Here is a 252,045-nt window from a genome sequence, read left to right as displayed (position 1 = left end):
AGAAAGGTGAGAATACAAAGGGAAAAAAGAAATCGAGAACGAAAACAAAAAGCAAGCAAACAACAACAAAAAGAATGACAATACTATGTTGTGGTCCACACTCAATCCTTGCAGTCGCCTCTCTAGGTGCAGATGGCTCTCTTCCTCACCAGAACCTCTGGAACTGGCCTGAATCACTTTCACTGTTGAAAAGAGCCACGTCCATCAGAATTCATCATCGTCTAATCTTGTTGTTGTACAATGATCTCCTGGTTCTGCTCAATTCACTTAGGATCAATTCCTGCAAGTCTCTCCAGACGTCTCTGAAATCCTCCTGCTGGTCGTTTCTTACAGAACAATAATATTCCATAACATTCATATACCAGCTCCAGAAATGGGAGTGTTCACAGAAAGATTATCTCCAATAGAAGGCATCGTTTCAGTTATGTTTAGAGATTAGAAGTGCTTGAAGAGACAATGATCCTCAGAAATGGGAGTGCTGTTCCAGAAAGATTATCTCCTACCAAAGTGTCTTTCCTCTGAATATTCAGAGATTAGAAGTGCTTTAAGAAAGAAGAAGCTCCAGAAATGGGAGTGTTCGCAGAAAGATTATCTCAGATAGAAGGCATTGTTTCAGTTATGTTTAGAGATCAGAAGTGCTTGGAGAGACAGTGATCCTCCAGAAATGGGAGTGTTCCAGAAAGATTATCTCCTACCACAAGTGTCTTTCCTCTGAATATTCAGAGATTAGAAGTGCTTTAAGAAAGAAGAAGCTCCAGAAATGGGAGTGTCTCAGAAAGATTATCTCCGATAGAAGGCATCATTTCAGTTATGTTTAGAGATCAGAAGTGCTTGGAGAGACAGTGATCCTCCAGAAATGGGAGTGTTCTCAGAAAGATTATCTCCGATAGAAGGCATCATTTCAGTTATGTTTAGAGATCAGAAGTGCTTGGAGAGACAGTGATCCTCCAGAAATGGGAGTGCTTCCAGAAAGATTATCTCCTACCACAAGTGTCTTTCCCTCTGAATATTCAGAGATTAGAAGTGCTTTAAGAAAGAAGAAGCTCCAGAAATGGGAGTGTTCTCAGAAAGATTATCTCGATAGAAGGCATCGTTTCAGTTATGTTTAGAGATCAGAAGTGCTTGGAGAGACAGTGATCCTCCAGAAATGGGAGTGCTTCCAGAAAGATTATCTCCTACCACAAGTGTCTTTCCCTCTGAATATTCAGAGATTAGAAGTGCTTTAAGAAAGAAGAAGATCCAGAAATGGGAGTGTTCTCAGAAAGATTATCTCCGATAGAAGGCATCGTTTCAGTTATGTTTAGAGATCAGAAGTGCTTGGAGAGACAGTGATCCTCCAGAAATGGGAGTGCTTCCAGAAAGATTATCTCCTACCACAAGTGTCTTTCCCTCTGAATATTCAGAGATTAGAAGTGCTTTAAGAAAGAAGAAGCTCCAGAAATGGGAGTGTTCTCAGAAAGATTATCTCCGATAGAAGGCATCGTTTCAGTTATGTTTAGAGATCAGAAGTGCTTGGAGAGACAGTGATCCTCCAGAAATGGGAGTGCTTCCAGAAAGATTATCTCCTACCACAAGTGTCTTTCCCTCTGAATATTCAGAGATTAGAAGTGCTTTAATAAAGAAGAAGCTCCAGAAATGGGAGTGTTCTCAGAAAGATTATCTCCGATAGAAGGCATCATTTCAGTTATGTTTAGAGATCAGAAGTGCTTGGAGAGACAGTGATCCTCCAGAAATGGGAGTGCTTCCAGAAAGATTATCTCCTACCACAAGTGTCTTTCCCTCTGAATATTCAGAGATTAGAAGTGCTTTAAGAAAGAAGAAGCTCCAGAAATGGGAGTGTTCTCAGAAAGATTATCTCTGATAGAAGGCATCGTTTCAGTTATGTTTAGAGATCAGAAGTGCTTGGAGAGACAGTGATCCTCCAGAAATGGGAGTGCTTCCAGAAAGATTATCTCCTACCACAAGTGTCTTTCCCTCTGAATATTCAGAGATTAGAAGTGCTTTAAGAAAGAAGAAGCTCCAGAAATGGGAGTGTTCACAGAAAGATTATCTCCAATAGAAGGCATCGTTTCAGTTATGTTTAGAGATCAGAAGTGCTTGAAGAGACAGTGATCCTCCAGAAATGGGAGTGCTTCCAGAAAGATTATCTCCTACCACAAGTGTCTTTCCCTCTGAATATTCAGAGATTAGAAGTGCTTTAAGAAAGAAGAAGCTCCAGAAATGGGAGTGTTCGCAGAAAGATTATCTCCGATAGAAGGCATTGTTTCAGTTATGTTTAGAGATCAGAAGTGCTTGGAGAGACAGTGATCCTCCAGAAATGGGAGTGCTTCCAGAAAGATTATCTCCTACCACAAGTGTCTTTCCCTCGAATATTCAGAGATTAGAAGTGCTTTAAGAAAGAAGAAGCTCCAGAAATGGGAGTGTTCTCAGAAAGATTATCTCCGATAGAAGGCATCATTTCAGTTATGTTTAGAGATCAGAAGTGCTTGGAGAGACAGTGATCCTCCAGAAATGGGAGTGTTCTCAGAAAGATTATCTCCGATAGAAGGCATCATTTCAGTTATGTTTAGAGATCAGAAGTGCTTGGAGAGACAGTGATCCTCCAGAAATGGGAGTGCTTCCAGAAAGATTATCTCCTACCACAAGTGTCTTTCCCTCTGAATATTCAGAGATTAGAAGTGCTTTAAGAAAGAAGAAGCTCCAGAAATGGGAGTGTTCTCAGAAAGATTATCTCCGATAGAAGGCATCGTTTCAGTTATGTTTAGAGATCAGAAGTGCTTGGAGAGACAGTGATCCTCCAGAAATGGGAGTGCTTCCAGAAAGATTATCTCCTACCACAAGTGTCTTTCCCTCTGAATATTCAGAGATTAGAAGTGCTTTAAGAAAGAAGAAGCTCCAGAAATGGGAGTGTTCTCAGAAAGATTATCTCCGATAGAAGGCATCGTTTCAGTTATGTTTAGAGATCAGAAGTGCTTGGAGAGACAGTGATCCTCCAGAAATGGGAGTGCTTCCAGAAAGATTATCTCCTACCACAAGTGTCTTTCCCTCTGAATATTCAGAGATTAGAAGTGCTTTAAGAAAGAAGAAGCTCCAGAAATGGGAGTGTTCGCAGAAAGATTATCTCCGATAGAAGGCATCATTTCAGTTATGTTTAGAGATCAGAAGTGCTTGAAGAGACAGTGATCCTCCAGAAATGGGAGTGCTTCCAGAAAGATTATCTCCTACCACAAGTGTCTTTCCTCTGAATATTCAGAGATTAGAAGTGCTTTAAGAAAGAAGAAGCTCCAGAAATGGGAGTGTTCACAGAAAGATTATCTCCGATAGAAGGCATCGTTTCAGTTATGTTTAGAGATCAGAAGTGCTTGGAGAGACAGTGATCCTCCAGAAATGGGAGTGCTTCCAGAAAGATTATCTCCTACCACAAGTGTCTTTTCCTCTGAATATTCAGAGATTAGAAGTGCTTTAAGAAAGAAGAAGCTCCAGAAATGGGAGTGTTCACAGAAAGATTATCTCTGATAGAAGGCATCATTTCAGTTATGTTTAGAGATCAGAAGTGCTTGAAGAGACAGTGATCCTCCAGAAATGGGAGTGCTTCCAGAAAGATTATCTCCTACCACAAGTGTCTTTCCCTCTGAATATTCAGAGATTAGAAGTGCTTTAAGAAAGAAGAAGCTCCAGAAATGGGAGTGTTCGCAGAAAGATTATCTCCGATAGAAGGCATCGTTTCAGTTATGTTTAGAGATCAGAAGTGCTTGAAGAGACAGTGATCCTCCAGAAATGGGAGTGCTTCCAGAAAGATTATCTCCTACCACAAGTGTCTTTCCCTCTGAATATTCAGAGATTAGAAGTGCTTTAAGAAAGAAGAAGCTCCAGAAATGGGAGTGTTCTCAGAAAGATTATCTCCGATAGAAGGCATCATTTCACTTATGTTTAGAGATCAGAAGTGCTTGGAGAGACAGTGATCCTCCAGAAATGGGAGTGTTCTCAGAAAGATTATCTCCGATAGAAGGCATCATTTCAGTTATGTTTAGAGATAAGAAGTGCTTGGAGAGACAGTGATCCTCCAGAAATGGGAGTGCTTCCAGAAAGATTATCTCCTACCACAAGTGTCTTTCCTCTGAATATTCAGAGATTAGAAGTGCTTTAAGAAAGAAGAAGCTCCAGAAATGGGAGTGTTCTCAGAAAGATTATCTCCGATAGAAGGCATCGTTTCAGTTATGTTTAGAGATCAGAAGTGCTTGGAGAGACAGTGATCCTCCAGAAATGGGAGTGCTTCCAGAAAGATTATCTCCTACCACAAGTGTCTTTCCCTCTGAATATTCAGAGATTAGAAGTGCTTTAAGAAAGAAGAAGCTCCAGAAATGGGAGTGTTCTCAGAAAGATTATCTCCGATAGAAGGCATCATTTCAGTTATGTTTAGAGATCAGAAGTGCTTGGAGAGACAGTGATCCTCGAAATGGGAGTGCTTCCAGAAAGATTATCTCCTACCACAAGTGTCTTTCCCTCTGAATATTCAGAGATTAGAAGTGCTTTAAGAAAGAAGAAGCTCCAGAAATGGGAGTGTTCGCAGAAAGATTATCTCCAATAGAAGGCATCGTTTCAGTTATGTTTAGAGATCAGAAGTGCTTGAAGAGACTGTGATCCTCCAGAAATGGGAGTGCTTCCAGAAAGATTATCTCCTACCACAAGTGTCTTTCCCTCTGAATATTCAGAGATTAGAAGTGCTTTAAGAAAGAAGAAGCTCCAGAAATGGGAGTGTTCTCAGAAAGATTATCTCCGATAGAAGGCATCATTTCAGTTATGTTTAGAGATCAGAAGTGCTTGAAGAGACAGTGATCCTCCAGAAATGGGAGTGCTTCCAGAAAGATTATCTCCTACCACAAGTGTCTTTCCCTCTGAATATTCAGAGATTAGAAGTGCTTTAAGAAAGAAGAAGCTCCAGAAATGGGAGTGTTCACAGAAAGATTATCTCCGATAGAAGGCATCGTTTCAGTTATGTTTAGAGATCAGAAGTGCTTGGAGAGACAGTGATCCTCCAGCAATGGGAGTGCTTCCAGAAAGATTATCTCCTACCACAAGTGTCTTTCCCTCTGAATATTCAGAGATTAGAAGTGCTTTAGGAAAGAAGAAGCTCCAGAAATGGGAGTGTTCACAGAAAGATTATCTCTGATAGAAGGCATCATTTCAGTTATGTTTAGAGATCAGAAGTGCTTGAAGAGACAGTGATCCTCCAGAAATGGAGTGCTTCCAGAAAGATTATCTCCTACCACAAGTGTCTTTCCCTCTGAATATTCAGAGATTAGAAGTGCTTTAAGAAAGAAGAAGCTCCAGAAATGGGAGTGTTCGCAGAAAGATTATCTCCGATAGAAGGCATCGTTTCAGTTATGTTTAGAGATCAGAAGTGCTTGGAGAGACAGTGATCCTCCAGAAATGGGAGTGCTTCCAGAAAGATTATCTCCTACCACAAGTGTCTTTCCCTCTGAATATTCAGAGATTAGAAGTGCTTTAAGAAAGAAGAAGCTCCAGAAATGGGAGTGTTCTCAGAAAGATTATCTCCGATAGAAGGCATCCTTTCAGTTATGTTTAGAGATCAGAAGTGCTTGGAGAGACAGTGATCCTCCAGAAATGGGAGTGCTTCCAGAAAGATTATCTCCTACCACAAGTGTCTTTCCCTCTGAATATTCAGAGATTAGAAGTGCTTTAAGAAAGAAGAAGCTCCAGAAATGGGAGTGTTCTCAGAAAGATTATCTCCGATAGAAGGCATCATTTCAGTTATGTTTAGAGATCAGAAGTGCTTGGAGAGACAGTGATCCTCCAGAAATGGGAGTGCTTCCAGAAAGATTATCTCCTACCACAAGTGTCTTTCCCTCTGAATATTCAGAGATTAGAAGTGCTTTAAGAAAGAAGAAGCTCCAGAAATGGGAGTGTTCTCAGAAAGATTATCTTCGATAGAAGGCATCATTTCAGTTATGTTTAGAGATCAGAAGTGCTTGGAGAGACAGTGATCCTCCAGAAATGGGAGTGCTTCCAGAAAGATTATCTCCTACCACAAGTGTCTTTTCCTCTGAATATTCAGAGATTAGAAGTGCTTTAAGAAAGAAGAAGCTCCAGAAATGGGAGTGTTTGCAGAAAAATTATCTCTGATAGAATGCATTGATTTATTGCTTTTCACCTCCCTTCCTGAGAAGTCGGGGAGCGTGATCATCTCCTTTTTGGTGTTCACTTCCTTTCCTGAGAAGTCAGAGAGAGTGTGATCACCTCATTTTGGGGTACTCCCCTCACTGAGAAGTCAGGGATGGCGTGACCACCTGTGATCTAAAAGAAAAGAAAGCGGGAGTTGTAGAGGGCTGAAACTCTTGAGTCAATGCATTGAGTCAGGACAGCCGAGCACTTGAGGCTAATTACCATTGGACAATATTCTATGGGCATGGTCCTTACCACTATCGCGTGCTGGCTGGATGATTGGTGTATACAGAGAATTGTAGGAGGGACTGGGGGTGGAGTAAGACGAGCAAGAGTCACTTTGGCTGTAGACAAGGAAAAAGGAAGGTTGCAGAGACCCTGCTTCCAATCCCTTCACTTGTACCCCTAAAGATTAAGAATAAAGACTAAGGACTTTTGCTTATCCTGACTCTGGCTGATTCTAAGGGTGGTAACGCAGTTATCACAATAATCTTTAACAATACACACAGTGTAGGAAAACCTTCTTTTAGATGAAAGAACTTGTTGATCCCAGAGAATTTACACCAAGAGAAACCTTATACATGCACACAGATTGTGGAAGGCCTTATTTGAGAAAACAAACAAACAAAAAACTTCTGCAACACCAATGGATTCATAGTGGAGAAAAACCTTATATATAGGTAGAATGTAGAATGTCCTTCCTCTGAAAAACGCATCTTCTGTACATCACAGAGTTCATACTGGAGAGAAACCTCATCAGGTTAGTGAATGTGGAATGGCTTTCTGCTTGAACACAGCTCTTAAACTGTACATCAAAGAGTTCACATGAGAGAAAAACATTATGAATTAATCAGGGAAATCCTCCATCTGGAGGACCCATCTTAATACAGAGAGTTCACGATGGAGAGGAGCTTTATTTATAAATGTGAAAAGTCACTTCACAGGAGCCCACATGTTACCAAACACCAGAAAATTCCCGCAATAGTTTTACAAATAATAGGGTGGGGAAAGCTTTCCCTTAGGAGTATAGTTTTCATGTTTATACTAAATCATATTGGAGAGAAATCTTTTGAATGTGTAATGAATGTGGGAATTTGACATCTTCTAATACTAATAAAATCTTCTGAAGATCATGAATTTCAGGAGGGTTTTAAGCATTGCATCCTTTATATACAGTATATTTCACTTTTCTTGACTTATGGAAGACTTTCCAGGTTTTTCCAATAGCATCCTGGCAATCATTTCCCACAAAACAACAGTATTCCATCAATATCATATACCATAGTTTATCCAGTCAGTTCCCAATTGATGGGCAACCCTTCACTTTCAAATTTTTTTTTCTCCTGAGAAGACAGCTGTTATAAATATTTTTTACATATAGATTCTTTTCTTGTTTTTTTTTTTTTTTTTTTTTTTTTTTTTTTTAATCTCTTTTGGGATTCATGCCTAGTAAAGGTACTGTGAGGTCAAAGGATTTGTGTTAATTGTCAAAGGATTTGGAAATCAGTGAGGAGAGTGAATTTTATTCTGAGAGTCTTGTTTTGAATTCAGTACTGTTGACTTTCTTTTTTGATGTTTGGATCTTGCTTACCTCTATAAGCTTCAGTGTCCTCAACTTTAAAATTACAGAACTGAATAAAGGTGACTTCTGAGGTTTCTTCCACTTTGTATGGAATAATTGAATCTACAGTCTAGCCAGTATCAAAGTTCTTATCACAAGAAGGCTCCCAGTTTTATAATTTTTTTCCCAGCAAGGATGATCCCCTCAAAAGTTTCAAACCCATTTCCACTCCCAAGTGTTTTCCCTCTGAATATTCAAAGATTAGAAGTGCTTTAAGAAAGAAGAAGCTCCAGAAATGGGAGTTCTTCCAGAAAGATTATCTACTACCACAAGTGTTTTCCCTCTGAATATTCGGAGATTAGAAGTGCTTTAAGAAAGAAGAAGCTCCAGAAATGGGAGTGTTCACAGAAAGATTATCTACTACCACAAGTGTCTTTCCTCTGAATATTCAGAGATTAGAAGTGCTTTAAGAAAGAAGAAGCTCCAGAAATGGGAGTGCTTCCAGAAAGATTATCTCGATAGAAGGCATCATTTCAGTTATGTTTAGAGATCAGAAGTGCTTGGAGAGACAGTGATCCTCCAGAAATGGGAGTTCTTCCAGAAAGATTATCTCCTACCACAAGTGTTTTCCCTCTGAATATTCAAAGATTAGAAGTGCTTTAAGAAAGAAGAAGCTCCAGAAATGGGAGTTCTTCCAGAAAGATTATCTCGATAGAAGGCATCATTTCAGTTATGTTTAGAGATCAGAAGTGCTTGAGAGACAGTGATCCTCCAGAAATGGGAGTGTTCACAGAAAGATTATCTCGATAGAAGGCATTGTTTCAGTTATGTTTAGAGATCAGAAGTGCTTGGAGAGACAGTGATCCTCCAGAAATGGGAGTGTTCGCAGAAAGATTATCTCGATAGAAGGCATTGTTTCAGTTATGTTTAGAGATCAGAAGTGCTTGAGAGACAGTGATCCTCCAGAAATGGGAGTGTTCTCAGAAAGATTATCTCTGATAGAAGGCATCGTTTCAGTTATGTTTAGAGATCAGAAGTGCTTGAGAGACAGTGATCCTCCAGAAATGGGAGTGCTTCCAGAAAGATTATCTCCTACACAAGTGTCTTTCCTCTGAATATTCAAAGATTAGAAGTGCTTTAAGAAAGAAGAAGCTCCAGAAATGGGAGTTCTTCCAGAAAGATTATCTCTGATAGAAGGCATCATTTCAGTTATGTTTAGAGATCAGAAGTGCTTGAGAGACAGTGATCCTCCAGAAATGGGAGTGTTCACAGAAAGATTATCTCAGATAGAAGGCATCGTTTCAGTTATGTTTAGAGATCAGAAGTGCTTGAGAGACAGTGATCCTCCAGAAATGGGAGTGCTTCCAGAAAGATTATCTCCAATAGAAGGCATCGTTTCAGTTATGTTTAGAGATCAGAAGTGCTTGAGAGACAGTGATCCTCCAGAAATGGGAGTGTTCTCAGAAAGATTATCTCTGATAGAAGGCATCATTTCAGTTATGTTTAGAGATCAGAAGTGCTTGAAGAGACAGTGATCCTCCAGAAATGGGAGTTCTTCCAGAAAGATTATCTACTACCACAAGTGTTTTCCCTCTGAATATTCAAAGATTAGAAGTGCTTTAAGAAAGAAGAAGCTCCAGAAATGGGAGTGTTCTCAGAAAGATTATCTCCTACACAAGTGTCTTTCCTCTGAATATTCAGAGATTAGAAGTGCTTTAAGAAAGAAGAAGCTCCAGAAATGGGAGTGTTCTCAGAAAGATTATCTCCGATAGAAGGCATCATTTCAGTTATGTTTAGAGATCAGAAGTGCTTGGAGAGACAGTGATCCTCCAGAAATGGGAGTTCTTCCAGAAAGATTATCTCCTACCACAAGTGTCTTTCCCTCTGAATATTCAAAGATTAGAAGTGCTTTAAGAAAGAAGAAGCTCCAGAAATGGGAGTGTTCACAGAAAGATTATCTCTGATAGAAGGCATCGTTTCAGTTATGTTTAGAGATCAGAAGTGCTTGGAGAGACAGTGATCCTCCAGAAATGGGAGTGCTTCCAGAAAGATTATCTCCTACCACAAGTGTCTTTCCCTCTGAATATTCAGAGATTAGAAGTGCTTTAAGAAAGAAGAAGCTCCAGAAATGGGAGTGTTCGCAGAAAGATTATCTCAGATAGAAGGCATTGTTTCAGTTATGTTTAGAGATCAGAAGTGCTTGAAGAGACAGTGATCCTCCAGAAATGGGAGTTCTTCCAGAAAGATTATCTCCTACCACAAGTGTCTTTCCCTCTGAATATTCAAAGATTAGAAGTGCTTTAAGAAAGAAGAAGCTCCAGAAATGGGAGTGTTCGCAGAAAGATTATCTCCGATAGAAGGCATCATTTCAGTTATGTTTAGAGATCAGAAGTGCTTGGAGAGACAGTGATCCTCCAGAAATGGGAGTGCTTCCAGAAAGATTATCTCCTACCACAAGTGTCTTTCCCTCTGAATATTCAGAGATTAGAAGTGCTTTAAGAAAGAAGAAGCTCCAGAAATGGGAGTGTTCACAGAAAGATTATCTCAGATAGAAGGCATTGTTTCAGTTATGTTTAGAGATCAGAAGTGCTTGAAGAGACAGTGATCCTCCAGAAATGGGAGTTCTTCCAGAAAGATTATCTCCTACCACAAGTGTCTTTCCCTCTGAATATTCAGAGATTAGAAGTGCTTTAAGAAAGAAGAAGCTCCAGAAATGGGAGTGTTCGCAGAAAGATTATCTCAGATAGAAGGCATTGTTTCAGTTATGTTTAGAGATCAGAAGTGCTTGAAGAGACAGTGATCCTCCAGAAATGGGAGTTCTTCCAGAAAGATTATCTCCTACCACAAGTGTCTTTCCCTCTGAATATTCAAAGATTAGAAGTGCTTTAAGAAAGAAGAAGCTCCAGAAATGGGAGTGTTCGCAGAAAGATTATCTCTGATAGAAGGCATCATTTCAGTTATGTTTAGAGATCAGAAGTGCTTGGAGAGACAGTGATCCTCCAGAAATGGGAGTGCTTCCAGAAAGATTATCTCCTACCACAAGTGTCTTTCCCTCTGAATATTCGGAGATTAGAAGTGCTTTAAGAAAGAAGAAGCTCCAGAAATGGCAGTGTTCTCAGAAAGATTATCTCAGATAGAAGGCATCGTTTCAGTTATGTTTAGAGATCAGAAGTGCTTGGAGAGACAGTGATCCTCCAGAAATGGGAGTGCTTCCAGAAAGATTATTTCCTACCACAAGTGTCTTTCCCTCTGAATATTCAGAGATTAGAAGTGCTTTAAGAAAGAAGAAGCTCCAGAAATGGGAGTGTTCACAGAAAGATTATCTCCGATAGAAGGCATCGTTTCAGTTATGTTTAGAGATCAGAAGTGCTTGGAGAGACAGTGATCCTCCAGAAATGGGAGTGCTTCCAGAAAGATTATCTCCTACCACAAGTGTCTTTCCCTCTGAATATTCAGAGATTAGAAGTGCTTTAAGAAAGAAGAAGCTCCAGAAATGGGAGTGTTCTCAGAAAGATTATCTCTGATAGAAGGCATCATTTCAGTTATGTTTAGAGATCAGAAGTGCTTGGAGAGACAGTGATCCTCCAGAAATGGGAGTGCTTCCAGAAAGATTATCTCCTATCACAAGTGTCTTTCCCTCTGAATATTCAGAGATTAGAAGTGCTTTAAGAAAGAAGAAGCTCCAGAAATGGGAGTGTTCACAGAAAGATTATCTCCAATAGAAGGCATCGTTTCAGTTATGTTTAGAGATCAGAAGTGCTTGAAGAGACAGTGATCCTCCAGAAATGGGAGTGCTTCCAGAAAGATTATCTCCTACCACAAGTGTCTTTCCCTCTGAATATTCAGAGATTAGAAGTGCTTTAAGAAAGAAGAAGCTCCAGAAATGGGAGTGTTCGCAGAAAGATTATCTCCGAAAGAAGGCATTGTTTCAGTTATGTTTAGAGATCAGAAGTGCTTGGAGAGACAGTGATCCTCCAGAAATGGGAGTGCTTCCAGAAAGATTATCTCCTACCACAAGTGTCTTTCCCTCTGAATATTCAGAGATTAGAAGTGCTTTAAGAAAGAAGAAGCTCCAGAAATGGGAGTGTTCTCAGAAAGATTATCTCCGATAGAAGGCATCATTTCAGTTATGTTTAGAGATCAGAAGTGCTTGGAGAGACAGTGATCCTCCAGAAATGGGAGTGTTCTCAGAAAGATTATCTCCGATAGAAAGCATCATTTCAGTTATGTTTAGAGATCAGAAGTGCTTGGAGAGACAGTGATCCTCCAGAAATGGGAGTGCTTCCAGAAAGATTATCTCCTACCACAAGTGTCTTTCCTCTGAATATTCAGAGATTAGAAGTGCTTTAAGAAAGAAGAAGCTCCAGAAATGGGAGTGTTCTCAGAAAGATTATCTCGATAGAAGGCATCGTTTCAGTTATGTTTAGAGATCAGAAGTGCTTGGAGAGACAGTGATCCTCCAGAAATGGGAGTGCTTCCAGAAAGATTATCTCCTACCACAAGTGTCTTTCCCTCTGAATATTCAGAGATTAGAAGTGCTTTAAGAAAGAAGAAGCTCCAGAAATGGGAGTGTTCTCAGAAAGATTATCTCCGATAGAAGGCATCCTTTCAGTTATGTTTAGAGATCAGAAGTGCTTGGAGAGACAGTGATCCTCCAGAAATGGGAGTGCTTCCAGAAAGATTATCTCCTACCACAAGTGTCTTTCCCTCTGAATATTCAGAGATTAGAAGTGCTTTAAGAAAGAAGAAGCTCCAGAAATGGGCGTGTTCGCAGAAAGATTATCTCCGATAGAAGGCATCATTTCAGTTATGTTTAGAGATCAGAAGTGCTTGGAGAGACAGTGATCCTCCAGAAATGGGAGTGCTTCCAGAAAGATTATCTCCTACCACAAGTGTCTTTCCCTCTGAATATTCAGAGATTAGAAGTGCTTTAAGAAAGAAGAAGCTCCAGAAATGGGAGTGTTCTCAGAAAGATTATCTCCGATAGAAGGCATCGTTTCAGTTATGTTTAGAGATCAGAAGTGCTTGGAGAGACAGTGATCCTCCAGAAATGGGAGTGCTTCCAGAAAGATTATCTCCTACCACAAGTGTCTTTCCCTCTGAATATTCGGAGATTAGAAGTGCTTTAAGAAAGAAGAAGCTCCAGAAATGGCAGTGTTCTCAGAAAGATTATCTCAGATAGAAGGCATCGTTTCAGTTATGTTTAGAGATCAGAAGTGCTTGGAGAGACAGTGATCCTCCAGAAATGGGAGTGCTTCCAGAAAGATGATCTCCTACCACCAGTGTCTTTCCTTCTGAATATTCAGAGATTAGAAGTGCTTTAAGAAAGAAGAAGCTCCAGAAATGGGAGTGTTCACAGAAAGATTATCTCCGATAGAAGGCATCATTTCAGTTATGTTTAGAGATCAGAAGTGCTTGGAGAGACAGTGATCCTCCAGAAATGGGAGTGCTTCCTGAAAGATTATCTCCTACCACAAGTGTCTTTCCCTCTGAATATTCAGAGATTAGAAGTGCTTTAAGAAAGAAGAAGCTCCAGAAATGGGAGTGTTCACAGAAAGATTATCTCTGATAGAAGGCATCATTTCAGTTATGTTTAGAGATCAGAAGTGCTTGAAGAGACAGTGATCCTCCAGAAATGGGAGTGCTTCCAGAAAGATTATCTCCTACCATAAGTGTCTTTCCCTCTGAATATTCAGAGATTAGAAGTGCTTTAAGAAAGAAGAAGCTCCAGAAATGGGAGTGTTCGCAGAAAGATTATCTCTGATAGAAGGCATCGTTTCAGTTATGTTTAGAGATCAGAAGTGCTTGAAGAGACAGTGATCCTCCAGAAATGGGAGTGCTTCCAGAAAGATTATCTCTTACCACAAGTGTCTTTCCCTCTGAATATTCAGAGATTAGAAGTGCTTTAAGAAAGAAGAAGCTCCAGAAATGGGAGTGTCCGCAGAAAGATTATCTCCGATAGAAGGCATTGTTTCAGTTATGTTTAGAGATCAGAAGTGCTTGGAGAGACAGTGATCCTCCAGAAATGGGAGTGCTTCCAGAAAGATTATCTCCTACCACAAGTGTCTTTCCCTCTGAATATTCAGAGATTAGAAGTGCTTTAAGAAAGAAGAAGCTCCAGAAATGGGAGTGTTCTCAGAAAGATTATCTCGGATAGAAGGCATCATTTCAGTTATGTTTAGAGATCAGAAGTGCTTGGAGAGACAGTGATCCTCCAGAAATGGGAGTGTTCTCAGAAAGATTATCTCCGATAGAAGGCATCATTTCAGTTATGTTTAGAGATCAGAAGTGCTTGGAGAGACAGTGATCCTCCAGAAATGGGAGTGCTTCCAGAAAGATTATCTCCTACCACAAGTGTCTTTCCCTCTGAATATTCAGAGATTAGAAGTGCTTTAAGAAAGAAGAAGCTCCAGAAATGGGAGTGTTCTCAGAAAGATTATCTCCGATAGAAGGCATCGTTTCAGTTATGTTTAGAGATCAGAAGTGCTTGGAGAGACAGTGATCCTCCAGAAATGGGAATGCTTCCAGAAAGATTATCTCCTACCACAAGTGTCTTTCCCTCTGAATATTCAGAGATTAGAAGTGCTTTAAGAAAGAAGAAGCTCCAGAAATGGGAGTGTTCACAGAAAGATTATCTCCGATAGAAGGCATCATTTCAGTTATGTTTAGAGATCAGAAGTGCTTGGAGAGACAGTGATCCTCCAGAAATGGGAGTGCTTCCAGAAAGATTATCTCCTACCACAAGTGTCTTTCCCTCTGAATATTCAGAGATTAGAAGTGCTTTAAGAAAGAAGAAGCTCCAGAAATGGGAGTGTTCTCAGAAAGATTATCTCTGATAGAAGGCATCGTTTCAGTTATGTTTAGAGATCAGAAGTGCATGGAGAGACAGTGATCCTCCAGAAATGGGAGTGCTTCCAGAAAGATTATCTCCTATCACAAGTGTCTTTCCCTCTGAATATTCAGAGATTAGAAGTGCTTTAAGAAAGAAGAAGCTCCAGAAATGGGAGTGTTCACAGAAAGATTATCTCCAATAGAAGGCATCGTTTCAGTTATGTTTAGAGATTAGAAGTGCTTGAAGAGACAATGATCCTCAAGAAATGGGAGTGCTTCCAGAAAGATTATCTCCTACCACAAGTGTCTTTCCCTCTGAATATTCAGAGATTAGAAGTGCTTTAAGAAAGAAGAAGCTCCAGAAATGGGAGTGTTCGCAGAAAGATTATCTCAGATAGAAGGCATTGTTTCAGTTATGTTTAGAGATCAGAAGTGCTTGGAGAGACAGTGATCCTCCAGAAATGGGAGTGCTTCCAGAAAGATTATCTCCTACCACAAGTGTCTTTCCCTCTGAATATTCAGAGATTAGAAGTGCTTTAAGAAAGAAGAAGCTCCAGAAATGGGAGTGTTCTCAGAAAGATTATCTCCGATAGAAGGCATCATTTCAGTTATGTTTAGAGATCAGAAGTGCTTGGAGAGACAGTGATCCTCCAGAAATGGGAGTGTTCTCAGAAAGATTATCTCCGATAGAAGGCATCATTTCAGTTATGTTTAGAGATCAGAAGTGCTTGGAGAGACAGTGATCCTCCAGAAATGGGAGTGCTTCCAGAAAGATTATCTCCTACCACAAGTGTCTTTCCCTCTGAATATTCAGAGATTAGAAGTGCTTTAAGAAAGAAGAAGATCCAGAAATGGGAGTGTTCTCAGAAAGATTATCTCCGATAGAAGGCATCGTTTCAGTTATGTTTAGAGATCAGAAGTGCTTGGAGAGACAGTGATCCTCCAGAAATGGGAGTGCTTCCAGAAAGATTATCTCCTACCACAAGTGTCTTTCCCTCTGAATATTCAGAGATTAGAAGTGCTTTAAGAAAGAAGAAGCTCCAGAAATGGGAGTGTTCTCAGAAAGATTATCTCCGATAGAAGGCATCGTTTCAGTTATGTTTAGAGATCAGAAGTGCTTGGAGAGACAGTGATCCTCCAGAAATGGGAGTGCTTCCAGAAAGATTATCTCCTACCACAAGTGTCTTTCCCTCTGAATATTCAGAGATTAGAAGTGCTTTAATAAAGAAGAAGCTCCAGAAATGGGAGTGTTCTCAGAAAGATTATCTCCGATAGAAGGCATCATTTCAGTTATGTTTAGAGATCAGAAGTGCTTGGAGAGACAGTGATCCTCCAGAAATGGGAGTGCTTCCAGAAAGATTATCTCCTACCACAAGTGTCTTTCCCTCTGAATATTCAGAGATTAGAAGTGCTTTAAGAAAGAAGAAGCTCCAGAAATGGGAGTGTTCTCAGAAAGATTATCTCTGATAGAAGGCATCGTTTCAGTTATGTTTAGAGATCAGAAGTGCATGGAGAGACAGTGATCCTCCAGAAATGGGAGTGCTTCCAGAAAGATTATCTCCTATCACAAGTGTCTTTCCCTCTGAATATTCAGAGATTAGAAGTGCTTTAAGAAAGAAGAAGCTCCAGAAATGGGAGTGTTCACAGAAAGATTATCTCCAATAGAAGGCATCGTTTCAGTTATGTTTAGAGATCAGAAGTGCTTGAAGAGACAGTGATCCTCCAGAAATGGGAGTGCTTCCAGAAAGATTATCTCCTACCACAAGTGTCTTTCCCTCTGAATATTCAGAGATTAGAAGTGCTTTAAGAAAGAAGAAGCTCCAGAAATGGGAGTGTTCGCAGAAAGATTATCTCAGATAGAAGGCATTGTTTCAGTTATGTTTAGAGATCAGAAGTGCTTGGAGAGACAGTGATCCGCCAGAAATGGGAGTGCTTCCAGAAAGATTATCTCCTACCACAAGTGTCTTTCCCTCTGAATATTCAGAGATTAGAAGTGCTTTAAGAAAGAAGAAGCTCCAGAAATGGGAGTGTTCTCAGAAAGATTATCTCCGATAGAAGGCATCATTTCAGTTATGTTTAGAGATCAGAAGTGCTTGGAGAGACAGTGATCCTCGAGAAATGGGAGTGTTCTCAGAAAGATTATCTCCGATAGAAGGCATCATTTCAGTTATGTTTAGAGATCAGAAGTGCTTGGAGAGACAGTGATCCTCCAGAAATGGGAGTGCTTCCAGAAAGATTATCTCCTACCACAAGTGTCTTTCCCTCTGAATATTCAGAGATTAGAAGTGCTTTAAGAAAGAAGAAGCTCCAGAAATGGGAGTGTTCTCAGAAAGATTATCTCCGATAGAAGGCATCGTTTCAGTTATGTTTAGAGATCAGAAGTGCTTGGAGAGACAGTGATCCTCCAGAAATGGGAGTGCTTCCAGAAAGATTATCTCCTACCACAAGTGTCTTTCCCTCTGAATATTCAGAGATTAGAAGTGCTTTAAGAAGAAGAAGCTCCAGAAATGGGAGTGTTCTCAGAAAGATTATCTCCGATAGAAGGCATCGTTTCAGTTATGTTTAGAGATCAGAAGTGCTTGGAGAGACAGTGATCCTCCAGAAATGGGAGTGCTTCCAGAAAGATTATCTCCTACCACAAGTGTCTTTCCCTCTGAATATTCAGAGATTAGAAGTGCTTTAAGAAAGAAGAAGCTCCAGAAATGGGAGTGTTCGCAGAAAGATTATCTCCGATAGAAGGCATCATTTCACTTATGTTTAGAGATCAGAAGTGCTTGAAGAGACAGTGATCCTCCAGAAATGGGAGTGCTTCCAGAAAGATTATCTCCTACCACAAGTGTCTTTCTCTCTGAATATTCAGAGATTAGAAGTGCTTTAAGAAAGAAGAAGCTCCAGAAATGGGAGTGTTCACAGAAAGATTATCTCCGATAGAAGGCATCGTTTCAGTTATGTTTAGAGATCAGAAGTGCTTGGAGAGACAGTGATCCTCCAGAAATGGGAGTGCTTCCAGAAAGATTATCTCCTACCACAAGTGTCTTTTCCTCTGAATATTCAGAGATTAGAAGTGCTTTAAGAAAGAAGAAGCTCCAGAAATGGGAGTGTTCACAGAAAGATTATCTCTGATAGAAGGCATCATTTCAGTTATGTTTAGAGATCAGAAGTGCTTGAAGAGACAGTGATCCTCCAGAAATGGGAGTGCTTCCAGAAAGATTATCTCCTACCACAAGTGTCTTTCCCTCTGAATATTCAGAGATTAGAAGTGCTTTAAGAAAGAAGAAGCTCCAGAAATGGGAGTGTTCGCAGAAAGATTATCTCCGATAGAAGGCATCGTTTCAGTTATGTTTAGAGGTCAGAAGTGCTTGAAGAGACAGTGATCCTCCAGAAATGGGAGTGCTTCCAGAAAGATTATCTCCTACCACAAGTGTCTTTCCCTCTGAATATTCAGAGATTAGAAGTGCTTTAAGAAAGAAGAAGCTCCAGAAATGGGAGTGTTCTCAGAAAGATTATCTCCGATAGAAGGCATCATTTCACTTATGTTTAGAGATCAGAAGTGCTTGGAGAGACAGTGATCCTCCAGAAATGGGAGTGTTCTCAGAAAGATTATCTCCGATAGAAGGCATCATTTCAGTTATGTTTAGAGATAAGAAGTGCTTGGAGAGACAGTGATCCTCCAGAAATGGGAGTGCTTCCAGAAAGATTATCTCCTACCACAAGTGTCTTTCCCTCTGAATATTCAGAGATTAGAAGTGCTTTAAGAAAGAAGAAGCTCCAGAAATGGGAGTGTTCTCAGAAAGATTATCTCCGATAGAAGGCATCGTTTCAGTTATGTTTAGAGATCAGAAGTGCTTGGAGAGACAGTGATCCTCCAGAAATGGAGTGCTTCCAGAAAGATTATCTCCTACCACAAGTGTCTTTCCCTCTGAATATTCAGAGATTAGAAGTGCTTTAAGAAAGAAGAAGCTCCAGAAATGGGAGTGTTCTCAGAAAGATTATCTCCGATAGAAGGCATCATTTCAGTTATGTTTAGAGATCAGAAGTGCTTGGAGAGACAGTGATCCTCGAGAAATGGGAGTGCTTCCAGAAAGATTATCTCCTACCACAAGTGTCTTTCCCTCTGAATATTCAGAGATTAGAAGTGCTTTAAGAAAGAAGAAGCTCCAGAAATGGGAGTGTTCGCAGAAAGATTATCTCCAATAGAAGGCATCGTTTCAGTTATGTTTAGAGATCAGAAGTGCTTGAAGAGACTGTGATCCTCCAGAAATGGGAGTGCTTCCAGAAAGATTATCTCCTACCACAAGTGTCTTTCCCTCTGAATATTCAGAGATTAGAAGTGCTTTAAGAAAGAAGAAGCTCCAGAAATGGGAGTGTTCTCAGAAAGATTATCTCCGATAGAAGGCATCATTTCAGTTATGTTTAGAGATCAGAAGTGCTTGAAGAGACAGTGATCCTCCAGAAATGGGAGTGCTTCCAGAAAGATTATCTCCTACCACAAGTGTCTTTCCCTCTGAATATTCAGAGATTAGAAGTGCTTTAAGAAAGAAGAAGCTCCAGAAATGGGAGTGTTCACAGAAAGATTATCTCCGATAGAAGGCATCGTTTCAGTTATGTTTAGAGATCAGAAGTGCTTGGAGAGACAGTGATCCTCCAGAAATGGGAGTGCTTCCAGAAAGATTATCTCCTACCACAAGTGTCTTTCCCTCTGAATATTCAGAGATTAGAAGTGCTTTAGGAAAGAAGAAGCTCCAGAAATGGGAGTGTTCACAGAAAGATTATCTCTGATAGAAGGCATCATTTCAGTTATGTTTAGAGATCAGAAGTGCTTGAAGAGACAGTGATCCTCCAGAAATGGGAGTGCTTCCAGAAAGATTATCTCCTACCACAAGTGTCTTTCCCTCTGAATATTCAGAGATTAGAAGTGCTTTAAGAAAGAAGAAGCTCCAGAAATGGGAGTGTTCGCAGAAAGATTATCTCCGATAGAAGGCATCGTTTCAGTTATGTTTAGAGATCAGAAGTGCTTGGAGAGACAGTGATCCTCCAGAAATGGGAGTGCTTCCAGAAAGATTATCTCCTACCACAAGTGTCTTTCCCTCTGAATATTCAGAGATTAGAAGTGCTTTAAGAAAGAAGAAGCTCCAGAAATGGGAGTGTTCTCAGAAAGATTATCTCCGATAGAAGGCATCCTTTCAGTTATGTTTAGAGATCAGAAGTGCTTGGAGAGACAGTGATCCTCCAGAAATGGGAGTGCTTCCAGAAAGATTATCTCCTACCACAAGTGTCTTTCCCTCTGAATATTCAGAGATTAGAAGTGCTTTAAGAAAGAAGAAGCTCCAGAAATGGGAGTGTTCTCAGAAAGATTATCTCCGATAGAAGGCATCATTTCAGTTATGTTTAGAGATCAGAAGTGCTTGGAGAGACAGTGATCCTCCAGAAATGGGAGTGCTTCCAGAAAGATTATCTCCTACCACAAGTGTCTTTCCCTCTGAATATTCAGAGATTAGAAGTGCTTTAAGAAAGAAGAAGCTCCAGAAATGGGAGTGTTCTCAGAAAGATTATCTTCGATAGAAGGCATCATTTCAGTTATGTTTAGAGATCAGAAGTGCTTGGAGAGATAGTGATCCTCCAGAAATGGGAGTGCTTCCAGAAAGATTATCTCCTACCACAAGTGTCTTTTCCTCTGAATATTCAGAGATTAGAAGTGCTTTAAGAAAGAAGAAGCTCCAGAAATGGGAGTGTTTGCAGAAAAATTATCTCTGATAGAATGCATTGTTTTATTGCTTTTCACCTCCCTTCCTGAGAAGTCGGGGAGCGTGATCATCTCCTTTTTGGTGTTTTCACTTCCTTTCCTGAGAAGTCAGAGAGAGTGTGATCACCTCATTTTGGGGTACTCCCCTCACTGAGAAGTCAGGGATGGCGTGACCACCTGTGATCTAAAAGAAAAGAAAGCGGGAGTTGTAGAGGGCTGAAACTCTTGAGTCAATGCATTGAGTCAGGACAGCCGAGCACTTGAGGCTAATTACCAATTGGACAATATTCTATGGGCATGGTCCTTACCACTATCGCGTGCTGGCTGGATGATTGGTGTATACAGAGAATTGTAGGAGGGACTGGGGGTGGAGTAAGACGAGCAAGAGTCACTTTGGCTGTAGACAAGGAAAAAGGAAGGTTGCAGAGACCCTGCTTCCAATCCCTTCACTTGTACCCCTAAAGATTAAGAATAAAGACTAAGGACTTTTGCTTATCCTGACTCTGGCTGATTCTAAGGGTGGTAACGCAGTTATCACAATAATCTTTAACAATACACACAGTGTAGGAAAACCTTCTTTTAGATGAAAGAACTTGTTGATCCCAGAGAATTTACACCAAGAGAAACCTTATACATGCACACAGATTGTGGGAAGGCCTTATTTGAGAAAACAAACAAACAAAAAACTTCTGCAACACCAATGGATTCATAGTGGAGAAAAACCTTATATATAGGTAGAATGTAGAATGTCCTTCCTCTGAAAAACGCATCTTCTTGTACATCACAGAGTTCATACTGGAGAGAAACCTCATCAGGTTAGTGAATGTGGAATGGCTTTCTGCTTGAACACAGCTCTTAAACTGTACATCAAAGAGTTCACATGAGAGAAAAACATTATGAATTAATCAGGGAAATCCTCCATCTGGAGGACCCATCTTAATACAGAGAGTTCACGATGGAGAGGAGCTTTATTTATAAATGTGAAAAGTCACTTCACAGGAGCCCACATGTTACCAAACACCAGAAAATTCCCGCAATAGTTTTACAAATAATAGGGTGGGGAAAGTTTTCCCTTAGGAGTATAGTTTTCATGTTTATACTAAATCATATTGGAGAGAAATCTTTTGAATGTGTAATGAATGTGGGAATTTGACATCTTCTAATACTAATAAAATCTTCTGAAGATCATGAATTTCAGGAGGGTTTTAAGCATTGCATCCTTTATATACAGTATATTTCACTTTTCTTGACTTATGGAAGACTTTCCAGGTTTTTCCAATAGCATCCTGGCAATCATTTCCCACAAAACAACAGTATTCCATCAATATCATATACCATAGTTTATCCAGTCAGTTCCCAATTGATGGGCAACCCTTCACTTTCAAATTTTTTTTTTCTCCTGAGAAGACAGCTGTTATAAATATTTTTTACATATAGATTCTTTTCTTGTTTTTTTTTTTTTTTTTTTTTTTTTTTTAATCTCTTTTGGGATTCATGCCTAGTAAAGGTACTGTGAGGTCAAAGGATTTGTGTTAATTGTCAAAGGATTTGGAAATCAGTGAGGAGAGTGAATTTTATTCTGAGAGTCTTGTTTTGAATTCAGTACTGTTGACTTTCTTTTTTGATGTTTGGATCTTGCTTACCTCTATAAGCTTCAGTGTCCTCAACTTTAAAATTACAGAACTGAATAAAGGTGACTTCTGAGGTTTCTTCCACTTTGTATGGAATAATTGAATCTACAGTCTAGCCAGTATCAAAGTTCTTATCACAAGAAGGCTCCCAGTTTTATAATTTTTTTCCCAGCAAGGATGATCCCCTCAAAAGTTTCAAACCCATTTCCACTCCCAACTCTTTTTTAGCACCTTTTCTTGTATTGCCCTTTTGACATAGATCATATCTTTTGGTAATTTTCCACTGGGGCATGGCTCTCATTTCTTTATAAATTTAACTCAGTTCCCTTTATGGTTGAGACAGGTGGCCTTATTAGAGAAATTTACTTCAAATTTCTTTTTGCATTTACTCTTGCTAACTGTATTTTCCTCCTTTTATTCTATTTTCTCTCCTTTTACCCTGTCCCTCCTCAAAAGTGTTTTGCTACAGATCATTTCCTCCTTTGCTATGCCCTCTCCTCTATCACCCCCCCTCTGCCCAAATCCCCTTCCCATCCTATTTTTCTGCAGAGTAAGATAGATTTTATAATGCTGGGGAAACTAGGCAAGATAGAGATTAGAGAGTTTTTAATATTTTATTTGAAAGGGAGAGACCAAATGATCCCTGGTTTGGTCCGAGGGCTGAATGAGACTTTGTCTCCAAGAATCCATCATCCAGTCAGCATCCAGCCAATATCCAGCAGCCAGTCTGAGTTCTCAATGACATATTTATACATTAATAGCTAAACAAAGGCAGGGGAGTGGAGTCCAAATTCTGGTGAGCGGGAATCTCCAGGCAGGAATCATTAACTTGCTCTGATAATTTGGGGGGTAGGACCATAAATTCTTTTTTTTTAAATTTTTATTTAATAATTACTTATATTGACAGAATCCATGCCAGGATAATTTTTTTTTTTTTACAACATTATCCCTTGCACTCGTTTCTGTTCCGATTTTTCCCCTCCCTCCCTTCATCCCCTCCCCTAGATGGCAAGCAGTCCTATATATATGTTGGATATGTTGCAGTATATCCTAGATACAATATATGTTTGCAGAACCGAACAGTTCTCTTGTTGCTCAGGGGGAATTGGATTCAGAAAGTATAAATAACCCGGGAAGAAAAACTAAAATGCAGATAGTTCATATTCGTTTCCCAGTGTTCTTTCTTTGGGTGTAGCTGCTTCTGTCCGTCATTTAGCAATTGAAACTCAGGTCTCTTTGTCAAAGAAATCCACTTCCATCAAAATATGTCCTCATACAATATCGTTGTCGAAGTGTATAATGATCTCCTGGTTCTGCTCATTTCACTTAGCATCAGTTCATGTAAGTCTCGCCAGTCCTCTCTGTATTCATCCTGTTGGTCATTTCTTACAGAACAATAATATTCCATAATATTCATATACCACAATTTACCCAGCCATTCTCCAATTGAGGGGCATCCATTCATTTTCCAGTTTCTAGCCACTACAAATAGGGCTGCTACAAACATTTTGGCACATACAGGTCCCTTTCCCTTCTTTAGTATTTCTTTGGGATATAAGAACAATAGAAACACTGCTGAATCAAAGGGTATGCACAATTTGATAACTTTTTGGGCATAATTCCATATTGCTCTCCAGAATGGTTGGATTCGTTCACAACTCCACCAACAATGAATGCATCAGTAGGACCATAAATTCCAACAAACTAGGAGTTAAGAAATTGTCTGACTACAGACACAATGTCTGGAGTCCCCCTTTCTGAGTTTACACATTGACAATTTATAACCTTAAATCAAATAGCCCTGAGTTATCTCAGTCTTCATGAACCAGGGTGGGAGGTGAGGTGGGGGAGGGGTTACAACTAAGGGATTGAGGCAGAATAATTAAGGAAACCGAGGCAGAACCAATTAGGGAAACTGAGGTAGAACCATTTAGGGAAACTGAGGCAGAACCAATTTAGGGAAACTGAGTCAGGGCAATTAGAAGAGAACTGTGGCACAACAATTTCTTTTTTTTTAATTTAAATTTTAATTTATTTAATAATAACTTTGTATTGACAGAATCCATGCCAGGATAATTTTTTTACAACATTATCCCTTGCACTTGCTTATGTTTCATTTTTTCCTCTCCCTCCATCCACCCTCCCCCCCCCAAGATGGCAAGCAGTCCTATATATGTTAAATATGTTGCAGTATATCCTAGATACAATACATATTTGCAGAACCGAACAGTTCTCCCGCTGCACAGGGAGAATTGGATTCAGAAGGTAAAAATAACTTGGGAAGAAAATCAAAAATGTAAATAGTTCACATTCATTTCCCAGTGTTCCTTCTTTGGATGTAGCTGTTTCTGTCCATCATTTATCCATTGAAACTCAGTTAAGTCTCTTTGTCATAGAAATCCACTTCCATCAGAATACATCCTCATACAATATCGTTGTCGAAGTGTATAATGATCTCCTGGTTCTGCTCATTTCACTTAGCATCAGTCCATGTAGGTCTCTCCAAGCCTCTCTGTATTCATCCTGCTGGTCATTCCTTACAGAGCAATAATATTCCATAACATTCATATACCACAATTTACCCAGCCATTCTAAAATTGATGGGCATCCATTCATTTTCCAGTTTCTAGCCACTACAAACAGGGCTGCTACAAACATTTTGGCACATACAGGTCCCTTTCCCTTTTTTAGTATTTCTTTGGGGTATAAGCCCAATAGAAACACTGCTGGATCAAAGGGTATGCACAATTTGATAACTTTTTGAGCATAGTTCCAAATTGCTCTCCAGAATGGCTGGATTCGTTCACAACTCCACCAACAATGCATCAGTGTCCCCGTTTTCCCACATCCCCTCCAACATTCATCATTATTTTTTCCTGTCATCTTAGCCAATCTGACAGGTGTGTAGTGATATCTTAGAGTTGTCTTAATTTGCATTTCTCTGATCAATAGTGATGTGGAACACTCTTTCATGTGAGTGGTAATAGTTTCAATTTCTTCATCTGAAAATTGTCTGTTCATATCCTTTGACCATTTATCAATTGGAGAATGGCTTGATTTTTTATAAATTTGAGTCAGTTCTCTATATATTTTGGAAATGAGGCCTTTATCAGAACCTTTAATTGTAAAGATGTTTTCCCAGTTTGTTGCTTCCCTACTAATCTTGTTTGCATTCGTTCTGTTTGTACAAAGGCTTTTTAATTTGATATAATCAAAATTTTCTATTTTGTGATCGGTAATGGTCTCTAGTTCATCTTTGGTCACAAATTTCTTTCTCCTCCACAAGTCTGAGAGATAAACTATCTTATGTTCCTCTAGTTTATTTATAATCTCCTTCTTTATGCCTAGGTCATGGACCCATTTTGATCTTATCTTGGTATGTGGTGTTATGTGTGGGTCCTTGCCTAATTTCTGCCATACTAATTTCCAGTTATCCCAGCAGTTTTTATCAAATAATGAAATCTTATCCCAAAATTTAGAATCTTTGGGTTTGTCAAACACTAGATTGCTATAGTTGACTATTCTGTCTTGTGAACCTAACTTTTTCCACTGATCAACTAATCTATTTCTTAGCCAGTACCAAATGGTTTTGGTGACTGCTGCTTTATAATATAATTTTAGATCAGGTACAGCTAGACCACCTTCATTTGATTTTTTTTTTCATTAATTCCCTTGAGATTCTCGACTTTTTATTGTTCCATATGAATTTTGTGGTTATTTTTTCTAAATCATTAAAATATTTTCTTGGAAGTCTGATTGGTATAGCACTACATAAATAGATTAGTTTAGGGAGTATTGTCATCTTTATTATATTCGCTCGGCCTATCCAAGAGCACTTAATATTTTTCCAATTATTTAAGTCTGACTTCATTTGTGTGAAAACTTTTTTGTAATTTTGCTCAAATAATTCCTGACTTTCCTTTGGTAGGTAGATTCCCAAATATTTTATGCTATCAACAGTTATTTTGAATGGAATTTCTCTTTGTATCTCTTGCTCTTGGATTTTGTTGGTGGTGTATAAGAATGCTGAGGATTTATGGGGATTTATTTTGTATCCTGCTACTTTGCTAAAATTATGAATTATTTCTAATAGCTTTTTAGTAGAATCTCTAGGGTTTTCTAGGTATACCATCATATCATCTGCAAAGAGTGATAGTTTGGTTTCCTCATTGCCTACTCTAATTCCTTTAATCTCTTTCTCGACTCTTATTGCAGAGGCTAGTGTTTCTAATACAATATTGAATAATAATGGTGATAGTGGGCAACCTTGCTTCACTCCAGATCTTACTGGGAAAGGTTCCAGTTTTTCCCCATTGCATATGATGCTTACTGAAGGTTTTAAATATATGCTCCTAACTATTTTAAGGAAAAGTCTTTTTATTCCTATGCTCTCAAGTGTTTTTATTAGGAATGGATGTTGGATTTTATCAAATGCTTTTTCTGCATCTATTGAGATGATCATATGGTTTTGTTTGGTTGGTTGTTGATATAGTCAATTATGTTAATAGTTTTCCTAATATTGAACCAGCCCTGCATTCCTGGTATAAATCCTACTTGGTCATAGTGTATTATCCTGGGGATGATTTTCTGTAATCTTTTTGCTAATATTTTATTTAAGATTTTAGCATCAATATGCATTAGGGAGATTGGTCTATAATTTTCTTTCTCTGTTTTCAGCCTACCTGGTTTAGGTATCAGTACCATATCTGTGTCATAAAAGGAGTTTGGTAGGACTCCTTCAATCCCTACTTTTTCAAATAGTTTATTTAGCATTGGAGTTAATTGATCTTTAAATGTTTGATAGAATTCAGATGTAAATCCATCTGGTCCTGGGGATTTTTTCTTAGGGAGTTGATTGATAGTTTGTTCTATTTCTTTTTCTGAGATAGGAGTGTTTAGGATATTTACTTCTTCCTCTGTTAGTTTAGGCAAGCTATATTTTTGGAGGTATTCTTCTATTTCATTTAAGTTGTCGAATTTATTGGCGTAAAGTTGGGCAAAGTAACTCCTAATTATTGCTCTAATTTCCTCTTCATTGGGGTGAGTTCTCCCTTTTCATTTTTAAGACTAACAATTTGATTTTCCTCTTTCCTTTTTTTAATCAGATTTACTAAGGGTTTGTCTATTTTGTTGGTTTTTTCATAGAACCAACTCTTAGTTTTATTAATTAATTCAATAGTTTTTTTACTTTCAATTTTATTGATCTCTCCTTTTATTTTTTGAATTTCAAGTTTAGTGTTTGATTGGGGGTTTTTAATTTGTTCCTTTTCTAGCATTTTTAGTTGCAAGCCCAATTCATTGACCTTCTCTTTCTCTATTTTATACAAATAGGCCTCTAGAGGTATGAGATTTCCCCTTATTACCGCTTTGGCTGCATCCCATACATTTTGGTATGATGTCTCATTATTATCATTTTCTTGGATGAAGTTATTAATTATGTCTATAATTTCCTGTTACACCCAATCATTCTTTAGTATGAGATTATTTAGTTTCCAATTATTTTTTGGTCTACTTTCCCGTGGCTTTTTATTGAATGTAATTTTCAATGCATCGTGGTCTGAAAAGGATGCATTCACTATTTCTGCCTTATTGCATTTGAGTTTGAGGTTTTTATGTCCTAATATATGGTCAATTTTTGTATAAGTTCCATGAACTGCTGAAAAGAAGGTGTACTCCTTTCTGTCCCCATTACATTTTCTCCAGAGATCTATCATATCTAATTTTTCTAGTATTCTATTTATCTCTTTGACTTCTTTCTTATTTATTTTGTGGTTTGATTTATCTAATTCTGAGAGTGCAAAGTTGAGATCTCCCACTATTATAGTTTTACTGTCTATTTCTTCTTGCAGCTCTCTTAATTTCTCTTTTAAGAATTTAGATGCTACACCACTTGGTGCATATATGTTTAATATAGATAGTGCTTCATTATCCATGCTACCCTTTAGCAAGATATAGTGCCCTTCCTTATCTCTTTTGATTAGATCAATTTTTGCTTTAGCTTGATCTGAGATCAGGATGGCTACCCCTGTTTTTTTGACTTCACCTGAAGCATAGTAGATTTTGCTCCAACCTTTTACCTTTAACCTGCATGTATCTCCCTGCTTCAGGTGTGTTTCCTGTAAACAACATATTGTAGGATTCTGGCTTTTAAGCCATTCTGCTAACCGCTTCCTCTTTATAGAGGAGTTTACCCCGTTCACATTTATGGTTAAAATGACCAGTTCTGTATTACTTGCCATCTTGTTAACCCTGGTTTATGCTTTTCTCCCTTCTTTCCCCTTTCCCCCCTTCCCAGTATTAAGCTTGTGAGCACCACTTGCTTCTCACAGCCCTCCCTTTTTTAGTATCCCTCCCTCCCTTAGAGTTCCCCCCCCAACTTGCCCCTTTCCCTCCCAGTTACCGTATTCCCTTCCACTTAGCTTATTCCTTCCCTTTTCACTTTTCCCTTCTCACTTTTCAATGAGGTGGGAGAAGTTTCACCATAGATTGAATATGTCTAAAATTTTTCTCTTAATGCCAATTCTGAAAGCAGTAAGATACCCACTATATTCGTCCCTCTCCATTCTTTCTCTCAGATATAATAGGTTTTCTTTGCCTCTTCATAAAATGTAGTACCCCCACTTTACCCTTTTTCTGGTACAATGTCCTTTCCACATCTACTTTCTAGAACAAAGTATACATGTATTCTTTATACATCTTTATAGCCGAAATATAGTTCCCAAGATTAATCTTTACCTTTTTAGATTTCTCTTGAGTTCTGTACTTGTAGATCAAATTTTTTGTTAAGTTCTGGCTTTTTCATCAAAAATAGGTGAAATTTGCTTACTTCGTTGAATGTCCATCTTCTTCCCTGGAAAAAGATGCTCATTCTCGCTGGGTAAGTTATTTTTGGTTGCATCCCAAGTTCCTTAGCCTTTCGGAATATCCTATTCCAGGCCCTTTGATCCTTTAATGTGGATGCTGCCAGATCCTGGATGATTCTTATTGTGGCTCCTTGATACTTGAATTGGGTTTTTCTAGCTGCTTGCAGTATTTTTTCCTTCACCTGAAGGTTCTGGCATTTGGCCACTATATTCCTTGGTGTTTTGATTTTAGGATCCCTTTCAGTAGGGGATCGATGAATTCTTTCAGTGTCTATTTTACCCTCTGTTTTTATGACTTCTGGGCAGTTCTCTTTGATAATTTCCTGGAAAATAGTGTCCAGGCTCTTTTTTTCATCATACTTTTCTGGGAGTCCGATGATTTTCAGGTTGTCTCTCCTGGATCTGTTTTCCATGTCTGTTGTCTTCCCCAGAAGGAATTTCACATTCTTTTTCATTGTTTGATTTTTTTGGATTTGCTTGACTGATTCTTTTCTCCTCGAGTCATTCAATTCCATTTGTTCGACCCTGATTTTCAGTGAAGTATTTTCTTCACTCACTTTTTAAAGATCTTTTTCTAATTGTCCAATTGAGTTCTTTTGTTCTGTGGAATTTTTTTCCATTTCACCAATTTTGTTTTTTAGAGAGCTATTTTCTGTTTGCAGTTCACCAATCCTATTTTTCAAGGATTTGATTTCTTTATCCACTCTCTCTTTAACTGAGTGGGATGACTTCTCCAGGCTCTTGTGCCAAGCCTCCCTCTCCTTTTGCCAAGCCTCCCTCTCCTTTTGCCAAGCCTCCCTCTCCTTTTCCCATTTTTCTTCTAGCTCCCTTGTGAGAGCCTTTTTAATTTCCTCCATGAGATTCATCTGTGCTGAGGAACAGATGATCTCCTCCTTTGGGGATTCACCTGGAGACAGTCTGTTTTTAGTCTCCTCAGGATTTGGAGTCTGCTCTTTATCTGTATAGAAGCTGTCAAGGGTTAAAGTTTTTTTCAGTTTCTTGCTCATTCTGTCTAATAATCAAAGACAGACTATCAAAGAAACAGAAGAAAAAAAAACCCTTGAATGGAGGCTGCTTTCTTTGGGGGAGGGCCTGGGTGGTGTTGCCGAGCTTTTTCTACAGACTGCAGGCAGTATTGAGGCCCTAACAGGACAGCGATGGCTGCTGCGCCTGCGCTCTGATATCCGAGAGCGTGCTGAGACACTGTGGGGGAGGGGTGGCCAGGTCCCGAGAGACTCCAGGTGTTTGGGGTTGTATTCTTCACCCTCGGTGTTTTTAGCTTTTCTGCTGGGCTGCTGACTTGCTGCCGGAGCAAAGTATCTAATCCTGTAGCAAAGCTCTCCCCGCAGAGATGGCTGTGCTCACGCCCCACCCCCTCTCCACTCTGCTCGGCTCTAAGCTGCTTTCTGTGCTCTCGCTGCAGCTGCTGCCCGCAGACTGCTTCCGATCTAATAACCGTCCCCGCCCTCGGGCAAAAACAGACCTTTCTTGACGAGTCTGAAGGATGGTTTCTCTTGGTAAGTAATTGTATGTTTTTTTTTTCAGTCGAGCATTAATTCAGAGGCATGAAATGAAATGGATAGTGAGAGAAAAGCGCGGAGGTTACACAGCAGTGTGCCTCCTCTCCGCCATCTTGGCTGGAAGTCCTGGCACAACAATTTCTAAACCAATATGAGAGTATATGTTATTTTCTGTTTGAGCTGATTTAATGAGTATAAGGTTCACTCATTTCCCCTCTCCTCCATTGTTCCAGGGTGAAGGGTTTACTGTCCCAAGCTTAAGTGTTTTGTGCACTGTTTTCAGAGCTCCTTTCAGAAATCATAATTATGAGCACTCTTTTCTGCTCTAAAATTTAGTATTATCCCGATCCTCTGTGGATTGTAGGATCTGGTATGTTAAAAGAAACAGAATTCTTCCTCAGTGCTAGTAAAAAGATCCTTTGCGAACTGAAGCTTCTGGAAGCTGCCCATTCCCATCCTTTTAGTTTCCTCACTTACATTTAAAAGCAATTTTCATTTTCATTTTCAAAACTTTGAATTTCAGATTCTCTACCTTCCTTTTCTCCTCTATTCTCATTGAGAATGTAATCAATTCAATAGCCATGCAAAAATATTTCCATAATACTCATGTTGTAAAAGAAAACAAAAAGCATAAAAAAAAAAAACACACACAAGAAAAATAAAATTTTAAGAAGTATGTTTCAATCTGCATTCAGACACCATCAATTCTTTCTCTGGGTACTGATAGCATTTTTCATCATAAATTTTCAGTGTTTTATATCATTGATTGCTGAGAACAGTTATCATTCACAGCTGATAATCTTACAATATTGCTATTACTATATTCAAAGTATATTTCACTTTGCATCAGTTCATGAAGTCTTCCCAGGTTTTCTGAGGACATCCTATTCAATATTCCTTATATACCAATAATATTTCATCATAATCACATATTACAATTTATTTAGTCATTTCCCAATTGATGGATATCCCTTCAGTTTCCAATTCTTTGCTTTCAGAATTGAACTGCTATGAATATTTTTTTCATTCTTTTGGCTTTATTTTTCCTTGATTTCTCATAAAGCCATTAGCTTCCATTTACTCAATTCTATTGTTTTAAGGCATTATTTCCTTCAATGAGATTTTACACCTGTTTTTTCATTTGTCCATTTACATTTTTTAAGCTAGTTATTTTCTTCAGTGGATTTTTTTTTCCATTTGGCCAATTCTACTTTTTAAGGTGTATTTTTTTCCCCTTCAATGTATTTTTGTGCCTCTCTTTCCATTTGGTCAATTATGCTTTTTAAAGATTCTTCTCCTCATTAGCATTTTATGCTTCCTTTACATTTGGCTTAGTCTAATTTTTGAGTCTAATTTTTAAATTGTTATTTTCTTCAGTGTACATGTCTCTCTGTATGAGAGTGTGTGTATGTGTGCATAGCTTCTTTGCCAAGTTGTTGACTTTTATTTTATGATTTTCTTGCTTGTCCCAGTTTTTCTTTTGCTCTTTTACCTGATTTTAAAAATCCTTTTTGACTCTTCCATGGTTTAAGACCACTTCATATTTTTCTTGGAGGCTTTAGATGTAGGAACTTTGACCTAATTATCTTCTGAGTGAGTGTTTTGATCTTTCTTGTTATCATAGTAACATAGGAAAAATATTTTTCTGTTGTTTGCTCATTTTCTGTTACTTTACATGACTTTTTGTTAAAACAGGAAATCTGCTCCCAGGGTGGAGCATACACCATCCCAAAGTTGAAGAGTTTTGTGCAGCTGTCTTTAGAGATACTTCTAGGGACTTAGAAGATTTCAGTTCATTGAGGATAGGATAATCTAAGGAGAGGTGTATTTACTATTCTCCTGGCCTATGGTCTGATGTGTGATTCACCCGAAGCACTATTTTCTGCTTGGAACTGTGAAGAAGGGCCCTTCTCCCTATGTCACAAGTTCTGGTATGCTAGAATGTGCTTTGTTCTTCAGATGACCTGTTTTTCTTATGAGATGTTTCACATTATCTTCTATTTTTTCAGTCTTTGTATTTTGTTTTTAGTTTTTCTCAGTCTCATAACTTTACTGGTTTTCCCTTTCCCAATTATATATTTTTTTCTTTTTAACATTTTCAAACCTATACTTATTTTTTCCCTCAAATAGTGTTTCCCCCCTCTCCTCCAAAATACATGTAAAGGTAGTTTTCAACTTTCATTATTGTAAGACTTTGTGTTCCAAATTTTTATCCCTCCCTTTTTTGCCTCTCTCCTTTCTAAGACAGCAAGCAAGCTAATAAATTATGTGCATTCCTTTTAAACATATTTTCCTTATCTGTCATGGTGGGCAGAAAAATCAGATCAAATGGGAAAAACACAAGAAAGAAGAAAGCAAAAGTACAAATAGTAAAGAGATGAAAATGCTATACTTTGCTTCACATTCAGTCAACACAATTCTCTATCTGGATATAAATGGCATATTCTATCTCGTGTCTATTGCAATTGTTTTGAACCATTATGTTCCCGAGAAGCACCAAATTCATCAAACTTGATCATCATACAATCTTATTGCTACTGCATTCAATGTTCTCTTGATTCTACTCACTTCACTCAGCATCAGTTCATGTAAGTACAGTATTTTCTGAAATCAGTATGCTTATCATGTCTTAAAGAACAATAATATTCCATTACATTCATATATTTTAACTTATTCCAACATTGATGGGCATTCACTCTATTTCCAGTTCCTTGCCATTACAAATAGGATTGCCACAAACATTTTTGCACATGTGGATCCTTTTCTCTCTTTAATTATCTCTTTGGGGTACAGTCAGAATAGATATATTGCTGGATCTAAGGGTATGCCCCAATTATTTGTAAAAAGTTTTCAATATTTATTTTTGCAAGATATTAATTTCTAATTTTTTCTCCCTTTCCCCCTTACCACCTTTTCCCCAAGAGAGCAAGCAATCTGATATAAGTTATACATATACAATCATTTAAAACATATTTCCATATTAGTCATGTTGTGAAAGAAAAATCAGGACAAAAGGGAAAAAAAACAAGAGAAAAAAAGCAAATAGAGAAAATGTGAAAATAGTATGCTCCAATCTGCATTCAAACTCCATAGTCCTCTCTCTGGATGTATATGGCATTTCTCATTACAAGTCTATTAGAATTGCCTTGCATTAATGTATTTGTGGGAAGAGCAAAGTCCATCATAATTAATTGTAAAAGGCTGAAACTTTGAATAGGTGTACTTGAATCAGACAACCCAGCACTTAAGGCTAATTACCTATTCCAAATAAGACAATGACTCTATTAGCATATGTTTGGATAAGTGGCCCTTCTAACCATTGTCAATGTTTGGTGTAAAGATAATTGTAGCCAAGGATTAGAGGGTGGGGTGATACAGGCCAGAATTCACTTGGCTGCAGGGTGAGGAAGAGAAACATGGAGAGTCTGGACTCTAGAATCCAGGAGAGATTCTTGGCAAAACTCTTAGTAGTTTTGTCTGTCTCCTTCAATTCTCTCCCTAAAGACTAAGGACTTTTGTCTATCCTGACTCTGGCTGAACGTGAGGCCTCAAGTGAGCTAATCCGGCCTTTACATTTTGGCGCCCAACATGGACTAAGGACCTTAATTTCCCAGACTTTACAATTAACCATAACATAATCTTGATGTTGCTATAGACAATATTTTTCTGGTTCTGCTCACTTCAATCAGTGTCAGTTCAGGTAAGACTTTTGAGGATTTTCTGAAATCATTGTGTTCATCATTTCTTATGGAACAATAATACTCCATTATGTTAATTTATATAATTATTCAACCATTCCCCAATTAATGGGAATCAATTAAATTTTCAATTCTTGCCATCATAAAAGAAGCTGCCACAAACATATGGGCCCTTCTCCCTCTTTTATAGCCTATTGGATATCAATTTCTGTAATGGGCTGAGGCTTGAGTTGATGCACTGAGGTCCCAAGCACATGAGGCTAAATAGTAATTGGACCATACTCTATTAATATGTAAGCTTGGAGAAAGAATGGCCCCCACCCACTCTTTGTGCAAGTCCTGATGTGTTGTATAGGAAATGATGATTTTGGTGGGTGGAGGCAGGGGAGTGGAAAAAATTTCTTTTTCATCTCTTATTGCTAAAGCTAACACTTCTAGTATAATATTGAATAATAGTGTTGACAATGGACATCATTGTCTTGCCCCAATCTTATTGGGAATGCTTCTAACTTATTCTCATTTAGATATAATGCTTGCTGATAGTTTTAGCTAGATGCTACTTATCATTTTAAGGGAAACTTCATTTATTCCTGTACTCTTTAGTGTTTTCATTAGGAATGAATGTTATCCTTTATCAAATGCTTTTTCTGAAAAGTTGATTTATGTTGTTAGAATTCCTGATATTGAACCAACTTTGTTTTCCTGGTATAAATCTTACAAATTGATAGTGCATTATTCTGATGAGAAATAACTGTATTCTCTTTACTAATTTTTTTTTATGATTTTTGATTCAATATTCATTGTGGAACTTGGTTTGTTATTTTTTTCCCTTTTTTGGGGGAAAGGTTTAGCTATCAGCACTATATCTCTGTCATAAAAGGAATTTGTTAGAACTCCTTTCCCCCTTATTTTTCAAAAGAATTTATATATTATTGGAATTCATTGTTCTTTAAATGTTTGGTAGAATTCACTTGTAAATCCATTTGGCCTTGAAAATTTTTTCTTAGGCAATTCCTCAATGGCTTGTTGAATTCATTTCTGTAAATGAAGTTATTTAAATATTTTATTTCTTCTTCTGTCAATCTAGGCAATTTATATTTTTGTAAATATCCATTTCAATTAGATTGTCACTTTGTTGGCATACAGTTCAACAAGATAGTTCTTAATTATTTTTTAATATCATCTTCATTTATGATAAGTTCATTTTTTAAATTTTTTATAATAGTAAGTTGATTTTGTTCTTTCACAGTATCCTAATCAAATTAATCTAAGTTTTATCTGCTTTGTGACTGGTTTTCCATAAAATTAACTTTCAGCTTTATTTATTAGTTCAATAATTTTCTTTCTTTCAATTTTCTGAATCTCTCTTGATTTTCAGAATTTCTAGTTTGGTGTTTAATTGAGGGGTTTTAATTTCTTTCTTAGCTGTTTTAATTGCACACAAAAATCATTGATTTCCTCTTTCTCTATTTTATTCATTTAAACATCTAGTGATATATAATTTCCCTTAGGAACTGCTTTGGCTGCATCTTATCAGTTTTGGTATGTTTTTATTGTCATAGATTTTATAATTTCATCAGATACAGAAGGTAGCTCTGTAAAAATTTCCTTGAAACATCATATTTTAGTGGAGATCAATCTCTCATGCATGACTATAAAATCTGTAACAATAATAATTTTTTAAAAAATTATTTAATATTACCTTTACTTTATATGTATTGCTGTGCTTTAAATGTGTCTCTTGTAAAGAATGTATTGTAGGATTGTGGCTTTCAATCCAGTCTGCTGTTTTAAGGGAGAATTCATCCCAGTCACATTCACAGATAAAATTACTAAGTCTATATTTCCCACCATCTTATTTTCTCCAGTATATTTTTCTTTTTCTTCCTTTCTCCCCTCACCAATGTTCTAATTTTGACCACCACCTTCCTCATTGGCCTTCTCCTTTTACAGCTCCTCTTCCTTTTCTTATTCCTTTTCCTTTCTACTTCTGTTCTCCCTTCCATTACCTCCTCCTTTCCTTTTCCCTTTCTCCTGCTACTTCTCTGTAGGATGAGACAGGTGTCTACATTAAACTAAATATGTTGGATATTCTTGCTCTGAGCCAAACCCAATGAGATTAATGTTCATATAATGTTTACCCTCTTCCCTTTCCCCCCTCAACTGGAATAAGTCTTTTTTGCTTCTTCATGTGATGTAATTTACCCCATTTTACTTCCCCTTCTTCTTCCAGTACAATCCCTATTCCACCCAAAGCTTCTTTTTTATATCACCACAGAAAATTCAAATTATATGTATATCCTGTAAGTATTTCCCTAACAAATATACAGTTCTCAAAAGTTAAATATGTCATCTTTCTCTATAAGCATGTAAACATTTTAACCTTTAGAAAACAATTTTTTTTTCTTTTCCCTTTTTACCGTGTTAGCTTCCCTTGAGTTCTGTATTTGAAAATCAAATTTTCCTCTTGTGCTCTGATCTTTTCATAAAAAAAAAATGAAAACCCCTTATTTCATTTAATTTGCATCTTTCCCCCTGAAAGAAAATGCTTAATGTTGTGGGATAGTTGATTCTTGGCTGTAGTCCAAATTCATTTGCCTTCTAGGAGATCATATTTCAGACCCCTTAGTCCTTTAAAGTGGAAGCTGCTAGGTCATTGTTAATCCTATTTGTGGCTCCTCAATATTTGAATTGTTTCTTTCTGGCTGCTTGCAGTATTATCCCCTTGATCTGATAATTCTGGAATTTAGCTACAATATTTCTAGAAGTTTTCATTTTTGAGTTTCTTTCAGAGATGTTTGGTGAATTCCTTGGATAGCTCTTTTATCCTTTGGTTCTAAGACATCAGGGCAGTTTTCCTTGATGATTTTTTTTCCTGACGCAATTGGGGTTAAGTGACTTGCTTGGGGTCACACAGCTGGGAAGTGTTAAATATCTGAGACCAGATTTGAACTCAGGTCCTCCTGACTTCAGGGCTGGTGATCTCCACTGCACCACCTAGCTGCTCTTGATGATTTCTTGAAATATGTCTAGGCTCTTTTTTTTTTTTTTTCATCATGGAGTCCAGTAATTTTTATATTTTCTCTTCTGAATCTATTTTCCAGGTCACTTGTTTTTCTGATGAGATGTTTTACATTTTCTTCTATTTCTTTCTTTCTTTCTTTTCTTTTCTTTTCTTTTTTTTTTTTTGGTTTTTGACTGATTTTTGAAGTCTCATTAGGTCATTTGATTCCATTTGTTCAATTCTAATTTTAGTGAATTATTTTCTTCAATTAGCTTTTTTTATCTCCTTTTGCATTTGGCCAATTGAACTTTTAAATGAGTTGTCTTTTTCACTGGACTTTTTTACATTTCAGATATTCAATTTTTCATTTTCATAGATGTTGATTACAATTTCCATTTCACCAAAATATACTTTGAGGAGTACTTTTCTTCAGGTAATTTCTGTATTTCCTTTTATTAGAAATCTGCTTTTATTTTCAAAATTTTCTAACTCTCTTTTAAGATCCTTTTTGAATTCTTCCAAGAGAGCCTCATGAGATGGAGAACAATTCCTCTGGTGCTAGAAGCCTCTACTCCCTGTGTCTCCCTGCACTATGCCTGTGTTGGGCTGCCTCACCCCCTCCCTGATTGAGACAGACTTTTCTTGATGTTCTTCCAACATCAGAAATTTGTTTTTCTCCAAATATTTGAGATTCTGTTATGGCAGAACTCATTCAGAGGCTTGATCAGAGGTGCTGATTCTGAGGGAAGCCAGGATGAGTTCAGACAAAGACCTGCATACTCTCTATCATCTTGGCTCTGTACCCTCTCTTATTTCAAATCTCAAAGGAAAAATGGTTTTTGGGGAGATCATATTCAATAGGAAATAATATCCAATAGGGAGAAGAGAAGAAGGAATTCAAAAATATTAATTACACAAACATGAATTTGACAAAGAGAACCCAAAAGCTGGGGGGAAGGAACAAGTTACATTCAGTGTTTCTGATAAAAGCCTCATTTCTAAAACATATAAAGAACTGAGTGAAATTTATAATACATGTCATTCCCCAATTGATAAATGATCAAAGAATATGAACAAACAATTTTCAGATGAAAACATTAAAGCCATCTGTAGACATATCAAAAAAATACTCTAAATCACTATTGATTAAAGAAATAAATGGACATTTTAAACAGCTCTGAGGTGAAATCTCACAACTATCAGATTGGCTCAGATGACAGGAAAAGGTAATGATAAATGTTGGAGGGGATGTGGGAGAACTGAGAAACTAATATATTAGTGGAATTGTGAAATGATCCAAACATTCTGAAGAAATATTTGGAACTATTTCCAAAGTGCTCTTAAACCATGCATACACTTTGATCCAGGAGTGACACTATTGTAGCTGTATCCCAAAGAAATTATAGAAGAGGGGAAAAGATCCAAATGTGCAAAAATGTTTATAGCAGTTTTTTTTTTTTTTTTGTGGTGGCAAAGAATTGGAAAATGAGTAGATACCCCTTAATTGGGGAATGGCTGAATAAGTTATGGTATCTGAAAGTAATGGAATATTATTGTTCTGTTAAAAAAAATAATGAACAGGCTAATTTTAGAAAACCCTGGCAAGATTTACATGCACTGATCCAGACTGAAACAAGCAGAATCAGGAAAACATCATAAGTAGCAACAAGAAGATTTTATGTTGAGCAACAAAGAAAGGCTTAGTTCTTTTCAGTAATTCAGTGATCCAAGGTAATCTCAATATATTTTAGATGGAAAACACCATATGAATCCAGAGAGAGAATTATAGAGACTGACTATTAATTAACACATGCTATGTTCACTTTTTTCCTTCTGTTTTTTTTTCTCATGGTTATTCTCTTTTGTTCTAATTTTTCTCTCCCAACATGATTTATATAGGAATATGTAAAAAATGAATGTACATGTATAACCACAAATGTTTTACATGCAACTGGGTAAAATTAAAAAAAATAAAAAATTTCTAAACACAAATCAGGTATTAAACAGGCAATTTTATTTTCACAAATAAAAAAAAAAACTAAAGCAATATAAATACATAAAATAGTTAGAATTGATTGAGAGGCTAATACTAAAGCTTGTTAATGTATTTTAAAATAGTTTATTTCTAAACTTCCTGTTAGCTATTTTACATTTCACCATTACTAAGGGAATCTAGAACAGTACATTCACGGTGCACATTCAAGACATGAGGAAATTTCAGGGAAGTACTCTATGTTGAAAGATGGAATATTGTTCACATGGAACACAATGGAGATCAGTTTCAGTGGATTACAGAGTAGAAAAGCTGGAATAAAAGTATAAAGACACTGGAAAAATAGTAAGGGATCAAGCATGAAAGGACTTTAAAAACCAAAGAAAGTATTTGATTCTATAGGTAATAGGGAAACATTGGATATTAAAGAATTCTGTGTGTGGGTAAGTGACATAGTCAGACCTGTAATTTAATATATCATATTTAAACTTGAGTGGAAGAGGAATAGGAGTACAGAGAGACTTTTGATAAGGAAATTAATCAATAGCTATTCCAATACAATAGGGCAAATACCCAGGTTTTGACAGTATCAGTTGAGAGAAGGGAGAGGGTAAGAGATGTGATGCAAATGAAATAGAAGAGAAATTTGTAGAAGATTGGAAATAGGGGTGAAAGTAAGTGAGAATTTAAGGATAGATCCTATGATTCAAGCTTAGGTGACAGAAAGATAATACATAATCACTTCTTGTACTAAATAGAATGCTGATCAAACATTTCTAAATTCTTCATGTTTGCAAGAAACTGAGTTAAACACTCAGGATACAAGGACAAAAATGAAAAGTAGTCCCTAGTCAGAAAGACTACCCTTTGATCTGTCAGATCAGATGGTATCATGACAGAGAATAAAGGAAAATAAGGAAAGAAGATTGTTGGCACCAGTAATTCAAAAGGAGTTGGTGGGAGTCAGAGCTGAAGTCATTCCTGGAAGAAAAGAAGAAGGGATGGTGGGAAAGATGAGAACTTGTAGAAATAATAGGAGTGGGATGGACAGAAATTAAATTTGTCTAAATAAATAAAGAATGTAAAAGTAACCACCACAAATACTAATTAGAAAATCGATACAGCAATTGGATAAAGGATGGTGGTGAGTCAAGAAGGGCATGCTCAGATGAAGATACATCCAAGATCACATCTGATTTAGTTTTTTCAGGCACCTCATAATATTGCTATGATACATAAGGAAATGCTTTAGAATGATGTCTTCTGCTGTCATAGGATTTATGATTTGCCCATTCGTGGGTGTTCCATTGTGGCCTCAGAAGGATCACATAACATTTGGGAAAGAAGATGCAGCCCAGTAACCCAACGCTAGAGCTCAAGATGGAAAAGACTTCTACAGCTACCATAGTTTTCCCCTTAGTGCTCTGGTAAGTGGGCAAAAAGGAGATCCAGACACTGCAGAATACCAGCATGCTGAATGTGATAAATTTTGTTTCATTAAAGGTATCAGGGAGATTTCTGGCCAAAAAAGCCACAGAGAAACTTACCAGGGCGAGGAATCCCATGTAGCCCAGGACAAAGTAGAATGCAATGAGAGAACCCATGTTGCACTGTAAGGTGATGTATTCAGGCTCTGAGTGTGGGTCTGCATCTGGGAATGGAGGAGAAACCAATAGCCAGATACTACAGAGAATCACTTGGATCAAAGAGCAGATAAGCATAATAGAAATGGGTGTTTTGGAGCCAATCCATTTTCTGCTTCTGCTCCCTGGTCTTATGGCTTTGAAGACTAGAACTACTGTGATTGTTTTAGCCAAAATGGAGGAGATGGCTATTGTGAATGTGATTCCAAATATTGTCTGTTGAAGAAGACATGTGATTGAATTAGGCTTACCAATGAAGAGCAAGGAAGACAAGAAACATTGGCTTAGGGAGAGAAGTAAGGTATAGCTGAGAGTTATATTATTGGCTTTCACTATGGGGGTGTCCTTATGCTTCACAAATACCCCAATGATCAGAACTGTCAGGACAGAGAAGGCCAGAGCTGTGAAGGTCAGAATCATTCCCAGTGGTTCCTCATAGACCAGAAAGGTCACCACCTTTGGCAGGCAGAGATTTTTCTCCTTATTGGAATATTCATTTTCAGGACACATGATACACTGGTCCATATCTAAAGATAAAGATATAATTATAACCAAATTTCATCAACTTGACAAACATTAATACAATTTTTAAATCTGAAAGTATTGACTATAAAGGGTCCTTTGTTTCTAAAATATTTGCTCAACATCTCTTTTCTCTCTAGGTCCCACAGACTAGTAAGGATAGAAAACAGGACTTACATTTATGCTTTGGAACCTACTCAGCAATGGTATATATATATATATGAGTGTATACATTTATATATATTTATAATATGTATATGTATATATTTATACATATACATTCATATATATTGTATCTGACAGCTAACTCCACTCCCATCCTGGATCTCATTCCATCCTTTTAAAAAATCATTTATTTATTTATTTTACCATTCTTTTCTTTTTTAAGTTTTGAGTTCCAAATCTTTCTCTCTTTTCAACACCTTATTTCCCATTGAGAAGGCACATAATATAAGAAAAACTATGTGAAACAGCATAAAAAATGGCAAGAAAAAATAAAGTGAGAATTTTTTTTCTTTATATGTACTTTGGAATTGTTTTGGATAACTGTATTGATTACAGAGACTATATCATTCATAGTTGATCATCATTTTAGCTTTGCACAATAATCTCCTGCTTCTTCTCACTTTACTTTTCATATTTTATATGTCTTGTCATTTTTTTTAATCACTGCCCTTATCATTTTCCATTGCACAATAGTACTCCATCATAATCATAAGCCACAACTTGTTCAGTCATTTCCCAAATATTGAGCATTGGTTTAATTTCCATATTATTGCCATCAAAATAAAACCAACAAGAAACAAAAATAATCAGGGTTACTCTGAAAGCATTTACACATAGAGGTCCTTTTCCTTTTATTTTTTGATTTCTTTGGGATGCAGATGCAGCAGCAATGTTGATGTTTGAAAAATTATGCATACTTTTTTCTTTTTATGAAAATTTCAAAAATGTTCTTCAAAATGTTTAGATAAATTAACTACTTCATCAAAAATTCTTTAGTGTACCTGTTTTCCATCAACCAGTCCTGCATTTGTATATTGTGATGTGCATGAAGTGCTTCCTTATTGTTGCAAGTAGCATTTCTTTAATAAAGAGTGATATAGAAGTGTTTTTTTTTAATCACTATACATAGCTTTAATTTCTTCTTTTTAAAAACTACCTGTACATATTTTTGATCATTTATCAATCAGAGAATGGTTCCTATTTTTTCAAGTATATCCCTCTTTTTCACTCAATTTTTTGGAGATTATTCAAACATAATCAATTCATAGTCATGCCCTTTATTATACTTTTCTTAAGTCTCTAGTCATTTCTGGCCTTTTCATCAGAACCACTTTAAAATTCTCCATTTCATTACATGATCTCTTCTTTGAGTTCTTGTAACTATAAGCCTTAGAACTCTTCTCTGCATTCAAACTATGACTATGGCACCTGTTTGACAGTAGCTGACCACTAGAATCCTTACTTTTGGTAGAGCAGTACTCATTCAGTCAAATGAGAAGGAGGTAACTCTGGTATTACATCAGCATGTGAATTTCTGAGCACTTATACCATATTAGGAACTTGAGAATTGTATCAATAGACTTAAAAGTAAAGATAACTGGCATCCAGATGATCTTGTTGTGTTGTCCCCCTCACCAAAGTCCCTGAGGGAAAAGACTAAAAGTAATGAAAAGTGACTCACCAAGTCTGTGAAGATCCAGAGTCAGTTTTGAAGTCCAAATCTTTGGTGATCCACCAAAAATTGGAAAGAGTAAATAAAGCCTGAACCAACAAAAGATTTTAGGCAGGGGAAAAACAGTTCAAATTCTGGAGCATAAGCAGACAAAAAATGAAAAAAAAAACCAAATGAAAATAAAAAGGAAAGCATTCTCTATATGAACTAAATGAGTTCAATTTTGAAAGAAAAAAATTTAATTAATATCTGATGAGAAAGAGGTCACTGTGAATTCCCAAGAAAACATGTATCCACTGCAACATGTTTCTAATTCAAAAGCAAAATAAAAATTATGATAGCAGAATTTGTGTTCTTGAAGGAAGAAATAATTGGAAACATGGAGAAATATGTATTCATAATGACATATTTTACCAATTTGAAAATATAAAAATATAGAGAATGAAGGACATTTGGGAAGAAGAAAAGTAATAATGTTAACAGGAAACATGATCTTAATATAATCCAAACATACTGATTTAAAAGTCAGAATGTGAGGAGAAAACTTTTACAGGACAGGTTTCACAGAATAAGACAAACCCCAAATTGAATAACAATGCAAGAAACAATAAAAGAATAATGTGCAGCATGTCAGAACATGATAAAGATATTGAAAGACAAAAGAATCCATAGAGTATTTTGAAGAAAATCAAAACAAACAGAAAATCCTTTTCTGCAAACTCAAAGACAAATACACATAAAAGTTAAGAAATTCTCATGACTTAACAGGAAATTTTTGAAGTGCATAAGAGAAAAAAATATATAAATAAAAAAGGCTCTAGAAATATCTGATGCTGAGAAGGTTTGTTACAAAGATTCAAAATCACAAATAAAGAAATCAGTCATGGGATTGGCAGGATATAAAGAAACCCATAATAAAAGATTCAGGAAATTTTCTATCATTTTCTAATATTTTACTCCTATATCTTCTGAAAGAATCGATCATTTTAAGAATGATTCACAATTTGAAAAAAAAAGCATGTGAAATGTATAAGGAAATAATAGCAACAATTTTAAATAGGAAAATAAAAATAAAGATATTATTAGCTTTGAGTGAAAAACAAAGAATACTATAAAAGGAATTAATAAGCAAAAAGACCATGTTTCTATAAAGAAAATCTAACAATAGAAAAAAAGAAGAGATTTCCAGAATAGAAGAGAGGAAAGGAATATTTTTTTAGGAAAAAATACAACAATGATTAGCTGAAGGAAATTAATATAAGGGAAATTTTTTAAATACTTAATTGAATAGAAGATATAAAAGGGAAAATATTTGGATAACTAAATAAATGAGATAAATACAATTAATTAGTTAATAAAATTCAGAAATTATTAGAAAGCGAAAAACTGGTAAAGTTGCTTGAGAGGGAAAGGAAGGAAGCTATGGGATTAAGACAACTTTTCTAAACAAAAACAGTGGCAAGATTAAAAAACTCCCTTTGCTAGGGTAGAATTTAAAATGAAATTCTAATTTGGAAAAGAAAACAATATTGGAAACAAATGGATCAGGATATAACCAAAGTTTTCAGAAAAATATGGCACAATTTTGAATGCAATGGATAGATAAATCATTTTAAAATTCCAGATAAATTAGAAGAAAAATAAGATATATTTTAGATCATCTTCTTAAAATATGTCCATTTTCCAGAAAGATGTGATAGAGTAACAATGTATTACAGCAGAAAGATTTTACAAATAAGTGTGAAATGTATAAATAGGAAAGACATCATCAATATTTCCCACTTGTAGCTCCTGGGGTTCATCATATGCTCCATGAGCTAGGTTGTACACTGCATAGAGCAGCAGGTCTGAAATCAGGAAAACCTGAGGTCAAATCTGACCTTAATTATGTGACCTTTGGTAATTCAATTAGATTCTATTTGCTTCAGTTTCATTTTCTGTCCGATGTGGAAAATAATAGCACCTCCCACTGAGACTTATTGTAAGGATAAAAAAAAAATCATTAATATAAAGCCATTTGGCTTGGCTTTATGAAGTTATTGTTATTGTTTTCTTCCTGCAAGATTGCATTGACTCTCAAATTCATGCCTTTTTAGTATCCTTTCCCCTTGTTCCTCTCTCCTTCTCTAATCAGAGAAAACAGAGGGTGAACTTCAGAGAACTTGAAGATTCTCATTTCAACGAGATTCTCCTGGTGGTCAGAATGGGAATTACTTCTCATTCTGCTACAAAACTTCAATGTTCCTATCTTTCAAGTTTTTTTTTTTTTTTTTCATGTGCTGTCTTCCTCATTATATTTTAAATTCTTTTAGGTAGAAGCTATTTTTTTTTTTTTTTTTGGTATCTCCAGTGCCTAGAACATTTTAACCATTTCATAAATGTTTAGGTGATTAATTTCAATTAGCATAATAAAATAGTCTTCAAGTTAGGAATTTAGGAAACACAGACCCATATTGAGACAATGAAATTTTATAGTGAATGTGTCAAGAATAAATAGAATTATTAAAAATGATGAAAAAGACAATGATATGGAATTGCTCATTTAACTATATTGGATTACTTGCTTTCTAGGGGAGGGAGATGGAAGAGAGGGAGGGACAGAAATTTGGAACACAAGGTTTTGCAGGAGTTGGAAACTATCTTTGTATACATTTTGAAAATAAAAAGCCATTATTTAAAAATGATAATGATATATGTATATATACAATTTATATATATATATATATACATATACATATACACAACATACAAACATATATATACCAATACAAACATATAAATGTAAATAAATCCTGTTTTAAATAATATGCATTACCATAAAAACATAGACTAACAAAATTCAACATTCTGAAAAGATAAATTGCAAAATATAATGATGCCATGAGTGTTCCAAATCACTAATAAAAGAAATTGTAAAATAAAAGTGAAAAAAAATCCCTTATTTTTCTTGGTCTATTCCCCATACCAGGATCACTCTTTGGCTCTGTTCTGACTACTAACTTCTGAAGATTCCTCTGATTCCAACTAAAATCCCACCTTCTTCAGGAAGTCTTTTTATCTCTTTCATCTCTATAATACTTTCCCCTTTTGATTATTCTGTCACTACTGTCCCTGTAATCTGTTTGTTTATATTTGGTGGCATATTGTCTCCCCCTTTAGATTATAAAGGTTATAATTGTCATTTCAGAAATAGTTAATAACATTATGACACATAAATATGATGGAATTTTTCTTTTGTTGTTTTGAGCAATGGTGAATATAATAAATATAAAGATAAATGGAAAGACTTGTCTGAAAGGATAGATAATGATATAATCTGAGAGAAAAAATAAGGTAGAATGTGTATAATGGTCATCACAATTCCAATAGAAAAAAACCAACAAAATGCAACCAATATAATAAAAGAATGTATGTTTCAAAATTACAAAGGATAAATATATGACTCTAATGAAAAGGTATGAGAAGAAACTACAAGCTGTTTTTTGGCAGGGAGGTGAAGTCCAAAAATCTTTTATACTGCATATTTTTTTTTTGATGTATTGATTTGCTTTACTGATTTTATAGACTTTTTTTTCTTTTCCCTTTACTTTAAAAATTATTCTTGTTATATTGTATGACACTCTGAGAGGAAAGAATGTAATGGAGAGATTTTGGTAATATATAAAAAGATAATAAATATTCAAAACATGGATTTTCAAACTTAAAAAATGCTTTATTACCTATTTACCAGATGATACAGACACAAAAACATGCATATGTATGTGTATATATACATGTGTGTATATATGCTTTCTTCACTTTGGATGAAAAAATCTGATATTAGGTATATCATTTTTATTTCTTTTCCAGCCAGAGCTTTCATTTTTTCCTCAAGTCTCTGAGTATCACAGTTATAAATGTAAACAAAAGGCATTCAATTCCCAGTTTCCATTTTTCATATTGTGCTGATACTACCCACTTTGTTCTCCCTGCTTGCTTGTTCCTATCTCTGGCATTTTTCTAATAGTGTCGGGATATTTGCCACAGGTGATTTATTTCCACAGAATGTATATGACCTTAAGAGTTAATTTCAATTCTATACCTAACACTCTTGTAAGGTAGGGAGGAGGCATTTCTTTGTATATACTCACCAGTCTGGTTGGAAATTTCCCCCTCTGGGCAAGGGATACAGTCAAAGCAACAGATGGCTGTGCCTTCACGGGCAGATTTCTGATACCCCAATCCACAGCTCTCAGTGCATACAGAATGGGGATTCTGAATAAGGAAGAAATCTTTGAGGGACCTTGTCACTCAAGTAGTCTAGAAGATGCATGACAATTTGGGAACTGATGATGTTGTAAGGTCATAAATTTTGTAGAATTTTTGGAGGAATAATACCTTGTCTATGTTTCTAAGTATTCAATCAATCAAATAATAAGCATTTATCAATTACTTTATGTGTAACACTCTGCTAATTTCTAGGCAATATTAAGTGAATGAAATGTGACTCTAACATGAAGAAAATACTCAAGAAGTCAATTGACAAATAAGCAAGAATCCCAAATGGATTTAAATTTAAACTGCAAACAGCCTTACACAAATAATACACATGTACACAAATATTTATTTGTATATATGCAATCTCATTATACAAATATATGATATTTTGTCTAAAAAGACTTACCTTGAAATGGTTTCTTCAAGGGAAAGCAGAGCTGAAAATTGGCTAAAGCTTCCCACTTTAAAAGTAGCTGTACCTAACTATAACAAATGGGTGACAGCTTTAGACAAGTAGCAAATTGTCCATGTCTGCAGATTCTTTTGAAACAATACTAATTTTAGCTTATTTTATGTAGCTTTTAGGATTTGCAGCATGCTTTTCCAACATTAACTCATTTTATCCTCATAACAAACTTGAGCGGGAAGTACTATTCTGATTTTTTCAGATGAAAAATTGACAGTGTTTGAGAGACAAAGTGAAAGTGATCTCAGCAGCATGACACAACTCTTTCATCCTGATTCTAACACTCTATCTAATGTCCCAACTAAATTCCAAAACTCCTGAGATGTAGGTAAAACAGTCCTCAAAACAAATCTTATAATCTTAAAACTATATCTTGAAAATGGAGGCACTAAAATAATTCACCATCAGTCTGATGGGATCTGATGACAGAGGGATTTTTTAATGCTATTCAGGGTGCAGGGGAAATGGTTCTTCTGTGTTATCATATTTTATTTCATGTTGTTAAGGTAACCATCAATTTTTTCAATTGTTTTTGTCATATACATTAAAATAATTATTTTAAATTAAATTAAAATAATCTGTATTTTAGGGAGTGACCCAAGATGGCCAATTACTATTTACTTTGCAGCTATGATTCTGACTTCTGTCTATGATATAGACATAAATAATTTTTTTTATTGGACATCAATAATGTGCTAAGACTGCAGTCTAGTCCAGGAACCTACTTCAGTATACTGCAAAATAATTTGATTTTTTTTTAGCAGGCAGGAAAATATTGGCTGACCATTTTACAATGTACAGATTGCCACTTTGATAGTGAGGACATTAAGCAGCCCTGTTTGTAGTGGCTAGAAACTGGAAAATGAATGGATGCCCATCAATTGGAGAATGGCTGGGTAAATTGTGGTATATGAATGTTATGGAATATTATTGCTCTGTAAGGAATGACCAGCAGGATGAATACAGAGAGGCTTGGAGAGACCTACAAGGACTGATGCTAAGTGAGATGAGTAGAACCAGGAGATCATTATACACTTCGACAACGATATTGTATGAGGATGTATTCTGATGGAAGTGGATTTCTCTGACAAAGAGACTTAACTGAGTTTCATTGGAGAAATGATGGACAGAAACAGCTACACCCAAAGAAGGAATACTGGGAAATGAATGTGAACTATTTGCATTTTTGATTTTCTTCCGAGTTATTTTTACCTTCTGAATCCAATTCTCCCTGTGCAACAAGAGAACTGTTTGGTTCTGCAAATATGTATTGTATCTAGGATATACTGCAACATGTTTAGCATATATAGGACTGCTTGCCATCCTGGGGGGGGGGGAGGAGGGAGGGAGGGGAAAAAACGAAACATAAGTGATTGCAAGGGATAATGTCGTGTAGAAATTATCCTGGCATGGATTCTGTCAATGCGAAGTTATTATTAAATAAAATAAAATTTATTATTAAAAAAAAACAAAACAAAACAAAAAAAAACAAAACAAAACAAAAAAAAAAGATAGTGAGGACATTAAATCCAATACCAAAGAAGAAAAGTTTTTTTCAAAAAGCAGAAATGATTAATAAAAATGGATCAATTACATCCTAAGTTCTTTCAACAAGTAAATCATATTAAATGAAAAAATTGATGAAATGATAGACAGTGACTGTAATAACCGCATATTTTAAAATCAGCCGGAGTCAGAAATTCAGGTTAAGGGAAAATCGTCGATCTTTATTCTTAGTATAGGTGAAGAAGGATCGAAGGTGAAGGGGAATCGGAGGTGAAGGGGGATTGGAGGTGAAGAGGGGCTGCGATAGCAATGTGAGCATCTGGAACAAGACCCCAGCCACCAGTCTCTCTTTCTGCTTCCTTCTCTGCCTCCCCGTCCCCATCCACCAAAATTGTCATTTCCTATACAACACATCAGGACTTGCCCAAAGAGTGGGCGGGGTCATTCTTTCTCCAAGCATATATATTAATAGAGTATGGTCCAATTGCTATTTAGCTTCACATGCTTGGGACCTCGGTGCATTAACTAGAGCCTCAGCCCATTACAGGTGACCTAAACTCTCCCCCATTCCTAATGAAGTTTAACCTTTAAAAAATAGCTTATCATAATGAAGTGAACAAAAACTCTTGAGATCAACTGGGATATAATTCAGAAGCATATCATGCCATGAAATCTGACAACCAAGAGTAATATTTGTTTTGAATTTATAAGTATGTTTATAACATAAGTGAGAATAATAGTGGGAATTGTGCAATATTCATAAATAATGAAAAACTATAAATCAAAATGGCCCCCAAATGATGTGATCCAATCAAAAAAATTCATTAAAAATTTTTAAGGATGAAATTGTAAAAGAAGAAAGGGGGAAAACATGGAGAGAGCTTTTTATTTTACTTCATAATAATTAGATAAAACATTAGTACTTTAGAGATAGTTATTGAATTAATGAAAAAAAAATGTGTAGGGGAAATTTAAAGTGAGTGGGCCAAACATATGTAGAGAGACACAACTGTGCTAAAAGTTGTCACTGTATGACTCAAAACAAGGAAAATAGACATCTCTAGCCTCTTCTCCCAATCTTTAAAGGAGACTAATTCTTTCCAGTAGGGAAAGCAAAAAGTTTGGGAAGGGACCATTTTGTTTATGCCATACTATTACACACATGCATTCGCATATATTTGCATATACCTTTATGTAGTTATACATATCCATGTATGTATGTACATGTTTATAAACACATGTATATGTACAAGTGTATGAATGTGTGTTTGTGTAAATATACACACATGCAGGTAGACATGTCTGTACTGTATGTATGTGTACTCTTTACATATTTTTAGTCTAATGCCTATCAACAGATTCAATCAAGTATCTTATTATTTGAACTCTTGTTATTGAAGTGATTTGCCATTTCCTTCTTCAGCTCATTTTACAGATGAGTAATTGAAGCAAATAAAAATAAAAATTCATGATGTTTTGTCTTCCTAATTTGGGGTCAAGCATTTTATCCATTTCACCATCTAGATGTTCTCTCCCCACCCCAGTATATAATAGATACTTAAATAATGTTTACTGATTGACTGAACCCTCTGTCACTTAGGAGGGAAGGTGACCCAACCTCTATATCTAAAGCTTGAATACTTTCCCATTAAATATCACTTTCACTTTGAACACACAGAGGGTATTGCAAAGTACCCCATTTATAAAAACCATAGTAAAACAGAAATGAGAGAATGTATCCAGGGGAGAATATACGAAAGAATATAGAGGATGAAAGAGCTTTCCTACTGGAAATGGGATGATGAAATTTAATCAAAGGAAATTGTCTTTTATCTCATGCATTGGGAAACTTCCTGAAGGTCACCTGAATAGGAATATGTTACAGATGGTCAATTCCTCTCATGTAGTGCCAGAATATTATTCTTTCAATAGCTTCCATCTTCTCTCCCAAACTTGGCCACCAGAAGTACTGGAATTAACTCACTGATTTAAGAGTCCTCAAGGTTGAGCACTCCAAAAAGAGAGCTAGTCTTTTCATTGATGATTATTTCCCTTAAAGGAAGTGGATAGAGAGATAGACAAACACACACACACACACACACACACACACACACACACAGATAGATAGACAGACAGTTATGAACTACAACCATTTACTGTCCTCCCTATCCCACCCCCACAAATAAAAAAATCCTAAATGATTATTTCACTGACAGTGTATAAACAGCAATTTCAATTAATTTAATTAACAGGACATTAAATATCTCTTCCCCCTCCCCAACTTAATTTATTGATTTTTGTTTTGTTTTGTTTTTATTCTTGTGGAATGTTATCAAAATTTTTAGTACTAAGAATTTCAATACTTATGAATTAACTATGTCCTTTGGAGGGAAAAAAAGTGAAATTAAAATTTCCATTTATAGACTTTCTTATATCCATGCTCTAAAGAAAAATCTCCTGTGAATTACTACTAACCTTTAGATAAAATCGGTTCCACATGATCATATTCTCATGGATGGAAAGATCTTCACCAAAGGGAGCATGAGGAATAAATTCTCCCACTTTTATCAGAACTTCAGTACCATTATCAAAGATTGCAAAATTGGTAATATCATAGTTTCTCACAGCAATCCTTTTCTCATCCATGAACACCTGGTCACCGACAGTGTTGTTAAACTGGATATTCCTAAGAACAGAGTGCAGCTGAATGGAAAGAGAATTTAATTGTGATGCTTCAATGCAAGGTGCCTCCCAAAAATTTTGAATTGTTAGTATATAATCTTTTCATCAACCTCAGGCATACATTGATGATTATAATCTTCAACCTTCAAAGGATTTGACCTCCTTAATTAAACTTTTTTAATTCATTTATGTGATCAAAACTTTTTTATTATTCCATTTCTCACCATGCCTCACTCTCCTAAAGTTGGTTGTCACTTTTGGTGGGATTTCTAATTGCTTAATCCCTCAATAGATTTTCACAATATTAAAGAATATTAAATAGTGATGATTATTTTATTTTCCTCCCTATTCAATCTTGTCTCCATTTTAATTTCTTCCTCATTACTTCATCCTATACTCTCAAATCCTTTGATCACTTGTCTTATTGACACTCTTGCTATGTCTTAGAATTGGAACATTCATCCAACAAAGCTTTTCTAACTCAATTCATTATCTGTTGTTTAGAACTGATAGAAGTCACATATACCACTATACTAAATATATTATGAATTTATGTTAACAAACTACATTTGAACACTCAAAAAGAAAGAAATTTGTTTGATTCATCTGTAATTAATTTGCTCTCTCACTCCTCATATTGATTTTTTACTCTTTTAAAGTCACATATCTCCCTTTTTAAAAATTTTCTTTACCTCAGCATCTCAGCCTTTATTGAGTTTGTGGAGGACATAAGATAGGAAATATCTCTCATAGAACCAGAGTTTCATACAATGATCTATAGAAAAGACCTTGTAAATTACCTATTGCAACCCCACCATGTTATTGATGAGTTTTGTGAAGATTAATATAGACATTTGCCATGTTAACACAAGTAACAAGTTTCCTTTCCTCATATTCTGGAAAAAAGATACATCTTTCAATAATTATTTTTCTTTTTTTAAAATACTGTACTTTTTCCTATCTCTTATTTCTTTCCAAGTTCATTCTAATATGCTTAAGCTACTTGAATCATCAAAACAAAGAAAAAAAAAAACAACTACACTCAATGACACTAGTTTCACCAAGCTATTCTTTTATCTTCTTTTCATTTCTCATTCACAGTTCTAAAGGGAGAGTGAAACAAAGAAATTGTCTTCAATTACTAAGATAGAATCTCCCCCTTAGCTCACTTAGTACTTTTTTCTGAATTCTGATGTCATCACTGAACAATAAAAGCTCTCTTAAAAATGAGTAGTTTAATCACTTTTTTAAAAACAGATTTCTACTTCAGTTGCTTATTGTCTTTTAAATTTTGTACTATTCAAACATACTTCATTCTAATTCTTTACTAAAAAATCTTCACTAAATCCTATTAGTATGACTGAACCCAAGCTATTATACTTCATCTTTCTTCTCTATCATTTACATTTTTAGGAAACAACAATAAGAAACATAACCCAACTGTCTCCACTGAACACCACAATTTATGATACTATCAGGGAACCCTTTTAAATTGGATCCTGACATCATCACTGAACAGTGATCAGTGTTTTTTTAATGATCAAATGTGGCAGTCTTAAGTCTTAATTTTTTTTTGAAATCACAGAAATATTTCTTTTCTTCAATAATCTTTTATTTTTTTTCCAATTATATGTAAAAATAGTTTCAATGTTGACTTTTGTGAAATTTTGAGTTTCAAAGTTTTTCTCCCTCTCTCCCTTACCTCCACCCTTTACAAAACAATAAGCAATTGGATATAGATTCTTCATAGATAAACATATTTCCATATCAGTCATATTGTAAAAGGAAAAAATCAGAACAAAAAAAAAAACACAGGAAGAAAATAACAAAAAAAGTGAAAATAGTATTATGCTCCAATCTGCATTCAATCTCCATAGTTCTCTGGATGTCAATGGAATTTTCCTTCCCACATTTATTAGAATCATCTTAGATCAGTGTATTGCTGAGAAGAGCTATGTCTAGCAGAGTTAATCATCACATAATCTAGCTGTTACTGTGTAAAATATTCTTTTGGTCCTGCGGTAAACATCAGTTCATGTAAGTCATTCCAGACTTTTCTGAAATCAGCCTGCTCATCATTTCTTATAGAAAAATAGTATTCCATCACATTCATGTACCATAAGTTGTTCAGCAATTCTCCAATTGATGGGCATCCCCTAGATTTTCAATTCCTTGTCCCCATAAAAAGAGTTGCTACAAATATTTTTTGCACATGTGAGTTCTTTCCCTCTTTTATGATCTCTTTTGGAGACACACATTAGTAACACTGTTGGATCAAAGAATATGCAGAGTTTTATAGCCCTTTGGGCATAATTCTAATATATTTCAAACTGTTAACATCCTATATTTCTTGGATTCTTTCTCCCCTCTTGGTTTTTATCATATTATCCTCTCTTGGTTTTCCTTTTACTCACTTGACTATTATTCACATGTGTGTGAAGATTTTGCCTGTTTAGAATAGGTATATAAGAACATTATGTTCCAATGTCCATGAAGGCAACTGAAGTAGGCACTATGGGGTGTTTAGAGTTCATTTGGACATCAAAGATGGCAAGGTCATCTACTGCATTCCAGGGCATGGCCAACTGTCTTAACTTTTGTCTATGACCCTGGGGAAGAGAGAAACTCTACTTCACTTAAATAAAATTAATAAATATATCAAGACATCACACTATGTCATTGGTCCTCCTCAAAATAAAGGATGGGTTATTGAGCGGGGGAGAGTGTAACAAGATGGCAGAGAAAAATCAGGAAGTTTCTCCCTAGTTTCCCTTGAAAACAACTTTAAATTAAGCCTCTAAAAGATTCTGGAGTAACAAAATCTACAAAAAGACTAAGTGAAAGGATTTTCCAGCTTAACATAGCTTAGAAAAATTTCAGGAAAGTTCTGTTTCACTTGAGTGAAAGGAGAATGCAGGCCAGTGCAGATGTATCCAAGCAAGCTAAGGAAAGGTTCTAAGCCACAACAAAGAGTAGCATCTGATACCCCTCATTGCAAGCTAAACAGGATAGTGACGCAGCAGGCCAATTGTAGTGTCTCCAGTCCAGACACAAAAAGCAAATTGCCTTCCCCAAAATCCAGATAACAGCAGGCATTACCAGATCACACTACTACAGGGCAGTGAGAAAGTCACCAAACACCTGAAGGCAAAGCACCCAAAGCTAGTAAGGGCAGATCACAACGTAAAAGATCACAAAAAGACAAAAAGGAGCAAGAAACAAACAAACAAACAAACAAAAAAAAACATTGACCATAGAAAGCTATTATGTTGACAGGGAAAATCAAAATCCCAACTAAAAGAACAAAATGTCTACATGCAAAATCTCAAAGATGGGATATGAAATGATTTCAAGTCCAAAAAGTCTTTCTTTAAAAGGTCAAAAAAGGAATTTTAAAGTCAAATAAAAGAGGTAGAAATTTTGGGAAAAGAAATATAAGGAATGCAAGACAGAGTCAACAGTTTGTAAAAAGAAGAAAACAATTCCATAAAAAATACTCAAAAAAATTAAAATATCCCAAGAAATATCAAATTAGAATTTTTGACAAAGATTTCAGAGTTGAATACAATTAAAAACAAGAAAATTATTGAACTAATAAATAAAACTAAGAGCTTTTTTATGGGAAAAAATAATAGCCACAATAACTATAAAGCAGATAAACCTTTGGTTAATTTTATTTAAAAAAGGAAGAAGAAAATCAAATTAACAATATCAAACATGAAAAGGCTGAATTCACCACCAATTAAGAGGAAATTAAAGTAATAATTAGAAGCTATTTTACCAAAATATGTGCCAATAAATCTGACAATTTAAGTGAAATGGATGACTATTCAAATACAAGAATTGCCCAGATTAGGCAGAAGAGATAAAATTTTTAGATAACTCTATTTTAGTAAAAATAATTTGAAGTACCATTGATAAAAATTTCAACACTCAAATGGATTCACAAGTAACTTCTACCCAACATTTAAAAAAACAATTAATACCCAAATTATAAAAATCATTTGAAAAAATAAGTGGAGTCCTACCAAATTATTTTTATGACACAAAAATGATGCTAATACATGACCAGGAAGAGCAAAAATAGGAACAGAAAATTACAGACCAATCTCCCTAATGTATATTGATGCAAAATTTTAAATAGATATTAGTAAAGAGATTACAACAATTTATCACTAGGATAATATTCTATGACCAGCTAAGATTTATAACAGAAATGCAAGACTGATACAATGTTAGAAAAACTATCACCATAATGTGTATATCAATAGCAAAAACAGCAGAAATTGAATGTTTATCTTAATAGATGTCTTTGACAAAATAATGAACCTATTCCTATTTAAAAAAACACTAGGAACATAGGAATAAATAAAATAAAATAAAGTCTGATATAAATAATTAGAAAAATATTAATTCCTCATGATTGGGCAGATTTAATGTAATAAAAATAACCATTCTACCTAAATTTATTTACTTATTCAGTGATACACTATTGAAAGTACCAAAAAAATTTATTTTCAGAGGCAGAAAAATACTAACAAAATTCATCTGGAAGAAAAAAGCTCAAGAATATTAAGGAAAATAATGCAAAAGAAGGGGGGCCTATCCATACCAGATCTAAAACTACCAATAATTGTATTAAACATCAAAACTATTTGTTTCTGGATAAGAAATAAAATGAAGGAATAGTGGAATAAGTTAGGTACACAAGACATAGTAGTCAATGACTATAATACTTTACTGTCTGATAAACCCATTGGCTCTCGCTTCTGGGATAAGAACTCACTATTTGACAAAAACTCCTCAAAATTGTAAAATACTATGGTAGAAAATATATCAAATGTATATATGATTTAGACATAGAAAGTCATACCATAAGCAAATTAAGAGAGAAGGCATAGTTTGTCTGCCACATCTATGGAGAAGGGAAGAGATTAAAACCAAATAGAAGATAGAGAATATTATGCAATACAAGATGGATAATTTTGGTACCATTAAATTAATAACTTTCTGAATAAACACAAGCCAATTCAATTGAGATTAGAAGAAAAGAAGAAAACTGGGAAATGATTTTTACAGCTGGTGTTTCTCATATATTTCTCAAGTATATAGAGAACTGTCAATTTTATAAGAATACAAGTGATTCTCTACTTGAGAGATAGTCAAAGGATATGAACAGGCAATTTTCAGATAAAGAAATTAAACTATTTTTATTCATATGAAAAATGCTCATAAATCATTTTGCTTAAAATAATGCAAATGAATTATTATTTCATATCTATCAGATTGGCTAAGATGACACAAAAAATGATGATAAATAGTATAGGGGATTTGGGAAAACTGGGATACTAATATATATATAAATAAGGGGAAAGGACCAATATATACAAAAGTGCTTGTAGCAGTTCTTTTTGTGGTGGAAAAGAATTGAAATTCAAGGAAATGTCCACTAATTAGATAATGGCTGAACAAATTATGGTATATGAATGTAATGTTATAGTATTGTTCTATAAGAAATCAGAAATGTCAAAAAGACTTACATGAATTAATACTAAGTAAAATTAGCAGAGCCAGCAGAATATTGTACATAACAATAGCAATATTGTGCAGATGATCAATTTTGATAGATTTTGTTCTCCTCAGAAGTACAACGATCTAAGGAAATTCCAAAAGTCTCGTGATGAAAAATGCTATTCACATTCAGAGAAAGACCTAGAGAGTCTAAATGCATATCAAAGCATACTAATTTCACTTTTTGGTTCTTTTTTTTTTATTTCTCATGGTTTTTCCCATTTGTTCTGATTTTTCTTTCACAATATGACCAATGTAGAAATATGTTTACTATGATTATATTTCTATAACTTGTTCCATATGGATTGGTGTCTTTGGAAGGGAGGGTGAAAAATATAAATAGGAGTCATAACAGTAAGCACTGAAAACTATTATATAAATTAAAAGAAAAATAATAATAAAAAGAAAAGAAAAAGAAAATCAATGATAATAGGGAAAAAAAAGAAAAAGAAAGAATTGAATGATAAATAAAACTTGTTGTTTTCTTTCTCTTCATTCTGCTTCTTGGTATTTTTATTAGGTCTAGAGATGTAATAATAATTTCTATGAACATCACTCACTTATCTATGTAGCCAGCCTTTTACTTGATTTTACTGTCAGTTTCTTATAAGTCTAGCCTCTCCTTGTTACCCCATGAAATTTTCTCAAGCACACTTTTGACCATGTCAAACTTCTAAAAACCCAACTCCCATAGTTCACTATTGCCTCTAAGATAAAATATTACTACAGTTATGCCTTCCACATCACAGGGTTAGGGGTATGTTTTCCCTGCAATCTGGATAATTCACATAAAATTCACATATTTGTGGTAGTAAAACATAAAATATGTTGATATTTTACTATACCATGCCCATATTTTATGCATTTCTAAGTTTGCAATTTTTTTCTGTAGTGTCTGCTGTCTTTACATGTTATCTGCAAAATGCTCAAGAAAATTCCACCTTAATTTCTTATGCCTTTGTCAGAAACCCAGTGTTCTACCGCTTCAATGCTCTCTTTTATAAATAAAGATCTGGAGTGGAAAAAGTCACTATAAATTCTGATTGGATTTACTAGATCTTATTTCACTCTTGTGTGAACCTCAGAGTTTTGCTGGAATTATTTTATGGGTACAGTATGATTTGCTTCTTATTCTGGAATCTACCTTGTCTTTAAGAACTTTTCAGTTCAGATATGGTTCCTAATTTCCACTTTAATAATACGCCTTAAAATTCCTACCCAGGTAAGTAGGTCAAGCTTGATAATGCACCATTTAAAAAAACCTGTTCTTCTATTTTGCCTGTAAGAACACTTGCCCTTCTTCAATGTTGATTCATCTCTCTTATTCCCTTCAGTATTTTAAAGAGCAAAGAATAACACAGATACTAAATCGATTACCTCTTTCAGTTTAACATTTCCAATGCATGGTCCTCATGACCAGGCTTATCTTCCATGTTTTACAGGTGAAGTAACTGCGATTTAGATTTGTTCAGTAATAATGAAAATGATGATTAAAATATTTGTATGTTTCATTAACATCCATTTTTATACAGAGATTAAAACACTTTGAGAGTTAAAAGGCACCTCATAGAAAAAAATAATTTTTCAGCTTCTTCTTGAAGACTTCAAAGAGGAAAAATCCATAATCTTATGAGACAGCCAATTATGCTTTTGTTTATATTTAATTTTCACATTTTTAAACTGATGAACTTATTTATATATTCATTTATTTAGTTATTCATTATCTTATTTTCTTGTGATGTGAAATCTAAATTGTTTTCTTTTCAGCATCTAACCACTCCTCTTCTTCCTGCCCATTGAAGACAAATGGAATAATTCTAATCTCTATATAATGTAATGGATATTAAAGTATCTGAATATAACCGTCATTCACCTATACCTTAGTCCTTTTTTACTCCCTCCAAGTTATAAATGAGCATTACATTCATTGAAATTTCATGAGTCGTGAACTTTAATATCTCCTTTTATACTACTTTGGGCAGTATCCCACTTATCAACATTCATCTTTATTTATTATTAACAGAATTGAATACTTTATACCAAATTAGACCCTGAAGATTTGGAGGGCTGACCCTGATTAAACTTGGAATTAGCTAGAAAATAAAATTAGTAGAAACTAAAACTACACAGATTATTTCTGAAGACATTCTTAGATCACTTTATAATGCCTGTTGATTTAATCTAGAAATAAAAACTAAAGTTATGTAACCTATGTGAGATTCCCCTTAGCTGCTATTGATCTGGAGAAAAATTTCTAATTGTGACTGAGAATGATCTCTGGAAGAGCCAAAATTATACCTTTAAAAAGTAAAATAAATTGTTGGCTCCTAAGGACATATAGTTGATAAGCCATTTAGCTGATTCCCAGTTTTCTAGAGATAGCAACTCTTTTTCCTAATCTTTGAATCAGAGGAGTTTGGACATGTGAAATATTTGATGATAAAAATGGAAATTTACCTGCCATGGATGTAGAATTAGGCTGTCTTCATCTTGCAGGTATTCCATTTCTGATCTAGTTAAGAGTATTTTATGGAGAGCCCAGGCCACAGCATACACAGCATTGTAGATATTGTAACTTTGGCTAGACATAGACATTTCAAAATATCTAATAGGCAGCATCTCTAAAGAAGTATTTCGTAAACAATTCTTTGGCTCTGATATTTTGTAGTCAAATGAACATCGAAAAACTGAGTTCCAAAATCTTTTAAGGAAAGTATCTTCTGGGTATTTGGAAGGTTTAAGTGTTCTTAGAAAATGTTTGAAACCTGGAATGTCTTTTTTTTGATCTGAAAATACCAGAGCTCTATCGAAACTTTTAACATCTATGCCATGGGGTCTTATGACAAAATCCCAGTGAAAGGTGGTAACCCACACTTTGTTACAAATTAGAGGTCCTTTAACATATTTCAGAGTCATTAGTAAATTGCTATCTCCATAAATAATGATTACATTAGCAGAAGATCGATTAATTCTTCGCATGGTATCTCCAAGGGAATTTATGTATTTATCACTGGTAGGAATCTTCTCTACAAAAGCTTCACAGACACCCTTCTTGGTCATCTCTTCTCTTATGTCCCAAAGGAATGTTTCCCCCCTGGCATTATCTACTATAACCAGTCCCACCCATGTCCAGTAGAAATGTGCCATTAATCGGACCATTCCCAGAGCAAGGCCAGAATCCTTGGATGCCAGTTGATAAACACTTGGAAAATTAACCTTGTTACTCAGGAAAGGATCAAATGGTCCATAGCTGATCTGAATAGGAAAAAAACAAGATCCTTGTTGAGAATGAAGTACAGACAAGAGAAAACTATTTAATAGAACTATAGTTTTACCATTTTCTCAACATAATATCTCTTTTTCTATATGTTTAGATAAATTAAAGAGCATTCTTATAATCCAACCCTCCCTTTTCTCTGATTTTTAATATTTCCTTCTCCACTATTCAGTCCATCTCTAAGGGAGTGATTAACAGTTGTAATCAAATTCTACAGCCTTTTAAAGAACTATCCTAATGTAACCACCTGAGTATTTTCTTTTATTGGTAGCACAGGTGTTGTTGAGACAACTTTCTCTGGGTATCAGTTTTGCCTCATTTTCACTTGATATTCTATAACACTTGAAGTCTCTCAGATAATGTAAATAAATGGAGATTTTAAAAACAAATTTCTTCCTACTACCTCTATATGTGGGTTCCATTATTGAGTACTATTCAGTCTATGTTAAGGGACAGGTCAATTCTCTGAGAGCTTCCACAGTTGTGGATCATAGCATCTGAAGGAGTTGCAAGGCAGAGTTTGCTGACACGGGTGTTGTGGACTAGAAATGAGATAAATTGGAGGCAGAGGGAAGAGGAGAGAGGTCAGACAACACAACAGCCTCTTAGTCTCCTTGTATTATACTTTCACAAGAGGAGATCCATTCTGGGTTGGATCTCCAGCAGTCACTGTCAGGTAGCTCCCTTGTATTCCAACAATTCTATGTATCCAGAACTTAAGAAGTGGCTATTGACTTTTGTTGAATTAATTTTTATGCATTTTTATGCAACACCCATATATGCAACAATTATATCACCTTATCATAAATTACATTTGTGTGTAGATGGATTTTAGGGATTTCAGTATCGTCAAAATTTTAAAACCCCATTTGGCATGTTTCTAGTAAAGACAATGGAGTAGTTTGAATTTCCTTCTCCATTTCATTTTGCAGATGAGAAACAGAGTAAAGCAGAATGAATGACTTGGCCAGAGAGCTAGCTAATGTCTAAAATCAGATTTGAATGCAAGATGATCAGTCTTGGTGATTCCAAGCTCAAAGTTTTATTCACTATGTCCTCTACCACACCAGATACATATTTATGTGCACATATAGATAGGCATACAGTTATACTTATATAAGACAAGTATATATAAAGGCATCAATGTGATTCATTGTAATATAATTATTAAGTATAATGTAATATTAGAAAGATAGATAAATCAACATATGTTGTCAGGAACAGATCCTAGTAAAAAGGAAATACATGATCATTAATTTCATATCTTATCTTTGTAGCTTCAATTCTCTGAGTACCAACTGAAAAGCATTCCAGAAGATAGAACATGTCACATATATGATTTGAAGTCATACGTATTATTCCCTTCTTCCTGTCAATTTTCTCTTGACAATCTGGGCTGTTTTGATCATGGTTCTTACCTGTGGGAACTTGTAGAGATTAAGAAGGGTATTTATTTGGATTGATAATTCAGAAGTTTCTCCTCCAATGACAGCCACAGACTGGCCTTGTTTCTCACAGAGGTAATTTGGAACAGTCAGTCCTTGTCCTGACAGCCACATTAAGGAGCTCTCCAATGTGCTGAACTCATTGGGTTGGGTGTTATAAATGTGGAATCCAAGAGTAATATTGGGTAACAAATTAGGGTCCTTGTTGATCTCCTCAATAGCAAATAGCAGGGCCAAGACTCGACTGTAGTGTTTTTCCTGCAATCTCAATTAAGATGAATAGTGTCATCATTCAGGAAATTCTATCGCCAAAAAGGTAATTTCTTTCACAAATACCTAATGGTTACTCTACTTTTAGCTATAATTCAAGCAACTTATTCAGTGTAATATTCTTTGCCAATTCTCAAGTCCTTTTTTAAATACTACCTTAACCTATTCTAGTAATTTTTTCCTTATATTTAGTTACATACATATATACCCATACATGTGTATATATATATGTATATATATATAATATATATATATACACACACACACACACACACACACACACACATATATGTGTTTGTCTATTTATCAAAGATGCCTATTTACAAATCTATGGTTAGAGAAATACATCACGGGAAAGCTATATGGTACAGTGGAAGAAGCACCGGCCCAAAAGTCAGGAGGATCTAAGTTCAAATCCGACTTCAGATACTTAATACTTCCTAGCTGTGTGATGCTGGGCAAGTCACTTAATTCCAATTGCCTCAGCAAAAAAAGAGAGAAAGAGAGAGAGAGAGAGAGAGAGAGGAGAGAGAGAGAGAGAGAGAGAGAGAGAGAAAGAAACTGCATGGCTCATATAATTCTGCTTTTTCTTCCACATTCTAAAAAATGGTTATCTCTTTAAAGGATAGGTTTTTTTTTTTTTTTTGTCTACCAAGAAATGAAAACATTTCTGATACTTAGCTTCATAATACTGAAGTGGAAGAGGACAATCCTATACAATATGGGACTAGTTTTGCCTTTTAAGACTGATTGGAAGTGTTGTAGTACTACTAGTATCAATTTCTACAATAGCAACTTTGAGCAGGAGAACATAAAACTGGGGTTATGAAGAGAGGCAAGTACCCATGATAATCATGGACAGAGAGTAATTTCCTGGACCTGGTAGGTTTGACTCTAATGACTACTTTTCTCATACGAGCCAATAATGCTATTTCTTGTGTGTGTGGAGGGAGGGAAATGGAATGAAATTATGGAAATAAAAGTGATAGCTTCTTGAAGATCAACCCAGAAAAGTAAACTCAATTCTCAGTGGCTTTCATTAAATGATTCTTGCTATATGGTTATCTTTCTTCCTTTAAACTGTTTCTATTACCTGGCGTTATTTAATATAAAAAGTATTATTAATAATAACTGTTCTTTGAAGCATTTGATTTAATAAGTTGAATGGTGTTCAGTACAATAAATGTTTATTAAGTGCCTGTCTGATTGATAGTGTGCTAAGCAGAAAATGCATTGAGGAGTGTTCGTGCTTCAAATGATATATACAGAAGAAAAAAGAACAATCAGGAGATTGTACTACTGTATAGAATATGGCACATAGAGAGATGGAGGTTTAAATGACTATAAGATGATCATAGTGTTTTCATTTTTTAACAATGAACTTTATAAATTCCCCAAAAACAGAGATTAATAAGCCATATTTATTTGAAAATATTGTACCTTTAGTCTAAATTAAATCCAATATATCTATATTAATAAACAAACAGTTAAGAGATAATAAGGTAATGCCATATGTCCTGGTATTTCTCCAGAAAACTTAGGGAAGATGTGATCTAGTAAGAGAGGTGGTACTTGAGGAAATGAAAACAAAGATCAAAAGACACTGATTAATTCCTGTGACTAAACATTTCTAAGTTCCAATATCAGAGTATATTTTCAAATCTGTGATTTCTTTGAGATGGTAACTGACTTGTTCTAAAAAGTACTTCAGTTGATTCATATGTAGACAGCCATCATGATTTTAGGCTCAGCAATCTATCCACTCTGCATCTAGTTTTTTCAGATCAATATAGAATAGTTTCATATGAATATTGATATATTTCCACATGGGTAATCAGTATGAGAGATATAATGTTGCTATGCTAAATGAAATAATGTGAATTTAATCTATTTAAATATAGGATTGTGGTTTCACAGATAGAATACACCTATGAGCTCATCACCTCTGATCTACTTATTTAACATAAAGGGAAACTGATATTTGTTAAAGGAACTTGAGTTATCAATATCAAATTTACAAAACTTTGGAAAAAAATGAGTACAAAAGAATAACTTTTGCAAATTAGATAGGAAACAAAGACATTGGAACAAAATATATAGAACTTAAAAATGAACAAATAAGGCAATAATTTGAGGAAAATTAAAACCAATAATTTAATTAGACAAAAAGCCTTTGTTAAGTACTTTCTATAGGCCAAGAATTGTGCTAAACTTAAGGGATTCAAAACAAACAAAATGCAAAGAAAGAGATTTCTGACATTAAGGATCCTATAATATGAGACATATAGTATGCAAAAATATTGTATACAAAAAAGATTTACACAAGATTAATTGAAATAGTATCTTAAAACTACCATTAGCATTAAACTGCGTAGAGAAAGACTTCTTGCAAAAAGTTAGATTTTAGTTGAGGAATGAAGAAAACAAATGCATCCTCCAGAATGTGGGATAAGAAGGAAGAATTTTCCAGGGATGGGAAACAGTTAATGAAAATAGATACATTTCAAGATGGAGTATAACAGCAAATAAGCTTCTATAACTGGGATATCAGCATGTGTGAAAATGAATAAGAAGATTGGGGAAATAGGAACTTCAAGGGTTTTGAAGGGCTTCCAAATCCAGATGAAGCATTTTATATTTGATCCAGGATGCTAAGAAGGAAGCACAGGAGTTCATAGAATAGGCATGTAACCCAGTTAGATATTATTTAGGGAATCATTTTAGGAACTGAGAGGGGGATTAACTGAGTTAGGGACAGATTCTAGATACAGATTGTATTGATAAACTTTCATTTAGCCAAATTTAAAAGTACATGGATAAAAATTAAATAAAAAATATTAAAAATAACAATGTACAATGTACAAAATGAGAATAAATAAAAAAGAATGATCAGAACCACATATTCAGGTTAAAAAGTGGCACATGAGATAAGGTGCTTGTACTCAGGAGAACTAGAATTAGAATATTAACTTAGATTCTAGGTTTGTGAAATTAGGCAAGTTATTTTTATCACTTTCTGCACCAGTTTACTCATCTGTATAATGTTCTTGATACTAGCACTTATGACATGAAAGATTATGAAGATCAACTGTAATAAAAAGTATAAATAATTTAAAAATCACCTCAAAATTATGAGGAAATTCTATCTTTTTTAATTTGAAAAAACAATAATATTAAAAGGATAAAATATTCAGAATAAATTCACTCTGCCAAGCTACTTCTATAAAAGAATTATAGTCCTGAACATAAGCAATTTAAGCAGGAAGCATCAGCGAGGCAGAAAGAGAGAGACAGTGACAGAGAAACCTAGAAAGATTGAGAATCATGAAAAAAATCTTTGAAAAATACCAGCTGAATAATCATCAGCAATTCACTTTACCTCTCAGTGCACCAGGCAACACTCTAAGAGAGTAAGTTACTATTATGTTACTATCATTCAGCATCCAGTTGAATAAAAATTCTGTATTGTAATATACATTAGAAGCTATATGTTTTATATATATACACATATATATATAAAACATATATATTGTATATATATATATGTTATATATAAATGTAACAGTCATATATAAATGTTTGTAACAAATATCATGTTTTTAATTGTGATAATTATTTATGCATTGTTACAATATTGTGTTATGTATGTTATATGCATGTGATGTGTGTACATATGTTATGTATGTGTATATACACATGATCATACACGTGCACATACATACAAAAGTGATTCTCTGTGTATATATTAAAGAACCCATGGCAAAATGAAGCAGCTATAGTGAGTAAATTAATTGATTTGAAGTCAGAATATCTTTGATTCAAATTCATCTTCTGACATTTATTGCCTAAGATATCACAGGTAAAAGATTTCATGGTCATGAGTGTATGCTCTTGCATCTTTTTAAAGGTTTATAAGCATATTTATACTGCCTTTTTTTCAAAGTAGGTATGGGAATCAAATAAAAAGAAATGATATATTCTAATTATATATCAGGCTTTCAAGTTTTCTGAGAATCAACTGTTAGAAGGGAGATAGAGCTTAGATTTCATAAGGAAAAAAGCTTTCTTCTGCCAGAATATTTCCAGAAACAAAGCAATTATAGGGGAGATATTCTTTGGATTAATCTGTAGCTCAAAGTGTGTGAAATGCTGAGTGTATCAGAATAAAGAAGCATTATTTTTATATGAGATTTTAAAGGGAAACAGACATTGAAGGCTTGGAAATCAGACAGGAAATGATACTCTGCTGATGGAAATGTTTTTAAAAGTGACTTTTTAAACATCCCTCAAAATGTGCTTCTTAAAATTAAAATTAAACACAAACTTACTCATAGTAATATAAAATATACTTAGGATGAATATTCAAATAATCCCAAATCTTTGGCAGCATCAGATCATAAACAAATAAAGGGAAAAATCCTCCTACAATAAAATCCCCATGCCTGTAGTAGGTGGGACCAAAATCTCTTTTCAGGAAACAGAGAGGAGCTTCTTTATGATCCATAGACCCAAAAAGCATCAGAAACACGAAAAAAAGTGAGAGCATCAGAAATACCCCACTCCAACTTCTAACACATGGGTAAACAACAGTCAGACCAAAATAGGATCAGACCTGATTACAGGAGAACAAGGATTGCAAAGAACTTTCTGATGATAAAACTGTTCTGCAGACAAATGCTTCTTTCTTTTGGAAATTCTGAGTTTCTTTCTGCTTCCTAATTCCTGTGAAGATAAATGGAAAATGGTTCAGCTCCTTGCCCAAGACAAGGGTAATAAGGAAAAAAAACTAGGGGGTATTTATAAGAATTTGATATTGCTTACATATCACTATAGGCATATTCATGGTAAAAGATGCATAAGGTCCTTACCATTCCTTTTCTCCCCAAAGTGCAATCAGAATGAGCCACATAAATGGGTACTCTGGGACCATCCTTCTTTGGGACTTTGCACCTGAGTTCCCATATCTGAGTGATAAACATATTTTTCCCTTTTTTCTTTCTCTGACCAAGTATTCTCAGCAGAGTACACTGGGAACAAGGGAAAAGATTCTCAAGGATTTATCTTGAATCACTGGTGTGTCCTACCTGAGTAGTCCCATGTCAATAGTTAGTATTCCTGCAATAAACCTGGGCTTGACAGATGTTAGATCAATTGAAATGTGTGTGAGATGACAAAGTGAGATGACTGGGACAAAGTCAAGGGTTTTTCCCAGATCACATTTCTATCATTCATCCAGCAAGAAGCATGGAAGGTCTCATGCTCCTGGGGTACAAATGAGCTCACTTCCCAAGTCCTGTCTTCTAATTTGAGTACTAAATAGTAATCTTTTACCAAGTTACCCCAGTGTCACACCTAGATTAGGAAAATAATGATATAGCATATCAAAATGTATGAGATGCAGGCAAAGCACTTCTTAGGGATAATTTTATATCTCTAAATGTTTCTATGAATAAAATAGGGAAATAAAACATCAATAAATTGAACATGCTATCAAAAATATAGAAAAAGAACAAAATAAATATCATTAATTAAAGACCAAAAAGGAAATTCTGAAAATGAAAGGGGAAATTAATAAAATTGAAAGTAAGAAAAATATTGAAGTAATAAATAAAACTAAGATCTGGTTTTATGAAAACAACACCAACATAATAGTTAAAACTTTAATTAATTTGATTAGAAAAAATGAAGAAAAAAACAAATTTCCACTTTTAAAAATGGAAAGAATAAATTCATCAGTAATGAAGGAAAAACTAACACAATAATTAGGAGCTATTTTGCTCAACAATCTGCCAATAAAATTTCAAAAATCTAAGTGAAATGAATGTTTACAAAAAATATATAAATTACCCCACTTACCAGAAGAGAAAATAAAATAATTAGATAACCCCTTTAAAAACCTGAACAAGCCAACAATGAGTTTCCAAAGAAAAACATTTCCAGAGTAAGATGAACTTACAAGTGAATTCTCCCAAACTTTAGAGAACCATAAATTCTAATATTATACAAACTATTAAGATAATAGGAGGGGCAGCTAGGTGGTACAGTGGGTAGATCACTAATCCTAAAGTCAGAAGGACCTGAGTTCAAATCTGGTCCCAGACACTTAACACTTCCTAGCTATGTGACCCTGGGTAAGTCACTGGACCCCAATTGCCTCAGCAAAAAAAAAAAAAAAAAAAAAAAAAAAAAGAGAGAAGGAGTACTACCAAATTCCTTTTATGACAAAAGTATGGTACTGATATTTAAAACAGAAAGAGGCAAAATAAAGAAAATTACAGATCGATTTGCCTAAAAATTACTGATACACATTTTTGAACAAAATATTAGCAAAACACTGCAGAAATTTATCACTAGGATAATACACTATGACCACATGGAATTTATGCCAGTAATGCGAGACTTGTTCAATATTGGGGAAACTATCAGCATAACTGACCATATTGATAACAAAATGGAAACAAGTCATATTTTATCTCAACAGATGCAAGAAAAGCTTTTTTTTTTATAAAAATGCAATACCCACTCCTATTTAAAACATTAAAGAGTATAAGAATAAATTGAGTTTTTCTTAAATGATAAGCAACATCTATCTAAATTCATCCACAAGATCTATATATAATAGGATAAGCAAGAAGCATTCCAAAAAAAAAAGATCAGGGGTGAAACAAGGATGTCTATAATTACCATTGTTTTCAATGTTGTATTATAAATGCTAACTTTAGCAATAAGAGAAGAAAAAAAATTGAAGAAATTTGAACAAGCAATTATAAAACAAAATTATCATTCTTTGCAGGTGATATGGTGGTATACTTAGAAAATTCTATAAAATCAACTAAAAATCACTTCAAATAATGAGCAACTTTACCAAAGTTATAGGATAGAAAATAAACCCACATAAATCATCAACATTGCTGTATTTTACCAAAAAATCCCAAAAGCAAGAGATATAAAGAGAAATTTCATCTAAAATAATTGTAGACAATATAAAGTATCTGAGAGTCTACCTTCTAAGACAAACCCAGGAAAATTATAAGATAATTACAAAACATTTTTCAGACAAAGTCAGATTTAAGCAATTGGGAAAATAGCAATGGAACGTGGGTAGGATTAGATAATATCATAAAAACAAAAATTCTACCTAATTATTTACTTGTTCAGTGTCATACCAATCAAACTACCAAAATTATTTTACAGAGCTAGTAAAACTAATAAAATTCATCTTGAAGAAAGAGATCAGGTGAATTAATGGAAACAAAATGTGCATGGAACATGGCTAAACAATACTAGATGTAAAACAATATTATAAAATGGCAATCATCAAAATTATTTGGTTTTGGCTAATGAATGGAAAAGTGAATCAGTGGATTCTGTGAGGTACACAAGACCCAGTAGTAAACAATTATTGTAATCTGCTAAATCCATAGATTTCACTTTCTAGGACAATAACCCACTACTTGACAAAAACGGCTAAGAAAATTGGAAAATAGTATGGCAAAAACTAGGAATACCACAATATCTCGCACCTATACCAAAATAAGGTCTAAATAGGTATATGATATAGACACAATGGATGATACTATATGCAGATTCAAAGAACAAGGAATAATTTTTCTGTCAGATATATAAGGAAGGCAAGAATTTATGATGAAACAAGAGAAAGAACATTATTAAAGGCTATGTGAATAACTTTGATCACATTAAATTAATGTTTGTGAACAAACCAAGCCAATGCAACTAAGATTAGGAGAAAAGCAGAAAGTTGGGAAAACAATTTTTTACATTTAGAATTTTAGATAAAGACCTCATTTCTGAGGTCTTGAACTGAGTCAAGTTTACTAGAATACAAGCCATTCCCCAATTGATAAATAGTCAAAGGATATAAATAGGAAGTTTTCAGGTGATGAAATTAAAGATATATTTATTCATACAAAAAATCAAAGAAATCCACATTAAAACAACTCTGAAGTATCACCTCACAATAGTCATTTTACATAATATGACACAAAAGGAAAATGAAAGTGAAGCAGATTTTTCCTTTTATTTTTTGTTTTCTATCATCAGTTTTGTTCTTATTCTTTTGTAATATGATTAATATGGAATATGTTTTAACATGATTGTAAATATTTACATGTAATTGAAAAAATATTAAATAAAAAATACCTTCATAGACTGAGAACTTCTTCAATGTTTGGGCAAGCATGGAACCTAGTTCCTGTTTGGTATGTCAATGTGTAATTTATGTAGTAGTCAATGACCACCAATGTATAGCTTTCATTTTATTTCTTTCCAGTTAGGAAGTGAGGAAGAGTTTCAAACATTGCTAATCCTTTTCTTATGATAGATAGCATGAAAATAGCACTGATTTTTGTATGCAATGGATATATTGCAATCTTTTTGCCAGTTCAAGATAGGGACAGCTCTGTCTTTATCTTGAATAGGTGAAAAAGTTTTTTTTTTTTTTTTTTAATTCTCAAATAGGTAATTTGGCTACCTATTTTTTCTCTTTTTTTAAATTAAAGCTTTTTATTTTCAAAACATATGAATGGATCATTTTCAACATTCACCATTGCAAAACCTTGTGTTCCAATTTTTTCCCTCCCTTTCCCCCATCTCCTTCCGTAGAAGACAAGTTATCCAATAAATGTTACACATATGTAGTTCTTCTACACGTGTTTCCACAAATATCATGCTGCATAAGAAAAAAGCATCACAAAGCAAAAAATGAGAAAGAAAACAAAATGCAAGCAAACAACAATAAAAAGAGTGAAAATGTTATGTTGCAATCTACATGCAGTTTCCACAGTCTCCTCTCTGGTTGCAATTGGCTCTCTTCATGACAAAACTATTGTCATTAGTCTGAATCATCTCATTGTTGAAAAGAGCCATTGATCTATCACAATTGATAATTGTAAAATATTGCTTTTGCCATGTTTAATGATCTCCTGGTTCTAATCATTTCACTTAGCATCAGTTTATGTAAGTCTCTCCAGTAATATCTGAAATCATCCTGCTAATCATTTCTTATAGAAAAAAATATTCCATAACATTCATATATCATAAACTTATCCAGGCATTCTCCATCTATTGGGCATTCCCTCAGTTTCCAGTTTTGCATATGTGGGTCTCTTTCCCTCCTTTAAGATCTCTTTGGAATAAAAGCCCAGTAAAAGCACTGCTGGATCAAAGGATATGCACAGTTTGATACTCCTTTGGGCATAGTTTCAAATTGCTCTCCAGAATGGTTGACAGTTCACAACTCCACCAATAATGTAATAGTGTCCCAGTTTTTCCACATCCCCACCAATACTCATCATTATATTTTCCTGTCATTTTAGCCAATATGAGAAGTATGAAGTGGTACCTCAGAGTTGAGTTAATTTGTATTTCTCTGATTAATAGTGATTTTGAACACCTTTTCCTCAGACTAGAAATGGTTGTAATTTCATCAGAAAATTGTCTGTTCATATATTTTGACCATTTATGAATTGGAGAATGGCTTGAATCCTGATAAATTTGAGTCAGTTTATATGTTTTAGAAATGAGGCCTTTATCAGAACCCTTGAATGTAAAATATTTTTTCCAAGTTTGTTACTTCCCTTCTAATTTTGTCTACATTGATTTTGTTTGTACAAAATTTTTTAACTTAATATAATCAAAATTTTGCATTTTTTATTCCTTAATATACTGTAGCTCTTCTCTGGCCACCAATGGGAAAACAGCCGTGTCCATGAGAGATCACATGAGGAGGAGTGGACGGAACAGACAGCCATGTCCGTGGGAGGCCATGTGAGGAGGAGTGGACGGAATAGACAGCCATGTCCATGGAAGGCCACATGAGGAGGAGTGGATGGAATGGAGAGCCATGTCTGTGGGAGGCCATGTGAGGAGAAATGGATGAACCACACAGCCGCGTCCGTGGGAGGCCACGTGAGGAAGAGTGCATGGACTAGACAGCTGCCATGTTCGTGAGAGGCCACAAGAGGAGGAGTGGATGGACCAGACAGCCGCCATGCCTGTGAGAGGCCACATGAGGAGTGGATGGAACAGATACCATGTCCATGAGAGGCCACATGAGGAGGAGTGGACAGAACAGACAGCCATTTTTCAAGTGCTTTAGTAACTTTAGAGTTTTATATTGATGCTAACTTTCATTATGATGATTATTTTCATCTTCTTAGCCTACTTAACAAGTGAGAGATGAAAACTCAGTTACTTTTATTTCCTTTTGAAGTATTTTTCATATATCTATTGATAGCTTTTATTTTCTTCTTTGAAAACTTCCTGTACATGTTGTAATCCATTTATCTAATGGGAAATGTTTCTCAGTATGATAAATTTGAATTAGTACCTTATGGATATTTTTGAAAATAACATTTTATTTTCCCATACATTATAAAACAATTCTTACATTTTTTTTAAAGCTTTGAGTTTCAAATTCTCTTCTGCTTTTCTTTTACTCTGCCCCCCCAATCCTTGAGATGGTAAGTAATCAGACATAAATTATAAATGTGATTTATAATTATATATTATAATTATATATAATATATATAAAAATTATAAATAATTTTTTATTTGTCTTCATGCACAAAATAATTAACCTTTCATATTAATTATTTTGTGCATGAAGACAAATAAAAAAGTGAAAATAGTATGCTTTTGTCTGCATTCATACAACCTCAGTTCTTTCTCTAGAAGCAGACAGCATTTTTCCTCATGAGTCCTTTGAGATTGTATTGAGTGTTGTGTTGCTGAGAAGAGTTAAGCCATTTACAACTTGTTATGCAATACTGCTTTTACTTTGTGCAGTTTGTTGCTGGTTCTTTCACTTTACTTCATATCAGTTCATGCAAGTTTTTCCATATTTTTCTGAAAGCATTATACTTTCTATTTCTTATGGAACAATAATATTCTATTACAATCACATATCACAATTGCTTCAACCATTCCACATCCCACCCCACTTTGATGAACATCCTCTTAATGTCTAATTTTTAGTTACCAGAAAAACAGCTACTATAAATCTTAGTATAAATAGGTTATTTTCTCTTTTTATTTAAATCTTTTGGGATATAGATTTACCAATGGCATTCCTGGATTTGGGCAATATTTCTAATTGTTCTCCAAACTGGTCAAATCAATTTACAACACCACCACAATACATTAGTGCCTAATTTTAATACATTCTTTCTGATATTTATCATTTTTCTTTTTCTCTTGGACATATTAGACAATCTGGTAGACAAGAGCATCTCAGAGTTGTTTTAAGTTTCATTTCTCTGACCAATTGTGATTCAGAATATTTTTTTCATAGGGTTATAGATATATTTGATTCCTTTGTCTAAAACCTACCTGTTCATAATCTTTGATCACATCATTTGAGCAGTGACTTGTATTACTTTGACTCAGTGTCCTATGTATTTGACAAATGAGACCTTTAGCAGAGATGCTTCCTGGAATTTCCCCCTACAGTTTTCTGCTTTCCTTTTAATTTTGGTTGCATTGGTTTTGTTTATGCCAAAACTTTTTAACATTAAATAATCAAAATAATTTATTTTGCATTTCACATTTCTCTTTCTTTATCTCTTGTTTGGTCATAAATTATTTTCTTCTCCATAAATCTGACAGGTAAATTACTTCATGTTACCCTAATTTGTTTATGGCATCACTCGTTATTTGTAAACCATGTTACCATTTTTAACTATCTCTTGGCATATGGTGTGAGATATTGGTCTGTACCTATTTTTCTGTCATGGTTTTTCTAATTCTCCTAGCAATTTTTGTACCTAAATTTTTTTTGGAAGGGTTATCAAGGACTATATCATCAATTCATCAATTGATGAATATTAACAAAAATAAATTTCCCAAATTAACAGAAGAGTAAATAAATTACTTAAAATTTACATTTTCAAAAAAGAAATTGAACAAGCCATCATTTAAATCCTTAAGAAAAAAAATTTCCAGAGCCAGAAAGATTTGCAAGTGAATTCTATCAAACATTTAAAGAACAATTATTCCAGTACTTGGAAAAATAGATTAAAAAAGGAATCCTGCCAAATTCCTTCTATGACACAAATATGGTACTGATACCTAACTAAGAAATTGATTGATGGATTGTGGTGTTCTCTTCTTTTGTATACTATAATCGTTCTCTCTGGGAGCAGGTTTCTTGGGGAGGTTTCTGGAGGCAGCCTTAGTTTCAGTTCAGAATAATAATCACTTCAAACACAGCCAGCTGATAAAATCCAAACATTTATTTTCTTCTTCCAAGTTTTATCTCTTTCTTTGAGCCCAGTTAGCTTTCTTTGAGGCCTCCTTGGTTTCAAGAGCTCTTGCAGCTTGTCTTTTAGCTCTTCTAGCTTCTGCCTCGAGCTCAACTCTGACTCATGACTTCTCAATCTCCCAGATTGCTCTTTGGCCCTGAGAGCTTCTGGCTTATGTGCTGTACACTGAGTACACACCAATCATTATATCACTGGGAAACCATTATTTGTTGTAGGATTAAATCAATGCTAAACTACATTTAAACATTGTCTCCTCAATTCCACTTAGTACCTTGTTTCAAGTTCTGGCCCATAACATCTCCTTGTAGGATCAGATCAATCACACTGAACCATGCTAAATTAGATAATTATTGTCTCTCTCAATTCTAATGACTTAACACTTTGTAAGGATTCCAACAATGGATGGATTGAAAAGACTAGATATATATGACATAATAATCAATAACTATATTAATCTAGTATTTCATAAATCCTCAACATCCAGTTTCTGGGAGAACTCACAATTTCAGAAAAATTGCTGGGAAAACTGAAAAATAATGTGCCAGAAATGCAATATAGACCTTCATCTAATATCCCATATAAAAATAAGGTCAAAATGGGTTTATCATTTGGGCATTAAGGGAGATATCATAAGCCAATTAGGAGAGCAAGGGATAGAAGGGAGGAATTTATGGCCAAAAAAGACCTAGAGAACATTATGAAATGCAAAATGACCAACTTTGATTATTTTAAATTTAGAAGTTTTTGCATAAGATCAACATAAACAAGATTAAAAGGGAAACAGAAGTCTGGGGAAAAACTTTACAGCCAGTGTTTCCAATTAAGGCCTCATTTCCAAAATATATAAAGAACTGTTTCAATGTATAAAAATCCAAGCCATTCCCCAACTGATAAATCCTCAGTAACATACAATTTTCAAATGATGAAATTAAAGCCATCTACAGTCATATGAAAAAATGCTTTAAATCACTCTTGATTAAAGAAATGCAAATTAAAACCTCTCTGAGGACCACCTCACACTTCTCAAATTAGATAAGATTACAGGAAAAGATAATAACAAATGGTGGTGAGGATTTGGGAAAACTGATCCACTAATGCATTGTTAGTGGAGTTGTAAAATGATCTAACCACTCTGGCTAGCAATTTGGAACTATGCTCAAAGGGCTACCAAACTGTGCATACTTTTGATCCAGCAGTGCCACAACTGTGTCTGTATTCCAAGGAAATCATAAAGAAGAGACAGAGACTCAAATGTACAAAAATGTTTGTTAATAGCTACTTTTGTAGGGGCAAGTAACTGAAAAACTATTAGATTTCTATCAATTGGGGAATGACTGAATAAGTTATGGTATATGAAAGTAATGGAATATTATTGTTCTATCAAAGTGATGAAAAATATAATTTTTAAAATGCCTGGAAAGATTTATGTGAAATGATGCTGACTAAACAAACAGAACCAGAAATATATATTATGTACAGCAGCAACAGGATTATGTGATGATCAATTATGACAAACTTAGTTCTTCTCAGTGATTTAGTGATCCAGAGCAATCCCAAAAATCTTTGGATAGAAAATAAATGAAGTGGTTTTTTTTGTTTTTTTTTTTTTTTTAAGTAAAATACAAATGGAATGTTATCAGGTGATTGGTAGAAAATGTTAACATGGTGATAATAGCATGGTGAAAAAAAAGGCTGCCCCAAAGACCTCCAGAAAAACAAACAAGAACACTACATTTTGGGATACAGAACTAGTAGTGGTATTGTTAGATCCAAGGGCATATGTGTTTTATAGCCCTTTGGACATATTTCCAAATTGTTGTGTAGAATGTTGGATCTATTCACAATTACACCAAAAATACATTAGTATCTTTATTTTCCCTATATTCTCTCCAACATTTCTTATTTTCATTTTCTGTCCTATTAGCTAATCTAATAGATTATGAGGTAGTAACTCAGAATTCTTTTAATTTTCATTTATCCAATCAAGAGTAAGTTGCATTATTTTTCATATATCTATAAATAGATTTGATTACTTCATCTGAAAACTGTTCATATCTTTTGGTCATTCGTCAGTTGGGGAATGACTCTTATTTTTATAAACTTGATTAAGTTTTCTATATATTTGAGAAATGAGACTTTTTACCAGAGAAAATTACTTAAAAATTATTTTTACAAATATTACTGCTGTCACTATATTCTCTTCATTTATTCTATTTTCTCTCTCCTTTTATCCTGTCCTAATTACTCCTATCTTCACCTTCCCTTCCTTTAATACTCACCCCACTTTCCTGTAAGGTAAAATAGATTTCTATACTCAAGTGTGTAGGTTATTCTCTCTTTGAGCCATTTTTGATAAAGATAGGATTCATTTACTCCTCTTCCCCCAACTCTCTTCCCTTCCACTGTAAAACTTTTTCTTGCCTCTTTTATGTGAGATAATTTACCCTCTTTTATCACTTTCATTTATTTGTTTGCTTATTTAGTCTTTTCTTATCACTTAATTTTATCATCCCTTCATATTCAGCTCATCTATGTCTCTGTCTATAAGTATTCTTTAATACTGCTCTAATAATGAGAAAGTACTTTTGAGTTGCAAGTACCATCATGCCATATAAGAATGTAAATACCTTATTGTTGTGATCTTCTTCCCAAATGCAGCCAGGTGATAAAAGTTCAGATCTTTTATTATCTCCAATATATCCCGGTTAGCTTAGAGGCCTATCTCTCTGCTTGGTTCCAAGAGCTCTTGCCGCTTTGTCCTTTGCTTCTGCCTCTGCTTTCTTCAGCCTCCAGAGTCAGTACCAAGTTGAATCTGTCTTGCCTTGAAGAGAGGGCTTCTGGCGTAATTCTGCTGAAATCCCGACTTGTAGCATCTTCACTCTGAAGAACTTCTTTGACTGGCCCATTGAAGCTCTATTTATGCTCTTTCAAGAAAGGGATTGTGGGTTTTCTCCCATAGTGCTCTCTGGCCCAAAGAGCTTCAAGGGAGGTGTGAACTCATTGAACTCCAATGAGTAAAGGTGTGAACACAAGCCTTGTATTAATTAGTTCTACTTAGTACCTTGTTTCAGGTTCTGCCCAAAACATCTTCTTGTAAGATTAGATCAACTCTAATTAGTTAGCAGTTAGTAAGGATTCCAACACCTTATTACATTTCTTATGAGTCCTTTTTCCTGATTACCTATTCTGCTTTCTTGAGTCCTGTATTTGAAGATCAAATCTTCTATTCAAATCTGGGACTATAATCAAGAATACTTAAAAGTCTTCTATAAGATTGAATACCTATGTTCAGTTTTGCTGGCTAGGTGAGTCATGGTTGTAGTTCTAGATCCTTTGCTATTTGGAATATTATAATTTAAAGCCTTTGATTCTTTAATGTAGAAGCTGCTAAATCTAGTGTTGTTGGGACTGCAGCTCCATTGTTACTTAAGTTGTTTCTTTTTGAATAGTTGCGATATTTTTTCCTTGACTTGGGAGTTCTGAAATTTGACTCTACTATTCTTGGGAATTTTTATTTTGGCATATCTTTCAGGAAGTGATTGATGAATTCCTTCAATTTCTATTTTATCCTATAGTTTAAACTATCAGCACATTTTTTCTTGACAATTTCTTGCAAGTCTAGGATTTTTTACCAAGGTTTTCTAGTAAATCAATAATTTTTAAATTATTTCTCCTGTATTATTTTTCAGATTAGTTGTTTTTTCCAGTGAGATAATTTACATTATCTTCTACTTATTCATTCTTTTGATTTTGTTTATTTTTTGATTTTTCATGAAGTCATTAGCTTTTATTTGCTCAATTCAAATTTTTATGGAATTATTTTCCTCAATGAGCTTTTTTACTTCCTTTTCTACTTGAGCAATTGTTCTTTTTGAGGCATTCTTCCCAGCTTTTTGTATCTCATTTTGTTTCTCTTTCATTTCTTTTCTCATTTTCCTCATTTCTCTTTTATTTGATTTTCAAAATCCCCTTTGATCCATTCAAGGCCTAAAATCAATTCTTATTTTTCTTGGAGGCTTTGGATGCAGGAACTTTGATTTTGTTTTCTACTTCTGAGTGTGTTTTGATCTTTCTTGTCACAAGGTAACTTTCTATGGTTGGACTCTTTTTTCTGTTGTTTGCTCATTTTCTCAGCCTATTATTTGATTTGTAAGTCTTTGTAGGTCTCTGTTTTCAAGGTGGAGGGTGCAATGTACCAGTCTTCAGGGGGTTTGTATGTCTGTTTTCAGAGATCCTTCCAAGGACCTTTAACTTTTCAGATCTTCCTAAGGTGTTAGGATCTAAGGAGATGTGTGTTTACTATTTTCTTGCCCTGTGCAATAGTCTATGAGTGACCACAAGAACTTTTTTATGTCCTGGAATTGTGAGGAGAGTACTTACTCTACTGTGGCTGCAAGTTCTAGTGTACCAGTGCTCTTCCTTACCTTGATATTGTGAGTCAGGACTATGTCCTGGTTCTGAATATGGCTAAATAACAGACTCCTGCCTTAGTATTAGCAAAGAGACTCCTGTATTCTCCTTACCTTCTGTGGGCTGGAATGTCCAGAAGCAATTGCTGTTAATTCCCAAGGCCTGCTTCTGGTTTCTCTAGAGCTATGTTGGCCTGGTCCACACTGGACTGTGCCTCTTTCTTATCCTAGTGCAATAAACCTTTCCTTCTGACTTTCTAAGCTGTCTTTGGCATTTGCAGATTAAGATAAATGGAAACTACCACTGCTGCAATTGATTCAAAGACTCTAAGGACTTATGATTTGCTGAGACTCAGTCTGCACTAGTGTTATCTGAGCTGGACTGTGTTCCACTCTTACACTGGTGCAACAGTTTTCCTGCCTATATTCTAAATTGTCTTGGGCTGGAAAATTGATTTATTCTGCCTTTTTATGGCTTTTACCACTCTAAAACTGAATTAGAATCATTATTTGAAGATATTTAGAGGGGTTTAAAGAGAACTCAGGCAACTCCCTGGCTTTAGTCAAACATCGTGGCTCAGCTTACCTACTTTGTTTTCTTTATGCTCTTGTATATGCGTTATCCTCCTTGCTCTGCTCAATTCATTCTGAATCATTTCAGGAAAATTTGGTTAATTACCCATGAATTTGGTCCTTTAAATTTTTAATGGCATAATAATATTCTATTCCATTTATTTACCCAAAGTTTTAAGGCAATTCTCTGATAGATTGATATCTCTAATGTTCTAGTTTCAAGCTAAGGTTTTAGAAAATATCAATCATATTCTCTTTTTGATGATTTTATTGCTTATAGTATTACTGTCATTTCTGGAACAAAGCATACAAATAGTTTGTAACTTCTCAAAAAAAGAGTTCTCAATTAATTTCCTGCCTGGCTGGACCAAGTCACAATTCTACAAGTAGTAAACCAAGGTGACTTCAATAATTTTTATTAAAAGAATTTATTGTAGCTGATTTAGTGAATAAAGAGTGGGACTCAGCAGCAGGTAATTATAAGTTCAAATCAGATGTCAGACATTAACATCAGGATGACTCCAGTGAAAGTCACTTGACCTATTTGTTCCTCAATTTCCTACTCTATAAAATAAAGATAGCAATTGCTTCAAAAGAGTTTAGTGAGAATCAAACAAAAAATTATTTTTGAATGCTTTGGAAATCTTATAGTGGTAAGTACATCAATACTAACTTTTATTATGATGAACATTTGGATCGTTTGTTATTTTAGCCCATTTAACAAGTATGAGATGAAAACTGTCACTTAAATTTGCATTTGTAAAAAAGTTATCAAACTGCACATACTCTTTGATCCAGCAGTGTTACTACTGAGCTTATATCCCAAAGAGATATTAAAGAAGGGAAAGGGACCTGTATGTGCAAAAATGTTTGTGGCAACCCTTTTTGTAGTGGTTAGAAACTGGAAATTGAATGAATGCCCACCAATTGAAGAATGGCTGAGTAAGTTATGGCATATAAATGTTATGGAATATATATACATATATATATATATATATATATATGTATATATATATATATATATATATATATATATATATATATATATATATATATATTATATATATATATATATATATATATATATATATTATATATATATACATATATATATATATATATACATATATACATATATATACATATATATATATATATATATATATATATATATATATATATATATATATATATATATATATACTGTAAGAAATGGCCAGCAGGATGAATACAGAGAGGCTTGGAGAGAGTTACATGAACTGATGCTAAATGAAATGAGCAGAACAAGATCATTATACACTTTAACAACAATACTATATGAGGATCAATTCACATGGAAGTGGCTTTCTTCGGCAATGAGAGGATCCAATTCAGATCCAATTGATCAGTGATGAACAGAACCAGCTACACCCAGAGAAAGAACACTGGGAAATGAGTGTGGACTGCTTGCATTTTTGTTTTTCTTCCCAGGTTATTTTTATCTTTATAAATCTGATTTTTCTTGTGCAACAAGAAAACTGCATAAAGATGCACACATATATTGTGTTTTAGATATACTTTAATATGTCTAACATGTATGATGAGACTGCTTATCATCTAGGGGAAAGGGTGGAGGGAAAGAAGGGAAAAGTTGGAGCAGAAGTAATTGCAAGGGTCAGTGTTGAAAAATTACCCATGCATATGTTCTGTAAATAAAAAGCTATAATAAAAATAAATAAGAAATAAATAAGAAAAAATGCATGTGTAATTATTTTCATATAGTTTTTGATAGCTTTTTCATTTGAAAAATAACATATATTGTAATCTAGCTAATTATTGAGAAATGTTACCAAGTTTTAGAATTTTGAATTTTGTTCCTTATGTACATCTTCACAGAAGACATTTCCAAAATAATAAGCACAGAAACAAACTTCCAGCAAAATCTTTTCCTCTAGTTACTTCTTTTCTCCTGAATTTAATTACATTAGTTATGTTTGTAAATATAAATTCCTTTTCAACATTATAAAAGCACAATTGTTCCTTTTTGTTTGCTACAGATCTTTCATTAATAAAAATTTCCCAGATCCATAGATCTGAAAGGAATTTTGTTCCTTGCTGTTTTAATTAGCTTATATGTATGTATGTATGTATGTATATATAAGTTGTTTAAGTTTTTCCTCTTTATTTTAGTATTTAATTTGAGCTGTTGGCATGAGTGATATCTTTCAGACAGTTTTCTAATTTTCTTTTTTTTTTAAAGTCACGTTCTTAGGGAAATAATCATGATATTCAGATGAATCAGATGTATTAAAATGTTTATTTATTCTTGTATGCTATAGACTTAAGCCACTCAAAAATATATCTCTATACTTATTTGTCAGTGTCATTTGTGTTAATGCCTACTGTTTTGAAGTATTAATTGAGATGTGGTAATGTTAAGCTCTCTTTCATACCACATTTTACATTAAAAATGATTTTAAAGGAAAACTAACTATAATAAGTAAGCAAAGTATCACAAACTTTTCAAGCTTCATACAGGTTATTGGGCAAGTATGATCAGAGATGGGACATCAGGATCGCTGATCAGTTATTGTCATCTAGAAATTATCTTGTAAATGATTCTTAAAAAGAAATGGAAGGTGTCACAGCAAAGTAAATTATTATTATTATAGAACTGGTATGAGTATGAACTAATAAGTACTTGAGAGTAGATATGAAAATGGATTATACTTACTCATAACAATAGTATATGTGAATGAAATACTACAGAATTTTCAGAATGCTACTAGACATCATTTTTTTTTTTTTGGAGATAGAATATTGATATTTCATTGCAACTTTATAAATGAGACACCTGAGAGGCAGATAAATTGGGATGAGTAATTTGCCTATGATTATATTGTTAGTTGTTTCTGAGGCAGCAAGAGAACCCACAACCTATCTTTATTATTTTTTGTCTATCACCCTATTCAATACAATAAGTATCTTATTATACTTGAAATGCTGCTTATTCAATAACAAGAAAATATATTTATAGGATGATATAATTTAAGAGTTTTTTTTTTTAACAGAGGAAAACTAGAGTTTATTTTTTTTTTTTTTGAGTTGGGGATCTTTTTTTTTTAATAGCTTTTTATTTACAAGATATATGCATGGGTAATTTTTCAGCATTGACAACTGCAAAACCTTTTGTTCCAACTTTTCCCCTCCTTCCTCCCAGCCCCTCCCCCAGATGGCAGGCTGACCAATACATGTTAAATATGTTAAAGTATAAGTTAACTACAATATATGTATACATTAGACATCATTTGTTACTTTAAAATTGTGGGTCAGTTAACTTAGAAATGAAGAGACAATCCTGGGAATATAACAAAGTGAAAGTCCAATTATTCTCTTAATAGTCACAAATACCATTAAATGTACTTTATCCCCTAAAATTGTAAAGTGAGTTATTTCAGGAAAAAGAAGATATGAACATTGCTCATACAGCATTGCACTAGAGTGTACATTACTCTTTTCTAATGTAGTTTCTAATGTCAAACACATTGCCAGGAGATCACATTGTTGCCAAGATACTCCTGAATATGATTGATTAAAACATAATTAGGAAATATTTAACTAAACTAGTAAATATACAGTAAAATATATATAATATTAAATGTAAATTTGGCTCAGTGGGTTCTAATTTTAATTTAAGTTATAGCTCTAATGGAAAGAAAAGTAGATTTGGAATCATAAGGCATGTCTTTAAAATCTGACTATATCAAAAAAAACCTAACTATCACTAGTAATCACTACTAAAAAAAATGACAAAGAGAAAAAAAAAAACATTGTTTAGATTAAAATGGTCTTTTCTGAAATGGGAAAGAATTGAAATACCTGATTACAGAGGTACTTTCTAGCATCAGGCCCTGCAGTCCTTAGATTCTGAAGGTCTTGCTCCTAACCCACCAACTTTTGAATGATAAAATGTTTTTTTTTTAATAAATTTTTATTGATAGAACGCATGCCAGGGTAATTTTTTACAGCATTATCCCTTGCATTCACTTCTGTTCCAATTTTTCCCCTCCCTCCCTCCACCCCTTCCCCCAGATGGAAAGCAGTCCTTTACATGTTGAATGGGTTACAGTATATACTAGATACAATATATGTGTGCAGAACCGAACAGTTTTCTTGTTGCACAGGGAGAATTGAATTCAGAAGGTATAAATAACCCAGGAAGAAAAACAAAAATGCAAGCAGTTTATATTCATCTCCCAGTGTTCTTTCTCTGGGTGTAGCTGTTTCTGTCCATCTTTGATCAATTAAGGCTCTCTTTATCGAAGAGATCCACTTCCATCAGAATACATCCTCAAACAGTATCGTTGTTGAGGTATATAATGATCTCCCGGTTCTGCTCATTTCACTCAGCATCAGTTCATGTAAGTCTCGCCAGTCCTCTCTGTATTCATCCTGCTGATCATTCCTTACAGAACAATAATATTCTATAACATTCATATACAACAATTTACTCAACCATTCTCCAATTGATGGACATCCTTTCATTTTCCAGTTTCTAGCCACTACAAACAGAGCTGCCACAAACATTTTGGCACATACAGGTCCCTTTCCCTTCTTTAGTATCTCTTTGGGGTATAAGCCCAGTAGAAACACTGCTGGATCAAAGGGTATGCACAGTTTGATAACTTTTTGAGCATAGTTCCAAATTGCTCTCCAGAATGGCTGGATGTGTTCACAATTCCACCAACAATGTGTCAGTGTCCCTGTTTTCCCACATCCCCTCCAACATTCCGCATTATCTTTCCCTGTCATTCTAGCCAATCTGACAGGTGTGTAGTGGTATCTCAGAGTTGTCTTAATTTGCATTTCTCTGATTAATAATGATTTGGAGCATATTTTCATATGTCTATAAATAGTTTCAATTTCTTCATCTGAGAATTGTCTGTTCATATCCTTTGACCATTTGTCAATTGGAGAATGGTTTGATTTGTTACAAATTAGAGTCAATTCTCTTTATATTTTGGAAATGAGGCCTTTATCAGAACCTTTGATTGTAAAAATGTTTTCCCAGTTTATTGTTTCCCTTCTAATCTTGTTTGCATTTGTTTTGTTTGTACAAAAACTTTTCAGTTTGATATAATCAAAATTTTCTATTTTGTGGTCAATAGTGATAGTTCTTCTTGGTCATAAATTCCTCCCTCTTCCACAGGTCTGCGAGGTAAACTATCCTATGCTCTTCCAATTTATTTATAATCTCATTCTTTATGCCTAGGTCATGAACCCATTTTGACCTTATCTTGGTGTACGGTGTTAAGTGTGGGTCAATGCCTAGTTTCTGCCATACTGATTTCCAATTTTCCCAGCAATTTTTGTCAAATAATGCATTCTTATCCCAGAAACTGGTGTCTTTGGGTTTTTCAAACACTATATTCTTAAAGCTATTGGCTGTTTTGTCCTTTGAACCTAACCTATTCCATTGATCAACTAGTCTATTTCTTTGCCTGAATGATAAAATGTAACTGGGGAATATTTAACAAAATTAATAAGAATGCAATAAAAGACATAATGCTGTTGCTTTTCAATTACTTCAGTGATGCTTGTGTCTTTGTGATGCCATTTGGTGCTTTTGTATCAAAGATAATGGAGTAGGTTTGCATCTTGTATTCCAGTGATTCCATTTTGGCAGGTAATCAGAGGTTAAATGATTTTCCCACATAACTAGAAAGAGTGTAAGATTATACTTGAACTCAAAGTTTCCTCATTCTAGGTCCAGTGCTCTCTCCAGTGAGCAAGAAACTATCCTTGAATCACAGATAATACTACATTTTAAAACAAAATAATTATGCAACCTACAGAGACACTCATATAAGACTCAATGGCTTCTATTATAATTTGAGTCAACAGAGAAAGAAAAGTAGATTTAAAATCAGGAGACATGAATAAGAACTATGTTATTTATAATTTATGTCAACAAAACCCATGAACAAACACTTTTACGAAAGAGAAAATCATTTGAACACATGATCACAGAGATACTTTCTAATTGTATAGCTTATAACTTTTAGATTCCAGTGTCCTTGCTCCTCTTCCATCAATTTCTGAAACATAATTTTTTGTTATATTATTAAGACAGAATTCTGGGGAGAGCAATGGTTGAAGAGAGCATAACAAAGGAGAAGACAATATCCCTTATGCCAAAGGTCATACCAACACTTGCGGATTTGGTGGTCACAGAAAATCAGCACAAAGGGACAAATGGCTGGGAACCATGATCCTAAGAGATCCAAAATGGCCACGAACCAAGGCTGATGTTTGTCTTTTTGAAAGAAGTAAAATGACAATCCAGAATTAAGTGAATAAAAGGAGACATATGTGCTCACCAATAGGAGGACAGCATGTGTGGCTCTTTTCTCAGGGAAAGCTTTGAGAGAGAGATGAGGATTATGAATATGTTTGACTTGCTGATGATGCCTGTGCAGAAGAAATATTAAGTATACACTGGCCCAGATCATGAATCCCACACACATAATATCAGGTATAGAAAAGACAATTGCAAAAAGTGCAGCATTAAAAGAGGAAGGAGTTAAATTTGAACAATATCCCAGATACCACATCTTTGTATTATTAGTCAGGTATCTTGAGTTATGCATAGTACCAAGTAAAGTGAAATTTATCAACAGGTAGAAGCACCAACAGAGAAAGCAAGAGTGGACAATACACTTTTGAGCTTGGGGTTTGAATTCTGCCCACTTGGAGTTACTGGGACTGATGGTGATGACCTGAAAACCACTCAAGAGGCAGGTGATGCTGAGGGACACACTCCGGGCCACATTTTGAATACATACAGTAATTCTACACCCAATACGATCCAAAAAATTTCTGATACCCAAACAAGCAATTGTATGAGGGATTCCCTTGGAGAGCAGCACTTCTGAGTTGGCCAAGGTTAAGTGAGCAAAAATGCAATCTATTGGTCTCAGTCTTTGGCCAATGAATAAAGTAAAACTGTATAGACCAAGGAGGAAGAAATTCCCAAGAATGCCGACTCCCATTTGAATAAGGAAGCTAAGTCCCAATGCCAAGTCACCAAACATCATTTTCTTCAAGTCTTGGGAAGAAGAATTGTGAGCAGGGATGGCAAATCCTATGGAAAATGTAATAAATTTATTTAATTTCTAAAGTCTGTCTTTGAAGGTAATGAGGCTTCATTTAGAAAATATTATGATAACTTGTTTATTGGTTTGAATTCTGACATAATTAAGCTGGGGAGTGGAACCACTAACACTCGTTTGTATATCTTGAATTTTTCCTTGCTAGCTAAGATATGAAATTTTGCAAAATTTTGGGAAATAGCAAAGATATGATACTAGAAGTTTATCTTGAAACTCACAGCCTTTTTGGGGTAGCATGGATACTTTACATATGGATGATGGAGGAATAAATTCACAATTTCAATTCCAAAAGGCCAAAATAGTAGAAATAATTTTTATAAAATATTATTAAAATATGATAAACAAAAATAATATACCAAAAAAAAGTGTAAAATGGGGAATGACTACAGGAAATCATGTTACCATGGGCAGCATAATCAAAATTTCTTATCTGTATTTGCCTCTTGTATTAAATGTAGTAATGGTAGCTCCATTTCAAGATGTTTTTGGGAAACAGATATGAAAAGTACTATTCCATGATTTAGAAGTCTATAAATTATATTAATTTATTAAAATATGTTTAGTTCCATTTTCTTTATTGATTATAATCTATCAATTTAAACTTGGAAAAAATAAATTTAACAAATGGGACATGGGAAAATATTTTCTATTAAATTTGTTGCAATAAAGATTGGTAGAAGCATTTTAAATATTGTTGAAAATATTTTAGAAATCACAAATGTATTCAAACTTTTAAAAACAGTAAATATTCCTATCTTAATCCTAAATATAAATATTTTATTAATTTTAATCACATCCCCAAACAACTAAAAACCCATCAATTTGGTAATCTTTTGTAAATTTTGTTTAATATTGCATATTATTATAATATAAAAAAGAAAAATGTGAAGAATCAATTAGTTAATAAATACAAAGTTAAATGCAAATTATATGTTAGACAATGTCTAAGCATCATGGGATGTTAATTTAAAAAGAAAATTCCTATTCTTTATTAGGGTCTATCAAGAGCACATGAACATATAAAAATAATGCATATGACAAATATGGTAATATGCACATTGTCCACATTTCATAAAAAAAAAAATAGAAGGGCAGAAGGTATGGAAAAGCAATAATAAAAAATAAATTCAACAATAACAACAGTAATAATTAACAACAGTATAAAGTGGCATTTAAACAGTAATTTACCAGTCAATGTGCCAGGGGTTTCAGAAATATTTTATACAACACTGAATAAATATGTAGCTTATATTTAAATAAAATTCTGTTATTTTTCTTGATTCTATTACTTAAAGACTGCTCACTTTCATCCTATTGTAGAAGAAAACTGAGTTGTCCTTATCTTTGTTGGTGGAATACATCTTTTCATTGATTCTGTTACTCTGACAAATCTTCAAATAGGGTCCTAGAAATGGAATAAATCTTTTCTTTGGTCATGACAACTCATAAAATAAAGAAAATAGAAAATAGCCATCATCACTGTCTAATAACTTCTGTTTTTGTGATGACAACAATAAAGTAAGGGAGAGTGGGGCTAAATGTTTTAAAAATTGCAAAAGTTTTATACAACATGGAACCAATGACTTTCATTTTGTTACACTAAATATGAGGTGCTTATAAAGTAACCAGAAAATAGGCTCAGCATTGATATAAATGGATTGCATCAATCTTGACATTCTTGGTGTAAGTGAATGAAGAAGAAAAAAAGTGAAATGGCATCTAAATGAATGATGGTTAAAGGTTCTCCCTGAAGATAGAAATGAAATAGGTGGCAAAGTGTTTCCTGGAATAGAAAAACATCATGAAACATGTTATCATCTTACATTGCAGTACTCAAAATACATATTAGAAAAAAATTACCCTGAAAAATAATTAGATTTTGTGCACCAATTACAAGAGATAATCTTACATAATAAATTTAGTAGTAAATCTTAGTTTTTTTCAGTCAGCCATTCAACAAACATTGATTCACTGTTTATTATGTGCCAGACACTGGAGTGAAAGCTGGAATTGCAAAGCAACAACAAATAAAAACCAAAAACTATAATTCCAATGAGTGAGAAGACATGCAAAACAATTATGTGCAATAAAATTACATATTAAATAAAATGAGAGATAAATCAACAAAAGGAAGGCATAAGAATCATGGCAAAAAGAATTATGGGAAATCAGAAAAAGTATTAAGTAATTCCTGTAAATTCCCACTTGGTGATGAGATTTTATTGGCAATTTGATGGAATGTAGAAAATGAAGAAGGAAGAGATGAGTAGAGAACTAACTCTAATAATGAGGGATAAATGGTGAAAATGCCCAGAGTTAGGAGGTTGAATGTCTTTAATTCATAAAATTACAGAATACTTGCTGGAGGGAAGAGAATATCTAAGATGCAAGACAACAATAAAAGTAGAAAAGGGAGGTAACATGGATTTAGAATTAGAAAGCATTTCATATTTGATCTGGGAATCCTTAAAGAATCATAGGAATCCATTGCATAAAAGAGAGACATGGTCAGGGCTGTGCTATAGGAAAATAACTTTACTGCTCAAGTTGAAAATCAAGAAGAGTTTAAAAAAATTTTAGCAAGGAGACTTACAAAGCAGGACACTATTGTAACAGTCCAAGTGTGAGATGATAAGATCTTGCCTCATGGTGGTAGTGGTATTGGAATAAAGCAGGAGTTTCTTAGAACAAATGGCTTTTCACAACAGACTGGACATAATTATTAAGAAAGTATAGATATAAGAGAAGAATCCTAGTTCAACAGGCTGAATGAGTAGGAGATGTTGGTAGCATTAAAAATCATAGGGAAGTTTGTAGGAGGGATGAAGGGTTTGAAGAGAATATAATAGGTTCAATTTTATATGTTACATTTAAAAGTCGAAGAAGACATCCACTTTAAAATGTTCAATGCACAAGTGAATACATGAATTGAGAGATAAGCAGATAAGTTAAATTTGAATAACAAGATCTGAGGATCATCAACATAGAAATGATAATATAATTTAAAAGCTGATGAGATCATGAAGTAAAATATGACTTGAGGGGAAGAAAAGAAGGCTCATGAGAGAGACTTTTGAAATACAAAAGATTGAGGACTGAGTCAAGATGGCAGAGAATAGACAGGTCTTTTTCTGAGCTCTTCCTGGCTTCCCTCAGATCAACACCAGTTCAAGCTTCTGAATGGATTTTGAAGTGACAGCACCCACAAATATTTGGAGTGCAACAAATTTCCAGCAGATGATATTTTGGAAGAACTTCATTAAAGGTCTGTCTCAAACAGGTGTAGGATTGCAGCCTAGCACACATGCAGGTACAGCATAGTGCTGGGAAACACAAGGCAAAGCAGGCTCCATAGGCAGAAGGAATCTAGTAGGAAGCTCTTGGTCAAATTGCAACAATGTTTGCTACTCTGTCCTGATTTAGAAGCCAGTGGACAAGCAGATTAGTTGTGAAACTCCCAAAACAATTACAAAAGTCAAATAATGAGCCACTGAACCACTGAAACCCAGCATAGCAAGCAGGTCTTGGCTATAGTCATTCACCGTAAGAAGGAAGCTGGCAGCACCAACCCCAAGGCATCAAGAAGCTGCTATCACCTGAGGAGGAAGCTTGGGAGGAAGCAGAGCTCAACTTTTAAAAATGAGCAAAAAAAGCAAAAAGACCTCTGATCATAGATAGCTTTTATGGAGACAAGCAAGAACAGACCCTGAGGACACTAAAGGCAAAACATCTCCAGATGAAGCCTCAAAGAGTAAAGTTGTCTCCATTTCACAAGGTTCTCTTGGAAGAATTCAAAAAGTATCTTAAAAGAGAGTTAGAAGAAAAATGGAGAAAGAAAATAAGAGCTCTGGAAAAGGAAACACAGAAATTGTCTGGACATAATCACTCTAAAGAATATTTTTGGTGAAATGGAAACAGAAAACAACTCCTTGGAAAACAGAATTGGTGAAATGGAAAAAAAATTCAATCAACAAAACAACTCATTTAAAAGTTTAATTGGCCAAATACAAAAAGAAGTGAAAGAGCTAACTGAAGAAAATAATTTACTAAAAAACAGAATTGAACAAATGGAAATGAATGACTCAAGGAGACATCAAGAATCAGTCAAACAAAACAAAAAAAAATGTAAAATATCTTATCAGAAAAACAACTGACCAATCTTATCAGAAAAACAAGTGACCTGGTAACTACATCCTGGAGAAACAACCTAAAAATTATTGGACTACCTGAAAACCACAATGAAAAAAAAAAGAACCTAGACAACATCATTCAAGAAATCACCAAGGAAATCTGCCCTGATGTCCCAGAACCAACTACTTATTAGATCATGGAAGAAAATCAGTAAAGTGGAAGCACTAGAATTAAGGGGAATTGGAAAAGACATTAGATAATTTATGTAATATCTCACCAGATTGTGGAATTTTAATGGGAATTTTATGAAAAACTGTGAAGAAGGCAGACATAAGAAAAGAAATACCTCCAGGAATGGAAGATAGATATCAAAATGCCCAGAGTCAGAAAATCAATAGATAATTTATGTAATATCTCACCAGATTGTGGAATTTTAATGGGAATTTTATGAAAAACTGTGAAGAAGGCAGACATAAGAAAAGAAATACCTCCAGGAATGGAAGATAGATATCAAAATGCCCAGAGTCAGAAAATCAAGCATCTTTTTTGAGAAAGAGTAAGGAGGCCAGCACCAGAAAGTCACAGAATACTTATTAGGAAGCAAGAAACTGTAAAATGTAAGAAAACTGCACAAGTAAGATGGATAATTTTGGGACTTGGAATCAGAGAGAGGATTTCATATTTTATCTGGGAGGTTATAGGGAACAATTTAGTAGAAGAGATTCATGGTCAGACTTATGCTTTAGTGTTGGAATCCTTACTAACTGCTAACTAATTAGAGTTGATCTAATCTTACAAGAAGATGTTTTGGGCAGAACCTGAAACAAGGTACTAAGTAGAACTAATTAATACAAGGCTTGTGTTCACACCTTTACTCATTGGAGTTCAATGAGTTCACACCTCCCTTGAAGCTCTTTGGGCCAGAGAGCACTAGCATAAATAGAGCTTCAATGGGCCAGTCAAAGAAGTTCTTCAGAGGAAGAAGCTACAAGTCGAGATTTCACCGGAATGACATGAAGAGCGGTGCTGGCTCTGGAGGCTGAAGAAAGCAGAGGCAGAAGCAAAGGACAAAGTGGCAAGAGCTCTTGGAACCAAGCAGAGAGATAGGCCTCTAAGCTAACCGGGCTAGAAGAAAAAGATCACCGCATTTTGGCGCCTGAACAGGGACCGATTCAGATCCATCTGAACTAGATCACAACATTTTAGGACCAAAAGTTTACTAACTAGATGTAAGATGAACTGGATTAGAGAAAGACCTTTGGCAAAGACAACAATTAGCACACTATTGTAATAATTCAAATGTGATATGATTACATTCTGCCCAAACAAGAAGGCAGTTGTAGAAAAAAAGAGTGGAATAGGACAGGTCAAATAAAAAGGTCTTGACAATAGATTGGACTCAGGGGGTTGGGTCTGAGAAAATATATATTAAGGATGAATCTAGTTTGTGAGTTGCACTAGAATAACATTGGTTCCCAATGATGTTAGTAAGAAGGAAGGGTTTTGAGAAGGGATATAATGGATTAAATTTTGGACATGCCAAATGCAAGATATAAAAAGTACTTCCACTTCAAAATGTCCAATAAGCAAATGGGATAATGAGATGAGAGGTTAATACTGAGGTTAGGGGTGGATAAAAAATTTTTGAGAATTTTAATCATAGATATAATATATAATCTTTTTAATCTGATAAGATCACCAAGTGAAATATTATAAAGAGAGACAATAAAGTTTCCAAGAGAGAGAGAACTGTGGAATACAGAGGTTCATTAGGCACAGCCTGGATAAAGATTTGGCAGAGAAAACAGAAGGAGCCATCAAGAATAGAAAAAGGACCAGAAGACATTAGCATCAAAAAAATAAAGAATATCAAGAAAAAAATGGTCATCTGTAGACCAGCTTCTTAACTCATGGCTTGAATCCCCATATGGAATCTCATAATTCAATGTGGGGGGTCATAAAATTATGATTTATTATCAGTAAATATTTGATTTATATACTTATTTTACATATCTATATGCTTCAGGTAACATTAAAATGTCCCTGAGGAAAGGGACCTGTATGTGCCAAAATGTTTGTGACAGCCCTGTTTGTAGTGGCTAGAAACTGGAAGTTGAATGGATGCCCATCAATTGGAGAATGGCTGGGTAAATTGTGGTATATGAATATTATGGAATATTATTGTTCTGTAAGAAATGACCAGCAGGATGAATACAGAGAGGCTTGGGAGACTTACATGAACTGATGCTAAGTGAGATGAACAGAACCAGGAGATCATTATACACTTCAACAACAATACTGTATGAGGATGTATTTTGATGGAAGTGGATTTCTTTGACAAAAAGACCTAACTCCATTTCAATTGATAAATGATGGACAGAAGCAGCTACACCCAAAGAAAGGACACTGGGAAATGAATGCAAACTATTTGCATTTTTGTTTTTCTTCCTGTGTTATTTTTACCTTCTGAATCCAATTCTCCCTGTGCAACAAGAGAACTGTTCAGTTCTGCAAATATATAGTGTATCTAGGATATACTGCAACATATTTAACATATATAGGACTGCTTGCCATCTAGGGGAGGGGGTGAAGGGAGGGAGGGGAAAAATCGGAACAGAAACGAGTGCAAGGGATAATGTTGTTAAAAAATTACCCTGGCATGTGTTCTGTAAATAAAAAGTTATTATAAAATAAAATTTAAAAAATAATAAAATTAAATTAAATTAAATTAAATGTCTCTGAGGAAAAGGGGGTTGTGATTGGGAAAATATCCTTTGATCATTTGTCAATTAAAGAATGGCTTGCATTCTTATGAATTTGAATCCATTCTTTATGTATTTTAGAATTGAAGTCTTTATCAGAACTCTTAGATGTAACATTTTTTCCTCATTTTCTACATCCCTTCTAATCTTGGTTTTGTTTTGTTTGTACGAACATTTTTAGTTTATTATAATCATATAAGTATTTGATCATATAATTCAGAGTTGTTAAGTTTTAAATCGGAATCATGTCCTTATTGTCTGAAGCTAGATTAGAACTCAAATAGTTTTTGCCCAAGATAATTTGTATATTCAACAATATCCTCATCAGTAAATCTCTTTCCCTCCCCCTCTCCCTTCCTCCCTGTCTCTCTCTCTTTCTTTCTCTCTCACTCTCTCTCTTCTTCCCTCCCTCCCTCTCTCCTGTTTTTTCTGTCTCTGTCTCTTTACATATATATACATATGTGTATATATACCCATACATAACTGAATTATTAAAAAAGTATAACAAAATTCATTTAGAAGAACAAAAACTCAAGAATATCAAAGAAAATAATTGAAAAATGTAAAGGAAGTTTAGCAGCATATCTTAAACTGTATTATAAGGCAGTAACTATTAAAAATTACTTGGTATTGGATAAGATATAGAATGGTTGTTCAAGGAAACAGAATAAATATACAATTTACAGCAGCAAATAAATAGAATTAGTTTAGACAAATTTGAAGACAATATTTGGGATAGAAATATATTATGTGGTTAAAAAAATTACTAGGAAAACTGAAAATCAGTATAGCAGAAACTGGGCATATACCAATATTTATTTCCAAGATATGGTCAAAATGGATACCTGAACTAGATATTAAGAGCACTTTTAACAAGAAAATTATAAGAATAATGAATATATTACATCCCACAAGTATGGACAGATTAAAAAATATGAACAAGAGACAGAGAACAAAACTGGATTCAAGATGGATAATTTTAATTAAATTCAAGTTCCATATAAATCCAACAGATAAAGCCACAATTAACAGGGAGATTGAAAATTGATAAAAAAAAAACTTTATAAAAGTTTCTCAGATGGAGGTCTCATACCTCAAATATGTAAAGAATTTTATCAGATCTATAAGAATATGAATTGATAAGTGGTCAAAGGATATATACAGTTTTCCAATGAAAAAAAATAAAAAAAATATCTAAATCATTACTGATATGAGAAATTCACATTAATAAAATAATACCTACCAGATGAGGTATAAAGATACAAGAGGAAAATAACAGTTAGTGGAGATGATATGGAAAAACTGGGTTACTAATTTACTGATGGTAGAATTGGGAATTGATTCAACTCATTTTGAAGAGTCATCTAGAATTATGCCCAAAGAGTTATTAAACTACCTAGAGTCTTTGATTCAGCAATCCCACTGTTTGGTCTGTTTCCAAAGATGATTAGAGAAAAATGAAAAAACAAACAAACAAACAAACTTCAAGTTCTAAAACTGTTTATAGCAGCTATCTTTATGTGGTAAAGAATGGGAAATTGCAGGAATGTTCATTAATTGGGGAATGGCTAGATAAGTTGTGTTATATGATTATGATGTAATACTACTTAGTATAAGAAATAATAAGTTCAACATTTTTATGGGGAAAACCATGGAAAGATTTGCCTGAAATAATGAAGAGCAAAATGAGCAGAACTGAGAGAGCATTGTATACATTTACAACAATATTGTTTTAAGGGTGACTTTGAGTGAACAAGTTATTTTGTCAATTAAAAATAACCAAATTAACTATAAAGGAGACATGAAGAAAAATGTCGTGTGTATCCAGAGAAAAAAATGATAATTAGAAGTAATTATAGAATATAGAATATTCTGTCCTTAAATATAGAATCATTTTATACCTCTTTGAGGGCAGGGATAGTCTTTTCCCCCCTTACCGTATCCCTAATACTTAGCAAACTTCCTGATACTTTATTTATAGAATAACTTGTTGATAGGTTATCATCATCATCATCATCATCATCACTATTGCAGTTGTTATTAATATCCTTCCTGTACTCTCTATTTTCAGGTTTTGCAGGAATTCACAGGAAAACTTTCCTGATCCTTCTTATTTCTAATAACTTTTATGTTAATAATTTGTGTATGTATATACATACATGTATATACATTCTTTGCATATTGTTGCTTTCATGTTGTATCCCTGATTAGACTGTGAGCTTCTTGAGAATAGGGCTCTCTTTTACTTTTCTCTGTATCCTCATCACTTAGTACTGTGTCTATTAGCTAATAAAGCCTTAGTAAATATTGATGAACTGATTTATTGGATGGTGGGGGTGAAATAAAATAACTCTTATTTCCCCCATAGTTTTCATTGTTTCAGCACAAAGAAACACCCTATTTATGTACCATGGACTTTGGCTAAGAATCCTTGTACAAAGTGTTCCTAGACAATGACCCCATATCAATGCAAATAAAAAAGAAAATATGAAAGAGATCCAATAATATATGCATAAGAACTTGATCCTAACCTAGCATTCCAGATTCCTAATTTCATCCCTAAATTATGTATTAAGTTCAAAATCCTAACTTTTGCACTGTACAGACAGCAGAAATAAGTAGCTTTCCTTACTCAGAAAAGAAAATCCTGGAAAACAACTGAGGAGTTCCCATTTTTTGAGGGTAGCCAAGGATTTTCTGGTTTGTAATACAGGATGTGACATTCACTTAAGAATACAAAAGTGAAGATTAGTATTGGGAGATCTTTTAAACAATACCTTGCCTTTGACAGCTCTGTCTCTCTCTGTTTTGTATCTTTCTTTCTCTCTCTTTCTCTTTCTCTCTCTCTCTCTCTCTCTCTCTCTCTCTCTCTCTCTCTGTATGTTTGTCTCTCTATATCTCTCTCTGTCTCTGACTCTTTCTCTATATATGTATATATTATATATGTATGTATATATTCTCCTTAGACCAATCTTGCCCTGAGAGTTGTTAGAAAAGGCTAAAGAGAAAGGAGATCTCAGATCTGAGCAAAGAAATAAGAGATGTGGAAAGATATAGTATGGAAAGGGGATGGGTGTCAAAAATGGAAAAGTAAAGATAAAGAATATATGATCTGAGATATATGAGTGTGAGCAGAGTTGGCCAAAAGAAAAAAAAATAGAGGAAAAGAGAACATTAATAGGAGAGAAACAAAGAATCAGAAGTTCTCAAAGAAGGAATAGAAGAGGCAATGGATATCAGAGCAGTTCTAATGTAAATGAGATACCCTAAAAGAATCAAGAAGGGGAGCAGAAAGGAGAAAAAATAAATGTCAGGCAGTGGATGGGTGGAGAAAAATAAAAATTTTTTCTCTGTTTCAAGAAAATATGCATTGACAATTATTAAAAGGTGGATCAGAGACTGTAAAAGCCAAAAGAAACAGTGGCAGGAGATAGGAGTTTGTGGGAAACCCCTTCACAACCTGTGTTTAAGAGCTGTCTAGGGCTCTCTCAAGGAATGGACAATTGGCAAGAGATGTTGAAACATCGCCTTTCAAAGGTATTGAGGCCATTCATAAAACAGTGAATCTTAGTAAAAGATGGATAAATTAAGAAACCAAGGAAAAATCCCAAGACCTGTCTCATAGTCTTATCAATACCCTTTTACTGTCCCTAGCCCACAGAGCCTGAACAATATTCTAAGTTCCTCCTGGAAGAGATTATCTGCTTCTAAGCCCCTAGATATAAAACTGAGATATAAGAAGATACTCACCTGATTGTTCTTTGCTCCTAGAATGGACGAAAGGGCTGCACAAAAGAAGACATGTCTCTGTGTGTGTATATATGATGTGTGTGGGTGTTAATGCACTGAAGTGAACACATATATATGAAGGTATAAACAGTTTCTACTTAATAAAGACTGGATTAGCAGTCTCTAGAGCTATGATTATCATATCACGGGCAGAGCAATGACATTAATCAGACAGGGGAAAAGGGATGTGTCTAAAAGAGACAACTTTTGTCCCACATGAAAACATCTTCAAAGATTTCTACTGATTAAGAATTCCCTATCTTTAATTACTAATGAATAACAACAATTAACCTAAACACAAAGAAGAGAGAAACTTTTCTGGGCTCCAAGAGACCAGAGATGCAGCCATTAAAGAGGATGTCACAGACAGAAGGAAAAGTAACACCTTATTATATCTACTTCCATTAGTAACCTAGGCCTTGCATGGAATTTGGGCCTTGGCTTGAGTGATCTCAGGTCTTACATCAGCACTCTTTTTCATTCAAGTTCCCTGCCTCCCAGTGTAATCTCTGAATGTGAAGTCTTGTCTAAAGCTAATAATCCTAAGTATACAAATGGTGCCTTTTTTGGTGTTCTTATGTCTTTTTCTGTTCAATCCTTAAGATACTATCTCCTTTTTGGTTCCCTTCCCTTTCAATGATCACTAGCAAGAAATGGATTTTATTTTTATTAGCAAAGGCTACAAAGAGTTCTAAAAGAGCCCAGCTTTCTTTAGTCTCTGATGAATTCTTCATTCATGATGGATAATTCAATCAAAACAGTAGTGAAATTGTGAGATTTTTGTGATAGACTTATCTCTTTATATAATTCCATGTGTGTGTGTGTGTATGTTTGTGCATGAGTATGAGAATGTGTACACAAGCAAGCATGCACTATTCTGAGTTGTTTAGCCTCAGCAAATTATGTTGACCAAATGTGTTGACATCAATGAGATGATTCAAAGCAGTTCTGATGCCCTTGTGAGGAAGAGAGCCATCTATACCCAGAGAGGACTGTGGGAACTGAGTGTGATTCACAACATATTATTTTCACTCCCTTTGTTGTTGTTTGCTTACATTTTATTTTTTTACCCAATTTCTTTTCTTTTTGATCTGATTTTTCTTGTGTAGCAAGATAATTATATAAATATGTATGCATTTATTATAGTTAACATATATTTCTACATGTTTAAGGTATATTGAACTACTAGGGGAGGGAGTGGGGAAAGGAGGTAAACAGGAACACAAGGTTTTACAACAGTTAATGTTGAAGAATTATACCTACATATGTTTTGAAAAATAAAAAGCAAAAACTTCAGTGCAGGGAAAAAATGTGTTGACATTAACATCAGAAAATGAACGAGATAGGATCAGAGTTATCTGTGTTTACATGAATCTCCCTAGATGTGGCTAGCAGAGAAGCAATGACACATATCTCTAGAGTTACCTTTCTCCATCCTTTTATAAGAAGATTTTTTCATTCCCTACCTGAAAGGGAGCAGGATGCTAAGGTAAGAGGTTAGCATCCTTCTTTACTCAAAGAGAGGTAGTGCGGGGCTAGTTATATTTATCTTCACTCTTAGAGTTTATTAGTCTATGGGAGGTAAGATTTTACATTGAGGAAAGTATATGTTGACAATTATCAAAAAATAGATCAGAGACTGTAAAAGCCAAAAGAAACAGAGAAGTGATGGCAAGAGATAGGAGTTATTTTAATTGTTACCCATTTATAAAAATGGACTAAACCAAGTTATTTATGCAATACTGAACTCCTCATTAAATTTCACTTCCACAATGAATATGCATAACAAACAGCAAGAGAAATTATCATTAATTATTAATGACTTACAGATATTCAGATTTCTCTTCCTAATTTTTAAGTCCTGGTTTTAAAAAGTTCAGTCTATTGAAAGAAATTGCTGACAGTGAGATTGGACTGATGTTTTTGCACAGACTCCACTCAAGTGAAGTAAACATTGTGTTTGGACAGATGTGGTTGGGACATATCTTTGGGCATTGCCCAAGGATAGAATGTGCTGGGTGTAGAGATAAGTCTAGTGGCCCAAATAGACACTGGATTGCTACTACTTATATGGCCTTTTGCTGGGGTCTCTTCATTCCATCAACCCAATACCACCACACACACACACACACACACACACACACACACACACACACACACAGTATATGACAAAAAGGCAATATGAGTAAAACTACAAAAATAAGCTTTTTGTATTTTAAAACACTTTCATCGAGGCTTTTATATAATAGACTAATGCAATCACTAGGATTTCAGTAATTCATTTCAAATGTATATTAACATTGTAAAAGTTGTTTCTTTGTTTTCAATAAGAAATGTTGAGAGCCAGCTAGGTGGTGCAGTGGGTAGAACACCAGCCCTGAAGTCAGGAAAACCTGAATTCAAATCTGCTCTCATGCACTTAATACTTCCTAACTGTGTGACACTGACTGTGTGCAAGTCACTTAACCCCAACTGCTTCAGCAAAAAAAGAAAAAGAAATGTTGTTAAAATGGTAAGAGAAATACAACTCTTTTGATTACTAAATTATTAACTTTTATTTTCTACAGATTCTAAAAGGTGAAGAATAGTAAGATAAGAAGGAGGGTAAGTATAACTTGTAATTTGGAATTTGGGTTAGCAAATGTTTTTGTAATCTGTTACCAGATTTTGGGAATAGCCAGATCATCACTCTTCTCTATCAACAGGAACATAAGTCACTGCATGCCTCAAAATTTTTGTAATCACTAAAATCATCTTAATTATTTTCAAAAGAATTTATTCCACACCTAAAGAGCAATGTTATAAGCAATTTAGGAAAACAAGGGATAGTCTAATGCTCAGATCTGTGGAGAGGGAAGGAATTTATGGCCAAAAAAGAATTTAGAGAACATTATGAAATACAAAATAGATAATTTTCATTTTATTAAATTAAAAAGTTTGTGCACAAACAAAGCCTATGCAGGCAAAATTAAAAGGGAAAGAGAAAGCTGGGGAAAATTTTGTACACACAGGTTTCTGATAAAGGCCTCATTTATAAAATATACAGATAATTAGTTCAAATTTATAACATTACAATTTATTTCCCAATTGATAAATGGTCAAAGGATACTAAATGGACAATTTTCAGATGAAGAAATTAAAGCCATTTTTAGTCATATAGAAAAATGCTCTAAATTGTTATTGATTAGAATGCAGATTAATTCTGAGATTACATTTCACAACTCTCAGATTGGCTAAAATGGCCAGAAAAGTTAATGATAAATGCTGGAGAGGATGTGGGAAAACTAGGACAGTAATACATTGTTGATAGAGTTGTGAAATGATCCAACAATTCTGGAGAGTAATTTGAAATATGGCCAAAGGGCCATAAAAATGTGGGTATTTTTTTGATTCAGCAGTGTCTCTACTGGGTCTGTAATCCAATGAGATTATAAAAAATGGAAAATTACCCACATGTGCAAAAAGATTTGTAGCAACCCCTTTTGTAGTAGTAAGGAAATGAAAATTGCATGGATGTTTATTTGGGGAATGGCTGAATAAGTGCTGATATATGAATCTAATGGAATATTTCTATGAGAAATGATGGGCTGGCTGATTTCAGAAAAACCTTAAAAGACTTACAGGAACTAAGAACATTGTACATAATAACAAGATTAAATGATGTTCAATTATGATAGATATGGCTCTTCAACAATGAGGTGATTTAAAACAATTCTAATGGACTTGGGATGGAAAATGTGATCTGCAAGCAGAGACAGAACTAAAGAGATTGAATGTAGATCAAAGCATAGTATTTTCATCTGTTAGTTTCTTTGCTTCTTTTTATTCCGCTTATATTTTTCCCCTTTTGATCTCATTTTTCTTGCACAGCATGATAAGTATGGAAATATGTTCAGAAGAGTTGCATTTGTTTATATTGTGTTCTTTGTTATCTTGGGGAGAGGTTGGGGAGAGAAGGGAGAGAGGAAAATTTGGAACACAAAATTTTATAAAGGTGAATGTTGAAAAACATCTTTGCACATATTTGGGAAAATAAGATACTATTACTGAAAAAAAAAAAGAATTGGTCCAAAATTTGGACTAGGAATATGTTGGAATTCTTACAAACTGCTAACTCATTAGAGTTGATCTAATCTTACAAGAAGATGTTTTGGGGCAGAACCTGAAACAAGGTACTAAGTAGAACTAATTAGTACAATGCTTATGTTTGCACCTTTACTCATTGGAGTTCACAAGTATGCCAGCTTCACAAAGTAAACTTTGTAACTTTGTGAGTTCACACCTCCCTTGAAGCTCTTTGGGCCAGAGAGCACTATGGGAGAAAACCCATAGGAATAGACTGAGCAAGTCTCTGTTTTCTTTTGGGAAAAAAAAAAAGATGAATGATTACTACCCCTACTTTTTTCTCCTAATATATTCTTCTTCTGATGCTTATTGTAGTATGTGTATATAACTCTTATTTTCTATTCTTGCTTGCTCTTCTATTTAATTCTAATCCTTAACCTTCTTCCACCTATGAATCCCTCCCTTACCTTCTCAACCTTTGTTTTTCCTCCCTCTTTATCCTTTTCTCATTAATACTCTTATCTTGGTATAGAGTGTGGGTCAATGCCTAGTTTCTGCTGTACTAATTTCAATTTTTCTCAGCAGTTTTTGTCAAATAGTGAGTTCTTATACCAAAAGCTGGAGTCTTTAGGTTTATTGAACACTAGATACCTATAGTCATTGATTATTTTGTTCTGTGAACATAACTTATTCCACTGATCAACTGCTCAATTTCTTAGCCAGTCCCAAATGATCTTGATGACCACTGCTTTATAATATTGTTTTATATCTGGTACAGCTAGAACATCTTCATTTGCAATTTTTTTCATTAATTCTCTTGAAATTCTTGATCTTTTGTTCTTCCAGATGAACTTTGTTATTATTTTTTCTAGCTTTGTAAAATAATTTCTTGGGAGTTTGATTGGTATGGCACAGAATAAGTAGATTAATTTAGATAGTATTGTATCTTATGAGCACTTGCTATTTTATCAATTGACTAGATCTGATTTTGTGTAGAAAGTGTTTTGTAATTGTGTTCATATAGTTCCTGACTTTACCTTGGCAGGTAGACTCTCAAATATTTTATCCTACCAACAGTTATTTTAAATGAAATTTCTCTTTGTATCTCTTACTGCTGGACTTTATTGGTAATATATAAAAATGCTGATGGTTTGTGTGGTTTATATTTTGATACATATTTATATAAACATATTCACATATATTTATATAATTTTGATTATATTTATGAAAGTTTCTATTTTGTATCCTATAACTAAAGTTGTGAATTGTTTCTAGTACTTTTTTTTTGTTTGCATAGGATTGTTGCATTGTTGTTACATAGGATTCTCTTAGCATGCCATCGTATCATGTGTAAAAAGGGATAATTTGGTTGCCTCATTTCCTGCTCTAATTCCTTTAATCTTTTTTTTTTCTTTTATTGCCAAAGCTAACATTTCTATTACAATATTGAATAGTAATGGCTATAGTGGGTAAACTTGTTTCACCACTGATCTTACTGAGGATGGTTCTAGTTTGTCCCCATTACATATGATGCTTACTGATGATTTTAAATAGATGCTACTGACTATTTTAAGGAAAAGCCTATTTATTCCTATATTCTCTAGTGTTTTTAATAGGAATTGGGTGTTGGATTTTTTCAAATGCTTTTTCTGCATCTATTGCGATAATCACATGGTTTTTGTTAATTTGGTTATTGATGTAGTCAATTATGTTAATAGTTTTCCTAATATTGAACCAGCCCTTCATTCCTGGTATAAATTCTACTTGGTCAGGGTGTATCATCCTGGGAATGATGTTCTCTAATCTCTTTGCTAATATTTTATTTAAGATTTTTGCATCGATATTCATTAGGGAGATTGTTCTATAATTTTCTTTCTCTGTTTTTGTCCTACCTGTTTTAGGTATCAGTAACATGTCTGTGTCATAAAAGGAATTTGATAGGAGTCCGTCATTCCCTATTTTTTCAAATAGTTCATATAGTATTGGAGTTAATTGTTCTTTATGTAAATCCATTTGCTCCTCAGGATTTTTTCTTAGGGAGCTGACTAATAGCTTGTTCTATTTTTTCAACATTGACCCTTGCAAAACCTTTTGTTCCAACTTTTTCCTTTCTTCTCCCCACCCCCTCCCCTGGATGGCAGGTCTAACCTGAAAAGGAAATCAAAAATTCAAGAAGACAAAAACAGAAGGAGCAGAAATGTTATCTTGTGGTTCACACTCATTTCCCATAGTTCTTTTGCTGGGTGTAGCTGGTTCTCTTCATTATTGAACAAATAGAACTGATTTATTTCATCTCATTGTTGAAGAGAGTCATGTCCATCTTCTAGAACTAATCATCATACAATGTGGCATTCTTCTTCTTTAAAATATAATATAATCGTTCTCTCTGGGAGCAGGTTTCTTGGGGAGGTTTTTTGGAAGCAGCCTTAATTTCAGTTCCAAGTAATAATTACTCCAAATGCAGTCAGATGTTAAAAGTTCAGATCTTTTATTGTGTCCTTCAAAGTCTTGAGCTTCAGTCCTAACTCCCTCCGAATGTCTCCAGCCAGCACAAAGGTGGAAGTTGGAATGAATCTGACTCCACCACCGAGAGTGGGCTTGTGGGCTTCTGTCTCTGACCCTGAGGGCTTCTTGCTTATATGCTGTACACTGAGTACACACCAATCATTATATCATTGGAAAACCATTATTTGTTGTAGGATTAAATCAATTCTAAACTAGATTTAAACATTGTCTCCTCAATTCCACTTAGTACCTTGTTTAAAGTTCTGGCCCATAACATCTCCTTGTAGGATAAGATCAATCATACTGAACTATGCTAAATTAGATAATTATTGTCTCTATCAATTCTAATGATTTAACACTTTGTAAGGATTCTACCAATATAGTATTGTTGTTGAAATATATGATTATCTCCTGCTCATTTCACTATCAGTTCATGTAAGTCTCTCGAGGCCTTTCTGAAATCACTCTACTGGTCATTTCTTACAGAACAATAATATTCCATAACATTCATATACCAAAATTTATTCAGCTTTTCCCCAACTGAGGGACATTCACTCAGCTTCCAGTTTCTGGACACTATGTAGAGGATGTTGTAAGATTTTAAAGTTTGAATTAGCTATCACAAATGACTCATATGTTTCAGAAGCCAAATATAAAAGAACTTTAATAATAATAATTAAAAATAGCAAAGAATAGACTTTTTGCAATAACAAAACAAGCATATAAGCATAATAACTAAACACATTACAATTATTAATACAATAATCAGAATAGATAAAAAAGAGAGTGAAAACATCATCAATTTGGGGGAGCACCGACTCTGATTCATTGTGGCTGGCCAGTCCTGTGTTCAGCCTATGAGTCCCAAACTGGGAACAATTCCAGGCAGAGAGTCCTCTCCATGGATGAGACTCCAGTGAGCTATTTCAGAGCAGGGCTTTTATGGGGCTACAGACAAAGAAGGCTTTGGGCCAAGGATTTGGGCTATGGATGGGCCAAAGGTTTTGGGCTTCAGCCCATCTTCTTGGCTATTGGCCATGGCAATACAGATGTGTTAGCTCATCAAGGAGATAACCATGAGGGGCTGCAAGGTTGTAATTAATAAATGGCATACATGGGACATTAGCCATTTCTCCCAAGTACTGTCCTTGAGTTTCAGGAGGACCTAGTTCCTGAAACATAGATAAGTAGACAACACATACATGCTACATTCCTTGAGAAGTCAACTAAAGGACAAAGTGAACTTTCCTTGAGAAATCAACTAAAGGACAGAGTGAATTTACTCAGGAATAGGGAATATTCCTTCAGAGGGCTGCCACAAACATTTTTGCACATACAGGTTCCTTTCCCTTTAAGATCTCTTTGGGATATAAGCCTAGTAGTAACACTCTTGGATTAAAGGGTATGTACAGTTTGATAACTTTTTGAGCACAGTTCCAAATTGCTCTCGAGAATGGTTGGATGCATTCACAATTCCACCAACAATGTATCAGTGTCCCAGTTTTCCCACATCCCTTCCAGCATTCAATATTATCTTTTCCTGTCATACTAGCCAAGGTGTGTAGTGGTATCTAAGAGTTGTCTTAATTTGCATTTCTCTGATTAATAATGATTTGGAACATCTTTTCATATGGCTAGAAATAGTTTCCATTTCTTATATTTGGAGGTCAAATTTTTTGTTTAGCTCTGGTTTTTTTCATTAGGAATAAATGGAATTCACCTGTTTCATTGAACATCCATCTTCTTCCCTGGAAGAGAGTGTTCAGCTTAGCTGGGTAGTTTATTCTTGGCTGTATAACAAGTTATGGTATGCCTTTTAGAGTATCAGATTCCAGGCCCTTTGATCCTTTAATGGGGAAGCTGCTAGATCCTGAGTGATCCTTATTGTGGCTCCTCAGTATTTGAATTGTTTTTTTTTTCCTTCTGGCTGCTTGTAATATTTTTTTTCTTAGTCTGATAGTACTGAAATTTAGCCATAATATTTCTTGGAGTTTTTATTTTGGGGTCTCTTGCAGAAGGTGTTCAATGAATTCTTTCAATGCCTATTTTACCTTTTGATTCTCTTAAGTCTAGGCAGTTCTCTTTCATCATTTCCTGAAAATAGTGTCTAGGCTCTTTTTTTTTTCATCATGGTTTTCAGAGAGCCTAATAATCCTTAGATTATCTCTGCTATATCTATTTTCCAGGTCTGTAGTTTTTCCAAGTTGATATTTAATTTTTTTTTCTATTTTTTTCCTTTTTTTTTTTTTTTTTTGGTTTGGCTTGACTGATTCTTGATGTCTCAATGAATCACTCATTTCCATTTGTTCAGTTCTGATTTTTAATGAGTTATTTTCTTCATCAACTTTTTTTACTTCTTTTTGTATATATCCGATTGAGTTTTTAAATGAGTTATTTTGCTTTATGGAATTTTTTTTCTATTTCACTAATTTTTTTAATGAGTTATTTTCTTTTTCCAATTCACAAATCCTACTTTCCTGAGAGTTCTTTATCTTTTCCAATTCATAAATTCTGTTCCCTGGGAGTTCTTTAACTTTTCCAATTCACATTTCAGGAAGTTGTTTTGTTTTTCCACTTGTGTAACTTCTCTGCTGATATACTGCTTTGCAACCAAAGCAGAGCAGCCAACCTGTGATAAGAGTCCTCCCTGCAAATTCTCCACCTGTGGAGACCACACTCCACTCCCAGTCCACTCAGCATGCACTTGTCTCTGTGTTCTGCCTCCCTGCCTGTGCTGGCCTTCTCCCACCTGATCAAAACATACTTTTTCTGGTGACCTTCCAGATTATTGTTTGCTGCTAATTTTTTGTACACCCAATATTTGTGAATTCTACCATGTAAGTACTATTTCAGAGGCTGAATTTGGTAATAAGTAGTGAGGGGAGAAGGGAGCTCTGAATGCAGTGTGTGTCCTCTCTCCCATGTTGGCTCCATCTTACTATTATCATCTTTATTATATTTGCTTGACCTATCCAAGAGCACTTGATATTTTTCTGATTGCTTAGATCTGACTTTGTTTTGTAGTTTTGCTCATATAGTTCCTGACCCTTCCTTGGCAGATAGATTCCCAAATATTTTATCCTATTGACAGTTATTTTAAATTGAATTTATCTTTGTTTCTCTTGCTGTTGGATTTTATAAGTGATGAATAAAAATGCTGATGATTTGTGTGGATTTATTCTGTATCCTGCAACTTTACTAAAGTTGTGGGTTATTTTAATAGCTTTGTAGTAGAATCTAAGGGTTCTCTACATATATCATCATATCACCTACAAAGAGTGATAATTAATTTCCTCATTACCAACTCTAATTCCTTTAATCTCTTGTTTCTTTTTTTATTGCCAAAGCTAGCATTTCTAATACAATACTGAATAGTAACGGTTATATTGGGCAACCTTCTTTCACCTCTAATCTTATTGGCAGTGGTTCCTATTTATCTCCATTACATATGATGCTTGCTGATGGTTTTAAATAGATGCTACTGACTGCTTTAAAGAAAAATCCATTTATTCCTATACTCTTAAGTATTTTTAATAGGAATGGATGTTGGATTTTATCAAATGCTTTTTCTGCATCTATTGAGATGATCATATGGTTTTTGTAATTTGGTTATTGACATAGTCAATTATGCTAAGTTTCCATAATATAGAACCAGCCCTGCATTCCTGGTATAAATCCTATTAGGTTGTGGTGTATTATTGTGGGGATGATTTTCTATAATCTTTTTGCTAATATTTTATTTAAGATTTTTGCATCAATATCCATTAGGGAGATTGGTCTATAATTTTCTTTCTCTGTTTTCATCCTACCTGGTTTAGGTATCAGTACCATGTCTGTATCATAAAAGAAATTTGGTAGGGCTCTTTAATTCCCTATTTTTTTCAAATAGTTTATATAATATTGGAGTTAATTTTTTTAAATGTTTGGTAGAATTCACATGTAAATCCATTTGGTCCTGGGGATTTTTTCTTAGGGAGTTGATTGATAGCTTGTTCTATTTTGTTTTCTAAATGAGACTATTTAAGTAATTTATTTTCTCTTCTTTAAAGATTATCCCTTCCTCCAAGATTATCATATTTATTGGCATATCCTTTTTCATTTTTGATAATAATTGGACTTTTTTCTTTCCTTTTCCTAATCAAATGAAGTAGAGGTTTATCTATTTTCTTGGGTTTTTTTTCATAAGACCAATTCTTAGTTTTATTTATTAATTCAATAGTTTTCTTACTTTTATTTTAATAATCTCTCTTTTTATTTTCAGAACTTCAAATTTGTTTTTAATAGGTTTTTAATTTTAATAAAAATGCATTTACTATTTCTGCCTTTTTGCATTTGATTTTGAGTTTTTATGTTCTAATTCAAAGAGTGATATGAATTTGTCTGAAACCCAAGGAGACTTCTTGGAAGTGCTCCTAAAAGATATTAAAAGATAAATAAAAGCTGTAAAAGAAAAAAAAATGCAAGAAGAAATGAAAGAAAGAGTCAACAGCTTGGAAAAGGAAGGTAATCCTTTGAAAAAATAAATTAGCCAAATTCAAAAAAAAAAAAAATCTGCTCAAGACAACAACACTTTTAAAAGTATAATTAACCAGATGGAAAAAGAAATACAGAAGCTAACTGAAGAAAATCACACATCAAAAACTGGAATTGTGCAAAGGGAAGGTAATGACTCTATGAGACATGAAGTATCACTTTTTAGACTTCAGTGTTGTCTCTTCCCCATCAACTTCTGAAAGACAAAATGTAACTGGGAAATATTTAACAAAATTAATAAGAATACAATAAAAGACAGATAATGTTGTTGCTTTTCTATTACTTCAGTGGTCACTGTCCCATTGTGGTGCCATTTTGTGTTTTTGTGGCAAAGATACTGAGGAGTTTTATATTTTGTATTTTAATGGAAAGAGTGGTTCCATTTTGTCAGGAGATCATCAGATAAATGGTTTCCCCAGGGTTACATAACTAGAAAGAGGCCAATGTTGTATTTGAACTTAGATCTTCCCAATTCTAGGGCTAGTGCTTCATTTAGGCCTTTGTCCTTAAGTCACAGATAACACTATATTTTAAAACAACATCATTATAAAATCTGCAGGGACCCTCATATAAGGTTCAGTGGCTTCTATTATTATTATTATAATTTGATATCATGTGCCTCCTAGAAGAAAAAGTAGATTTGAAATCAGAAAACATGAATTTAAGAACTATCTTACTTATAATCTGTGTCAACAATAGCAAGACATATAATGTATGAACACTGTAATGAAAGAGAAAAGTGAGTACATGATCCCAAAGTCCCTTTTTAATAGTACATCCTATGATTTTTAGTTTTCAGTGTTCTTGTCTCTCTTCCACCAATTTCTGAAAGATAACTATTTTTATTCAATTTGTTTATTAGTTTGTTATATTATTTTTATATTATTTTGTTATTTTTATATGTGATACATACACAAATATAATATACAAACATATAATACAAATATATATATTAACAATGTTAACAATATATATGTTACAAAATTAATTTGTTATAATATTAAGGCAGAATTCTGGGAAGAGCAGGGATTAAGGAGAGCATGGAAAAGGAGAAGAAACATCTCCTGTGCCATAAAGCATACCAACATTTGCGGATTTGGTGATCATAGAAGATCAGCACAAAAGAACTAATGGCTGGGAACCATGATGCTAAGAGATCTAAAATGGCCACGAACCAAGGTTGATGTTGGTCCTTTTGAAAGAAGTAAAATGACAATATAGAGTTAATTAAATAGAAAGAGACATATGTGCTCACTAATAGGAAGACAGCATGTGTGGCTCTTTTCTCAGGGGAAGCTTTGAGAGAGAGTTGAGGATTGTGAATATGTTTGACTTGCTGATGGTGCCTGTGCAGAAGAAATACTAAGTAGGCACTGGCCCAGATCATGAATCCCACACACATAATATCAGGTATAGAAAAAACAATTGCAAAAAGTGCAGCATTAAAAGAGGAAGGAGTTAAAGTTGAACAATATCCCAAATACCACACCTTTGTATTATTAGTCAGGTACCTTGAGTTATTCATAGTGCCAAGCAAAGTGAAATTTATCATCAGATAGAAGCACCAACAGAGAAAGCAGGAGTGGACAATATACTTTTGAGCTTGGGATTTGATTTCTGCCCACTTGGAGTTACTAGGACTGATGGTGATGACCTGAAAACCACTCAAGAGGCAGGTGATGCTGAGGGAAACACTCCGGGCCACATTTTGAAAACAAACAATAAGTTTACACCCAACATGATCCAAAAAATTTTTGATGCCCAGGCAAGAAATTGTATGAGGGATTCCCTTGGAGAGCAGCACTTCTGAGTTGGCCAAGGCTAAGTGGGCAAAAATGCATTCTTTGGGTCTCAGTTTTTGGCCAATGAATAAAGTGAAGCTGTAGAGACCAAGAAGGAAGAAATTCCCAAGAAAGCCGACTCCCATCTCAGTAAGGAAGAGTATGCCCAATACTAAGTCACCAAACATCATTTTCTCCAAGTCTTGGGAAGAAGAATTGTGATCAGGATCTGCGATTTGTATAAAAAAAATGAGACAAGTTTTAAATTTGTTAAGTGTCAGAGAAGGTAATGGAGTTCCATTTGGAAACATTATGTTTATTGAATTGAATTCTGATATAAGTAACCTGGGTTGGGGGAGACCACTGCAATTTGTTTGTATATCCTGAATTTTTCCTTGCTAGCTAAAATATGCAAGGTAGTAAAATATTAGGAAATAACAAGATGTGACACCAGAAGTCCATCTTTCAATCCCCAGTCTTTTGGGGGGAAAGGTAGACTTTTTATCTAGTTGATGGAGAAATTATTTCCCAAGTTCATTTCCAAAAGACCAGATGAGTAGAACTATTTTCACAAATCATCATTAAAATATGAAAACAAGTTAGATTTTAAAAGGACAGGGTAAAATGGGAACTGACCACCAGAAATAAATGTTATTGTGGGCAACACCATCACGTTTTCTCATCCTCACTTGCCTCTTGTATTAAATGCAATAATAGTAGTTACATTACAAATTGTTTCGAGGGAACAAATGAGATAACATGAAAAGTAATTTTACAAGATTTCAAACTCTACAAATTTTACTAATTTATTTTTACATATTGAGTGTCATTATCTTTGTAAATTATAATCTATCAGTTTAAACTTGGAAAAAAATTTAACAAATGGAATGTATAGAAAATATTTTCTATTATATTTTTGTTGTAGCAAATATTGGTATAAATGTTTTAAACATTAAGTTGAAAATATTTTAGAAATCACAGATTCACTCAAACATTTAATTAGTTTTTTTGTTTAAATCAATGTTCCTATCTGTCCCCTGAATATGAATAGGTGATTAATTCTAATTATATTCCAAAGAAATTGAAAGTCTATTGATTTGGTAATGTCATGTAAATTTCATATATGAGTATAAAATATTATATTTCTATAAAAAATGCATAACCAAGTAGTTAAGAAGTAAGTATTCATTAAATAGAAAATATGTCAGATAATGCCTAAGCAGCATAGAATGCTAATTAAAAAAAAGACAAGTCCGTCTCTTAATTAGGGTCTATCAAGAATACAAGAACAAGGACAAGGACATAAAAAGAGAGACACATGAGAATTACAATTACATTATTGTCTACATTTTACAAAACAATAGAAGGGTATTGAAAAGCAATGATAAAAATACATTCAATAATAACAAAATTAATCAGCATCAATATAATCTAGTAATTAAATAGTAACTACCATTTATCAGCCATTTGGTAATGGCTTTAGAAATATCTCAGATATCACTGAACAAATGCATAGCTTATTCAAATATAACATTCTATTATTTTTCTTGAAAGAATTACTTAAAGACTGCTCGTTTTCATTCTGGTATAGAAGGAACTCTGTGCTGTACTTAAATTAGCTGGCTGTAATAATCCTCTAATTGATTCTATTTCTCTGAGAAATCTTCAAGTAAAGTTCTAGAAATAGAATAAAACTTTTCTTTGGTCTTGGAAACTCACACAAAAAAGAAAATGCAAAGTGCCCATCATTAATATCTGATAACTTCTAATTCTATGATGACAACAATAATGTTAGAGAGAGTGGGCTTAAATGTTTTAAAAATTGCAAAGGTTTCATGCAACACAAAATCATTAACTTGTATCTTATTACTCTAAATGTGAGGAGCTTATGTTGTAACCAGAAAACAGGTTCAATACGGATATAAATTGATCACATCAATCTTGATATTCTTGGTATAAATGAAAGCAGCAGACAAAAAAGCAAATTGACTCTAAATGAAAGACCAGTTAAAAGGTTCTCCCTGCTATAAAACTGTACATATCTTTTAATCCAGCACTGTCTCTACTGGGCTGGTATCCCAAAGAAATCATTAAAAAAGGAAAAGGGACCTATATGTACAAAAATGTTTGTACCAGCCCTTTTTGTAGTAGCAAGGAACTAGAAACTGAGTGAATGCCCATCAGGTGGAGAATAGCTAAATAAGTTATGAATAAGTTATGTGTATGTTATGGCATATTATTGTTCTATAAGAAACAATCAAAAGGATAATTTCAGACAGGCCTGGAGAGACTTATATGAACTGATGCTAATTTAAGTGAGTAGAACCAAAAGATTATGCAATTATCAGTTCTAAAGGATGTGGCTTTTTCAGTAATGAGCTGATTCTGGTCAATTCTGGTGGACTTCTGTTAGAGAGAGAAATCTGTATCTAGAGAGGGGATTTTGGAGACTGGGTATGGATAGCTGCATAGTATTTTTATTTTTTTGTTGTTTACTTGCTTTAGTTTTCCTTCCTATAGCATAGTAATTGTGAATGTGTGTGTATGTAAGGGGGAATTGCATATTTTAACATATACTGGATTGTTTATTATTTGGGGAGGGAGGGAAAGAAAGTTTGGAGCATGGAGTATTGCAGGGTTATGTTTACGGCTATCTATGCCTGTATTTTAAAAATAGAAAGCTAAAAATTTGTTAAAAGGAAAATGTTGAAGATGGTGGAGAGGAGGCACACAGCTGTGTAAGCTCCACATTTTTCTCTCAGAATCCATTCCATTACAAGCCTCTGAATTAATGCTTGACTAAAAAAAAAAAACCCACAAATAGTTACCAAGAGAAGCCATCCTTGAGTTCGCCAGAAAAGGTCTGTTTTTGCTCGAAGGTGAGGATGGTTTTAGATCGGGCGCAGGCTGTGGGCAGGCAGGCAGCAGCAGCGAGAGCACAGAAGGCAGTTCCGAGCAGAGCAGAACGGAGAGGGGGTAGGGTGTGATCTCATCTGTCTCTGTGGAGAGAGCTTTGCTACAGGATAGGATACTTTGCCCTGGCAGAAAGCCAGCAGCCCAGCAGAGAAGCTAAAAACACAAGGGGGGGGGGTGAAGAATATAACCCCAAACAGCTGGAGTCTCTCGGGACCTGGCCACCCTTCCCCCACAGTGTCTCAGCATGTTCTCGGAGTCTCAGAGCACAGGCTCCGCACAGTCCTGCTAGTGCCTCGCTGTTGCCCCCGCAGTCTGTACAGGAAGCTTGGTAACACCACTCAGCCCCTCTCCCCAAAAAAGCAGACTCCATTTAGGATTTTTTCATTTTTTTTCTTTACTAGTTTGTCTTTGATTCTTTGACAAAATGAGCAAAAAATTGAAGAGGACTTTAACCCTTGACAGCTTCTATATGGATAGAGAGCAGACTCTAAATCCTGGGGAGACTGGAGACAGATTGTCTCCAGGTGAATCCCCAAAGGAGGAGATCATATGTTCCTCAGCACAGATGAATCTCATGGAGGAAATTAAAAAGGCTCTCACAAGAGAGCTAGAAGAAAAATGGGAAAAGGAGAGGGAGGCTTGGCAAAAGAGCCTGGAGAAGTCATCCCACTCATTTAAAGACAGAGAGGATAAAGAAATAAAATCCTTGAAAAATAGGATTAGTGAACTGGAAACACAAAATAGCTCTCTAAAAAACAAAATTGGTGAAATGGGAAAAAAATTCCATAGAACAAAAGAACTCAATTGGACAATTAGAAAAAGATTTTTAAATAGTGAGTGAAGAAAATACTTAATTGAAAATCAGGTTCGAACAAATGGAATTGAATGACTCGAGGAGACAAGAAGAATCAGTCAAGCAAATCCAAAAAAATCAAACAACGGAAAAGAAATACCTTCTGGGGAAAACAACAGACCTGGAAAACAGATCTAGGAGAGACAATCTGAGAATCATTGGACTCCCAGAAAAGCATGATTAAAAAAAGAGCCCAAACACTATTTTCCAGGAAATTATCAAAGAGAACTGCCCAGAAGTCATAGAAACAGAGGGTAAAATAGACATTGAAAGAATTCATCGATCACCTATTGAAAGGGATCCTAAAATCAAAACACCAAGAAATATAGTGGCCAAATGCCAGAACCCTCAGATGAAGGGAAAAATATTGCAAGTGGCTAGAAAAACCCAATTCAAGTATTGAGGAGCATAATAAAGATCACCCAGGATCTAGCAGCATCCACATTAAAGGATCGAAGGGCCTGGAATATGATATTCCGAAAGGCTAAGGAACTCGGTATGCAACCAAAAATAACTTAGCCAGCCAGAATGAGCATCTTTTTCCAGGAAAGAAGATGGATATTCAATGAAGTAAGCGAATTTCACATATTTTTGATGAAAAAGCCAGAACTTAACAAAAAGTTTGATCTGCAAATATAGAACTCAAGAGAAATCTAAAACGGTAAAGATTAATCTTGGGAACTATATTCCTGCTATAAAGATGTATAAAGAATACATGTATACCTTGTTCTAGAGACTAGATGTGGAAAGGACAGTGTACCAGAAAAAGGGTAAAGTGGGGGTACTATATTTCATGAAGAGGCAAAGGAAACTTATTATATCTGAGAGAAAGAATGGAGGGGGATGAATATAGTGGGTATCTTACTTCCTTCAGAATTGGCTTTAAGAGAAAAAATTTAGACATATTCAATTTATGGTGAAACTTCTCCCACCTCATTGAAAAGTGAGAAGGGAAAAGTGAAAAGGGAGGGAATAAGCTAAGCGGAAGGGAATACGGAAACTGGGAGGGAAAGGGATAAGATAGGGGAAGGAACTCTAAGGTCGGGGGAGGGATACTAAAAAGGGAGGGCTGTGAGAAGTAAGTGGTGCTCACAAGCTTAATACTGGGAAGGGGGCTAAAAGGGAAAGAAGGGAGAAAAGCATAAACAGGGGTTAACAAGATGGCAAGTAATACAGAATTGGTCATTTTAACCATAAAGCTGAATGGGGTAAACTCCCCCATAAAGAGGAAGTGGTTAGTAGAATGGATTAAAAGCCAGAATCCTACAATATGTTGTTTATAGGAAACACACCTGAAGCGGGGAGATATATGCAGGTTAAAGGTAAAAGGTTGGAGCAAAATCTAATATGCTTCAGGTGAAGTCAAAAAAGCAGGGGTAGCCATCCTGATCTCAGATCAAGCTAAAGCAAAAATTGATCTAATTAAAAGAGATAAGGAAGGGCACTATATCTTGCTAAAGGGTAGCATGGATAATGAAGCAATATCAATATTAAACATATATGCACCAAGTGGTGTAGCATCTAAATTCTTAAAAGAGAAATTAAGAGAACTGCAAGAAGAAATAGACAGTAAAACTGTAATAGTGGGAGATCTCAACCTTGCACTCTCAGAATTAGATAAATCAAACCACAAAATAAATAAGAAAGAAGTCAAAGAGGTAAATAGAATACTAGAAAAATTATATATGATAGATCTCTGGAGAAAATGTAATGGAGACAGAAAGGAGTACACTTTCTTTTCAGCAGTTCATGGAACCTATCCAAAAATTGACCATATATTAGTACATAAAAACCTCAAACTCAAATGCAGTAAGGCAGAAAGAGTAAATGCATCCTTTTCAGACCACGATGCAATGAAAATTATATTCAACAAAAAGCCAGGGGAAAGTAGACCAAAAAATAATTGGAAACTAAATAATCTCATACTAAAGAATGATTGGGTGAAACAGCAAATCATAGACATAATTAATTACTTCACTCAAGAAAACGATAATAATGAGACATCATACCAAAATGTATGGGATGCAGCCAAAGCGGTAATAAGGGGAAATTTCATATCTCTAGAGGCCTATTTGCATAAAATAGAGAAAGAGAATGTCAATGAATTGGGCTTGCAACTAAAAATGCTAGAAAAGGAACAAATTAAAAACCCCCAGTCAAACACTAAACTTGAAATTCTAAAAATAAAAGGAGAGATCAATAAAATTGAAAGTAAAAAAAAAAAACTATTGAATTAATTAATAAAACTAAGAGTTGGTTCTATGAAAAAACCAACAAAATATAAAAACCCTTAGTAAATCTGATTAAAAAAAAGGAAAGAGGAAAATCAAATTGTTCATCTTAAAAATGAAAAGAGAGAACTCACCACTAACGAAGAGGAAATTAGAGCAATAATTAGGAGTTACTTTGCCCAACTTTATGCCAATAAATTTGACAACTTAAATGAAATAGAAGAATACCTCCAAAAATATAGCTTGCCCAAACTAACAGAGGAAGAAGTAAATATCCTAAACAGTCCCATCTCAGAAAAAGAAATAGAACAAACTATCAATCAACTCCCTAAAAAAAAATCCCAGGACCAGATGGATTTACATGTGAATTCTATCAAACATTTAAAGAACAATTAACTCCAATGCTAAATAAACTATTTGAAAAAATAGGGATTGAAGGAGTCCTACCAAACTCCTTTTATGACACAGACATGGTACTGATACCTAAACCAGGTAGGCTGAAAACAGAGAAAGAAAATTATAGACCAATCTCCCTAATGAATATTGATGCTAACATCTTAAAGAAAATATTAGCAAAAAGATTACAGAAAATCATCCCCAGGGTAATACACAATGACCAAGTAGGATTTATACCAGGAATGCAGGGCTGGTTCAATATTAGGAAAACTATTAGCATAATTGACCATATCAATAACCAAACAAACAAAAACCATATGATCATCTCAATAGATGCAGAAAAAGCATTTGATAAAATCCAACATCCATTCCTAATAAAAACACTTGAGAGCATAGGAATAAATGGACTTTTCCTTAAAATAGTCAGGAGCATATATTTAAAACCATCAGTAAGCATCATATGCAATGGGGAAAAACTGGAACCTTTCCCAGTAAGATCTGGAGTGAAGCAAGGTTGCCCACTATCACCATTGTTATTCAATATTGTATTAGAAACACTAGCCTCTGCAATAAGAGTCGAGAAAGAGATTAAAGGAATTAGAGTAGGCAATGAGGAAACCAAACTATCACTCTTTGCAGATGATATTATGGTATACCTAGAGAACCCCAGAGATTGTACTAAAAAGCTATTAGAAATAATTCATAATTTTAGCAAAGTAGCAGGATACAAAATAAATCCCCATAAATCCTCAGCATTTTTATACATCACCAACAAAATCCAAGAGCAAGAGATACAAAGAGAAATTCCATTCAAAATAACTGTTGATAGTATAAAATATTTGGGAATCTACCTACTAAAGGAAAGTCAGGAATTATATGAGCAAAATTACAAAAAAGTTTCCACACAAATAAAGTCAAACTTAAATAGCTGGAAAAATATTAAGTACTTTTGGATAGGCCGAGCGAACATAATAAAGATAGCAATACTCCCTAAACCAATCTATTTATTTAATGCTATACCAATCAGACTTCCAAGAAAATATTTTAATGATCTAGAAAAAATAACAACAAAATTCATATGGAACAATAAAAAGTCGAAAATCTCAAGGGAATTAATGAAAAAAAAAATCAAATGAAGGTGGCCTAGTTGTACCTGATCTAAAATTATATTATAAAGCAGCAGTCACCAAAACCATTTGGTATTGGCTACAAAATAGATTAGTTGATCAGTGGAAAAGATTAGGTTCACAAGACAGAATAGTCAACTATAGCAATCTAGTGTTTGACAAACCCAAAGCCCCTAACTTTTGGGATAAGAATTCATTATTTGATAAAACCTGCTGGGATAACTGGAAATTAGTATGGCAGAAATTATGCATGGACCCACACTTAACACCATATACCAAGATAAGATCAAAACGGGTCCATGACCTAGGCATAAAGAATGAGATTATAAATAAGAGGAATGTAGGATAGTTTATCTCTCAGACTTGTGGAGGAGAAAGAAATTTGTGACCAAAGATGAACTAGAGACCATTACTGATCACAAAATAGAAAATTTTGATTACTTCAAATTAAAAAGCCTTTGTACAAACAAAACTAATGCAAACAAGATTAGAAGGGAAGCAACAAACTGGGAAAACATCTTTACAGTTAAAGGTTCTGATAAAGGCCTCATTTTCAAAATATACAGAGAACTGACCCTAATTTATAAGAAATCAAGCCATTCTCCAATTGATAAATGGTCAAAGGGTATGAACAGACAATTTTCAGATGATGAAATTGAAACTATTACCACTCATCTGAAAGAGTGTTCCAAATCACTATTGATCAGAGAAATGCAAATTAAGACAACTCTGAGATACCACTACACACCTGTCAGATTGGCTAAGAAGACAGGAAAAAATAATGATGAATGTTGGAGGGGATGCGGGAAAATTGGGACACTGATGCATTGTTGGTGGAACTGTGAACGAATCCAACCATTCTGGAGAGCAATCTGGAATTATGCCCAAAAAATTATCAAACTGTGCATACCCTTTGATCCAGCAGTGCTACTACTGGGCTTATACCCCAAAGAGACACTGAAGAAGGGAAATGGACCTGTATGTGCCAAAATGTTTGTGGCAGCCCTGTTTGTAGTGGCTAGAAACTGGAAATTGAATGGATGCCCATCAATTGGAGAATGGCTGGGTAAATTGTGGTATATGAATGTTATGGAATATTATTGTTCTCTAAGGAATGACCAGCAGGATGAATACAGAGAAGCTTGGAGAGACTTACATGAACTGATGCTGCGTGAAATGAGCAGAACCATGAGATCATTATATACTTAGACAACGATATTGTATGAAGATGTATTCTGATGGAAGTGGATTTCTTTGACAAAGAAACCTAACTGAGTTTCAATTGATAAATGATGGACAGAAGCAGCTACACCCAAAGAAAGAACACTGGGAAACGAATATGAACTATTTGCATTTTTGTTTTTCTTCCTGGGTTATTTTTACCTTCTGAGTCCAATTCTCCCTGTGCAACAAGAGAACTGTTAGGTTCTGCAAACATTTATTGTTTCTAGGATATACTGCAACATATCTAACATATATAGAACTGCTTGCCATCTAGGGGAGGGGGTTGAGGGAGGGAGGGGAAAAATCGAAACAGAAGCAAGAGAAAGGGATAATGTTGTAAAAAAAATTACCTTGGCATGGATTCTGTCAATATAAAGTTATTATTAAATAAAATAAAATTTTTAAAAAAGGATAATGTTTTTCCTCAAGATATAAATGAAGTCAGTGATAAAATGTATTCAGGGATAGGTGACATCATATTATGACACATATTATCATCTTACAATGATGCATTTAAAGTATGTATTACAAAAAATATCACCCTGAAAAATAATTGGAGTATGTACACCAATTATCAAAGATAATATTATATAATAAATTTAGTGATTAAATGAATCTTAGAAGCTATTTTATAAGTTAGTTATTCAATAAACACAAATTTAATATTTATGATGTGCTAAACACTGGAATAAAGGCTGGAGCTGAAAACAACAGCAAATAAAAACAATAGTTCCAATGGATGAGAATACATGCAAAAACCTATGTGCAATAAAATTATATATTGGATAATGGGAGAATATATCAATAAAGGAAGGCAGAAGAATTAATGGAAATCAGGAAAGGTATTAAGTAATTCCTGTAAATTCCCATCTGATGATGGGATTTTATTGGAAATTTCATGAAATATAAAGAAGAAAGAAAGCAGAAATAAGTGAGGAATAACACCAGTAATAGGGGATAGCTGGTGAAAATGTCTACAGTTAGAAGGTTGAATGTCAAATAATAAAGAGTAAGGAGGCCAATGTCACAGGATCTCAGAGAACTTGCTGGGGAGAGAGAAGAGAGAATAAAAGGTGCAGAACAACCAGAAAGGTATGAAAGGGAGGTTAATATTGAGTTTGAAATTACAAAGCATTGCAAATTTGATCTGTTAATCCGTAAAGAATCATTGTAATCTATTGTATAGGAGAGAAACGTGGTCAGATCTATGCCTTAGGAAAATAACATTACTACCCAAGTTGAAAATCAAGTGAAGTAAAGAAAGACCATTGGCAGGGAGACCTAAAAACTAGCACACTATTGCAAAAGTCCACATGTGAGATGATGAGGTCCTGCCCCATGGTAGTAGTAGTATTGGAATAAAGCAGGGGTTGCATAGTAGGAACAGCTCTTGACAACAGCTTGAATATAATGGTTGAGAGAGTATGGGTATTAGGAATGAACTCTAGTTTAAGAGTTTGCATGAGTAGTAGATGTTGGTAGCATCAAAAATTATAGAGAAGTTTGTAAAATGGGTGAAGTGTTTGGCAGGAAGATAATGATTTCAATTTTGGATATGTTAAATTTAAGAGTTCAATGGGATTTCCACTTTAAAATGTCCAATGAACAAGTGAATCCATGAGTAGAGAGGTAAGTAGAGAAGTTAATGTTGAATAAGAAGATATGAGAATCATCAGCATAGAAATAATATAATATAAGGACTTGTCAGGTCATGAATTGAAACTATTTATAGACATATGAAAATATGCTCCAAATCATTATTAATCAGAGAAATGCAAATTAAGACAACTCTGAGATACCACTACACACCTGTCAGATTGGCTAGAATGACAGGGAAAGATGATGGGGAATGTTGGAGGGGATGTGGAAAAACAGGGACATTGTTGGTGGAATTGTGAACACATCCAGCCATTCTGGAGAGCAATTTGGAACTATGCTCAAAAAGTTATCAAGCTGTGCCTACCCTTTGATCCAGCAGTGTTTCTACTGGGCTTATACCCCAAAGAGATACTAAAGAAAGGAAAGGGACCTGTATGTGCCAAAATGTTTGTGGCAGCCCTGTTTGTAGTGGCTAGAAGCTGGAAAATGAAAGGAGGTCCATCAATTGGAGAATGGTTGAGTAAATTGTGGTATATGAACGTTATGGAATATTATTGTTCTGTAAGGAACGACCAGCAGGATGAATACAGAGAGGACTGGCGAGACTTACATGAACTGATGCTGAGTGAAATGAGCAGAACCAGGAGATCATTATATACCTCAACAATGATACTGTTTGAGGATGTATTCTGATGGAAGTGGACCTTAATTGATCAAAGATGGACAGAAGCAGCTACACCCAGAGAAAGAACACTGGAAATGAATATAAACTGCTTGCATTTTTGTTTTTCCTCCCGGGTTATTTATACCTTCTGAATTCAATTCTCCCTGTGCAACAAGAAAACTGTTTGGTTCTGCACACATATATTGTATCTAGGATATACTGCAACCCATTCAACATGTAAAGGACTCTTGCCATCTCGGGGAAGGGGAGGAGGGAGGGAGGGGAAAAATCGGAACAGAATTGAATGCAAGGGATAATGCTGTAAAAATTACCCTGGCATGCGTTCTATCAATAAAAAATCATTAAAAAAATAAATAAATAAATGGTGGGATACAAAGGGATTATTTGTGAAATTAAAGATGTTTCCTTTAACAAGGAGAGGGACTACCTCTTAATATGAGATGAATAAAGGAGGACATAGAAATGGAAAGCATCTAATTGATTTGAAAGGAAGAAGAGAGAATAAGAAAAAGATCACTTTTGCCATAATGGTGTCTTTTTCAATAAAAATAATATAAAATTCTATATGAAAGAAGAGGCGATGGAAGCAATATGAGATTTGAGCTGGCATGACAAATTTTGGAAGTACTACTATAGTGAATGGATGTTAAGTAAATTATGAAATTATGTAAGGATTGTTTTGCTACAGTGAAGTCCCAGTTGAGAATATGTAACATAAATAATATAGCAGCTAAAACTGAATAATTTTTTTTCATTTTGTTTATTCTCTTCATTCTATAAGAATAGAAAAAGAAGCCAAGAAAAGTTATATGACTAGTTTCTAGGAAACACAGACAATAAGAATCATCAATTGAGAAATATGAAAATTCACAAAAATTACAAATAGGAATTAAAATGAGAGATAAAACTCCATTTTGAGAAAAACAACAATTAAAAAACTCCTAAAGAACTATAACAAAAAGAATTATCATTGGTTAACATTTACTATACCAAACACTTTAAAATTATTATCTCATTTACCCCTCATGGCAATTTTGGAAGTTAGGTACTAATATTTTTATTTTATATGTGAGGAAACTGAGACCAAGAGCTTAAATGACTTACACAGAGACAGAAAGCTAATAAATGTCTAAGGCTGGATTCAAACTCAAAATTCCTGAATCCAGGTCCAGTGCCTTTCCACTATGCTACCTTGCTGTTTAACTTTGCCTTAATGAAAAAAACTTGGAAATGGATAGAAAAAAATTGACCCTATTTATAGCAATTATAGAATAAAAATTTTAGTGTTGCATAAATTGCCATGACTGGAAGAAAGAGCTATAATTATCATACTATTCAATAGATAATTCAATCAAGGGCAATACCATTTTATGGTATTCTTTCAGTGTTGACAAGGATATTGAAAAACTAAAAGTAGTGTTGTCTCATAAAAAGAAAGAAGTATATTTTTAGACATGTAATATTAGCCTATTAAAAGACTGCATTAAATATGGTTATACCAAGAATATTTAAGGTCAAAACTGGAAGGAGGGGAAAAATAGGCAAACTAGGCAAATGATGACGGAAATCACAATATTTTCTCAAAGTATTTTTCCCTGACCAATATAATTGGTGTCACTGTATTACTGTTCATATAGTTCCTAGTGCTGTCTGGGTAGGTAGACAGACAAACATTTTATTTTCTTTGTAATTATTTAAAATGGAATTTTTTTCTATTTCTTGCTGCTGGGCTTTGTTAGGAACATATAGAAATTCTGATGATTTGTGTAGATTTCTTTTATGTCCTGCAACTGTGCTAAAGCTGTGAATTGTTTCTAGTAACTTTTTGAATAATTTTCTAGGACTTATTAATTATGTCATATAATCAACAAAGAATGACACTTTTTATTTCTTCATTGCCTATTCTAATTTCTTTCTTTTATTGTTAAAGTCAACATATTATTGGAAATTATTGATATTATTGGGAATGCTTACAGCTCTTCCCCATTACATATGATACTTGTTGATGGTTTTAGATAGATGCTACTTATCATTTTAAGAAAAGCTACATTTATGTCTATACACTCTTGTGCTTTTAATAGGAATAAGTACTGTCTTTAGTCAAATGTTTTTTCTGTACCTATTGAGATTATCATATGATTTCTGTTACTTTTCTTATTGATATAGTCAATTATATCAGTAGTTTTCCTGCTATTGAACCAGCCCTGCATTCTTACTATAAATCCTATCTAATCAAGTGTTGTCTTGGTGATAAATTATTGTAATTATTTTGCAATATTTTATTTAAAATTTTTTGTATCAATATTCATTAAGGAGATTTTTCTATAAATTTTTCTTCTATCTTGGCTTTTCATTACCCTATTTGTGTCATAAAAGGAATTTGGCAGGACTTCTTATTTACCTATTGCTCCAAATAGATTATGTAGCATTGTAACTAATTGTCATTTAAATGTAGAATTCACTTGGAAATCCATCTGGTCCTAGAGATTTTTTTTCTCAAGTAATTCATTGATGAGTTGTTCAATTTCTGTTTTTAAAATGTCATTATTTATTTTCTCACTTGTTAATCTGGGCAATTATTTGTAAGCATTCATCCATTTCAATTATATTATCAGATTTGTTAGTCTATAATTGGACAAAATAGCTCCTAATTATTGCTTTAATTTCTTTTTCATTGGTGGTATGTTCATTTTCATTTTTGATCTTAGTAATTCTATTTCCCCATTTTCTTTTTCTAATCAATTAACTAAAGATTTAACTATTTTATTGTTTCATTATAAAATCAACTCAGTTTTATTTGTTACTTCAATAATTTCTTAATTAATTGGGGTTTCAAATTTGTTCTTTTTAAAAAGCTTTTTGAGTTGCACATTCAATTCATTGATCTCTTCTTTATTTCATTTATGTAAGCATTCAGAGTTATAAAATTTCCCCCAAGAAATGTTTTGGCTACATCCCATGTATTTTTGGTATGTTGTCTTGTTATTGTTATTCTTTTGGATGAAGTTATTGTTTCTATGACTTTTTGTTTGATCGACTCATTTTTTAGTATTAGATTGTTTAATTTCCACTTAGTTCCTAACCACTCAAAATTCTAGCAATACCTTCTTTTTTATTACCTAATTGTGGGCTTATATTATTTAGGGGTTGGATATATGACTCTGATCATGTCACTCATGAACAAAGAGAGATTCATCTCAAGCCAGAGCTATCCTTTTTTTCATTGCCAATAAACCATGCACAATGGAGGTGTAACAATTTCACCTAGACTGACCCTCTAAATTTTTGAGCAAGATCAGAAATGTCTTTGAAAGGCTAGGCTTTGAATAAGGAAATAGAAAAGAAAAAAATAAAGTGAATCTTCTCAAGATATATTAATAACTTGTTATAAATAATTATTTCTCTTAGAGTCTCACTAAAATCACTAAAATTGCCCCAGATTAATACAAATGAAGGTGGTTAGGAAAGAGTTCCACTGGTGTATGAAAAAGAACTTGATCTTAATAGGATGCAGAATCCCAAAATTTCTGCAACCTGAATTCTGCTCTGTACAGGCAGGAGAAAATGAAAAGCTTTACTTACTGAAAAGGAAAACCTAAAAAAGAACTAAGGAATTTCAATTCCTTGAGTATATATCAAGATTTTCAGCTTTATGGCACAGGATATGACAATATTTAATAGGAAGACTAAGAATAAGACTATGAGAATATTGAACTAGTATTCCATCTTTGAGCTCTATCCTTTTTTATATTCTACACAGACAAACCTAATTCTGAGAGTGATTAGAAAATGATGACAAGAAAAGATGCCTTAGAGCTAAGCAAAGACGTGAGTCAAGAAAGGTCTCAGAGAATGCCATGCGATAGAAAGGGATGGGTCTCAAATAGTGAAAAAATAAGATCAGGGAAAATCATCTCAGGTATATAAAGGGTAAAGAGAAGAAAGAAATCAAAGATCTAATAATCCATGAATAGCAGAGAAAAAAGAAACAGAAGAAAGGAGAGCAGCAACAAAAGAAAAACAAGATTTTCAGGTTCCTCACAGAAGGGATATGAGAGAGACAACAGACATCAGAGCACAAAACGAGAACAGAGCAGAGAGATAACATCAAAAAAGAGAGAGAAAGGAAAGGGAGAAACCAAAAGTTTCATTCTAATTATTAGGAAAGAAAAAGATTGGGATGATAGCCAGAATGTTGTGACGATAGAAACTTAGATTGTAAAAGCCAAGAAAGACCTCTCAGAGTGGGGTTTGAGAAAATGTTCCCAACAATATGTGCTGAATAAACATCTATGGAGCTCTCAAACCCAGAGAAGGCAGTTACACTGAAAACCCCCTACGAGAGATGATGAGGCCATAGAGTAGGAGAGAGAATCACAACAAAGTCATGGATAATAAAGATACCCAGGGAAAATCCTAAGACTGTTTTCAAAGCTTTTTTCAAGGTTCCTTTCCTGCTCACAGGCAGACAGGGCCTGAACAACAATTGAATTCTTTAGTTTTGTCTTGAAAAAGATAGTCTGCTTTAAACTTCTAACTGTAAAACAAATATAAGAAGATATTTACCTGATTGTTCTTTTTCTAAGATTGAAGAATAGACTGCACCAAACAGAATGTATCTCTTAGAATGCATGAGTGTCTATGTGCATTTGTGATGGCTCAGGCAGATCCTAGTTATAAGGACTGCATTAGCTGAGCCCATCTGTTTCCAGGACTGTTATTATCATGTTATGATAAAGATCAGTGACATTATTCTGCTAAGGGAATCTAAGAGTGAACTTTTATCCCAAATGAAAATGTCTTCAAGGATTCCCACTAATTCAGATAGGTCTTCACCTAATAATAAATAATGATGACAGCCAAATCATGAACTACCTCAGAGGAGAGAAACTTTCCTGGTCTCTAATTGATTAGAGGAGTAGCCATTAAAGAAGCAGGCAGAGAGGAAAAAAAAAACTTTATTGTGGGTGCTTCCATTAGTACCATTCACCTGGCTTGGGCTCTGCAGCTTGTCCAAAGGGATCTCTGGTCTTGCATCTGCACTTTTTTTTTTTCACTGAGGAAATTGGGGTTAAGTGACTTACCCAAGGTCACACTGCCAGGGAGTGTTAAGTGTCTGAGGCCAGATTTGAACTCAGGTCTTTCTGACTTCAGGGCTGGTGTTCTATCCACTGTGCCATCTAGGTGCTCTGCATCTGCACTTTTTTATTCAAGTTCCCAACCTCTCATTCTAGTCTCTGAACATTAATTCCTTCATAAAACTAATATTACTATGTACGATATTGATACCTTTTTTGTGCTTTTATGTCCATCCCTAACAATGGTGGACAGCAGGAAATAGGTTTTTTATTAATAAGGAAGGTTACACATATCTCAATAAAGGCCCAACTTTCTTCAGACTCTCATTATTTTATCATTCCTGGAAGACATTTTAATTCACTCAAAAGAATAATGAAGTTGTGAATCCTTTGTTACAGTCTTATCTCTTCTATAATATGGAGTGTGTGTGTGTGTGTGTGTGTGTGTGTGTGTGTGAACATTTCTTTGTGTTTCTGTGTATATTCTGGGAAATTGTTGTCATGTGGATTACCTATGTCCTCATGAATAAAAATGTGAATTGCACAGAAGCAAGAATAGATTTCCTTAGTCACTTTTCTCTGTCCTTTTCTAAGCAGTCTTTGTTCTCTTTTCTAAAGGTGAACAGGACAGAGCTTGGTTACTATGCTTTACTCAAAGGAATGAAAGCCTGAGTTTGAATTATGTTTATTTTCTTCCCTAAAGATGATTAATGTAAGACAAGTAATTTTTAGGTTCAAATTATTCTTCTTCTTGTTATCCATTAACAAAAAACTACAGTTACAATTTATTTTTCCAAGACTTAGACTCCATTCCTACCAAATGCTCAACAAATATGCAAAATAAACAGCAAATAAATCCACTTTATAAAATCAATAGCAGAAAGTCTATGTAGGAAATTATATCAGACAATCCAGTCTGAATGATCTGTCTCATTGTAAGTAAGATAATCTCCTCAATGAAGAGAGAGAGAGGGAGTCTTGGATCTTGTTCAAAGGACATAGAACTATGATCAAGATGTCAGTTCTTTTACATTTTGATTTCCTCCCAGCCATTTTCTCCCTTCAAATTTCCAAATGGCATCTGAAACATTACTATTCTTTCCAATAAAGAAGCAAAAAAACAAACAAACAAACAAACAAACAAACCGTAAAAACAAAATAGGATTTGTTTTCCCTACCATTCTCATCAACTTCTTACTTCACACAGGCCCAGTGCACAGGCATTGAATATTCACATTCCATCAATGAAGAGAATATTATAAAATCACTCTGAGCCATAGTTTACATTGCACTAGAAAACTATTTGAAATGTCAGCTTTCTCCTATACCAAATGAGACCTACAAATTGTTTACAATTTTTATTTTACAAATTAGCTGCATGTTAATTGAACCAGTACAAAATAAAGGAAAATTAACTAAGAAAAAAAATATGATAATATGTTCTGACACAATTTTATTTTCAATTCAGGAAAAAGTAAAGTGATGTTATAAATAAATATAAAAGGAGAGATATGTTAAATATAGACTATACATAGTATGTCAATATTATAGATAATAATAAAGTTTTAAAAGTGCATCTTAATATTTCTTAATAATTCTTAATCTCAATCTTAATAATTCTTAATATTTCTCTCTCAATATTTCACTTAATGTCACTTAATTCAAAAATATAATTTCACTTAATAATAAATAGAAATCATTAATAATTCACATTTTTTCAATATTTTGCTAAATATCACAATAACTCTTAATCTTAATCACTTAACATAATTTAATATTTCACTTAATATTTCCTAAAAAAATTAGTTGTGAATTAAGGAAAAGAAACATAGAAACAATAATAAAATATGTGAATGGGCATAAAGATTAGATAGACATAGACATATAGACACAGATAAAATGACAAAGATAAAACATAATATAAATAATTAATGGCAAGATAACACAGGCAGTAACATTAATGAATTGTTTCTGGAGCTGTGGATTAATAATAATAATATAAGGTTAGCTATAATAATAATGATAGCTATTATATGGAGAAAATTTGGGGTCTGATATTTTGCACTAGAACATCTAGTTGCACATCATCTTTTTAGATTCTAAAAACAACATTAGAAGGTATAAATATTATTTCCATTTCACAGTTGAAGAAACTCAAACAGAGAGTAAGCAATCTTAGAATTATATAGCTGGACAGAATTCAGAATCCAACATGCTTTTGATGCTGAAGGTCTTAATTCCAAGATGGTTATTGATGCCCAATGAAATTTTTGCATTTTGTAGAACTATAATTTTTATATAACTGGAAAGGAGGAAGGGGAAATTACATCCAGCAGTGAGTTTTGCTGCAAACCATCATGTCTTTTGGTCTACCAGTATAGCCTTTCTGCCAATAACATGAAAAACTATACTAGGAGGGACCTTCAGCTGTACTACCTCAGAACCTGACAAATCCAGCCAGCAGAGGTACAATTTTTAGATAACATAAAGGTTGCTTGAGAAGTATATAATTGTGGGGGGAAAAAAAAAACAAAAACAAAAAAACCTCCTTGTATCAGTCTTTGGATCTTGCTGGGTTTATGATCAGCATAATATAGGTCCTTAGTTTAGGATCCCTAAATAACAGAGATTGTCTACCTTCTTTTTGTCCTCTATTTTAAAGTCTGGGCTAGCTCCTGGAGGCCTCAGGATCCACCAGAATCAGGATAAATTAAAGTCCTTGGTCTGTAGGGGCAGAAATGAAGGAGAAAGAAAAACTGTCACGAGACTCCTAGATTCTCCAGTCCAAAGTCACCAATTTCTCTCCTCCTTGTTCTGTGGCAAAGTTACTCTCTGACCCCTCTCTCACCTCACCCTCAAATACTTGTCTACAATTATCTTATCACCAAACATTCAGTCCCACCAATGGTGAGGCCATTCATCCAAACATATGCTAATAGAGCCATTGTCTCATATCAAATAGATAATTAGCCTTAAGTGCTCAGTTGCCTGATTCAAGTACACCTATTCAAATTTTCAGCCCACTACATCTCCTGCTTTCTTTTGTTTTAGAACACAGGTGGTCACACCATCCCTGACTTCTCAGGGAGGTGAGAAGCCCCAAAAGGAGGTGATTACATCTTTCCTCACTTCTCAGGAAAGGGGGTGAAAACACCAAAAAGGAGGTGATCATGCTCCCCTCCCTGACTTCTCAGGAAGGGAGATGAAATTACTAAAATGGAGATGATCACGCTCTCCCTGACTTGAGAGATGAAAAACATGAAGACAGATGAAAAACACCAAAGGGAAGCCAGGAGTTAAGCCAGGTATTGTTAGTGGATTTCTGGGCTGAAGGTTCTTACTAGAAACAGATATACACAAACCCATCAGCATAGGCGGTATTACACAAGCACATAGCAATAAAGCATAGCCCTCTACACTTTGTCTAGCTTCTATTTAGCCTCTCCTTTCATCTTTTCCTCCTTACCACTATTTAGTTTATCACCTCCCCTGATTTTCCCTACCTTCTGTCAGGCTCTCCTCCCAATCCTGGATCTTCTTTGCTTAATCTACTCCCCTCTTCCTTTCTTCTCAGGTAAGATAGATTTCCATATTCAACTGATTGTGGATTTTATTCCTTTTTTGAGTGAATAATGATGAGAGTAAGGATCAAGTGATTCTAATTGCCCACTCTCCCTTTGTTCCCTTCTTTTCAATAGGTCTTTGGAACCTCTTCATGTGAAACAATTTATACTCTTCTCCCTCTTCCTTTCTTCTGCACCAATGGAGAAGAATAGAATGGAAGGAAATACATAGTGATTACACTGAAATCATAACTGTCAATGAGAATGTGATGAAGTCTCCCATAAAATAGAAGTAGATAGCAGAGTGGATCAAAAATTAGTATCCTACAATATGCTGTTTAGAAGAAATACATTTAAAGAAGAGAAAATATACAGAATAAAGATAAAGGGCTAGGAAGGAACATGCTTTAATTGAAGTAAAAAACAAAATAAACAACAATGACAACACATGAGTAGCAATCTTGATCTCAGAAAAGGCAAAAAAAAAAATACACCTAAGTAAAAGAGATAATGAAGGAAACTATATCCTGAAACTAAAAAGTACTGAAATAATGAAAAATGATATAAAATAAAAAGGAATGAAGTAATATTAATATTAAACATATATACATTAAGTGATATAGCATCCAATTAAACATATATACACCAAGTGACATAGCATCCATAACTTCTTAAAAAAGTTAAATTACTTACAGAAGAAAAAAAATAGATCGCAGAATTATAATAGATAGAAATTTTAATTTTTCTCTCTCAGAACTTGAAAAATCTAAGCAAAAATAAACATGAAAAAACTAAGTAGACAAATAGATTTGACAGATTTTTAGAGAAAACTGAATGGATCAGTAGGACATGACACCTACATAAAAATAGAACATATTATAAGGCATAAAAAGTTTAAAATCAAATGTAAAAAGACAGAAATATTAAATGTATTCTTTTAAGATCATGACACTATAAAATTATATTTAACAAAGAGCAGTGGAAAGATAGATTAAAAATTGATTGGAAAGTTAAAATGATATAGTCCTAAAGAATAAGGAAGTCAAAGAACAAATCACATAAACAATCAATAATTTCACTAAGGAGAATGACAACAGGGAGACAACAATTCAAAATTTAGAGGATGTGGTCAAAGCAGTACTTAAGGGAATTTTATTTCTCTAAATTTTTGCATTAATAAAATGAAAAAAAATAATAGGTCAATGAATTGGGTATGCAACTAGAATAAACTTGGAAAAAAAAAGAAACAAAAATTTCCTAGTTAAACACTAAATTGAAAATCCTGGAAACCAAAGATAAGAATAACAAAAATGAAAAGAAAAAAAAAAGAAAACTACTGAGCTAATAAATAAATATAGGAGCTACATTTATGAATATATATATGCCAGTGGCTAATTTTATTTTTTAAAAAATCAAATATCCAGTGTCAAAAATGAAAAGGGTGAAATTGTTACCAATGAAGAAATTAAAGTAATTATTATAAAATATTGCTCAATTATATGCCAATAAATCTGAGAATCTGAGTGAAGTAGCTAAATACTTGTGAAAATATGAATTACCTAGATTAAGGTCAGGAAATAGAAAGTCAAATAACCCAAGTTTAGAAAAGGAAATTGAACAAGTTATTGAGGAATTCCTTAAGAAAAAATCCTCAAGATCAGATGAGTTAATGAGTCAATTCTCCCAAACATTTAAAGAACAATTAATTACAGTACTAAATAAATTATTTGGAAAAATAAGTGAAGAAGCCTAACCAAACTCCTTTTATGACTAAAATATGGTACTGAAATCAAAAACAGAAAGAACTAAAATAGACAAAGAAAAATATAGACCTATTTTCCTAATGAATATTGATGTAAAAATTTTGAACAAAATGTGAGCAAGACAATTACAGAAATATATCACAAGGATTATACACTATGACCAAGTAGTATTTATCCTAGGAATGCAGTGTTGGCTCAGTATTAGAAAAACCATCAACACAGTTGAAAATATCAACAAGAAAACCAATAGTAATTTTGTTATTATCTCAACAAATGATGAATCATCCATTTTTTAAAAAGACATTTGAGAGCATAGGAATAAAGAGTATTTCTTAAAATTATAAGCAGTATCTATCTAAACTGAACAGCAAGCATAATCTGTAATAAAGATAAGCTAGAAACCTTCCCAGTAAGATGAGGGGTGAATTAAGGATGACCATTATAACCATTATTATTCAATATAGTTTCAGAAGTGTTAATTTTAAAACTAAGAAAAAATATATTAAAGCCAACAACTATAGCTAACCAAGAAACAAACCTAACAATACCACTACAATCCCAAAAGAGATAAAAAAGAAAAGAAAAAGGACCTATATATGTACAAAAATATTTATAGCAACTCTTTCCTCAGGAGAAACATGGAAATTGAGGGAATATCTATCAATTGGGGAATGGCTGAATAAATTGTGGTATGTGATTATGATGATATATTATTGTTCTATAAGAAATAATGAGGAATATTATATTGTGGTAAGCAAAGTAGCTAGGAATATAACAAAGAATCATCTATGCAGCAAAATCGAGGATAATCCTTCAGGGGAAATGGTGGAAATTCAGTGGATTAGAGGACTTGCAAACACACTGATAAAAAGACCAGAGCTAAATAGAAAATTTGACTTTCAAATACAAAATTTAGGAAATGCATAAGAGGGTAAGGGAAAGGGAAACCATAAGGAACTAATTAGATTAAACTGTTTACATTCTTACAAAGGAGGATTATATGTATAACTCATATAATTTCATTATTAGGGCAGTTAGAAAGAATATATATAAAGGGCACAAGTGTGAGTTGAATATAAAGAGAATATCTAAAAGATGTAAAATTAAGGAGAGGGAGTTGAATGCTCTGGAAAAAAGGAAAAGAAAGATGTGAAATGGAATAAATTATATGTAATATATAAGAGAGGCAAGAAAAAATCTTTTATAGTAGAATAAGGGAGGAGGAGGAAAGGATAGTGAGTGAATCTTATCATAATTGGCTCAAAGAAGAATTAACACACACACTTAATTGCATATAGGAATCTATAGGAAAATAGCAAGGGAACTAAATATAAGGAGGCAAGAGGGTGATAGAAGAGAGGGCATATTGGGGAATGAGGTGGTCAGAAGTATGACATTTTTGAAAAGAGACAGCTTGAAGGGTCAGAGAGAAGAGAATAAATGGGAAGAACACAGTTTGCAATAATATCTATTATCAGTATTACAATGATCTAATACAACTCTAAAAAATAGCACCTTTCTTCCATTATTTTTTTTGATGAGAATACAATACAATATTAGTTTTAAAGTGATTTGGAAAACTTAGAGTACTATATTGTCCAGAAAATGTCATGTATTTACAAAAAAAAATATAGCAGCTCTTTTCTTGAGGCAAAAATAATGACATGGAGAAAATGAACATTAATTGGAGAATGGCTGAATAAATTTTGGTGTGTGATTAGGTTGAAGTGCTATTGTGCTATAAGAAATTATGAAAAGAATTTTGAAGTGAGTTTCTCTAATGACCACATTTCTCAAACATATAGAGAACTGATTAAAATTTACAAAAAAAGAGACTAATTCTCCAACTGATAAATAATTAAAAATTTCAGAGAAAGTAATCAAACTATTTATAGTCATTTTAAAAATATTCAAACTTACTATCAATTGGAGAAATGCTAATTAAAACCACTCAGGTACTATTAGACTGATAATGAGATATCTATTAGATTGGCTAATGGATCAGAAAAGTAAAATGACAAATGTTGAATGGGATGTGGGAAAAATGAGACATTAATTCATTCTTGGTGGAATTATGAATCTGATTCAACAATTCTCTAGAGTAATTTGGAGTTATGTCTGATGGGCAGTAAAACCATGCCTACTCTTTGTTTTTTTTTTTTTTTTTCTCTCTTTTTTTATTATAGCTTTTCATTTACAAGATATATGCATGGCAATTTTTCAGCATTGATAATTCATGCATGCTTATTGACCTAAAAATACTGCTACTAAGCATGTATTCCAAAAAAGATTTTTTTAAAAAGAAAAGGAAAAAGACATATATGTACAAAAATATTTTTAGCAACTCTTTTCTCAGGGGAAAGAAATGAAAATCGAAGGGATGCCCATCAATTGGGGGAATGGCTGAATAAATTGTGGTATATGATTATAATGGAATATTATTGTTCTACAAGAAATGATGAGCTGGACACTCTCAGCAAAGCCTGGAAAGATTTCTATGAGTTTATGCAAAGTGACATTTACTGGGTATAGAGAATAACAATGTTGGTCAATGATCAAGTGTTAATGGCTTTTCCATTCTCAGCAATAAATGATCAAAGACTACTCTGAAGGATTTACAATGAAAATGCTATTCATATCCAGAGAAAGAACTGATTGTGCCTAAATACAGATTGAAACATACTTTTAAAAAACAATTTTCCTGAGCTTTATGGGAGGGAAGGGAAGAGCTATGTTTTATTTTCAGGAAATGTTTTGCATAACTTCATATATGGCTTCTCAGTTGAAGAGGGGGATTATCGGAAAAAGAGGAAAGAAGAGAATATGGAACTCAAAGTTATAAAAACAAATGTTAAAATTTTTTTTACATATAACCATGGAAATACATATTAAGGAAAAAAGGAAAAGGAAAATGTCATGTATTTACAAAAAAATATATAGCAGCTCTTTTCTTGAGGCAAAAAATAATGACATGGAGAAAATGAACATTAATTGGAGAATGGCTGAATAAATTTTGGTGTGTGATTAGGTTGAAGTGCTATTGTGCTATAAGAAATAATGAGCAAGATGTCCTTAAAAAACAAAGCCAGAAAAATAAAAAGACTTTCATGAGTTGAAGCAAAATGAAATCTGTGTACAGAGTAATAGCAATATTGTAAAACGATCAGATGTAAATGAAGTATCTATTATCAGTATTACAATGATCTAATACAACTCTAAAAAATAGCACCTTTCTTCCATTATTTTTTTGATGAGAATACAATACAATATTAGTTTTAAAGTGATTTGGAAAACTTAGAGTACTATATTGTCCAGAACCTGCTGGACAGAGTGTGTAGGCCCTGCGAAGAGAGAAGAGGAAGGGTGGGACAAGAGACGCGCAGAATTGGAGACAAGACAGGTTTTCTGATCAAGTCTCATTTATTGTGGGCAAAAGTACAAGTATTTATGGTGGTTTGTGAGGGAGTGGGGGTCGTGCAAACTCAGTACAGAGGAGACCCTAGACAAAGGGTTTGTTTCCCGCCGAAAGAGGAGTTGACTAGAGGCCTTTGATGATGTAGGAAGCTCCAGGAGGCGTCTAGATGTCTGTTTGTTCAAGGTTAGAGGAGTCTTAGGAATGTGGCTTTATCACCTGTAGATTAGTGTGGGCTCCCCACACTATATCAGTGCTAGCTTTTATTGTGATGATTATTTTCATCTATTATCTGTATGAGATGAAGACTCACTTCTACTTGCATATGGAATATTCTTCATATGGTTGTTGACTGCTTTTATACATTATTCTTTGAAAACTTCCCGCATATGTTGTTATCCATTTGTCTATTGAGAAGTCTCCCCCAGTCTTATAAATGTTAATTAGTTCTGTATGTATATTTTATAACAATTTTCTAAAAACAAAAGGCAAACATAAAACAAACCTTCCATCAAAGACTTTTGTATGTCATGCATTTTTCTTCTCAATTTAATTACATTAGTTTTCCTCATCCAAAATCTTTTAAGATGCTATACAATTATACTTGTGCCTCTTTTCTACTACATTCTTTTTTATTCTTTGGTCTTAAAATTATTCCATATCATAGATCAAAAGTACTTTGTTCCTTGCATCTTCAATTTGCTTGTATTTTCTTATACATCTAAATTCCATGTATTTTTGCTTTTTATTTTAGTATTTGATTTGACTTATTAATCTATAACTACCTGATTTTTTCCAGATAGATTTCCAATTTTTTATTCTTTCTAAAAGTCAAGTCCTTAACCAAGCAACTGAGCTCTCTGAATGCATAAAACACTGTCTAACAATGGGTTTCATATATCATATAGTTAATCCATTTCGATAATGTTTCTATGTTTATTCTTCTGTAGCAGTTTGTCTTTTTTTGTTATTCTAATTTGTTCAATTTAATATACATTTTAAAAATGGTAACAGAAATTCTCAATTACAAGTTTGGATATATTTATATGAACTGATGCTAAGTAAAATGAATTTGGAACCATGCTTAAAAGGTTATCAAACTGTGCAAATCTTTTGATCCAGTAGTGTTTCTACTGGGTTTGTATCCCAAAGAAATCTTAAAGGAGGGAAAGAGTCTCATATGTGCAAACATGTTTGTGGTAGCCCTTTTTGTAGTGGTAAGAAACTGGAAACTGAGTGGATGTCCATCAATTGGAGAATGGCTGAAAAAGTGATAGTATATGAATGTAATGGAATATTATTTTTCTGTAAGAAATGACCAACAGGATGATTTCAGAGAGGCTTGGAGAGACTTACATGAACTGAGGCTAAGTGAAATGAGCAAAACCAGTAAATCATTGTACAAGGCAATAGAAAATTATATGATGGACATAACTCTTTTCAACAGTGAGATAATTCAACTAAGTTCCAAAGATTTTATGATGAAGAGAGACATCTACACCCAGAGAGAGGTCTGTGAGAATTGAGTGTGGATCACAACATGTCATTTTCACTTCTTTTGTTATTGTTTGCTTGAATTTTATTTTCTTTCTTTTTGATCTGATTTTTCTTATGCAGCAAGATAATTATATAATTATGCATGTCTATATTGGATTTACATATATTTTACCATGCTTAACAAATATTGGATTACTTGCCATGTAGGGGAGATGGTGGGGGGAATGAGAGGGAATTTAAACCACAATATTTTATAAGGGTCAATCATAAAAAATTATCCTTGCATATGTTTTGAAAATAAAAAGCCTCAATAAAAAATTAAATCATTAAAAGAAAAACAAAAAATCATCACATTAAAATCAACTTGTATCTAAATCCTCTCTGTATACTCCTTCTAACTGCCCTAATAAATATACAGTTTTCAAGAATTACAAGTGTCATCTTCCCAAGTAGGGATGTAAATAATTGAATCTTTAAATTGCATGATTTTTTTCTTTCCTGTTTGTATTCATGTTTCTCTTTGGCCTTTTATTTGAAGATCAAATTTTCTGTTTAGTTCAGATCTTTTCTTCAGAAATGATCAAAAGTATTCTATTTCAATTGCCCTCCTCCTCCCAAAAGATTATGTTCTGATGGAGCCATGATGGCAGAGAAGATAAAATGTAGGGACTTGCCCAAGTTCTCCCTCAAATCCTTCTACATACTTCAAAATAATGCTTCTAAACAAATTTTAATCATCATAACTCAAAAATATGGAATTTAATAATTATTTAGCTGTAAACAACTTAGGTCAGAAGGGAAAATCTGCTGGACCAGAGTAGGACTGGATCAAAATCCTGGCAGAGGCCATGACAGCACAATCATGGCATCAGCAACAGCTGAAGATTCTGAGATCTCAGCCCACAGAAGGTAAGGAGGTCAACTGGTGAGAAGATTACAGGGGTCTCTTTGCTAGCCCTGAGGCAGGATTCCATTGCTTTGCCCATACTCAAATCTGGGTTTCAGTACTGGCTCAGAATCTCAGGATGAGGAAGAGAACTAACACACTAAAACATATACTCAGATTAGAGCAGGGATCCTCCTGCAGGAAAGAATTCTTGTGGTAACTCACAGACCAGAGTTTATTTTTTCAATACACTTCTCCTTAACACATATCACCTTGGAAGAACTGAAAATGTACCATTCCCCAGAAAGCTCTCTAAAAACAGCTGCACAAAACCCTTGAAGCTTCAGACACTGCACACACTATTCAGGAAACAGACCCTTATTCTAACAAATAGTTAAAATCTAAATAACAAGCTGGGAAAATGAGCAAACAGCTCTGGTCATGGAAATTTAATGTGGTCACAGGGATGATCAAAACACAAAATTAGAAGAAGATAACAAAGTTAAAAATCTTACATCCAAAGCCTCCAAGGGAAAAAAAATTCCTCAAAGAGTAAATAATATAATACACACTCAATGTGTATATAGAAATCTATCTTACCTTGTAGGAAAGTAGTAAGGGAATGGATACAGAAATGGGAAAGGATGATAAAAGACAGAGTACAATGGGGGAGGGAGTAGTCAATAACAAAATGTTTTTGACGACAGAAAGGGTGGAAGGAGAGCTTTAATAGAATAAATGAGGAAGAATACAATTAGCAATAGTAAGCAAGAATTCATTCTACATAGAGGGAGATAAAGATAGTAGGTTGATATGGGAGTGGGTATTTTTGGTTTTGGTTCTAGGCAGAATTAAAAACTGAAGGAAGAACCTGAGGCTAGAGACACCATCCTCCAATGAATAGGACTAGACTTGATTACACTAACAAGCTGCTACAAATATTTTTTTTTTGAAAGAGCAAACATGGAAGAAAGAATCTAACCATAGGAAATTACTATGGTAATAAAGAAAACTCACATTCATCTTCAAAGGAGGATATTGAAGTTAAAAAAATACTCCTTAAAGAATCATGAAAAATTATCATCTTTCCCAAAAAAATTCATAGAAGGGCTCAAAAAGACTTTAAAAGTCTAATGAGAAGAGATTGAGGAATTTTTTTTTTAATTAAGCAATCCAAGAAAAAATAAAATGATTATGAAGTGAAAGTTAACTAGAGAAAATATCCAGAATCTTAAGGAAGAAAATGACTGAAAACTAGAATTGGGCCAGAAAAGTTATGAGACTAAGAAATAATAAAACAAAAGAAAAAGAATAAAATGAAGTAGAAAAGAATGTGAAATATCTCATAAGAAAAAAAGTCATCTGGAGAAGAGATCAAGAAGAGAAAACATAAGAATAATCTGACTACTTGAAATCTATAATAAAAATATTTTGATACAATAATTTATTTTTATCATCAAGGCAGTTAGAAGTATATATAGACAGAGGGAGCAGGTTTGAGTATATGAAGGCATAATATCTGATAAATAAAATTAAGGAGTGAGAGAAGAACATACTGAGATAAAGGGAAAGGGAGAGATGGAATGGCATAAATTATCTGCTATAAAAGAGGCAAGAAAAATCTTTTACAATGGAGAGGAAAATAGGGAGAGAAGAGAGAGTGAAAGAACCTTACTCTCATCAGAAGTGACTCAAAGAGGGAATAATAGACTATGGGTATAGAAATCTATTTTAGCATATGAAGGGGATAAAAGAAGGAGGGGGTAACAGTAGAGAAGGTACACTGTGGGAAGGTGTGGTCAGGTGCAAAACAGTTTGTAAGAAGGGACAGGATGAAAGGAGAGAAGGAATAGAATATGCAGAGAGGAATATGGTTAGCAATAGAAATTGTGAAAAGAACTTTCTAGAAAGTTTCTCTGATGAAGGCCGTATTTCTCAAATATATAGAGAACTGAATCAAATTTGTTAAAAAAAAAAAAAAAACATTTCCCAGTTGATGAATGAAAGAAATATATGAGGTATTTTATAGGGCTATAAAGTCATGCATGTCCTTTAGCTTAAAATCCTACTACTAGGCATGAATGCCAAAAGAGATTATGCATTTTAAAAAGGATCAATATGTACAAAAATATTTATAGCTGCTCTTTTGGAAATTGAGAGGATACCCATCTATTGCAGAATGGCTGAATAAATTTTATTATGTGATTATGATGGAATATTGTTCCATAAGGAATAATGAGCAAGATGTTCTCAGAAAAACCTGCAAAGTTCTCCATAAACTCAAGCAAAGTGGAATGTGCTGTGTATAAAGTAATAGCAATGTTGTGGGAGGATCAGCTATGAATAATTGCTGTTCATAATATAATGATCCAATACTACCTTGAAGGATTTATGAAAAATGCTCCTCATCCTCAGAGAAAGGACTGATTGTATCTGATTGCAGACTGAAGCACACTTTTTTTTACCTCATTATTCTGGAGGATTTTTGTGAGGGGAAGATACATGTTTTCTTTTGCAACATGAATTTTAGAGAAATGTTTTGCACATAACTTCATGTGCCTTTTCAATGAGGGAAAGTTGGGAGAAAAAGGAAGAGAAACTGCAACTCAAAATTTCAAAAACAAATGTAAAAATCATGTTACATGTAGCTGGGGAAAATAACATATTAAGTAAACAAAAAAGGAAGAAAGAAATCCTCGGAACAAAAAAAAATTGATGAACGGGCCAATTCCAGAAAAACTGGAAGACTTGTATGTACTGATGTAAATGAAATGAACCAACAGAAAAACAGCAAATTCAGAAAATTCAGCATCAGCAACAGTATGTGATAATCAACTATAACTGATTCAGGTCTTCTCAGCAGCAAAATTATTCAAGACAAGTACAAAAAACCCACAAAGGAAGATGCTATTCATAATCGGATAAAAAACTGATGGACTCTGAATTTCTATCAAAGCATCTTTTTCCACTTACTTTAATCTATCTTGTAGTTTAGTTTTTTCAACTTTTCATCTCTTTCTACTCTCACAATTGTAATTAATATGGAAATATATTTTACATGATTGAACATTGTATAAACCATATCAAAATGTCTACCATCTTTGGAAGAGGGGGGAGGGAGGAACAAGAAAAATTTGGAACTTAGAATTTTGTAAAAATGAATACTAAAATTTTTCTTGACATGTAACTGGGGGAAACTACTTAAAATTAAAATTGCTCTTTTTAAATTAATAATCTTTTAGGAAGAAGGTAGATATAATTCTAACCCAATACTCCTCATTGAACAAAGCAGAGTGGCCAACATTTAGCCTTAATCCCTTGCTTCACCTTACAAAGGGAAGCAAGGTCTTCTTAGAAAAGGTTTATACAGGTGACTCTAGATTTTGCATTTTTGCTCCCCTGCAAATCATATTTTGATTCATGTTGCTCCAGACAACAATCATGGCAAAATAACTCAATGTAATGTACATATACTTAAACATACATGAGTTCTACATTACATAAGAGATAAGAATGAAACAAAGGTATCCCAATTTCCTTGTTCTTTTGACTTAATTACAATGTCTTCAACTACTGAGAATTTTATCAGAGATTAAAAAAAAATTGGGGCCCTTATTGAGGTGAATATAACTTTCTTTACTGACAATATATTGTCTATTTTTTACTGATAATCATTGTGGGGAAGAAGATGTGAAGTCATCAGACCCTAGGAATTGTACCAAAAACATAAAAGCAAAAAAAGTTACCATTACTATATTTAGGAATATTAGCTTTAAGAATGAATTCAGATTTAGAGATTTCATTGGGAGCCAAGAAATTTGAATGGTAAAACTATGATGCAATGCTTGAGATCCCTCAGGACTAGCCAGTTACTAATGAAAATACTTATAATTAGCATCAGTTTTCCTTCCTCTGACTGTGATGACCTCTTTAATAGTTACATTTCTGGTCTCTTGGAACCCAGGAAACTTTTTCTTTGCTTTGTATTTGCTTGGTGACTTAGCCATTTTCATTATTTATTACAAATGGAAATTTGTCAATCAATAGGAATCCTCAAAGACATTTTCATCTGGGACAAAAATTCATTCTATTAGGCACATCCTTTTCCCCTTGACAGACTATTGTCACAGGTACTTCCCATAACATGATAACCACAATTCCCCAGATAAATGGACTCAGACAATCCAGCCCTTCTATCAGTCCAGGTCTTTATAATCTCCCTATTCTATCACACTGTAGACACAGACACACATACATGAACAAAGGCACATTGATGCAGCACTTTACTTTAAAAACAGAGAACAAGCAGGTGAGTATTTATTTTCTTATATTCCAACTTTATATCTAGGAACTTAGAAGCAGAAAATTTTTTCCAGGACAACAGAAAGTCCAGTCACTGTGGAAAGGACATTGAAAAGACTGGAGAAGCCTTGAAACTTTTCTTGGTATCTTAGTGCATCCTTGTACTAACTGAGCTTCTATTTCCTACTCGGTGGTTTACCACTTATAATTAATGTTTCCACATCTCTTAACTGTTATCCCTGCCTCGAGAGCTGCCTAGATTCAACACATGTTATCAAAGGCATTTTTCCAAACCTCTCTCTGCTGATATCATTTTTCTGTTTTTTTTTTTTTTGCTTTTACATTTTCTGTTCTTAATTTTTTTCAGAATCCTATTATGTCACTGCTTCTCTTTCCTGATAGAACAAAGCTTTTTGTTTTTTTCCTTCTCTCCTGTACTTACCCCTTCATTCTCCTCCTTTGCTCTTTCTGCCCCATTGTGTATGTCTTTAAAGTTAAAGTAAATTCTCTCCTTTCCCCTTCCCTCATTAACAGGCTTTTTTGCCCTTTAGGTCTCTATTGCTTTCTTTTCTTTACTCTTTATATAGACAGGGAAGAGAGAGAAAAAGAGAAAGAAAAACATGACATATATATGTATATACATGCATATACACATGCAAATACATATACACATATATATACACATGCATATATACAAATATATATTTATGCTTACCCACATTTACATATATACATACAAACACACACATATAAAACATGAAAGCAACAATATTCAAAATAAGCTATATGCATGATAAAACTTCATAACTTATTTTCCTCTTTCATTGTGAATTGTGGTCCTTAAACAGGATGATATTACTCACAAAAAGTTGGGAACAAAAGGAAGGAAGGCACTTGTCAATAACGATATGTTGAACGATCACTGTTCCTTTTATTTTTTTCTAACTTCAATGATATTCATTCACCTCACAGTTTTAATGTTTCTATGATTGTATATCATTCCATGGAGGACATGAATTTGATTTTTTTTTCAGATCATCTCCCTCCATTTTGCTCAGCAAGTACCATAAATCTTTTTTTTGAGCTATACATGTATAGCTATTTTAAAATTCCCTAACTTTCCTATATAGAGTAAAATATTACCTATTCCATCTTTGATCTCCTTTTCACCCAGTGAAGTAATTATTCTATTTTTTTAGGAGCATTTTATTGTGTTTCATCCTTAACCACTTGGGATGTGAAGAATGAATTTTATATCCCTTCACCTATGGTATGAAAAGAAATAGGAGCCTATATTAGTAGTAAGAGTAATTTTTTGACTAGTAAAAAGACATAATTATATTGAATGTTCAGTATAGGTGATCATACAATTATAGCAACATTCCATAATTGTATTGTTTGAGATTTTCAGTCTTTTTCTGTTGTAAACTGTGTATGGCATTTCACATTAGCTTTAAACCTGACTAAAATATTTCTATTCAATTATAATCTTTTAATATCTTTTTCATCTTCAGTGTCCTTTCTTCAACTTCCATAGCAACTCAATAACCATTATAGTTACTTTTTAAGGCTAGCCTCAGCATATAATCTCTTTTTCTAATATGCTCTACCACTAGTTTAATATATCATTTTGATTAATATTTACATGTTCCACTAACATTTCTCTAAGTTTGCTATTTCTGGGCAACTATCTCTTAATTTTCTTTATTCAAGTCTTTACTCCTTTATCTTTTTCATCCTTTTATATTCTGCCTAACTCTATTTGATATGGCTTCTTTTTTAATCTCCTTTCATAGAATCTAGAAGTAGATGCAAATAAGAGTATTTTGCTTTGGTTAATAATAAGTTACATTCTCCCCACCTCACTTTTGTATATTCACAATATTGGTCCTCTTTGAGAATGAATGATAAACAACATCCTTAAACACATTTTGCCTCCTGACATGATTTATATATAACTTTTTTTCTCCATCTTTTCACATTGTTTTCCTTTTTTGTCATTTTCACTTCTAAAAAAGAAAATAACTACAAATTCAAAATATAGGTACTCCACTGTTGTGGGATGAGGAAAAGCATTACTTACCCCCCAAAACACAGTTCTCTGCCCTGGTTTCATTATTTTTATCCTTCTTCCACTTTCAACCTTAAATAGCATTAGTATGACTATGTTTAGTTGGGTAAAATTTTTAACAGAATAATATTAAAAATCTTTTTTAAAGTACTTCATGCTTTTTATAAAACAAACCCAATTATAATTTTCCAATATTTTTGTCAATGATAAATAGATATCATAAAACAGCTTTTTTTTGTTTTATGATGAATCATTTACTTATTAGTACTTTTTAAGGCTATTTCTCTCTTCCTCTCATGAAAATTTATGATAATGATATATTAAAGCAATTGCCATAAAAGGGTTACTTTTCATTCTATACATTTCCAAAATTTTTATCATTAATGTAAAATTAGAAAGCTAGGTGACACAGTGAATAAAATCCTGCATTTAAAGTCATGAAAAGCTGAGTATATATCCACCATTAGACACTTGCTATATTTATAACTTTTATTTAAAATTTATTTTCCCCAATTACATATAAAAATTAGCATTCATTTTTAAAATTTTTAGTTTCAAATTCTCTCTCTTCTTCCCTTTCCAATGCTTCAATAATAAGACAAAAAATTGTTATGGATTATAGATGGGTAGTCATTCAAAACACATTTCCCTAATTGTTAGATTGTGAAAGAAAACATGGACAAAAAATAAAGTTGTTTTTTTTTTTTTTTTAAGTATGCTCCCATCTGTATTCAGACACCATTAATTATTTATATGGGGATGGTTAGTATTTTTCATCATAAATCTTTCAGAGTAATCTTGGATCATTCACAACTGGTCATCTTATCGTATTGCTCTTAATTTGTACATAGTACATTTCACTTTGTATTAGCTTGTGTAAGTTTTTTCGAGCTTTTTCTCAGAGCATCTTGTTCTTCATTTCATCACATACTATAATTTATTCAGCCATTCTTTAAAATATGGGTATCCCCTCAATTTCCAATTCTTTGTCACCACTAAAGAGCTGCTATAAAGAATTTTTCTTTTTTTTTTTTTATCATTTTGGGGATACAGAATAAGAAATAGCATTTTAAAGTCAAAGTTTATGCCCTTTGGGCATAGTTCCAAATTGCTCTATATGATAGTTGAATCAGTTTACAACTCCACCAACAATGCATTGTTTCATTTTTCCCATATCCTCTCCAATATTTTTCATTTTTCATTTCTGTCCTAATTCAACCATTCTGTAGAGCAATTTGGAACTATGCTCAAAGGTTCCAAATACATGCACACAAAGGATATGTTCATGAAATACTACTCCTGAGGTCTATACCCTAAAGAGATTACTAAAAAAAAAAAAAAAAAAAAAAGGAAAAGGAGCTACATATGCAATAATTCCTATAGGAACTCTTCCTTATTAGTGGAAAAGAATTGAAGATTGAGGGAATGTCCATTAATTGAGGAATGATTATACAAGTTGTATGTGATTGTGATTGAATACTGTTGTGTTATAAGATGATCAGGATCCTCTCAGGAAAACAAGGAAAGGTTCACGTGAACTGATAAAAAAATGAAATGGGGAGAGTGGGAGAACATTATATGCAATAATAGCAATGTCCTATGATGATCAACTATGAAAGGCTTATCTATTCTCAGAAATATAATGATCCAAGACAATCTCCATAGACACAGTGATGGAGTCTTAATGCAGATTAAAGCATACTTTTTCTTTATTTTCCTTGCTTTTTTGTCTGTTTTCTTTCACAATATAACTATAAAGTTTATTTTGTATGACTGTACCTATATAAGCTATAACAAATTGCTTGCCTTCTCAATGACTGGGTACAGAAGGGATGGAGGGAAGAAGAGAGTTTGAAATTCTAGAATTAAAAAAATGATAAAATTATTTTTACATGTAATTGGGGAAAATATTGAAGAAAAATGTACAAAGAAATGCTTGAAAGTCATTTCCCCCCACACACTTCATTTCCATATAATCTAAACAAGATGGCAGAATAAATATTTTTCTGATTCACAACCTCTCCGGAACAAAAATTATTCTCCAAAGATAAAGCAACTTCAGGTGACTCCATAGTCTATGAAGTAGCTTTTTAAACTGTAGGTCATGACCCCATATGACAATTGAATATGGGAGTCACAAAATTATTTTATTATCAGTAAGTGTTTGATTTGAATACCTATATAGTTGGAATCATGTAAAAATTTCTTGGGTGAAAAAGGGATAGCAAATGGAAAAAAGTTTAAGAAGCCTTCATATAGGACACTAACATAAAAAAAATATTGAAAAAAATTTCCCAGAAACTGATGATTATTGACTGAGGTCATTCATCATGCCTCCCCCATCTTCTGCACTATAGGCAATAAACTTACACTCATAGATTCCAGGACACCAGTTCCTTCCTCCTTTCAAGTGGTGTGGAGACTGGTTTCAGATTGAAGAAGGTTTCTTGGCCTCAATAGGCAGCTTGGCCCAAGCTTTTCAGGAAGAAAAAGCTTTCTAGACTCTAAATCATTCTAGTTGTATGGCTTTGAACAAATTAATTACTTCCTTTACCCCATATTCCTTAACTACAGAATAGGAACAATAAGCATTTTACATCGGTTAATAAGTCCATTCCACCTACTTCACTTTTGTTTTTTCACAATTTTTTTAACACCCTCAAAAATATTTTTCTTACTGAGAATTTCATTTACATAGAATTGGATTTTTTCCATCTTTTTTTCAGTTTTTTTCTTTTGTCCCATTTTCACTGTTTTTAAAAATATGTTAAAATTCAAATCCAGAATACAGTGTACTCCACTGTTGTTGATGAGGAAAAATATTACTTATAAAAATATATACAGATCTCTGAAATCATTTATTCATTTATGTCTTCCATCCATTTTCAAATTTAAATATTTGAAAATGTTGAATTGACTCCTTTGACACACTAATATTGCAGGTTTTTTTTTTTAATATACTTCTTTTTGCTCCTATATTAAGTAACATTACTTTTGATTTTCCAGCATCCTTGTCAATAATCAAGTAAATATAAAATGCTATTTTCTTTGCTTTTAAATAATAAAAGTGATATATAAATGTGAACTAAATGATTATTTTTATGGTTCTTTTGGAGTTTTTTTGTTCATTTTTTTCTCAAAATACAGATTCACTTCACCTTTTGATTCTTGTTTTCTAGAATTTTCTGTGAATTTTCATGTCTTGTCATATGATAAATCTGCTCCTTATTTTCTGTGTGTCTTTTGGAAAAGAGTTTGTCAGACATTTTCTCAGACTCCTTTTCATTCTCATAAAATTAAGAAACTAAAGCAAATGAGGAAATATTCAGTTTTAGTTCCTACCTCATGTATTTTATGTAAACTCAATTGGGTCCTAATTATAGAAAGACAATCTTTTCCTACTTCCCTTATTAACTTACTAACTTCTTCACCACAATGGTACTTCCAAAACTTGTCATCTTTCCTCATTCTTCCAATAGCTCCTCTCTTCTCCTCTTTTAAATAACAACTCTGCCTCATTTTTAATTGAAAAAGAGCTTTTTCTTATTCTTTCTTCTTCATCTCAAATCAGTCAGATATCTTCCTTTTCTATCTTTTGCTTTAATAATATCAAGAGGTAGTTCTCTTTTTAAGACAATCCTTATTGATATCTCTGCAACCTTTGACATTGTGGATTCTTTACATTGATATACCAAACTTTAGAGAAATGTTTCATTAGCAGATTTGTTGGTTGCTTTGAGATGTAATTAAAATTGATCAAGTATTAAAATTTTGCAGGAAGGTAGGAATATTTTTCTTTTAAACATGTTTTATTTCATTAAATGGGAGGATAACTTATGTGATTCACAAAATATTTTCAACTTGAGGCTTAAAACATTTTTGACAATCTCTTTTGCAACAAAAATGTAATAAAATGTTTTCCCCTCACGTTCCAGATATTATTCATTATTTGTCTGAGATTGTCACTAGATTATCATTAATAAATATAGCAATCATTAATAAATAATAATGAAGTAATATATTGTATGTTTTAGAGACTGCAAGATATTTGCCTTATTATTTAATGTGATCTTCATATAAACCTTGTAGAGTAACTACTATTGGTATGTTTAATGATAATTAAATATGAGAAAAAAGGATTGTCTTATCTAGAGTCACAGAATTTTTTATGGTAATTCCACATTTTAAGCTGTCATTTTTATCTTTTTTATTCATGATATATTAATAGTGCATTGTGAAAATATTTCTACCCACCTAGTCTTTTGAAACTGAAGTTGTGAATTCATTCTTCTAGCAATGGGGTTAAAAGAACCAAAAGAAAAATGCTCCATATTAGAAGATAGATTTCTGTTGTCATATCTATATGATTTTCTATTATTTTGCTAATTTTCATATCCTTACTATCAAGGGAAGATATAATCAAAACAATCTCACTACTTTAAGTTCTATCATAAATCAGACAAATGCTAGGATTATCCCAATGTTCCCTAGAGGGAGCTCCATTCTCTTAAGAACACTCTTTATAAACTTAACAAATTTCTCATCTTCTCCTAGAATCTGTTAGCATTGACTACAGTTTTCAAGACTCGGAGAAAATGATGCTTAGTGACCTGGTGTTGGGTATTTTTTTCCTTATTCAGATGGGAGTTGGGATTCTTGGAAATGTCTTCCTTTTGGTCATATACACCTCGATTTTACTCACTGGCCACAGGCTAAGGTCCATAGAGTGCATTTTTGCTCACTTAGCTTTAGCCAACTCAAAAGTGATTCTCTCCAAGGGGATCCCTCAGATGATTGCCTGCTTTGGAATCAATAATTTTGTAGATCTTCTTGGGTGTAAATTTATAATTTACCTTCAAAATATATCCTGGGGTGTTTCCCTCAGCATCACCTGCCTCTTGAGTGGTTTTCAGGTCATCACCATTAGTCCAAGTAATTCCAGATCTGCAGAACTCAAAATCAAAGCTTCAAAGTCTATTGTCCCTGCCTGCTTCCTCTGCTGGGGCTTCTTCCTGGTGGTAAATTTTACTTTGCTTGTGACTATACATAATTCAAGGTACATGAGTAATAACACAAAGATTTGGAATCTGGGATATTGTTCAATTTTAATTCCTGTCTCTTTCAATGCTGCATTTTTTGCAATGGTCTTTTCAATCCCTGATGTTATTTGTCTGGGATTCATAATCTGGGGCAATGCTTACTTGGTCCTTTTCTTGCACAGACATCATCAACAAGTTCAACATATTCACAGTTCTCATGTTTTTCCAAAAACTTTCCCTGAGAAAAGAGCCACCAAGGCTATCCTCCTCCTCGTGAGTACATATGTCTTCTTTTATTCCATTAATTCTGGATTGTCAATTTACTTCTTTAAAATAGATAAACATCAGTCCTGGTTTGCGCCTATACTGAATTTCCTAGGAGCATGTTTCCCAGCCATTAGCCCTTTCATACTGATCTTCTCTGACTCTCGAGTTCTCAAATATTGGTATGCTCTGTGGCAGAGGAGACTTTCCTTCTCCTAAGCCACATAGTCATCAATCATCACCCTTCAAAGAAACCTGCTGTAACACTATGGTAAACTAATATCTTTCAGAAGTTGATGGGAGAGGGACGAGGTCACTGGAATTTAAGGATTATAGAATTTACCCCTAGAAACAACCTCTGTCATCATGTAGCTAAACTCTTTCTTCTTTGAGAATGGAGAACTCTAGTCCAGAAATTGTGTATGGTGCCTTTGGTGACACAGATTTAAAATAATATAATCAATCTTTAAGCTTACATCTCCAGATTTAAACCTACTTTTCCTTCTGTTAAACCAATTATGTCAAACAAAAAGCAACAATTCACTGAGCCATACATAAGTGTTCCTTAGTTTTACATCATGACTTTGTTTTAAAATCCAATGCTAAAGACAATTAGATGGTTTAGTATATAGAACATTGTCCCTGGGATCAGGAGGATGCAAGTTCAAATCCAGCCTCAGACATGTAACACTTCCTGGTTGTATAACCTGGGACATGTCACTTAATCCCAATTGCCTTGCAAAAGAAACAAATAAAAATGAAGAAATTACTTAATGGAATAATTTGACAAACATGTAATATTACCTGGTTTTAGAAGTTCAAGTGGACAGAACACTGAGACATGAGTCATGGACACCTGAATTCAAATCTATACACAGACATTTTCTAATTGTGTGCAAGTCACTACACCTTTCATTGTTTGGCAAAAATGGGTTCGTTGTATCCACTGAAGAAGGAAATCCAAACCACTGTAGTAACATTGCTATAAAAACCTCAAATGGATTCACCACTGGACAAATGCTACTGAAATGACTAAAAATATGATTTACATTTCATTTTTATTGATTTTGTTATTTATTTCTTCTTAAATTTTAATCCAGTACAAGTCAAATTTAGGCATGTAGTGGATTACAATGCAGTCCCCTGTTACTTGGACCTTCCCCTTCGACCATACAAGTGCTCATGTAGTATGAACATTTTTTTAAATTTTTCCTCCTCATCTTGACTTCTCTAGGTTGAAAAGTTTTGCAGTTATTGCATGTGGAAATAGTGTGTGGGAAAATAAGGTATTAAAATTGGAAAGAGGAATGCTTGGTATCTACTCCTGTCTCTGTTATTTAGAAGCACCACATTTTTTTTTTTAAATTTAAGCCTACCTGAGTCTCAGTTTTCTCATTTGTATGATTATAATAATATGGGTTGTCATTATATCATTGCAAAAATATTTTTCAGACAGAAGCAGCTACATCCAAAGAAAGAACAGTGGGAAGTAAATGTAAACTGCTTGCATTTCTGTTTTTCTTTCCGGGTTATTTATACCTTCTGAATCCAATTCTCCCTGTGCAACAAGAGAACTGTTTGGTTCTGCACACATATATTGTATCTAGGATATACTGTAACCTCTTGAACATGTATAGGACTGCTTGCCATCTGGGGGAGGAGGTGGAGGGAAGGAGGGGAAAAATCGGAACAGAAGTGAGTGCAAGGGATAATGTTGTAAAAAATTACCCTGGCATGGGTTCTGTCAATAAAAAGTTATTTTAAAAAATATTTTTCAAATAAAAAAACCTTTGAAAAACTGAAAATTGTTGCTAATTTTACTCTGCTCTGATATCTTCAATTTCTCTTAGACTCATTCTTTAATTTATTATAATTTTAGCTTCAAGTCATAGAAAAGCAAGACTGATGCTATCTAACTTCTGATATAGGATATAGACTCCAAATGCAAAATTATATAATTTAGATAGATAGATCTTAATAGATGCTTATATATGTATATATGTAACATATGCATACATGCTTCTTATGAGAAATCAAGGTTAAGGTATTTATATATTGTAATGTCTGGGCTAGCTCTCTGGAGGACCTTGGGATCGCCCGAGTTGTTGGTCTTAATGGAGGAATGGAGAAGGCAAAAGAGATACCACCTGGCCGGTCAAAGATGGAGTCTGGAATCTGGCATCTTCTCTCTTGTGTCTGTGCCTGAGAGCTATGGCTGAGAGAAAGTTCCCAGTTGTCCCAGCCTTTAAATACATCAGTATGATTACATCACTACACTACATTGAGCACACACCACCTGTAGAACATTACATTATTACATCACATTAAGTACCACACTAGTATGTGCTTAGCTAGAGAATCATTATCTCATCAATCATACTGAGTCTTAAGTATACCTTTTCAGAGTTCAGGCCTTCTACAACATATATGTACTGTGAAAAGATTTTAATTAATATTATTTCTAATTTCTGTATTAATTTCTAATGTATTTATTCTACAATGTAACTGATTTTATGCCATATTAATTCTATAATTGGATCTGTAGCCTCTTGGTTTGAGCTGACTCCAAGAATCCGGCTAAGCTAACTCAAAGATCACTTAGTTTTGAAGAATTGTTATTTTTCATTCCTATATCCTTTAGAATAATTTACAAATATCCATTTGTTTAGCACAAAATTGCTATTCCCAGAAGATATGTTACCTGTCCTTTCCTACTTTTTTCCTTTTCTTTTTTTGTAATGCAGGGAATTTTTTTTCCCTTTTCTAAAGAGTGTTAATTATTAATTGTGATTCCCTACAGACAGAGCCCATAAAACAATTAACATTCATTAATTGTTAGAGGGTAGCATAATTAGACTTTGAATGCTAGCCACCTTTCTCAGTATAGTCAATTCTAACATTTCTACCTCTCTCTTCCCTGAAACTATTAATGTCTTTTTCAGGACCTACAAAGATCCTCTCTTTCCTTCTCTCTCTCTCTCTCTCTCTCTCTCTCTCTCTCTCTCTCTCTCTCTCTCTCTCTCTCTCTCTCTCTGTCTCTCTCTTTCTTTACAAAACAAATGCATGGGTAATTTTTCACCATTGACCCTTGCAAAACTTTCTGTTTCAAATTTTTCCCTCTTTCCTCCCACACCCTCCTCTAGATGCCAGATAGTCCAATGCATGTTAAATATGCTAAAATATATATTAAATCCAATATATGTATACATATTTATATAGTTATCTTGCTGCACAAGAAAAATTGTATCTGGAAAGAAAAAAAAAAACCTGAGAAGGAAAACAAAATGCAAGCAAACATCAACAGAAAGCATGAAAACGTTATGTTGTGGTTCACACTCAGTTCCCACAGGCCTCTTTCTGGGTGTATATGGCTTTCACCACTGAACAATTAGGACTGGTTTGGATCATCTTATTGTTCAAGAGAGCCATGTCCATCAGAATTGATATAGTTTTCTTGTTGCTACGTATAATGCCAAGATCCCTTTTTATTGTGTGTTTTAACGAAGAGAGTCTCTTCCTTCTCTGAGGTTTTCTGACTTTGCTGAAGTTGCCAGAGTGACTTTGTTGACAGTAACATCACAAGTGATAAACTGATCTAGCTTGGGGGCTGTACTTCATTCTATCTTTATTGCATTTACTTACCACACTATCTACATATAAATATTTGTATATTTATTTTCACCTAAATCCAGATATCATTTATTTACATGGGCAATGAGGAAAACATTTTTGCATTATTTTGCATAATTGTATGAATTATTTCCAGTGAGAAATAGGAGAAAAATAATCTTTATTTGAAAAAAAAAACCAATATTAGTATAGAGGGTACATAATAATATTAATATAATAATATTAAAATAAGGAATAGAGATGAAAAAACCCAGTCTCATGAAATGATTCTAATTTTATTCACACTTGAGTTTCAGTAATTTAACCAGTGAATCTCGGATGCCCCAAAGGGATCATAAAAAAGGAAGAAGAAATCACACTTGCAAAAATGTTTGTGGCAACCCATTTTATATAGTCAAGGAACTGGAAACTGTGTGGATGCCCATAAAATGGAGAATGGCTGAATAAATTATGGTATACGAATGTTATGGACTATTATTGCTCTATAAGAAATGTTCAGCAGGATGACTTAAGAGAGACCTGGAGAGACTTACATATGCTGATGCTGAGTGAAATGCATAGAACCAAGGGAACATTGTACATAGCAACAGCAAAACTATATAATGATCAATTCTGATGGATGTGTTTCTTTGCAACAATGAGGGGATTCAGGCCTATTATTGATGAGAGAGCCATCTGCACCCAGACAGAGGACTGTGGATACTGAGTGTGGTTCACAAAATAGTATTTTCAATTTTTTGTTGTTATGTGTCTGCATTTAGTTTTTTTCTCATTTTTTCCCCTTTTTGATCTGATTTTAATACTTGTGTTGATATATATTTATACACACACACACACACATATAAAGAATTACACATTTTTAACATATATTGAATTACTATCTAGGGAAGGAGGGGGAAAGGGAGAGAAAAAAAAAAATGGAACATAAGGTTTTTCAAGGGTAAATGTTGAAAATTATCTGTGCATATATTTTGAAAATAAAAAGCTCTCATAAAAAAATGAGAATTATTTTGGATCATTGTTTTTCTAAAAAGAGATAAATCTCTAATACTCAATCATCACATTATCTTATTGTTACTATTTATAATGTTAATCTGATTCTGCTCACTTTATTCAGCATCACATCATGTAAATCTTTCCAGGACCTTTTAATAATTATCCTATTTATCTTTTATTTACAGAAAAAATATTCCATTACTTTGATATACCATAACTTATTCATCCTTTCCCCCATGGATGAGATTCTAGTCATTTCCCAATTCTTTGCCAACACAGAAAGGGTTGCTATAAAAATTTGTGCACATGTGGGTCATTTTGGCTTTTTTTATGATTTCTTTGGAATACAGGCCCAATAGCAGCACTTCTGGACCAAAAGTTATATACAGTTTTAGAGCCCTTTAGACAAATTGTTCTCCAGAATGTTGGGAGTAGTCCACAACTCCATCAAGATTGTATTACTGTGGAATTTGGGGAGTGGAGCCAAGATGGTTGAGTAAGGTCAGGAAGCTGCTCAAGCTCTCCCAATTTCCCTCCTAAAACCACATGAAATGAAGTCTCTGAACAGAATCTGATGTGATGAGAACCACTCTCCAGTTCAAGATAGACTGAAAAAACTTCTTGAAAGTTCAGTCTCACGGGGGGAGGGGGAGGAGTGGGGAGGGTGTTGGTGGTGGTGAAAAGAGTATTCAGCCTAGGTCAGATAGACTCTGGGAAAGCTGGTGAGAGAGTCTTAATCACAGCAAATCAGTAAGTAACAAAGAGTCTCAGTCCTGGCTCACTAGAAGAGCAATTCAGTGGAGCAGTTTTCAGTCTCAGCTCAGAAGGCAGTTTGGGAAAACAGAATTTTCCTGGAATTCAGGCTTTTCCTGAATAGAGCCTGCAAAGCTTCCCCTTACAAAGCTTACAAAAGGGCTCCCTGTGCTCAAAGGGAGAGGGCATTGTCTAAAACTTGATCTCATCAGTTTGGGGTCAAAGAGGGATTTAATCATTTAAATGAGTATAGAAATTTATCTAACCCTGCAAAGAAATAGGAGAAAGAGGAAAAGAAAAGGGAAGGACAGAAGTAAGGACAGAAACACTAGGGGAAAAGATAAGAAAGGGGAGGAGGAATTAATAGATTAGATAGTGAGTGGAGTGGGTAAAAAAAAAAACACTAGTAAGAAAAAGGGGAGATGGGTGATAAAAGATAAGGTAGACAATAGCAAACAATAAGCACAATAACAGAAGGAATGTGTGATGATCAGATATCCAAGATATGGTTCTTCTCAGTAGTTCAGGGATCCAAAGCAATCCCATTAGACTTTGGACAGAAAATGCCATCTGCATCCAGAAAAAGAACTATGGAGACTCAATGTAAATGAACACATGCTATGTTCATTTCTTTTTTCTTTTTTTTTTTTATCTCTCTCTTTGTTTTTCCCTTTTACTTTGATTTTTCTCTCCCAATATGATTCACAAAGCAATGTGTATTAAAAATACACAACAATTAAAAAAATCAATATATTAATATCCCAGATTTCTCACAAATAAAGCAAAATTTATTGGATACGGGAATATGATTTTGGGAAAATATCAAGTGCTCCTGGCTAGACCAAGCTAATATAATAAAAAATGATAATACTAACTAAATTAATCTGCTAATTCAGGGTCATACCCATCAAACTCCCTAAGAAATTTTTTTTTATTATAGCTTTTTCTTTACAAGTTATATGCATGGGTAAAACCTTTTGTTCCAATTTTCCCCCACCTTCCCCCCAACCCCTCCTCCAGATGGCAGGTTGACCAATACATGTTGAAGTATAAATTAAATACAATATAACTACATGTGTCCAAACAGTTATTTTGCTGTACAAAAAGAATCTGACTTTGAAATAGTGTACAATTAGCCTTTGAAGGAAATAAAAAATGCAGGCAGACAAAAATAGAGGGTTTGGGAATTCTATGTAGTGGTTCATAGTCATCTCCCAGAGTTCTTTCACTGGGTATAGCTGGTTCAATTCAGTACTGCTCTATTGGAACTAATTTGGTTCATCTCATTGCTGAAGATGGCCATGTCCATCAGAATTGATCATCATGTAGTACTGTTGTTGAAGTATATAATGATTTCCTGCTCCTGCTCATTTTGCTCAGCATCAGTTCATGTAAGTCTCTCCAGGCCTTTCTGAAATCATCCTGTTGGTCATTTCTTACCAAACAATAATATTCCATAATATTCATATACCACAATTTATTCAGCCATTCTCCAATTGAGCTATTCTCCTAAGAAATTATTTTACAGAGCTAGAAAAAATAATAAAAAAAAAAAAAAGGTTTATCGGGAAGTACAAAAAGTCAAGGATTTCAAGGGAATTAATGAAAAAAATACAAATGAAGGTGGCTTAGTTGTACCAGACCTAAAACTATAGTATAAAGCAGCTGTCATCAAAACTATTTGGTACTGGCTAAGAAATAGAATGGTCGATCAGTGGAATAGGTTTGGTTCACAGCACAAAATAGTAAAATGACTATAGTAATCTAGTAATTGATAAACTCAAAGACCTCAGCTTTTGTGATAAGAACTCTATTTGATAAAAAAAAAAAAATTTATGGGAAAATTGGAAATTAGTATGGGTGAAATTCAGCATTGACCAAGATAAGGTTAAAATGCATTCATAATTTAGACATAAAGAATGATATTATAAGCAAATTGGAAGAACAAATAATAGTTTACCTCTCAGACCTGTGGAGAAGGAAAGAACTGGTGGTCAAAGAAGATCTTGAGAACATTTTTGAATACAAAACAGAAAAATTTGATTATATTAAGTTTAAGAGGTTTTGTACATACAAAACCAATGCAGACAAGATTAGAAGGAAAGAAATAAAATGGGGAAAATTTACATTCAAGATTCTGATAAAGACCCAGTTTCTAAATATAGATCCAGAATTGACTCAAATTTATAAGAATTGAAGCCTTTCTCCAATTGATAAATGGTCAAAGGATATGAGCAGACAATTTTCAGATGAAGAAGTGAAATCATTTCTAATCATATGAAAAGGTGCTCTAAATCACTATTGATCAGAGAAATGGAAATTAAGACAATTCTGAGTGATCACTACACATCTTTCAGATTAACCAAGATGACAGGAAAAGATAATGACAAGTGTTGGAGGGAATGTGGTAATTCTGGGAAACTAATACATTGTTGGTGAAGTTGTGGAGTCATCCAAACATTCTGGAGAGCAATTTGGAATCATGCCAAGAGGTCAATCAAATTGTGCATATCTTTGATCCAGCAGTGTTTCGGTGGGGCTTGTGTCCCAAACATCATAAAGGAGGGAAATGGACCCACATGTAAAAAAAAATTTGTGGCACACCCTTTTGTAGTAGCAAAATACTGGAAAATGAGTGGATGTTGGAGAATGGCTGAATAAGTAATCATATATAAATGTTATGGAATATTATTCTTCTATAAGAAATGATTAATAAAATGATTGGCCTGGACAGACTTACATGAACTTATGCTACATGAAATGAGCAGAACCAGGAGATCATTGTACACAGCAACAGCAAGATTATATGATGTAAAGGATATATATGATATGATGGTATACTCACAGGGGTCCTCAAACTACGGCCTGTGGGACAGATGTGGCAGCTGAGGATGTTTATTCCCCTCACCCAGGACTATAAATTTCTTTATTTAAAGGCCCCCCCAAAATTTTTGATTTTACTATAGTCTGGCCCTCCAACAGTCTGAGGGACAGTGAACTGGCCCCCTATTTAAAAATTTTGAGGACCCCTGAAAAGGATAGTTTATCTCTCATATCTGTGGAGAAGGAAGGAATTGAGGACCAATTGATGGCCATTCATGACTAATGGGGGATATGTTTTAACATGATTGTAAACATATACACCCTATATGGGATTTCTTGTAATCTTGGCAAGGGCACAGGAGGGAATATAGGGAATGAGACAAATTTGGAACTCAAAATTGTACAAAAATTGCTAGTGAAAACTACCTTTATATGTAGGTGAAAAAAAAAAACATTAAATGAAAAAAATACCTTCATATACTGAGAATTTCCTCAATGCTTGAGCAACCATGAAACCTAGTTCCTATTTGTTATGTCAGTGTATTACTTATGTAGTAATAAATAATCACCAATATATAGCTTCTATTCTACAATCATGTTAAAACATATTCCACACCAGTCATGTTATAAAAGAATAAGAACAAAAGGAAAAACATAAGAGAAAACAAAAAAAAATGAAGTTTGCTTCAATTTCATCTTGCTTTTGTGTCATATTATCCAAAATGACTATCATGAGGTAGCATTGTTTTAATGTGCATTTCTTAGATTTTTTTGGTATGAATAAGTATATCTTAAATGTCATCACCTGAAAACTGCCTGTTTGTATCCTTTGACCATTTATCAATTGAGGAATGGCTGAGTTCTCAATTACTTTAAAATTTAAAATAAAAAATAAAACTATTTCAGAAATGAGGCCTTTATCTAAAATACTAGATATAAAATTGTTTCCCCAACTTTATGTTTTTTTCCTAATCTTAGTTGCATTGGCTTGGTTTGTTCAAAAACATTAATTTGATGCGATCAAAATTATTTACATAGCCTTTAATAATGTTCTCTATCTCTTGCTTCATCATAAATTTCTCCCTTCCTTATATATCTGCAGAAAAACTATTCCTTGTTCTCTAAATTTGCATATAATATCATCTATTATGTCTATATCATGTACCTGTTTGGACCTTATTTTGGTATAGGGTGTGAGATATTGCTGTATTCCTAGTTTCTGCAATACTATTTTCCAATTTTGCTAGCAGTTTTTGTCAAAGAGTGATTCATTTTCTTAGAAAGTAGAGTCTGGAGTTAGTAGATTACTATAGTTGTGTATTACTGGGTCTTGTGTACCTCACAGAATCCACTGATTCACTACTCCATTCATTAGCCAAAACCAAATAATTTTGATAATTTTATAATATGGTTTTAGGTCTAATACTGCTTAGCCATGTTCCATGCACATTTTGTTTTCATTAATTCCACTGATCTATTTCTTCAAGATAAATTTTAACATTTTTTTCTAGCTCTATAAAATAATTTTGTTAGTTTGATTGGCATGACACTGAATAAGTAAATTAATTAGGTAGAATTTTTGTTTTTATGATATTAGTTAAGCCCTACCCTTGTTCAATTGCTATTTTCCTAATTGCTTAAATCTGACTTTGTCTGAAAAGTATTTTGCAATTCTCTTATATTTATCCTGGGTTTGTCTCTGCAGGTAGACTTAAATACTTTATATTGTCTACAGTTATTTTAGACGAAATTTTTCTTTATATCTCTTGCTCTTGGGCTTTGTTGGTAAAATATAGCAATGTTGATGATTTGTGTGGGTTTATTTTCTATCCTGTAATTTTGGTAAAGTTGTTCATTGTTTAAAGTAGTTTTTTTTTTTTTTTTAGTTGATTCTGTAGGATTCTCTAAGTATACCACCATATCATCTGCAAAGAATGATAATTTTGTTTTATGATTACTTATTCAAATTCCTTTCATTTTTTTTCTTCTCTCATTGCTAAAGTTATCATATATAAAATAACAATGAAACTAGTGATTGTGATCATCTTTATTTCACCCCTGATCTTTTTTGGAATGCTTCTTACTTATCCCCATTATGTATGAAACTTGCTGATGAATTTAGATGGCTGTTGCTTATCATTTAAGAAAAACTCTATTCATTCTTATGCTCTCTAATGTTTTTAATAGGAGTGGGTGTTGTGTTTTTTTTTTTTTTTCCAAAATCTTTTTCTGCATCTATTGAGAGAAAATATGACTTGTTTCCATTTTGTTATTGATGTGGTCAATTATGCTGATAATTTTCCAAATATCAAACAAGCCTTGCATTACTGGCATAAATTCCACATGATCATAGTGTATTATCCCGGTGATAAATTTCTGCAATTTTGGCCAATATTCAAAAATATGTATCAGCATTTGTTAGGTAAATTGGATCTGCAATTTTCTTTCTTTATTTTAGCTCTTATTGTTTTAGATATCAGTACTATACTTTTGTCATAAAAGGAATTTAGTAGAACTCCTCCTATTTTCTTAATAGTTTGTATAGCATTGGAATTTATTGTTCTCTAAAGGTTTGGGAGAATTCACTTGTAAATTCATCTTATTCTAGAGATTTTTTTCCTTAGGAAATTCATTGTTGTCATGTTCAAGTTTTTAAACGGGTTATCTATTTACTTTATTTCCTCTTCTGGTAACCTAGGCAATTTATATTTTTTGTAAACATTCATCCATTCATTTAGATTTTTAAAATTTATTGGCAGGTTGTTGGGCAAAATTGCTTCTGATTATTACATCAATTTTTCCTTCATTACTGGTGAATTCACCCTTTCTATTTTTGATAATGGAAATTTGTTTTTTTCTTTATTTTTTCTAATGAAATTAATTAAAATTTTATCTATTATGTTGGTTTTTTTTATATAAAACCAGATCTTAGTTTTATTTATTACTTCAAAAATTTTCTTACTTTCATTTTATTAATCTTCCCTTTCATTTTCAGAATTTCTCCTTTGGTCTTTAATTAGGGATTTTTATTTTGTTATTTTTCTATATTTTTGGTAGCATGTTCAATTGATTGATGTGTTCTTTCTCTATTTTATTCATAGATACATTTAGAAATGTAAAATTATCCCTATGAAGTGCTTTGCCTGCATCTCATACATTTTGATATGCTGTATCATTATTTTCCTAATATAGGTGTGACGCTTGGGTAACTTGGTAAAAGACTATTATTTAGTACCCAGATTAGAGGACAGGACTTGGGAAATGAACACATTGTACCCCAGAATCATGAGACTTCCATGCTTCCTGCTGGATGAATGGCAGAAATGTGAGCTGGGAAAAACCCTTGACTTTGTCCCAGTCATTGACACTTTGTCATCTCATACACATTTCAATTGATCCAATCTCTGTCAAGCCCAGGTTTATTGCAGGAATACTAACTAGTGATATGGGTCTACACAGGTAGGATACATCAATAACTTGAGATAAATCCCCGAGAACATTTCCCTTGTTCCCAATGTACTCTGCTGAGAATACCTGGCCAGAGAAAGAGAAAAGAGAAAAATATGTTTATCACTCAGATATGAGAACTCAGGTGCAGAGTCCCAAAGAAGGATAGTCCCAGAGTACCCATTGATGTGCCTCATTCAGAAATGCACTTTGGGGACAAAAGGAGTAATAAGGATTCTATCCATCTGTTATCATAAATATGCCTACAGTCATATGTAAGCAATATCAAATCTTTATAAATATCCCCCAGTTTTTTCCTCATTACTCTTGTCTTGGGCAAGGGGCTGAACCATACTTTCATAAGTATCAGGAGACAGAAAGGAATGCAGAATTTCCAAAAGAAAGAAGCATTTTCCTGCAGAACAGTTTTATCCTCAAAAGGTTCTTTGCAATCCTTTTCTCCTGTAATCAGGTTTGATCCAAAGAATCCCTACCTTGGTCTGACTATTATTTACCCATGTGTTAGAAGTTGGAGTGGGGTATTTCTGATGGTTTCACTTTTTTTGCTGTTTCTGATGCTGAAGCTTTTTGGATTTATGGATCATAAGGAAGCTCCTCTCTGTTACCTGAAAAGAGATTTTGGTCCCACCTACTACAGGCATGGGGATTTTATTGTAGGAGGATTTTTCCCTTTATTTGTTTATGATCTGATGCTGCCAAAGATTTGGGATTATTTGAATATTCATCCTAAGTATATTTTATATTACTATGAGTAAGTTTGTGTTTAATTTTAATTTTAAGAAGCACATTTTGAGGGATGTTTAAAAGTCACTTTTAAAAACATTTCCATCAGCAGAGTATCATTTCCTGTCTGACTTCCATGCCTTCAATGTCTGTTTCCCTTTAAAATCCCATATAAAAATAATGCTTCTTCACTCTCGCACATTCAGCATTTCACACACCTTGAGCTACAGATTAATCCAAAGAATACCTCCCCTATAATTGCTTTGTTTCTGGAAATATTCTGGCAGAAGAAAGCTTTTTTTTTTCTTTATGAAATCTAAGCTCTATCTTCCTTCTAACAGTTGATTCTCAGAAAACTTGAAAGCCTGATAGATAATTAGAATATATCATTTATTTTTATTTGATTCCCATACCTACTCTGAGAAGAAGGCAATATAAGTATGCTTATAAACCTTTAAAAAGATGCAAGAGCAAACACATGACCATGAAATCTTTTACCTGTGATTTCTTAGATAGTAAATGGCAGAAGATGAATTTGAATCAAAGATATTCTGACTCCAAATTACTACTTTACTCACTATAGCAGCTTCATTTTGCAATGGGTTCTTTAATATATACACACAGAACCACATTTGCTTGTGCATGTGTATGATCATATGTATATACATACAAAAATACACTATTGTAACAATGCATATTATCACATAATTATAAATTATCACATAATTATAAAAAATAAAATACATTTATATGTATAACTGTTATATTTATATATAACATACATATACATAATACATATAACATATTGATACTAATGTATATCATAATACATAATTTTATGTAATAGGATGGTTAAATATATCTGTGCAAATGTGATGTTGACTGACAACATAACAATAATTTACTCTTTTAGAGTGTTATCTGGTACACTGAGAGATAAAGTGAATTGCTGATGAATGTATACCTGGTATTTTTCAAACATATTATTTAGCTCAGTTTTTCATGATTCTCAGTCTTTGTAGATGTTCTAGACAGTGTCTGTATCTGTCTCTCAGTTTCTCTCTCTCTCTTTCTCTGTCTCATTGATGCTTCCATTGTTTATGTTCAGGACTATAACTCTTTTATGTAAGAATTTTGGTAGAGTTCATTCATGTTCAATATTTTATCCTTTTAATATTATTGTTTTTCAAATTTAAGAAAAGATAGAATTTTCTCATGTTTCTCTAGCATATTTTTAAATTACTTTATAATTTTTATTACAGTTTATCCTCATAATTTCTCATGCCATAATACAAATGAACCAATTGAGGCAGAAAGTGCTTAAAAAAAAAAAAACTTGCCAAAATTCAAAAAACCTAGTGTCTGAGTTAATATTCTAATTCTAGTTCTTCTGAGTACAAGCACTTTATCTTATGTTCTACTTTTTAACCTGAATGTGTGGTTCTGACTATTTTTTAATTTTTTCTCATTTTGTACATTTTATATTGTTGTTTTTATTAGTTTTATTTAATTTTTATCCATCTTCTTTTAACTTTGGTTAAATGACAGTTTATCATTGTGATCTCAGCCTGCAATGTCTCATACAGTAAATACTGCTCTCAGTTCTTAAAATGATTTCCTAAATCATATCTAACTATGCTATATACTTATTCTATGAACTTCTATGCTTCCTTCTTAGCCCCCTGGATCAAATATTAAATACTTCATCTAGATTTTAAAACCCTTCAAAACCCCTCAGGTTCCTATTTTCCAAATCTTCTTATTCCTTACTCATTTCCACACATATTAGTATCCCAGCTTTACAAGTCTATTTGATATTCCTCACACTAGACACCCCATCTCTAAACTTGTCTATTTTCATTAACTATTTTCCATCCCTGGAAAATTCCCCCTTCTTCTCCTCACATTATAGATTCATTTGATTTCCTCATATCTTAACTGAAATCTGATTTCTTGCAAGAAATATTTCTCTAAGGCTAATGGTGTTCCTAGGAGACTATTTCAATTAATCTTGTACAAGTCTCTTTTTGTATATAATATTTTTACATACCATATGTCTCATTATGTTTTATGATATTTGGTGTCAGAAATTTGAATAGATTAAATTCACATTATTTGATTTAACATATCAACATATTACATCTCACAGATTGATTACCCATATGAAAATATAACAATATTTATATCAAACTATTCTGTATTGATTTGAAGCAACTAGATTCATAGTAGATAGACTGCTGAGTCTAAGGTTAGGATAACTCATTTTTATGAATTCAAATCTGGTCTTAGATATTTACTGGGGAAGTCACTTAACCCTATTTGCCTCAACTCCTCATCTATAAAATGAACTAGAGAAAAAAACAGCAAGCCACTCCACCATTTTAACAACAATAACAACAACAAAAAAAAATCTAACAAAAAACAGAATCACAAAGAATCAGACAGAACTGAAATGAGTGAACAATGACCACATTTATCTACAGTGAAAGATAGTGAGAAGTAGAGATAAGAGGATGAAATCAAGAAAAAAAGTGGAGATAGAGAGGAGGGAGTGATGTAGAAAGAGAGAGAATTAAATTTGGACTTAGTTCTGATTCTACTTTTGTTATCTACTAGTTTTCCAGAAATAGGCACCTAAGTTAACTTCTTTGTGCCTAGATAATTATCTAGATATGTAAATTATATATCTGAATTGACTGAAGTGATTTCTAAAAGAAGTCAGTTACCCATCTTAAAGAAATCACAGATTTGAAAATATACTCTGGTGTTGGAATCTTAGAGATTTTAAATCACAGCAATAACTCAATATCATATGATCTTTGTTTTCATTTGTCCAAATATTATTTCACTTACTAGATTATCTCTTCCCTATATTTCCCAGAGAAAGTCTAGGACACATAGCATTACCTTATTATATCTCTTGTTAGCTTGTTAATATAGATATATTGCATTTAAGAACGACTAATTTAGACTAAAGGTACAATATTTCTATTTAAATATGGCTTATCAATCTCTGTCCTTTAGAAATTTATAAAGTTATTTGATTAAAAATTGAAAATACTACAATAATCTTATAGTCAGTATATGTCAGTATATAGTCACTAACTGTTACATTCTACATATAAAGACAATTTCCTGATCAGACTTTTTTTTGTTCTGTATATATCAATAGAAGCACTAGCACTTCCTGTTGGATTTTATTCTTATCTCGGTATTAAGCAGACAAGCACTTAATAAATGCTTGTTGTATTGAATACCATACAATTCATTAAACCAAATGCATCTAAGAACAGTTATCAACAATACCTTTATATTAAATAATATCAGGTAATAGAAACAGTTTAAAGGAAGAAAGATAACCATATAATAAGAATGATTTAATGAAAATCATGGAGAATTGCATTTACCTTTCTGGGTTGATCTTCAAAAAGCTAACACTTTCATTTCCATCATTGTATTACAGTTCCCTCCATCCACACACACAATAAACAGGGTTGTTGCCTCTTGTGAGGAAAATAGTCATTGGAGTCAAGCCTACCAAGCCCAGGAATTAGTCTATGTCCATGATTATCATGTGCACTTGCCTTTCTTCATGCTCCTATTTTATGCTCTCCTGATGAGAGATGCTGTTGTAGAAATTGACACTATCAGAGCAACACTTCTCACAAGTTTTAAAAGGCAAAACTAACCCCATGTTGTACCTGATATTTGTGAAAGAAATTACCTTTTTGGCAATAGAATTTCCTAAATGATGACACTATTCATCTTAATTGAGATTGCAGGAAAAACACTACAGTCGAGTCCTGGCCTTGCTATTTGCTGTTGAGGAGATCAACAAGGACCCTAATTTATTGCCCAATATTACTCTTGGATTCCACATTTTTAACACCCAACCCAATGAGTTCAGCACATTGGAGAGCTCCTTAATGTGGCTGTCAGGACAAGGACTGACTGTTCCAAATTACCTCTGTAAGAAACAAGGCCAGTCTATGGCTGTCATTGGAGGAGAAACTTCTGAATTATCAATCCAAATAAATACCCTTCTTAATCTCTACAAGTTCCCACAGGTAAGGACCATGATCAAAACAGCCCAGATTGTCAAGAGAAAATTGACAGGAAAAAGGGATAATATGTGTGACTTCAAACTATATATGTGACATGTTCTATATTCTGGAATACTTTTCAGTTGGTACTCAGAGAAGGGAAGCTACAAAGATAAGATATGAAATTAATGATCATGTATTTCCTTTTTACTAGGATCTGTTCCTGACAACATATGTTGATTTATCTATCTTTCTAGTATTACGTTATTCTTAATAATTATATTACAATGAATCACATTGGTGCTTTTATATATACCTGTCTTATATAAGTATAAGTGTATGACTATTTATATGTGCACATAAATATGTACCTGGTGTGGTGAATAAAACTCTGAGCTTGGAATCACCAAGACTGGTCATCTTGCATTCAAATCTGATTTTAGACATTAGCTAGCTCTCTGGCCAAGTCATTCATTCTGCTTTACTCAGTTTCTCATCTGCAAAATGAAATGGAGAAGGAAATTCAAACTACTGCACTGTCTTTACTAAAAACATGCCAAATGGGGTTTTAAAATTTTGACATTACTGAAATCCCTAAAATCCATCTACATATGAATGTAATTTATGATAAGGTGATATAATTGTTGCATATATGGGTGTTGTATAAAAATGCATAAAAATTAATTCAACAAAAGTCAATAGCCACTTCTTAAGTTCTGGATACATAGAGTTGTTGGAATACATGGGAGCCACTTGACAATGATGCTGGAGATCCAATCCAGAATGGATCTCCTCTTGTGAAAGGATGATACAAGGAGACTAAGAGGCTGTTGTGTTGTCTGACCTCTCTCCTCTTCCCCTGACTCCAATTTATCTCATTTCTAGTCCACAACACCTGTGTCAACAAACTCTGCCTTGCAACTCCTTCAGATGCTATGATCCACAGCTGTGGAGGCTTTCAGAGAATTGATCTGTCCCTTAACATAGACTAAATAGTACTCAATAATGAACCCACAGATAAAGGTAGTAGGAAGAAATTTGTTTTTAAGATCTCCATTTATTTACATTATCTGAGAGACTTCAAGTGTCATAGAATGTCAAGTGAAAATGAGGCAAAACTGATACCCAGAGAAAGTTGTCTCAAAAACACCTGTGCTATCAATAAAAGAAAATACTCAGGTGGTTACATTAAGATAGTTCTTTAAAAGGCTGTAAAATTTGATTACAAGTGTTAATCACTCCCTTAGAGATGGACTGAATAGTGGAGAAGGAAATATTAAAAATCAGAGAAAAGGGAGGGTTGGATTATAGGAATGCTCTTTAATTTATCTAAACATATAGAAAAAGAGATATTATGTTGAGAAAATGGTAAAACTATAGTTCTATTAAATAGTTTTCTCTTGTCTGTGCTTCATTCTCAACAAGGATCTTGTTTCTTTCCCATTCAGATCAGCTATGGACCATTTGATCCTTTCCTGAGTAACAAGGTTAATTTTCCAAGTGTTTATCAACTGGCATCCAAGGATTCCGGCCTTGCTCTGGGAATGGTCCGATTAATGGTACATTTCTACTGGACATGGGTGGGACTGGTTATAGTAGATAATGCCAGGGGGGAAACATTCCTTTGGGACATAAGAGAAGAGATGACCAAGAAGGGTGTCTGTGAAGCTTTTGTAGAGAAGATTCCTACCAGTGATAAATACATAAATTCCCTTGGAGATACCATGCAAAGAATTAATCGGTCTTCTGCTAATGTAATCATTATTTATGGCGATACCAATTTACTAATGACTCTGAAATATGTTAAAGGACCTTATGTAATTTGTAACAAAGTGTGGATTACCACCTTTCACTGGGATTTTGTCATAAGACCCCATAGCATGGATGTTAAAAGTTTCGATAGAGCTCTGATATTTTCAGATCAGAAAAAAGACATTCCAGGCTTCAAACATTTTTTAAGTTCACTTAAACCTGCCAAATACCCAGAAGATACTTTCCTTAAAAGATTTTGGAACTCAGTTTTTCGATGTTCATTTGACTACAAAATATTGGAGGCAAAGCATTGTTTACGAAACACATCTTTAGAAATGCTGCCTATTAGGTATTTTGAAATGTCTATGCCTGGCCAAAATTACAATATCTACAATGCTGTGTATGCTGTGGCCTGGGCTCTCCATAAAATACTCTTAATTAGATCAGAAATGGAATACATGAGAGATGAAGACAGCCTAGTTCTACATCCATGGCAGGTAAATTTCCATTTTTATCATCAAGTATTTCACATGTCCAAGCTTCTCTGATTCAAAGGCTAGGAAAAAGAGTTGCTATTGCTAGAAAGTGGGGAATCGTCTAAATGGCTTCTCAACTATATCTCCTTAGGAACCAATACTTTATTTTACTTTTTAAAGGTGTAATTTTGGCTCTTCCAGAGGTCATTCTCAGTCACGATTAGAAATTTTGCCCAAGATCAATAGCAGGTAAGGGGAATCTCACCAAACTCAAGGGGAAAAAATGGAACAAAATCAAACAATTGCAAAGATAGAAGTAAATATGAAGAAAATTATACAGAAAAAAGATCAAAGAGAGATAACATAGGGATTGCTACAGTTTCTGAAAATGACTATCATATGTATGTATATAGACACCTATACACATTTATGTATGCTCATAATGTCTATGCAACTATGTGCTTTAACCATAAATATTGTTTTGTGTATTGGTGTGTGTGTGTATTTGTATGTGCATACCTATTTAGGAAATTATAAATAGAAACTGCTCATGTTTATTAGATCAAAAAAAGGTAAAGATATAAAAGCCTCTTTAACCTCTTAAAAGCAACAAGTAGGAAGTAAACAGTACCAAGTATCAATGAATGAATTTGGATTACATAAGATGTGAAAACTTTTATAATAAAGAAGAAATGTTATGATACAATATTTCAAATGGCAAAATATATATGTTTATAAACAAGAACAACCTAATCATACTGAGTATGACACTATGTGTGTTCATATATGTGAGTAGGTATTTGTTTTTCCATATATGTGAGTATATCCATGTATATTATCTGCACATATAAAAATTACATGCACATTAAAAAAAGGAAACTGAAAGAGAAAGAGAAGATGAGGGACAGGGAGACAGAGAGCGATGGAGACAGACACACACAGAGAGAGAGACATGCAGGAAAAGACAGAGATAGAGAAACAGAGAGAGAGAGAGAAAGAGAGAGACAGAGACAGAGACAAAAAGAGGGAGGGAAAGAAAGAGCAAGAGAGAGAGGGATGGAGGGAGAGCCCCATAACTCACAGACATTCAGTATAAGAGATAGTATTTACAATCAATTTTTCCTGATATCCTAAAACTCTTGCCCTAGGCAAATAGCCTAATTACCCTTGTCCTCAGTTTCCTCATCTGTAAAATGGAGACAATTAATAACATCCATCTCATAGGCAAAAACAAATAAAATAACATACAGTACTTCACAAACTTTAAAGTACTATATAAAGGCAAGTTTAATATAGAACAATGCCCAGAAAATACAAACAAGTACAAGGAAATACAAAGTACTTAAATACCACATAATTTTGGATGGAGTTCATTAGAAGTTCAAAATATCAAGAAAGTCTTTATATAGAAAATATAATTTAAGATATATCTTGAAACAACAGTGGGATTCTATGATTCAGTAGAGAGTCTTACAGCAAAGATATAGAGATCAGAGGTAAAATATCTTTATACAAAGTACAGAAAATATTGTTTGTCATGATTGCTGAATAAGAGAATGTGATTATTCACATTATTGTACAATTAGATGAAAAATCCAATTTAGGACTGGATTATAAAAAAGAAACACAATACAGTTATTCCTGTCACATCATGAAGTTCCCCATCATGGCTTCAGAATGTCACAGTTTGGGATGAAAAATTAAGGGGGGAATTTTCTGGTTTTGTAAATATTTAAATGATAGGAAAGAAAAATAAAGTACAATAGGTTGGAGTGACTCACACTGATAGGTTTTGGTGATTTTTTTTTTAAGGACTTGGAATGGATAAAGTATGTTTCAATAGTGTGAAATTCAAAAGAGAAAAATGATCTGAAGTAGAAGTCTGTTTGAAGAAAATAGCTAACATTTTGTTAAACAAAGGAATTATACTGTTCATTTTGAAGAGAGATTTTATTATTCAGTGATGACATCAGAATTCACAAAAAAGTATTGAGTGAGTAAAGGGAGATTCTGTTTTAGTAATTGAAGAGTGTTTCACTCTCTTTTTAGAATTGTGAATGAGAAAGGGAAGAAAGATAAATGAAACTAGTTTGGGAAAACTAGTGTGGTTGAGTGTAGTTGGTTCTTTCTTTGTTTTGATGATTCAGATAGTAAAAGCATATTAGAAAGAAGCAGGAAAGAAATGAGATAGGAGAAAGTACAGTATTTGGGAAAAAATATAATGAATAAAAGGATTATCTGTTTCCAGAAAATGAGGAAACAAAACTTGTTACTTGTGTAAACATGGTAAATCTCTATATTAATCTTCACTCAGCTCATCAATAACATAGATTGCAAAGGTTAATCTACAAATCTTTTCTACAGGTCATTCTATGAAACTCTTTCTATGAGAGATATTTCCTATTTTATGTCCTCAACAAATTCAATAAAGTGCTGAGATGCTGATGTGAAGAAAAAAGGAAGTATAGATGATATAAAAAAAGCAGAAAATCAATGTGAGGAATGAGACAGCAAATTAATTGCGGAAAAATCAAACAAATTTCTTCTTTTTGAGTGTTCAAATGTTGCTTATTAATATCAATTTATAATTTAGCATATTTAGTATTTACTATAGTGACTTCTTCCAGATCTGATCAACAGATAGTAAATTCAGCTAGAAGAGGTTTGTTAGGCTAACATCTCAGTGCTGAGATTTAGCAAGAGAGTCAATAAGACAAGTGATCAAAGGATTTGAGAGTATAGAATGATGTAAGGAGGAAAAGATTAAAATATAGGCAAGATTGGAAAGAGAGGAAAGTAAAATAATTATCACCTCTTTAATATTCTGAAAACCTATTGAAGGATGAAGCAATTAGGAATCCCACCCAAAGTGACAACCAACTTTAGGAGAGTGAGGCATGGTGAGAAAGGGAATAATAAAAAAAAAGCTTTGATCACATAAATGAATTGAAAAAAAAATTAAGGAAGTAACATTCTTTGGGGGCTGAAGATTATAATCATCACTATGTGTGCCTAAGGTTGAGGAAAAGATTATATTCTAACAATTCAAAATCTTTTGGGCATCTTTACATTGAAGAGTCACAACTAAGTTCTCTTTCCATTCAGCTGCACTCTGTTCTTAGGAACATCCAGTTTAACAACATCGCAGGTGACCAGGTGTTCATGGATGAGAAGAGGATTGTTGTGAGAAACTATGATATTACAAATTTTGTGGTCTTTGATAATGGTACAGAAGTTCTGGTAAAAGTGGGAGAGTTTATTCCTCATGCTCCTTTTGGTGAAGATCTTTCCATCCATGAAAATATGATCATGTGGAACCAATTTTATCTAAAGGTTAGTAGCAATTCACACTTTTTTTTTAGAGTATGGACATAAGAAAGTTTTAAATAGAAATTTTAATTTCACTCCTTTTGCCCCTCCAAATGACATATTTAATTTATAAGTATTAAAATTCTTACCATTAAAATTTTTGATACCATTCCACAAGGACAAAAACAAAAGAAAAATTAATAAATTAAGTTGGAGATGGATGAAAAAATATTTAATGTCCTCTTAATTAAATTAAGTAAAATTCCTGTTTATACACTCTTAATGAAATAGTCACTTAGTTGTTCCTTTATTTGTGGGGGTGTGGTGGAGAAGGATAGTAAATTATTGAAGTTTTCTGTCTGTCTATCTAACTATATATGTGTCTGTCTCTATCCACCCCTTTAGGGAAATAATCTTCAACATAAAGACTAGTTCCATTTTGGAATACTCAACCCTTAGGACTCTTAAAGGCAGTGAGTCACTTCCAGTACTTCTGGTGGCCAGCTTTGAGAGAGAAGATGGGAGATGTTGAAAGAATAATATTCTGGCAATACATGAGAGGAATTGGCCATCTGAATGATATCCCTATTCAGGTGACCATTGTAGAAACTTCAGGGAGTTTTCCATTGCATGAGATGACAATCTTTTTTGGTTAAACTTCATCATTACATTTGCAATAAGAAAGCTCTTTCATCCTCCGCATTGTTTCATATATTCTCCTCCATACATTCTCTCATTTCTGTTTTGCTATGGTTTTATAAGTGGGGTACTTTAGTATACCCTATGTGAGTTCAAGGTTAAAATGGTATTTAGTAGGAAAATATTCAAGCTTTAGATACAAAGGTTGGGTCCTTTTCCCTCTAAAGTGACAAAGGGTTCAATCAATCTGTAAACACTATTTAAGTGCCTACTATATGCTGGGGAGGGGCATCTAAGTGGTGAAATGGATAGAATGCTGGGCCCAAAGTCAGGAAGACTAAACATCATGAATTTTTATTCCTATTTACTTCAATTTCTCATCTGTAAAATGAGCTGGAAAAGGAAATGGCAAATCACTTCAATAACTGCCCAGAAATCTCCAAAATGGGGTTACAAAGAGATGGACATGACTGAAAAGTGATTTAACAATAAGATGTATCAGCAATAATAGGCAAAAGACATTATCTGTCTTCAAAGAAATTCCTGTTGATGATTTTAGTTGAGACTTAAAGGAAGTCTTAGAAGTGAAGGAGGTATCAGGGATAATGTCTGAAGCCATGAGATGGAGTGTCTAGAACAGCCAGTTAGCCAACATAACTAGATTAGAGAATAAATCTAGGGGAATAAATTTTGAGAATGCTGGAAGTGTAGGAGAGGCAGAGATCATGAAGGGCTCTGAATGTCAAATAGAGCATTTTGTATTTATTCCTAAGATAATAAGAAATTTAATGTGATTAGGTGGGAAGGGGGTAAAAAAATCTGATTTGTGCTTTAGAAAATCAATTTAGTGGCTGAATTGGTGGGTTGAAAGGTGTGTTGGAGTGGGAAGAGACTTAAAGCAGACTGATAGAAGGGTTTGGATTTGAAAGGTGTTGCAACAATCACACCAACCATCTTTGACTAAAGCTTGGATATTAAGGGGTGAGAGATCGTGAGGAATTCAGGATGACTCAGGTTATAAACCCAAAAAACTGGGAAGCTGCTGTTGGGCCCAACAGAAATAAAGTAGATAAAATGTTTTAAAGTTTCAAGGAAAAAATAAAAAGCATAATTTTAGAAATAATGAGTTTAAAATATTTACGGGGCATGCAATTTAAGATTTCTGAAAGTCAACAGGAAATATTAGTGTAGGAATGGTAGATTTGGTAGATTTGGTAAATTTTAGAATAGAGATGATAATGAAATCCATGAAAATTGATGAGGTCACCAAGTTAGAAAGACAAAGGGAGAAGAGAATTCAGGACAGGATTTTGAAGAATTTCAGAAGGTATGTTTTGGAAAACAATGCACAAGGAGATGTATAAGGAGAATTCAGATAGTAAGCAACTTGATTGAATCTGATGAAAGTCATTGGACTAAAAATATGTAAAGAACATACATATACAGACATGTGTCTGTGTATATATTTACAGGTACACACATGCATGCACATATACATATACATACATGCATGGATATGCATATCTACATAAAAGCACATATAATGGGGGCAACTAGGTGATATATTGGATAAATACCAGCCCTGAAGTCAGGAGGACCTGAGTTCATATCTGGCCTAAGACACTTAATACTTCCTAGCTGTGTGACCATGGGCATGTTACTTAACTCCAATTGCCTCAGCAAAAAAATTAAAATAAATAAAAGTACATAAAATGACATGAAATATATGTGTGAATTAGTATGGACCTTTTTTTCTCTAAGGAAAATAAAATGGTACCCTTCCCAAACTTTCTACTTTCCCAGCTGGAAAGAATTAGACTTCTTTATAGTAAGATTGGGAGAAAAGGCTAGAGATGTCAATTTGCCTGCTTTTGAATCATCCAGTGACACTTCTTAGCAAATTGTGTCACTCTACATATTTTGGGCCCACTCACTTTAAACTTTCCCTACACAATTTTTTCTTTTTTTTTTTTCATTAATTCAATAAATATTTTTAAACTCCTAATGTTTTGTCTATTTGTTATGAGGTAAAACAAAAAGCTCTCCCCATGTTTTTTCTCCTTTCTTTTTTTTACAATCATTTTCATCTTTAAATGAATTATAAATTCATTTTGTAATGAATTTTCTTGATTGGATCTCATCATTTTGGGGCATTTTGATTTTTTTTCAGTATTCATTACTTTATAAAACAGTATGTTACACAATTTCCCAGTATATTCTCATTTATATTGTAGACACACTTACAAAGTCAAAACTAGTATTATGCTTGGTTGTCAGATTTCTTGACATGATATTCTTCTGAAGTATATACATGAGGTGATCTCAAGAATTTTTGTTCACTTTGTTAGGGTAAGCTATTTTTAAAGGTTAAAATTCATTAGGAAAAGGAGAGAGTTTAGGTCATTGTCTATCATTTCATCAACTTTTTCATTTAATATGATTTACTTGTTGAAATAACTTAGATTGTCATTTACCAATTCCATTAATAATTGTTGCTTTTTGAAAAATCTTTTCTTCTTTGACATTGGACCCAATGTCCTCACTATCAAATTGATGGTCTGTATATTGTTAGATGATCAGGCAATATTTTCCTTCCTGCTAAAATATAATCAAATTATTTTGTGGTATGTTGCATGAGGTTCCTGTAGTAGATTGCAGTCTTAGCAGTCTATATCCAATAAAAAAAATTATTGATGTCTATGAAGTCAGAACCACAACTGGAAAGTAAATACAGATTGGTCATTCTGGGCTCCCTAAAATACAGATCATTCTAATGGATATGTCAATAAAATTGGGGGAAAAAAACTAGATGATTACCTTAACAACATGAAATCAAATATGCTAATGCAGAAGAACTATTTCCCTTACACCCTTCACAGCATAAAACATCCCTCTGTCAGTAGACACTTTGACCAACAGTGAATCATTTTTTAGTGCCTCCATTTTCAGGATATAGTTTTAAAATTATGAGCTTTGTTTTGAAAATTCTTTTAGCTACATAACAGAAATTTTGGAACTTATTTAGGACAATAGATAGAGTCAGGATAATTTGAATTTATATATTTCTTTAGATACTTAAAGAGTTGTGTCATGCTGCTGAAGTCACTTTCACTTTGAATCTCAAACTGTCATTTTTTCATCTGAAAAATTAGAATATCACTTCCTTCTCAAGTTTGTTGTGAAGATAAAATGAGTTAATGTTGGAAAAGCATGCTGCAAACCCTTAAGACTATATACAATAAGCTAAAATTAGTATTATTTTAAAAAATCTATGCAGACATGAACAATTTGCTACTTCTCTAAAGCTGCCATTTATTTTAGTTAGTACAGCTACTTCTGAAGCAGGAAGCTTTAGCAAATATTCAGCTCTGCTTTCCCTTGAAGAAACCATTTCAAGATAAGTCTTTAGTTAGGAAAAAAAATTCTGTATTTACATAATGAGATGTACATATATACAAATACATATTTGTGTATGTGTATATTATTTGTATAAGCCTGTCTGCAGTTTAAATTTAAATCCATTTGGGAATTCTTGCTTATTTGTCAATTGACTTCTTGAGTATTTTCTTCAAGATAGAATCACATTTCATTCACTTAACATTTCCTAGAAATTGGCAGAGTATGTATTACACATAAAATAATTGATAAATGTTTATTATTTGATTGATTGAATCCTTAGAAACACAGACAAGGTATTACTTCTCCAGAAATTCTACAAAATTTATGACCTTACAACATCATCACTTCCCAAACTGTTATGCACCTTCTAGATTACTTGAGTGATAAGCCCCATCAAAGATTTCTTCCTTATTCAGAATCCCCATTCTGTATGCACTGAGAGCTGTGGATTGGGATATCAGAAATCTGCCCGTGAAGGCATGGCCAACTGTTGCTTTGACTGTATCCCTTGCCCAGAGGGAGAAATTTCCAACCAGACTGGTGAGTACATACAGAGAAATGCCTCCTCCCTACCTTACAAGATTGTTGGGTACAGAATTGAAATTGACTTCTTAAGGTCATATATATTCTGTGGAAATAAACCACCTGAGGCAAATATGGGGAAACTATTAGAAAAATACCAGAGATGGGGATAAGCAAGCTGGGAGAACAAAGTGGGTAGTGTCAGCACAATATTGAAAATGGAAACTGGGAATTGGGGGGAAATGAATGCCTTTTGTTTACATTTATAACTGTGATGTTTAGAGACAGATTTAAGGAAAAGATAAAAACTCTAACTGGAAAAGAAATAAAAACGATATGCATAATATCAGATTTTTTCACCCAAAGTGAAAAAAGCATTCACATGTGTATATATGAATGTGTGCATATACATGCATGGGTTTGCATGTATATAATCTGCTAAATAGGTAATAAAGCACTTTTTAAACTTGAAAATCCATGTTTTTAATTTTAATTAATATCTTTTTTATATGTCACCAAAAATTATCCATTACATTCTTTCCTCTCAGTGTGTCATGCAATATACCAAGAATAATTTTTTGTTTGTTCATTTGTTTTATCTGAAGTAATTGCGGTTAAGTGACTTGCCCAGAGTCACATAGCTAGGAAGTGTTAAGTATGTGAGATCAGATTTGAACTCAGGTGTGGTGATCTTCTTCTCAAAACACAGCCAGGGGATAAAAGTTCAGATCTTTTATTATCTCCAATATAGCCCGGTTAGCTTAGAGGTCTATCTCTCTGCTTGGTTCCAAGAGCTCTCTCCGAATGTCACCAGATCCAAAGGTTTTGTCCTTCAGCTTCTGCCTCTGCTTTCTTCAGCCTCCAGCCAGCTCCACTCTTCATGTCATTCCGGTGAAATCTGACCAAGAGCCTCTGTCTGTTTCTTTTATACAAGAGGGAGGAATTGTGGGATACGAGAGAGAGGGATTATGGGTTTTCTCCCATAGTGCTCTCTGGCCCTAAGAGCTTCAAGGGAGGTGTGAATTCACAAAGTTACAAGCTCACTTTGTGAAGCTGGCATACTTGTGAACTCCAATGAGTAAAGGTCTAAACACAAGCATTGTACTAATTAGTTCTACTTAGTACCTTGTTTCAAGTTCTGGCCAAAACATCTTCTTGTAAGATTAGATCAACTCTAATTAGTTAGCAATTTGTAAAGATTCCAACACTCAGGTCCTCCTGATTTCAAGTCTGGCGCTCTATCCACTGTATCACCTAGCTGCCATCCCCCCCCCCCGAATAATTTTTAAGGTAAAGGAAAAAGGAAAAAATAAAGTAGAGAAAATCAGTAAAACAAACCAATACAACAACAATAAAAAAAGAAAATATATGCAGTACAATTAATTTTTGGCTCCTTTTGCCTGCCAAAAAACAGTTTGTAGATTTCTTCTCATATCTTTTCATTGGGGCCACATATTTATCCATTGTTATTTTGAAACATATATTCTTTTATTTTATTGGTTGGTTTTTATTGTTTTTTTTTTCTATTCACATTGTGATGACCATTATACACATTCTGTTTTTTCCACTCAGATTACATTGTTCTCTATCCTTTCAGACAAATTTATCCATTCCTCATCATATTCATTACATTCACCATTGCTCAAAAAAAAAAGTTCCATCATATTTATGTGCTGTAATGTTATTAGCTATTTCTGAAATGATAATTATGATCTTTACATGCTACCAAATATAAACAAAGCAAATTATACGCACAGTAATGACAGAATAATCAAAAGGGGGAAATGTTGGAGTTATGAGAGGGATAAGTAAGGCTTCCTGAAAAAAGTGGGAATTTAGTTGGAATCAGAGGGATTGACAGAAGTTAATAGTCAGAACAGAGCCAGAGAGTGTTCCTGGCATGGGGGAAAAGACTCAGAGGTTTTTCCATTTTTATGTTACAATTTCTCTTCTCAGTGATTTGCAACACTCATGCTGTCATTATATTTTGCAATTTGTCTTTTGAGACTGTTAAGTTTTGTTATTCTATATTGTTAGGATGATGCCTGTTATCTATAATAGGATTTTATAAAAGATAGTTTTCATCATTCACCCTTACAAAACCTTGTGTTCCAAATTTCTCTCCCTCCTTCTCCTCTATCCCCCTCCCCAAGAAAGCAAGTAATCCAACATAGTTAAACATGTGCAATTCTACATCATTGTCTTTTCCATCATTTTTTAATAATTCTATTTGTTCTTGACACATTCATTATTTATTTCATTGTCTCAAACTTATTGGTACCTCACTATTTCTTCAATTCCTAAGATGGAATCTATTTTATTATGCTAAAATTATTATTATTATTATTATTACCTTATTGGAATTACTTAACAAACATTTAAGAAATGGATACAATGTGCTACACACTGTGCTAAGCACTGGGGATACAAAAGAAAGTCAAAAAACAACTTCTGCCTAAATAAATTCAGAATGTAATGAGGAAGACAACACATGAAAAACCACTTGAGAGGTAGGAACTTTGAAGTTCGATAGATGAATGGGAAGCAATGAGCTGGCCATCAAGGGAATCTTGTTGGAATGAGAATCTTCATGGAGTTTTCTAAAGTCCACCATCCATTTTCTCTGAGTAACCAAAGAAAGGGGCACCAGGGGAAGAGATACTAAAAAGGCATGAGTTTTAGAGTCAATGAAATCTTGCAAGAAGCTAATAACAAGAACTTCATAAAACCAAGCATTTGGCTTTACACTTGTGATTTTTTAATATATATTCATAATAAGTCTCATTGGGAGCTGCTATTATTAACCCCATCAGTAAGATAATGAAACTGAGGCAAAGAGAATTGAATTGAATTGCCAAAGGTCACAGAGCTTAGGTCAAATTTGATCTTGGGTTTTCCTGATTCTAGACATGCCACTCCATACAGTGGGCCACCTAGCTCATGTAGAATATAATGAATCCTAGGAGTAATCCAAGAGGAAATGTGGATATCTTTAATATTTATGCATTTCACACTTATTTGGACTCATTTAGTTCCTATAGAGAACACTTTTCTTTTTCTTTTTCATTTGTTTTTCCATTTATTTATGTGCTTATGCTCCAGAATTTTAACTTAGTTTTTTGCCTTGCCTGAAATCTTTTGATGGTTCAGATTTTACTTTTCTATTATACATTTTTTCCTCTTTCCAATTATTTTATTGATCACCAAAGATTTGGCCCTCAAAATTGACTCTGGTTCTTTACTCACATGGTGAGTCACTTTTCATTAGTTTAATCTCTTTCCTCAGTGACTTTGGGAAGAAGGAGAACAGAACAGGACTTATCTGGATGACAATTCTCTCTACTTCAATTCTATTGATACAATTCCCAAGTCCCTAGATTGTATAAGTGCTCAGAAATTCACATGCTGATGCAATAACAGAGTTACCTCACTCTCATTTGACTGAATGAGTACTGCTCTGCCTAAAGTAAGGATTCTAATGGTCAGTTACTGCCAAACAGGTGCCATAGTCATAATTTGAATGCAGAGAAGAGTTCTAAGGCTTATAGTTGTAAGAGCTCAAGGAAGTGATCATGAAATGAAATGGAGGATTTTCAAGTGGTTCTGATGAAAAGACCAGAAATGACTAGAGACTAAAGAAAAGTATAATAAAAGGCATGATTATGAGTTGATTGTGTAAGTGAAGAAGTGAAAAAGAGGGACACCTTCATAAAATTAGGAACCATTTCCCAGTTGATAAATGATCAAAGATATGTAAGGCAGTTTTCAAAAAGAAGAAATTAAAGCTATGCACATTCATATTTTTTTTTAAAAAGCATTATATCACTCTTTATGATGCTACTTGAAGAAATGCTACTTGAAACAATAAGGAACTACCTTACACCCATATCAAATGACAAATGTTGCAGTGATTGATGAATGACAGGCACACTAAAGAATTTTTGGTGAAGTAGTTAATCTATCTAAACATTTTAGAGAACATTTTGGAAGTATTCCTACAGAGGAAAAAATATGCATGATTTTTCAAACATTAATATTGCTACTATATCTGCATTCCAAGGAGATAAAAAAATAAAAAGGAAATTTCTGTATAAATATTTTAGAGCAACTCTAATTTTTTGGTTGGTTTTGTTTTGATGGCAATGATACAGAAATTAAACCAATACTCAATATTTGGGAAATGAATGAACAAGTTGTGGCATATGGTTGTGATGGAGTACTATTATGCAACAGAAAATGATAAAAGCAGTGGTTTAAAAAAAAACTACTTGACAAAACTTAAATAAAATAATGAAAAGTAAAGTGAGAAAAATCAGGAGATTATTGTGCCAAGTTATAGTAATGTTAAAATGATAGACAATTATGAAAGATCTGGCCAGTGTAATCAATACAGTGATCCAAAGCAATTTCAAAGGACATGTAATGAAGAATTACTATCAATCTCTAGAGAGAGAAGAGAAGATATCTGAGTGCAAATTGAAGTAAAATTTTTCTCACTTTATTTTTTCTTGTTTTTTTTACACAGTTTCACATAGTTATTGTTATGTTATTTGCCACCTGTCAGTGGCTGCTAGGAATCCAACTAAGACCATCATAACGGATCCCTTCATATGAGAGGATGATGGTGATTCAAGGAGACTGAGAGGAAGTTGCATTGTCTGACCTCTCTCCTCTTCCTTCTGCTTCAAATTTATTTCATTCCCAGTCCACAAGCAACACCTATGTCAGTAAAGCCTGCTTTTCAACTTCTTCAGATGTTATGATCCATAGTTTTGGAGGCTCTCAGAGAATTGACCTGTCCCTTCACTTAGGCATGATCCTTAACAGTGTTTGAAAGAGGGAAAGATTTGGAACTCAAAAAAGAAAAGAATATTAAAATAAATAACTAAATAAATTATTTTTTAAAAAGATGGAGTAAAGTCAGGGATAGGAGTAGAGTTAACTGTCAGATACAGTATATATGAAAGTATATATACATATATATGTGTGTGTATATATATATATGTATATATACACACACACACATATATATATATATATATATATATATGTATATATATATATATATATATATACACTTATATGTATATACAATTGCTGGGTACATTCCAAAGCTTAAGTCTGAGTTCTGTTTTCTATCCTTACTAGTCTGTGGGACCTAGTGGGAGAAGTGATTTTGAGCAAATATTTTAGAAACAAAGGGCCCCTTTATAGTCAAGACTTTCAGATTATTACTGTTTGCCAAGGTTGATGAAATCTGGTTATAATTATATCTTTATCTTTAGATATGGACCAGTGTATCATGTGTCCTGAAAATGAATATTCCAACAAGGAGAAAAACCTTTGTCTGCCAAAGGCGGTGACCTTTCTGGTCTATGAGGAACCACTTGGAATGGTTCTGACCTTCACAGCTCTGGCCTTCTGTGTCTTGACAATTCTGATCATTGGAGTATTTGTGAAGCATGAGGACACCCCCATAGTGAAAGCTAATAATAGAACTCTCAGCTATACCTTACTCCTCTCCCTGAGCCAATGTTTCTTGTCTTCCTTGCTCTTCATTGGTAAGCCTAATTCAATCACATGTCTCCTTCAACAGACAATATTTGGAATCACATTCACAATAGCCATCTCCTCCATTTTGGCTAAAACAATCACAGTAGTTATAGTCTTCAAAGCCATAAGACCAGGGAGCAGAAGCAGAAAATGGATTGGCTCCAAAACACCCATTTCTATTATGCTTATCTGCTCTTTGATCCAAGTGATTCTCTGTGGTATCTGGCTGTTGGTTTCTCCCCCATTCCCAGATGCAGACCCACACTCAGAACCTGAACACATCATCTTACAGTGCAATACAGGTTCTCTCATTGCATTCTATTTTGTCCTGGGCTACATGGGCTTCCTGGCCCTGGTAAGTTTCACTGTGGCTTTTTTGGCCAGAAATCTCCCTGATACCTTTAATGAAACAAAATTTATCACATTCAGCATGCTGGTATTCTGCAGTGTCTGGATCTCCTTTTTGCCCACTTATCAGAGCACTAAGGGGAAATCTATGGTAGTTGTAGAAGTCTTTTCCATCTTGAGCTCTAGTGTTGGATTACTGGGCTGCATCTTCTTTCCCAAATGCTATGTGATCCTTCTGAGGCCACAGTGGAACACCCACGGATGGGTAAATCATAAATCCTATGATAGCAGAAGACATCATTCTGAAGCATTACCTTATGTATCATAGCAATATTATGAGGTACTTGAAAAAATTAAATCAGATTTGATGTTGGATGTATTTTCACATATGAGTTCTAATTATCTCCTCATCTGAGCAAGCCCTTCATGACTCACCACCATACTTTAGCCAATTTCTATGTCAATTTTCTAATGATTATTTTTGGTGGTTAGTTTTATATTCCTTATTTATTTGGACTCATTTAGTTCCTATAGAGAACACTTTTCTTTTTCTTTTTCATTTGTTTTTCCATTTATTTATGTGCTTATGCTCCAGAATTTTAACTTAGTTTTTTGCCTTGCCTGAAATCTTTTGATGGTTCAGATTTTACTTTTCTATTATACATTTTTTCCTCTTTCCAATTATTTTATTGATCACCAAAGATTTGGCCCTCAAAATTGACTCTGGTTCTTTACTCACATGGTGAGTCACTTTTCATTAGTTTAATCTCTTTCCTCAGTGACTTTGGGAAGAAGGAGAACAGAACAGGACTTATCTGGATGACAATTCTCTCTACTTCAATTCTATTGATACAATTCCCAAGTCCCTAGATTGTATAAGTGCTCAGAAATTCACATGCTGATGCAATAACAGAGTTACCTCACTCTCATTTGACTGAATGAGTACTGATCTGCCTAAAGTAAGGATTCTAATGGTCAGTTACTGCCAAACAGGTGCCATAGTCATAATTTGAATGCAGAGAAGAGTTCTAAGGCTTATAGTTGTAAGAGCTCAAGGAAGTGATCATGAAATGAAATGGAGGATTTTCAAGTGGTTCTGATGAAAAGACCAGAAATGACTAGAGACTAAAGAAAAGTATAATAAAAGGCATGATTATGAGTTGATTGTGTAAGTGAAGAAGTGAAAAAGAGGGACACCTTCATAAAATTAGGAACCATTTCCCAATTGATAAATGATCAAAGATATGTAAGGCAGTTTTCAAAAAGAAGAAATTAAAGCTATGCACATTCATATTTTTTTTTAAAAAGCATTATATCACTCTTTATGATGCTACTTGAAGAAATGCTACTTGAAACAATAAGGAACTACCTTACACCCATATCAAATGACAAATGTTGCAGTGATTGATGAATGACAGGCACACTAAAGAATTTTTGGTGAAGTAGTTAATCTATCTAAACATTTTAGAGAACATTTTGGAAGTATTCCTACAGAGGAAAAAATATGCATGATTTTTCAAACATTAATATTGCTACTATATCTGCATTCCAAGGAGATAAAAAAATAAAAAGGAAGTTTCTGTATAAATATTTTAGAGCAACTCTAATTTTTTGGTTGGTTTTGTTTTGATGGCAATGATACAGAAATTAAACCAATACTCAATATTTGGGAAATGAATGAACAAGTTGTGGCATATGGTTGTGATGGAGTACTATTATGCAACAGAAAATGATAAAAGCAGTGGTTTAAAAAAAAAACTACTTGACAAAACTTAAATAAAATAATGAAAAGTAAAGTGAGAAAAATCAGGAGATTATTGTGCCAAGTTATAGTAATGTTAAAATGATAGACAATTATGAAAGATCTGGCCAGTGTAATCAATACAGTGATCCAAAGCAATTTCAAAGGACATGTAATGAAAAATTACTATCAATCTCTAGAGAGAGAAGAGAAGATATCTGAGTGCAAATTGAAGTAAAATTTTTCTCACTTTATTTTTTCTTGTTTTTTTTACACAGTTTCACATAGTTATTGTTATGTTATTTGCCACCTATCAGTGGCTGCTAGGAATCCAACTAAGACCATCATAATGGATCCCTTCATATGAGAGGATGATGGTGATTCAAGGAGACTGAGAGGAATTTCCAATCTTCTACCAATTTCCCTCCTATTTCCCTTGCATCATTTTTCTTATCCTTTCCTCTTCTCTCATTGGACACTGTTAAAACCTGGGTGTTGGCCCTAAAGTCCTCACACTGAAAGTATTGGAATAGCTGCTGTTTAATTTCCTTATCAAAAGTCTTTCTGTACTCCTATTCATTTTCCATTCAACTTAAAATATAATTATTTTAAATTATAGGTCTGATCATGCCACCTATTCACACTCAAAATTCCTTAAAATCCAACATTTCCCTATTACCTGTAGAATCAAATACTTTCTTTGACTTTTAAAAGCCCTTTATGTTTGATCCCTTCCCATCTTTCCAGTGTCTTTGTATTTTTATTCCACCTTTTCTAGTCTTAATCCACTAAAACTGACCTCTATTCTTTTCCATATGAATGATACTCAAAAACAGAAAGTACTTCCCTGAAATTTCTCTATGTCTTGAAATTGTATTGTGAAAGAAGTCAACTTTAGTCCTAGATTATCTTCATCATGGTAAAATGTGGAAAAGCTAACCAGGAAGCTCAGAAAGAAGCTATTTAAAAAAGTATAAGGGGGCAGAGCTATGATGGCAGAGAACAGACACGGCTTTTTGTGATCTCCCCTGACTTTCTTTCAAACCAATAGCAAATTAAGCCTTTGACCTGGTTTTGGAGTAACAGAACCCACGAATATTTAGAGTACAACACATTCTAAAAGAAGATAATTTGAAAGAACTTCAGAACAGATATGCTTCAATCAGGCAAGGGGACAGTCTGCCAAGCCCAGACCACAGCATAGGGAGTCCAGGAAAAGGAGCTGGGGAGGGGAACTAGATAGTTACAGTATCTGCAGACCTGGGAATCTTGTGTAATGCTCTTAGGTTATTCTATTCTGTTTGCAAATGGGTGATTAGCAGATTTTCTGTAAAACACAGAAAAGTGAATACAAAAGGCAGATTAAAAGTCACTGAGCCTGGAAGAATGCAGGACCTGTACAGGATTTCCCAGCACTGGAAGTCAGTGAGGAGAACTGCCCCAGGGTAGAAATAGCTGTCACTCTTTTGCCTTAAAAGCATAACTCAAAGCTTTAAAAAGTGAGCACAAAAGCAAAAAGAACTATGTCCATAGACAGATTTTATGGAGAGAAAGAGAAGAACAGACCTCAAATCTTGAGGTTCCTAAAGATAAATCAACTCCAGATAAAGCTCCCAAAGGGAGGTATGAGCTGGTCCTCATTTCACAAAGCTTTTTGGAAGATTTCAAAAACTATCTTAAAAGAGAGTTACAAGAGAAATGGAATAAAGGAAATGAGATCTTTGCAAGAGGTATGGAAAAGGAAAAACAAAAATTATCTAAAGAAAACGCCTTAATAATAAGTATGATATAATGGGCAATCCATATAACTCCCTACAAAATAAATTTTGATGAAATGGAAAGAGCACATAACTTTTTACAAAATAGATATGAAAAAACAATTCATTCAAAAACAAAATTAGTGAAATGGAAAAAGGCAATGAACAAAACCACTTGTTTAAAAATTCAATTGGTCAAATGCAAAAGGAGCTAAAAAAGGTAACTGAAGAAAATAATACAATAAAAATTAGAATTGAAGAAATGGAAATTAATGGCTCAATAAGACTTCAATAATCAGTCAAACAAAACAAAACAAAACAAAAAACCCTGAAAAAATAGAAAAACATGAAATACCTCCATTGAAAACCAACTAGTCTGGATAATATAAGTAGGAGAGACAATTTAAGGAATATTGGACTTGCTGAAAATCATGATGAAAAAAAGAGCTTAGACATTTTCTTTCAGGAAATCATCAAGGAAAACTGCCCTATAGGCATGGTCCTTAACAGTGTTTGAAAGAGGGAAAGATTTGGAACTCAAAAAAGAAAAGAATATTAAAATAAATAACTAAATAAATTATTTTTTAAAAAGATGGAGTAAAGTCAGGGATAGGAGTAGAGTTAGCTGTCAGATACAGTATATATGAAAGTATATATACATATATATGTGTGTTGTGTGTGTATATATATATATATATTATATATATATATATAGATAGATAGATAGATAGATAGATTGTTGGAATCCTTACTAACTGTTAACGAATTAGAGTTGATCTAATCTTACAAGAAGATGTTTTGGGCAGAACCTGAAACAAGGTACTAAGTAGAACTAATTAATACAAGGCTTGTGTCCACACCTTTACTCATTGGAGTTCAATGAGTTCACACCTCCCTTGAAGTTCTTTGGGCCAGAGAGCACTATGGGAGAAAACCCATAATCCCTCTCTCTCGTATCCCACAATTCCTCCCTCTTGTATAAAAGAAACAGACACAGAGCACTTTGGGGATTTTCACGGAATGGCATGAAGACTGGAGCTGGCTAGAGGCTGAAGAAATCAGAGGCAGAGCAGAGGCTGAAGGACCAGACCTTTGGATTTGGTGACATTCGGAGAGAGCTCTTGGAACCAAGCAGAGAGATAGGCCTCTAAGCTAACCGGGCTATATTGGGATAATAAAAGATCTGAACTTTTATCACCTGGCTGTATTTTGAGAAGAAAAAGCTCACCACATTTTGGCGCCCTGAACGTGGGACAAACAGACCCCTCAGTGGATTTCAGTGGAAAAGCTCCGATCCTGATTCAAGTGGAAAAGCCTCTGATCCTGATCCAGTGGAAAAGACTTCAACCCAGAAATTAGGGTGAGTGCAACAAAGAAATTTTGTTAGAAGAGTTAAAGTAGAATTTCAGCTAAGATGGGACAGATATTTAGAAAACAGCCTGTTTCTGTTCAAGGAAAATGTTTAGAGAGCATTGTCAAAGTTATGGAAAGCCAAGGTTTAATTATAAGTTTACAGCAAATCACTGAACTTTTACAAACTGTAAAGGACATATGTCCTTGTCTCTCTTGATAAGGAATTAGATCTAATGAATGGAAATTAGTTGGAGAGGATCTTTGTCAATTCTATGATAAAAATGGGCCTAACTCAATAATTAATACATATAATGTAATACAATTGGCTATAAGAAGTTATTTAAGTGATAGAATGATGAAAAGGAAAGTACAGGAGGAAAAAGTGCGAACTTTACTAGGTGAAAAGGAGGATGAATCAGATGAGAATGGAGTTAATTACAATTCTGAGTATGATACTTCACAGCAGGAGGAATTAGGTGATTCCACATCTCATGACCCTCCCCCCGCAATTAACCCTTCATGGGTGGAACAAGGGGGAGGGAGAGAGACAGAAACACAGTCAGCTTCTCCTGTAAAGCAGAATTTGACAAGATTAGAAAAAGCATTAATTAAAGCAAAAAATGAAGGAGAAGATATATCTGATTTTATAAATGCATATCCTGTGATTGAAGAGCTCAACTCCTCAGGTCAAAAAGAGAGAAAATACACTCCTTTTAATTTGGGAAAAATTAAAGATTTGAAAAAGGGTTGCACTCTTTATGGGGCTACATCATCTTATGTGAAGATGTTACTGGATAATTTGTCTAATGAAATCCTAACCCCGAATGACTGGAAATCCATAACGAAAACTTGTCTAGAACCGGGACAAAATTTATTGTGGCTTTCGGAGTTTCATGAATTATGTAGGATTCAAGCCCAACGCAATAGGCAAAAAGGAGCTGTTGTACAAATCACTTTTGACCAATTAGCTGGTGAAGGTCAGTATGCAGAGAGTTCAGAACAGATTTATTATCCCATAACAGTCTATGAGCAAATTTCTAAGGCTGCCATAAAAGCTTGGAATTCTCTCCCTGGACAGAAAGATGGAAATAATGCTTTCACAAAAATAGAGCAAGGTCCCAATGAACCTTTTGCAGATTTTGTGGGACGTTTACAAACAGCTGTAATAAGAACCATTGGAGACAATGCAGCAACAGAAATAATGACTAGACATTTGGCTAAGGAAAATGCCAATGAGATTTGCAAGAGAATTATATGGGGGCTAGACAAAAATGCTCCTTTAAAAGAAATCATAAGACTCTGTGCCACAGTGGACATAAATGCTTATTATGCCCAAACTATGATGAACATGGAAAGACAAGGTCCTTCTTGGCAGAGGAATTCTAGAGAAACTCGTCGATGTTTTCAGTGCAGAAAAATTGGACATTTGAGAGCTCAATGTAGAAATGGAGATAGAGCGAGAAGACAGGGTGAGAGAAAACCCAAAACTCCATGTCCAAAATGTAACCGAGGCTTTCACTGGGCCTCTAAATGTATATTGACCCAGAAGAATGAGAGGCAGGGCCCAGCTCTAAAGTATCAATCAAAGGACAGGTGGGGCATGATAGCAGCTGAGGTTACACCCAGAGAGACTTTAGAAATTCAGAACTCTGATGTCATCAACCAACAGAAAAGCAATCAGGATTACAGTTGGGAAGAATACAGGCCTTTTAAGACAACAAGACAATATCCAATGCAAACAGCTCCAATGTAATTACCAGATGATGAGGAGAAATCCCAAATTTGGTAAATAGAAGGGAATTAGATTAACTGCTTGGGAAGAGGATCTGCTTATATTTCCACTGATGAAGAAAGAATCAGATGGCTGACAATGAGACTGTCAAAAGGACTCTTAAAATCTTCAGAAATCTTTGAATTTCCTAACACAAGATGAAACTGTTTTAGTTCTTGAAAAACCAGCAAGAATCATTGGGTTCCCTGAGATGAAAAATTGTTGATGAGACCTTTTGCAGTACTTCAGAGCTTACAGGAATTATTAGATTCCTGGCACATGAACTAATGGACAATGGAATCCTATTGGACTGTTTCTAGGACTTATGGACATGTGTAAATTTTCAGGATGATTCATGTTATTTGTTACATTACTACTAGCCTGTGTTATATTGCTATGTGCTTATGTAAATTATGTATAATGCCTCCCATATTGATGGATTTATGTATACCATATATATCTGTTACAAAGTTCTGGCCCATATTGATGGCTTTATGTGTACCCCCTCAGAAACCCCCTATGTTTTAAAACAAAAGAAAGGGGGAGATGTTGGAATCCTTACTAACTGTTAACGAATTAGAGTTGATCTAATCTTACAAGAAGATGTTTTGGGCAGAACCTGAAACAAGGTACTAAGTAGAACTAATTAATACAAGGCTTGTGTCCACACCTTTACTCATTGGAGTTCAATGAGTTCACACCTCCCTTGAAGTTCTTTGGGCCAGAGAGCACTATGGGAGAAAACCCATAATCCCTCTCTCTCGTATCCCACAATTCCTCCCTCTTGTATAAAAGAAACAGACACAGAGCACTTTGGGGGATTTTCACCGGAATGGCATGAAGACTGGAGCTGGCTAGAGGCTGAAGAAATCAGAGGCAGAGCAGAGGCTGAAGGACCAGACCTTTGGATTTGGTGACATTCGGAGAGAGCTCTTGGAACCAAGCAGAGAGATAGGCCTCTAAGCTAACCGGGCTATATTGGGATAATAAAAGATCTGAACTTTTATCACCTGGCTGCGTTTTGAGAAGAAAAAGCTCACCACAATAGATATATACTTATATGTATATACAATTGCTGGGTACATTCCAAAGCTTAAGTCTGAGTTCTGTTTTCTATCCTTACTAGTCTGTGGGACCTAGTGGGAGAAGGGCTTCTGGCGTAGCTCCACTGAAGTCCGTCAAAAGTGTTCTCAGCAGCAGAGTCGTTTCTCTCGAGTCTAGCGCGATCAGCCAGCCAAGAGGAAAAAAGGTGTATTCTGGAATGGCTGTCTCGCCTTATATCTGAACCTTCTGAGAGAATGGGATTATGGGTTTTCTCCCATAGTGCTCTCTGGCCAAAGAGCTTTAAGGTGTGGACTTTGAGTAAAGGTGGGAACACAAGCCTTGTCTTGATTAGTTCTACTTAGTACCTTGTTTCAGGTTCTGGCCAAAACAACTTCTTGTAAGATTAGATCAACTCTAATTACTTAGCAGTTAGTAAGGATTCCAACATCTCCCCCTTTCTTTTGTTTTAAAACATAGGGGGTTTCTGAGGGGGTACACATAAATCCATCAATATGGGCCAGAACTTTGTAACAGATATACATGGCATACATAAATCCATCAATATGGGAGGCATTATACATAATTTACATGAGCACATAGCAATATAACACAGGCTAGTAGTAATGTAACAAATAACAAGAATCAATCTGAAAATTTACACATGTCCATAAGTCCTAGAAACAGTCCAATAGGATTCCATTGTCCATTAGTTCATGTGCCAGGAATCTAATAATTCTTATGAGCACAATCAGCAACAGAACCACCCGATATTTCTTGGGTCTTCTCCTTTGTTTCAAGGGTCTGCTCCATCTTTCTGCGATGGACAAGGCGAATGCGGCTCGTAGGCACCCATCTGATTCCTTCTCCACCTGTAGAGATGCAAGCAAATCCTCTCCCCCAAGCAGTTAGCCTATCTGGTCCCTTCCATTCACCACTTTCTGGGTCTCTCCACATCACCTGGCGATTATCTAAAGATAGTGGAGCTGCTCGCACTGGACACTGCTCTTCTGGTGGGTTATAAAACCTGTCTGCTGGAGCCAGTGCATCTTTATCAAAGATTAAAAAATTAATGGTATAGAGAACTAAATTTAGAAGTTCTCTAGGGTTACCCGTGGCTCCTCCTTTCTTTTGTTTTTGGAGGAGTGTCTTAATGTCTCTGTTTCTTCTTTCTACTATTGCTTGACCTTGAGGATTGAAGGGTATGCCAGTAGTGTGTAGAATCTTATACTGTGCACAAAAGTGTTCAAAATGTTTGGAGGTATATGCCGGTCCATTATCTGTTTTTATTTCTTGTGGCACACCCATAATTGCGAATGCTTGAATGAGGAATTCAGTGACCACTCGGGCTGTCTCTTTTGCTGCTGGTATGGCAAAAGTGAATCCTGAAAAGGTGTCTACCACAACGTGGATAAAAGACAGAAGACCAAAAGATTTATAATGAGTCACATCCATTTGCCAGATTTCATTGGGTTTCAAACCACGAGGGTTCTTCCCTGGAGGCAGTGTAGGAGCGTGGAAGGGAAGGCAAGCTGTACAGCTTTTCACTATGCTCCTAGCTTCTTCTTTTGTAATCCCAAACTGTAAACGCAAAGCTCGAGCAGCCTGATGGTATTTAGAATGGGATTCCTGAGCCTCCTGAAATAAAGGCGTACTGGCCAACATAGTTAAAAGGCTATCTGCCTTGAATTTCCATCAAAAATAGGACCTGGAAGTCCACTATGTGAATGGACATGCAGGATATAAATCTTTCCTGGATGCTTTCTCACTTGCTCTTGAAGTTCCTTAAAGAGCTGATATATATTAGAAGCTGCAAATTTTATTTGGGCTGTGGCAATTCTTTGTACCACACCTACTGAATAGGCTGAATCAGATATTATATTTATGTCGCCTGGGTAATAAGTGAGAGCTAGCATGATCGCATATAATTCGTTCTGCTGAGTGGACTGAAAAGGAGTTCTGACTACTCTTTTTACGGTTAGATCATGAGAGTATACAGCACAAATATTTTGTTTAGCTGCGTCTGTAAAGATGGTTGGTCCTTCAAGAGGAACCTTAGAAACCTTCTCCTCAAAAATCCATTGCCAATTATGCAGTAGTCTGGTTATCTTTAATGGAGATCCATGTGCAAAATTTGGAGCCATGGCCAATAAAATCTGCCACTCTGGGATGGTTTCACAGCATACATTAATTTGTGCATTTGTATAGAAGGTATATATCTTGTCAGGTCTTGTTCCAGATAATTGTACTGCTCGCTTAATGGCCTTTAATAGAATTCTAGCCACAAGCACTGGGTAAGGCGTAAGGCTTTGTTCTGGTTGTGCTGGGAGGTTCACCCACTCTATCACACTGTCTCCTTGATGAAGGACTGCTGTGGGTGCTTCTTTTGTAGCAAAAACTGATATTTCCAAGGGTTTTTGAGTTACTCTCTCAACTACATTGGATAAAGCCAGTTCAACTTCTCTCAAGGTCTCTTGAGCTTCTTTTGTAAGCCGGCGTGGTGAATTTAAAGCAGTGTCTCCCCTTAAAATGTCATATAGGGGTTGCAATTGATTGGTAGTTAAACCTAATACTGGAAGCATCCATTGGATATCTCCTATTAATTTTTGGAAATCATTTAAGGTGTTCAACCTCTCTGTTCTTAAAGACAGTTTTTGTAGTGTAAGTGCCTTAGGATATATTTCATATCCTAAATATTGAAAAGGAGCATGTCTTTGAATTTTTTCTGTAGCGATATGAAGTTTGTAGTATCTTAGTGTTTCTATGGTTTTTTGTAGACATGCTTCTAGAATTTGTTCCTCCGGTGCACATCCCAAAATATCATCCATATAATGTAATAGCATAACTTTTGGAAATGCTTTTCTTATTGGAGCAAGAGCAGCAGCAACATACATTTGACACATAGTGGGGCTGTTCTTCATACCCTGTGGCAAAACCGTCCATTCATATCTTTTATAAGGCTCAGCTAAATTGACACTGGGCACCGAAAAGGCAAATCTCTTCATATCCTCCTTATCCAGAGGAATGGAATAGAAACAATCCTTGATGTCTATAACCCAAAGAGGCCATTCTCTAGGAAGCTGAGTAGGAGATGGAAGTCCAGGCTGAAGAGTTCCCATAGTTTCCATCTGTTCGTTCACTTTTCTTAAATCAGTGAGCATCCTCCATTTTCCCGATTTCTTTTTTACAACGAACACTGGTGAATTCCAAGGACTTAGAGAAGGTTGTAAATGCCCTTGTTCAAGCTGCTCCTGTACTATATCTAATAAGGCCTGAATTTTATCGCTACTTAAGGGCCACTGTTCTATCCACACTGGTGTATCAGTTTTCCATTGGATAGGAATAGGTGAAAGTGTTGGCAGGCCTTCAACAGCAGCCCTGCTTAAAAAACCGAAGTACTCATTTTTAACCCCAATTGTTGTAAAACGTCTCTTCCCCACAGATTGATGGGGATTTTTTCAACTATAAAAGGAGTAAAAACTCCTGTTTTGCCTTCAAAAGTCCATCTCATAGGGGCAGCACTAACTTCAGCTGCTATTGATCTTCCTACTCCAGACATATAGGTATCTGCTTTAATCTTTGGCCAGTGACTGGGCCAACTGGCACCTCTAATAACTGTACGATCCGCACCTGTGTCTACCAATCCTTCCAATGGTAGGCCATTTATATAGATAGTGAGCATAGGTCGGTCAGCCGTTACTGCTGCTGTCCAGTATATTTCTGGTTTTTGTAGTCTGGAGTCAGAACCTGGGTGACTATCACGAGGCTGCTTATTAGGATTCTGTATGAGTAACCCTGATGCTACTACGTCTCCTGGGTGATAAGTCACACATTGACTACCTGTATTAGTGACTGGGATATTATCTACACATTCCCCAGTTTCCCACATCAGTGTGTGGATGGACACTGTTTTGTACATACAAGGAGGTGAAATGGTCAAGCCTACTGTGCCTGGAGGTAGGGGATCCATAGGCTGGAGAGGAACAGATTTCACCTCTCCAGGGGGTATCTCAGTTGTCTCAGCTGCATACAGCTCTATTCTCCCCAATTGTAATTCCCTTCTGCCATCAGGTTGCTTCCTGGCTGGTTGACTGTGTAATCCCCTTCTCCCATCATATGGCTTTCTGGTTGATTGGTCATGTCTGGGTACTGGACTTCTAGGCACTCTCTGGGTGCACCATTGGCTGCCATCATGCCCCAAGTGTTTTTTGCCTTGGGCCCTGGGGCTGGGCCCCTCATCCCGTTTCCCTGAATCTGTCTGCATTCTGAGGCCCAATGGAAGCCTCTGTTGCATTTTGGACATGGGGTTTGGGGTCTTGTTCTCCCACCTTGTCTTCCCATTCTATCTCTATACCAACATTGAGCTTTCAGATGTCCTACTTTTCCACACTGAAAGCATCTACGAGTCTCTCTGGAAGTCCCTTGCCAAGAGGGATTCTGTCTTCTCATGTTTGGATTTTGGGAAGTCTGCATCATAGCCTGGCTATAAAAGGCACCTGTGTCCACTGTGGCACAGCGTCTTATGAGTTCCTCTAAAGGAGCATCCTTGCGCAGTCCTAGTATAATTCTTCTGCAAACCTCATTAGCATTTTCCTTAGCAAGTTGCCTTATCAAGATGTCTGTTATTGCATTTTCTCCATTTGTTCTTATGATAGCTGTCTGCAAGCGTCCCACAAAGTCAGCGAAGGGTTCATTTGGCCCTTGTGTTATTTTTGTGAAGGCCCCCCCTTTGTCGTCTTTATTGTGAAGAGAAGCCCACGCTTTGATAGCATTATCAGCAATTTGCTGATATGCTGCTACAGAATAACCAATTTGTGCTGCGACATCTGCATAAGGACCTGTACCTGTTAGTAGGTCACAGGTGATTGCAGTATGAACTCCACTTTGAATATTTTGTTGGGCTTGTATCCTACAGAGCTCACTATATTCAGAAAGCCACAAGTAGTTCTGTCCAGGTTCTAGGCATATTTTTGCTATCGATTTCCAGTCATTAGGGGTCAAGATTTCAAAAGACAAATTTTGCAATAGCATCTTAACATAAGCTGATGTAGCCCCATAAAGAGTGCAAGCTTTTTTCAGGTCTTTGAGGATTTCTATATCAAAAGGTGAGTATCTTCTACTTTCTTGACCTGAAGAATTAAACTGTTGAATTACAGGAAAAATGTGGTGTTGAAATTCTAATACATTTTTCCCTTCTTCTCTGGCCTTAATTAGTCCCTTTTGCAATCTACTCAAAGGAGCAGCTGGATGCTGGGGGGGAGGTGCTGGATGCTGGGGGGGAGGTGCTGGATGCCGGGGGGGAGGTGCTGGATGCTGGGGAGGAGGTGCTGGATGCTGGGGGAAGGTGCTAGATGCTGGGGGGGAGGTGCTGGTGCTGTCACTGCCCCCCCCACTACCCCTCCTCCCTCCATCCCGGAGGGTGGAGTTGATGAAGGAGAGTCAATTACCTGCTCCTCAGGTGGGGCTGAGGCTGCCTCAGATTCACCCCACCCTTGAGCCTCATTTAAGTCTCCCTGCCCTGTGGGGATATGGCCATTAATCTGTTCTTTGTCTTCCTCCTTTATCTCAGGCTTCCCCCTTTGGATATCCTGGTATTTTAAGGCCATCTGTATTGTATTGTATAAATAGAACACTGCAATGGAAACTGAACGAGGACCGTTTTCATTGTTATATGCAGACATCTGTTGACCAACCAATGCCCAGTTTTTTAGAGAGATTTGCTTTTCCTCTAAGAACCAAGGGGAGGTGCGTTTTAATGTAGCCAGAAGTCTAGCTGTCTGTCCCCAAGTTACAAGTAGCCCTTGATCTTCTATCAGCTTAAGCAGGCTTTCTATAGCACCACTCTTGGGTGGGTCTGGGGTTGGGGTGGGGATGGAGAATCTTTACCTAGGATCTGTCCCATTTCAGCCAAAAAAGGTTATACTCACTCAGTTCCTGGTCACTGGAGACTTCTTCAGTGAAAGTAGGGTCCTTGGTTCCCACGCTTGGGCGCCAATTGTTAGAGTTCAAATGTTGGAGTTTGTTCTTCTCAGGGCACAGCCGGTTTAGAGGCTTAGAGCCCTTCGGATGTCTCCAAATCCAAAGGTTCTGTCCTTCAGCCTCTGCCTCTGTTTTCTTCTGCCTCCAACAGAGATGGAAGATCTCTCTTATCTCCTTCTGGGGAGCCCAGCCACACTTGCCGCGGAGAGAGGGCTTCTGGCGTAGCTCCACTGAAGTCCGTCAAAAGTGTTCTCTGCAGCAGAGTCGTTTCTCTCGAGTCTAGCGCGATCAGCCAGCCAAGAGGAAAAAAGGTGTATTCTGGAATGGCTGTCTCGCCTTATATCTGAACCTTCTGAGAGAATGGGATTATGGGTTTTCTCCCATAGTGCTCTCTGGCCCAAAGAGCTTTAAGGTGTGGACTTTGAGTAAAGGTGGGAACACAAGCCTTGTCTTGATTAGTTCTACTTAGTACCTTGTTTCAGGTTCTGGCCAAAACAACTTCTTGTAAGATTAGATCAACTCTAATTACTTAGCAGTTAGTAAGGATTCCAACAATCAAATTGTATGTCTCAAAAATGAAAAGGAAGAACTTTCCACCAATGAACAGGAAATCAGAGCAATGATTGGAAGATATTTTACCAACTATATGTCAATAAGTTTGATAACCTAAGTGAAATGGAGGAATATCTACAAAAATATAGATTGCCCAGGTTAACAGAAGAGGAAATAAATTATTTAAATAGTCTAATTTTAGAAAAAGAAATAGAACAAGCTATTAATCACCTCCCCAAGAAAAAAATCTCTAGGGCCCAATAGATTTATGCGTGAATTCTACCAAACATTTAAAGAACAATTAATTCCAATACTATGTAAACTATTTGAAAAAATAGGAAAAGAAGGGGTCCTACTAAATTTCTTTTATGAAACAGATATAATGGTGATACTGAAACCAGGTAGGCTCAAAACAGAGAAAGACAATTTTAGACCAATTTGCCTAATGAATATTGATGCAAAAATCTTATATAAAATATTAGCAAAAAGATTACAGAAAGTCATCCCCAGTATTATACATCACAACCAAGTAGGATTTATACCAGGAAAGCAGAGTTTGTTCAATATTAACAAAGCTATTACCATAATTGACTACATCAATAATCAAACTAACAAAAAAGATTATTTCAATAGATGAAGAAAAAGCACTTAATAAAATGCAACACCCATTCCTATTAATAACATTAGAGAGTATAGAAATAAATGGACTTTTCCTTAAAAGGATCAGTAGCATGTATTTAAAACCATCAGCAAACATCATATGTAATAGAGACAAACTAGAACCATTCCCAATAAGATCAGGGATGAGCTAAGGTTGCCCACTATCACCATTATTATTCAATATTGTATTAGTAACAAAAATGTTAGCCTTGGCAATAAGAGAAAAAAAAAGATTAAAGGAATTAGAATAGGTAATGAGGAAACCAAATTATCACTTGTGGATGATTTGATGGTATACTTAGAGAACTTAGAGAATCAACTGAAAACCCACTAGAAACAATTTGCAACTTTAGTAAAATTGCAAGATACAAAATAAATCCACATAAATCAGCAGCATCAAGAAAGACAAAAAGAAATTCCATTTAAAATAAAATAGTTAAAATAATAGTATAAAATATTTGGGAATCTATATGCTTGGGGAAAGTCAGGAACAATATGAACATGACTACAAAACACTTTTCACACAAATAAAGTCAAATCTAATCAGTTGGAAAAATATGAAGTTGGTATTGTATAGGCTGAGCAAATATAATAAAAATGACAATACTATCTAAATTAATCCACTTATTTAATGTCATACCAATCAAACTCCCAAGAAATTATTTTATAGAGGTAGAAAAAATAATAGCAGAGTTCATCTGAATAAAAAGGTCAATAATTTCAAGGGAATTAATGAAAAAATAATACTAATGAAGGTGGCCTAATTGTATTAGATCTAAAACTATATTATAAAACAGTGGTCATCAAAACCATTTGGTACTGGTTAAGAAACAGAGTAGTCAATCAGTGGAATAGTTATGTTCACAGGACAAAATAGTCAATAACTATAGCAATCTAATGTTTGACAAACCCAAATACCCCAGCTTTGGGATAATAACCCATTACCTGTCAAAAACTGCTGGGAATATTGGAAACAAATATGGTAGAAATTAGGCATTGGTCCATACCTAACACCATATATCAAGATAAGGTCATAATAGATTCATGATTCAGACAGTTAAATTATAAGCAAATTAGAAGAATTTAGGATAGTTTACTTCTCAGATCTGTGGAGAAGGAAGGGATTTGTTACCAAAGAAGAATTGGAATTCATTGCTGAATACCAAACAGAGAATTTTGATTATATTAAGTTAAAAAAGTTTTGTACAAACAATACTAATGCAGATAAGATTAGAAGAGAAGCAATAAATTTGAAAAACATTTTTACATTTAAGCATTTTGAGAAAGGCCTCATTTCTAAAATATATAGAGAACTGGTTCAAATTTATAAGAATTCAAGCCATTCTCCAAATGATAAATGGCCAAAGAATATGAACAGACAATTTTCAAATGAAGAAATTAAAACTATTTCTAGTCTTATGAAGATGTGTTCTAAATCACTATTGATCAAAGAAATGCAAATTAAGACAATACTGAGGTACTATTACACACATCTCAGATTGGCTAAGATGACAGGAAAAGGTAATGATGAATGTTGGAGGGGATGTGAGAAAACTTGGACACTAATACATTCTTGGTGGAATTGTGAATGGATCCAATCATTCTGGAGAGCAATTTGGAAGTATACTCAAAGTTATCAAACTGTGCATACCCTTTGATCCAGCAGTATTTTTACTGGGCTTGTATCCCAAAGAGATCTTAAAGAAGGGAAAGGGCCCACATATGCAAAAATATTTGTGGCAGCCCTTTTTATAATAGCAAGAAACTGGAAACTGAGTGGATGACTATCAGTTGGTTGCATAAGTTATGGTATATGAATGTTATGGAATATTATTTTTTATATGAAACAATCAGCAGGATAATTTTACAGAGTCCTGGAGAGAGTGACATGAACTGATCCTAAAGATGAAATGAGTAGAACCGGGATTTCACCATGCATAGCTATTGGCAATATTATACTTTGATCAATTCTGACGCATGTGGATCTTCTCAACAATGAGACAATTCAGGCCAGTTCCAATGATCTTGTGATGATGAGAGTCATCTAGACCCAGAGAGAGGACTGTGGGAACTAAGTGTAGATCACAACATAACATTTTCACTTCTTTTGTAGTTGTTTGTTTGAATTTTATTTTCTTTCTCATTTTTTTTCTTTTTGATCAGATTCTTCTTGTGCATCAAGATAATTGTACAAATATAGATGCCTATATTGGATTTACATATATTTTTTATCATGTTTAACATATATTGAATTATTTGTCATCTATGTATACACACACACACACACACACACACACACACACACACACACATATATATACACACACATATATTCTGTATTAGGAATGAAATAAGAAGAAAGGTTCAAAGATTTTTATTGCAACTACCTTTCCATCTCCTTCTATCATTATCATCCTCTTACATGACATGAACTATTCTGCTATTCAGAATTAGATCCCCAGCATCTACTATCAGGTGATTCCTGTAATAAATGGCTCTCAAATGTGGGGCACAAGAAGCAAAGAATCAGCAGTGATTGAAGACCTTTCATTATTTAGATCCCACTGGGAACTCTCCTTTGGATATCCTGCATGTGGAAGAAAAGGAGGCAGACCTGGTAAGACTTTAAATTAATATTTTCAATCAGGGTAATTAAAATGAGCCAAATTCAATCCAAGGGCTGAGCCAGAAGACATATGAAAAGTGCTTAGTAAAATTGATAAAGGATCAAGGGCTTAAACTAACCACACAACAAATTAAACAGTTCCTAGATATAGCTGAAAAAACTTCACCATGGCTACCAAAAGAAGCAACTTTAGAGCATAAAAAATCAAAAGTGTTAAGGGAGCAGTTGACTAAATATTACATTGTATTAGGGTCTTCTATCTTCCCTCTTCATATATTTTCCCTATGTAATATTACTAAAGTAAGTACAGGATGTCCTGAAGATTCACAGCAATGAAGACATTTGAGGTAGGATATCAAGTTGAGGAAAAGGACAATTCTGATAAGAATCAAGAGCCTGTTAAGTTTCCTTTAATTTATTTACCTTTACCTTATGAAAAGTGTATACCTTAAGTAGTAATCCTAATTATGAGAATAAAGAAACATATCTTCTACCACCACCAGAGGCTCTTACATGCCAACATCAGGAAGAATTATTGTCTCCATTAAAAAGGAGACTCATGAAAGCAAGAGAGAAGGGTACCATGTGTTATGATTTAGGGATTGTCACGTATCTGTTCATAAAAGATCTGTCCTCAATAATCCAGGACAACAGAGATGAATGTATGAACCTTTTGATGTGAACATCCTTAGAAAATTAAAAACAGTCTGCTCTGATTACTGTCCTATATCCCCATTTGTGAGAATAATGCCAGAGTAAATTGCATATGAGATAATGACTCCTAATGATCAGAAAACACTGGCAAAGGTTTCTTTGGAACCAGAAAATTATATGATGTGGTCCACAGAATACACTGATAAATGCTAAGATCAATTGAGAATTAATGCCATAATCCCACAAGGATACCAACCCATATTTCAGATACTGACAGGAATAGAAATACACTACTCTAATGCTGAGCAGATAAGATATTGAGGTCTATCAACAGATAGCTTCTTGTACCTTAAATACTGAGATGAAAATTCCAGGAAGGAAAGATCAAGGGGTTTCATTCACAGAAATCACACAGGGACCACAAGAATGATTCTCTGATTTTGTCAGATGCCTCAATGAGGTCCTGGCTAGATCAATTAGTAATGAAGAAGTAGGAGAAGTACTTCTGAAATAGTCGGCTTGAGAAAATTATAATGCAGATTGCAAAAAAGCCTTGGCTGGTTGAATAATCCCTCTAGAGAGGAAATATGAAGAAGGTGTTCAGCTGTGGTCACACAGGCATTTTATATATCTGCTCTAGCTAATCGCTTTCAGGATATGCAAGTGTCCACAAAATATCAAAAACAATTAAAAGATACTTTATATGTGGGAAGATGGGGAACTTTAAGGCTTGGTGCTGCCAGAGAGATAAGAATAATAGGCCCCAAACTCTGCCTAAATGCCAAAGAGCCTTTCACTGGGCAAATGAGTGCCATCTCAATAAATCAGACTAGGAACTAGCCAGCAGGGTCAAATCCCCAGGCCTTGGCAACAACAATGGGGAATGATGGCTGGCATGAGACCCCCTCAGGGAGTGAGCCCATTATCCCTACAGGAAAAATATGCATAAATACAGGAAGAAGTAATTCAATGCTGGAAATCATATCCAGGTGGCTGTAGTTCTCCTTTATGTTCAATAAGAGATCAAGGGATGTTAAGATTCATCAAATATTTACTTTACCTATCAAGTCAGTAGCTATAATTCTTTCTCCACCACTAGGAGGATATTCAACAGGGGTGACCCAAAATATGTGTTGGGGAGAGAAAGAAAAATTATTGTGTGTACCTGTAATAAATGTGGGCACACAAACTACAACCACAAAACTAGGACATTGTGTTGCATAAGCTTCACTAATACTTCAGAAGCAATTAGAATGCTATATAGCAAGACCAGGAAAGATTTATTGGAGCCAGGCCATTACAGACACACAACCTATGCTAACCTTGTACAGGTTAGCCTTTTAGAAGCTTGTTTAATACTGGAGCAGACAGGAGAGTTATAGCACAGAAGTACTAGACTTTTTATAGAAAGATGGAGCCATCTTCAACACAAATTGTCAGAGTAGTACTCCCTTCCCTCCTAACATAAATTCCAGTGATTTGAGATGGACTCAAATAAGGTATTATTAGACATTACATTCTCATGTCTCCCTGTCAAACTATGGAATAGAGATCTGCTAGATCAATTAGACATTGTACTTACACCACCACTTTTTTAATTGGGGCCCATTGTCCTAAAGCCACTTCAATACACACCCATGCCTCCTATCCATGTTTACTGTAGAAATAATGATCCTGTATGCATAGAACAGAGACCCTTAAGAAAAGAAAAGTTTGCAACTCATCAGAGATAGTTGAATTATAAATAAGGCAAAAGCACACTGAACCTGTCAGCCCTTGGAATTCTCCCCTATTTGTTATCTGGAAAAAATCTGGAAAGTGGAGAATGCTGACTTATTTGAGAAAAATTAATGAACAAATGCATACTATGGGCACATTGCAACCCAGCTTGCCTTCACCTATTGTTTTGCCATCAGGATGGCCTGTCTGAATTGTAAACATAAAAGATTGTTTTTATTGTATACCCATTGCACCATCAGACAAGGTTAGATTTGCATTTTTAGTTCCATCTATTAACTATGATGAACCCAATAAATGGTATCAGTGACTTGTTTTATCCCAAGGGATGAAAAATAGTTCCATAATGTGTCAAAAATGTGTTACAAAAATACCAGCACCCATAAAGAAAGAGATATAAAGATTTAATTCTGTTACATTATATGGATGACATTCTGGGTGCCCATAAGGATGTTTTATCTTAGAACTTGTATTATTACAAAAAGTGATATAACAATTAAAGTTGCATAATTTTAAAGTAGCCCCAAAGAAAGTACAAAAATATCCTCCTTTTCAGTACTTAAGCTTTCATACAATAGATGCTATAAGACCATAAAAATTGCAGATCAGAAAATATAGGTTGAAAACTTTAAATGATGTCCATGAGCTTATGGATGACATACAATGGCTTCGCCCAAAACTAAGATTGTCTAATGCATAATTGACTCCTGTATTTGATATTTTGAGAGGAGATTCAATTTTAAATTCTCCACGCCAACTTAATCAGCTATGAAGTCACAACAAACAGTTGAACAAAGAATTGAAAAGACTCAAACAGGTCTCATTGATACAGAGAAAGGGTTAAGTATAATAATGATGTTCTAGTATTCTAGTGTAACTAGATGTTCTAGTGCAAAATATCTGACCCCAAATTTTCTTCATATAAAAAGTATTATTATAGTTAACCTTATTATTATTAATCCACACAGCTCCAGAAACAATTCATTAATGTTACTGCCTCCATACCCTGCCATCAATTATATATATATTTTATCTTTATCATTTTCCTATGTGCTCTCTCTAAACTTTATGCTCATTCACATATTTCATTATTTTTTCTATAAAGGGCTGAAACTCTTGAGTTAATGCACTGAGGTCAGACAATCAAGAGCTTAAGGCTAATTACCGATTGGACAATACTCTATAAGCATATGCTTAGACTAGCCAGGATCACCTCTGGGCGGGAGACAAAGAGGAGAGGTCGCAGAGATTCTACATCCATCCAATTCACTTCTACCCCTAACGACCAAGAATCTAAAAGTCAAGGACTTTTGCTTATCCTGACTCCAGCTGATTCTAAGGTATCCAGGGTGCTAACTGATTCATCACAGTTTCTATGTTTCTTTTCCTTAATTCACAACTAATTTTTTTAGGGAATATTAAGGGAAATATTAAATGATGTTAAGGGATTAAAAATAAAAATTATTAATGATATTTAGTGAAATATTAAAAATATTTGTTAATTATTGATTCCTATTTATTAAGTAAATTATATTTATGAATTATTAAGTGATATTAAGTGAAATATTGAGAATAAAAAGAAATATTAAGAATTATTAAGATTGAGATTAGGAATTAAGATTATGAAATATTAAGTGATATTAAGTGAAATATTAAGATAATATTAAAGAAATATCATAGAAATGAACTTTTAAAACTTTATTATTATCTATAACATTGACATACTCTGTATGGTCTATATTTAACATATCTCTCCTTTTATATTTTTATAATATCACTTTGTTATTTCTTGAAATGAAAATAAAATTGTGTCAGAACATATGATCATATTTTTTTTTAGTTATTTTTCCTTCATCTTGTATTGGTTCAATTAACATGTAGCTAGTTTGTAAAATAAAAATTGTAAACAATTTGTAGAACTCATTTTGTAGAGGAGAAAGCTAACATTTCACATAGTTTTCTCATGCAAGTAAACTGTTGCTCAGAGCCATTTTATAATACTCTCTTCATTGGTGGAGTATGAATACTCAATGCCTGCAAACCGGGCCTGTGTGAAGTGAAGAGTTGATGAGAATTGGAGGGAAAAGAAATCCTGTTTTTTTGTTTTTTTTTTTTTGCTCCTGGATTGGAAAGAACAGTCATGTTTCAGATGCCCTTTGGAAATTTGAAGGGAGAAAATGACTGGGAGGAAATCAAAATGTAAAAGAACTGACATCTTGATCATAGTTCTATGTTCTTTGAAAAAGATCTAAAAATTCCTTTTTCTGTCTTGGTTGAGGTGAATTATCTTACTTTTAATAAAACTGGATAGTCTGAATTTCCTATGGAAATTCCTATAGGGATATAATTTTCTATGTAGACTTTCTGTCATTGATTTGGTCAGGTGGATTTATTTACTGATTATTTTGCATATTTTTTGTGCATTTGGTAGGAAGGAATCTAAGACTTGGATAAATAAATTAGAACAGTCGTTTCTTGTTAATGGATAACAATAAGAAGAACTGGAACCTAAAAATTACTTGCTTTACACTAATCATGTTTAGGGGAGAAAATAAACATAATTCAAACTCAAGACTTCATTTCTTTGAGTAGAGCATAGTAACCAAGCTCTCTCCTATTTGTCTTTAGAAAGGAGAACAAAGACTACTCAGAGAAGGATAAAGAAAAGTGACTAAGGAAATCTATTCTTGCTTCTGTGCAATTCACATTTTTATTCATGAGGACATAGGTAATCCACATAACAACAATTTCCCAGAATATACACAGAGACACAAAGAAATGTTCACACACACACACACACACACACACACACACACACACATACTCCATATTATAGAGAGATAAGACTGTAACAAAGGGTCCACAACTTCATTGTTCTTTTGAATGAATTAAAATGTCTTCCAGGAATGATAAAATAATGAGAGTCTGAAAAAGTTGGGCCTTTATTGAGATATGTGTAACCTTCCTTATTAATAAAAAAACCTATGTCCTGCTGTCCACCATTGTTAGGGATGGACATAAAGGCACAAAAAAGGTATCAATATCGTACATAGGAATATTAGTTTTATGAAGGAATTAATGTTCAGAGACTAGAATGAGAGGTTGGGAACTTGAATAAAAAAGTGCAGATGCGGGACAGCTGGATGGCACAGTGGATAGAACACCAATCCTGAAGTCAGAAAGACCTGAGTTCAAATCTGGCCTCAGACACTTAACACTCCCTGGCAGTGTGACCTTGGGTAAGTCACTTAACCCTAATTGCCTCAGTGAAAAAAAAGTGCAGATGCAAGGCCAGAGATCCCTTAGGACAAGCTGCAAAGCCCAAGCCAAGTGAATGGTACTAATGGAAGCACCCACAATAAAGTTTTTTTTTCCTCTCTGCCTGTGACAATTTCTTTAATGGTTACTCCTCTAATCTCTTAGAGACCAGGAAAGTTTCTCTCCTCTGAAGTAGTTCATGATTTAGCTGTCATCATTATTTATTATTAGGTGAAGATAGGGAATTCTGAATTAGTGGGAATCCTTGAAGACATTTTCATTTGGGATAAAAGTTCACTCTTAGACACAACCTTTTTTCCCTTAGCAAAATAATGTCACTGGTCTTTATCATAACATGATAATAACAGTTCTGGAAACAGATGGGCTCAGCTAATGCAATCCTTATAACTAGGATCTGCCTGAGCCAGAGCATATGCACACAGACACTTATGCATGCTAAGAGATAGATTCTGTTTGGTGCAGTCCATTCTTCAATCTTAGAAAAAGAACAATCAGGTAAATATATCTTCTTATATTTGTTTTACAGTTAGGAGTTTAAAGCAGACTATCTCTTTCAAGACAAAACTAAAGAATTCAATTTTTGTTCAGGCCCTGTCTGCCTGTGAGCAGGAAAGAAACCTTGAAAAAAGCTTTGGAAAAAGTCTTAGAATTTTCCCTGGGTGTCTTTGTCATTCATGACTTTATTGTGATTCTCTCTCTTTCTCTATGACCTCATCATCTCTCCTAGGGGGCTTTCAATGTAACTGCCTTCTCTGAGTTTGAGAGTTCCATAGATCTTTATTTAGCATCCATTGTTGGGAACATTTTCTCAAACCCCACTCTGAGAGGTCTTTCTTGGCTTTTACAATCTAAGTTTCTATCTTCACAACATTCTGGGTATCATGCTAATCTTTTTCTTTCCTAATAATTAGAAAAAAAGCTTTTGGGTTCTTTTTCTCTCTTCTTTGATGTTGTCTCTCTCTGCTCTACTATCGTTTTGTGCTCTGATGTCTGTTGTCTCTCTCATATTCCTTCTTTGAGAAACCTGAAAACCTTGTTTTTCTTTTGTTGCTGCTCTCCTTTCCTCTGTTTTTTCTCTGCTGTTCATGGACTATTAGATCTTTTGTTTCCTTTTTCTCTTTACTTTTTATATATCTGAGATGATTTCCCCTGCTCTTATTTTTTCCCTTTTCGAAATCCATTCCTTTCTATACTGTGGCATTCTCTGAAACCTTTCTTAGCTCATGTCTTTGCTTCGATCTAAGGCATCTTTTCTTGTCATCATTTTCTAATCACTCTCAGAATTAGGTTTGTCTAAGTAGAATATAGAAAGGGATAGAGCTCAAAGATGGAATAATAATTTAATATTCTCATAATCCTATGCCCAGTCTTCCTATTTTTAAGTAATTGTCATATCCTGTGCCATAAATCTGAAAATAGTGATCTATACTCAAGGAATTGAAACTCCTTAGTTCTTTTCCAGGCTTTCCTTTTCAGTAAGTAAAGCTACAAGTCATAGAAACAATCAATAACTTCATCCAAAAGAATAACAATAACAAGACAACATACTAAAAATGTATGGGATGTAGTCAAAACATTTCTTGGGGGGAATTTTATATCTCTGAATACTTACATAAATAAAATAAAGAAGAGATCAATGAATTGAATGTGCAATTCAAAAAGCTTTAAAAAAAAAACAAATTTAAAACCACAATAAATTACCAAATTAGAATTCTGAAAAGCAAAGAAGAGATTAATAAAATTGAAATTAAGAAAACTATTGAAGTTAACAAATAAAATTGAGTTGCTTTTATAAAACAATATAATAGTTAAATCTTTAGTTAATTGATTAGAAAAAAATGAAGAAATAGAATTAATAAGATCAAAAATTAAAAGAGAGGACTTATCACCAATAAAAAAGAAATTAAAGCAATAATCAGAAGCTGTTTTACCCAATTATAGACTAACAAATCTGCTAATCTAATTGAAATGTATGAATACTTACATACATACATACATATATATATATATATATATATATATATATATATAGCCCAGATTAACATACAAGGAAATAAAATAAATGACATTTTAGAAACAGAAATTGAACAAGTCATCAGTGAATAAGATCCCCAGGAGCAGATGGATTTACAAATGATTTCTACATTTAAATGACAATTAGTTACAATGCTACATAAACTATTTGGAACAGTAGGTAAAAAAAGAGTACTGCCAAATTCCTTTTATTGCACAAATAGGGTAATGAAAAGCCAAGACAAAGGAAAAATTTATAAATCAATCTCCTTAATGAATATTGATACAAATAATTTTAAATAAAATATTAGCAAAACAATTACAACAATTTATCACCAGGATACAACGCTTGGTTAGGAAGGATTTATACTAAGAATGCAGGGCTGGTCCAATATCAGGAAAACTATTGATGTAATTGACTAAATCAATGAGGAAAGTAACAGAAATCATATGATAATCTCAATAGATAAATTTGACAAAATTGTCTATTTTTTTTGACAATTTGACAAAAGACAGTACTTATTCCTCTTAAAAACACAGGAGAGTATAGGCATAAATGTAGCTTTCCTTAATGTGATAAGTAGCATCTATCTAAAACCATCAGCAAGCATCATATGTAATGGGGAAGAGCTATAAGCATTCCCAATAATATCAAAAGTTCCCAATAATATGTTGACTTTAACGATAAGAAAAAGAAATGAAAGAAATTAGAATAGGCAATGAAGAAATAAAACTATCATTCTTTGGACATTATATGATGATATACTTAGTAAGTCCTAGAGAATTATTCAAAAAGTTACTTGAAACAATTCACAGCTTTAGTACAGTTGCAGGATATAAAATAAATCTACACAAATCATCAGAATTTCTATATGTTCCTAACAAAGCCCAGCAGCAAGAAATAGAAAGAAAAATTCCATTAAAAAAATTCCAAAGAAAATAAAACATTTGGGTGTCTATCTGCCCAGACAATGGTAGGAACTATATGAACAGTAATAATACAGTGACTTCAATTATGTTGATTAGGGAAAGAATAATTTAAGAAAATATGATTTGCCTATGTTGCCTAGTTTTCTCCTCTTTCCAGTTTTGACCTTAAATATTCTTGGTATGACCATGTTTAATGCAATCTTTAATAGGCTAATATTAAATTTCTAAAAATATACTTCTTTATTTTTATGAGACAACACTGCTTTTAGTTTTTCAATATCCTTGTCAACACTAAAATAATAGCATAAAATGGTATTGCCCTCAATTGATTCATTTATTGAATAGTATGGTGATTACAGCTCTTTCTTACTGTAATAGCAATTTATTCATAACTGAAAATTTTATTGTACAACTGCTATAAATAGGATCATTTTTTTCCTATCCATTTCCAAGTTTTTTTTTTTTTTCATTTAGGTAAAGTTAAACAGCAAGGAAGCATAGTGGAAAGAACAATGGACCTAGACTCAGGAATTTTGAGTTTGAATCCAGCCTCAGACATTTATTGGTTGTCTGTCTCTTTGTAAGTCTTATTTAAGCTCTTGGTCTCAATTTCTTCACATATAAAATGAAAATATTAGTACCTAACTCCCAAAATTGTCAACATGGGTAAATGAGATATTAATTGTAAAGTGTTTGGTATAGTTAAATGTTAGCCTATGATAATTATTTTTGTCATAGTTCTTTAGGAATATATTTGTTATTTTTTCTCAAAATAGAGTTTTATCTCTCATTTTAATTCCTATTTCTAATTTTTGTAAATTTTTATATTTGTCAATTGATAATTTTTATTTTCTGTGTTTTCTAGGAACAAGTCATATAACTTTTCTGGGCCTTTTTTTCTGTTCTTATAGAATGAAGAGACTAAACAAAATGAAAAAAATATATATTATTCAGTTTTAGCTCCTATCTTATTTATGTTACATATTCTCAACTAGGACCTCACTATAGCAAAACAATTTTTATATAATTTCATAATTTACTTACTTCCCAATCACTATAGTAGTACTTCCAAAATTTGTCATCCCAAGTCAAATCTCATATTGCTTCCATCTCCTCTTCTTTCACATAGAATTTTGTAATATTTTTATTGAAAAAGACACCATCATGGCAAGAATGATCTTTTTCTTATCCTCTCTTCTTCATTTCAAATCAATTAGATGCTTTCCATTTCATGTCCTCCTTTATTCATCTCACAGTAAGAGGTAGTCCCTCTCCTTGTTAAAGGCAACATCTTTACTTTCACAAATAATCCCTTTGTATCCCACCATTTCCAGCAGATTAATCTAGAATCCTTATTCTCTGACTTTTCTTCATGTTAACTGCTTCCATAATGCCTACAAACATGCTGTCACCTCCCATAAATAAGAAGAAAACAACAAAATATCAATAGCAACTATAACAATAAAAAATTCACTTGGTTTGTCTATTCCTATGGTTATGATTTCTCTTTTCTCTTCCCAATTTGGCTAACATATATAATAAGACTATCTATTGTAGACTCCTTATCTTCTCTTTTTACTCTTTATAGTTTGGCTTTCAATCTTATCACTCAACTAAATCTATTCTCTCCAAGGTTGCTAAAATTTCATGGTTATTTTATTGAAAGAACTTTTCTTAATATTGATTTACATATTTGCAACCTATGAAATTGAAAATGACTTTCTTATTCTCGTTATTCTTAATATTTTCATGACTCAAATCTCTCCTGGTTTTCCTCCTATTTCTCTGATTGCTTCTTCTCAATCTGTTTTGTTAAAGCTTAATCCAGGCCAAGAGCTAATCATTGGTATTTCAAAAGTTTCTCTCATGTATCTCTTTTCTTCTCCCAAAATCATATTTTATTTCATGAGCCCATCAGCTCTTAAATTATATTATTTCTATGCTTCTCAAATCTTCTTATTAACCTTAACTTCTTTGCCTACCTCTCTACTCATGGATTCACTTGTTCATTGGACATTTTAAAGTGGAAATCCTGTTGAACTCTTAAATTTACCATATCCAAAATTGAAATCATTATCTTCCCGTCAAATCCTTTAAACCTCTTACAAACTCCTCTATTATATTTTTGATGCTACCAACATCGACTACTCATCCTTTTTCTTGAACTAGGGTTCATTCCTTATACCTATATTCTCTTAACTATTATATTCAATCTATTGTTAAGAGCTGTTTGTGCTATGCAACCCCTGCTTTACTCCAATACTATTATCATCATGAGGCAGGACCTCATCATCTCATACTTGGACTATTGCAATGTTTTTAGGTCTCCATGACAATGGTCTTTCTTTACTCCACTTGATTTTCAACTTGTGTAGTAATGTTATTTTCCTAAAGCACAGTCTCTCTCCTATGAAATAGACTACTCTCTCCTATACAATAGAATACAATGATTCTTTATGGATTACCAGATCAAATTTGAAATGCTTTGTAATTTCAAACCCAATGTTAACTTCCCATGCATCCTTTTCTGGTTGTTCTTCACATTTTACCCTCTCTTCTCCCCCACCCCAAACAAGTTCTCTGTGATTCTTTGCCATTGGCCTCCTTACTTTTTATTATTTAAGACATTCAACCTTCTGATTGTAGGTATTTTCACCATCTATCCCCTATTACTGGTGTTATTCCTCACTCATTTCTGCTTTCCTTCTTCTTTATATTTCATGAAATTTCCAATAAAATACCATCACCAGGTGGGAATTTACAGGAATTACTTAATGTTTTCTGATTTCCCTTAATTCTTCTGCCTTCCCGTTATTGATATCTTCTCCCACTATCCATTGTATAGTTTTATTGTACAGTTTTTTTGCATATATTCTCACCCAGTGGAACTATTGTTTTTATTTGTTGTTCTTGTTCTTGTTGTTGTTTTGTGCTCCAGCCTTTACTCCAGTGTCTAGCACATCATAAATATTAAATCAGTGTTTATTGAATAACTAACTTACAAAATAGCTTCTACGATCCAATTAATCACTAAATTTATTATATAAGATCATCTTTGGTAATTGGTGACCATACTCCAATTATTTATCAGTGTGATATTTTTCCTAAAACATATTTTAAATACACCATTGTAAGATGATAATATGTGTCATAATGTGATGTCACCTATCCCTGGATATATTTTGTCACTGACTTCATTTTTATTTTCAGGAAGACCTCTTTTTTTTCCATTTTAATCTTTTATTTTATTTTTAGCTTTATATTTTTAAAATACATGCATAGATAGCCTCAAACATAACCCTGCAACACTCCATGCACCATTCTTTCCTTCCCTTCTCCCATGCCTCCCTAGGTACTAAGCAATCCAATACATGTTAAAAATGTGCAATTCCCCCTCCCACACACACCTCCACAATTACCATACAACAGGAAGGAACATTAAAGCAAGCCAACAACAAAAAAGTAAAAATACTATGCAGTTATCCATACCCAGTCTCCAAAATCCCCTCTCCAGATGCAGATGTCTCTTTCCAACAGAAGTTCACCAGAATTGGCCAGAATCAGCTCATTACTAAAAAAGCCACGTCCTTCAGAACTGATAATTGAATAATCTTTTGATTCTACTCACTTAATTTAGCATCAATTCATGTAAGTCTCTGCAGTCCTGCCTGAAATCATCTGTCTGATTATTTCTTATAGAACAATAATATGCTATAACATACAAATACCATAACTTATTCAGCCATTCTCCACCTGATGGGCATTCACTCAGTTTCTAGTTCCTTGCTACTACAAAAAGGGCTACTACAAACATTTTTGTACATATGGGCCCTTTTCCTTTTTTAATGATTTCTTTGGGATACAGGCCCAGTAGAGACAGTGCTTGATCAAAGAATATGATTAGTTTTATAGCAGGGGGAACCTTTTAACAAGTCTTATTTAGAGTCAATTTGCATTTTTGTCTGCTACTTTCATTTATACCAAGAACATCAAGATTGATGTGATCAATTTATATCCGAATGAACCTGTTTTCTGGTTACTACACAAGCACCTCACATTTAGAGTAACAAGATATGCTAATGATTTTTGTGTTGCATAAAACCTTTGCAATTTTTAACACATTTAACCCCAATCTCTCTAACATTATTGTTGTCATCATAGAATTAGACGTTATCAGACATCAATGATGGGCATTTTGTATTTTCTTTATTTTGTGAGTTGCTAAGACCAAAGAAAAGTTTTATTCCATTTCTAGAACTTTATTTGAAGATTTCTCAGAGAAATAGTGTGATGACCGCGTATTTAAAATCAGCTGGAGTCAGGAATTCAGGTTAAGGGAAAAATCTTCAATCTTTATTGAAGTGAAGAGGTGAAAAAGGATTGCGATAGCAATATGGGCAAGAAGGATTGTGATAGCAATGGGCAGCTGTGACAGGAAGCCAGTTAGCAGAGGGGGATTGGAGATGAAGGGCCGCCATAGCAATGCGAGCAGCTGTTTCAAGATACCAGCCAGCAGTCTCTCCTTCCGCTTCCCTTTCCACTCCCTTGCCTCTACCCACCAAAAACGTCATTTCCTATACAACACATCAGGACTTGCATAAAGGGTGGGCGGGGGCCATTTTTTCTCCAAGCATATATCTTAATAGAGTATGGTCCAATTACTATTTAGCCTCACGTGCTTGGGACCTCAATGCATCAACTCAAGCCTCAGCTCATTACAAAATAGAATTAATTAGAAGATGTATTACATCCAGCTAATTTAAGGACAGCACAGAGTTCCTTCTATACCAGCATGAAAATGAAGAGGCATTAAGTAATTCTTTCAAGAAAAATAATAGAATGTTATATATGTATAAGCTATGCATTTGTTTTTTGCTCAGTGATGTCTGAGATATTTCTAAAGCCCTTACCAAAGGGCTGATAAATGGTAGTTACTATTTAATTACTAGATTATTGACGAGCAATTTTATTGTCATTGTTGCATTTATTTTTACCATTGTTTTTAAATACCGATCTATTATTTTGTAAAACATAGACAATATGTATAATGTTGTAATTTTCATGTGCCTCACTTTTTATGTCCTTGTATTCTTGATAGGACCTAATTAAGAGAAGGAATTGTCTTTTTATTATTAGCATTCCATGCTCCTTAGGCATTATCTGACATATATTTTGTATTTAATGAATACTTATTAACTACTTAGTTATTCACTTTTGTCTTTTTATAGAAATATAATAATTTATACTAAAATATGACATTTACATGACATTACCAAATTGATAGACTTTCAGTTTCTTTGGAATATAATTAAAATTAATCAATTATTCATATTCAGGGGACAGATAGGAACATTGATTTTTTAAAAAAAAAACTAAATGAGTGAATTTGTGATTTCTAAAATACTTTCAGTTTAATGTTTAAAACATTTATACGAATATTTATTACAATAAAAATATAGTAGAAAATATTTCTTCCACATTCCATTTGTTAAATTCTTTTTTCCTAGTTTAAGCTGATAGATTATAATTTATAAAGATAATGATACTCAATATGTAAAAATAAATTAGTGAAATGTATAGTGTTTGAAAGCTTGTAAAATCACTTTTCATGTTATCACATTTGTTCCCCAGAAACAATGTGTAATGTAGCTACTATTATTGCATTTAATACAAGAGGCAATTGAGGATGAGAAAACTTGATTGTGTGGCCCATGGTAGCATTCATTTCCTGTGGTCATTTCCCATTTTAACCTATTTTTTAAATCTAACTTTTGTTTTCATATTTCAATAATGTTTTGTGAAAATGTTCTACTTATCTGGTCTTTTGGAAATGAACTTGGGAATCCATTCCTCCCTCAATGAGATAAAAAGTCTTCCTTTCCCCCAAAAAAGACTGGGGATTGAAAGATGGACTTCTGGTGACATCTTTGTTATTTCCTAATATTTTGCTAACTTTCATATTTTAGCTAGAAAAGAAAAATTCAGGATATACAAACAAATCACAGTGGTCTCCCCATCCCATGTTAATTATGTCAGAATTCAATTCAATAAACAGGTTATTATAATGTTTCCAAATGGAACTCTATTACCTTCACTGACACTTAAGAAATTTAATTTTTTTCTCATTTTTCCATAGGAATTGCCAGCCCTGATCACAATTCTTCTTCCCAAGATTTGGAAAAAATGTTTGGTGACTTAGTATTGGGCACACTCTTCCTTACTGAGATGGGGGTTGGCATTCTTGGGAATTTCTTCCTTCTTGGTCTCTACAGCTTCACTTTATTCATTGGCCAAAGACTGAGGCCCAAAGAGTGCATTTTTGCCCACTTAGCCTTGGCCAACTCAGAAGTGCTGCTCTCCAAGGGAATCCCTCATACAATTGCTTGTTTGGGCATCAAAAATTTTTTGGATCATGTTGGGTGTAAAATTACTATTTGTACTCAAAATGTGGCTCGGAGTGTTTCCCTTAGCATTACCTGCCTCTTGAGTGGTTTTCAAGTCATCACCATCAGTCCTAGTAACTCCAAGTGGGCAGAACTCAAACCCCAAGCTCAAAAGTGTATTGTCCCCTCCTGCTTTCTCTGTTGGTGCTTCTACCTGCTGATAAATTTCACTTTGCTTGGGACTATGAATAACTCAAGATACCTGACTAATAATACAAAGATATGGTATTTGGGATATTGTTCAACTTTAACTCCTTCCTCTTTTAATGCTGCACTTTTTGCAATTGTTTTTTCTATACCTGATATTATGTGTGTGGGATTCATGATCTGGGCCAGTGCCTATTTAATATTTCTTCTGCACAGGCACCATCAGCAAGTCAAACATGTTCATAATCCTCACCTTTCTCTCAAAGTTTTCCCTGAGAAAAGAGCCACACATGCTGTCCTCCTCTTAGTGAGCACATATGTCTCATTCTATTCAATTAATTCTATCTTGTCATTTTACTTCTTTCAAAAGGACAAACATCAGCCTTGGTTTGTGGCCGTTTTAGATCTCTTAGCATCATGGTTCCCAACCATTTGTCCTTTTGTGCTGATCTTCTATGATCAACAAATCCGCAAGTGTTGGTATGCTCTATGGCACAGGAGATGTTTCCTTCTCTTTTGCTGTGCTCTCCTCAACCCTTGCTCTTCCCAGAATTCTGCCTTAATAATATAACAAATTAATTTTGTTACTTATATATTATATTTGTATAATATATACAAATTATATAAAAATATCACAAAACAATATAACAAACTAATAAACTGAACAAAAATATTTATCTTTCAGAAAATGGTGGAAGAGAGGCAAGAACACTGAAATCTAAAAGTTTTAGGACGTATTATTTAAAAAGGCCTCTGGGATCATGTACTCAAACAATTTCCTCTTTCATGATAGTGTTCTGACATTATGTGTCTTGCTGTTGTTGACACAGATTATAAGTAACATAGTTCTTAAATTTATGTTTTCTGAGTTCAAATCTACTTTTCCTTCCAGTAGACACATGATATCAAATAATGATAATAATAATAATAATAGAAGCCACTGAACCTTACATGGGGGTCCCTGCAGATTTGATAATGATGTTGTTTTAAAATATAGTATTATCTGTGACTTAAGGACAGTTTGTTGCTCACTGAATGGAACACTGGGCCTAGAATTGGGAAGATATACATTCAAATACAACCTCAGCCCCTTTCTAGTTATATAACCCTGGTGTAATGTTCTTTGGTTCAATTTTCTTGGGAGTCTTTGAGAGCAGCCTTCATTTCAATTCAGTAATTACCACAAGAGTAGCCAAGAGTTAAAGTCCAAATCCTTTGTTATCTCTTTCAAAGTCTTGTTTCCTTTCCTGGGGCCTGGTTAGCTTTATTAAAGGCCTATCTCTCTCATTGGTTCTGAGAGCTTGAGCTCCTGCCTGTCTTCTCTGCCCTCTGAATCTCTCCAAATCAATCCTGGCTAAGGCTTCTAGCTTCTATGCTCTACACTGAATATAAACCAATATTATATCACTAGGAAACCATTATTTGTTGTAAGATTAAATCAATCATACTGAAACATGATAAACTAGATAACCATTGTCTCTATCAATTCCACTGTCTTAGCATCTTGGAAGAATCCTTTGTTTCAAATTCAGAGTTCTGGCCCATAATATCTCCCACTTTCTTTTGTTTTAGAACAGGTGGTCATGACCTCCCTGACTTCTCAAGGAGGTGAGAACCCCAAAAAGGAGGTGATCACACCTTTCCTGAGGTCTAGGAAGGGAGATGAAAGCAGCAAAGGAAATGGGAAACCAAGCCAGATTAGTGGATTTCTGAAGAGTCTCACTTGAAACAGGTATACATAAATCCATCAATATGGGAAGTGTTACACATCATTATATAAATTATATAAGCACATAGTAACACAGGCTAGTAGTGATGTGACAAATAACATGAATCAACATGAGGAATTTATACATGTCCATAAGTCCTAGAAATAGTCCAAAATGAATCTATTGTCCATTACTTCATGTGTATAGTAATCCAATGATTTCTTCAAGTTTTGAAATCCTGCAATAGTCTCATCAACAATTTTTCAATTTAGGGAATGCAATAATTCCTGCAGATTTTGAAGTTCTGCAACAGCCTTATGAACAATTTTTTTTATCTCAGGAAGTCCAATAATTCTTGCTGGTTCTGAAGTTCTGTAACAGCCTTTTCAACAATTTTTTTTTTTATCTCAGTAAATCCAATGATTCCTATGGGCTTTGAAGTTCTGTAACAGTCTCATTATCAGTCATGTACTTTCAGTGTCAGATGTTTCTTAGATCTTCTCCTTTGTTTTGAGGGGTTTTTTTTAAACTGTTTTCTGTCTTTCTCCAATGGACAAGGTGGATAAGGCTCATTGGCACACATCTGATTTCTTTTCCATCTGTAGTGATAGCAAACCCTCTCTCCCAAGCAGTTAACCTATCTGGTCCCTTCCATTCAGCACTTTCTAGATCTCTCCATATCACCTGATCTAAAGATAGTGGAGCTGTTTGCACTGGACACTGCTCTTCCAGTGAGTTTTAAAACCTGTCTGCTGAAGCCAGTGCATCTTTATCAAAAATTTAAAAAAAATGACATAGAGAGCTAAATTTAAAATTCTCTAGGGTTTCCTGTGGCTCCCTCTTTCTTTTGTTTTTGGAGGAGCATCTTAATGCTCTCCTTTCTACTATTGCCTGTCCTTGAGGATTAAAGGGTATGTCAGTGGTGTGTAAAATCTTATATTGTGCACAGAAGTGTGCAAAATGTTTAGAAGTATATGTAGGTCCTTTATCTGTTTTTATTGCTTGTGGTACATCCATAATTGCAAAAGCTTGTATAAGGAATTTAGTGACCACTCGGGCTATCTCTTTGGCTGTTGGTATTGCAAAAGTAAATCCTGAAAAGATGTTGACTACAACATAACTAAAAGATAAACGGCCAAAAGATTTAAAATGTAATGTTCTTTGGTTCAGTTTTCTTGCATGTCTTTGAGAGCAGCTTTCCTTTCAGTTCAGTAATCACTACATGAGTAGCCAAGAGTTAAAGTCCAAATCCTTTATTATCTCTTTCAAAGTCTTGTCTCCTTTCCTGGGGCCCTGTTAGCTTTCTTAGAGGCTTATCTCTCTCCTTGGTTCTGAGAGCTTGAGCTCCCGACTGTCTTCTATGCCCTTTGAATCTCTCTGAATCAATCCTGGCTAAGACTCCTAGCTTATATGCTCTACACTGAGTATAAACCAATCATTATATCACAAGAAAAGTATTATTTGTTGTAAGTTTAAATCAATCATACTGAACCATGCTAAACTAGATAACCATTGTATGTATCAATTCCATTGACTTAGCACCTTGTAAGAATCCTTTATTTCAAGTTCAGAGTTCTGGCCCATAACACCTTGGGAAAACCATTTATCTTTTGATCACCTGTGGAAATGGAACCACTCTCTCCATTAAAATAAAAAATGCAAAATTACTCAGTATCTTTGCCACAAAAATACCAAATGGTACCACAAAGGGACAGGAACTACTGAAGTAATTAAAAAGCAACAACATTATCTCTCTTTTTTTGTATTCTTATTAATTTCATTAAATATTTCCCAGTTGCATTTTGTCTTTCAGAAGCTGGTGGGGAAGAGACAACACTGAAATTTAAGGACTGATTCTTCATGTCTCATAGAGTTATTACCTTCCATTTGCCCAATTCTCATTTTTAATGTGTGATTTTCTTCAGTTAGCTTTTGTATTTCTTTTTCCATCTGGTTAATTATACTTTTAAAAGTGTTATTTTCTTGAGCAGATTTTTTTCATTTGACTAATTATATTTTTTAAAAGAATTGCCTTCCTTTTCCAAGTTGTTGACTCTCTCCTCCATACCTCTCATTTCTTCTTTCATTTTTTGTCTTCTACTGATTTTATTTGTCTTTTTTTTTAAGGAAAGGGTAAATTTATTAGGAATTATAAATAAACATATCAATACTATCAAAATTGTTATTAATAATAATAATTAAATGATATCAATATACAAAATTATATGAGCTCTAGGTAATACATATTTGTGATTTCATATATAATTCTCTTTTAAAATCCTTTTTATATGAAAATGTCCTCTCTTTTACTTTTATTTCTTTCTGTCTGTCTCTACTTCTGTTTTTGTCTCTATCTTTGCCTCTTTCTTTTTCTCTATTTTGCTTCCTCTCTCCTTTTTGCTATTTGCTAAAATCAAAATGATTTTTAAAGAAAATGTACTCTATTTGTTCCCAAAGACCTAAATTAGGATACATGTATAAAACTTATATTCTATTGTATTTATGTGATTTTAAGTTGTAAATTTACTAATATAAATGAGTTTAATTTAAATAACCACTAAACATATTATAAATAGCTAATCAAAAATAATTTCTTAAATGCTTACTATTTTCTAAGTACTATACTAAGGACTGGGTACACAAAAAACCCATATATACATATATATATATATGTATGTATGTATGTATGTATATGTATATATACATACTACATTGTAGTTTTTTGTTCATCATTCTCAAATAGGAACAATGACATCACAAGGGTGATGTCTTACTTGCAAATGAAGTGGATTTAAATGAGGCATGACTATGCACTCACACTCCCCTGATGATGACACAGTATATATATATACATATATATATATATATATGTAACAACAATAGCAAACCTACCAGCCCTTGTCTTTTTGTTTTGTTGTTATTATAGCTTTTTATTGAAAAAAAAAACATATGCATGGGTAATTTTTCAACATTGACCCTTGCAAATACTTCTGTTCCAATTTTTCCCCTCCCCTCCACCCCCTCCTTTAGTCAGCAGGCAGCCCCACACATGTTAAATATGTTAAAATGTATGTTAAATACAATATATGTGTACATATTTATACAGTTCTCTTTTTGCACAAGAAAAATCAGATTGAGAAAGGTTTTTTTAATCCTTTTTATATGAAAATGTTCTCTCTCTCTCTTGCCTTTATTTCTTTCTGTCTCTCTCTCTACTTCTGTTTTTGTCTCTATCTCTGCCTCTTTGTTTTTCTCTATTTTTCTTCCTCTCTCCTTTTTGCTATTTGCTAAAATCAAAATGATTTTTAAAGAAAATTTATTCTATTTGTCCCCAAAGACCTAAATTAGGATACATGTATAAAACTTATATTCTATTGTATGTATGTGATTTTAAGTTGTAAATTTACTAATATAAATGAGTTTAATTTAAATAGCCACTAAACATATTATAAATAGCTAATCAAAAATAATTTCTTAAATACTTACTATATTCTAAGTACTATGCTAAGGACTGGGTATAAAAAAAAACAATAAAAACAGAAAGAGTGTAAATGCTATGTTTTGGTCCACACTCATTTCCCAGTGTTCTTTCAAGGGGTGTAGCTGGTTCAGTTCATTACTGGTCTATTGGACCTGATTTGGTTCATCTCATTGCTGAAGATGGCCAGATCCATCAAAATTGATCATCATATAGTATTGTTGTTGAAGTAGATAATGAGCTCCTGGTCCTGCTCATTTCACTAAGCATCAGTTCATGTAAGTCTCTCCAGGCCTCTCTGAAATCCTCCTGTTGGTCATTTCTTACAAAACAATAATATTCTATAATATTCATATACTATAATTTATTCAGTCATTCTCCAATTGATGGGCATCCACTCAGTTTCCAATTTCTGGCCACTACAAAGAGAGCTGTCACAAACATAATTGCACATGTAGATCCCTTTCCCTTCTTTAATATCTCTTTGGGATATAAGACCAGAAGTAGCACTGCTGGATCAAAGAGTATAGACACTTTGATAACTTTTTAAGTATAGTTCCAAATTGCTCTCCAAAATGGTTGGATCCATTCACAACTTCACCAACGCATCAGTGTCCCAGTTTTCCCACATCCCCTCCAATATTCCACATTATCTTTTCCTGTTATCTTAGCCAATCTGACGGATGTGTGGTGGTATCTCAGAATTGTCTTAATTTGCATTTCTCTGATCAATAATGATTTGGAACATGTTTTCATATGAGTAGAAATAGTTTCAATTTCATCATCTGAAAATTGTCTGTTCATATCCTTTGACTATCTATCAATTGGTGAATGGCTTGATTTCTTATAAATTAAAGTCAATTCTCTATATACTTTGGAAATGAAGCCTTTATCAGAACCTTTAACTGTAAAAATGTTTTTTTTTCCAGTTTATTGCTTCCCTTCTCATCTTGTCTGCATTAGTTTTGTTTGTACAAAAGCATTTTAACTTGATATAATCAAAATTTTCTATTTTGTGATCAGTAATGATCTCTAGTTCTTGATCACAAATTCCTTCCTCCTCTCCTCTCCTCCTTACCTCTGAGAAGTAAACTATTCTATGTTCTTCTAATTTATTTATAATCTCATTCTTAATGCCTAAATCAACCACCATTTTGATCTTATCTTAGTATACAGTGTTAAATGTGGATCAATGCCTCATTTCTGCCACACTAGTTTCTAGTTTTCCCAGCAGTTTTTGTCAAATAATGAATTCTTATCCCAAAAGCTGGGGACTTTGGTTTGTCAAATACTAGATTGCTATAGTCATTGACTGTTTTGACCTATTTGAACTATTCCCCTGATCAACTGCTCTATTTCTTAGCCAGTACCAAATGGTTTTGATGACCTCTGCTTTATAATATAGTTTTAGATCTGATACAGCTAGACCACCTTCATTTGCTTTTTAAAATTAATTCCTTTGAAATTCTTGACCTTTTGTTCTTGCAGATGAATTTTGTTGTTGTTTTTTCTAGGTCAGTAAATTAGTTTCTTGGAAGTCTGATTGGGATAGCACTAAATGAATAGATTAGTTTAGGTAGGATTGTCATCTTTATTATATTCTTTCAACTTATCCAAGAGCACTTAATATTTTTCCAACTGTTTAGATCTGACTTTATTTATGTGGAAAGTTTTTTGTAATTTTGCTCATATAGTTCCTGACCTTTCTTTGACAGATAGATTCCCAAATATTTTATACTATTGACAATTTTAAATGGAATGTCTCTTTGTATCTCTTGCTGTTGGATTTTGTTAATGATATATAAAAATGCTGAGGATTTATGTGAATTTACTTTGTATCCTGCAACTTTGCTAAAGTTGAGGATTATTTCTAATAGCTTTTTAGTAGAATCTCTGGAGTTCTCTAAGTATACCATCATATCATCTGCAAAGAATGATAATTTGGTTTCCACATTACCTACTCTAATTCCTTTTATCTCTTTTTCTTCTCTTATTGCCAAAGCTAACATTTCTAATACAATAGTCATTATGATAGTAATAGTAATTATGATATTGTGCAACCTTGTCTCACTCCTGATTTTACTGGGAATAATTCAAGCTTATCCCCATCACATCTGATGCTTATTGATGATTTTAAAGAGATGCTACTGACTATTTTAAAGAAAACTCCCTTTATTCCTATAATCGCTAGTGTTTTTAATAGGCATGGGTGTTGGATTTTATCAAATGAGATGATCATAGGGTTTTGTTAATTTGGTTATTGATATATTCAATTATGCTTGTTGGAAGCCGAAGGCCCCCGCCCAGGTACCTTTCTCATGGCCCTAGCCCAGGTGCCTATTCCCCACCCCTTGCTGCAACAGAATCGAGCAGGTGGTCAAACAATCCTGAGAACTGCAACCGGGCAAAACGGTCTTGAGAATCAATCTTGAGTTGTCACCACACTATGTTCCTGCTCACTGGACCAGCTATAGCCCATGTTCCTTTCCCAGACCCCCCTACTTCTCTTTCCCATGCTTTTTCCTATATAAGTTGTATCCTGAGAGCAATAAACTGAGACTTTGGCAACAATCAGCCTCGTCTCCCTCCTCTTTCTCGCTCATTTCTCCTCAGGCTGGATCCCCCCTCGAAGCCCACACGAGTAACGAGGTCTCGCCGGTCGAGACATATGCTGATAGTTTTCCTAATATTGAACCAGCCCTGCATTCCTAGTATAAATCCTACTTGGTCATGGTGTATTATCCTGGGGATGATTTTCTGTAATCTTTTTGCTAGTATTTTATTTAAGATTTTTGCATCAATGTTCATTAGGGAGATTGGTCTATAATTTTCATTCTCTCTTTTCTTCCTACCTGATTTAGTTATCAATATCATTTCTGTGTCATAAAAGGAATTTGGCAGGAGTCCTTCAATCCCTATTTTTTCAAATAGTTTACATTGCATTGGAGTTAATTGTTCTTTAACTGTTTGGTAGAATTCACATGTAAATTCATCTGGTTCTGGGGAGTTTTTCTTAGGGAGTTGATTAATAGCTTGTTCTATATCTTTTTCTAAAATGGGACTATTTAACCAATTTACTTCTTCCTTTTTTAATCTGGGCAACCTATATTTTTGAAGGTATTCACTCATTTCATTTAAGTTATAAAATTTATTGGCATAAAGTTAAGCAAAGTAACTCCTAATTATTGCTCTAATTTCCTCCTCATTAGTGTCAAGTTCTCTCTTTTCATTTTTTAAGACAAACAATTTGATTTTCCTCTTCCCTTTCCGTAATCAAATTTACTGGGGATTATCTATTTTGTTGTTGTTGTTGTTGTTTTTTTTCATAGAACCAACACTTAGTTTTATTTGTTAATTCAATAGTTTTTTTTTTTACTTTCAATTTTATTAATCTCTCCTTTTATTTTTAGAATTTCAAGGTTAGTATTTGATAGGGGGTTTTTAATTTGCTCTTTTTCTAGATTTTTTTTTTAGTTGCAAGCCTAATTCATTGCTTTTTTCTTTCTCTATGTTATGCAAGCAAGCCTCTAGAGATATAAAATTTCTCCTTATTACTGCTTTGGCTGCATCCCACACATTTTGGTATGATGCCTCATTATTCTCATTCTCTTGAGTGAAATTATGAATTGTGTCCATGATTTGCTGTTTCACCTAATCATTCTTTAGAATGAGATTATTTAGTTTCCAATTATTTTTTGGTTTATTTTCCCTGTCTTTTTATTGAATGTAATTTTTATTGCATTCTCATCTGAAAAAAGGATGCAATTACTATTTCTGCCTTTCTGCATCTTAATTTGAGGTTTTTTTGTCTTAATATATGGTCAGTTTTTGTATTGATTCCATGAAATCTTGAAAAGAAAGCATACTCCTTTTTTGTCTCTGTTTAGTTTTCTCCAAAGATCTACCATACCTAACTTTTCCAGTGTTCTATTTACTTCTTTAACTTCTCTCTTATTTATTTTGTGGTTTGATTTATCTACTTCAGAGAATGCAAGGTTGAGATCCTCTCCTGAGATTTTAGTTTTGCTGACTATTTCTTCTTGCCACTCTCTTAATTTCTCCTTTAGAAATTTAGATGCTACACCACTTGGTGCATATATGTTTAACATTGATATTGCTTCATTATCTATGCTACCCTTTAGCAAGATATAGTATTCTTCCTTATCTTTTTTAATTAGATCAATTTTTTTGCTTTTCCTTAATCTGAGATGACTTCACCTAAAGCATAGTAGATTCTGCTTCAGCCTTTTACCTTTATTCTGTATGTACTGCCCTGCTTCAAGTGTGTTTCCTATAAACAACATATTGTAGGATTCTAATCTAGTTTGCTATCTGCCTCTGCTTTATGGGGGAGTTTACCCTCTTCACATTTATGGTTAAAATTACTAATTCTGTATTTTCTGGCATCTTGCTAACCCCAAATTATGCTTTTCTCTTTCTTTTCCCTCTTCCCCCTTCCCCTCTTCCCAGTATTAAACTTGTGAGCACCACTTGCCTCACGAAGCCTTCCTTCTTTAGTATCCCCTCTCTTGGTTCCTCTCTTTTTATTAAACCCTTTCCTTACAATTTCTGTGTTGCCTTCTATTTAGCTACTCCTTTCCTTTTATCTTTTCCCCTCCCACTTTTCAATGAGGTGTGTGGTGTTCTCTTCTATAAAATATAATGGTTCTCTCTGGGAGTAGGTTTCTTGCAGGAGGTTTTCTGGAGTCACCCTTTTGCTTCAGTTAAAAGTAATAATTACTCCAAATGCAGCCAGGTGTTAAAAGTTCAGATCTTTTATTGCTTCTTCCAAAATGGTCCGGTTAGTTTTCTTAGAGACCTATTTCTCTGCTTGGTTCCAAGAGCTCCCTCCCAATGTCTCCAAATCCAAAGGTTTGTCCTTCAGCCTCCAGCCAGCACAAAGGTGGAAAATGAAATGAATCTCTAGTCTCCTTGCCTGGGGCTGGGCAGCTTTCTAGAGAGCCTTTCAGACCAGCCTTGATCTCAGTGGGGGAAGTGCAGGAGCTCAGCCACCACAGTGGTGTGAGATGAAGTGAATGAATCTGACTGCTCTTCAAAGAGTGGGCTTCTTCTGAACTGAGAGACGCTCCCCTCTCAATCTTTTCAACTGCACTCTGCTGACTGAGCTCAGCTATTTTAATGCTATCTCAAAGGTTGACTCCTCCTCCGAGAGTGGAATTGTGGGATATGAAAGTAAGATTATGGGTTTCCTCCCAGAGTACTCTATGGCCCTAAGAGCTTCTTGCTTATATGAGCTCTCTAAATGTGTGAACACAAGCATTGTTTCTATCATTTCCACTCAGTACCTTGTTTCTTCTGGTCCATAACATCTCCTTGTAAGATCAGATCAATCATACTGAATCATGCTAAACTAGATAATTATTGTCTTTATCAACTCTAATGAGTTAACACTTTGTAAGGATTCCAACAGAGGTAGGAGAAGTTTCTCTGTAAATCAAATATGTCTAATATTTTCTCTTTGAGCCAATACTGATGAGAGTAAGATTCACATTATGTTCATCCCCCTCCCTTCTTTCCCTCAGATATAAAAGGTTTTCTTTGCTCCTTTGTGAGATGTAGTACCTCCACTTTTCCCTTTTTCTAATAAAATTTCATTTCCAGCTCTAGATTCTTCTTTATATTATAACAATAAATCCAAATTACACATGCACTCTTTATAATTCCCAAGATTTCTTTTTAACCTTTTATGTTTCTCTTGAGTCCTACATTTGGAGGTCAAACCTTTTGTCTAGTTCTATTTTTTTCATTAGAAATAAATGGAATTCACCTATTTCAATGAATGTCCATCTTCTTGCCTGGAAGAAAATGCTCAGTTTGTCTGGATACATTATTCTTGGCTGCATATCAAGTTCCTTTGCCTTTCAGAATATCAGATTCCAGGCCCTTGGATCCTTTTATTGGGATGCTGCTAGATCTGTGTAATCTTTATTGTGGCTCCACTTTATGTGAAATTTTTTTTGGTTGCTTGTAGTATTTTTTCCTTGGTCTGATAGTTCTGGAATTTAGCCACAATATTTCTTGGAATTTTGATTTTGGGATCTCTTTCAGTAGGTGATCGATGAATTCTTTCAATGTCTATTTTACTTTCTGTTTCTATAACATCTGGACAGTTCTCTTTGATGATTTCCTGAAAATAGTATCTAGGCTCTTTTTTATCATAATTTTCAGGGAGTCCAATAATCCTTGCATTATCTCCCCTAGATCTATTTTCCAATTCTGTTGTTTTCCCAAGAATGAATTTTACTTTTTTTCTATTATTTCTTTTTCTTTTTTTTTGATTTTGCTTTACTGATTCGAGTCATTCATTTCCATTTGTTCAATTCTGATTTTTAATGAATCATTTTCTTCATTTACTTTTTAATTTCTTTTTGTAATTGTCCAATTGAGTTTTTAAATGAGTTATTTTGTTCTATGGATTTTTTTTTCCATTTCACCAATTTTATTTTTTTAAGGAGCTTTTTAATGAGTAACATGACTTATCCAGATTCTCTTACAAAGCTTTCCTTTCCTTTCCCCATTTTTTTTTCCTAGCTCTCTTTTAAGAGTCTTTTAAATTTCTTCTATGATGGGGACCAGGTTATTTCACCATTTGAGGCTTCAATTGGAGACAATCTGTTTTTAGTCTCTCCAGGGTTTGAAGTCTGCTCTCTTTCAGTATAGAAGTTATCTATAATTAAAGTCTGCTTTGCCTTTACTTATTTTGACTAAAAAAAAAAAAAAAGACAACTGCAGTCTGTTTTGGGGGCAGTGTGGTGCTCCAAGCTTCCTAAACAGACAACAGGAAGTAGTAGTGAAGCAGCAGTGGGACAGCAACAGCTATGCTGGGATCAGCATTTGCACTGGGATCAGTGTTTGTGCTGAGATTGTGCTGCATCCCTCTCAGTGCTGAGTGGGTGTGGCCATGTCCAGAGAGACTCTAGTGTTTTGGGGTCATAGTCTTTACTCCCTGTGTTTATAGCTTCTCTACTGCTCTACTGGCTTGCTGATAAACAGAGTAGCCCACACTGTGGTAAAGTTCCTCCCGCAAATTTTCAGCCTGTGAAGACCACATTCTTTTTCCACTCTGGTTTACTCAGAGTGAGCTGTTTTCCATGCTCTCACTACCTACTTGCCTGATTCTGTGCCTGCCCTAGCCTCATTGCATCCTCTCCTGCGAGAAAAAAAACAGACCTTTTCTGGTGAATTTTGAAATTATCTTTTATTAGTAAAGTGTTGTACTCCCAATATTCATGGATTTTGACAGTTAAGCACTGATTCCAAGGCTGAGATTTTGGGTGATGTAGAACTAAATGATATGTATTTCTGGGTGATCTAGACATCAAGATGGGTCCTTTTGGCTTATCTAGAACAGAAAGGCACATCTTTTCAGGTGGTCTAAAATAGAAAGATATCTTTTCGGGTAGTCTAGTACACCAAGACATGTCTTTTTGGGCAATCTAGAACACCAGGACACATCTTTGAGGTGATCTAGAACCAAAAGATGTGTTTTTCTGAGTGATCTAGAACAGAAAGACACATCTTGCAGGTGATCTAGAACATCAAGACATATCTTCTTTTGGGTGATCTAAAATCAAAAGACACATCTTTTGAAGTGGTCTAGAACACCAAGACAAGTCTGGAATACAAAGGCATGAGATCTAGAGTTTTCTGGAACAGAACTACATGTCTTTTGGGTGATCTAGAACAGAATGATGAGTGGGTCTTGGTTGATCTAGAACACAAAAGCATGTGATCTGGGGTGATTTAGAACAGAATGGCATGTCTGTTGGGGTGATCCAGAACACAAAGACATGCCTTTTGGGTAATCTAGAACAGAAAGCCATGTGATCCATGGTGATCTAGAATGGAAAGACATGTCTTTTATCAAGGGAATGGGATCTCCATCAGTGGAGGTTTATGAGTGAAGATTGTATAAGCAATTGTTGACTACTGGAAAACTGATTTATCTATATATAGAGTATTTGTTTCAATCATCTCTGATGTCCTTACCAATTCTAAAAGTCCATTTCTCAAATGGTTTTTGAACTGAACTGAACAGAACTCAGCCTCTTGGTTAATTTGAAGTCAATCTATCAATGTCTAAGGTTTTGATAAAATAAGGGATTTGTAAATGTTAAGGTACCTCTGAAAAGCTAATATTTCATGTTATTGTTCTCAGTATTCATATTTGGTGTTTGTGACTCCATAATATAGATCTGGGCATCTTTCCTAGATCATACTAAAGGGTCTTCACTGCTTTTGAGGGAGCCTCACATTCTGTATTCTGAGGGTCTCCCTAGGATCCCAAACATCTGCCTGAAAGATGAAGAATTAGACAAAATTATTTGATGAGTGAATCATCATTAGGCCCACCTTGATTGACAGTTCCATTTCTGACAGCATACATGGAGTGAATTATTCACTGGACTGGATAATTTCAAACACATTAGGAGCCATGGTGATGGAACTAAAGATTCATTCCTTTTAAGACACTTAAACGCATTGTGATATTGATTCTTGACTGGAATTAAGTGGCAGGTCCAATGGTCTGGGGCCTCTTACAAATGCTTTAGCAATTCTTTCTATTTTCTCTGGATTGAGCTGTGGCTTGGATTTTTGGTTTCTATGGAACCAAAAGATCAGTGCTTTAGAGATGGAAAGATTCTTGGGGGCATCTAGTCCAATTCTTTGCTGGCCAAGAAACCATTCAAAAATATCCCCAAGGCAGTAGCCATCTAGCCTCTGTGGCAGTTAGGAGCTCCCATGGACAGGGTGCTGGGCTTAAAGACAGAAAGATCTGAGTTTAAACATCACAGGCACAAGCACAGCTTCCCAAGGTCTTCCCTTAAACATCTCCTGCCATAGGAACATTGAACTTTTAGTCCTTGGTATTTCAGAAAGTCCATCCAAGCAGTTCTGTGTCTATCTAATTTCATTGTTATTTAATCTGCAACTTTTCATATTCCTATGAGAATAGTAATTTTTTTTTATCAAAAGCTTTGTAAAATGCAGGTAAGTATATCCATGGCAGCTAAATAGTATAGTGGATATAGTCTAGAGACCAGAGTTTAAATTTAGTCTGAAACTTACTAGCTGTGGCAACCTGCACAAAACACTTAACCTTGTTTGCCTCAGTTTCCTTAAATGTAAAATCTCTTGGGAAGGAAAAGCAAATCCATCTGTCAAAAATACCCCAAAAGGGGGCTGCAATGGCTCAGAAATGACTATAACAACAAACCACAAAATAACCTCTGCATTCCCTTTATTTTCTACTTTAATAATCCTTTAAAAAATAAGATGGATCTTGTATGATCTGTTAATAATAAAGCTATACTGGCTCTTTGTAATCCACTTCCTTTTAATATTGACAATTATTTTTAATGATCTATTTGTGAATTTTTCTAATAACTGAGATGTGATTAACCAGAGTAAGTAACCCAAAGTTTGCAAATGTTTCCTTTTCTGGTTTGAAGAAATTGAGACAGGTTATCTTCTGGTCTTTTTAACATATAAAATAGAAACAAAATAAAAATTTAGCATCTCAGCCGCTTTCTTATTCTCAGATATCATAAGATCTCATTCACCTCAAGCAAAGGTCCTATCCATGTTTTGTTCCTTTCTGACTTAACAGTGTGGAATATATGTATATAGATCTCTCTATTTCAAGTTCTCTACCTATATGTCTATGTCTATCTAGCCAATTCTATCTAGATGTATCTAGAATAACCAAAAACTAAAAATTTCTCTGGCAAAAAAGATCACAAATGGAAAAAGGTTTAAGAAGTGCTGATCTACAGCAGGATTATTTTAGGCCTGGAGAGACTTAAATGAACTGAAGTTAAGTGAAGTGGGCAGAACCAGGAGATTACTGTATATGGAAACAATAATATTATATGATGTGACTCTTTTTAACAATGAGATGATCGAGAACTATTTCAATGATCTCATGATGAAGAGAGCCATCTACACCCAGAGAGAGGACTGTAGGAACTGAGTGTGGATCATAACATAACATTCTCATTCTTTTTGTTGTTGTTCATTTGCATTTTGTTTTCTTATTCATTTTCTTTCTTTTTTGATCTGATGTCTCTTGTGCAGCAAAAATATATGTTTATATATATTGGATTTAATATATATTTTAGCATGTATAACATATATTGGATTGCTTGGACAGGGTAGAGAAAAGAAGGGGAAAATTTGGAACACAAGGCTACTAGGCAAGGATCAATGTTAAAAAAACTGTTTAAGTTTCAAAAAAAAAAAACTTTAATAAAAAATATAAAAAAGAAGTGCTGATCTAGATAAAGTCCATCCTTAGTTGAGGATTGAATTAGTCAGCTGTGCTTTCAGTTACTATTAATAATATTTGAAAGATTATAGAAAAAGAGAATAGTATAAGCTTCTTGAGAATAGGACCTGTTTTTTCTTCTGCTTTTGTGTTAAGAGAGCCCAGTACAGTTCCCAGCAAGCAGCAGTTAACTTTTAGCATCTCTGTTGAGTTGAAAGCCAATATGTCAGTTATGGAATAGAGAGCGAGCCCTTCTGTCACAATAGCTAGAGCTTCTTTTAGCCTCTTCTTTAAGTGCTCTGTCTTAATTTACTACCACAAGTCAATTTCTAACACCTAGTACTCAAACTGTTTGCCATACTATTCATCATCTTTTCCAAGATCTAAATCCTATTGGCTATAATCTGAATTACTTCCACTGGATGTAAATGCCTGCTGTTGAAAAGTCTCCTTTTTTAACTTCTTCAGGTATGAAGCTGCCTTTTTTCATTAGTCACATTTCATATATCTGACTACCTCAGTCTTTTTAGCATGTTTCCCTTGGGACCCAGAAACCTTCTTTGCCCCCGGCCATACTCACTTTTTAACATAATTATTCAAAATGGATAGATTTTTCAATCTCCACTTTAGCCATATGGATAACTAATAAAGGTGAGGTTAGCCTGAATTATGGTGTCAAGTCTTCAAGAAAGATTTCCAAGGTAAGGATATTTTATTCCAGAGAAAATAAAAAAGGAGAAAGCCTCATGCATAGTTATTAGGTACAACAAAACCTAATAACTATGCATGAGGCTTTCTCCTTTTTTGTTAGAATTCCTTGTTAGAATTGTTAGAATTTCTAACATTCTAAGTGTTGAATATCACTTTATCCTTAAAAGATTTAAAGAGAAATGAAAAAGAAACTAAGAAATTTGCTAAACTAGTCAAACCTGATCTCAGATTTATTTCTTAAAAAAAAAAAAACAGACCTATGTTGTGTGAATGAAGTGTTCTTATTCTTTCTGTCACCTATACTTTGTCTATTTTTTTTTAATTTGTAAAATGTTAGAGCAGAAAATTGCCATGCTATCATGGACAGTATGCATGCTGGGGTAGGGGAATTGAGGGAATAGGATGGGGCAGGGTCTGAATTAGGGCAGAGTCACCACAGTTTTGTGTCAGAGGACTAAAATTAAGAGGGCAATGTTAGCACTTCAGCTGATCGGAAGTCTTGCAGCATCCCTAGACACAGTTGATTCTTTCATTCAATCCTCATTCATCCTCCATAAAAATTCCCTCCTGTTTTCCCTATTGAGAGCACCACCATTCTCTTATTCATCCAGACTCGTTCATAATATGGAAAATAAGGAAACATACTAAGATTTGAATTGACTAATTTCAAACATCTAGCAAGGAACAGATCTGGAATTTGATCACAGGTCTTCTGATCACACATTCTTAATACTATCCTCCATCATATAACTGAAAATTCCATTAAGTCAGAACAGTGGGCTAAGGTCACTGAGCACATACTGATAATAGCACTGTCTTCATAAAAAACCTAGCAACCTCAATTATCACCAGAAATTTTGAAAAGTAGATTTCTTACTATCTTTTGATATATCTTGATGATGAATTGGGAAGGAGTCAAAGCATTGTGGAAGTAAGACAAGAGAAGGAAAAATCATATTATATAGTTACAATTTTGCTAGAGAAGTAATTGTACTCAACCAAATGCTTTATTGACAAGAAAATGCTCAGTGGAGGAAGAATAAATAATGTCTGTATAGAATTCATTAGGATAAATGATTTATACATCATTGATATCTACAGAAAATACAACTTCTAAACACAGATGAAGTCAATGACAACAGGAGTTTCCATCACTTGATTTTCCCCACAGACACTTATCTATTTGTGAACATTGTTTTTGTGCGTGTATGTTACCAAGAGCAGAAAAGATGGTAAGAATTTCCTGAACAACTCATAAGTGTCTAGAAAAGAAAATTACAGCAATGATAAATGTTTATTTGAAAAAAATAGCTTAAGTTCTTGGTGAATTCCCCTTCCTATATTATGATATCACTTTATTTAGAAGACTGAGAAGCAGTTTGACATCATGGATATTGGGACAGTTTTGGAATCATAAAGGCTTGAGTTCAAATTTTCAGGTGAATTAATTATGACAAAGGATTTGTCATTGGATTACTCACCATTCTCTCCCCTCCAACTTTTTATGACTACAAATTATAGAGAAGAATTTCTGATTTATCTCAGGAAAGGGAATTTTCACATTGAAGTGTCATTCTTAACAAAGTGTACACAAAAAAATAAATAAAATAAAATAAATTGAAACAAGAGATGAATCCTCTATTTATAATGAAATACAATGCAAGATCTATTTATGTTTGTTCATGGTCACAGCCCTTTGGCTGCTTGTGGATTCCTGTTTTAATGGACAGGCCACTGGATTTTGTGTCTAAGAACTATATACCATTTCTGCTTCTTATAATCACTGTGATGCGGACAAATTATTTTCAATTTCTTAACATTAGTCACCTTAAGTATGAAATAAATATGGAGTGAAGAACTCAGACAAGGACAGAATCCCTTCTAACTCTCAATCTTGTGGTGCTATTTTTTAAAATTATGCATACTGTAAGTATTTAATTGTAGATATACATTTGGTTCCCTCCATTAGAATGTAAGTAAGCTCCTTGAGAATAAAAACTGTTTAATTCTTGCCATTTGTATCCCCAGTATATTGCACAATGCCTGGAAAATAGTAAGTGCTAATTATATGTAACTTGGTGGATTGAACTTTTATACATCTAAATACCATAATCCTATTAGTAAGCATCATATGTAATGTGGATAAATTGGAGCCATTCCCAATAACATCAGAAGTGAAACAAGGTTGCCCACTATTACTATCACTATTAAATATTGTATTAGAAATGCTAGTTTGGCAATAAGAGAAGAAAAAGAAATAAAAGGAAGTAGAATAGGTAATGAGGAAACCAAATTATCACTCTTTGCAGATGATATGATGGTATATTTAGAGAACCCCAGAGATCCTACTAAAAAGCTATTAGAAATAATCCACAACTTTAGCAAAGTTGCAGGATGCAAAATAAACCCACATAAATCATCAGCATTCTTATATATCGCTAACAAAATCCAACAGTTAGAGTTACAAAGAGAAATTCCATTTAAAGTAACTGCCAATAGTTTAAAATATTTGGGAATCTATCCTCCAAGGGAAAGTCAGGAACTATACGAGCAAAACTATAAAACACTTTCCACACAAATTAAGTCAGATCTAACCAATTCAAAAAATATTAAGTGCTCTTGGATAGGTTGAGTGAATATAATAAAGATGACAATACTACCTAACCTAATGCTATTTGTAAAAGTACCAACATCTTTATACTTCCTTGAGCTCACAAAACAGGTTTCCCCATTTATATTCTTATTCCTGATATTTAAATCATTATCAAGTCAAATTGATTATATTTTTCTGACATATATTTTGCATGCATCTGTCTTATGCAATTTCCCTTTAATATTGTAACTTCCCTAGTACAAAACTTCATCAGCTCATATTTGGACTATTACAATGATGTGCTAGTTAATCTCTCTGCCATAGGCCTTTCTTTTCTCCAATTCATTTTCCACTCAGTAACTATCTTCCTGAAGCACAGTGGTGACTATTTCTTTCTCCTACAACAGAATCCAGTTATCACCTTCTGGATCCAATATGAAATCTTCTCTTTGTCCTTCCAAGTCCATTGTAACCTCCTCTTTCTTCCTTTTAAATTATTTTTTTTAACTTTTTTTTTTATCTAGCAGCCTTCAGAGGTACTCTGTGAATCTATTAAATCAGCCTTTTTATACTTTCTCAAATAAGTCACTCAATATACTGGTTCTGGACATTTTTATTATCTAGTTTCAGTTCCTGGACAGAATTATTTTCTGATTTCTTTCTACTTCCTTTACCAAGCATCAAATCCTCTTCATCTGAAATAAATTTGGAAGAATTATCCAAGTCTTTCCTGATCCCATTTACTTCTGGTGATTTCTTTTTCTTCATGGAAAAACATTGTTTGTTTGTACATTGTTGTTCACATGTTGACTCTCTTAGTAGTTGAGAACAAGGACTGTCTTGCCTCTATTTGCATACCCAGCTTTTAGTACAGTATCTGGTATATAATAATTGCTGAATACATATTTACTGAATAACTAAGAGGTCTCTAAATTATATTCTACCTTTAAATCTATGATATAGTATTATTCTTGGTAACTGCCATACAAGTTCCAATTATTTGTTATGGTGGTCTTATTACCTATATATTGTAAGTACCGCAATGCAAGATGATGGCGTGTGCTGTCGTGCCTTATTTTTAGTACCTGGATACATTTTGTCACTTGCTTTATTAACTGATCTAGCCTTTAATTTAGCTCCAATTTCCCTTTTGTCTCCTGCTTAAATGTAGTACAAGAACATTAGGATTGTACAAACAAAACAAATGCAGACAAGATTAGAAGGGAAACAATAAACTAGGAAAACATTTTTACAATCAAAGGTTCTGATAAAGGCCTCATTTCCAAAATATATAGAGAATTGACTGTAATTTATAAGAAATCAAACCATTCTCCAATTGATAAATGATCAAAGGATATGAACAGACAATTCTCAGACGAAGAAATTGAAACTATCTATAGACATATGAAAATATGCTCCAAATCATTATTAATCAGAGAAATGCAAATTAAGACAACTCTGAGATACCACTACACACCTGTCAGATTGGCTAGAGTGACAGGGAAAGATAATGTGGAATGTTGGAGGGGATGTGGGAAAACAGGGACACTGATACATTGTTGGTGGAATTGTGAACACATCCAGCCATTCTGGAGAGCAATTTGGAACTATGCTCAAAAAGTTATCAAACTGTGCATACCCTTTGATCCAGCAGTGTTTCTACTGGGCTTATACCCCAAAGAGATACTAAAGAAGGGAAAGGGACCTGTATGTGCCAAAATGTTTGTGGTGGCCTTGTTTGTAGTGGCTAGAAGCTGGAAAATGAATGGATGCCCATCAATTGGAGAATGGTTGAGTAAATTGTGGTATATGAACGTTATGGAATATTATTGTTCTGTAAGGAATGACCAGCAGGATGAATACAGAGAGGACTGGCGAGACTTAGATGAACTGATGCTAAGTGAAATGAGCAGAACCAGGAGATCATTATATATCTCAACAATGATACTGTTTGAGGATGTATTCTGATGGAAGTGGATCTCTTCGAGAAAGAGAGCTAATTCAGTTTCAATTGATCAAAGATGGGCAGAAGCAGCTACACCCAAAGAAAGAACACTGGGAGATGAATATAAACTGCTTGCATTTTTGTTTTTCTTCCCAGATTATTTATACCTTCTGAATTCAATTCTCCCTGTGCAACAAGAAAACTGTTAGGTTCTGCACACATATATTGTATCCAGGATATACTGTAATCTATTCAACATGTAAAGGATTGCTTGCCATCTGGGGGAGGGGGTGAAGGGAGGGAGGAGAAAAATCGGAACAGAAGTGAATGCAAGGGATAATGTTGTAAAAAATACCCTGGCATGAGTTCTATCAATAAAAAGTTATTTAAAAAAAGAACATTAGGATTGATACAATCAATTTCTACCAGTGCTAAACTCCTTTTCTTGTCACTGTCTAAGTATCACCCAATTAGAATATCAATACATAAGTGGATGCTTCCATCTCTAAAAATTTTGTGATGTTTAAACCATGTCACCACCAAAATAGAAGTGATTGGATAATGGTCAGGAACATTTTATGTTGTCAAGCTCAAAGGAAAAAAAATAATTTTATTTCTAGGACTTTACTGGAAGTTTGTCAGAGTGGTCAACTCAAATAAAAGATGGATTTCACTTGCAAAGACAAGAAAAACTACAAGTTGCTTCTGCACCAAAATAAAAATGAGAAATTTTAAAGTAATTAGCTAGAGAAGATAATAGACTAATTATACATATATCTATTATACATTTTCTCACTGCTTAGATAATTTAAAAAATTAATTATAAATTTTATAATTTTCTAAATATAATTTTTCTAGATAATTAGCACAGTGACTGGCAAATACTAGGTATTTTTTTAAGTGTTAGCTCATATTATTTTTAATTATTATCATTGTTGTTATTTCCTTATTTTTTATTACTATTCCATATCTTCTGCTTTTTCTTTCTTCTATTTCAATCTTTTTAAAAGTAGAGTCTATATATATACTACTATAATTCTCATTTGTATCATTTTCCATATATCCATATATCCTTTTATTAGAAAAGAAACTTAAGGTAATTTAGAATAAGATTTATATTCTTTTTACTTGTATATCATGCGCCATGGGGCAAATAACTTGCATTTATCAAATGTTCATTTCTTAATTAGTTTATATATGTATTTTTAAATGAATTTTGGTAATGTTTTTCTTTATGGTAATTTTTATGGTAATCTTTTTTTCTTTAATATACCAACATATGTAGTACTCTTTTTAAATTGGCGAACTTTTTGGTGAATTGAAATTAATTGAAATAAACCACCTATTAATAGTTTGGGAGCAGGGGAGAACATTTTCAGTTTTTAAGGATGTTATATTTGGTTAAATGGTGAAATGATTTTTGTGATTCCTAAAATATTTTAAACTTAAGTTTTAAAGCATTTATCATGATCTTTATTGCGATAAAAATGCAACAAAATCCACACACACATATTAGCTGTTTTTTATGCATAAGTTGATAGTTTATTATTAATAAAGATAGATACTTGTCAATAAAGAGTACTAATAGCAATAAATTTCATTTTATTGGCTAAAATTTTGACAAATCACTTTTCATATCATCTCATTTCATCCCTACAAATAATTTTAAAGTAGCCTTTATTATTCTATTTAATAGACAAGACAATTGGAAATGGGAGATGTTTATAATCTTGTCCAGAGTTACATGATTTTCTGTACTGTACAAAGTTCCTATACCCTTAACTTTTTTAGAATTGAATTTCTAAATTCATTCTTCCAGCTCAAAAATGACCAAAAGACAAAAATGCTCCAAATTGTTAAACGGATTGATTTCGGTTATCATATCTTTGTTATTTCCTAATAATTTGCTAACTTTCATATTCTAGATAACAAAAGAAAAAATTTAAAAATACAACTTAATCTCAGTAATTCACATACTCAACGTGACCCTCTCCCCTGTTCTCTTATGGTATAATGCAGCCCAACCTCCCAGGTTATCCCACAATGTTCACCAAATGAAACCCCATTCTCTTTGCTAATGCCCTTTAAATTTTTTTAACAAACCTCTCATTTTCTCTTAGGATTTGTCAACACAGACCATAATTCTTCTTCCCAAGACTTGGAGAAAATGATGCTTTATAACTTGGTATTGGGAATTCTCTTCTTTATTCAGATGGGATTGGGAATTTTTATAAATTTAACCCTACTGGGCTTACACACATTCACTTTACTCAGTAGCCACAAGCTGAGACCTATAGAGTGCCTTCATGCCCACTTAGCCTTGACCAATTCAAAAATGCTTATCTCCAAGGAAATCCTTGTAACAATTGTCCGTTTGGGGATCAAACATTTCTTAGATCATGTTGGTCGTAAATTTTTCATTTATCTTTATAATGTGGCCTGGAGCATTTCCTCAGCATCACCTCCTGTCTTTTGAGTAGTTTTCAGGTCATCACCATTAGTCCTAGTAACTCTAAGTGGGCAGAACTCAAAATCCAAGCTAAAAAGTGTATGTATTGTCCACCCCTACTTTCTCTGTTGGTGCTTCTTCCTGCTGATGAATTTCACTTTGCTTGGAACTTTGCATAATTCAAGGTATATGACTAATAATACAAAAACATGGTATCTGGGCTTTTGTTCAATTTTAACTCCTGCCTCCTTTAATTCCTCCCTTTTTGTACTTGTCTATACTGTTCCTGATGCTGTGTGTCTAGGATACATGATCTGGTCCAGTGGCTACTTAGTCCTTCTTCTGCACAGACATCACCAGCAAGTCCAACATATTCACAATCCTCATGCCTCTCCCAGAACTTTCTCTGAGAAAAGAGCTACCTGTGCTGTCCTCCTATTAGTGAGCACATACATTTCTTTTATTCCATTGACTCTAGCTTGATATTCTACTTCTTTAAAAAAGACAAACATCAGTTCTGGCTCACAATCACCTAAAATCTTGTAGCAGCAATGTTTCCAGTCATCAGCCCTTTTGTGCTGGTCTTTCTGACTCCCAAGTCCTCAACTATTGGTATGCTCTGTGGCAAAGGAAATATCCTAGTCTCGTATGCCATACTGTCCTTAACTACACCCACTCACAGCATTCTGGTCTAACTCTATGACAAAAAAAATTAGCTTTCAGAAGCTCATATGATCTTTGGCAAGTCACTTAACCCCAATTGCCTAAGCAAAAAAAAAAAAAAAGAAGAAGAAGAAGCTTGTAGGAGAGGGGCAATGACACTGGACTATAATAATTATAGAAATTAATTCAAAAAACTAATCTGGAATCAAATATTGAAATTCTTTCACTTTTTAGAATAAATGTTTTAAATCCAGATTATAGTATTACAGTGTATTCTATTTTTAGTGACACAGATTACAAATGTAATAGTTTTTGGACTTATATCTTCTGATTTTGAATCCAATTGTCCTTCCATTAGACCAATGAAGTCAAACTCCAATAGGAACATAGATCACTGAGCCATGCATAAGTTTATATTGCAAAACAATTTTTGTTAGAGACAATTTATGTATCACTTGCATATGTGCCTGGTTCTGGAGTCAAGAAGATCTGAGTTCAAATCCAGCCTTAGATACTTTCTAGACTTAACCTCTGATTGACAGACAAAATGGATCCAATGTAGAAAGAAATGCAAATCACTCCAGTATTTTTTCCATGAAAATCCCAAATGGCATCACAAAGTGTCAAACATGCCTAACAAAAACAACAAGGTGTTTTATTGCATTTTTATTAATTTTGTTAAATATTTCCCACATTTTAATTCAGTGCAAGTCAGACTCAGTTGTATCCTGGGCCACAATGTGGTTTCTTCCCATGTGCATAAGACCATATCGGTATTTATAGTGTATGAACAATATTTCTCATTTCTTCTTTCTATTGCTTAGAAACATTAAACTAAGAACCTAAGCTATGCTGATCAAAAACCCAATCAGGTCCAAAGATTGATGGAAATAATTTTTTCCCAGTTATACATCTTAAGCAGCCTATATGTTTATCTGAACACTGTCCCTGAGTGGTCAGTTAGCTACTATTCCATGTTCCTTTGATTAGATACTAATACTTGGGAGGAAGTGGAACATTTTTTTATTTCAAGAAATAAATTAGACCTGAGTCTGAAAGACTCACCAGAAAGCTAGCCAAGCCCCAAGTGAAGGAAACAACAAAGACATTTTGTTAAAAGAATTAAAGTATAATTTCAGCTAAGATGGGACAGATATTTAGAAAACAGCCTGTTTCTGTTCAAGGAAAATGTTTAGAGAGCATTGTCAACAATTTGGAGAGCCAAGGTTTAATTATAAGTTTACAGCAAATCACTGAACTTTTACAAACTGTAAAGGACACATGTCCTTGTTTCTCTCTTGAAAAGGAATTAGATCTAAATGAATGGAAATTGGTTGGAGAGGATCTTTGTCAATTCTATAATAAAAATGGGCCTAACTCAATAATTAATACATATAATATAATACAATTGGCTATAAGAAGTTATTTAAGTGATAGAATGATGAAAAGGAAAGTACAGGAGGAAGAAGTACCAACTTTACTAGGTGAAAAGGAGGACGAATCAGATGAGAATGGAGTTAATTACAATTCTGAGTCAAATATGGACTGAATGGGGGTGGGGAAAAGGAGAGAAAAATAAAAATATAGTATCAGATCCATGAAGTTGGGGACTTGATGGAATTGGAACCTCAGCAGGTTTTGCAACAGTGTGGAACATGTAATAAGCTCTTGTTTAATCATTGTAGATTTGATATGGGCTGCAAAAGATATTTAGAAGCAAAACCAATTTATATTCATTTTGTTTACAATTTTGTGTGATTAGTGAGAATCATGTAGAACATTTCAGAATGATTCCCTTACTCAGGAACTGTAATTATTCTTTAAAGATTTTTTGGTATTCCTGTGTGGCTGAAGAAGAATTAGATAACATTTGGGAATAAAGATGCAGCCTAGTAATCCAGTACTGGAGCTTAAAATGCAGAAGATCTCCACAGCTGCCATCATCTTCCCCTTAGTGCTCTGGTACGCTGGGAGAAAGGAGACCCAGACACTGCAAAACACCAGCATGCTGAAGGTGATGAACTTGGTTTCGTTGAAGGTATCAGGGAGATTTCTGGCTAGAAAAGCCACAATGAAGCTTCCTAGGGCCAAGACTCCCATGTAGCTCAGGACAAAGTAGAAGGCAATGAGGGAACCCTCATTACACCCCAGGATGATGTGTTCCCGATCTGAGTGTGTGTCTGCCTCTGGGAATGGGGGAGAGAGCAGCAGCCAGATTGCACAGAGCATGACTTGAATCAGAGTGCAAAAGAGAACAAAATAAATAGGTACTCTGGTTCTCACCCATTTCCTGCTCCTGCTTCCTGGTCTGGTAGCTCTGAAGGCCAGAACCACAATGACAGTTTTGGCCAAAATAGAGGAGACAGCCATTGTGAACATGACTCCAAATATTGTTTGTCGAAGGAGGCAATTGGTTGCAGTTGGCCGGCCCATGAAAAGCAAAGAACAGAGGAAGCAGAGGGTAAGAGACATGAGGAGGATGTAGCTGAGATCCCGGTTATTGGCTCTGACTATGGGGGTGTTTTTGTATTTCACAAAGACCCAGAGAATCAGAGCTGTGAGGAGAGAGAAACAAGCAGCTATGGAAGTCAAAGCCATCCCCAAGGGCTCTTCATAGGCCAAGAAGGTCTCCACTTTGGGGAGACATTGATTCTTCTGTCTATTGGGATATTGATCTTCGTGGCATGTAATACATTGGTCTGTGTCTGAAGAGAACAAAAAAAAGTTGTAATATTTTAGCTTCAAAAACAGCTGAAGAACAGCAATCCTCATGAAAACAATGCAAATTATTCCCTAAGGTTCCATGGAGATCAGAATCTCATGCCAGTGGATAAAATACAGCATTTGAGAGAGCAAGTTTTAATCCTGCATCAGTTAACTCTATGACAAAACTAGGTTTGTCAATTAACTTCATTCTACTGCAATATCATCATCTGTAAAATGGGGATAATAATTTTGCCTACCTCACTGAGTTGTTACAAGGATCAGAATTTTTAATAAATGGAAAGAGTTTGGCAAATCTGAAAGTTCTAGATAAAATTTCAGTAATATTGAATAAATTTCAGTAATACTGAGCTGCATCTGATTTTTCATAGCTCAATTTGAGATTTTCTTGGCAAAGATACTGATGCTCTATTATTTCCTTCTCCATAGAATTTTTTCCAGTCAGGAAGCTGAGGTAAAGCTTTTTAGGTGACTTGCCCAAAACCACACAGCTAGTAAGTATCTAATGGCAGATTTGAACTCAGAAAGCTGGGTCTTCCTGACCATTTGTCTCTGCTTCATTCATGGCTCCGGCTACTGTGTAACTGCTAGACCTTTTATGAAGAGTTATTAATAGAGTTTTTAAAAAAATAAGCTATTATTCATAGCAATAATGATAGTAATCATAATAATAAGTGTGAGAGTAGTGTTAAAGTCAAGAAAACAAACTTAATGATGAATTCATTTCCTGAACTTGAACTTTTTAACTGGTCATCTCCTCAGCTTGGAGTTCTTCGTATTTAGTTTTCACAAGAACATGATTCTATTGCTCTGAATTCACTACTATTTCTAGACTTCATTGGGTATGTGTATAGAGACATTGCCCCTGTAACTTTGAAAGATTCTTGTTAATTCCTGTTGCTGCTTGTCATATTGAAAATGTGTCTGTATATAATTATCTACTGACATAGTGTCTTTTAGACATAGTGAACATGACTCTCAAGTTCCTTTGATGGGAATCAGCTCTGAATGTTCTAAGAATTTGAATCAGAGGAACTGGGCATATTAAACCCAGAGGAGGGAAGCTTTTGAAGGGACATGACAACTGGTGTGATGTACTGAAATTGCTTATATGTGGAGGAGAATAGAGACTCTTTTTGATGCCAGAGGTCAAACCCCAAAGGAAGTTGGGAGAATTAGGTTCCATATAAAAGAAATCTTCTCAATAATGAAAATAATCTAGAAATGGCTTGAGCTCCAGTGAGAAAAATTATGACTCTTTCTTAGATAATTTTAAGTAGAAACTGGATGACCACTTTTTAGATGTGGGATACTGGGAACATGAGAGCTGCTGATGGCTTTTCAACTGTCAAATGTAACAATTGTCAGAGCCCCTTAATTTATATGCACTTGTTTTTTTTTTTTTCCTTTCATGAAGAAATACATTATAATATAGATATTGTTACTAAGAGCAAAATGGAGAAGGCAGAGAGGAATGTTTTAATTATAGATTTAAATTTTTCTCCCTGCTAAATCTTCAGCAGGGTCCTGCTCTAGCCACTGAGGAGACCAATGTCCAGCAATCCTTTAAGACTACTTCACTGGATGTTCCTCCAAACTACATTTTTCCTGACCTCCTGCTGAGGAAAGGCTATCTTACCAAAGAATTCCCTTTACTGCTCAGTGACTACTACAAGAGCTTTCTACAAAGAGCTCGTTTTTCTGAAGGCATTGCTCTAGGTCAGATTATATCCACATTTTGAATTATTATCCTTTCCCTCACATTGACATTAATTGGCCAAATTTCTACTGGCTTATTCAGTGGTGGTAGCTTAAACTACCTTCACAGGATATTTGCTTCTTCCACAAAATTAAAGTTTTGTTTTGAATGAGTGAAAATCTGAGCTTAAAATAGGACATTTTGAAGAAAAAGGCAAGAACTTTCCTAAGTGAAAAATGAATTCAGGTTAAGTACATTGATGCCATCTTTGCAACCCTTGTGCATCATATGGGTAAACATCCAAGAAAAAAAATTGAGATGAAGTAAAAAACCAAAACAAATATACAAACATGTAAGGATCATAGTCTAATGTCCTGCCTACTATCCTAGCTATCTTTAATCTCTATGTGAGTATGGATGGTCACTTTCTCTTTCTCTCCTCTTACACTAATCTGGAAAGATTTGTATTTTGTCATTGTAGATCTGATCAAAATGAATTGCTAAAAATTCTAAAGCTCTATGTAAATTTAAGAGATCTTTTTACATAGATATTCTTTCCAGCAATCTATTCTTTAGCAATTGAGCTACAGAGAAAATGGACAATCCTAATTTAGTGGACTTCAAATCCACAAACTTTCAATAATATTGATCACTCTGGGAATTCAATTTATTTGACCTTTCTTCTAGGCTTTCCTTGGTATCTGAACATGAAGTTTCATAGGCAAGTTTCCATTGCTTCATTGTAGTCTATGAGACTCATTCAGCTTTGTTTTGCTAGGCTGGAATCATGTTTACTGAGGAAGCACAAAAGTGTTCTCACAAATGTACCTGTCTGATTGGAAATTTGTCCATCTGGGCAAGAGATGCAATCAAAACAGCATACTGGCTTTCCCTTTGGGACTTTCTTCAGAAATCCAGGACCACAGCTTCTACTGCATCTGGACTGAGGAGTCTACACAGAAAAGTATCCATAGGCTTTTTAGGCAGCATCATTCATGACAGTATATTTTGTTACCCATGCTTAGTTTATTTGTACTGACTATACACTCTCCAAAGACTACCAATTTTATTTTTACATGAATATACCAGTTTACATGAGTAAAACCAGTTTAAGTTAAAAAACTTAAGTAAATTTTGTCACAAAAGGGGTCAGATTACTAAGGCCCCTATGAGTTATATTTCTTCCTTGCTGCAGAAAAGAAGAAACAATCAGAGTCAGAAGAGATAGTTGAGGTTTTCTCAAATAAGCTATCCAAAAAAGAAAAGAAAACAATGGAATGGAAAAGAAAAGAGATATAAGAGATATGAGGAAAAGTTTCATCAGGAAAGAAGGGTGATAAAAGATTAAAATGTTAAGGATTCAGCAGAAGCAGAAAATAATCTGAAGAGCTGTGAAGACACAAAGGAACTATAAAGATAAGGTCTTAATACCACCAATAACCACAATGGCGTGGTTATTGAACATGAGAAAATATCTTGGCAAAACAAGTCTAACTAAGCAAGCACTACTAATAATAAGGTTAGTGGAAATAATGAAATTCCAGCTGAGCTCTTTAGAACTCTAAAACATGTCACTACTAAGTTGTGCCAGGTAATTTGGAAATCACAACAGTGTGCATGAGATTGGAAAGATTGGATTGCATGCCAGTTCTGAAGAAGGACATGTTAGCAAGCTTATATTTGAGATTTCTCAAGTTAAGCTTCAGCAGTGAGTGAACCAAGTATTACTCAGAGAGCAGGCTGATTTTCAAAGAAGCAAAAGAACTATAGATCAAATGCCCAGGATTCACTGGGCTATGGAGAATGCAGGAAAGTTTTAGGTGGGGAAAGCTCTCTGCTATATTGACTATATATTGACCAGGTGACTCATCACAAATGTAGCAAGTTCTCAAAGAAATGGGAGTAACAAATCATCTTGTCTCCTAAGGAACCTGTTTGTGGAACAAATACCAACCTGCAAAAATTGACTGGTTTAAGCTTGGAAAGAAGTATGAAAATGCTGTACATTATCAACTTATTTATTTAACTTATATGCAATGTATGTCATCAGAAGTACCCAGTAGGATGTAAGAAATACTGAAATTATGTTTTCCAGGAGGAAAATTAGTAATCTCAGATATGCCAGCAACACTTTTCTGAGGACAAATAGGAAAAATAAAAATTCTCTTTCTAGAATGAAAAAGATGTCTTGCAGCTTAAAATTAAAATAAAAAACAAGATTTTGTTGACTGGATCCATCATTTCCTTACAAATAGAGAAGAAAGGGAAGCAACAGCAATTATGATGGTCTTTGGCTCAAAAATCACTGTAGAGGGTGACTGCGACCATGAAAGTAAAACACTTGCAATCTAGAAAGCATACTAAAATTAGAGACATCATTTCACCAACAACAGTTTGTACATTTAAAGAAATGCTTGTTATTTTTTTCCCAGTAGCAATGTATGACTATGAGAGTCGGACTATGAAGAAAGCTGACCACTGCAGAATCCACACTTTTAAACTGTGGTGCTGGGGATTTCTGAGAGTTCCTAGATGAGTAAAAAGATCAAATCAGTACAAAAAGTAATTCAAGTACTCATTTTGAAACTCAGTGATACCATTGCCTAATTAATATAGTTACATAATGAGAAAATGGGACTCATTGTAAAAGACTCTGATCTTGTAAAAGATTAAAGACAAAAGTAAAAGTGGATTGCAAAAGATTAGATTGATAGATTCTATAGGAAAATAATTATACATTTGGACCAACTTTGAGAGATAGTGAAGGACAGAAGATGGTATGCTAGGGCCTATGGGATCACAAATATTTGAATAGGACTGAATGACTGTAGAGCAACAACAGAGGGTGGAGTTGTGTTTTTTCCACTATAGGAGGACTTAAACATCTTTTGGGGAGGGGAAAGTTTTTTATCAGGATTTATTTCTAACAGATACTTTTTGAATGACTTCAGTTCAATGTAAGGGAGAACAATTTAAAGAAAAGGATAATGTAGTCATTTCCTAAGTCATTAAAAACCAATCTGTAGTTTATTTAGCAAAATAATCTCCAGTGAAATTATTCAATACAACAAATATTTAAATTATTTTGCATGTGTTTGTGTATGTGTCTTTATGTGTGTCTCTAGTGTAAAAGTAGTGCTTCAAAATTATCCCCTTTAAAAATGATCACCTTAATTAACAAAGAGAATGATACAAATGGTTGTGTGAAAAGCAGTGTGGACAGTAGCTATTTATTTCCCTGAATCATAATTTGAGAAAACTGTTGATAATCGAAGGAATTTATATTAAAAGCAATAGTTTTTTTCTAAGAATTAAAGTTTTAGAGGGTCTTAATGTTAAGAGACTAAGCAAGTCTTAGTAATCCAAAATCTGTCTCAGAAACAAAGTCAAGACTGATCTGTGGCAGAGAAGGAATCACAAGGATGATCAGCTCTCCTCATATTTTGGAGCAAAAGTTCTAGAGTGAGGGAAGTTCAGAGAAATTCAGATTTCCATTTCTTCCAGTCTATTTACAGAAAATATAAAAACATACTGTTGATTACTCAAATGTCTCTAGGGAATTTAATTTCGTGGCCTTCTACACTCAACCATAAGAAGATGAAGGAGGCAAAGTAAAGTTAGGTTAATGTTTGCTATTTCCTAACTATGAGTACAGAGCAATTATAATTGAACCCATAACTAATTCTTTTTTTTACCTGAAACCAGGGAATTTTACCTAAAACCCAAGAACTACATGTGAAAAATATTAATGTTATCTTTGTATCTCTCAAGCATCCAATCCAATACTCTGTTCATATTAAGTCCATAACCAATGCTTTTTGAATGAATATATGAATGAATTATAGATGTAGATCTCATTGATAGGATCTAGAGCTAGAAATCAGGTTATTTTTTTCCAGAACTCCAATATATTAAGAACCTATATGTCAATCAAGCCCCTATAGACACTTTACTAAGTTTAGCAATAAATGACTGAAAATTATTAGATCTAATAGAATATTCCAAAATGTTCTCACTTGCTTCTCCCTTGAAAGTCATGGAGCAGATGATCTTCTGTTGTCCTGGATGTGCAATGGAGAAATCTTACAATATATATTAGACTCTTCTCCTAAAGGAGAATATGTAATTGAACTTTTTGTCTTTTCCCCAGCTAAAATGAATTAGACACAAAAACTTGATTTGGAAGCTGAGTCTTTCAAGAAGGTTTTACAGCATTTGTCCCAGTTTTTAAAATGCCAAGTACTTGCTTTGATGACCTACATTTTTATATTTACATCTTTCATAGAATCAAGTTTTAGTGAGTTTTTTACCTTTCCATTCCAGGTGAACCACTGTACTGCCTTCTCTTGGATGGTAAAATCTTGACAAAATGGAGCTTGAGAACTAAACTCTCCCACTTTCACCAGGACTTCAGTATCATTGTCAAAGGTCACATAGTTGAGAATATCATAGTGTGCAACAGAGGTCCTCTTCTTATCTAAGACTACTAGGTTTCCAGCACTATTGTTAAATTGGATGTTCTTCAGAAAGGAATGGAGCTAAAAATGAGAAAAATCAATTGGAAGTTCACCACTAAAATCTCTCAGGGGCCTTTACAAGACTTTCTGCTGTCTAACATTTTTTTTTCAGTGACACATGAATATGAGCAGGGATTCCACGATCCTAAAACTTTTCAGTATCACAAAATTGGGGTAAGTTTTTAATAAATTGGATAAGAGAATCAGGATCCAAAAAGTTCTTACCAGACTCAAATGTTGGATCAAATCTCAAGCTGGAAGTTAGCATTTTTATTTTTATTTTCTCAATAAAAAATATTTTAAAGTTTTTCTTGAAAAATGATTTAAATTAAATTTAAAATTAAAATAAAAACTTTCTCTAAAATTTTCTTTGTGATATCTAACTCAGTTGATCAATGATGGACAGAAGCAGCTATACCCAAAGAAAGAACACTGAGAAATGAATGTAAACTGTTTGCATTTTTGTTTTTCTTCCCAGGTTATTTTTACCTTCTGAATCCAGTTCTTCCTCTGCAATAAGAGAACTGTTCAGTTCTGCACACATCTATTGTATCTAGGATATACTGTGACATATTTAACATGTATAGGACTGCTTGCCATCTGGGGGAGGGGGTGGACGGAGGGAGGGGAAAAGTCTGAACAGAAGTGAGTGCAAAGAATAATGTTGTAAAAAAAATTATCCAGGCATGGGTTCTGTCAATAAAAAGTTATAATTATGAAAAAAATAAAGAATAAAATTTTCCTTGTACAGAAGGGTTTGGATGGGCTGACTGGAGGCAGAGAAGAGTGTTAGGAGGCTGATGTAATATCTCAGTCAGAGGGCTAATGCCTGGACTGAACAAGGGTTCATAAAGCATGACTTTCAATGCCCCTGTCCCTCCCTCCAACCCCCAGCCCAGCGCCCCTGACTTTGTTTGTTGTTTTAATTTAATTTAATTTAATTTAATTTTAATAATTATAGCTTTTTATTAACAGAACCCATGCCTGGGTAATTTTTTCCAACATTATCCCTTGCACTCACTTCTGTTCAGACTTTTCCCCTTCCTCCACCCCCTCCCCTAGATGGCAGGCAGTCCTATACATGTTAAATATGTCACAGTGTATCCTAGATACAATATATGTGTGCAGAACTAAACAGTTCTCTTGTTTCACAGGAAGAATTGGATTCAGAAGGTAAAAATAACCCGGGAAGAAAAAACAAAAATGCAGTTTACATTCATTTCCCAATGTTCTTTCTTTGGGTGTAGCTGCTTCTATCCATCATTGATCAATTGAAACTGAGTTAGGTTTCTTTGTCAAAGAAATCCACTTCCATCAGAATACATCCTCATACAGTATCATTGTTGAGGTACATAATGATCTCCTGACTCTGTTCATTTCACTTAGCATCAGTTCATGTAAGTCTCTCCAAGCCTCTCTGTATTCATCCTGCTGGTCATTTTTTACCGAACAATAATATTCTATAACATCCATATACCACAATTTACCCAACCATTCTCCAATTGATGGGCATCCACTCAGTTTCCAGTTTCTAGCCATTACAAACAGGGCTGCCACAAATATTTTTGGCACATACAGGTCCCTTTCCCTTCTTTAGTATCTCCTTGGGATGAGCCCAGTAGTAGCACTGCTGGATGAAAGGGTATGCACAGTTTGATAATTTTGGGGGCATAATTCCAGATTGCTCTCCAGAATGGTTGGATTCGTTCACAATTCCACCAACAATGCATCAGTGTCCCTGTTTTCCCACATCCCCTCCAACATTCCTCATTATCTTTCGCTGTCATTCTATCCAATCTGACAAGTGTGTAATGGTATCTCAGAGCTATCTTAATTTTCATTTCTCTGATTAATAATGACTTGGAGCATCTTTTCATATGGATAGAAATAGTTTCAATTTCGTCATCTGAGAATTGTCTGTTCATATCCTTTGACCATTTATCAATTGGAGAATGGCTTGATTTCTTATAAATTAGAGTCAATTCTCTCTATATTTTGGAAATGAGGTCTTTATCAGAACCTTTGACTGTAAAAATGTTTTCCTAGTTTATTGGAAGGTTAGCATTTTTCAAAATGAAGGAAAAGGCAAAAAATACTCTCAGTTTGACGAGAGTGGGAATGATAAAGGATTCATAGAAAGTACTCATTTACAGTATTCATTTAGGTTAAGTAGGGTGCTACAGAGTTCATTCTTATAGTTAATCATACTGCTTCCAAAGAAATCTGAAAAGCCTTTATAACCATTTATCAAGAAGCCATTATTTTCAAAGCACTGAAATGATTCCTTAAGGTATAAGATATAGATAATAAATACTACCCCTCAAGGGGCTTTTGGTCTTTTGGAGAATATATCATCAAACCAGAAAAATAAATGCAATATGATTCCAGGAGGAAGAGAATACTAACAAATAAGAAGGGAAAGAAAAAGCACTTATGTAATAATGCATTGTGCTAAATACATTTATGTATTATTTCATTTGAAGAGGAAATTAAGAAAGGATTTTTGTGTATAGAATATAGTATAGAAACTGAGCCCATAAGAAAGTTTTGAGGAACTAATATTGAGGTAGGGAGTAGTATATCTTAGGTTTAAGTGTCTGGGTAAAAGTATAAAGTTTTGTGATATGAATACATTCAGAATACATTAGTCTGGTGTTTTGCTGAAGCCTATAATATGTTAAAAAGGTATAGTATGAAATTAGCTGAAAAAATTGGATTCATAGAGTATTAGACATTTAATTCCAAGCTGAATATTTTTTTCTGTTATAGATTATAGAAAACAATTTATGGTTCATAACCAAAAGTGTAATATCATATTGCATTAGTAGAGTGACAAGGTCCAATGTTTTTTATGAACATTTTATTGCTCTTCATTTTCCTTCCCTAACAATTTTAGGGTTATTTGTATTTATAATTTTTATTACATATTTTTATATTTTGTATGTATACATAAATATCATGTAACTATATATTATATATGCCCTTCTGATTTATTTTCTATATGGTCTCTCTCTCTCTCTCTCTCTCTCTCTCTCTCTCTCTCTCTCTCTCTCTCTCTTTCTTTTTCTCTCTCTCTCTCTTTTTTTCTTTCTCTCTCTCTCATACACACACACACACACACACACACACACACAGACATACACACACAAACACATGTTCCCTTCTCCATTGATTAGTTCTTGAGAGTAAGGTTTTTGTTTTTAGTCTTTGTTTTATATCTCCATTGCATATCATATTGCTTCCCATCTAATAGCACCATTATAAATGCCTTTTTGTTGATATATTAGTAGCTTTATAAGTGATAAGTTAAAGATAGCAGTAACAGAATCCAACTGGGCATTTAAAATGTTTTCCCATTCAACAAGCCCTATTAAGTTCCTACAAGATAATGTAATCATTCTGCTAGTTCTGGAGACTACAGTAAAAAGCAAGAGAAATAACTGCTCTGAAGGAGTTTATGTTTTTAAAAAGCCAATACTTAAATCTTTTTTGTAGAATTATAACATTCTATGTTAAGTTTTAAATGTAAAGGTGAATCTGTGTGGCACAGGGGATAGAGCGATGGCACTGTGTTCAAATTCAGCCTCAGACTCTTGACACTTATTAGCTGTGTGACCTTAGGCAAGGCATTTAACCCTGAATGATTCAGATGCACAAACACACAAACACATATACACACACACATATCCATCTTAATTTGCAGATGGAGCCTAGGAAAATTAACTGGTTGATGTGATTTCTCTGACTTTAGAATAAGAGGGCTCTCCATTATACTATGCTCCAGTAGAGTAACTAAGGCTTCCAGGGGAAGGAGACATCCATGGTTCTGCCTTTCTCATACCCTAGTGGAGACGTGAAACCTGCAGTATTGATGGTACCACCCTTGCTCTGACATGCTCATTGTCAAAAACTCACAGAAACCAATTAATCTGGAATCTTGCTTATGTATCCTGTTCCTGGGATTTGAAATGATTCTGACATTGAAATGACCAGAATTGAGGTGTTATGTCCTGAGTCTGCTGGGCAAAGGTTGCGTATTAAAAAAATTAAAATGAGTTTTCAATCCTTTATCTTTTTCTGCATGGGGAAGTTCCTACACTCAAAGATTTGGATATCTGTGCTTATGGGAGTGGAGTGGGGAAGGAACCTTACCTTCCAGGGGTAAACAATCCTGTTGTCTCCATATGTGTTGGATTCCATTTCTGATTTCACCAAGAACATTTCATGAAGGGCCCAGGCCAGAGCATACACAGCAGTGTAGACAGTGTAACTCTGGTCAGACATAAAGATGTCTAAATAACTCAAGCGTAGTGTGTCCAAAGAAGCATTTGGCGAACAAATCCCTTCATTTCCCACTCCATCTTTATATATACACCCAAATGCTGTGTTCCAGAAGTTTTTAAGGAAAACATTCTCTGGGTATTTGGCAGGGTGAATGGTTTTCAGAAAATGTTTGAATCCAGGAATCTTACTAGTCTGGTCTGAAAATATTAGGGCCCCATGGAAATAATTAAAATAGATATAACTAGGTTTTTTGGCAATATCCCAGTGACTGCTGGTGATCCACATTCTCCATATTAATTTAGACTGGAACTCAGAATTTATGCAGCCCAGAACTGCATCTGTGTCTCCATAAATGACAATTACTTTGGCTGTAGAAGCAAATAATGTTATTGTTAAATTTTCATGTAATTGGTCTCTGAATGACTGACGAATGAAGATCTTGTGTACAAAGGCCACACAGACATCATTTCTGGCCATTTCTTCTTGAAGGTCCCTGAGGAATTTCTCACCTCTTGAATCGTCTGAGGCAATAAGACCCACCCAGGTCCATTTGAAATGCAGCATTAATCTGACCATGGCAAGGGGAAGAAAAGTGTCCCTGGGGGCCATCTGATAAACAGAAGGAAACTGAAGTGGAT

The 252,045-nt window shown here is 34.2% G+C and overlaps 2 protein-coding genes and 1 long non-coding RNA gene across 3 annotated transcripts; 2 read left to right on the top strand and 1 right to left on the bottom strand.

Annotated features, from left to right (window-relative positions):
• The first annotated feature begins 12,146 nt into the window (after positions 1 to 12,146).
• On the top strand, positions 12,147 to 21,510 carry LOC127556686 (uncharacterized). The gene is made up of 2 exons (XR_007952496.1): positions 12,147 to 17,923; positions 18,411 to 21,510. It is a non-coding gene; the product is annotated as an uncharacterized LOC127556686 (long non-coding RNA).
• Positions 21,511 to 37,363: 15,853 nt separating this feature from the next.
• Positions 37,364 to 72,355, bottom strand: LOC127557654 (vomeronasal type-2 receptor 26-like). Its single transcript, XM_051990964.1, has 7 exons — positions 72,084 to 72,355; positions 62,048 to 62,339; positions 59,810 to 60,607; positions 51,575 to 51,802; positions 47,534 to 47,610; positions 47,001 to 47,152; positions 37,364 to 41,197 (listed from the first exon to the last, which is right to left on the bottom strand). Exons 1-7 carry the CDS (start codon positions 72,353 to 72,355, stop codon positions 40,254 to 40,256), a joined length of 2,763 nt encoding a protein of 920 aa, XP_051846924.1. The 3' UTR covers positions 37,364 to 40,253.
• On the top strand, positions 72,354 to 221,953 carry LOC127557653 (vomeronasal type-2 receptor 26-like). The gene is made up of 9 exons (XM_051990963.1): positions 72,354 to 72,460; positions 137,443 to 137,577; positions 165,399 to 165,694; positions 167,107 to 167,915; positions 171,000 to 171,227; positions 175,658 to 175,781; positions 181,049 to 181,929; positions 214,718 to 214,827; positions 221,824 to 221,953. The coding sequence occupies exons 1-9, from the start codon at positions 72,354 to 72,356 to the stop codon at positions 221,951 to 221,953; spliced, it is 2,820 nt and encodes a 939-aa protein (XP_051846923.1).
• Positions 221,954 to 252,045: the final 30,092 nt, after the last annotated feature.

The sequence above is a fragment of the Antechinus flavipes genome, chromosome 3, assembly GCF_016432865.1.
Source record: "Antechinus flavipes isolate AdamAnt ecotype Samford, QLD, Australia chromosome 3, AdamAnt_v2, whole genome shotgun sequence".
Classification (NCBI taxonomy): Eukaryota; Metazoa; Chordata; class Mammalia; order Dasyuromorphia; family Dasyuridae; genus Antechinus; species Antechinus flavipes.
The sequence above is the reverse complement of the archived record's forward strand: the minus strand, read 5'-3'. Positions and strand labels throughout refer to the sequence as shown.

What these genes read in the sequence shown, in the direction of transcription:
- LOC127557653 (XM_051990963.1), top strand. Translation starts at nt 72,354, where the DNA reads ATGCCTGTGAGAGGCCACATGAGGAGTGGATGGAACAGATACCATGTC. An exon ending in GCCATTTTTCAAGTGCTTTA is followed by an intron (nt 72,461 to 137,442) that starts GTAACTTTAGAG and finishes ATAATTATTTAG; the next exon opens with CTGTAAACAACTTAGGTCAG. An exon ending in GGAACCAATTTTATCTAAAG is followed by an intron (nt 171,228 to 175,657) that starts GTTAGTAGCAAT and finishes TTCCTTATTCAG; the next exon opens with AATCCCCATTCTGTATGCAC.
- LOC127557654 (XM_051990964.1), bottom strand. Translation starts at nt 72,355, where the DNA reads ATGGCGGCTGTCTGGTCCATCCACTCCTCCTCTTGTGGCCTCTCACGA. An exon ending in TTCCGTCCACTCCTCCTCAT is followed by an intron (nt 62,340 to 72,083) that starts GTGATCTCTCAT and finishes ATCTTAATTGAG; the next exon opens with ATTGCAGGAAAAACACTACA. An exon ending in CTTGAAGAAACCATTTCAAG is followed by an intron (nt 47,153 to 47,533) that starts GTAAGTCTTTTT and finishes TTGAGTGACAAG; the next exon opens with GTCCCTCAAAGATTTCTTCC.